We start from the raw sequence: 232,235 nt of genomic DNA on the forward strand, positions 1-232,235 counted from the left end.
CAACAGGTACAGGACCACGAAGAACAACATGGTGGCAGCGGCTTGGTGTTTCGCCTAGGGAGGGAATGAAGCATGCCCGAGCAGAAAAGGTTTAAAAAAATAAAAATAAAAAAATTAAAAATTAAAATTAAAAAAAACCCTGAAGGGAAACAAAACGAAAGAAAAGTTTCCAGCTCGGTACGGGACGTTTGGAGTGCATCCCGACAGGGCCAGTGTGAGTTGGTATAGTTACCTGCTCAGTAGTCGGCGCCGACGTGACGCTGCAAGCTGCTGGGGGAGGTGCGTGTAGGCTCACGTCGCGCCCCAGCACCTGTGTAGGCCCAAGATTAGAAGCCTGCGACTGCTTCGCGGGGGAGAGACCGGGAGACCCGACACACACGGAGATGTGCGGTGACCGGGGAAGACCGGGAGACCCGACACCCATGGAGGTGTGCGGCAACCGGAGGAGACCCGACACCCACGGAGGTGTGCGGTGACCGGGGAAGACCGACACCCATGGAGGTGTGCGGCGACCGGGAGGACTCGAAAAGTTGAGCGACAGCTGCCGGGGAGCACCTGTGGGCGGGGCCAGAGCGCACTGCAACGGAGGCGCGATCGCACCGCAATTACAGCAGTGCCAGCCCAGCAGTGGGAGCCCAGCAGTGCCAGCCCAGCAGTGGGAGCCCAGCAGTGCCAGCCCAACAGTGGGAGCCCAGCAGTGCCAGCCCAGCAGTGGGAGCCCAGCAGTGCCAACCCAGCAGTGGGAGCCCAGCAGTGCCAACCCAGCAGTGGGAGCCCAGCAGTGCCAACCCAGCAGTGGGAGCCCAGCAGTGCCAGCCCAGCAGTGGGAGGCCAGCAGTGGCAGGCAAGTCATGGTGGTGGAGCATCTAGAGCCTACACTACGTTTGATTTACACAGCACGTCTTCTTGAGGGGAAGATATGGAACAAAATGAATATTTTGTGTTTAATGACCTGTGTAGTGATCTGTGTACTGAAGGCTTAATGTATTATATTTGATGCTTTTGTATAAATGTATATATCTGTGGAGTGACCACACGGAGTGAGTGACCACCCGGAGATGAGTGACCACCCGGAGATGAGTGACCACCCGGAGATGAGTGACCACCCGGCGATGAGTGACCACCCGGCGATGAGTGAAATTCCGCAGAGGAGTGACCACCATGATGGCGAAAAAAGCAATTGTGTTTAATTGTGTTTAGTTGTGTTATTGGTTTTGTTTGCAAATAGCAATGGTGTTTTGGTTTTGTTTGTTAAATATATTTTAGCCCTCGAATGGTAAAGAAAACAATATTTATATAAGACAAGGGGGATGTTGTAATATATAAGACAAGGGGGATGTTGTGATATTGCTGGGACTACTTTGTGTATCCAAGAACTACTTTGTATGGCTGTGTATATAAGTGATGGGTGTGATTAGGCGGTCACTCTGGATCCAGACGGCCTTGGAATAAACAGCCTGGAGTTGAGCTCCAGCAATGTAACCTTTTATACACGTGTACTTGTGGTCCTTCCAGGGTCACTAAAGGTACAACAGGTACCGGACCACGAAGTACAACAGTCATTATTACTTAACTACATGTTGGCCCTCAATATTGCCAACAACCTATCCTTACTGTTAATAGTTAGACTTCAAAACAACTTCATACAAAGTAATGTCCTTTAGAAATATCCAAAGTTTGTGAAATGCGTAATATCAGTGTATTTCATTTTGCTTTCCGTTTCTCAGACAAAGCAAAAGAATTCTGTGAGTATTGATCATTTGGGACATGCAAAGCAAAAAATGTTTGTCAATTAGATTGTGGGCAATATTTATCTCCATGCTTTGTGTTTGGAAATCACAGGATAATTAACATATCTAGGTAACTTCGAGAGGAACAGACTACCAGTTCCTGATAGTTTGTGTGCTTGCCTTCACTTTCCATTCAGTGCCTGAGGTGTGTCACATTTGTGTGCTCGCCTTCACTTTCCATTCAGTGCCCCATTTGTGGAGGACAAATTACACTGGGTTGTCCCAGAAGTGTCTATTATTGGGTACTCCCAGGATAACTGGGCCATCCCAGTAGCTTATTTCACCTCCCTAAGGTAAGTCCCATGTTTATCCTTTATCTTCTCGGCCCCATCCCATTCACCAGCCTCCCCACCACCAACTTCCTCAATGAACCTGGCTACAATTCTCTACCCGATCACCAAACTCTCCATCAACAATGCAATTACTCCAGTTACAACCCACGGCCACTTTCCCCCCCCCTCCCTTTCGTGTGCACCCAACATAATTTACATGATCAACGGCCTTGTTCATGATCCCATTCAGCTCTACAATTTTATTTCCGCCTCCCCCAAACTCAGTCATCATCAATGGAGAGTGCAACACCTTTTAAGAAACATTTGGGGTTTAAACCCTCACACACTACTGAAGTTAGAAGTGGCGGGCCTTTGATTAAAATGCTCATTGGTATGTCACTGCTATGACCATCTTACATATTCATTAGCGTGCAATAGAACCTCCAGGCCTGTGAAGGCAAAGTTCGCATGTTGTAAAATACATACATTTGAAAATGCTAAATTAGCTGAAAATAACACAATTGACTTTGTATAATCTGCAATTACATTCTAATGCCATCATCATGTAACTATTCTGATTGACACCAAAGTAAATCCTGAGGAATAGTTGTTTTTATATATATATATATTATTTAATCACAGTTGATGGTGACTGCATTATGTATCTGCAGTGAGTTGTAATGTAAGTCATTAGAGTATTGATAAATGCAGCAATTTCTGCTTTTACATTATGTTTTTCATTAGCTACCCTTTTGAACGTGTAGTTTATGTTTCCATGCAATATCACAAGGGCATTAAAGACAATGAGCAAACATCACACAAAATCAAATTGCACCCCGATATACACCACTGGTAACTCTAACAAACCAATTTCACATTTCATTAATTGGAGAGTAACCATTTTAAATTCTATTAATTTTTTTCTGCTGTTTCCATCCTCATCTTTAGAACGTGAGCTTGCCTCCTGTAGACTGATGCTATCAACATTACAAATTGAAAGGGTCTGAGAAGCAGACAACAGTCCAGAAAGCCAAATGTCTTGTTGCACACAAAGGCATTTGCAGTAGATGAAAGGCTCCCTTTCACACTGATGTAAAGTTTTCATTTGAAACATAAAAGGACACAAAATGCTGGACTAACTCACCGGGTCAGTCAGCATTTCTGGAGAACATGGATAGGTGACTTTTCGTGTTGCGACCCTTCTTCAGACTGAAGCTGACCCAAAACGTCACCTTTCCATTTTCTCCGGAGATACTGCCTGACCAGCTGAGTTACTCCAGCACTTTGTATCCTTTTACGTAAACCAGCATCTGCAGTTTCTCGTTTCTCCATTTGAAACATTTTCAAGTGCAGAACTCAACATTGAGCTGCAAATATTTATTAGATTATCTCCTCTATGTTTGTAGGCGAGGAATTAAAACCAACCTCAGCATTCAAGAGATCTGGAGACATAGACATCAAGGTGGGAAGAGAAAGGCGGATAAAGTCAAAAGAAGGATGATAGAACAAAAATAAAGCAGATCAGAGGGTGCAATTTATGTGAATGAAGGAGTCTGTGACACTGAGTTAAAATCTTGCATGCAGTCTGGAAAGGTGGATGTGGAGTTGGAGGATGCAAAGGAAGGGTCTTGGGTAGTGATATTATATGGGCTGCAATGGCAAAGTGCTATTTTCCTCAAATGAGCAATACTTGATCAAGAGTAAGTCCTTCCTGACTGGAGTCAATGCGTAAATGGGGGTATGTAACCAAATACATGCATGGAAAGAAATTACAATTCTGCAGCATTGATCTGCTTGAGTAGGCTTGACCTCAGATTCACTGACTGCACATTTTATGTCAGCAGCCCAGCCTAAAGTCAGGGAATACAAGGCGTCAATGTCAACAATATTTAAATTTGGCTTGGATATGTCCAAGTGAGGTTTCCTATGAAAACACAAAACAAGTGACAAAACTAAATGTTAGAAAATTCAGCCCAATACACTTCAGATACCCAACAATTGAGTCATAGAGTGATACAGTGTGGAAACAGGCCCTTCGGCCCAATTTGCCCACACCGGCCAACATGTCCCAGCTACACTAGTCCCACCTGCCAGCATTTGGTCCATATCCCTCCAAACCTGTCCTGTCCATGTACCTGTCTAACTGTTTCTTAAATGTTGGGATAGTTCCTGCCTCAACTACCTTCACTGCCAGCTTGTTCCATACATCCACCACCCTGTGTGTGAAAAAGTTACCCCTCAGATTCCTATTAAATCTTTTCCCCTTCACCTTAAACCTATGTTCTCTGGTCTACAATTCACCTACTCTGATCAAGACACTGTGCATCTACCCGATCTATTCCTCTCATGATCTTATACACCTCTATAAGATCACCCTCATGCTCTCCAAGGAATGGAGTCCCAGCCTACTCAACCTCTGCCCATACCTCAGACCGTCTAGACCTGGCAACATCCTTGTAAATCTTCTCTGTTCCCTTTCCAGCTTGACAGCATCTTTCCTATAACATGGTGCTCAGAACTGAATGCAATACTCTAAATGTGGCTTCACCAACTTCTTATACAACTGCAACACGACCACCGAACTTCTATACTCAATACTATAGCTGATGAAGGCCAATGTGCCAAAATCTGACCACGCTGCCATTTTCCTGCTGCCGGAGTACAAACAACGGATAGTACGGGAAGCGACAGTGACAAGGGACGTAAAGTGGTGGGCTGACCATTCAGAGGCCATGCTGCAGGATGCACTGAGCGAAGTCGACTGGAACATGTTCCAAGCAAGTTCCAGAGACGTAAATGAGTTTGCGGAAGCAGTTACGGACTTCATTGCCACAATAGCCGATACCATCATCCCCACGGTAAGGGTCAGTATCTTCCCTAACCAAAAACCCTGGGTGGACAGGTCTATTCGCATGGCCTTGAATGCTCGCACCGCTGCTTACAACTCCGGCCTGGCATCCGGCAACATGGACGACTACAAGGGAGAGTCCTACCGACTGCGAAGGGCAGTGAAGGATGCAAAAAGGAGGTACCGGGACAAGATGGAGTCACAGATGGAGCAGCAGGACACCAGGCGCCTTTGGCAGGGGCTACGGACTATAACTAGCTACAGGTCCAGCACCCCCTCAACCGGAAGTGCCGGCTCCTCCTTAGCTGATGACCTGAACTCTTTTTATGCACGGTTTGAGACGGGTAACACCACCAGCTCGCCGTCTAAAAACAGCACCGAAGGGGCGCTGGCTAGCGAGGCTGGAGGGGGATCCACCGCCGGGGATGTGCACACATTCTCGGTGTCTGAGCATGAGGTGAGGTGGGCTCTGACGCGTGTGAACACGAGGAAAGCTGGAGGCCCAGATGGTATATCTGGGCGAGTACTAAAGTCTTGTGCTACTCAGCTTGCTCCAGTGCTCACCACAATATTCAACCTCTCCTTGGCAAAGTCCGTGGTCCCTGCATGCTTCAAAAGATCCATCATTGTACCGGTGCCAAAGAATGCCTCTCCAGCGTGTTTAAATGACTACCGACCGGTGGCCCTCACCTCGGTTGTCATGAAATGCTTTGAGAGGCTAGTCAAGAAGCACATCTGTGCCCTCCTTCCTCGCAACATGGACCCACTGCAGTTCGCATACCGTCCGAACAGGTCCACGGATGATGCGTTCTCCCAGGTTCTACACACCGCTCTCTCTCATCTGGGGGCTATGTGAGGATGCTGTTCATTGACTTTAGTTCAGCATTCAACACAATAGTCCCCAGCAGACTGGTTGAGAAGCTGCTGGAACTGGGGCTGAGCACCCCTCTGTGTGCCTGGGTCCTGGACTTTCTCACTGCCAGGCCCCAAGTGGTCAGGATGGGGGAAACACACATCTAGCTCCCTCACCCTGAACATAGGATCCCCCCAGGGCTGCGTCCTTAGCCCCCTACTGTACTCCCTGTACACACATGACTGTGGGGCCAGGTTCAGCTCAAACTCCATCATCAAGTTTGCTGATGACACTGTGGTGGTGGGCCGGATCTCCAACAACGATGAGAAGGCCTACCGGGAGGAGGTGGCTGATCTGGCACTCTGGTGTCAGGACAATAGCCTCCTCTTGAATGTCACAAAAACAAAGGAGCTGATTGTGGACTTCAGAAGGGCTAAACATCCAAGGACGTACACGCCACTGGAGATAAATGGGTCTATTGTGGATAGGGTGAGCAGTTTTAAATACTTGGGAGTCCGCATCGCAGAGGATCTGATGTGGGCAACGCACATTGCCGCACTGGTGGGTGTGGGTAAGGCTAAGCAGCGCCTTTACCACCTTAGACAACTGAGGAAATTCAGAGTGTCTCTGAGGATCCTTCATTGCTTCTACTCTGGGGCTGTAGAGAGCATCCTGTCCGGCAACATTACAGTCTGGTTTGGGAACAGCTCTGCCCAGGACAGGATGGCCCTGTAGTGCGTTCGGCAGAATGCACCATGGGAACTACACTCGTCCCCCTGCAGGACCTATACATCAGGAGGTGCAGATCATGAGGGACCCCTGCCACCCCAGTAACGGACTGTTCCAGATGCTACGATCAGGCAAACGCCTCCGCTGTCACGCTGTGAAAACGGAGAGGATGAGACGGAGCTTCTTCCCACAGGCCATCAGGACTGTCAACTTTAATAACCCCAGAGACTAAATTTTTGTCGACACTAATAGTAACTTATTAACTTTATTTATATGCTGTAACTGTAATTCTTTTTGTGCACAACCCGCAGGCATTGCCACTTTCATTTCACTGCACATCGTGTATGTGTATGTGACAAATAAATTTGACTTGACTTGACTTGACTACCCGATCTACCTGTGACTTCACCTTCAGGGAATTCCTAGATCCTCTGCTCTACACCACTCCCCAGAGCCCTACCATTCACTGTGTAGATCCTGTCTATGTGGTAGCCTATCTAGGGTATCGCACATGCCCTGGGCGCCACTTGAAGGCGGGCGCCAGTGACACAAGGGACAATTTTACATTGTATACCAAGCCAATTAACCTACAAACCTGTACGCCTTTGGAGTGGGGGAGGAAACCGGCGAAAACCCATGCAGGTTATGGGGAAAACATACAAACTCCGTACGGACAGCCCCGGGAGTCAGGATTGTAAGGCAGTAGCTCCACGATATGCTGATAATGAGTGCGTTAGCCCAACTGATCTACGCAAGTCATAGTAAAATATTAAATGGTGCTTTGTAACTGGAGGCTTTGTTCCACTCCACAGTTATACACATATAGACTTCTCAAAGGCTAGCAAATCACCTCTGATCTAGGATGTTGTTGAAATACAGGTCCACCACTGATTTTCCGGCACCCTTGGTTCCTTGCCAAATTATCTATTTTGTTGGACCAACAGAGGTCACGGTCTAATGGGGCTGAGATACTGACCCGCAAAGCCGGCCTCAGAAGTCGGCTAAGGGGACAGATCTGCCGGCTCAGGCCGGGCCGGAGTTCCAGAGCCCCAGCCGCAGGGGGGGAAATTCGACAAGCCAATCGGCACGGAAGTCCCGATGAGGTCGAGATCGGCCACCTCACCCAGCCTGGGCACAACATTTTCGGGGGGGGGGGGGAGGAGGACTTCCAGGTGGGGATTTCAAGTGCATTCTCTGTCCGGATTAAAGAGGGGGTGCTGGATCACCGGTTGCTGGAAAATCGGCAGTGGACCAGTAGCACTTGAAGGACCTGTGGGCGGCACGGTGGCGCAGTGGTAGAGGTGTTGCCTTACAGCAAATGCAGCGCTGGAGACCCAGGTTCGATCCCGACTACGGGTGCTGTCTGCACGGAGTTTGTACATTCTCCCCATGACCTGCGTGAGTTTTCTCCGGGATCTTCGGTTTCCTCCCACACTCCAAAGACATACAGGTATGTAGGTTAATTGGCTTGGTAAATGTAAAAATTGTTCCTAGTGGGGAGAGGATAGTGTTAATGTGCAGGGTTTGTTGGTTGGCACGGACCCGGTGGACCAAAAGGGCCTGTTTCCACGCTGTATCTCTAAACTAAACCCCAAACACGCACAGGACGGGCCCTACCTCGTCCCTGTCAGATGTTGGACAGGGGCACAATTTCAGTGCTTGCCATAGGCGCTATTTTCCGTAGATACACTCATGTGTCCATGTTAGACTTCCCAAAATGCAACACCTCACATTTTTGTGCATTAAATTCCATCAACCATTCCTCAGCCCAATTGATCAAGATCCTGCTGCATTTTTTCACAACCATCTTCATTATCTGCAAATCCACCCACTTTTGTATCATCTGCAAACATGCTAATCTTGCCGTGTATGTTCTCATCCAAATTATTGATATAGATGACAAACAATAACGGACGCAGCACCAAACTCTGAGGCACGCCACTAGTCACAGGCCTCCAATCCAAGAAGCAACCTTCCCCCATCACCCTCTGTTTCCTTCCATGAAGTCAATTTTCTATCCATTCAACTAACTCTCCTTGTAACCCATGCGATCTAACCTTCCAGAGCAGCCTACCATGAGGAACCTTGTCAAGTGCTTGACTGAAGTCTATATATACAACATCTACAACTCTGCCCTCATCGACCTTTTTGGTCACATCTTCAAAAAACTCAATCAGATTTGTGGGACACTACCTCCCATGTACAAAAATATGCTTACTATCCCTAATTAACCCTTATCCATCTAAATGCCTGTGTATCCTATTCCTCAGAATACCCTCTAGTAATTTTCCAACTACAAAAGTTAAGCTCACTAGCTTATAGTTCCCAGCATTTTCCCCGCAGCCCTTCTTGAATAAAGCACATTTGCCACCAATGAATACCTATTTTTCTGATCCACACTCATAGCTAACAAATTACCAGAAACTTTAGAAAATAAGGACTTTAAAGAAATATCTTGTAAGCTGAAAAGGCAAAAAATATATAAATGTACAGTTGTTCTGAAATTCTGGAGGGATTCTTCCGGTCTCCCATGGATATTGCAACAAGAGACCCGAACTTCAGGGCTTGCATACTTGGATAAAGCTAAAAGTAATTACTGGATTTTATCATAGAAAAATTAACTCATGAAAAGTTATCAGAATCATAGAAGTATCAGAATCAAAACAGAGCTAATTTTGTCTGTTATTTCGTTACAAGAAATTCCCACATTGTATGACATATCTAGTTCTCTCCTGCAGTGCCCTGTCTTTCTATGTATCACTTTTCCTTTAAACTTTGGTCAGTTTTGCCTCAACTACTCCCCAAGGCAAAATATTCCATTTTATAATAAAGTAATTTCCTCCACTCACATTCCCCTCGTGATTATTTTTGTCTTATAATTAACGATTTATTATATTTTAATTGTCCAATAACACCTAACAAAATGTAGGAGTTGGCCAGACTGTCCCCATTAAATAAGATCATGGCTGATCTTTTACCTCAGCACCAGTTCCCCCGATCCCCATCATATGTACAAGATGTTTATTGGTATCTTATCTTCAGTCACTTTAACTTGATAATATCCAATTAACCAGTTATATAGCTAGATAAACCATTCTTCAATTATCGCAGCTCCCTTGCCTTAAAGTGGTTGGACTAAACCTGTTACTTCAGTGTGTACAAAATGGTTCCTTTGCATCAACTCAGGACGGATTCACTTATTTCTCCATTGACAATCAGCATAGTACAATGGATCATTGCAACTGTAATTTTATCAACATTTCTCAAGCCATGGGCCATTCAGGAAGAAATATTTTAGTCTATTCCCCCATGCAAATGATTGCTACTGTTTTACTGGCACTGAACTTCCAATTGAATTTGGAGTGCATTATCTAGCATGTGGAGAACTTTTAGAAATAACATATAAAGAGATAGCTAATTATATGATTTGAAATGGCCTAATGTAACTGCTGAGCCCATATCTTTCTATTTCTCTCCATGTACCTGCCTAAATGTCTTTTAAACGACATCATCTCTGGCAGTTTGTTCCATATACGCACCACCCTCTGTGTGAAGAAATTGCCCCTCAGGTCTCTCTTAAATCATTTCCCTCTCATCTTATGCCCTCTAGTTCTGGACTCCTCGAGCCTGGGAAAAAGTTTGTGAATATTCTATACCTCTCATGATTCAGTATACTTCTATAAGGTCACACCTCAGCTTCCCCTTCTCCAGTGAATTAGTCTCAGTAGCACATTGGTACATTGGTGAATCTTTTCTGCACTCTTCCAGCTTAATGACATCCTTCCTATAACAAGGTGACCAGACCAGAACTTCACACATGTAAAAGTCAGGCATCACAAGTAGATAGGGTGGTAAAAAAGGCTTTTGGAACACTGGAAAATGATGCGGGAGAAGTGATAATGGGGAATAAGAAATGGCAGAGTTGAATAACCTTTTTGCATCAGTCTTCACAGTGGAAGACATAAGCAATGTGCCTGAAATTCAAGAGAGTCAGGGGGTGGAAAACATTGAAACATAGAAAATAGGCGCAGGAGGAGGCCATTTGGCCCTTTGAGCCAGCACCGCCATTCATTGTGATCATGGCTGATCATTTACAATCAGTAACCCGTGCCTGCCTTCTCCCCATATGCCTTGATTCCACTAGCCCCTAGTTAGAGGTGGCTATTACTAAGGAGAAGGTGCTTGGGAAGCTGAAAGGGCTGAAGGTGGATAAGTCACCTGAACCAGATGGATTGCACCCTAGGGTTCTGAAAGAGGTAGCCTTGGAGGCATTAACAGCGATATTTCAAGAATCACTTGAGTCGGGAATGGTTCCAGACAATTGGGAAAATTACCAATATTATCCCGCTGTACAAGAAGGGAGCAAAGCAGAATAGTGGGAACTATAGGCCGGTTAGTCTGACTTCAGTGGTTGCTAAGATTTTAGAGTCTATTATTATAAAAGTTGAAGTTACGGAGTACTTAGAAGTTCATGATAAAATAGGCTTAAGTCAGCATGGTTTCGTGAAGGGGAGGCCTTGCCTGACGAATCTGCTGGAATTCTTTGAAGAAGTAAATTACAGGTCAGACAAAGTGGATGTTGTTTATCTAGATTTGGTGAATGATACGAAAATAGGTGGAATGGCAGGTAGTGCAGAGAAAGCAGGGACTGCAGAAGAACTTGGACAGATTGGAAGAGTGGGCAGAGAAGTGGCCGATGGAATATAGTGTAGCGAAGTGTGGAGTCATGCATTTTGATAGTAGGAAAAAAGGCGTAGACTATTTTCTAAATGGGGAGAGAATCCAGAAATCGGAGGTTCAAAGGGACTTGGGAGTGCTGGTGTAGGATTCCCAAAAAGTTAATATGCAAGTCGAATCGGTAGAAAAGAAGGCAAAAGCAATGCTGGCATTTATTTTAAGAGGGCCAGAATTCAAAAATAGGGATGTAATGGTAAGGCTCTATAACGTGCTGGTCAGGTCGCATTTGGAGTATTGTGAGCAATTTTGGGCACCATATCTGAGGAAGGATGTGCTGGCTCTGGAGAGGGTCCAGAGGAAGTTTACAAGAATGATCCCAGGAATGAGTGGGTTAACATGATGAGCGTTTGACGGCACTGGGCCTGTACTCGCTGAAGTTTAGAATAATGAAGGGGGACCTCATTGAAATGGACCAAATAGTGCAAGGCTTGGATAGAGTTGGGAGACAATGTTTACACTAGTGGGAGAGTCTAGGACCAGAGATCATCACCTCAGAATTAAAGAACTTTCCTTTAGGAAGCAGATGAGAAATAATTTCTTTAGTCAGAGGGTGGTGAATCTGTGGAATTATTTACCACCAAAGGCTGTAGAGGCCAAGTCAATGGATATTTTTAAGGCAGAGATAGATAGATTCTTGATTAATACGGGTGTCAGGGGTTATGGGGAGAAGACAGAAGAATGGGGTTAGGAGGGACAGATAGACAAGCCATGATTTAATGGCAGAGTAGACTTAATGGGCCGAATGGCCTAATTCTGCTCCCATTACTTATGGCCTTCATCAGTCAGGGTATTGAGTATAGAAGGTGGGACATTATGCTATAATTGTACAACACAACTGGTCATTACAAAAGATACCTGAGGAACAACTGGTAAAAGAGACTTGAGGGGCAATTTCATCATGAAAGGATGATGTGTATATGGAATGAAGTGCCAGTGGAAGCAGTAGAAATGGGACATTGCTGAGACTGCATTTGGAGTATTGTGTTCAGTTTTATTCACCCTTCTATAGGAAGTACACCGATCAACCAAAACATTATGACCACATGCCTAATATGCTGTTGGTCCACCGTGTGCAGCCTTTATCCGTGCTGTACGACTCCATGACTTTAATACTCCAAATTTGGTCTCACCAATGTATTGCACAGCTGTAGCATGATGTTCAAACTCCTGCACTCTTTACCCATACCAAAGCAGGAATGTGTGCCAAATGCCTTCTTCTCCACCCTGTCTATCTGTACTGCCCTACTTTTTATTGTGTAATTCCTGCCCTGGTTTGACTTACCATAATCCGCCACCACACACCTGCCAGTGTTAAATTTCATCTACCATTCATTTGCTAATTTTCCAGGTAGATCCACATCCTTTTACTGTATAAACATTGATATCTCTCCTCATTGTCCACCCTACCACCAGTTTTGGTGTCACCTGCAAATCTGCTCACTGTGTTAATTAAATTGTCATCCACATCATTAATATTGATGTGTAGGAAGGAATTGCAGATGCTGTTTTACACCGAAGATGGACACAGAACGCTGGAGTAACTCAGCGGGTCAGGCAACATCTCTGGAGAAAAGGAATAGGTGGCATTTCGGGTCATAAAGTCACATTGTCCTCTCTGGGACATGTTTGTGTGCATTTTCATAAAATGGCAATAAATGCGTATGCTCTGCAGTGTTGAAAACTACAAATATCATGATTGAGTAATGATCCTAATGAATACATTTCTATTAAAATCATTCTGTTACTTTTTTGTATCAATTCTTTTATAATAAACATTCAATAATATATTGTTTCCAGGACATTTCCAATTCAAACATAGGACCAAATAAATTTCCATCGACTATACTGTAATTAAATATGCCCACAAATTATCCTCTTATTCAATGGTGCTTATTATTTACTTAATTGTCAGAATACATATTAATGATTTGCTTTGGATTAATTTCGGACGGTTCACAGTTAATAAAATGTTTTAAGTTCAAGTTTAAATAATTGATGTTGAAACCTTCTGAGTGCAAATTATGCCTGTGTTCCATTATTCCCACCCCTTCATCTCAACAGTATCAGTCTCGCCATTCAGCAATCAAACTGAACAGAGTTCCATAATTTACAGATTAAAATTAAATGCCAGGTAGAAACACAGAAATTCTTGGTTTTTAAGAATAGCCTTCTGTAAGAATGGCATGTAAATCTGTGTCATTAATGAATAAATGGATGATAAAATGTATGTAAGAAAAAAAGGATGTTTTCAGTTTGACCGTATTCACAGTCCACAATGACTCTGGAGGAGGCTTCTTGATTCTTATTTGAACCATATTGCTGCACTGTAAAAAAAATGCTCGCAGTAAATGAGTTGTAGTTACTGAGACGCCCCTTGTGTTAACTAGTCTGTAATCTTGTTCACAAGGTCATTTCTAACGCAACTTGGATTTTGGATTCATGAATATCAGGTAATGCGTTAAGATGATTTTTTAATAATTAAAATCATCATCAGATTCAGTACCTAAAGATGGTTGGGCTGAAGGCATGGCTCTGAGGAACATACACAACTTAGAATTGGTCTTCAACTACATTTAATTATCTTCCTTCATGACTCCAGACATTGAGGATTTTCCCCTTTGATTCAATTGATCTCAGCTCTATCTGGGCTCATGGATGCTGGACTTAGTCATAACCTGATCATCAAATAAATTACAGCGGCTGGAAATCTGAAATGAAACCAGAAAATGCTGGAGACACTCGGCAAATTAGGCAGCATCCGTAGAAAGAGAAGCACGGACAATTTCAGGTCGAAGGCCCTTCATCAGAAAAGGGAAAGCGGAATACAAAAGGTAGACACAAAATGCTGGAGTAACTCAGCGGGTCAGGCAGCATCTCTGGAGAGAAGGAATGGGTGACGTTTTGGGTCGAGGCCCTTCTTCAGACTGATGTCAGCGGAGGGGGTGGGACAAAGAGTCTAGTCGGAGACAGGAAGACTAGTGGGAGAACTGTGTAGGGGGAGGGAATAGAGAGGGAAAGAAGGGACTATCTGATGTTAGAGAAGTCAATGTTCATACTGCTGGGGTGTAAACTACCCAAGCTAAATATGAGGTGCTGTTCTTCCAATTTGCGCTGGGCCTCATTCTGACAATGGAGGAGGCCCAGGACAGAAAGGTCAGATTGGGAATGGAAGGGGGAGTTGAAGTGCTGAGCCACCGGGAGATCAGGTAGGTTAAGACGGACCGAACGGAGGTGTTCAGTGAAACAATCGCCAAGCCTGCACTTGGTCTCGCCGATGTTGAAAAGTTCAGGTAGGTTAAGGCAGACTGAGCGGAGTATCAGGTAGGTTAAGATGGACCGAGCGGAGTATCAGGTTGGTTAAGATGGACTGACTATCAGGTAGAAAACCTAGCTGGTTTTTAAAAATAGAGAAGATGGGGAAGACATTGTCAGATGGGGTTAGACCAAATTTCTTAATGTGACAGAAGCGTATTATGTTTCTTTCTCAGAAACAAAGGACTGCAGATGCTGATTTACAAAACAACAATAAAGTGCTGGGGTAACTCAACAGGTCAGGCAGCATCTCTGGAGACTGAAGAAGGGTCACAACCCAAAATGTCACCGATCCATGTTCTCCAGAGATGCTGCCTGATCTGCTGAGTTACTCCAGCACTTGCTGATGCTTCTCTGTTTGGGGCAAACCAAATATGCCAGGCCATACAAATTAAAAGAGAAAAATAATGATAGGCAAGAAAGGCGAGTTCTGATAAAGACAGGAAGAAAGAGTAAGTTAACTATAGTTGGGAATATGAAGTCCAGAAGGCTGCCATGTATCCAGATAGAAAATAAAATGTTCCTCAAGCTTGCATTTGGCCTTGTCGAAACAATGCAGGAGACCACAATCAGATAGAGTGGACGTGGGATGGGAATTAAAGTGTGGCAGTCAACCAAAGTCTCAGGAACATTCCTGCACACTAAACACAGTTCATCCTCAAAATAATCACCCAATCTGTGTTTGGTTTCTCCATTATAGAGGACACCATACTGTAAAACGTACAAGTAAAAATAATGTACTTCCAGCTGCCACGTTAAGCTATTTGGTCTCACCTTATAAGAGAAATGTCTTTTGTTCTACCCAATCTAGGGGTCATTCCGTGTCCTTGCACCACTGAGAAATTCTTTCAACTGATGTTCAATTGATTTATCACCTGATGGAGGGAAATACGTAGTGCCCAACAGATGGTGCCTTGCCAACATCTGACCTGAAGTTATGAGACTTCACAAGGTCTATAATTGATGCCGAAGACATACAGAGCCCAACTGCCCACCTCATTGCACCCAATTGTCGACACATCTATTTTATTTCATCTTTTTCAACTTGACTGTCAGTGGGCAGCTGTGTCTCATTGCACATGCGCTTGTAAAGCAATTCATTGCCCCTTTCAGTGGTCCAACTACATCCAAGTAGTAATCGTCCATTACAATAACAGGAATTTTGCTGATAGAAACAGTGTAAGAACAGAGTGGGTACAAACAGCAGCCATGTAAAACAGCAGGTATCACTATTTCGGCATCCTGCTGGAAATATAATGAATGGACATGGGTTACTTACAAACTGCAATCCCCATCACATTTTGCAACATTTCCAATATGTTACTTATGATTTCCATTAATAGGTGGCCAGCATATTGTTGAATTATTATGCATCAGCTGTATAAAAAAAACTTTCATTTTTTATAAATGTAAATATCATTCTTATTATGAATGGCGCAGGTTATCCATAACACATGATCCCGTCCTTGTTTTCAGGGGTTAGTCAATTCTTACCCCAACAAATTAAATACGTTTTTTAAAGCAAGATGTAGCTTGTAAATGGAGAGAATAACTTGGGCTGCGCATGAGATTTTAGGTTCATTCAGCAATAAATGCACCCCAGAGAACTTATGATAAAAATACTTTGACCAAGTCATAACATTTTATTCACATTTTAAATAGGTTTTAGTGATTAATTGCCTGAATGCTGATGCCATGCTCCCTTCACAAATGAGTCAATGGTGGAAATCTTGATCATCACACATTTTTAACATTTAAAAATCTGAAAGTGTTTTTTGTTTTTTTACACACAGTTGATGCATAATAATTCAACAAACGTCTACTTTACAGTGAGTTAGCTGCTGGTCACTTGCACAAACAATTTGTCAGGAGCTGTTGGTTCTGGAGGAAGTAGCAATTATTGTTGCATATAAATGAAATAGTCACAAATTTCTCTCATCCTAATACACATTGCACATTAAGCAAATGATGGCTTTTATGCATTTGAGTTTTGGCTATCATGAAACAGAGTTATTAAGGGAACATTACTGTGTCAGGAGTTTTATAGGCAGGTGAAGCGATGCATGAAAACTGCTATTATTCAGTGGGGAGTTTCTCAATTGATTGAGAGGTTTGAATTGTAATGACATGAACACTTAATGCTCCTTTCAGAGGCACAGAGATTAGGCTCACATTCTGGCAGTTCCCACTGTGTTGTCTCAGTCAATATTAAACAAATATTGTGGATATAGAGCTTTGGGATTAGGTTGCACTCCAAACATTTTGTTCAATTCATCTCAAGAGGCATTTTCCATAGGCAAGCACACATTTCTTACAAATTGAAAATTAACCTTATGAATAAGTGACAGGGAAAATGCGGGATTGTGTATGCAAACAAATGCTTATTTATAAAGTGAAACTCGCCATCGGTACTTCACAGAAACATTAGTAATCAAAATTTGAAATTAAGACACATAAACAAAATTTAGAGTAGATGACCATAACTTTAATGAAAGCAGCATCTCCAAAAAAAGCATTCAGATGAGGATAGAATTTATAATTAAGGACATTCCAATATTTAATTAAAGAAAATCTCTGATGATTCCGTACTCGCATTGCAAGCAAGTAATCTGGCGATTTAGAAATAATGGAAAATTTAAGCGAAATGGTGGTTCCCCAGCCATGGAAATTGACATTATCCTTTGCTTTGATGTTCTAGAATCAGAGATAGTCAGAGAGTCAATGCATGGAAACAGCCCCCCATCCCATTAATGTACACTACTCCTACTTAAATTTCATTTCATTCTTCCTGCAGTCAAATCAGCTACCCGTGATACTACCTCACACCCACATACTATCGGCAGCTTACTGTGCCAAAATAACCTACCTTTTTTTCTTGTTAATTATTTGGTTACAGAGTATATTCTGTTGCAAGTACGAATTTCATTGTTCTATCTGGGACATATGACAATAAAAACTCGACTCTTGACTTCACTCTACCTACTCCCATGTCTTTGACTGCAGCGTACAGATAAGAACTAGGAAGTGTCAAGAGAAAATTACAATGGGAACAGAAGTTATTGAAGTCAATCCTCTGCCTATCACTGGATAGATAATATTAGAACTTGTACAAACATTAACAATAAGAACATAAAATGAAAGGGTGTAGCTCAAATACGCGTGAGTCCCTCCAAAAATTAGAATGGATTTAAAAGAAGGAAAAAAAAATGGTCTCGATTTTCAGTATTTATTTTGGATCAGTTTTTATAGCAAAAGACACTAAAATATCCCAATAATAGTAAACAATCAAGCATCAACAGAGACATTGAAATATAAAGCAATCTCAATTGCAAGAGAAAATGTACAAAGCAAATGAAAGACTAATATGTCCCTAAACTTGATAGCTTGCAACACAAGGTCTTAATTGAAGTGGCTACAGAGAAAGTGGAAGCGTTGGTTTTAATCTGCCAAAGTTTTCTAAATTCTGGTGAAATCCCAAAGGATTTCACGACCTCGCGTGTAACTTCACTGTTGAAGGAAGCAAATATCTGGAGGCTAGATCGCCTAACATCTGTCATTAGAATGATGTTGGAATAAATTACAATTAAAACACCAAGTACATGCTATAACTCCACAATAAGCGCTCAACTAAGAAAACCAAGCCCAAAACCAAAGTATTATCTAACTAAATAAACCAACTTACAATAAATGACTCCATGTGCAAAAAAAACCAGCTACCTACATATTAATTAGCAACTTTAAAAAAAAACTAATCCTGTAGAAGCAAGTATATCATTGGGGTTACCAAGTGGACACCTCCCTTCATTGAGTTTGGCCCACATCTCAGGAGGACTCAACAGTTGGATCTGGCACCCCTTACCCTCAAGACCAGCTCTCACCATCGATGAGACCAGTATCTACTGAATGAAGGAAGCTACAGCCAATTAGCTCACTCTAACAAATGCCAAACACCTGCATCCTATCTTCCAATAATCCTAGCCCATCATTAAGCTTGTAACATCACAAATATCACCATTGAATAAGACTGGGATACACTTACACTAACTACAATTACAAATAAATACACATACTGCATGTCATATGTTTTCTTTCTGCCCCCAACTGACACTGTTTCTTCTCCACCAAATCCACCTACTGCCTTGCACTGCTGCCTCTGACATTTGCTCGACAGCCTGACGCAAACTCTGTCCACGGTGGCGCAGCCATAGAGTTGCTGCCTTACAGCGAATGCGGTGCCGGAGACTCAGGTTCGATCCTGACTAGGGGCGCCGTCTGTACGGAGTTTGTACGTTCTCCCCGTGACCTGCGTGGGTTTTCTCTGAGATCTTCGGTTTCCTCCCACACTCCAAAGACGTACAGGTTTGTAGGTTAATTGATTGGGTAAATGTTTTTAAAAATTGTCCCTAGTGTGTGTAGGATAGTGTTAATGTGCGGGGATTGCTGGGCGGCGCGGACTCGGAGGGCCAAAGGGGCTTCCACGCTGTATCTCTAAATCTAAAATAAATCTAAAGCTCTCCAAATAGCGACGTGGTCGATCTCGCTATGAAACCTCTACCACCCACCTTGATGTTATCCCACTTTTTAAGAAAGGAGGGAGAGAGAAAACGGGTAATTATAGACCAGTTAGTCTGACATCAGTGGTGGGGAAGATGCTGGAGTCAATTATAAAAGACGAAATTGCGGAGCATTTGGATAGCAGTAACAGGATCATTCCGAGTCAGCATGGATTTACGAAGGGGAAATCATGCTTGACAAATCTACTGGAATTTTTTGAGGATGTAACTAGGAAAATTGACAGGGGAGAGACAGTGGATGTGGTGAACGTCGACTTTCAGAAAGCCTTCGACAAGGTCCCACATAGGAGATTAGTGGGCAAAATTAGAGCACATGGTATTAGGGGTAGGGTACTGACATGGATGGAAAATTGGTTGACAGACAGAAAGCAAAGAGTGGGGATAAATGGGTCCCTTTCGGAATGGCAGGCAGTGACCAGTGGGGTACCGCAAGGTTCGGTGCTGGGACCACAGCTATTTACGATATACATTAATGACTTAGATGAAGGGATTAAAAGTACCATTAGCAAATTTGCAGATGATACTAAGCTGGGGGGGTAGTGTGAATTGTGAGGAAGATGCAATAAGGCTGCAGGGTGACTTGGACAGGTTGTGTGAGTGGGCGGATACATGGCAGATGCAGTTTAATGTGTGAGGTTATTCACTTTGGAAGTAAGAATAGAAAGGCAGATTATTATCTGAATGGTGTCAAGTTAGGAAGAGGGGATGTTCAACGAGATCTGGGTGTCCTAGTGCATCAGTCACTGAAAGGAAGCATGCAGGTACAGCAGGCAGTGAAGAAAGCCAATGGAATGTTGGCCTTCATAACAAGAGGAGTTGAGTATAGGAGCAAAGAGGTCCTTCTACAGTTGTACCGGGCCCTGGTGAGACCGCACCTGGAGTACCATGTGCAGTTTTGGTCTCCAAATTTGAGGAAGGATATTCTTGCTATGGAGGGCGTGCAGCGTAGGTTAACTAGGTTAATTCCCGGAATGGCGGGACTGTCGTATGTTGAAAGGCTGGAGCAATTAGGCTTGTATACACTGGAATTTAGAAGGATGAGGGGGGATCTTATTGAAACATATAAGATAATTAGGGGATTGGACACATTAGAGGCAGGAAACATGTTCCCAATGTTGGGGGAGTCCAGAACAAGGGGCCACAGTTTAAGAATAAGGGGTAGGCCATTTAGAACGGAGATGAGGAAGAACTTTTTCAGTCAGAGAGTGGTGAAGGTGTGGAATTCTCTGCCTCAGAAGGCAGTGGAGGCCAGTTCGTTGGATGCTTTCAAGAGAGAGCTGGATAGAGCTCTTAAGGATAGCGGAGTGAGGGGGTATGGGGAGAAGGCAGGAACGGGGTACTGATTGAGAGTGATCAGCCATGATCGCATTGAATGGCGGTGCTGGCTCGAAGGGCTGAATGGCCTACTCCTGCACCTACTGTCTATTGACCAGACGTACTCTTGCTCTCCATCCTCGCTGCTCAACTTCTGCTGCCAACTTTACATATCTAAATGCCTTTTCCTTTCATAAGCCTCATCCACTAAGTTCTCCCAAGGCACCATCAGTTCCATAAAATATAATATCCGCTGAGCAACTCCGAAACTCTACGCAAGTGCCTCCACAAGAATCTAAGCACATCAGGTGCACTTTTATATACCCGGTAAGGGATTCCATTCAGTCCTGGGGCTGAAGAAGTTTTTGCAGGCTTTATTGCAGCTTCCACTTCCTTCCACCTTGGTAGCCAAACATCGAACCTATACTCTATCTCTCCTAAGGGTGGAATATCTGGAGAGAAACCCGTTCCCCTCTTCATTTCTGGATCCGAGTATGTCCTTTTTAAATATTCCTCTAACTCTTCCTTTGAAGCTTTGAGCTTTCCACTTTGTTCCTGACAAAACATTATTTTAACAAATTTAAATGGATCCCTATAAAATGCTGACCTGATTTGCTCCTTCTTCTTTCTCTTCCTCCTAAGATGTTCTGCTCTCCTTAATATCGCTAACCGATTTCTTAACTCATTGCTAAGGAAATCATACCAGATATTTAAAAATCACAAGATGAATAATCAGAGTATAAACTCAACATATTTTGATGAAAGGGAAGTCATGTTTGACAAATTTGTTGGAGTTCTTTGATGATGTTACAAAAGGATGGATGAAAGGAAGCCAACAGATAAAGTGAATTTGCATTTCAAGGCATTTAATAAGATGTCCCAGAAAAAGTTTCAGTACAGGTTATGGATACACAGGTTGATGACATTATATTTGCATAGATTTTGTACCAGCAAAAAAAAAGAGATTGTTATAAATAGATCATTTTCTAATTGGCAGTCAATAACCTGTGGAATGTCACAGGGATCGATCCTGGGGCCTCAACTATTTAGTCAATATTAATACTATGGTTGAAGGGACCAAGCAGGCTGTTGCCAGATTTGCTGGCGATATAAAGTTAGGTGAGAAAAACACAATGGGGTTGCAAAGGATACGCTGGCTGATGGGGTGGATTCTGTCCTTGTTACGAATGGGGGGAGGGGGAGCAAGAGCGGAGCTGCGGGATATAGAGGAGGCCCTAGTGAGAACCTCATCTATAATGGAAGAGGGGAAGTCCCGTTTCCTAAAGAATGAGGACATCTCTGATGCCCTAGTGTGAAACACCTCATCCTGGGCGCAGATGCATCGTAGACAGAGGAATTGGGAGTAGGGGGTAGACTTTTTGCAGGAGACAGGGTGGGAAGAAGTGTAGTCCAGATAGCTGTGGGAGTCAGTGGGTTTGTAGTAGATGTCAGTCACTAGTCTGTCTCCTGTGATGGAGATGGTGAGATCCAGAAACGGTAGGGAGATGTCGGAGATGGTCGAAGTCTATTTATGAGCAGGATGGAAATTAGTGGTGAAATGTATGAAGCCAGTGAGTTCTGCATGGGTACAAGAGGTAGCACCAATGCAGTCGTCAATGTAGCGGAGGTAGAGTTCGGGGATGGGGCCAGTGTACGTCTGGAACAGGGATTGTTCGACGTACCCAACAAAGAGGCAGGCATAGCTAGAGCCCATGCGAGTGTCCATAGCTATGCCTCGGGTTTGGAGGAAGTGGGAGGAGTCAAAGGCGAAGTTGTTAAGGGTAAGAACCAGCTCTGCTAGGCGGAGGAGAGCGTTAGTAGATGGAGATTGGCCGTTTCTACGGTCGAGGAAGAAACGGCAGGTTTCAAGACCATCCTTGTGGGGGATGGAGGTGTAGAGTGACTGGACATCCATGTTAAAGATGAGGGAGTGGGGGCCTGGAAACCGGAAGTTATTGAGGAGATGGAGAGCATGTGAGGTGTCTGGACATAGGTGGGGAGGGATTTGAATGGGGGGATAGGATGGAGTCGAGGTAGGTGGAAATTAATTCGGTGAAGGTAATTCGGTCATTTTAACCTACAACTTCTCCTTTGATCTCATAATTTATGCTGGAAAGAAAAGGCAAAGACTCGCTGAAGATAGAAACAAACCTTTATTTGTTTACATTTCCATTTCCATTTCCATGGTTAAGGCTAGATTACTAGAACAATCATCGTGATTTAAGAAAGAATTGTGATGCCTATATCTGGTACAAGTTTGTTAATGATTCTTGCAAGTGTGTTTTAGAAATAAACTGTGAGATACACGTGAGACAATGACGCCTCGGGACAGAAAATGTAACTATTCGGCTGAATGTGTAGGAAGGAACTGCGGATGCTGGTTTAAACCGAAGATAGACACAATCTGGGCGGCACGGTGGCGCAGCGGTAGAGTTGCTGCTTTACAACAGCGATTGCCAGCGCCGGAGACTCAGGTTCGATCCTGACTACGGGCGCCGTCTGTACGGAGTTTGTACCTTCTCCCCGTGACCTGCGTGGGCTTTCTCCGAGATCTTCGGTTTCCTCCCACACTCCAAAGATGTACAGGTATGTAGGTTAATTGACTGGGTAAAATGTAAAAAATACTCCCTAGTGTGTGTAGGATAGTGTTAATGTGCGGCGATCGACTCGATGGGCTGAAGGGCCTGTTTCCGCGCTGTATCTCTAAATCTAAATCTAAAAAAAAAGGTGGAGCAACAGCGGGTCAGACACCATCTCTGGAGAAAATGAATATGCACCCTTTTTCAGACGAGAGTCAAGGGAAAGGGAAACGAGAGATACAGACGGTGAACAAATGAATAAAAGATATGCAAAAAAAGTAACCATGATAAAGGAAACGGGACATTGTCGAGTCTCATTGTCTGTACTCGTTCTTACCTAATAAACAGATAACGATGGCCTGTTTCATTTATCACCGCCACTTTCTTGCATGTCTTTCATTCATTTGTTCTATATCTCTCTGCATCACCGTCTATAAAGTAGCTCTCGTTTCCCTTTCCCCTGACTCTTAGTCTGAAGAAGCGTCTCGACCCGAAACGTCACCTGTTCCTATTCTCCAGAGATGCTGTCTGACCCACTGAGTTACTCCAGCTTTTTGTGTCTATATTCGGCTGAATATCGTGATACCCTATCTTGAATATGGACACTCGCGTCGTTGAGAACGCTGTAAATTTGCATCCAGTCATCTAATTACAATGGATTTCGGTACATCGGCTGTTGTCTGCTGCGGGATTATTCCTGGATTAGGATATTTTTAAATCCGAGAATAGGCTAACAGAAAATATCAATGAGACAAGAAGACTATCCAGTAACGCCTGATGCAATAAATGCAAGCTATCAGGCGGTTTTACTTGTTGCATTTAGCCGTCTAAATCTAAGTAAATTTAACTCAGGTGGCTTAAAACCACGTGGGAAATAAACAAGAAGAGTTAACATTCGGGTACTTCCGAAGACTGCAAAGAAAGAATGAGGTTCTTGTAACAAACCCATCTTTGTAATTGTTTGCCAAATCGTTACTTCTTCAAACATTATCGGCGTGCATGTGTATGCACAGGTGCTACGTACTAAACTTTATTTTTCGCAGTGAAAGAAGGATTAACAGCGAGAAAGGATAGCAGGTTGAATTGCCGAACTGCTCGCCTGGCGTGGCAGACCCGGTGCCTCACATGTCCGGCTGCATTTGTTTCCAAAGGTCGCCGTTGCTGCGCACGATGGTCCCACACGCCAGTCTTCTGCCAGAGTTTCCCGACTCCAGACTTCCCTGGTTGCCACCGAGCCCCAGGTCATCCTCCTTCTCGTGAAGCACCACGGCACGGCCGATGATAGAATTAAGTCCGAGCAGGTTGGCTTTGAGGTTGGGCAAAAACTTCACGATCTTCCCGTCCCGGACTTCGAAATTGTTGAAGTCGCCGGGGTGCTGGGGGTGGTTGACCCCGTCCGGGTTGTAATGTGGTCCGGTGGTGGTACAGCTGGCGTTCACCACTCCGTACTGGTGGACGTGCATGGCGTGGACGGAGTTCGCAGTATTCGTCGAGAACCCCTTCAGGTTGACATAGGCTTGGAGTTTGCCTTGCGGGTAGTTCTGGGAGAACAGCATGAAACCGGTGATCGAGGGCAGGTCGGTGGCGAGGTCGGAGTTGGGCTTCATTTGCAATATCGCGAAGACCTGGGCTGAGGGCAATGAAGGTTTGGGCAGCCCAATCATCATGTACAGAGTTTGGTTTCTGATCTTATTCAGCTGTCGGTTCAGATTCCCGTAAAAGCCGCCTATCTGAATCATGAGCGAACTGGTTAGGAGCATCAGATTGCTCACGGAACCATAAATGTTGCCCACTTCTGCGACCAACGGACTTCGCAGTTCACCAGCATTGACATTGGACTGGGCGACAGCCGGAGAGCCCATGTGTGCACCTGGGTGATAACTCGAAGCAACTGATTGTGTTCGGAAGAGTTCCGGACATAAGAGTCGTGTTTGTTCCTGAAATTGGACACCCAGAGAGGAGGAGGTTGGAGGCATGCCAACTCCTATCCAATCCCACCCAGAGAGGAGGAGGTTGGAGACATGCCAACTCCTATCCAATCCCACCAGCGCCATCCCCGCGCGGTTTAGTGAATGGAGTCGTGCTCCACTCGTGGTGACCACTTCATGTAAGTTTCTCTTGAACTGGCACCGGTTTGCCAGTCAAGGGCTCAAATCGGTCGTCCGCCGGCAATCAATACAGCGGCCAGGAACAGCGTTTTGAGATAAAGGGAAATTAAAAAGCACCAAAAGGCAAACTCAATGTTTTTTTTTTCATAGGTAGCGACGAGAAACGAATATCTTGGATGAGTTTTCACTTTAGACTTTTCAGATAGGTCAATCGTAGTGAATCTGGTATCCTGAAGGAGTAACGTGAACAAATTATATTAACAATCAGTTTTATATGATTCTCACAAGAGGGGACATTCTGCCCATCGCCTCTATGCTGACTCCCTGAGCATTCCCATCAGTCCTATTCTCATTCTCATTTCCTTGTAACCTACTCTCTCTCAAAAGCCCATTAACCTTAATTCTTCTGCCTCCCTTTAACACCAGGGAACCTTTACAGTAGCCAATTAACCTACCAACCAGCACGAAACTTGGGATGTGGTGGAAACCGAGAACCGAGTTAGTAGTGGTTGTCAGGATCAAACCCGGGCCTCTGGAGCTGCGCAGCAGCAGCGGCGGAAATTGCTGCACCGCAGTGCAACACTAAGAGGTTCAAACTCTTAAAACAAAAACGGAGAGGAACATCACATTATTAGCATGATTTTCTGTTTTACTTTCTTGTGCTTCGACTTTCTTGTGCTTGTAAATTGAGGATCGGACCACTATCTCCATCAGCACTTTCTTTGTCTGACTTTGGAAAACATCTACGTGGCAGTTGGACGCCAGTCTTGTCGGCTCCAAGAAGCCTGGCCCAATGGTAATAAAATCTAGTGTCTCGGCCGTAGTCCAAGGACCCGCCGCGTCCTCGTCCAGAAATCAAATTATCCCGCAGGTTTCTGCTCTCACTGAGCCCGTGTGGTGGAACATGGGTGGTCTGCACAATGTTGGGAGGTTACTTGTAACTAAACTTTGAGGAATTGAAGGTGTGTGCGCGAAGCTTGGATCTGATTTTTTAAAATTGGGGTCGTTACTCGTTAGGAATATTTTATTTCTTTGTTAGTCGCGTTATGTACAAAGCAGCTCTAATGCTCCTGTACGGCTACTGTTCACAGTATGTACGGATCAAAACACACCTGCCAGCGCTCGTGTATTAGAATAAGGTACAGTCTTTCATGTTGGCCGAAAAATTGGATTGCTTAATGCAGCGCAAATCCTCAAATGGTGGGCATTCAACCGAAAACATGCAGCTCTGGGAGTTCAACCTGCATGAAGGTGAGGCAGCTAGTTCACAAACAATGTTGAGTGGTGGGAAACGTGTCATCACCCAACGTTTGCAGTTAAATGGGGCAATATTTTTCGAGGCCTCGTTTGTTCATTCATGAAATGGAGACATAAGCAACTGCAGATGTTTGAATCCTGAGTGAAACACAAAGTGCTTGAGGAACTCAGCCAGTCGTGCAGCAGATGTGAAGAGAAACGAACAGGCGACGTTTGGGGTCGGGACCCTTCTTCAAGCTGAGTGCAGTAAGGAGGGACAGCTGAATAAGCGAATGGGGGGATGGGACAAAGCATCATGTGATTAGTGGATCTTGGTGAAGGGGTTAGATTGGCAGCTGAATGGAGTAACTGACAAAAGCTAGAGGTGGACAGGAGACAAATGGATGGCAGATAAGGAGAGAAGTGAAATGTAAAGCCCGAGGGAGGGATATGAATGGGAGGTTTTGGGGAGAGGGAAATGAGGGACTCGGGGATGAAAGATGGAAATTGGGGAGGGTTGATATAAATGTATAAGGCACTGGTGAGACTGCAACTGGGGTACTGCACAGTTCAGGTCTCCATTACTTTAGGATGAATGTATTTCAATTGGAATAAGAAATGATGGGTCCCTTAAATGTGTATATTTTAATGCTAGGAGCATTGTAAGAAAGGTGGATGAGCTTAGAGCCTGGATTGACATCTGGAAGCATGATGTTGTGGCGATCAGTGAAACATGGTTGCAGGTGGGTTGCGATTGCCAATTAAATATTCCAGGATTTCATTGTTTCTGATGTGATAGAATCGAAGGGGCAAGAGGTGGGGGTGTTGCATTGCTTGTCAGGGAGGATATCACAGCAGTGCTTTGGCAGGATAGACTAGAAGGCTCGATTAGGGAGGCTGTTTGGGTGGAACTCAGAAATGAGAAAGGCTTATAGGGGTGTATTATAGACCGCCAAATAGGGAACGAGAATTGGAAGAGCAAATATGTAAGGAGATAGCAGATATTAGTAGTAAGCACAGAGTAGTGATTGTGGGTGATTTCAATTTTCTGTACATAGACTGGGAATCACATTCTGTTAAAGGGCTGGATGGTTTGCAGATTGTAAAATGTGTGCAGGATAGTTTTTTGCAGCAATACGTAGAGGTACCTACCAGAGAAGGGGCAGTGTTGGACCTCCTGTTAGGAAATGAGACGGGTCAGGTGACGGAGGTATGTGTTGAGGAGCACTTTGGGTCTAGTGATCACAATGTCATTAGTTTCAATATAATTATGGAGAAGGTCAAATCTGGACCAAGGGTTGAGATTTTGGATTGGAGAAAGGCTAATTTTGAGGAGATGAGAAAGGATTTAAAAGGAGTGAAATGGGACATTTTGTTTTATGAAAAGGATATAATAGAGAAATGGAGGATATTTAAAGGTGACATTTTGAGAGTACAGTCTTTATGTCCCTGTTCGGTGGAAAGGAAAGAATAATAATTTGAAAGAGCCGTGGTTTTCCAGGGAAATTGGACACTTGGTTCGGAAAAAGAGGGAGATATACAATAAATATGAGCGGCAGGGAGTAAATGAGGTTCTTGAGGAATATAAAGAATGTAAAAGGAATCTTAAGAAGGAAATTAGAAAAGCGAAAAAAATATATGAGGTTGCTTTGGCAAGTAATGTGAAAGTAAACCCCAAGGGGTTCTACAGATATGTCAATAGCAAAAGGATAGCGAGGGATAAAATTGGTCCATTAGAGAGTCAGAGTGGACAGCTATGTGCTGAGCCGGAAGAAATGGGGGAGATATTAAACAATTTCTTTTCTTCGGTATTCACCGAGGAGAAGGATATTGAATTATGTGAGGTAAGCGAAACAAGTAGAGTAGTGATGGAAATTATGAGGATCAAAGAAGAGGAGATACGGACACTTTTGAAAAATATAAAAGTGGATAAGTCTCCAGGTCCTGATAGGATATTCCCTAGGACATTGAGGGAAGTTAGTGCAGAAATAGCAGGGGCTATGACGGAAATATTTCAAACGTCATTAGAAACAGGGATGGTGCCGGAAGATTGGCGCATTGCGCATGTTGTGCCTTTGTTTAAAAAAGGTTCTAAAAGTAAACCTAGCAATTATAGACCTGTTAGTTTGACGTCTGTGGTGGGAAAATTAATGGAAAAGATACTCAGGGACAATATATATAATCACATGGATAAACAAGGCCTGATTAGAAACAGTCAACATGGATTTGTGCCTGGAAGGTCATGTTTGACTAATCTTCTTGAATTTTTTGAAGAGGTTACCAGGGAAATTGATAAGGGCAAGACTGGATGTTGTCTATATGGACTTCAGTAAGGCATTTGACAAGGTTCCACATGGAAGGTTGATTAAGAAGGTTAAATCGTTGGGTATTAATAGTGAGGTTGCAAGATGGATTCAACAATGGCTGAATGGGAGATACCAGAGGGTAATGGTTGACAACTGTATGTCAGGTTGGAGGCCAGTGTCTAGTGGAGTACCCCAAGGATCTGTGTTGGGTCCACTGTTGTTTGTCATTTACATTAATGATCTGGATGATGGTGTGGCAAATTGGATTAGTAAGTATGCAGATGATACTAAGATAGGTGGTGTTGTTAATAATGAAGTAGATTTTCAAAGTCTACAGAGAGACTTGGGCCTTTTGGAAGGGTGGGCTGAAAGATGGCAGATGGAGTTTAATGCTGATAAGTGTGAGGTGCTGCATTTTGGTAGGACAAATCAAAATAGGACGTACAGGGTAAATGGTAGGGAATTGAGGAATGCAGTGGAACAGAGGGATCTGGGAATAACTGTGCATTGTTCCCTGAAGGTGGAATCTCATGTGGATAGGGTGGTGAAGAAGGCGTTTAGTATGCTTGCCTTTATAAATCAGAGCATCGAATATAGAAGTTGGGATGTAATGTTAAAATTGTACAGCGCATTGGTGGGCCGAATCTGGAGTATGGTGTGCAGTTCTGGTCGCCAAATTATAGGAAGGATGTCGACAAAATGGAGAGGGTACAGAGGAGATTTACTAGAATGTTGCCTGGGTTTCAGCACTTAAGCTACAGAGCGAGGTTGAACAGGTTGGGTCTTTATTCTTTGGAGCGTAGAAGGTTGAGGGGGGACTTGATAGAGGTTTTAAAATTTTAAGAGGGGCGGACAGAGTTGACGTGGGTAGGCTTTTCCCTTTGAGAGTGGGGAAGATTCCAACAAGGGGACATAACTTCAGAATTAAGGGACAACAGTTTAGGGGTAACATGAGGGGTAACTTCTTTACTCAGAGGGTGGTGGCTGTATGGAATGAGCTTCCGGTGGAAGTGGTGGAGGCAGGCTCGATTTTATTATTTAAGAGTAAATTGGATAGGTATATGGATGGGATTGGAAGGTTATGGTCTGAGAGCAGGTAGATGAGACTAGGTCAGAGAAAGTGGTCGGCGTGGACTGGTAGGGCCGAATGGGCCTGCTTCCATGCTGTAATTGTTATATGGTTATATGGTATGTTGAAGAGTTTGATTCCATTTGGAAAAAATAAGGTTTGCCTTAATTGACAAACCAGATCTATTTTTTAAAATATGGTCTCCATTTATTGAATTTTAAAAAAAGTAAATGGGTTTGTCACAAAACTAAAATTTAAATCTAAAGTTTAAAACTTGAGTTTAGGGTTGGATGTACAACTATACTCATTAACTCCCGGATCTATCCCCATAATCTTTATGTTAGTAATTCTCTTTTTTCTTTGCTCTCTCTCTATTAGTTTATAGTCTTTTTTTCCAGCCTCTTTTCATTTTTATTTTTTCTTTAAAAATTTAAAAACTGAAGCTATGTAAGAATTCTATAACCAGTTTGTCGTTTATTATTATTTGTACATATGCTTTAAAAAAAAAAAGAAGAGTTTGATTCCTGGTGTAATGCATTTACAGATGAAGAAGCATTCAGTAGGTTGGGCATGCACTGACAGAGATTTACAAAAATGAGAATTTATCGCATTGAAATGTGTGTGATGTTGAGAGAAAATGACATAGATGTTTTCTTTGGTGATGGATCAAGACTCCTCCAGATCCTTCAAGTTGGTCATGTCAAGAGCACGACAGCCTATAATGTTCTGGTGACAAGGAAATGATGAACCCCCAGGATCACTTTGTTACTCTTCAGTCTCAACGTATATGTTATTTTGACACCAACAATAAGACAAATGTTGCACAATATGTTGTGAGAATATTGTGTTTTTTAAAAGAATCTTTGAATGACCACACTGCAATTTAAAAGGAACGGTTCTTGGCTGGCTCTTGACTGGATATGTTAAGGTAGCTCAAATAAATCACTTGTCAACGGGATAACACCTTCATGTCTTCCCAAATTTTCCTCCTCAGCCTGCTTAGCCCCACATCCCACCCATTCTGTTGTCCGGGATAACACCTTCATATCTTCCCAGATTTTCCTCCTCAGCCTGCTGAGCCCCACATCCCACCCATTCTGTTGTCTCTGCATGCAATCTTCACTGATGTGCAGCATTGAGGATGATGTATTCATTTGTAGATTGTGGAGCAATTGGCTCAGCAGCCCAATGATACATTCAGTGAACATTTCACCTCCCTACTAGAACAATGACAGCTATCTGTTGGTGTTAACCACATCTAGACCAGGTATCCCTTGCTGTCCCTGATTTGCAATCCTTGATAACTCCTAAGTATTGTGTTTCTGTGTGGGTATGTGTTTGTTTCTGACTGTGCACACCACACCTGCATGGTTCACATCTGAATGGTGCGATGGCAGTCGCCGCAAGCCACCTTCTTCTTGAAAGAATGTTCTTGTTTGCTATTGATTCAAACACCATAAAATTATTTAACAATACATCGAGCGATAAAAATGTGGTTGACTGTGCTGTTCACCTGAGGGGTGAATTGGCAGTCTTGGAAAGTCATGGATGAATAGTTCAGTTCAGAGCTGCTGAGGCAAGAACAGATGAACGTGGAGGTGGTCTTTGTGATGAGAGAAATTTGATGAGAAATTATTCAACAAGACTGTTCAGCTATCAAAATGGTCAGGGAGAGGAATGGAATGATTTTTTTTGGTGTAGTGCTTGGCTCACTTGCATGATAAATCCTTGGCAATGGAGGTGCTGTGAGATGGTGGTAAGGTCGAGCTGGATGTAAAAATAGTTCACAAGTGATCTGACATCCTTTGGTGATGTTGCTTGTTATAAGATGACCTTGGCCATGGAGTCAAGAGTGATGCAGCAACTTCAGAATTATGTGAATTTTTACTTTTATAAGAATAACTTGTAATGAAAGCGAACATGACTGAAACCAATTAAACATGGAGTTGCAGGAAAGCTGGCATAGACTTTGAAGACAACCACAGATTTAAATATTTGACATGGGAAGTTCAAGACTGTGGTTTTCAAGGCAGGAAATGAAGATGAAGTTATTTTTTAAAGTTCTGCTTTGTTTAGTTTTGCCAGCGTATCTCTGACTTGGAGAAACTAGAATATTAATAATAAGAGTGAATAATAGAATAAATTTTAATAATAGTATTATTTCCCAGAGTATTAATAATGTAAAATGTATGTTAAAATTGCAACAAAAAAAAGACGATAATTCATTTGCAAAAGGTAATACTTTACAATAGCTTAAGCGTGCTGATATTGCAATGGGTGCAGAACAATTGCAACATAAATAATCATATTCCAACGTCAAAGAATAATGATATTTGTGTTATTAAAAAAGACACGAGAACATTAAAGAAAGTTTGTCATTTTTGAAAGCAAGTCATTCAAGTGATGGTGGAAAATTAAATGAAGCTTTTTTATTGGTTTAATCACAATTAATATAAGAGAGTTTTGACATTTCCTAACAACTGAAGCTACAAGGCACAAAGCTGATATCATGTTGCATCATGCGATTGAAAAGTTAACAATGCAATAGGAATTCTTCAAACAGAGATGGGCCGTGGCTTAAGAAATGTTTAGCTCAGCAGCAACAAGAATAATGAACAATTGACTAGCCATGGGCATCAAGATGCGGTTTATGGTTTGGACTTATAGTTTAGAAATTTTTTTTCTGTGAAATTCCCAATGTCTTGTATAATCTGCACAAGGTAGATTTTCAGGTCCAGGTTTAAAGTTTTGATTCAAGACATGTCAAATCCGTTACACGGATTAAATAATTATTGGTGTGATTCGTGTAAAGAATGTTTTGCTACCATGGGTCACCTCTCATTGTCGGAGGAAATAAGATAACATCGTCCTGAAAAGCAACTCTAGTTGCTCAATGTGTTAAACGTAAAATGTAGGAAGGAACTGCAGATTCTGGTTTGCACCGTGAACACAAAATTCTGGAGTCATTCAGCAGTCCCGCTGAGTTACTCCAGCATTTTGTGTTAAAAGGAATGCTTTGATCATCCTTGGCCCATTCTTCCATAAGACTTGCCAGATGCTAATCTTTTTTTCTGAAATAAGATAGGGGAACCCAATCAAGAGTTGGGATACAATCCAAATTTGTTTAAATTAGATTTTCAATGTTGCAGCCTAAGTAACTGGCCGGTCAAATGAATGTAACAAAGCTCTGCGCCCTTATAAGGAGTTTAAGAACTTTTGCGAGCGTATTTTAGAATTCTACTTTTTGATACAAAAGTGCCTCGGGACATAAATAAGTATATAACGATTCGGCTGAATGTTGTCATGCTTTACTCACGCCAAGGAGAACGTAGTGAAGTTTGACACTAAAAGCTGGAGTAACTCAGCGGGACAGGCAGCATCTCTGGAGAGAAGGAATCGGTGAAGTTTCGGGTGGAGACATTTCACCAGTCTTTGTGTCTATCTTCGTTTTAAACCACTATCTGTAGTTCCTTCTTACATGTAGTGAAGTTTGTACAGTCAACTAATTGTATTGAGTTTCGTCGCATCGGTTATTCCCCGCTGCGGGTTTATCACTGAACAATGTTAAATAATTCAAAAGGACCAATTAAACAAACTTACAGAAAACGGTAGCAGACACAGTCAATGGGAGGCAAGACTCCACCGGGTAACGATTCATATCATACAATTGACGGGGATACCTGTTATCTCTTACTGTTTCAGTTGCGCGGTAAGTACAGTTATTTACGTTTTCGTCAGGAGTCTTGGTAACATGTGGAAAGTTCAAACGCCAAGGATTAAGGTTCTGAGACTTCCGAAGCCTCCCACGGAAAGAATTAGGTACTTGCATCTAACCCACCTTTGCAATTGTTTTCAAGTTGTTGCTTCTTAATGTAATCAGCGTTTGCATGCATTCTAAACTATTTTTTTCGCAGTAGAGGACTAATGAAGAGAGAGAAAGAAAGAAAGATAACGGGTTGAATTGCAGATCTGCTGGGCTGGCGGTGGAGATCCGGTGCCTCACATTTTGGACGTCATTTCTTTCCAAAGGTCGCCGTTGCTGACCGCGATGGTCCCGCACGCCAGTCTTCTTCCCGAATTCCCAGTCTCCAGACTTCCCTGGTTGCCGCCGAGCCACAGGTCATCCTCCTTCTCGTGGATGACAACTGCACGGCCGAGGATGGAGTCCCGTCCGAACAGGTTGGCTCTGAGGTTGCGCAAATACTTCACGATCTGCCCGTTTCGGACATGGAAATTGTTGAAGTTGCCGGGGTGGTGGGGATGGTTGACCCCGTGGGGGTTGTAATACGGTCCGGTGGAGGGGCAGCTGCCGTTCACCACTCCGTACTGGTGGACTTGCATGGGGTGGAGGGAGTTTGCAGCAGACAGCGGGAACCCCTGCAGATTGACATAGGCTTGGAGTCTTCCGTGCGGGTAGCTCTGGGAGAACAGCATGTGGCCGCTGACAGAGGGCAGGTCGGTGGCGAGGTCCCAGCTGGGTTCCATCTCACACACGGCGTACACTATGTTGCTATGCCTGGGCCGCGGGTAAACCCGGCGACCGAACCAGTAGATCGGAGGTTGGTCTTTGGTTGTTTTTACCGCTTTCTTTATTTCCCCGTGTCCCTGCAGCTCAATTGAACTTGCCAGGAGCAACAGACATATCAGAGAAACCTGCATGGTTGTCAGCCGTGGGTGCAATGCTGGACAGCGTTGTTGTTATTTGGCGTGGGGAGTAACCTCCGAGAGTCTATTTGTACACCTGATCTGGAGATAAGGCCTGAGCTGCGGGGAGCTGTTCCGGAACTAAGTGCGGTCATCATTCCTGACATTGTGCACTCGGACTCTCCGGGTCACGTCCCCCTCTCACCAGGGCCATTTTTACAGCATTATGGGCCCCCGGGCAAAGCAGTGTACTGGGGCCCCTACCGTTACTCTCCCCCACCCCCCCCCCCCCCCCCTACCAGCCCCCCCCCCTGTCGTGCCAGCGAAAAGCACTTAGCGATGTACTTAGGGTGCTACATTGTTGCGAAAAGCACTTACAGATCGCTGTGAGAAGCACTTAGTGTCCGAAAATGTTGCGAAAAAAGCACTTATTGAACCTACATTTTTAAAGTAGTATTTATTTATTGCAAGTCACTTAACATACACAGATCAGCATGGGGCCCCTATGCTCGTGGGCCCCCGGGCAAGTGCCCATCAGGCCCATGCGTTAAGACGGCCCTGCCTCTCACCGGCCCTCTGCCAAGCCAAAGCCCACCAGTGGTATCCATGCGTACGCCTAGCCGCGGTATGGTGGACAAAATCCACCCGAAATGGGTCGCCCAGTTTTAGCGGGGTGACGACTGGGGGGTGGCAGGGAGCTCGGTGACTCTATGGAGTGAGGAACATTTAATTGACACCGTCAGTTTTTCTGACACTGGTTTGCCACGGGGGCAGAGTGGTCACAACTGGGACCAGCGGCCAGGAGCAGTCGACTGTGGGACAGCTCTCGCTATTCAAGATAAAGAAAACTAAATAAACAAGCAATTAGAGACAAAGTGACAGCATTTTTTTTGTGTGTTATTAGTGTGTTAAGTAAGGATGACAAAAGAACATATTCGTTTTGAGTAGGCACTAGTCGACAGATATTTAAATCCCGAGCAAAACGCTGTGCTGGAGGAACTCGGCCAGTCGTGCAGCGTCTGTGAGGAGAGATGGAGAGGCGACTTTTGGGGTCGGCACCCTTCTTCAGACTGAGTGTAGAAGGGCAAGAAAGCTGGATGAGGGGATGGGCCAAAGCATTATAAGTGATGAGTGGATATTGGTGATGGGGTTGGATTGGCAGATGAATGGAGTAACTGCTGCTGCTGCTGCTGCTCCAACAGCTGCTGACGACCTTCTACCGCTGCACCATAGAGAGCATCCTAACGCATGGCATCCCTGTGTGGTACCTCAGCTGCACGGAGGCAGAAAGGAAAGCTCTACAGCGGGTAGTCCATAGAGCTCAGAGGGCCATCGGAACACAGCTACCAGACTTGGAGGGCATCTACAACACACGATGCCTCAGAAAAGCCACCAGCATCCACAAAGACTCTTCACACCCCTGCAACAGTCTGTTCGAACTCCTTCCATCGGGCAGACGATACAAGGCCTTCTACGCCCGCACCTCCAGACTCAGGAACAGCTTCATCCCCAGGGCCATAGCTGCTATGAACCGGTCCTGCTGAGCCAGATGGTCACAACTCATAGATCAACTTGCACTTTACCTTGTCTAAAACTGTTACAATTGTTTCGTTGGGTTGCTGTTGTCTAAATTACTTAAATTATTGCATCGTATGGGAGGCGCATTCCCAATCTCGTTGTACCCCTGGGTACAATGACAATAAAGATATATTGTATTGTATTGTATTGTATTGTAACTGACAAAGGCTAGAGGTGAAAAGGAGACAAATGGATGAGATAAGGAGAATAGTGAAATGTAAAGCCTGAGGGAGGGAACGTGGGGTCCACGTCCACCCCCCCCCCCCGTGAGTGGCGAACAGGTCTTCAAAACCTGGACAGTCACGTCCAACGAATAGGACCAGGAGTTCTTTAACCACCCCTGCAGTGAGCACCCAGCTGTGCAGCTTGGTGGCAATAGATAGAGTACATGGGCAGCTGGAACTTGGCGTACATCACCATGCAGTTTTTGAAGATGTGACCAAGAATATTGATAAGAACAGTGCAGTAGACATTGTCTACATGGCCTTTAGCAAGGCTTTTGACAAGGTATGGCATGGGATACTGGTCTGGCTGGGAGTTTTTCTCTGTTGAGGGTACGAGGCTGAGGCAAGACCTTATGAAGGTTTATAAAATCTTGTGGTGCATAATTAAAGTGAATAGCCACAATTATTTCCCCAGGAAAAGGGAGTCCAAAACTAGAGGGCATTGATTAATGTGAGATTGGGAAGATTTAGAAAGAATCTCAGAGTCAATGTTTTCACAGAGAAGGTGGTGTGTACATGGAATGAGCTGTCAGGGGAAGTAGTAGAGAGATGGGTACTATTACGAGATCTAAAAGACACTTGTGCAGGTACATGGATAACAAAGAAGGACGTTGACAGGAAACAGACAAGTGGGGCAAGCTTGATTAGACAATAGACAATAGGTGCAGGAGTAGGCCATTCGGCCCTTCGAGCCAGCACCGCCATGCAATGTGATCATGGCTGATCATTCTCAATCAGTACCCCGTTCCTGCCTTCTCCCCATACCCCCTGACTCCGCTATCCTTAAGAGCTCTATCTAGCTCTCTCTTGAATGTATTCAGAGAATTGGCCTCCACTGCCTTCTGAGGCAGAGAATTCCACAGATTCACAACTCTTTGACTGAAAAGGTTTTTCCTCATCTCTGTTCTAAATGGCCTACCCCTTATTCTTAAACTGTGGCCCCTTGTTCTGGACTCCCCCAACATTGGGAACATGTTTCCTGCCTCTAACGTGTCCAAACCCTTAATAATCTTATACGTTTCAATAAGATCCCCTCTCATCCTTCTAAAAGTGATGACAATTGATTGGCATGGGTAAGATTGGCCAAAGAGCCTGCAACACGGACTCAACTATATCGATATTCTGTGCTTACAATTTGGTTTCCTGTACATTAAAAAAAACAAATATAAATTGAGTGATCACTTTGCAGAGCACCTCCAAAGTCCACAAGGGTGACTCAGAGTTTCTAGTTCCCTGTTACTTTAATTCTTCATTCTACTCTCACTCTGACCTCATTGCTTTTTTTTCCAATGAACCCCAATGTAAGCTTGAGGAACATCAGCCCATCTTCCGTCCACACAAGTCTTAGTCTTTGGGATTTAATGTCAAGCTCATAACTCTGAGATAATCAATCTTATTTGGCACAAGTGACCAATCCTGTCATCAGCTCATCATGTGTCACATTAATTCAGTGTCTCTCTCCCTGATCTGCTGGGTATTTCTACCATTCTTTTTCGTTTTAGATTTCCAGCAACTAGCTCTGTTCTACACCTCAGAGATCCAGCGTTATTTCCCTTCGAGTTGTCCTCATTTAACCTGATGACAAACATTATACGACCTGAACATCCTAAATCTCCTCATTATTGTGGCTATTCTCTTTGTTCTTGCCAATTTATTGCAATTTAAAACAAACTTTTTTCCTCACTTTTCCAGTTCCAATGAAGGATCAGCAACAAGACTTTGATTGTGTTTCTCTTTCTCCATGGATGCTGCTGAAGTAGCAGAACCTTCTGTTTTTATATCATATTTCTCGCATTTCATCTTTTGTTTTCACTGGAGGTTGCCTGGAGATGTGGGAACTTACTGCAATTGTCAATGTAACGTTCTGAAGTACATTGCCATTTCTCCATTTACTGCCTTTTTGCCAAAAGTGCTTGTAACGGCCACGTGGACTGTGCTTTACGATCTGGAGTATTAGTGGCAGAGTCATGACAAAATTATTCTGTCGAGCGAATACTCACACCGGTCACTCACACCTTCTCTCGTGGCAAGGGCAAGCTGCCAGCAATAGCTGATCGATATATACAGCGGTTTGCTGTGCACCACATCATTACAGAGGTCATTAACACTTTCTATTCAAAGAAACTACTTTTGTTCTGAAGGCTGAACCAATGAAGAAAGAAAAAAATAAAACGTACAGATAAAAACAATTGCAATGTACAAAGGCATTAGATCGTCCTCAGTAACTCAGTCCAGGTCATGCTGTCTCTTTTACTGGTCATCTCCACAACCTCTGCAACATAAGCCATGAAATGGAGTGGAAGGATTTCATAATCAAATGAATGTTTTAAAACTATAATTAAGTCCCAAATTGAAACCCAAGCAATTAATAACGACAGACACCAAATGCTGGAGTAACTCAGCGGGTCAGGCAGCATCTCTGGCGAAAAGGAATAGGTGATGTTTTAGGTCGAGACCCTTCCTTGGACTGAGCAGGAGTCAGACACAATTTTTACACCTTCTTGATCAATTAGTTTTTCTGCTGTACCTATTTTCCACATGCCTTTGTTTGATATAATACTTCAATCTAGTGCTCCCATGACTGAATCTGAACATGAAATGCTCGGATGGCCAGAAGCAGCAGCTGCTTTGATGGTTTGGTTTGGGTCTGCATCATAATATCGTTATCATGAGCTTGCTGGATTTGTTGGCTGATGGGCAATTGCTAGCACCCTGCCAGTATCCCAATGGTAGGAGTGCTATTTTCTAGAGGGAACATCAGGTTCTTGATCACCAGGTGCAATGGGCACTGTCTTGAGTTTGGACATCAGATGGCTTTACAAACAGCTCCTTTATTGGTTTCTCTGTCTTTCTGATCACACACCCTCTTCTTTCTGACCCAGCCTCCAGACGTGTTATCCAGTTTATTTCCTCTCCCCAATCTGGCTCGAGCTGCCTACACACGCATGCTCCACCTAATTGGTTCCTTCCCCCCTACTGCTCCCATCTGCTGAACATCCCTTCCTTATCTGGTTCTACTCATCACCTTCCATTCTATTGGATTCCATAATCAGCAGCTTTTCATTGTCTCCACTAATCACCTCCCCGCTTTGATAGCTGTCTCCACCCATCATCCACCAGCCCATCAACTCCTCCTCTCCTGGATCCACCTATCACTTACCAGCTCCTGCCTCACCCCTTCACTTCATCTTGCTCTATTGGCCATCTCCCCTTTCACTCTCAGCCCTCATGCAGGATCTCAACCCGATACATCGACTATCCCTTTGCATCTACAGATGCTGTCTAACTGGTTGATTTCTCCAGCAGTTTGTTTATTTTTAACTTAAACCCATGTTGGCATTCAAATCATTGCAATTTTCAACTGTCTAGCAGGAAGCACAGCCTTGGCAACTGATCTGAATTTGCATTGCCTCATGCATTCTGCTCTCCTTCATACCATCTCCTCATGTAAGCTGAAATATCTGGCATCTGGTATTGGCCACTGCACCAAGACTGGGCCGCTGACTACTGTCATGATGGCCAGATTTCTGTTAAAAGCCTGTTAGTTGGGGAAGGACACCCCATGTTGTTTGAAACCTATATATTTCTAATTCAGCCTTTTCGATTCACAGGAGTCACATACTTTTCTGCAATGAGAAGATACCATTAGCCTGGCACAGGGAGATTACAGGTACACATGTACATATGACCCATGTTGATGTGTAGCACCAGAGCATATACTGGGAGAAGAGAACAGATAAGGGCTGATTGGATAAATACGCTTCACAGTGTATTTGGAACTCTTCACAGTGTATTTGAAACTCCACAGATTATTGGTCCATTGGCAGTAGAGTCTTTGTACAACTGCAGGCTCTTCCTGTGAGGCAGCTACTGTGAATAGAAGCAAATTCACTTGTTCATCCCATACATTTTCACCCATGTCAGCAGTATTATTTAACAAGATCATGGGTGATCTTCTACTTGAATGGGATCTTCCTACCCTGTCTCATATTCCTCGATTCATTTAATTTGTAGAACTCTCCTGTCAATCACTGTGGTAAATATTATCAATATTTGAGCTTCAACAACCCTTGGGGATAGAGAATTCCAGAAATTCCTCATCCACTAGCTGCAAAAATGTCCCATATCTAAATTACTTACTTCTTATTTTGAGACTGTGACTCTTAGTATTAAAATTCTTAACCTGGAGAGACCTTATCCTGGCTTCTCCTTTGTCTAACCTACAACCATCTTTTCTGTAACAATGTTGGCTGTTTCAATGAAGTCACATCTCTTTCTTCTAAATTCTACAGAATAAAGATCTAGCATATCCAATTTCATCTTCTACAATAGACACACCATCCCTGGCTCCAGACTGGTGAATGGTGCATATTTTCATTTACAATTAAATCCCTTTCCATCGTTTCTGCTTTGCAACAGAAGAAAACCCCGACACTGCTCTTTTTCCTACTGAGGTGGAATAATTCCAAGATGGAAAAACCACAAAACTTATAAATGATACAATTTCAATAATTTACAACACGGCACTGAAAAAATTCTGAAGTGGTAAATCGCAGTCTTCTGTGCCTCAGGCACAAGAAGCAATTATAAAATTCTGGGAGATTGCCTAATCACAAGTGTATAGCTATTGATATACACAACAATCTTGGTTAAAAAAAACCTTTAGATGTAAAAAAGAACTGGGACGCACAACAAATCAGCAGAGGATAATGTGGATCCTTGAGGAAATACAATAATCGGTAAAGATAGGAAGAGTGGGTAAACTTTCTCACCCATGTCCACAACCAGGACAGATCAGAAAACCACATGCCCTGGGAATAAAAATTCCAGATAGGGTGCAAGTTGAATCAGGAGCTAAAATTGACATGTCACAAATGTAATGCTACGGTGGTCATGGGAGATTTCAACATGCAGGTAGACTGGGAAAATCAGGTTGTAATGGACCCCAGGAAAGAGAGTTTGTTGGGTGCCTCCGAGATGGATTCTTAGAACAGCTTGTACTGGAGCCTATCAGGGAGAAGGCAATTCTGGATTTAGTGTTGTGTAATGAACCTGACCTGATAAGGGGACTCGAGGTAAATGAGCCATTAGGAGGCAGTGACCACAATATGATAAGTTTTACTCTACAAATTGAGAGGGAGAAGGGAAAATCGGAGGTGTCAGTATTACAATATAGCAAATGGGATTACAGAGGCATGAGGCAGGAGCTGGCCAAAATTGACTGGAAGGAGGCCCTAGCAGGGAAGACTGTGGAACAGCAATGGCAGATATTCCTGGGAATAATGCAGAAGTTGCAGGATCAATTTATCCCAAAGAGGAGGAAAGATTCTAAGGGGAGTAAGAGGCACCCGTGGCTGACAAGGGAAGTCAAGGACAGCATAAAAATAAAAGGGAAGAAGTATAACATAGCAAAGAAGAGTGGGAAGCCAGAGGATTGGGACTCTTTTAAAGAGCAACAGAAGATAACTAAAAAGGCAATACGGGGAGAAAAGATGAGGTACGAGGGTAAACTAGCCAATAATATAAAGGAGGATAGTAAAAGCTTTTATAGGTATGTGAAGAGGAAAAAAATAGTCAAGGCAAATGTGGGTCCCTTGAAGACAGAAGCAGGGGAATTTATTATGGGGAACAAGGAAATGGCAGACGAGTTGAACCGGTACTTTGGATCTGTCTTCACTAAGGAGGATACAAACAATCTCCCAGATGTTCTCGTGGCCAGAGATCCTAGGGTGACAGAGGAACTGGAGGAAATCCACATTAGGCAGAAAAAAGTTTTGGGTAGACTGATGGGACTCAAGGCTGATAAATCCCCAAGGCCTGATGGTCTGCGTCCCAGGGTGCTTAAGGAGGTGGCTCTAAAAATTGTGGACGCATTAGTGATTATTTTCTAATGTTCTATAGATTCCGGGTCAGTTCCTGTGGATTGGAGGGTAGCTAATGTTATCCCACTTTTCAAGAAAGGAGGGAGAGAGAAAACGGGAAATTATAGACCAGTTAGTCTGACATCAGTGGTGGGGAAGATGCTGGAGTCAATTATAAAAGACGAAATTGCGGAGCATTTGGATAGCAGTAACAGGATCGTTCCGAGTCAGCATGGATTTACGAAGGGGAAATCGTGCTTGACTAATCTACTGGAATTTTTTGAGGATGTAACTGGGAAAATTGACTGGGGAGAGCCGGTGGATGTGGTGTACCTCGACTTTCAGAAAGCCTTCGACAAGGTCCCACATAGGAGATTGGTGGGCAAAATTAGAGCACATGGTATTGGAGGTAGGGTACTGACATGGATAGAAAGTTGGTCGACAGACAGAAAGCAAAGAGTGGGGATAAATGGGTCCCTTTCAGAATGGCAGGCAGTGACTAGTGGGGTACCGCAAGGCTCGGTGTTGGGACCGCAGCTATTTACAATATACATCAATGACTTGGATGAAAGGATTAAAAGTACCATTAGCAAATTTGCAGATGATACAAAGCTGGGTGGCAGAGTGAACTGTGAGGAAGATGCTATGAGGTTGCAGGGTGACTTGGACAGGTTGTGTGAGTGGGCGGATGCTTGGCAGATGCAGTTTAATGTGGATAAGTGTGAGGTTATCCACTTTCGTGGTAAGAATAGGAAGGCAGATTATCTGAATGGTGTCAAGTTAGGAAAAGGGGACGTACAACGTGATCTGGGTGTCCTAGTGCATCAGTCACTGAAAGGAAGCATGCAGGTACAGCAGGCAGTGAAAAAAGCCAATGGAATGTTGGCCATAACAAGAGGAGTTGAGTATAGGAGCAAAGAGGTCCTTCTGCAGTTGTACAGGGCCCTAGTGAGACCGCACCTGGAGTACTGTGTGCAGTTTTGGTCTCCAAATTTGAGGAAGGATATTCTTGCTATTGAGGGCGTGCAGCGTAGGTTTACTAGGTTAATTCCCGGAATGGCGGGACTGTCATATGTTGAAAGACTGGAGCGACTAGGCTTGTATACACTGGAATTTAGAAGGATGAGAGGGGATCTTATCGAAACGTATAAGATTATTAAGGGGTTGGACACGTTAGAGGCAGGAAACATATTCCCAATGTTGGGGGAGTTCAGAACCAGGGGCCACAGTTTAAGAATAAGGGGTAGGCCATTTAGAACAGAGACGAGGAAAAACGTTTTCAGTCAGAGCGTTGTGAATCTGTGGAATTCTCTGCCTCAGAGGGCAGTGGAAGCCAATTCTCTGAATACATTCAAGAGAGAGCTAGATAGAGCTCTTAAGGATAGCGGAGTCAGGGGGTATGGGGAGAAAGCAGGAACAGGGTACTGATTGAGAATGATCAGCCATGATCACATTGAATGGCGGTGCTGGCTCGAAGGGCCGAATGGCCTACTCCTGCACCTATTGTCTATTGTCTGTTGTCTAATTGGAAAATCTTTCAAATATCAAACTGGTTTTGAAACAGCTAAATTAACTGAAAAAGATAAGACCGGAAAGTTCATGGTATGTACAATTTGTGGAAACAAAGAGTTGCAGGTACTGGATTACAAAACAAAAAATGCAAAGTGTTGGAGTATTTGGAATTTGGAATATTGTGAGTAATTTTGGGCACTGTTTCTGAGGATGGACTGGCTCTGGAGAGGGTCCAGAGGAGGTTTACAAGAATGATCCCAGAAATGAGTCGGTTAACCTATGATGTGTGTTTGTCGGCACTGGGCCTGTGCTCGCTGGAGTTTAGAAGAATGAGGGAGGACCTCATTGAAACATACAGAATAGGGAAAGGCTTGGTTAGAGTGGATGTGGAGAGGATGTTTCCACTAGTGGGTGAGTCTAGGTCTGGAGGTCATAACCTCAGAATTAAAGGACGTTCTTTTAAGAAGGAGATGAGGAGAAATTTCTTTAGTCAGAGGGTGGTGAATCTGTGAAATTCTTTGCCCCAGAAGGCTGTGGAGGCCAAGTCAGTGGATATTTTTAAGGTAAGGCAGAGATAGATAGATTCTGGATTAGTACAAGTGTCAGATGCTATGGGGAGAAGGCAGGAGAATGAGGTTAGAAGGGAGAGATAGATCAGCCATGATTGAATGGTGGAGTAGACTTGGCCTAATTCTACTCCTATCCTTATGACATGAGTAACTCAACGGGTCAGGCAGCATCATTGGCATAGAAACATAGCAAGATAGGTGCAGGAGTAGGCCATTTGGCCCTTTGAGCCAGCACCACAATTCAATATGATCATGGCTGATCATCTAAAATCAATACCCCGTTCCTGCTTTTTCCCCATATCCCTTGATTCCTTTAGCCCTAAGAGCTGAATCTAACTCTCTCTTGAAAACACCCAGTGAATTGGCCTCCACTGCCTTCTGTGGCAGAGAATTCCACAGATTCACAACTCTCTGGATGAATACCTTTTTCCTCATCTCAGTCCTAAATGGCCTACCACTTATTCTTAAAATGTGACCCCTGGTTCTGGACTACCCCAATGTCGGGAACATTTTTCCTGCATCTAGCCTGTCCAATCCTTTAAGAATTTTATATGTTTCTATAAGACCCCATCTCATTCGTCTAAATTCCAGTGAATACAAGCCCAGTTGACCCATTCTTACATCATATGTCAGTCTCGCCATCCCGGGAATTAACCTGGTGAACCTACGCTGCACTCCCTCAATAGCAATAATGTCCTTCCTCAAATTAGGAGACCAAAATTGCACACAGTACTCCAAGTGCGGTCTAACCAGGGCCCTGTACAGCTGCAGTAGGACGTCCTTACTCCTAAACTCAAATCCTCTCGCAATGAAGGCCAAAATGCCATTAGCTTTCTTCACTGCCTGCTGTACCTGCATGCTTACTTTCACTGACTGATGTACAAGCACACCCAGGTCTTGTTGCACCTCCCCTTTTCCTAATCTGACACCATTCAGATAATAATCTACCTTCCTGTTCTTGCCACCAAAGTGGATAACCTCACATTTATCCACATTATACTGCATCTGCCCACTCACCCAACCTATCCAAGTCACCCTGCAGCCTCATAACATCCTCCTCGCAGCTCACACAGCTTTGTGTCATCCGCAAACTTGGAGAGGTCACATTTAATTCCCTCGTCTAAATCGTTAATATATATTGTAAATAACTGGGGTCCCAGCACCGAGCCTTGCGGCACCCCACTAGTTACAGCCTGCCATTCTGTAAAGGACCCATTAATTCCTGCTCTTTGCTTCCTGTCTGCCAACCAGTTCTCTATCCATGTCAATATCCTAACCCCAATACCATTTGCTCTAATTTTGCACACTAATCTCGGGTGTAGGACCTTGTCAAAGGCTTCTTGAAAGTCCAGATACACCACATCCACTGGCTTTCCAGTATCCATTCTACTTGTTACATCCTCAAAAAATTCCAGAAGATTAGTCAAACATGATTTCCCCTTCATAAATCCAAGCTGACTTTGACCGATCCTGTCACTGCTTTCCAAATGCGCTGCTATAACATCTTTAATAATCGACTCAAGCATCTTCCCCACTTCCGATGTAAGGCTAATTGGTCTATAATTCCCCGTTTTCTCTCTCCCTCCTTTCTTAAAAAGTGAGGTAACATTGGCTACTCTCCAGTCCACAGGAACTGATCCAGAGTCGCGAGAACATTGGAAAATAATCACCAATGCATCCACGATTTCTAGGGCCACCTCGTTGAGTACTCTTGAATGCAGACCATCGGGCCCTGGGGATTTATCTGCCTTCAGTCCCAACAGTTTACCTAACACCATTCCCTGACAAATGTGGATTCCCTTCAGTTCCTCCCTCCCACTGGATCCTCGGTCCCCAAGTATTTCTGGGAGATTGTTTGTGTCTTCCTTAGTGAAGACAAAACCAAAGTACTCGTTTAACTGTTCTGCCATTTCTTTGTTTCCTATTAAAAATTCACCTGTCTCTGACTGTAAGGGACCTACATTTGTCTTCACTAATCTTTTCCTTGTTACATATCTAAAGAAGCTTTTAGAGTCAGTTTTTATATTCCCCGCAAGATGGGGTTTTTTTCTTATCTCCCTTCTACCTTTTGCTTCTGTCCTCCTTTTATGTCCCTGTCTCCTTGCATTGGTTCCCATTACCCTGCCCTGTTAGTTTAAACATGACCTCTCCTACACTCTTTCCCGTTAACTGCACTCATATGCTTCCACGTTGTTGACTCCCGCCCCCCCCAACCCCACTGTTTTGAACATGGATTGGTGACGATAGGACGAGTCAAGTCTGAAAAAGTGTCCCGACCCGAAACATCACCTATCCGTGTTCTCCAGGATCATTAGCACCAATGAAAGATTTGTATGAACCCATATTGGCCTCCTTCAAACCCGTGTGTTAAACACCAATCTGTGACACCATTGTCGATTCGTTTCTTTGCTGTTATTTAAAAAGCGTGCTGTGAAGTTTTGGGAAAAATGAAATGATATTTATATTAGGGGAATGAAAATGCGCTAATTAGGGAATGAATACGGGCACCTATGATTTTACTGGCAAGTGGTTTCAACCAAATCAATCAATACATTTTTATACAGCGGAATCATAAATTTGTTGGATGGAAACAGAGCAATGCTGATATCCAGAGGCTTTGCTTGTATAGTTTTAGTGATGAATAATGATTTTCATCACCCATAAAAATGATGGCACCTTTGGGAGTGCAACACAGAAACCCTGAAGTTGCTGCCAGCGATCCTGCACATCACATCACCAAACTGTTTGCACCTTCTTCAATGTAATCATTTGAATTTAACTGAATTTCACATGCACTGTTTTTGCAAAGCACTTCGATGCAAGATGCATCGCTGTACAAATGGAACTCCAAATTGACAAATTAGCCTAGACAGGTTTTCTGAGTTTCCTGGTGAACAAACCACCTGAGCATAAAATATCTCTTTTACGTAAGCATATCATAATTTCTTTACCTAAATATTAAAAAATATAAGGGTGGTCACGGTGACTTGGCGGTAGAGTTGCTGCCTTGCAGCGAATGCAGCGTCAGAGACCCGGGTTCGATCCCGACTACGGGTGCCGTCTGTACCAAGTTTGTACATTCTCGCCGTGACCACGTGGGTTTTCTCCGAGATCTTTGGTTTCCTCCCACACTCCAAAGACGTACGAGTTTGTAGGTTAATTGGCTTGGTGCATGAGTAACAATTGTCCCTAGTGTGCGTAGGATAGTGTTGATGTGCGGGGGTCGGTGTGGACACGGTGGGCCGAAGGGCCTGTTTCACGCTGTATCTCTAAACTAAATAAGATGTTTTGGTTTAAATTTTAATATATATTTCAGCATCTAATTTAGTTATGTCACATATGCCCTATTAAAATCTTTATTATTGATCATTTCCAGTAAAATAATAAAATCCAGTGAATATGTGCAGACAATTGACAAGAGGTTTAGGTACTGGAAGGCAGGGGTTGTATAAGATCTTACTATTGTGCTTGTGTAAATTGATTGGATGTAAATATAATGGTGATGATTAAGAATTTTGACAATAAGAACAAAGTTGGCAAAATGGTTCATATTTGAGGAAGGAGGTAGAATTGGATCTGTTGAGGAGCATTAAGGTGGATAAATCCCCAGGGCCTTGTGGGATCTATGCTATACTATTGAGGGATCCATGCCAGGCAAGAGTGGAGATTTCTGGGGCCTTGGTGAAGGTTTTTTTACTCTCAAGCGACAAGGCTAGTCCTGGGTGACTGGAGAGTGACCAATGTTGTTCCTTTGTTTAAGAAAGGTAATGGGTATAACCCAGAAAATAATTGTCCTCCCGTCAGTGGTAGGGAAGCTATTGAAGAGGATTCTCGGGGACAGGATTCACTTGCATTTGGAAAAGAATGGGTGAGTTAGGGATAGTCAGCATGGCTTTGTGTGGGTAGATAAACCTGACCTAAATTTTACAAACCATATTGCATTGTGGATGTGATTTCAATATTGTCATTGCGGACCAAATGTAGGTAGCAATGATTGCTTAGTCTTGTTCTTAGTTCCCTGCATGGTGGTGAGGGAGGTGTAGGGACAAGTGTGCCACATCCAATAGTTACAGGGTAAAGTGCTGGGGCGACAGGGATGAGAAGGGGCTGAGGGAAGGCGGGGAGTCATGGATAGGGCGATCCCTGTGAAAAGCAGAAAGGGGTGGGGAGCGGAAGGTGTGACTTGTCATGGGATTCTGCGGCAGATGGTGGTAATGACAATGTATAATGTCAACCTGATCTCCCGGTGGCTGAGCACTTCAACTTCCCCTCCCACTCCCAGTCTGACCTTTCTGTCATGGGCCTCCTCCAGTGCCATAGTGAGGCCCACCGGAAATTGGAGGAACAGCACCTCATATTTTGCTTGGGGAGCTTGCACCCCAGCGGTATGATCATTGACTTCTCCAACTTTAGATAGTTCCTCTGTCCCTCTCTTCCCCTCCCCCTTCCCTGTTCTCTCTATCTTCCTGTCTCCACCCATTTCCTTCCTTTGTCCCGCCCCCCGTCATCAATCTGAAGAAGGGTCTCGAACCGAAACGTCACCCATTCCTTCTCTCCTGAGATGCTGCCTGACCTGCTGAGTTACTCCAGCATTTTGTGAATAAATACTTTGATTTGTCCCAGCGTCTGCAGTTATTTTCTTACATGTATAATGTGCTGAATGCGTAGGCTGGTAGCATGATGGGTGAGGTCCATGGGTGGGGATTGGTGAGGGCAGAAGTCTGGCAATGTAAGAGAGAGCTCCATTATCCACAGTAGAATCAAAGGTATTTTTCCTGAAAAAGGAAGACATTTTGGATGCCCTGGGACTGAGAGCCTCCTTTGAGAATACATACAGCAGAGGCAAAAAACTATCCCTGTGCCTCCACAGATGCTGCCTGACCCGTTGAGTTCCTCCAACAATTTGTTTTTTGCCTGAGATTCGGGCATCTGTGGTCTCTTGTATCTCTTATATTCTATGTTCTGGCTAATGAAGGCAAATATTGTATATGTCTTCTTGACCAGTTTACCTACTGGTGCTACAAACATTAAAGGAGATAGCAGTGTTGGCCATGAAGAGTGGGTTGGGATCACTGGATTAGGAATCAACAAACATGCTTATTTGGCAAGATTCTACTCTTACACAATGTTCAGGGACACCACATTCTATTTGGATCTTTCTCATGGGTTCAGATTGTATGATTTTTCCATAACTGAAATATGTCTCATTGGCGAGAGCCAAGTCATTTTGACTTTCAGTTCCCTTGCAACACAATCTTTCCAAGCATCAAAGGCGATCCCTGTAAAACGTCACAATCTAGATGCACGGTAAGGTCATCCAGACACACTGTATTCACCTTGAAAATTTTGTTTGTACATGTCATTAACATAAAACAATTCGGAACAGGAGTAGGCCTTTTGAGCCTGCTCCGTCATTAGTTGACATTTACAGGGCGGCACAGTAGTGGTAGAGCTGCTTCGTCACAGTGCCAGAGACCAGGATTTGATCCTGACCACGGGTGCTGTCTGTTTGTACGTTCTCCCTGTGACCAAGGGTTTTCTCTGGATCCTCCACTTTCCTCCCACACCCCAGACATGCAGTCTGAAGAAGGGTCTCGACCCGAAACATCACCCATTCCTTCTCTCCCGAGATGCTGCCTGACCTGTTGAGTTACTCCAGCATTTTGTGAATAAATACCTCAGGTCCGACCTTTCTGTCATGGGCCTCCTCCCGTGCCATAGTGCCATAGTGAGGCCCACCGGAAATTGGAGGAACAGCACCTCATATTTCGCCTGGGCAGCTTGCAGCTCTTATCATTCTAAACTTTAGCTCGTACAGAATTAGTCTTCCAGATCTCTCCTCATTGGGCAAACGCACCCAACCTGGAATATGTTTGCTGAATCTTTGTTTCATTCCCTCAATGACAAGTAAAGCCTTTTTTTCAGTAAAATCAAAGCTGACCAAATACTCCAGTGTGGTCTCACCAAGGTCCTATATAATTATAGTTAGACATACTAAATCCTTCTTATAATAAACGGCACCATACTATTTCTTAATAACTTGCTGCAGTCCAAATTTGGTATCAGTGACTTGTGCACTTTGAACATCAACAGTACCCAAACCCCCTGCTTCACTTTGTGCCCCAACGTGGACGAATTTTTTTTTTTCTACAGTGTGGTCCATCAGCCATGCTCTTGTTCATTCACTTTAGTTTAGTTTATTGCAACATGTGCAAGGCACAGTGAAAAGCCTTTGTTGCATGCTAACCAGTCAGCAGAAAGACAATACATCATTACAATCGATCCATTTACAGTGTATAGATACATGATATGGGAATAACGTTTAGTGCAAGGTAAAACCAGCAAAGGGCAGTCCGAGGGTCACCAAAGAACTCAGTTGTTCAGCACTGCTCTCTGGTTGTGGTAGGATGATTCAGTTGCCTGATAACAGCTGGAAAGAGCTGTCTGTCTGGTTCGCTTGTCTATGCAAACTTAGCGTGTCTATGACTGCTTGATGCTCTTTACAAACCCTTCCCTACTCACAACCCTGCCGAGATGTGCATTATCAGCACTGATCCCTGAATGGAATTTGTACAGTAAGTAAGTTGTTTCCAATTGCAGAAGGGTTGGTGTTTGAGGATATGGATTTAAAGTTACAAAAGAAAAATACAATGGATACTGTAATTCTGATTAAAAAAATTCTAAATAAAAAAAATGTTGATAATACTTAGCAGATGAGGCATCATTAACATCAGGCAATACATTTTGGCAATTTCAGATAATCATTCTGCTATTTCACATTTTCTAGATTTTGTATAAAATGCATCAATCACCTTTTTTGTCACTAAATCTCTCCTTTTTCCACACGTACACACCTTGCTTAGACACAAAATGTTGGAGTAACTCAGTGGGACAGGCAGCATCTCTGGAGAGAAGGAATGGGTGACGTTTTGTGTCGAGACCTTAGTCTGAAGAAGGGACTCGACCTGAAACGTCACCCATTCCTCTCCAGAGATGCTGCCTGTCCTGCTGAGTTACTCTAGCTTTTTGTGTCTATCTTTGGTTTAAACCAGCATCTGCAGTTCCTTCCTAAACACTTCACACTTGCTTTTTACCCTTATCTCAATCACCCCAAATATTTTGTTGTATCTTAAATCTGTTGATCTCTCTCCAACTATTCTAACTGTGATACCAGTGCATTGAGATGAAATGTTTACTGTTTCCTTCTCTGTACATGCTATTTTACAAAGTTCAAAATTTCCAACAATTTCTAGTTTTATTATAGATTTAACCAGATTTATAAAACAACCCGTGACAATATGTAGAGATCATTATTTTCACTGCAAGTAATTTTCCGCTGAAAATTATTGCCTAAATATGGAATCAATTTCAATTATGAGTTTAAAAAGAAAATAGGAAAAATACTTGAAAGGAAATTTTTCACAGGATTTTGATGAAAAAATATATAGTTGGAGTATGATTTAATTATATAAAAGTGATTATAAATCTTGTTTCCATTTAATGTACGGGTCATTTCGCATCAGTCCTTGAAATTGTGCCTAACAACAGTGCAGCATCCATCTCTACTAAAAAAAGCCAGTGGCATTCCTTGTATGCACCAAGGCACATTCCTTGTATATGGCCAATAAACTTATTCATTCATTTGAACTCACCAGATTCACTTTGCACCGGATTGTCCACTGTTGGGCTGCTCTACGCGAGTTAACAATGACACATCCAAGACTGTATATATAGATTAAGTTTTTTTTAAGCTGAAGAAGCAATACTTGATTTCTCCAAGTAAATGATTGTCTCTACTTTTATTAGCATGTTCTTGTTACTATCTGTGAAAATTAGACATGAATTAAAATAACCCTTGCACATATTTTTGAAATATTTTGGATATTAAATCAAGTCAAACTATATTTCAATTCAAGAATGATTATCATTTTGCACACAGCAAATGTATCAAGGTGCTCTAAATATTAGTCCGATGACAAAATGTATTGCTTATTATGTAATATATTCTCAGGCCTGTCTGGTTAATTATTAAATAAACGAAAAAAATAACTGTATATCGAGGGGAGTTGAAGTGGATTAATTTTACTAGTGGAAAACAAAAATCGATTATCAGAATTCGCATAATTTAGTAGCTTGCATTAAGTGACAGATGACTATAAATGTCCTTCAAATATATATGATTAAAAAAAATAATACCCACAGCTCCCTCCCTTTATTGTGTGACCCGTGGCGTGGCCGTACGAGAACGAGGTACGCTTTTGGTCTTCTACCCGCCATTTTGTGAAGTGTTAGGAAGCTGGGCCTGTTGCTAGTAACGGCAGCGACAGGGTTGAGGGGTGATCATCCCGAGCACGAAAGCGGTCGCAGTAACAGAGAGATTGGGGGGCGGCGGGGGGTGGAAGGTGGTGAACGACACAGAGCCGAGCTGGTTAAAGCAGGGAGGCGCTGAAGTGCCGGAGCACGCGGGTGACAACCCGGAACAGAGGAGGTGGAACGCGGAGACAGGGGTGGAACGCGCCCGGACCGTTCTCGAACGCCGAGACATGTCGAAGCGGCACCGCGTGGACCTGGGGGACGATTACTCGTCCAGCAAGAAGCGCGTCACCTCGGACGGGTAGGTTGGTTAGTTAGTGCGCGGTGCACGGAGGGCAGGCAGGCAACTACTGCTACTGCAAGCTGCTGCGGGCACACCGGCTGCAACGCCGGTCGCGGCCTTCTCCGCCTAAAGTGTTTTTTTAATGGGGGCGAGGGTGCGGAGTGATGTGGGTCGTTGTCTCGGAGCTGGGCAGAGCAGAGCGCGGACTGACTGAGCAAACGGAGCGGAAGGGGTGTCTGCGGCGGTTCCGTTGCTGCCTCTTGCGGAGAGAGTGAGTGCTCGTTGGCGGTCGAGGCAGGCCTGCCTGGCGACTCTCCATCGCCGGACCGACCGACCGTGCGACCTAGTGCCTCCGGCCCGCGGACTCTCTGCCCATGTCTCGGTTCAGGTAACTTTGTGTGTTTTCCCTTTGCTGTTCGATCTGCTTCTCACCGCCGCCCTGGTTACTCGGCGCCTTTTTGCTCGGATGGATGATGGAAGCAGCCTCATGGATTTAGTGCTGCCCCGCTCTGGTTTATTCACATGGCCGGGCCACGTTTCCAAGGCCGCGCCGGGGCTTTTCATGTTCCTCCACAACCCTGGAGCGAAGAAGAAACACAGCAGTAAAGTTATCGCATCCCTCGATATGGCGGCGGGTCGGAGCTTTCGACACGTTACTAATTATTTCTCTTTCAAGTTTTATTTTTCGTGTAGGTGCCGCTTGAACGTCTCTGGAAGAGGCGCAAAATGACTGTCAAATCCTGTTCGCTTTTCAAAGAATAAGGTTTGGGGACAGTGGGGTGATGATACGAAACGCGTATAATTTTTTTTTAAAGGTTTTTCAATTATAGGAAGATTTATTCCCTCCTCAAACCCCGTGCTAGGATTTCTGGGTAGGCCTTGATCTTTATTAAAATGGTGCCCATCACTTATGTCTCATTGTAGGGGATGTATGTGGGCAGGAATGGGCCACCCGGCCCCATTAGCGTGATACTCCATTCAATGAGATTACTGTTAGTTCCTGGTTTTTATGGCTGGGTTAGAGAGACTGGTTGTTTCTGAGGAGATTGACTCTTCCTGTTATAATGTATAGCTGCATTTTGGCGGGGGTATTTTTGCGCAAATGTTGCTATTCATTTATTCATTGCTGCCTCAATTATGATATCAGAGCTACAAGTACTGTAGTTTTGCCTCTGCAGGAGAGCACACAAATCATGTACTAGAAATATTCAATAATGGGGAACAAATATCTACTACATAAGAATAGGAAATAGCGTAAATTAAAAAATAGAAATCTGCTGGATAAATTACTTGTCAGAGGATAATTTCTCATGGTTTGATGATCAGCATCCCAAAGTACTAAAAGATGTAGCTATGCATGAGTTGTATTTTTTAAATGAAATCCTAGAGATGATAGCATGGTTGTTGCAGATCAGAGGATGGCAAATATAATCATGTTATTTAAAAAAAGAACACAGAGAAAGGGGGGGAAAAGGATGACCTGAAAATCAGTTAGTCAAACATAAGTAATGGAAACATGTTAGAATCTGACACGAAGTATATGAAATGAGGCATGTAGGTGGACGAGGAAACAAAATGTTATATTTTTCAGTTTGGTATATGACAATATGAAACCAGTGAAGATTGAGTTATGGAGGATGCAGAGAACCTTCAAGATCGATAAATAAAGCGTGGGTGAATTCACAGCAAATACAGTATAATGTAGATAAATATTACTTTAGTAAGAACATGAGATGACAGAATAATCTTAAATGATGATACATTGAGAAAGGTTGATGTTCAAAGGGAGCTGGGTATCCTTGCTCACTTCACTATAAGCAAGTATGTTGATGCAGAAGATAGATAGTAACTGGGTTATGTGATGATCACATTGAATGGCAGAACTTGCTCTATAAGTGTGAAAAGGTCTGCTGTTTTTTTGTTTATCAATGTGGTTATCCACTTTGGTGGTAAGAACAGGGAGGCAGATTATTATCTGAATGGTGTCAAGTTAGGAAAAGGGGAAGTACAAAGAGATCTGGGTGTCCTTGTTCATCAGTCACTGAAAGTAAGCATGCAGGTACAGCAGGCAGTGAAGAAAGCAAATGGCATGTTGGACTTCATGACAAGAGGAGTTGAGTATCGAAGCAAAGAAGTCCTGCAGTTGTACAGGGCCCTCGTGAGACCACACCTGGAGTACTGTGTGCAGTTTTCAAATTTGAGGAAGGATATTCTTGCTATTGAGGGAGTGCAGCGTAGGTTCACTAGGTTAATTCCCGGAATGGCGGGACTGTTGTATGTTGAAAGACTGGAGTGACTGGGCTTGGAAACACTGGAATTTAGAAGGACGAGAGGGGAACTCTTTTTTACTCAGAGTTGTAAATCTGTGGAATTCTCTGCCTCAGAAGGCAGTTGAGGTCAATTCTCTGGATGCTTTCAAGAGAGAGTTAGATAGAGCTCTTAATGATAGCAGAGTCAGGGGGTATGGGGAGAGGTCTGGAACGGGGTACTGATTGTGAATGATTAGCCATGATCTCATTGAATGATGGTGCTGGCTCAAAGGGCAGAATGGCCTACTCCTGCACCTGTTGTCTATAATAAATTCCAGTACTAAAGAACTTGTCAGATCAGCAAAATCGTATGCCTGTTTTAATTGATAAATCTATCTGAAGTTAAGAAGTTGATCACTGAGGGGGGAAATGGTGAGGTGTGAGAAAGAATTAAGAAAGGATTTTCCTTATATTGCGAAGATGTAGTAGACATTGCTTGTCAATGTGCATGTTTATATCAGGTGCAGGATGCAGGTTCAAAACAGCTGAATTATTTCTAGGAATAGTTAGAAATCAGCTGTATTAATTACTGTGCCCGATCTTGGAATTGCAGTAGATGATGCTACTTCAAAGTTGCTATTGTGTGTTTTGGAGATTTTGTTTTTCTTCACATTTTTAACTGAATGTTGGATGAGCTGCCTAACAGGAAGCGTGCGGTACAGTGGCAGTCATTAATGCCTGCGTGCACATAGTGAGAAATAAAGTGGAGGGTTATGATGAATTCTTCCCGAGCCCCACAGAAAATGGTACTGGGATGGAAGAAGCCTCTGCAGAAGGTTGTCTTCCAATAACTGGAAAATAGACCAGTTCAACATCTCGCATGTTGACTTGGAAGCGACATGGGCTGCATCAAAGAAGGCTGGCACATCCAAAGACATGTTCATTTATCCCAATTGCAGCAAAATAAGGAAAGACAAGTAGCCAAGGTGGCTAAGAAGGCTTCTTGGTTGTTTGGCTTTATTGGGTGAGGTACAAAAGCAGGGGCTATGCTAAAACTTGAGATTATTGCACAGAAAACGGCCATTCAGTCCATTGCCTCCCAGTACATCAACCCTTTCAGACGCATTCTCTCTGTTATCCCCATTATCTCCTTTTTGATCCGTTTGCTGCTTACCAAGGAGTAATTTATAACGGATACTTGACCTACCAGCATGTCTTGGGCATGTATGGTGCCCAGTGGAAATCCATGTGGTTACAGGGAGAAGGTGCAAATGCTAGAGATCTGATGTAACAGCACCACTATGCTCACAACATTTAGGCTGCAGCTGTAGTACTATATAATTCTGGTGACCAGAAGCTAGGAAGGATATGATAGTACTGGGGCAGGTATTTATGGATGTTGCCAAGGCTGGAGAATTACGATTGAGGATGGATAGGCTGAATTGTTTTGTTTAGTTTAGGTTCTGGTCATGTGTACTGAGGTAAAATGAAAAGCTAATGTTGCTTTCTAACCAGTCAGTGGAAAGACTACACATTATTACAATCGAGCCATTTACAGTGTATAGAGACATGATAAGGGAAAAACGTTTAGTGCAAGGTAAAGCCGGTAAAGTCTGAGGTACTCCAATGAGGTAGATAGTCATTCAGCACTACTCTGAAGGATGATTCAGTTGCCTGATAACACCTGTGAAGAAACTGTCCTGAATCTGGTGGTGTGTGTTTTCACACTTCTATACTTTTTGCCCCATGGGAGAGGGGAGAAGAGGGAATGGCCAGGGTGCGACTCATCCTTGACTATGCTGCTGGCCTTGCCGAGGCAGTGAATTGTGTTTTTCTTTTTTGAACAAAGTAGGCTTGAAGGGAGATTTAATTGAGAAGCGCTAAGTCACGAGAGGCCTTGATAGGATGAACATTACCTATAACCCTTTTCAGAGGTCATAACCTATCAAGAGCTGAGAAATGGGATTAATATAAAGTCCATTTTTGGTTGGCCTGGACCTCCTATGCTACAACCTTCTTTGAAACATGGTGTGGCTTTCGTAAGGAGCCTTTCCCTATCAAGGCAGCAGTAGAAACTACCTGAAGTGTTCAAGCATGGAAGTTCAGCAGATTTGGAGAGGAGGAAACAGACTGCGGGGCTGTAATTTACAACCAGATGTTTTAGAGATAGGATGGATGATGGGATGTTGATAGTGGCCCAAAGGAGCTTGGCTGTAATAGTACAAAACAGTGCGGGAGGAACGCGGTAGGTCAGACAGCACCTGAGAGGAAAAGGACGGGTGCTATTTCAGTGTTCACCTATCACTTGCCAGTGTTTGTCCATCCCCCAAGAAGGGTCCTGACACAAAATGTCAGCCCATTCCCACCACAGATGCTGCCTGACCCAATGAGTCCTCCAGCATTGGGACCTTGCTTAAGATTTAAGTATCTGCAATTTCTTGTGTCTTGTCTATAACAGTGCTAGTAAGGGAAATATGAGAGCAGATGAGGGCAGCTAAATGTGCCCTGACATCAGTCTGAAGAAGGGTTTCGACCCAAAACGTCACCCATTCCTTCTCTTCAGAGATTCTGCCTGACCCGCTGAGTTACTCCAGCATTTTGTGTCTACCTTCGATTTAAACCAGCATCTGCAGTTCTTTCCTATGCAGTGCAGCTAATTATATGGCCACGCAAGATTAGCTAGTGGAGGACTGAGGTGTTCACGAGGAACGAGAAAAATACACAAGATCAGAGATGGTGCATTGGCATATTGTCAGAGGTTTGACCTGAATCTCTATTGGTAAATAGGGAAGTGGTGGAGGTAGCTAAATAGATGACCTGAATCATTACCAACAAAGATGTCCTTGTACTTGCTGAGACTGAGAAGGGGAAAAGGGTTAGTATTTTCAATGTAAAATGGAGCTGGTAATTATTGTGTTCCAGGAGATCTTGAGCTAATGCCTGTGTTCCTTGAGAGAGCCTAAGTGCATTATGCAGTCCATTCAGATCTGGGGATGAGTGAATATTTGTGCTTTATTATTGTGTATCGAGATCAGTTTTGCTTGAGTTGTAAAAAACCAAAGGTTTCAGGTGATCAAGAAGCTGTTTAATTATCATTTTGAGAAGATGGTCGTGATGGAGTTGGTAATTATTGATCCTCTTAGAAAGTAAGCATGCATTGGCTAGATAACCATGTGGGAAGGAACTGCAGATGCTGATTTACACCGAAGCTAGACACAAAATGCTGGAGTAACTCAACAGGACAGGCAGCATCTCTGGAGAGAAGGAATGGGTGACGTTTCGGGAAGAGGTCATTCTTCAGACTAGAGAAGGGTCTCGACCCAGAATGTTACCCATTTCTTTTCTCCAAAGATGCTGCCTGTCCTGTTGCTCCAGCATTTTGTATTCTCTTGCACATCCAACCTCACCTATGTACCTGTTGTTCAAGACTTGGACTCTTATACATCAGCGAGACCAGGGTGATTGTTTCGCTGAACACCTTTGCCTGAACCTACTTGATCTCCTTACTAAACACTTTAATTCTCCTTCCCATTCCCTCACAGACCTTTCTGTCCAAGGTCTCGTCCATTGTCAGAGTGAGGCTAAACGCAAATTGGAAGAACAGCATCTCGTATTTCGCTTGTGCAGCTTACAGCCCATTTCTCTAACTTCCAGATTTCTCTAAGTTCAAGTAACCCCGGCATTCCCTCTCTCTGTTCCCCACCAAAGTCACACCAGCTTCTCGTTTTCACCCAACAAACAGATAATATTGGCCTGTTTCCTTTATCATCGTGACTTTTTTGCCTATCTCATTCATTGTGCTTTATCTTGCTACATCATCATCTATATCTCTTGTTTCCGTTATCCCTAACTAGTCTGAAGAAGGGTGTTGACCTGAAACGTCACCCATTCCTTCACATGCCACACTGTGTGAAAAAAGTTAATCCTCTGGTCCTTTTGAAATTTTTCCCCTCTCACCTTAACCATTGCCTCTAGTTTTAGACTCCCTTACCTGAGAGTAAAGACTGTGGGTCTTATCTATACCCCTCATAATTTTATGTAACTGTAAGATCTCCCCTCTTATATCTAGCCTAACCAGCCTTTCCTTGTCAACCCCACTGGTCCCGGTTAACATCCTTGTAAATCTTTTCTGCACTGTTTCCAGTTTAATGAACTTCCTATAGCAGGATGACCAGAATTGCATATAATACTCCAAATATGGCTTTACCAATGTTTGCAATATGATGTCTAAACCCCTATACTCCATACCCTGACTTCACCACCCTGCCTGCCACTTTTAAGTGACGATACATGCACTCCAGATTTTTATTGTACAACACTCCTCAGGATCCCTTCATTTACTATGTAAGCCTTGCTCTGGTTTGCCTTGCCAAACTGCAATATCTTGCATTTATCTGAATTAATCTCCATTTGTCATTTGTTGGCCCAGTGGATCAAACTTTCTTTGTAATTTAGATAACTGTTGACTGCACTTCCACTTTTAGTGCCATCTGAAAATTTACTAACAATGCCACCTACATTTTCATCTAAATCATTAATATAAATAATGAACAACATTGAACCCAGCACTGCTACCTGGGGTAGGCTGGGCAAGGCAGCCAATCTCGACCTCATCGGGACTTCCACGGCCGATCGGTGCGTTGAATTTGCAACCTGTGGCCAGGGCTCTGGAACTCCAGCCCAGCTGGAGCCAGCAAATCTATCCCCTAAGCCTACTTCCTTGGCCTGCTGGATAAACCAGCAAAGCACTGGAACTAAAAGTGCCAGAAAATCAGTGGTGGAACTGTAATGAGTAAATATTAAATTTAAGTGCAAGATTATATAACTAAATTGATTAAGACAGGGTTAAAATATAAAGCACAGCAGAAAAGCCAATTACCATCTTTTTGGGCTAATTGTCAATTAATGTGTGAATTTACTTAAATGTTATTAGTGTACAGTAACATATTCACATTATTTTGTAATATCTGTTTTTAATTTTGTGTGTAAATTTTCAAAAATGTCCCTATTTTTTGACCCCCGTTGTACGTCTCATGCAAGCACTCAGCTCTTTTCCTTTTTTTACCTCACTCACATGCCTGTTTTATATTACACAGATATTTAAAATTCCTTACCTCAACTCGTAGAACAGTACAGGAGATTGAGTGTTGCCAATCAATATCGCAAGCATTTTGTCAAGATCCAGTGTTTCTGGCAACAGAATAATAAAATTGTTGTTGCAGATTTACAGGCCCATTAACGCAGTACCACAACAATAAATGTACAACGATCAATAATACAATAAATTAATCGGCAATACTACGTAAACAGACATAATTGTAAGGCTGAAATACATAGTGCAACCAAAACAAATTCCGTAGTAGATCATAGTTGCCAAAGTGGGGTTGCAGTTAATGTTGTATAATGTTTAAGAACCTGATGGTTGCTGGGAAGAAGCTATTCTTCAACCTGGAGGTCTTGGTTCTCAAACGTCTGTCCCTTCTTCCTGATGTTAGTAGTGAACTCAGCGCATGGCCAGGATGGTGTGGGACATTGATGATATTGTCTGCTTGAGACTGCACCTCCTGTAGATCCCTTCGAAGGTGGGGAGGTCAGTGTGTGTTTTGGAATGGGCAATGTCTACCACTTTCAGTTACCACCCAGCCATTCAAGTAACTAAACCAGGCTGTGGTACACCCAATCAGTATACCCTCAATGTAATTATTGTTGAAGGGTACCAAAATTCCTCAATCGCAACTCAATCTTCTCAGCAAAGGGAGGAGCAGATGAGTTTTTGAAGTGATTTCATCAATGTGCTGGGCCTAGGGCAGATCTTCAAACTTATGCATGCCCAGGAATTTGAGGCTATTAACAATCCAATGCCGTCCCGTCAAATGAGGACAGGTTCATTAATCTTCGACTTTCCCTTACTGAAGACAACAATCGCTGACTTGATCTTGCTAACGTTGAGAGTAGGAATATTGTTCTGGCTTTGTTCAATTGGATTATCAACCTCCTTCCTGTTATCTGACTCATTGTTACCTATTATTCATCCAACACCAGTGGTATCATCGGTGAATTTAAGGAATGCGTCAGAGTTATGTCTGGCTGCAGGGTCATGGGTATAAAATAGAGAAGGGACTAAGCACATAGCCTTAAGGGTTGGTGCTGGGGCCACTTCACGTTGTATATTAATGATTTGGATAAGGGGATTGAGGCTTTGTGGCTAAGTTTGCACATGATGCTAAGATAGGTGGAAGGGCAGGCAGTGTGGAGGAAGCAAGGACTGCAGAAGGACTTGGACAGATTAGGAGATTGGGCAGAGAATTGGCAGATGGAATTCAGAGTAGCAAAGTGTGGAGTCATGCATTTTGGTAAGAAGAATAAAGGCGTAGCTTATTTTCTAAATGGAGAGAGAATCCTGATATCAGAGGTGCAAAGGGACTTGGGAGTGCTGGTGCAGGACTCCCAAAAAGTTAATTTACAAGTTGAATCAGAAGTAAGGAAGGCAAATTCAATGCTAGCATTTATATCAAGAGGGCTGGAATACAAAAACAGGCGGAGGGGGGAGCGGACAAAGGTAACTGACAGGAAGATGCAGCAGCGGGTGAGAGGGGATGGGGCCCAACGGTGACTGAGCGCTTCCTGTAAGTGGCAGCGGCCTGAAGAAGTTGCTGTCGTCAGGGGTTACAACCTGAGCCGCGACCACTGTCGTGTCAACCGTACAGTGGCAGGTGGTGAAGTGGGGCTCACTGGTGCACCTTGTGGAAGATGTCAATGACCCGGCTGGCGGTTGCTCTCCACCGCCTCCCTCGTTCTCGCCTTCCCAGTGTCACACCAATAGTGGCTGAAACTGGACGAGCAATGTGCCTGGGCGACGAATTTATATCTATGAAGTGGGTGGGAAGACCTCATGGCAAAGGTCGTTCGGGAAATAGAAACCCCAATTGTGAATTCTTTACGTAAATGTAAGTTTACGTAACTTGCCTATTACGTCAGTTGGGGAGTGCCTGCAGTTTAAATGGCCCAGTGCTAGAGTCTCCCAGGAGAAAATCCTCAGGGATATCTCTGAGCGGCTGCAGGACATTCTGAAGGGGGAGGGTGAGCAGCCAGTTGTCGTGGTGCACGTTGGCACCAACGATTTAGGTAAAAAACGGGATGAGGTCCTACAAGGTGAATTTAGAGAGCTAGGAGATAAACTAAAAAGTAGGACCTCAAAGGTAATAATCTCTGGATTACTACCAGTGCCACGTGCTAGTCAGAGTAGGAATAGGAGGATATTTCATATGAATACGTGGCTTGAAAAATGGTGCAAGGGGGAGGGATTCAAATTTTTAGGACATTGGAACCAGTTCTGGGAGAGGTAGGACCAGTATAAACAGGACGGTCTGCACCTGAGCTGGAATGGAACCAATGTCCTAGGGGGAGTGTTTGCTAGTGCTGTCAGGGAGGATTTAAACTAATGTGGCAGGGGGATGGGAGCTGGAGCAGAGAGACAGAGGGGTGTAAAATGAGGGTAGAAGCAACAGGTAGCAAGGTGAAAAGTAAAAGTGGCAGGCAGACAAATCCAGGACAAAAATCAAAAAGGGCCACTTTTCAACATAATCGTACAAGGGGTAAGAGAGTTGTAAAAACAAGCCTGAAGGCTTTGTGTCTCAATGCAAGGAGTATACGTAATAAGGTGGATGAATTAAATGTGGAGATAGTTATTAATGATTATGATATAGTTGGGATTACGGAGACATGGCTCCAGGGTGACCAAGGCTGGGAGCTCAACATCCAGGGATATTCTATATTCAGGCGGGATAGACAGAAAGGAAAAGGAGGTGGGGTAGCATTACTGGTTAGAGAGGAGATTAAAGCAGTGGAAAGGAAGGACATTAGCTTGGAGGAAGTGGAATCGATATGGGTAGAGCTACGAAACACTAAGGGGCAGAAAACGCTAGTGGGAGTTGTGTACAGGCCACCTAACAGCAGTAGGGAGGTTGGGGATGGCATCAAGCAGGAAATTAGAAATGCATGCGCTAAAGGCGCAGCAGTTATAATGGGTGACTTCAATCTACATATAGATTGGGTGAACCAAACTGGCAGGGGTGCTGAGGAAGAGGATTTCTTGGAATGTTTGAGAGATGGTTTTGTAAACCAACATGTCGAGGAACCAACGAGAGAACAGGCCATTCTAGACTGGGTATTGAGTAATGAGGAAGGGTTAGTTAGCAGTCTTGTTGTGCGAGGCCCCTTGGGCAAGAGTGATCATAATATGGTAGAGTTCTTCATTAGGATGGAGAGTGACAAAGTCGATACAGAAACAAGTGTTCTGAACTTAAAGAAAGGTAACTTTGAGGGTATGAGGCGTGAATTGTCCAAGATAGACTGGCGATTGATGCTGAAAGGGTTGACGATGGACATGCAATGGAAGGCATTTAAAGGTCGCATGGATGAACTACAACAAGTGTTCATCCCAGTTTGGCAAAAGAGCAAACCAGGAAAGGTAGTGCATCCGTGGCTAACAAGGGAAATCAAGGATAGTATTAAAACAAAAGATGAAGCATACAGATTAGCCAGAAAAAGTAGCATACCAGAGGACTGGGAGAAATTCAGAGTCCAGCAGAGGAGGACAAAGGGCTTAATTAGGAAAGGGAAAATAGATTATGAGGGAAAACTGGCAAGGAACATAAAAACAGACTGCAAAAGCTTTTATAAATATGTCAAGAGAAAAAGATTAGTTAAGGCAAATGTAGGTCCCTTGCAGTCGGAAACAGGTGAATTGATCATAGGGAACAAGGAGATGGCAGACCAATTGAACAAATACTTTGGTTCTGTCTTCACTAAGGAAGACATAAACCGTCTGCCGGAAATAGCGGGGGACCGGGGGTCTAATGAGATGGAGGAACTGAGGGAAATCCAGGTTAGTCGGGAAGTGGTGTTAGGTAAATTAAATGGATTAAAGGCAGATAAATCCCCAGGGCCAGATAGGCTGCATCCCAGAGTGCTTAAGGAAGTAGCCTCAGAAATAGTGGATGCATTAGTGATAATTTTTCAAAACTCTTTAGATTCTGGAGTAGTTCCTGAGGACTGGAGGGTAGCTAATGTAACCCCACTTTTTAAAAAGGGAGGGAGAGAGAAAACGGGGAATTATAGACCAGTTAGCCTAACATCGGTAGTGGGGAAAATGCTAGAGTCAGTTATTAAAGATGTGATAGCATCACATTTGGAAAGTGGTGAAATCATCGGACAAAGTCAGCATGGATTTACCAAAGGCAAATCATGTCTGACGAATCTTATAGAATTTTTCGAGGATGTAACTAGTAGAGTGGATAAGGGAGAACCAGTCGATGTGTTATATCTGGACTTTCAGAAGGCCTTCGACAAGGTCCCACATAGGAGATTGGTGTACAAACTTAAAGCACACGGTATTGAGGGTTCAGTGTTGAGGTGGATAGAAAATTGGTTGGCGGACAGGAAGCAAAGAGTAGGAATAAATGGGTCCTTTTCGGAATGGCAGGCAGTGACTAGTGGGGTACCGCAAGGCTCAGTGCTGGGACCCCAGTTATTTACAGTGTATATTAATGATTTGGACGAGGGAATTGAATGCAACATCTCTAAGTTTGCGGATGACACGAAGCTGGGTGGCAGTGTTAGCTGCGAGGAGGATGCTAGGAGGCTGCAGAGTGACTTGGATAGATTAGGCGAGTGGGCAAATGCATTGCAGATGCAATATAATGTGGATAAATGTGAGGTTATCCACTTTGGCGGCAAGAACAGGAAAGCAGAGTATTACCTGAATGGTGACCGATTGGGAGAAGGGGAGATGCAACGTGACCTGGGTGTCATGGTGCACCAGTCATTGAAAGCAAGCATGCAGGTGCAGCAGGCAGTGAAGAAAGCGAATGGTATGTTGGTATTCATAGCAAGAGGATTTGAGTTTAGGAGCAGGGAGGTTCTGCTGCAGTTGTACAGGGCCTTGGTGAGACCGCACCTGGAGTATTGTGTGCAGTTTTGGTCTCCTAACCTGAGGAAAGACGTTCATGCCTTAGAGGGAGTACAGAGAAGGTTCACCAGATTAATCCCTGGGATGGCGGGACTTACATATGAGGAAAGACTGGATAGACTGGGCTTGTACTCGCTGGAATTTAGAAGACTGAGGGGGGATCTTATAGAAACATATAAAATTCTTAAGGGGTTGGAGAGGCTAGATGCGGGAAGATTGTTCCCGATGTTGGGGGAGTCCAGAACCAGGGGTCACAGCTTAAGGATAAGGGGGAAGTCTTTTAGGACCGAGATGAGAAAACATTTCTTCACACAGAGAGTGGTGTGTCTGTGGAATTCTCTGCCACAGAAGGTAGTTGAGACCAGTTCATTGGCTATATTTAAGAGGGAGTTAGATGTGACCCTTTTTGCTAAAGGGATCAGGGGGTATGGAGAGAAGGCAGGTACATGCTACTGAGCTGAATGATCAGCCATGATCATATTGAATGGCGGTGCAGGCTCGAAGGGCCGAATGGCCTACTCCTGCACCTATTTTCTATGTTTCTAAAATGAAGTTTCACATTTTCTTTTCGAGGAGACATGGAAAATAATGAAAGGCCCAGATAGAGTGGACGTGAAAAGGATGTTTTCAAAAATGGGAGAGTGCAGTACCAGAGGAGTTTTATGAGGATGAAACTTGGAAAATTGACAGGGGAGAGCCGGTGGATGTAGTGTACTTTGACTTTCAGAAACCCTTCGACAAGGTCCCACATCGGAGATTAGTGGGCAAAATTAGAGCACATGGTATTGGAGGTAGGGTACTGACATGGATAGAAAATTGGTTGTTAGACAGAAAGCAAAGAGTGGGGATAAATGGGTCCCTTTCAGAATGGCAGGCAGTGACTAGTGGGGTACCGCAAGGCTCGGTGCTGGGACCGCAGCTATTTACGATATACATTAATGACTTAGATGAAGGGATTAAAAGTACCATTAGCAAATTTGCAGATGATACTAAGCTGGGGGGTAGTGTGAATTGTGAGGAAGTTGCAATAAGGCTGCAGGGTGAAATGGACAGGTTGTGTGAGTGGGCGGATACATGGCAGATGCAGTTTAATGTAGATAAGTGGGAGGTTATTCACTTTGGAAGTAAGAATAGAAAGGCAGATTATTATCTGAATGGTGTCAAGTTAGGAAGAGGGGATGTTCAACGAGATCTGGGTGTCCTAGTGCATCAGTCACTGAAAGGAAGCATGCAGGTACAGCAGGCAGTGAAGAAAGCCAATGGAATGTTGGCCTTCATAACAAGAGGAGTTGAGTATAGGAGCAAAGAGGTCCTTCTACAGTTGTACCGGGCCCTGGTGAGACCGCACCTGGAGTACTGTGTGCAGTTTTGGTCTCCAAATTTGAGGAAGGATATTCTTGCTATGGAGGGCGTGCAGCGTAGGTTCACTAGGTTAATTCCCGGAATGGCGGGACTGTCGTATGTTGAAAGGCTGGAGCAATTAGGCTTGTATACACTGGAATTTAGAAGGATGAGGGGGGATCTTATTGAAACATATAAGATAATTAGGGGATTGGACACATTAGAGGCAGGAAACATGTTCCCAATGTTGGGGGAGTCCAGAACAAGGGGCCACAGTTTAAGAATAAGGGGTAGGCCATTTAGAATGGAGATCAGGAAGAACTTTTTCAGTCAGAGAGTGGTGAAGGTGTGGAATTCTCTGCCTCAGAAGGCAGTGGAGGCCAGTTCGTTGGATGCTTTCAAGAGAGAGCTGGATAGAGCTCTTAAGGATAGCGGAGTGAGGGGGTATGGGGAGAAGGCAGGAACGGGGCACTGATTGAGAGTGATCAGCCATGATCGCATTGAATCTGGCTCGAAGGGCTGAATGGCCTACTCCTGCGTCTATTGTCTATTGTGAAAAGGATGTTTTCAATAATGGGAGAGTGCAGTACCAGAGGAGTTTTTTGAGGATGTAACTAGGAAAATGGACAGGGGAGAGCCGGTGGATGTGGACTCTCAGAAAGCCTTCGACAAGGTCCTGCATCGGAGATTAGTGGGCAAAATTGGAGCACGTGGTATTGGAGGTAGGGTACTGACATGGATAGAAAATTGGTGGGTCGACAGAAAGCAAAGAGTGGGGATAAATGGGTCCCTTTCAGAATGGCAGGCAGTGACTAGTGGGGTACCGCAAAGCTCGGTGCTGGGACCGCAGCTATTTACAATATACATTAATGACTTGGATGAAGGGATTAAAAGTACCATTAGCAAATTTGCAGATGATACAAAGCTGGGTGGTAGTGTGAACTGTGAGGAAGATGCTATGAGGTTGCAGGATGACTTGGACAGGTTGTGTGAGTGGGCAGATGCATGGGAGATGCAGTTTAATATGGATAAGTGTGAGGTTATCCACTTTGGTGGTAAGAATAGGAAGGTAGATTATTATCTGAATGGCATCAAGTTAGGAAAAGGGGATGTACAACTAGATGGGTGTCCCAGTGCATCAGTCACTGAAAGGAAGCATGCAGGTACAGCAGGCAGTGAAGAAAGCCAATGGAATGTTGGCCTTCATAACAAGAGGAGTTGAGTATAGGAGCAAAGAGGTCCTTCTACAGTTGTACAGGGCCTTAGTGAGACCGCACCTGGAGTACTGTGTGCAGTTTTGGGATCCAAATTTGAGGAAGTTATATTCTTGCTATTGAGGATGTGCAGCGTAGGTTCACTAGGTTAATTCCCGGAATGGCGGGACTGTCGTATGTTGAAAGACTGGAGCGACTAGGCTTGTATACACTGGAATTTAGAAGGATGAGAGGGGATCATATTGAAGCATATAAGCTATTAAGGGATTGGACACATTAGAGGCAGGAAACATGTTCCCAATGTTGGGGGAGGCCAGAACCAGGGGCCACAGTTTAAGAATAAGGAGTAGGCCATTTAGAACGGAGATGAGGAAAAACATTTTCAGTCAGAGAGTTGTAAATCTGTGGAATTCTCTGCCTCAGAAGGCAGTGGAGGCCAATTCTCTGGATGCATTCAAGAGAGAGCTAGATAGAGCTCTTAAGGATAGCGGAGTCAGGGGGTATAGGGAGAAGGCAGGAACGGGGTAATGATTGAGAATGATCAGCCATGATCACATTGAATGGTGGTGCTGGCTCAAAGGGCCGAATGGCCTACTCCTACACCTATTGTCTATTGTCACACCCATCAAATAAAAGGACGTACCTTTAGAATGGAGAGGAGGAGGTGGAATTTCTTTATCCACAGGGTGGTTAAACTGTGGAATTCTGCCACAGGTGTCTTTGGAGGCTAAGTCTGGGTATTTTTAAAGCGGAGATGAGTGGGTTCTTCATTGGTTAGGGTGTCAAAGTTTATGGGGAGACGGCAAGAGAATGGGGTTGAGGAGGAAAAATAGATCAGCCATGATTGAATAGATTGGTCTAATTCTGCTCTAGTCTTACGGGTTATGTGTTGGTTATGTCTCCATATGCAGCCCTAGTTCAGATGATGTTAGGTGCATGTCCTGTTCCAAATGTTCAAATACATAGCTCTGGTAATCGAATCCACTGTTCAGGAATGCTGCACTATTGGAGGTATTGCTTTTCAAATAGGATGTTAAACTGAGATCTTCTTTAATGTGCCAATTGGAAGAAAAGTTCCCAAGATATAGTTTTGAAGAAGATCTGGGGTGTTGGTGCCCATTCTACTTGTTCCCAGCTGCCCTTGAAGCATGAACATTTTGACGATCTATTATTGCTATTGTAGAGGCTTGCTTTGTCCAATTTGAGCTTGTGTTTCCATCACAACTTGTTAAATTCCACTTCAAAGCTGCTTTCTTTAATTGGATAGTATTGACTTCTTAAAAAGTTCTTTGAAACTTTAAGCTGAAGAGATTTTTCCCTTTTCAAATACGTGTTCTAGTGCTCAGCATTGTCCCTTAATTATTGCTGCTTTTCGTTTCTTTTATTCTTCTTAGTTGTGATCATGTTTTGAGTTTCTAATCCAGTCCAAAAAACCTGCATCAATAACAGATAAAAGAATAAAACATTTCTGAGAATAGTCTCCAAGCACAACGCCCTCATCTATCTTTTCCAATAATAAGCTTGCCTGTTAAATGAATAAAACATTTAACTGAATTGTAAAAGGCATTTATTCAATTAAGCTGGACTGACTGCTAAAGTCAATATGTTGTCCTTTCACCAATGAGGAGGTGCATATCCAATATTAATTTTGATTTTCATTAGCATTTTAAGTAACATTGCCCAAAAAACTGAAGTAAGTTAGTGTTTCTTACTTGCAGAAGGAAATGTCATGGTAGTTCAATAGATACCTCATCTATTAATGGGAAGGTTAAGTGGTATGGAAGGCAATAGGAGCTGACGGAGGCAGGCAGGAGCTATTGATAGGAAACAATTCCCATTACCTCCCTTTTTGCTCCCTCATCCGCCTCCCAGCATTACAGACAGCAATTGAATTGAGAAGGAATTAATAAACAATTAAAGGTTTGCAGCATAATTAATATATTAATTGGGGTTAATTAATTCTGAGACTGGACTACTCATCTGGGCAAAATTTGATCCAAAAATATGATAATTGAATACATTTGGAATAGTTTTTGTATAATGCTGTTTTGTGGAACCAACGTGGGAACAGATTATCTTAGGTTTTGTGTTGTGCAATTTGACGAGGTTAATTAATAATCTCAGTGTAAAGGATCCTCTCGGGCAATGTTTCTCGACCTGCACATGACCAATTTACACATGGCGTCAACCCACGTGTCATTAATAAAGTTGGGTATATGGAAATTAAGGTTTGTTGATGAAACTTGCCAAGTGCATGGTGCAGATCTTTCTTTGCCCTAAGACTGCTGTCTGCTTACTCAGGTTATGGTGTGACGTGGACGTACTATTGCTGTGGGAGTGTCGGAGTGCAGCGTCAGGACTGTCCTGGTGAATGCAATTGCGGAGACTTCAATAGACAAGAGGAGGCCATTCGGCCCATTGAGCCAGCACCGCCAATCAATGTCATCATGGGCCCTGTACAACTGCAGAAGGACCTCTTTACTTCTATACTCAACTCCTCTTGTCATGAAGACTAACATGCCATTAGCTTTCTTCATTAGCCTGCTGTACCTGCATGTTTACTTTCAGTGACTAATGAACAAGGACACCCAGATCTCTTTGTACTTCCCCCTTTCCTAACTTGACACCATTCAGATAATAATCTGCCTTCCTGTTCTTACCACCAAAGTTGATAACCTCACATTTATCCACATTAAACTGCATCTGCCATGCATCTGCCCACTCACACAACCTGTCCAAGTCACCCTTTTGGATGATTGGCAGGAGCAAAGCCTCTTGGTAGTTTGTTGCATCCGTTGATATGGAAATTGCCAATTCTGACAATATCTTTGTTACACTTGCTAAATGTGAGAATTCATTATTACAACTTTATTTTTTGGAAACTATATGATTTGTATAAATTAACTAGCTGAAAAGAGGAGGGTGGAGGGCACTCTCATTTGAAAGCTAAATTGGACACTTTCAAGCTCAATATTTGAGCTCTGTGGAAAACATCTCTGGTCAAACTTCATTGCAGAAATCGATCAAGATTAAATCATAATACTGAGTTGGAAGTACTTGACATTTGCATGCTCAATGCATTTTGGAGACTTCAGAAAGAGAAGTAGAAGTCCCTGCAGGTGAGATTGAGTGGAACAGTTTGAACATAAAAGTTTGCATCTGGTTACAATATATTAAAATCATTTGAACATGCTGAACTGCCCACTGTTATTATGGTGAAGGCTGTGCAAACTATTTTGTTTAAGCCTTTCTCCTGTTGCCTTCTGACTGCAAGGAGCCACTGGACAAATTTGTTACAAGGCAATCCAATCAGCCATCACTGCTGCAACTCTTGCTTTTCCAGTCCATCAGGGAAATACCCCTCCAAGGTGACCCCTTCTTTCAACACTGACCCATCTGTCTCCATCCCCCTATATCATCAATAAACTCCAATACATCCAGAACTCCGCTGCCCGTCTACTCACCCACTCCCCGACCCGTGACCATATCACCCCTGTCCTTTACAAGCTCCACTGGCTCCCCATCCCCCAGAGAACCCAGTACAAAATCCTCCTCATGACCTACAAAGCCCTCCATAACCTGGCCCCATCCTACCTGACTGACCTCCTCCACAGACACTCCCACCCGCACCCTCCGCTCTGCTGCTGCTAACCTCCTGTCCCCCCCCCCCCAATCCGGACCAAACTCAGATCCTGGGGGACAGGGCTTTCTCCATTGCTGCTCCCACACTCTGGAACTCACTACCTCAAACCGTCAGAGACTCCTCCTCACTCACCACATTCAAAACATCACTGAAGTCTCACCTGTTCAACACTGCCTTCAACCACTGACTGTCACCTCGCCTTATTTTTCCTTTTCTGTTCGTTTACTTATTTATTTATTTTTTCTATGTTTTAGTAAACCATGTAAAGCGTCTTTGAGTTTTTAGAAAAGCGCTATACAAATGTAATGCATTATTATTATTATATGTGGCCCAAACGTTTAATCGGGTTTCTCTCACTTCAGGTCCTCTCCAAGCCCATCTTTGTCTGAGAGAACCACTTCTGCCCCTCTTAACTCTCTGCTTGTCCTATTCTCGCCATGGCTCATTCAGTTGGTGAAATTTCCCCCCCTCATTTTGACCAGCACCAACCCACTCTTGAAGAAACCAAAGTTCCACACATGGACACAAAATGTTGGAGTAACTCAGCAGGTCAAGCAGCATCTCTGGAGAAAAGGAATAGGTGATGTGATGGCTCCAGAGATGATGCCCGACCCATTGAGTTACTCCAGGATTTTGTGACTATCTTTGGTATAAACCAGCATCTGCAGTTCCTCCATACACAGATGACCGCTGTAGTTTCTGAGGGGCCCGATTCTCTCGTTACTCCTTTTCCCTTAAACCAAATTCTGACCTTTCATCTCTGCTCCATTTCCAACCTTTCCTTTCCAAACTTGTATGTGCTGCTACCTCTCAAATCCAAGTATACCTCAAGCTCTGAACAGCACAGGACCAAAAGGGAACTTTGAAAAAGACAAATGGCATTGCTTTGTGATAATCATCATGTTTGACTGGTCTTTGACACAGTTCAACACACCATCCTTCATGCACACTCTCTTAACGGCACCTGCCAAGTTTCCGCATTTTGCAGTCTTTCTGAAATGCCTGAAGCACACATTTCTCACTTCCCCACTACTGTCTGTAATTTCTCTTTGACACCCTAACCGTGTTACAAGGGAACAGGTTCAAGGATATGACTAGTGGAACAGAAAAAGGCTCACTCGTCTGTTTAGTTGTAAATCAGTTTTATTGGCAAGAGAGGACAAATCTCTCTCTGTCTCTCTCTGCCCCTCTCTCTGTCTCTCTCTTCCCCTCTCTCTGCCCGTTCCCCTCTCTCCCAAATTCAAACTATAACCAATGGCAGGGGACTGCATCCGAGCGAGCCCCCCCCCCCCCTCCCCTGGGAACATTGAAATATCAGACACCGACTTAATGAACCTTCCATTTTCACATTGTGGAAGTGGGGTCCCAAATTTTTAAATGAGAGCTTGCAGCCCAATATATTCCAGCACCATAGCTAGTGTGCTAGTGTTCATTTGTTGGCAGCTCTGCTCATTGTGGCAAGTGTACCGTGTTCACTTTGTCATCTGGTGTTGTTATGGAGCTTATTGTGCTGTCGAGAATCTGTGTCAGGTTAAAGTTGTAAAAGCAAATCCAAGTTCCTCTTGTAGCAACACCCTGATCATCATCATGGCAAAAAAAAACCCATCTTGTACAGATTAAAGGGAAAGGTGGACCTGTGCTTTCAATAGGAGGAAGGTTTGTGACGAGCAGTGAAATTGACAAAAAGTAGTCGGGGTTTTGCGGTGGCGCAGTTTTGCCTGGGATCCTGGACCATGCAACTGAGTTGTGGTGCTGCGCCAGGACTACTAAAGGATAGGTGAAGGTAATTCTGCGCAGGCTATGGATTGGCAGTCAAGCCAGAACTGATTGTCACTGCTAAGCTGGTCACAAACTCGAGCTGGCCTTGACAGGCAAAATTAAGCAGTCCACCTTGGGGAATTGTGACCAATCTGCCGGGATTTTGTGTGGTTTTCCATCGAGATGTTTGAGGCCAGATTGAACGCAATAAAGAGATGGATGTTTTCCAACATTTTGAAGCGGAACCAGCATGCAGTCCTGGAAGCTGCCAGATAATGTAAAAACCTGCAAACCACTGATGTGGCTTTTTTTTCCTGAGAATTAATGTGACCACTGAAGTGTCGTTTTTCTTAAATTGCTGTGACCGAGTGCTTGCACTTGTTAAGAGCATTAATACTAATTTTGCACTTGTGCTAAGGTGCTGGTCCTCCCGGGGGAGGGGGGGGGGGGCGCATTACTAAAGTTTATTAAGTAAATTGTTTTTAAAAAGTAACAAAAGTCGATTTATTGAGACTGCGGGGGAATGGTGAGTATGGTGGGCCTAAAATTGGGGCGCGATCGTTTACCCTTTTCTGGATGAATACGGGACAAACATATATGACAAACACATGTACAGGGGAACAAACGTACAGGAAGAGGGGAAGAAACAAGATGAGTTTCTGTTAAAAAAAATTTGGATAGATATTTAGATAGATAGATTTGGAACTCGGAGAGACTTGTAAAGGGATTGAAGAAGGGCTGATATCAGACCTGTCAATAAATTGCAAAATGGCTTTGTGTGTAAGCACACACATCTCGGTTTCGGTCTTATATTCCAATATTTCTCGTCTACGGTGAATGTCCATTTCAATGTTACCGTTTGAGGTGAAAAGTTTAGCGTGACCTAACTCTGATCATGTTGGTTTGCTTACTTGATTGTATCTTGATTTTACATGACTAATCCCATTAAATGTTATGGAGATGTAATGGGCAAGAGTACCATTATGCATAAAATTAGAGTCAATAATAAGTTTATTTTTGGATCTGAGACAACGAGTCAATCATTGTGGAATATAATATTCACTTGTGTGCCTTGGCATTTGTAAATCATGCATGGTTCACTTTGGCTTTTGAAAGTAAAGTTGCAGACAGTTGGACTGTTGTCCAGTTTCCAATGTGTCTAAGCTTGGTGTCAATGCGAGACTGGTCCAAAGAAAAGTACCACCCAATGAGCAGGAGTTGCCATTTTATTATCTTTGGTACATTATTAATCAAAACTGATTTTGGTGAATTTAATGTTGCATTTGCAAAGTGAATCTAAGATTCTGGATGTTGCTGATCCTATATATGGACATAGCACTAGAGATCCACGTTCGATCCTGACCCTGGATGCTGTCTATGCGGGGTTTGTACGTTCTCCCTGTGACCGCGTGCGTTTTCTCTGGGTGCTTTGGTTTCCTCCCAAATTCCAAACACATGCGGGTTTGTGGAGTAATTGGCTTCTATACATTGCCCCTAGTGTGTAGGATGTGAAAGTGGGATAACATAAATCCAGGGTGTATGGGTGATCAATGGTCTGGGTGGGTCGAAGGGCCTATTTTCATGCTGCATCTCCAAAACTAAAACTAAAATTTGATAAATGCACAGGTGACCAGTGGAAAGTAGCCATAAAAAAACTTGGCTGAATACTAGACCAAGTGTTCGCAGATAGAACTGTACTCATTTGGTGGTTATGCTGAAAAACCTTGGGTATTGAATACTTGCTCTGTAGCTGCATTATTGCCATATGCTGTGCTACTGTCTCAGTTAATCTTCCTTGGTTTCCTTCAGGCCATTCCCAAGTCTCTTGAAGATTTCTTGAATTAAATCTTGTTCCTCTTGGAATTTAGGAATTCCTGATGAAGAGTGAATTCTACTTGCTTTCCAAATTGTTCTTAATTTTGTTCTGATTCCTCTTTATCTTTAAAAAATAATAACTTTCTTAACCTTGTATGTGATTTGGATCTAATCAGTCATGAGAATTTGTTCAAAGCTTTTTTTCTGTCACTGACTTGTGTAATAGTAAACATAAATCTATCATTGGGTTTTGCACCTGGGCCATGAGAGGCTAGGCATTATGCACAACTGCCTGCCTCTTGTAAAGCACTCCCTTTGATTTTCCCCCTGTTTTTTTTTATAATTGCTGCCGTATGACTTATCACAGATGTCGATCTCCACTGATCCAGCTTTTTCATTTTCGGTAGTTTTCATGTGCCACCAACTTTGACTGTGTTACAGAGAATTTGACATAGGTGCTCCAACTTTAGCCTGCAAGGTAATTCTTGATCTTCTTTAATGCTCCCCTCCAATGTAACATCTGACCCTAAAATCTGTGGACTTTCAAGTTATTTGCCAATTTCTATTCCCTAGGATATATCCATGTATCCTAATGGTTTTTAGCTGGAATCATTTTAATGCCCTTTCCAAGATGTGTTGACGAGCAGAATAGTATCTCTTTCACTATATTACTTTCATTCCTCATTTATATTCTGCTAATTGTCAATGCAAGAAATAATTGTCTTGTGTGTTATTTTGTCCAAATGATGATGTTTCTGCTATTATAGTGTGAACAATCAAACCTTCCTCAAGTGTCCTTGTGCATCTTGTTCCCTGGAAAAGCTATGCAGAAAATTGCTTTGGTGCCTTTGTGATTGGGGATCCATCTCTGGGGCATCTTGCAGTGCAATTTGTATTCTGACTGCATTTGCACCAGACTGGGAAAAGAAGTGGAGAACTGTGACCCCACAAGCTGCTTGGACCAGTAACCTTTATGCGTGCGTTCACATCCTTGCGATTTTGATGTAAAACGCTAGCTAATTCACTTTTATTTACCTGTGTTAGCACTGTGTCTGAGTTATGGAAATTCACCATTACCAAATTTGTAGATCATTACCCAAAAAAGTTGAGATGGGGAATAAAATTTGCTCATTAAATTTATTTGAAAAAAATTGTTTTTAACTCTTCTTGAAGCGTGCACAGACGATATGGTTTTGTGTTATGGAAAATTGTGATTATGGCCTGTTTTCTGGGAACGCAAACCTCGTTCAAGTGAGTGCAATGTTGGATTTACCTGAACTTCCAGAGACTAAATTACCAGGAAAAATCATATAAACCACTGTGATTTGGCATCATCAGGATTCATTTATTCATGCCCAAGATTGATTGTTAGGAAGGTTAGATTACATTAGGTATCGTGACAAGTAAGTCCGTTGAATAAATTACAGGTGCTGTTAGCTGATCTTATTTGTGACGATCTTGCAGTTTTCGGGAAGACTCCAGAAGGTTATAAATCCTTTTTCCCTTCAGTTGGTAGAGCAGCATTTAATCTTCCATCTTACCTGGAATGTAGTGCTTGTCTTTGAGCCTCAGGTGCAATAAAGTAAATCTGTTAGCGTAGCAATTCTGTTTGGAGGACCCATCTTGTGGCTGAGTTTTTACAAATTTAACCACAGGGATACCAGACCTTGGTGTGTCCAAAAGAGATGTTAAAACATGAAAATCTCCTTGACCACTTCTGTCGCTCAAATATATTTTTTCACAAGGTGACACCCTCTGGGGCGCTTTGTCTCTCTTTTATTTCTTCGCCTCTCTTTCCTTTTTTGGTAGCAATGGCATCTTGTGTATATCTTTATGATTTTAATCAAAAGATGTTATCAACTGTAATCAATATAACTAAGATTACAAAAATACCATTTATTTGTAACACAGCATTATCTGGAATCATTATTCATAGGCAGTACTGCTAGTGAGGAAAGTTTAAGTTTTATTGAGTCCCAGAAATGAGCAGAAACTGCTGTGCCAACAGAATATGTTTTTTTGCACTCCCTTGAAATCTTTTCCAAAAGCTGCAGGATCATCAGGAATAACTGAACAAGATTTAATTTATCCGACAGGTGTTTTTATGCACCTGGTGGACCATTAAGAGTTAAAATTAAATATTTACATAACTTTTGGCCTGTGGTGATTTTTGTGACTTTTGGTGATTGGCACGGAGGACCTCCATTGTCAAAGCAAAGAAACACATTGCTAACATTGTATGTCTGGAGCATGCTTACATTTTATAGAGATAAACTGGGAAAGGGACAAAGGTCAGTGAAAGCCAAATGTACGTTCATGGGAAGAAAATGGTGTGTTGCTAGTGAAACTTGGAAATAAATGGAGGTAATGGGTCAGTTCCTCATCTGGCTTTAGACTCAAGTTCTGTAAAGAGATTCATCTTTGTAGTTCAAAAAAAGATACAAAGTGCTGGAGTAACTCAACGGGCCAGGCAGGATCACTGATAAACATAAACAGATGACATTTTGGGTCAGGCCCCTTCTTCAGACTCCCGACCCGAAACATCGCCTATCCTAATAGAGATGCTGCCTGACTGGCTGAGTTAGGCCAGCACTTTGTGTTGTTTTTGTAAACCAGCATCTGCAGTTCTTTGTTTCTCAATCTTTTTTTTAGTGATCATTTCTGAAGTACACATGCAGCACTTTGTCAATACACTTTTAATTACGTGAGAAAAGACAGATTTATCCATAGTTTGCAAGATTTTTTCTTCATAAAATTGCACCTTTAGAAAAGTGCCCTGGATTTTGAGTAAATGTGAAACAATCCAGCTATGGGCTTCGCACACTGGCTAATTTTAGATGTATTTCTGCATATTTGACCTTGTTTACAAATTGCAAGGTATTACGAGATTATCATATGCAGCACTTTTTCTCACCTTGGAGAATAACCCTGCTGTTCTGAGTCTGTCCACTGGGAATTTAGGGCAACGCTTGAATGCACATTTGGATTGAGGCTAATGGGGCTTGATCGGAAACGTGGCTTGAGGCCGGACCAAATCATCCACGGTGTTGTCCAACGGAGTTGGCCTGAGGAGCTGTTTGACCTCCTACTGCTGTTACTTGGGCCCCAACCTACCCCCTTGCGGCTGTCTTTGTTCCTCAGGGAACTGGGTATTTGCTCTGCAGAGTTCAACTGGACCATTGCAAATACTGTTTTCGGATGTCTTGCTATTTTTGGGTACCTTTCCAGGGTGTATTTATGATGGGGAACAAGGAAATGGCAGACGAGTTGAACAGTACTTTGTTTGGTTCTGTCTTCACTAAGGAAGACACAATCTCCCAGATGTACTAGGGGACAGAGGACATAGGGTGATAGAGGAACTGAAGGAAATTCACATTAGTCAGGAAATGGTGTTGGTTTGACTGATGGCTGATAAATCCCAGGGCCTGATGTTCTGCATCCCAGGGTACTCAAGGAGGTAGATCCAGAAATCGTGGACGTATTGGTGATCATTTTCCAATGTTCTATAGATTCTGGATTAGTTCCTGTGGATTGGAGGATAGCTAATGTTATCCCACTTTTTAAGAAAGGAGGGAAAGAGAAAGCAGGGAATTATAGACCAGTTAGTCTGACTTCGGTGGTGGGGAAGATTCTGGAGTCGATGATTAAAGATGTAATAGCAGTGCATTTTGATAGCAGTAACAGGAACGGTCTAAGTCAGCATGCATTTACGAAGGGGAAATCATGCTTGACTAATCTGGAATTATTTGAGGATGTAACAAGTAAAATGGCAAGGGAGAGCCAGTGGATGTAGTGTACCTGGACTTTCAGAAAGCCTTTGATAAGGTCTCACACAGAAGATTAGTGGGCAAGATTAGAGCACATGGTATTGGGGGTAGGGTTTTGACATGGATAGAAAATTGGTTGGCAGACAGGAAACAGGACTTGTGAATTTGTGGAATTCTCTGGCACAGAAGGCAGTGGAGGCCAATTCACTGGGTGAATTTAAAAGAGAGTTAGATAGAGTTGGAGCTAGTAGTATCAAGGGATATGGGGAGTAGGCAGGTACAGGTTACTGATTGTAGATGGTCAGCCATGATCACAATGAATGGCGGTGCTGGCTCGAAGGGCCAAATGGCCTCCTCCTACACCTATTTTCTATGTTTCTAGTAGTGAAGACAAATGTAGGTTCCATCATCAGAAACAGAAATTTTGATAGCAAGCAAAGAATGTCAGAGCAATTCACCAAAACTTCAATTCTGTCTTCATCCAAGATAATTCATAGAAATGTGAGGAAATCAAGCCTAATAAAAAGAAGGGCTTGGAGAAATTAAAGGCACACCAGAAGCTGATTGATTTAATCAGCATTGATAAAGGCGCGTCAGAGGTTATTGTGCAAAATTAAAGCACATAGGACTGAGTGTAATCTGCTTTGATGGATGAAAATTGGTTGGCAAAGCAGGAGTAAATGGAACATTTCATGCTAACTCATGAGTACTTGGGGCCCCAGCTATAAATATACATCAGATTGTGGGAGGTCTGTTTAGTAGTCTTGATAACAGGGGAGAAGCTGTTACAGAATCCGGTGGTGTATACTTTCAAGCTTTTGTATCTTCTGCCTGAGGAGAGAAGGGGGAATGACTGGTGTAGGTGTCCTTGAACATGCTGGCGACATTCCTGAAGCTCCAGGAATGGTCGATGGAGTCGATTTTGCGGGGAGGGTGGGATGGACTAGTTTGTGCGATGGACTGGACTAAATTCACAATTCTGCAGATTCTGTTGGTCAGAGAAGTTGAGCAGAGAAGTTGCCAAACCGAGGTGAGAATCATCCTGATAAGATGTTTTCTACATTGCATCTGTACAAATCATTAAGAAGATAGCTCAGGATGTGTATGTCCCCATTAGGGTGAAGGGCAAAGCAGGCAAACGTAAGGAAACGTGGCTGACGAGGGAAATTGAGACGTTAGTCAAAAACAAGAAGGATGCATGGGACAGGTGTAGGCAGCTGGGATCAAGTGCATCCCTGGAGGAGTTTCGGGAACTAAGGAGTAAACTAAAAAAGGAAATTAGAAGGGCAAAAAGGGCCCAGGAGATAGCTCTGGCGGGGAGCATTAAGGACAATCACAAAAGATTTTATAAATACATAAGGGGGAAAAGGGTAACGAGAGTGGGGCCTCTCAGAAATCAAACCGGTCACCTCTGTGTGGAGCCACAGGAGATGGGCAAGGTCCTAAATGAATATTTCTCCTCCATTTACTGAAGAGAAAGAAAGGACGGAGGAAATTGGAGCAGTCCTGGAAGTGCCTTGAGAGCAGTCAGGATTACTGCCGAAGAAGTACTGAAGGTACTGTCGTGCTTGAAGATAGACAATATCCAGGGCCTGATCAGATATATCTGAGGACATTGTGGGAAACCAGAGAGGAAATTGCAGGAGCCCTGGTTGAAATTTACGTGTCGTCCTTAAATACAGGAGAGGTGCTGGAAGACTGGAGGGTGGCTAATGTTGTACCTATTTTCAAGTAGGGCTGCAGGGAAAATGCTGGGAACTATAGGCCGGTGAGCTTAACATCTGTCATTGGTAAGTAACTGGAGAGTATTCTGAGGGATAGGATAAACAGGCATTTGGCAAGGGCTGATTAAGGATAGTCAGCATGGTTTTGTATGTGGGAGGTCGTGTCTCACAAATCTGATTTTTTTTTAAAGACGTGACCAAAAAGGTCGATGAGGGCAGAGCTGTAGATGTTGTGTACATGGACTTCAGTAAAACATTCAACAAGGTTCTGCATGGTAGGCTGCTCTGGAAGGTTAGATCATATGGGATCCAAGGAGAAATAGCTGAATGGATAGTAAATTGGCTCGATGGAAGGAAGCCGAGGGTAATGGTGGAAGGTTGCTTCTCAGACTGGATGCCTGTGACTGGTGGTGTGCCTCGGGGTTCGGTGCTGGGCCCATTACTGTTTGTCATCTACAATGATTTGGAAGGGAACATACAGGGCAAGATTAGCAAGTTTGCTGATGATGCAAATGTTAGTGGTTTTGCAGATAGTGAAGATGGTTGTGAACGATTGCAGCAGGATCTGGCTAGGTGGGCGGAGGAATGGTTGATGGAATTTAATACAGCGAAGTGTGAGGTGTTGCATTTTGGGACATTGAACAAGGGCAGAACCTACACAGTAAATGGTAGGCCTCTGCGTAGCGTTGTAGAGCAGAGGGATCTAGGAGTACAGGTGCATGGTTCCTTGAAGGTCAAGTCGCAGGCAGATAAGGTGGTCAAAAAGGCTTTTGGCACTTTGGCCATCAGTCAAGAGTATTGTATAGAAGTTGGGAGGTCATGTTGCAGTTGTGTAAGACGTTGGTGAGACCGTATTTAGAATATTGTGTTCAGTTCTGGGCACCATGTTAGAGGAAAGATATTGTTAAGCTTGAAAGGGCTCAGAAAAGATTTACGAGGATGTTGCCAGGACTGGAGGGTGTGAGCTATAAGGAGAGGTTGAGTAGGCTGGGTCTCTATTCCATGGAGCGCAGGAGGATGAGGGGGGATCTTATAGAGGTGTACAAAATCATGAGAGGAATAGATCGGGTAGATGCACAGAGTTCTTTTGCCCAGAGTAGGGGAATCGAGGACCAGAAAACATAGGTTCAAGGTTAAGGGGAAACGATTGAATAGGAATCCGAGGGGTAACGTTTTCACACAAAGGGTGGTGGGTGTATGGAACAAGCTGCCAGAGGTGGTAGTTGAGGCTGGGACTATCCCATCGTTTAAGAAACAGTTAGGCAGGTACTTGGATAGGACAGGTTTGGAGGGATATGGACCAAGTGCAGGCAAGTGGGACTAGTGTAGCTGGGACATTGTTGGCCAGTGTGGGCGAGTTGTGCCGATTTGTATTAGTTCCCCGAGGAAATGGAGTTCATGTTTAAGTAGCAGTGATAGATTTGAGCAATGGTGTTGTGCAAAGGGGTGTGCATATCCTTGTACGCTGACCGAAAGTGCGCAATTGAGAAGGCCAGAAGTTTTGAATACTGGGTCTAGGATGTCTTGCCGCAGTTACACAGCTGTACCTGGCCATTGTGAGCAGTTGTGGTTCTCTGCTTCAGCACAAACCTGCTGTAGAGGGACACAATACGGTATGACTTCTGGGATTGCTGGGTTCATGTACGAGGAGATATTGACTCAACGTATTCACTGGTGTTTACATGACTACAAAATGCTGACTGGTCTGGATGTTGGGCAGATTGTTGCTATGGCCGGGGCTTGCAGTGCAGTGGGTGCTGGGGAGGAGGTGACAGTGGTGTCCAGAATGAGTAGTTACAGGCTTGGGACATGGTGTTGTAAGGCATTTAGTTCCAAGTTGAGAAATTCCCTCACTCAAAATGTGTTGAACCAGCAGAAATCTCTATTGTTGACTGCAGAGGAGGCTAAGCAGCTGAATATATATAAGATGAGAGATGAATTTCTGGACACAAGACATGAAGGGGAATGAATGGTGGTGAGGAGAGTGATGAGACCATGGTTGTGATAGAGGATCAGTCATGTACTGAATTTTAAAAAATGCTACTACTCCGCACCCCCTCCATCCCTGCTTCAGAATTCTACTGTTAACCACTCTTCTGCAGCTAAAAGATCCTGTTAAAACAGCAGCTCAAATATTATGTGCAGGTTCACCAGATTGATATGTGCAATTGGGAGGTGAGGGGGTCTGAGCATATGTTAAGTGGGTAGGGCCTACTGTCTACATTTTTTTAATGAATGGAAGGAGTTCTCATTAAAAATAATACAGATATTGTACCTCGGCTGGATTGTCTGCATCTAGGGGTCACTGTCTTCGAGTGAATCTTCCATCCTGGGGAAGTAAGATGACATTTCATCTACCCTCGGGGTAGCAAATACTCTGAACTCCCTCCCTAAGAGGCATGTGCATTGAAGGCAGATATGGGTAGATTGTCAGATGTTAAGGGAATCAAGGGGTATGTGCTTTAGTGCACAAGTGTGTTGAAGTAAAAGATTAGCCATGGCATTCTGTTCTTCAACTTGAGTCGTTGGCGCCGTGATGCGGCAGCACTACCCACTGTGCTACCTTGCTGCCATTTCCTCTCATTTTGTCATTCTGGATTGTTTTTCCTCCATTTGACCTTCGAACAACGCATTCCTTTGCATATCAAAGAGGTGCAATGGCTGCCTTTTTACTTTCATCTCATTGCTCCAGATGGCAAACATTCTTCCCAATTGAAACTGGAGAATTCTACTTTCAATTCAATGTTCTTTTTTTGTTGCATTTTAAAAAAAAACTGTTTCCATTGTATTAAGAAAAGCTGCAGAATGGAAATTGTTTTTTGGATTATCAGTCTGTGTTCATTTTCATCAACTTCTTGTCACACTCGTACTCTGATTTACCCTATCGACCCAAAACATCACCCATTCCTTCTCTCCCGAGGTGCTGCTTGTCCTGCTGAGTTACTCCAGCATATTGTGTCTATCTTTGGTGTAAACCAGCATCTGCCGTTCCTTCCTACACACTTGGTCTTCCATACTGTTGTTACAAAGAAATTGCCTTCAAAAGTCTAGCCGATTACAGAGTTAACATTGGGACTGGTTCTGCTTTTCCCTACTTCTGTTCTCTCCACCCCCCCCCCCCCCCCCCCAACTCATTTCTGAATATTCTGAAATATATTTGTTTTGGGTGATTGGTATTGATTAAAATATAGTTTGTTTTTCTTTCACAGATGCGGACTGACCTGATTATTTCCAGCTTTAATCATTTTTATTTTGATTGTCCACCAATCCCAGAACCTCCTTGTGGTGAAATCCAAATGGGCGTGACACTTGAGGTTGTGTGCAAGTTGGATTAGGCTTTTGTCCTATTAAATTGATTTGACATGTCACCTTTTTTTCTTGCCCATTTACAAAATTGAGGTTGAATGATAATTTATTGATGAGTTGAAATTGTAGTGTCGTAAATATCTGAAAGAGAAGCTAAAAGAACTGTTTTATGTGGTAAGCTTGTATTGGAAGTAAAACGTCAAAATGTTTTTGTTTTCCAACAGGCGAAAAGATAGAGACCGAGACCGTGACAAAGATTATGAACGCTCAAAGGACCGAGATAGGGATCGTGATAGAGATCGTGATCGTGATAGGGATCGTGATCGCGAACGGGATCGCGAGAAAGATGCAAGGAACTTGCCCAATGCAGCTTTGACAACAGGAGGCAGTATGCCTATCATTTCCACACCGGCACTTCACCAACAGGCTATCAATCCATTTACCAACTTGCCCCACACACCACGCTATTACGAGATCCTGAAGAAGAGACTGCAGTTGCCTGTGTGGGATTACAAGGAAAGGTTCGGTGACATCCTGACTAAACATCAGTCATTTGTGCTTGTTGGCGAGACCGGCTCTGGAAAAACAACACAGGTTGGTAATTTTAACTTGATGCGGAATAGTTGTATTAATGTGCAGACATTCCTAGTTTTTGGTACGAGGAATTCAAATTACCCAATGCAGTGTACCTCAACTAGTTTCTAGTTGGCTTTGTAGCACATAAATGGGCCCTTTGGGCCATTGTGTCCATGTCAAACATTTTACACACTAGATTAAAGCCATTTGGCTGCATTCGATCTGTATCCTGCATCTTGCCTGTTTAAGTGCTTTTCTAAATGTCTCTTAAACATATTGCTTTGTATCTGACTTCGCCTCCTCTGCCAGCGAGGTCCTGGTATCAACTACACACCACCCAGAAAAATAATTTTCTGTCAAATCCCCTTTAAAACTCCTCATTTTAAACATATGGCCTCTTGTTTGTGAGACTCCTACCACAGCGAAAAATATTCTGATTACCTACCCTTTCTAAGTCTCTGGAAATGTTTATATACTGTCAGGTCATCTCGCAGCCTCCTTTGTTCCATGGTAAACAAGCCTAGCCTATCCATTTTATTCTCTGAAAAGTCCTCCAATCCAGGCAACATCCAGCTGAATCTCTTCTGCATTCTCTCCAGTGCGATGACATCCTTGTCAGGCGACCGGAACTGCACACAATAGTCCTTGTACTGTCTAACGTGTTGCAAGTTGTTTTAATTTACATTTGTATTCAAGTGAACTGTCTGGTAAGTATGGTAATTGAGAAGCAGCAAGCAGGCAATAGTATTCTGTGCAACAACCTTTGTTTGCCATACTGTCTTTGAGTGCTCTGCATTTTGAGTGGATATTTTAATCAACAAATCAAAACAACCGATCACGTTGTAGTTTTTTTTGTGTAATTCAGTGTGCAGTTTGTTGGTGCACAGATTTGTAAATATCCCATTTACTCTTTTGTTGCTGGAGTTTGTGCCGCATGCACATCAGCGCTCAGTTCACAAATGACTTATTCATTGACTTGTAGGAAAATAACTACAGATGCTGGTTGAAATTGAAGGTAGACACAAAATGCTGGAGTAACTCAGTGGGACAAGCAGCATCTCAGGAGAGAAGGAATGGGTGACGTTTCGGGTCGAGACCCTGCTTCAGAGTCTGAAGAAGGGTCGAGACCCCGAAATGTCACCCATTCTCTGCGGAGATGCTGCCTGACCCGCTGAGTTACTCCAGCATTTTGTGTCTATATTCATTGACTTGGGGTGGTTTTTCTGACAACTCATTTACCAGTGATGAGGTTGGGCAGTCAACCAGCGACAGGCTGGCACGATGTTAAGTATAACACACAAATCCCCATTATCTTTTAATTTATTCCTGTTCTCTGTTCATTCAGCAGTCCATCTTGGCCGCTGGTCAGTAACTGGTGACACGTTGGCAATGGGGGTGGGGATGGAGTGAAGGTTGGGTTGACCATTTTCTGTCCTTGGTTCAAAAAAGAATAATCATGGCCAGCTACTTAATTGATTCCAAAAGAAAATTCTGGTAGGTGAACATTGCCTCCTGCTGGCTTACATCTTGGGTTTTCCATTTTCTATTATTTTATAATTCTACCATTTGGCCAAAATTGGATAGCTCCAAAGTCCCACAAATATAAGAGATGTCTTCATCCTCTTGGTTTTACTGATAAAATTGATGAAAAGGGGATATAAAGTACATTTAATAGCCAGCGATTCTGATGCATTCGCGTCTCTGCTACCTTTAGTGTCCCAGTTGTGCTACGGACTCTAGTGCACCTCAAAGTGATAAAACTTGGTAACAGCTGTTCATTCAGACAGTGAGCATTTTAGCCTGATTACAAAAAAATATTCAGCAGTTTTCAGAAAAACGAAACGACCTGCATTTTAAAAGAACAGCTTGTTAAAAACCGTACATAAATTTGCTGCTGCTTATGTCTTGTGAGAAAGCAGTCAGTGCAGGAGAGCAATATAAAAAGTTTAGAGATTTAGTTTAGAGATACAGCGCGGAAACTGGTCCACCGGGTCTGCGCCGACCAGCGATCCCTGCATATTAACACTATCCTACACACACCAGGAACCATTTTTACATTTACCAAGCCAATTAACATACATACCTGTACGTCTTTGGATTGTGGTTTGAAACTGAAGATATCGGAGAAAACCCACGCAGGTCACGGGGAAAATGTACAAACTCCGTAGAGACAGAGCCCATAGTTGGGATCGAACCAGGGTCTCCGGCGCTGCATTTGCTGTAAGGCAGCAACTCTACCGCTGTGCCACCGTACTGCCCTAAAGAAAAGACAGATTGCAATTGATTGATCTTGTACCCTGTTTGGGCACCTTTTCTGACAGGGACGGCACAGTGGTGCAGCTGGCAGAGCTGCTGCCTCACAGCCCCAGAGTGCGGTCTTTGTGGAGTTTACGTTCTCCCTGTGACTGCTTGGGTTTTCTCCGGGTGCTCCAGTTTTGTCCCACATTCAAAGGATGTGCAGGTTTGTAGGTTAATTGGCTTTGGTAAAATTGTAAATTGTCCCTTGTGTGTAGGATAGTGATAGTATGCAGGGGTCGCTTGTCTGCGTGGGCTTGGTACGCCGAAGGGCACCCTGTATTTCTAAACTAAACTAAGAACTGAATTTACTAGAGATTCAACATGACTGTAATGGATTTTGTTTTGCATACCAAACGGGAAAGTCTGCTGCAATTTGCTGCACCCGATGTTCACACGATGGACTGGCTAGTGATCAAGAGAACAATTTGTTTTTTGTATGTACATTTCCAGAGCACACCAATATTTATTGCTTTATGAATTTTGATTTGCAAAGTCCAAATCTCAAGAGGTAAATATATTTTCTGTAGATGGTGATTTTTAGATGCGTATTAAGCTCAGTTTGCATGATTAACTGGAATTAATGCTTTTCTCATCTCCCTATACTGTTATTCCAGCCTCTGACAGGATTGGCTAAATGTGCATTTATTTGCTGGCTCTACAAATCGCCATGGTGACTGAGTAAAGACCCGAGTCTGGTCTACTGTATGTGCAATTTTGGCATCAGTTTTAACTCCCTTTTAAACTGCTGAGTTTTTTGGGGGTCTTTTCTGTCATGTCACATAGTGTTGGTCAATAAAGAAGCTCAAAACGTTGTTCTTGAATGGATTTTCAGATTCCTCAGTGGTGCGTTGACTACGTGCGAGCTGTGGTTGGACCCAAGCGGGGTGTGGCCTGTACTCAGCCCAGGAGGGTGGCTGCCATGAGTGTAGCTCAGCGAGTGGCTGATGAAATGGATGTGATGCTGGGCCAGGAGGTTGGCTACTCCATCAGATTTGAAGACTGCAGCAGTGCAAAGACCTGCCTGAAGTAAGTGGGTTCTGTTTTTCCAAATTCATTGCAATTCTCAGCGCCATGCATTACGATCTACCTCAAGTACATTCGATATTCTCCCCCCCCCCCCCCCCCCCACGCGTTCACATTAGAGTGAAAGCTAAGTAGATAGGAGCACTTATTGATTGGCTTAACCTCTACACCTAAACTACAATCTTTTGTATGAAATTTGATCCTCCTCAGCAATGTGGACTGGCTTGTGGATACCGTGCTATTTGTACAGGCTGGAAGCACCAGGACCATTCCAGGCTGTTAGTCTTTGTTTAAATGATTCATTGACCGCTTTGTAACCACAGCACATTCTGCATCCCGACTGATCACACATTCGGCACCGGTAGATGAAGTTTAGCATTACTGTCCAGTCAAGAATTATATGTTAGCGCTGGGCAGTACATGTCTTCTCGCTGCCATTTCTGGAGTTGCGCGAGTTTCGGATGAAGAGGAGCAGATTTCTAGAGGAGCAGATTGCCAAGTCGGAGATGATGTGTGTGGATGAGCAATGTAGACTGGAGACTGGGCAGGCAAGCCATTGGAAAATGTGGTGAGTTGAAGACACATTATAACTGATAGTAATGAGGAGTTCCTTCTACCCCTTTTCTGTGTTCCCAAACTTGGCACTTGTCATGCTGTTTCGTTGGTGCAGCTGATATTGGGAATTTTCATTGGGCATGGAGAGGGAATTGCAGTGGTCAGGTAAGTTCTCCTGCAGCTTCTACAAAAACACTGTTTATATGATGTATCTTGCAAGGTGACTGGTGGAAATAATCTGGTTCCTATAAAAGGTAGCTCTGTTTCAAAAATAAGTGGCCAAACCAGCTGTTCTGCTTGAAAACGTAAAAATTTTCAGTTGATCAAGAGTTCTGGCAATGATTTCTGAAAGATTAGTTTAAGGAAAGCTTAAAACTTCGAGGTGAGTTGACTGAGCTGGGAATTGTTTATACATGCAATGTATATATGGTCTTTAATGCACAATTAGCAAATCCTGTGCAAAAGACTTTAGATGAATATTAAACTTATGGAATTGAAGACACATCTGAGGATTGACTAGCTGTGATAATGGTATGCAATCAAAATTGGCAAATGACTCATCAGAAAATTTCGATCAATTTTTACATATCCTAACTGGAGGTGCTTAAATAATGTATTAATGTCAATTCACACCCCCCCCCCCCCGAAAATATTATTTCTAAAGTATTACCCACCACTAGTGTTAAATTGACTGACCTGTGGTTACTTTGATTATCCTTACTTCCATTTTTGAACAGGTGTGGTACATTTTTTTCCCCTTTTGAAACTACCAGCAATCTGTAGAGAAGATTGTAAACTATGGCAAGCCCTTTCACTAGCTCTCCCTCCCTTGACGAACTGACCCGCGTGAATGCTGGAGTCAATTATAAAATACAAAATTGCGGAGCATTTGGATAGCAGTAACAGGATCGTTCTGAGTCAGCATGGATTTACGAAGGGGAAATCATGCTTGGCTAATCTGCTGGAATTTTTTGAGGATGTAACTAGGAAAATGGACAGGGGAGAGCCGGTGGATGTAGTGTATCTTGACTTTCAGAAAGCCTTCGACAAGGTCCCACATAAGAGATTAGTGGGCAAAATTAGAGCACATGGTATTGGGGGTAGGGTACTGACATGGATAGAAAATTGGTTGGCAGACAGAAAGCAAAGAGTGGGGATAAATGGGTCCCTTTCAGAATGGCAGGCAGTGGCTTGTGGGGTACAGCAAGGCTCGATGCTGGGACCGCAGCTATTTACAATATACATGAATGACTTGGATGAAGGGATTAAAAGTAACATTAGCAAATTTGCAGATGACACAAAGCTGGGTGGCAGTGTGAACTGTGAGGAAGATGCTATGAGGTTGCAGGGTGACTTGGACAGGTGTGAGTGGGCCATGGCAGATGCAGTTTAATGTGGATAAGTGTGAGGTTATCCACTTTCGTGGTAAGAATAGGAAGGCAGATTATTATCTGAATGGTGTCAAGTTAGGAAAAGGGGACGTACAACGTGATCTGGGTGTCCTAGTGCATCAGTTACTGAAAGGAAGCATGCAGGTACAGCAGGCAGTGAAGAAAGCCAATGGAATGTTGGCCTTCATAACAAGAGGAGTTGAGTATAGGAGCAAAGAGGTCCTTCTGCAGTTGTATAGGGCTTTAGTGAGACCACACCTGGAGTACTGTGTGCAGTTTTGGTCTCCAAACTTGATAAAGGACATTCTTGCTGTTGAAGGAGTACTGCGTAGGTTTACTAGGTTAATTCCTGGAAAGGCGGGACTGTCATACGTTGAAAGACTGGAGCGACTGGGCTTGTATACTCTGGAATTTAGAAGAATGAGAGGGGACCTTATTGGAACATATAAGATCGTTAAGGGATTGGCCACGCTAGAGGCAGGAAAAGTGTTCCCGATGTTGGGGGAGTCCCAAACCAGAGGCCACAGTTTAATAATAAGGGGTAGGCCATTTTGACCTAGATGAGGATGAACATTTTCACTCAGAGTTGTGAAGCTGTGGAATTCTCTGCCTCAGAAGGCAGTGGAGGCCAATTCTATGAATGTTTTCAAGAGAGAGTTAGATAGAGCTTTTAATGATAGTGGAGTCAGGGGATATGGGGAGAAGGTAGGAGCGGGGTACTGATTGTGCATGATCAGCCATGCTGGCTCGAAGGTCCGAATGGCCTCCTCCTGCACCAATTGTCTATTGTCTATAAAGCCTTCTGGCCATATAACCATATAACCATATAACAATTACAGCACGGAAACAGGCCAGTTCGGCCCTACCAGTCCACGCCGACCACTTTCTCTGACCTAGTCTCATCTACCTGCTCTCAGACCATAACCCTCCAATCCCCTCCCATCCATATACCTATCCAATTTACTCTTAAATAATAAAATCGAGCCTGCCTCCACCGCTTCCACCGGAAGCTCATTCCATGCAGCCACCACCCTCTGAGTAAAGAAGTTACCCCTCATGTTACCCCTAAACCTTTGTCCCTTAATTCTGAAGTTATGTCCCCTTGTTGGAATCTTCCCCACTCTCAAAGGGAAAAGCCTACCCACTTCAACTCTGTCCGTCCCTCTTAAAATTTAAAAAACCTCTATCAAGTCCCTCCTCAACCTTCTACGCTCCAAAGAATAAAGACCCACCCTGTTCAACCTCTCTCTGTAGCTTAAGTGCTGAAACCCAGGCAACATTCTAATAAATCTCCTCTGTACCCTCTCCATTTTGTGGCCAGTCAGCATCCTTTGAGTATAGCCAGCTTTACTGGTGCATCCTATTTTTTTTCTGCTTTTATTACCTCCACTATCTCTGTTTTGACCAATCTTGTTAGTATCTTCAGTCAAGAGATGTAATATTTAAATCGGTCTTCTAGTCTCCAAACATATATTGCCTTATTCCACCCTCCCCCCCTTCCTGGTAGATACCTATCCTACCTATTATTACCTATATATTTGCATGCTGATACAAGATCCTTGTGCTACCTACCATGCTATTCACTTATTTTATTTTGTAACCTAATTTTTCTGGTCATTTCCTATTTCAATCCTTTGACCAGAATCCAGGCTCAGTACAAAGAATTTCACCAGATATGTATCATGAACCTTTTTGTTTCTTCATATTCTCTATCTCCCTCGTCATTCATGAACTCTGAATCTGATTCCCTTTCCTCTCTCTTTCTCTTTGTGGTTTTTCCCAAATATTATGTGGCTGTACTTCAGCCTGGCTACATCTGCACCCAACTCGTAAAAAATCTGCTTTATATTGTAATCATTTCTACTCTTAAATGTCAAATGCAATGATCCATTTTATTTCCAGGTTCTGCAGTTCCATCTTTGCTAGTTGCGCCAAAAACATGTTGATTAAGAAAATCTTCCCCATTAGAAATGCTGCTTTTCTTAGCCATTTAACAGTTGGGATAAAATTTGCTAAAACCCCCAGTCTTACCATTGTTTTCGCACTATTCTGTATCCTTTTCAACCCTGTAGTACCTAACCTAATGTAATGCTGCTATCCAACCCCCTTTTTCACCACTACTCTTTTCTGAACATTTTCTATCCAGAAATATGAACTGGCCAATTCACACCATTTTTTGAGTTGCATTCTAGTTACTCTATTTACGTGTTTCCTACAACCATTTGTGTATGTGCTCACAATCCTTGTTCATCTCACTTTTGTGCATGAAAGTGCACGGATTCTGTACCCACCTTTATATTCATCGTCATCTATTCTTGGCTAAGATGATCCTGCTTCTTGCTGTGATAGAACCTTGGAACTCGCCTGCAAATGTCAATTGATGACATGAGGTCATTTACTAATGTTCAAGTTGAGATTGGTTTATAGAAATCATTTAAGGGGATATGGAGCAAGTGGGTGTGTGAAAGCTGTGACAACAGGTAGCTGGTCCTCATTTAATTTGTTGTTTCCACGATGACCTCTGCAGTCAAATGCTGAAATTCGTATTTTCTTTGTGTTTAGACTAATGCTGTAAAGAGTTGAGTGGTTCTAGCATAATCCTGATGATATGTTGTTGCATTCTTGAGTTGTGTCCTGCTTGATGGAGCTATGCTTACTTACGCCAGCCACCACGTTTGAGTGAACGTTGAGCGAATGGCAGTAATTAACTAATTAGATTTGTCCTGGTTTTCTCACAATTAGGGCATACCTGTATTTGGAAGACTTTCACAGTTTGCAGATGCCAGGAAAGTAGCTGTACTGGATAGTTTACTGTTGTGTTCCCCTGAAATAGCCACAAGTCTTCAGCAAAGCACCAATTGCTGTTGCTGTACCAACTTTGTTCATTCACTTGTTGATGAAACGTGAAATGAATGGAATTGGTTGAAGACTGCCTTAATTGATGAAGCTAGTCTCGAGATGCCAAGATGGACTGTCCCGGTGGAGAACGCAAAGTGCTGGAGTAACTCAGCATCGCTCGTGGATGTGAATAGGTGACATTTTGGATAAAGGGCCCTTCAGAGTGAAGAAGAGTACCGGCCTGAAACATGGCCTTTCTACATCCAGTCTGAAGAATGGTACTGACCCAAAAGGTTGCCAATCCATGTCCTTGAGATAAGCTGCCTGATCCGCTGAGTTACTCCAGCACGTCTATTGAAATTCTAGCATCAGCAGTTCCTTGTTGACCATCCCTATGTAACTGGCTGAAGATGGTTGTGAATGCTTCATTCTTGCCTTTTGCAATTGGACGTTGGTCTCTCCAAAACAGAAAATGGGGCTGAATTTTTAAAGAGCTGCTTCCTTGAGTAAGTTTATTTATTTGTTCACTCTTCATTTCTAATTGGGGCAGGAGTGCAGTGTTTTCATCTGCTCTGGAATCCACTGCCTCTGTCTGCAATACGTTCCTTCTGCTATTTCCTGTGTTTGGAGTCCTGTGTTATGTAGACACCCGGTGATAACTTGATTTTGGGAATGTCTGCCATTGCTATTGATGTGTTCCTCCACACTCACTGAACCAAAATTTGTCCCTTGAATTGGCAGTGTTATAGTGAGAGATAAACTGTGCCAGGAGCCTGCAGATTGTAATGCGATTTAAATCTGCTGCTCGTAGTATTGTTTCAACACAGTGATACTGTCACATAGCATGGAAAAGTGCGTTAACAAGGATTGAATAGTGGCCGTTCCTACCAATGTTGCCACGAGCAGAACCATATTCAGTGGGTTTAATGGTGAGGATAAGGATTTCCCACGTATATGTTCCACTGCCACTTGCACACATGTGTTGCTATGTTAATTGTGCTGGGATGGCTCAGCCACTGCTGATAAAATTGAGTTAGTGTTGGTCACAGGGCAAATGTGCAAAGTCCACACAGACAGTACCTGAGGCCAGGATTGAACCTGGATATCTGGCGCTGTGAGGCAGCAACTCTACTCGCTGCTGGGGAAACGCTGTGGGTTGAATAGCACCTGTGGAGAGAGGTAGGAACCCGGAAGGAATTGCCGACATTTTGGATTGAGACCCTGCATCAGGATCTGTTTGTTTTTCTTTTGTCTTACCAATTTGTGTGATGATAAGTTTACTTTGGCCAGAGGTCAGGAGGCTTCATAGAGTCTGATATCAGCGTTTAAGGATTCCCAGAACCACTTACTTCATAATGGTTCTGAACCGAAACATCATTAATCCACATTCTCTAGAGATGCTGCTGGACCTGCCAAGTTACTCCAGCATTTTGTCGTCTTTTCCTTCATAGAGTGCGTCATTGCCAAATTTGACGAGATTGTTCTACCAGTGTAGCAAGCTATTTCTACAGAACCTGAAGCTTTTGTCCAAATGAAAAGTTTTACCTGAGAGTGATTATCGCATTTTGTTTGACTAGAATGAGAGGCAGCTCTCCCATTTGGACTGATCATTCTGCATGTTAGTGTGGATTTTGCTATATTAGTTTTGCTGAGATCGCGTCTCTTTAGTTTAGAGATAAAACTCGGAAGCAGGCCCTTCAGCCCACCGAGTCCGCACCGACCAGCGAACACTACCCCACACACACACTAGGAACAATTTGTACGTTTATAACAACCAAGTTAGCCTACAAACCCGCACATCTTAAGTGTGGGAGGAATCAGAAGATCTCGGAGAAAACCCAGGCAGGTTATGCTGAGAACGTACACGCACTCGTAGTCAATATCGAACCCGAGTCCCTGGCACTGTAGGACAGTAGCTCTACCGCTATGCCACTGTGCTGCCCATCATGCTGTGTCCTGGCATCATCTTTGGTGCAGACTAACTTACAGCCACCTCCCTGCACATAGCTCCACTTTGAGCAGTAAGGCTTGGCAAGTAGAACGTGAACAGGGAGATACCTACTTGACTCCTATTGCACTCTCCACATTCAGGCAGCTCATTTGAAGAGTTAAGATTTCAGTCTATTTTTCCTCAGTGCCCAGTGTAATAATACTCTCATCGGTTGGGTACTTTGTAAGTATAGCTCGGACCATCTTGGGATATTTTACTGAGTTGTTGAATCTCCCAGTTTGCTGGCTTAGCTTTTGAATAAACTGTTCAAGCAGTTCAGATGATAGGTCTACCTTCCTCTCAACCAATATTCTGTCAAGATGGAAGCCTAGATCAATATTGGTCACTGGGCGTGCCTGGTTTTGTGTTTTTTGTCGTGATTGATATGACTGAATGCCTTGCTGGGACGTTTTGGTGGGTGTTTAAGAATTATTTACAATATACATTAATGACTTAGATGAAGGGATTAAAAGTACCATTAGCAAATTTGCAGATGATACTAAGCTGGGGGGTAGTGTGAATTGTGAGGAAGATGCAATAAGGCTGCAGGGTGACTTGGACAGGTTGTGTGAGTGGGCGGATACATGGCAGATGCAGTTTAATGTAGATAAGTGTGAGGTTATTCACTTTGGAAGTAAGAATAGAAAGGCAGATTATTATCTGAATGGTGTCAAGTTAGGCAGAGGGGATGTTCAACGAGATCTGGGTGTCCTAGTGCATCAGTCACTGAAAGGAAGCATGCAGGTACAGCAGGCAGTGAAGAAAGCCAATGGAATGTTGGCCTTCATAACAAGAGGAGTTGAGTATAGGAGCAAAGAGGTCCTTCTACAGTTGTACCGGGCCCTGGTGAGACCGCACCTGGAGTACTGTGTGCAGTTTTGGTCTCCAAATTTGAGGAAGGATAGTCTTGCTATTGAGGGCGTGCAGCGTAGGTTCACTAGGTTAATTCCCGGAATGGCGGGACTGTCGTATGTTGAAAGGCTGGAGCAATTAGGCTTGTATACACTGGAATTTAGAAGGATGAGGGGGGATCTTATTGAAACATATAAGATAATTAGGGGATTGGACACATTAGAGGCAGGAAACATGTTCCCAATGTTGGGTGAGTCCAGATCAAGGGGCCACAGTTTAAGAATAAGGGGTAGGCCATTTAGAACGGAGATGAGGAAGAACTTTTTCAGTCAGAGAGTGGTGAAGGTGTGGAGTTCTCTGCCTCAGAAGGCAGTGGAGGCCAGTTCGTTGGATGCTTTCAAGAGAGAGCTGGATAGAGCTCTTAAGGATAGCGGAGTGAGGGGGTATGGGGAGAAGGCAGGAACGGGGTACTGATTGAGAGTGATCAGCCATGATCGCATTGACTGGCGGTGCTGGCTCGAAGGGCTGAATGGCCTACTCCTGCACCTATTGTCTATTGTGATTCTAAAATAATGTATAGGTCAGACAAAAGTTTAAAAGTTGACAATTTTCGATCCAAAAAAACATCCGTGTTTTTTAGTGTCAGTTGTCAGACTGGAGTACGTTAAGGTGAGAGGGGCAACATTTAAGAGTTTTCACACTGGGTTGTGGGTGCCTGGAATTCAATGGCAGGGGTGGCAATGCAGTCGGATACGATAGTGACATTTAATTTGCTATTAGGTAGGCACATTGATATGGAGGGGTATAGAACATGTGCAGGCAGCTGAGAACAGTTAATTTTGGCATCATGTTCTGCTCAAACATTGTGGGCTCTTCTAATCTACTGTTCTATGTTCTGTGTTGAAGTCCCAATGCCTCCATTCTGGTAACAGTCTTTTCTGACAGATTTATTTACTTAATTGTATTTGCATTTTTCCAGTTGTGTTGTAATTGAGTATGTGAGCTAAAATAGTTGCATTTTTGTTGCTTTGCAAACTATACAAAGAACTTTTTTAACTTTCAAATTTACGCTTTTGGTCATTTACATAATGAATGAGACAATGTTAAATAATTTAACCAAGTACTTTTCAGCTTAAACAGCAACACTTCGTGGTAGTGCCATTGCAGAATAATTGCACTGTTAATAAAATTTAGTGTATGCTTTCAAAGTATAGCTCTCCCAACCTGGCAGGTCTTTCAAAAGGAAAATAAATCTGCAATAAAGTAAGCTATTAGGAAAGATCTGGGACTAAAGTAGATGATCGTTGTGTTGAGTTTCTTGGTCTATGGATAGCATTGCGAGAAACTACATTTTATATGCAGCGTGAATAATAAATATCAAAGTAGCAATATTGTGACCTTTTCTAGAAGGTGTTACTGGAAGAAGAAGTAAGCATAAATTAGTTATTTTCTGATTTTAATCTGATTTTCTGATTTTAAACAAGTTTTAATGAGTGGCATGCCAAACTGATTAGCGGTGGGGCCTCAACGTTTTGCAATGACTATAAATGACTCAATTTGATGCCACAGAAATCGGTAGGAAAGTAAATTCTGAAGAGGTTATGTTACAAGAGGATAAAATGTCAAATGAATTGGCAAAGAACTGGCAAATGCAGTATATTGTGGAAAGCTGTGAATTTGTCCATTTCGGCATGAAACGGTGAAAGATTTTCACTGTTGTGTGATATAGACAGTGAAAGAATTACAGTGAGATTTCGGTCAAGGGGGCGAGGAATGCCTAAATAGAGTTTAATTTGGATATATATATATGTGAGATGTATTTTGGGAAGTCAAATCAGGGCAGGACTGTCACAGTGAATGGTAGTGCCCTGAGGAGAGTTGTAGATCAGTGGGATCCAGGAATAGAAGAAAATAGTCTCTTGAAAGTACCGTCAAGTGTAGATGGGGTGGTGGAAACCTTTTGGCACATTGGCCACCTTTAGTCAGAGAATTGAGTAAAGCGGTTGGTACATTATGCCACAGTTGGCAAGGCTCCATTTGGAGTATTGTTCAGATTTGGTTACCCTGCCATATTGGAGAGAGTATGGGAAGATTTCCAAGCATGTTGTCAGGGCTTGTAAGCCTGAGCTGAGGTTGGGTTGGTGAAGACTTTGTGCATTCACCCGATCAATTCCTGCCAGGATCTTATACACCTCTAGCATTCTGTGCTCCAATGAATAGTCTTATTTCCAGGGTAGAGAAATCATGAACAAGAGGGCGCAGGTTAAGATGAGAGGGGAAAATTCTGATGGCATGAGAGAGGAAAAATGTAATAGGAACCCGAGGGGCGACTTTCTCCACACAGAGGGTGATGGGTATATGGAATAGGCTGCCAGAGGAAGTAGTTGAGGCAGGTACAATTAAAAAAATCAAAGACTTTTGGGTAGCTACATGGATAAGAAAGGTTGGGGATTATTGGCCAAACATGGGTAAATGGGACTAGCATAGATGTGGCATCGGTTGGCTTGGACAAGTTTGGCCGAAGGGCCTGCTTCCTTTCTACCATTCAATTACTCGTTCATTGCAGCACTCTGAGCTGATCTTGCTGTCTTAGTGTAAAAGGAGATGCATGCAGGTACTGCAAGTAATTGGGAAAGGTATGTGAATGATATTACTAAGGGAAATTGGACACAAATGAATGGAAGTTGTCTTTCAGTTATGGGACATGAGTAAGCCCCCATTTGGAATTGGTCATCTTATTTCAGAAAGGTTATTACTACATTAGAAGCAGTTAATGGAGGGTCTATTAGACTAATACCTGGAACCAATGGTGGGGAGTGAGGTATGGGAAAATATTTTGGGGCTTTTATCTGCTTCAGTTTAGAAGAGGGAAATGGCTTGTTGGATATGAAGAAGACATTTCTTCTTGGAGAATCCATAACTTGGAGTCACTGTTTAAGAAGTGGTGGCCATTTAGGACAGATGAAATGAAACTTGTTTGCTCCAGTTCATGAGTCTTTGCAACGGTCTTTCTCAAAGGCTGGTGGAAGCAGTGTCTTTCAATATGTTTAAGCATAGTTAGAAACGCAATAAGCAAGAGAATGAAGGATGTGTTGGTAGGTAGGAATACAGAATTAAGATTAAAATCAAATTAGCCAGGAAATTAAATGGCACAACGTGCTTCTGGCACCTCGGGACTGTGCCGTGCCCCCTGATTTACTGTATACCCACAACTCAGTAGACAGATACAGCTCCAAAGCCATCTTTACATTTTCAGGCGATATGATCGTTGTTGGACGAATAATAGGTATTGATGATTCAGAGTATAGGAGGAAGATTGACAGCGTGATTGAAAGGTGTCAGGATGGAAAAGCTGAGAATTATGAAGCTGTCTTCATTGATGGGACAGCAGTGGAGTCAATACCTTCAAGTTCCTGGCCATCTTTATCTCTGAAGACGTGTCTGGGCCCAGAACATTGCTGCAATCATGAAGAAATCTCATCAATGACTACTTCCTTAGAGGATTGAGGAGATTCAGTATGCCCATGAATACACTCTTGAGCTGTTACAGGTGTACAGCAAAGAACATATCGACTGGTTGCTTCATAACCTAGTTCGGTAACTCGAAGCGGCCAGGAATGAAGGGTGTGCAAAAATTGGTAGACCTTGTCTGGTCCTTCACTGGTACTAACCCTGCCACCATGGAAGGGGTCCAGAGGAGCACTGCCTCAAAAAGGCAGGTAATATCATCAAAGCCCCGTACCACGCTGTCTCGTTCCTACCATTGGGAAGAAGGTACAAGAGACTGATAATTGTGATCTCCAGATTCAAGAACAGCTTCTTCCCTGAAACTATCAAACTCTTGTGCACTGTACAACATTAACCACAATCTTACCTCGGGAACTGTGACCTACGGTGGATTTTGTTTTGGGTGCATTCTGTACTTCGGCTTTGCAGTAAGCTTATTCTCATTTCTGGGAGGATGCGGCGTTACAAAGTTTGCCATAATCATGAACATTCAATTGGGGGTGCGAGCTTGCAAGGTTTAAAGTATGAAAGAGCATTGTTAATGAGTTACTGTGTGTGAATTTGTAAATATTCGGCCCGATATTTTGTGGAAATAAATAGTTCAATGGCAGCAACAATCCTCGAATGCTATGCTGGAGCACCTTCGATAGAGGTGCTTAGATGAAAGGAGAAATGTTTTTTTGGGCTGTAAGCATGTGAAGTAATATTCATTTTTCCGTACAGAGGGAAAATCTGAATTGTGAATCTTATGTAATACAGTATCTTGATTTGACTCGGGATTTGTAGGACTGGATGAGTGAATGTTTTTGTCATTGGGATATCATGCAGTGTACCTTTCTAAAAACTGCCTCAGCACTGATTGAAAGTCAGCGAATGCAAACCTGTCACATGGGTCCATGTATTTAAACCGTTGGCCTCCCTTGGTGATGCTATTATTGATTTTTCAATGTTGTATTTGTGTTGTCATTTATGCACAGCATTAAGTTGATATATATATTTTTTTTAGGTACATGACTGATGGTATGTTGCTTCGAGAAGCTATGAATGACCCTCTACTGGAGCGATACGGAGTCATCATCCTTGATGAGGCCCATGAGCGTACATTAGCAACTGATATTCTTATGGGTGTATTAAAAGAAGTTGTGAAGCAGAGATCAGATTTGAAGGTAAGGATATTGTTGGGGGAGGGCAGAGAGGTGGCTGGCAGTAATATTCTGCACTGAATATTAGTCTTTGATCATATTTAGACCATTCTTTGTCAATTAGAAAGGCAAATTGTAGGCTGAAGAACGAAGTACTTTCCCTTTTTACACTTTTTGCGATCACAGGATATTCCACTGTGCTATAAGTTACATAACTTAATCATTCGATTGTAAGTCCCATTAGAAAGTTGTGTTTTATAACTATTACCATAGGTACATCAAAGGATCTTTGCTTTGCTTTCTGTAATGAGATATGTATTAGCCAGGACACCTGGAGAACTTCTGTACTTTGACGAATGGAAACTTTTAGATGTACTTGAGGGCGCAGTGCGGTTTGATTTAATGTCTCATCTGAACTATAGAACTTGCTAGACCGTGGACCCGTTGGCCCAAACCTCTCCTGCATTGGTGCAGCACCCCCTCTTCCCCCCTCCCTCATCCCCTTCCCCTCCCCCTCACTCCATCCCCCTCAACCCCCCTTATCCTTCCTCCTCCCTCCCCCCATCCCCCTCTCTCCCTAGGAGATAGATTTAAACTTTAAAATGTGAATAACTTTTAAAATATTAACACCGATTTCAATGAAACTTCTTCCATTAGCACCAAAGGGACGACGGCGAGTAAGGTGGGCCTAAAATTGTCGCGCTATCGTGTACCGTTTTGGCTGTAGTTCAGGAACAAACAAACAAACAAACGAGAGTTTTAGTATATAGATGAAAGTGTTACCCTAGGTTACTGACTCGAGTCTCTTGACTGGGGCTTGCCTCCAGGGCCATTTGACTTGAAGACAAGTGTGCTTCCATAGCTACCTTCTGTCTTATTTAGGAATTTGCCTGAAACAAAATCGTCTGTGTTTTGGTCTACAAATCTCCTTAGAGGAACAAACTTAACCTTGATCTTACAGGAACATGTAACAGAAAACTGGCCTGATCTTTCATTAAGTATCAGTATGTTGTTTCACTTCAATGAACCAAGAATTTAAGCTTTGTTCTAGTTAGTTTTTTTTGTTAGTTTTATTTTTGTTAGTTGCCGCCAGATTTCTTTGAGCTGCTCCAAATGCACCGGAAGTGCATTTAAAGTAGACACGATAAAATAAAATCCTTTGGATAACCTGCGGCTTCACATGATGTGAACAAGGGGCCACAGTTTAAGAATAAGGGGTAGGCCATTTAGAACTGAGATGAGGAAAAACTTTTTCAGTCAGAGAGTTGTGAATCTGTGGAATTCTCTGCCTCAGAAGGCAGTGGAGGCCAATTCTCTGAATGCATTCAAGAGAGAGCTGGATAGAGCTCTTAAGGATAGCGGAGTCAGGGGGTACGGGGAGAAGGCAGGAACGGGGTACTGATTGAGAATGATCAGCCATGATCACATTGAATTGCGGTGCTGGCTCGAAGGGCCGAATGGCCTCCTCCTGCACCTATTGTCTATTGATGCTGTAGCCCCTCTCTCCATTATTAGCTTATGCTGATTACCAAATGATTTGTCACTTCGACCAACTGAATCATCCCACCACAACCAGAGAGAATGAATCATCCTACCACAACCAGAGAGCATGAATCATCCCACCACAACCAGAGAGCATGAATCATCCCTACCACAACCAGAGAGAATGAATCATCCTACCACAACCAGAGAGCATGAATCATCCCACCACAACCAGAGAGCATGAATCATCCCTACCACAACCAGAGAGCATGAATCATCCCTACCACAACCAGAGAGCATGAATCATCCTACCACAACCAGAGAGCATGAATCATCCCACCACAACCAGAGAGCATGAATCATCCCACCACAACCAGAGAGCATGAATCATCCCTACCACAACCAGAGAGCATGAATCATCCCTACCACAACCAGAGAGCATGAATCATCCTACCACAACCAGAGAGCATGAATCATCCCACCACAACCAGAGAGCATGAATCATCCCACCACAACCAGAGAGCATGAATCATCCCACCACAACCAGAGAGCAGATCTACCTCTCTGGTGACCCTCAAACTATTCTTGATCGGACTTTGCTGGGTTTACCTTCCACTGAATGTCATTCCCTTATCATGTATCTATACGCTTTAAATGGCTTGATTGTAATCATGTATTGTCTATCTGCTGACTGGATAGCACGAAACAAAAGCTTTTCACTGCACCTCCGTACACGTGACAATAAACTAAACTGTTAAGCTATTACATGGGTAATGCTTTGCAGCCTCTTGTCTGTACATAAACCTTGACTGGGTCATGGACAGCTTTTCAGAATGGATGCTCATTTGCTATTGCCTCTCATCGTGTTGATTTAAAACAAAATTATGTTGGGCTTATTTAATTTGACAAGGAACAAACAGCAATGCTTTGCATATGGGGATTGTTTCCGAAGTCAAATCCTAGGATCGGTAACATGGATGATCTCAGATTGGGCAGCAGTAATAGCACTGCAGTTGACTTCATTGTTTTGGAATAAGGATGAGAAAATTGCCCATTGTTTTTCATGCTTTCTTCATTCAACTCTGCAAATGTTCAGTGAGCTTGGCATTAAAATCCCTTGCTGCAGTTACTTGGCAGAATCCTGTGATCCTACATGAAATGAAACAGTTATTTTTCAGGGAAATCGGCAATGAATAACTGTAACTGAAGAACACTGGTTCACAAAATTGAAGCCAAGAAGTGTGAAAGAGATATCTAAACAACCTGTAATTCTAATGGATCACAGAACTGTTTCAGAAACTGCAAAAATACGAACCAATACTAGTACTAATCCGTGTGCAAAGAACTCTATTGTAACCTTCTACATTGACAATCCATAAATGAACTAAAAGGGAAAGGACTTCACTTAATAAGTTTACTCCAGGTTTTTGCATCAATCCACATTTAATTAGAATCCCTTGGGTGCAGCGAATTGCTATTTAGCAGATCTTGCCGTTTAACAACTCATCAATTGGTGTTGTGCGCTACTTGGCACGCGCACTTCCATGTTCGATGTATAGTTGTGGTAGTGTTATTCCATTCCAGAGGGATTAGAAACCCAGAATTGTAAAGGTTTTTTTAATGTTGAGCAATGTTTGAATTTGGAGTATGACAAGTCATTCATTGTATAATGGAATTTATGCTCTTCCAGAGAGAGAGAGAGAGAGAGAATTAATTTTACAAGCGTAGCAGTGGTCTTTTCTGGACGTGGATTGAGACCAAAGTGTCTGTTTTATTTTCTTTCCAGATTATCATCATGAGTGCCACACTTGATGCAGGCAAGTTTCAGGTCTACTTTGACAGTTGCCCACTGCTTACTATTCCTGGTCGTACACATCCTGTAGAAATATTCTATACTCCAGAACCAGAGAGGGACTATCTGGAGTCAGCGATTCGAACAGTTATTCAGATACATATGTGTGAAGAAGAGGAGGGAGATGTTCTTCTCTTCCTTACGGGTCAAGAGGTAAGAATCACCCTTTTATTTTTTTTCACTGCTCTAACTTGAATTTTATCATTACTCTAACTTGAAACAGGGTGGTTATTTTATTATCTACGGATACCTGATACATTCTCCTGCCTTCTCCACATAACCTCTGACACCTGTACTAATCAAGAATCTACCTATCTCTGCCTTAAAAAATATCTACTGATGACGTCTGGCAAAGAATTCCACAGATTCACCACCCTTTGACTCAAGAAATTTCTCCTCATCTCCTTCCTACAAGAACGTCATTTAATTCTGAGGCTATGACCTCTAGTTCTAGACTCTCCCACTAATGGAAACATCCTCTCCACATCCATTCTATTCAAGCCGTTCACTATTCTGTATGTGATACCTTTTAAAATGATGAGGGTTTCTGCCTCTCCATCCTTTAAAGCAATGAATTCCAGACCCCCAACCATATTAGAGGTGAAAAAGAAATCATCATCTCCTACTTGACCATTTCCTTTAAAAGTATGCCCATTGGTTTTAGTTGATTCAGATAAGAGAAATAGGTACTTTGTTGAAGACCTTCATGATTTTATACACAATTAAACTTCCCCCTCATCCTCAGTCCCTGATGTATAAGTTGGTGGGAAGGCTAGTGAGAGTGGGACTTCAATCGCCTTGGGTTACTGCTCTGAAAGGAACAGCATTTAGGAGTGTTTTTGAGTCTGGGTGAATGCCAAAAGTGGTACGGGGCAGGTGGACAACTTGTCCAAGAAAATTCAAGCTTGGGATGGAATGAAGAAAAGCAGCGGTGATGGGATAACTCAAACTAGGATTCAAAAGGGGGACATAAATAGGTGAAAGGAAGAAATGGTCAAGAGAGACTTGGACAGACTGAGTTCAGGAGCTCGAGGTGTGATGTACATGAGGGAATTCTGTCCACATAGGCATTGCAGAGACATCTGGTTATATGTAGGGCAACCTTCAAGTCCTCGATCAGTTGGGTGATGGGATAACTCAATCATGTGAGTGCTGGAGTTCAATGAATGGGGTTTTGTGCGTTTTGAATACAAGTGGAGGAGCCAAAATCAGCATGATTAAGTTAAGGTCAGACATCTAGCAGTCATTTCAGAATTGGGATCTGATCGCAGACGCCATTATAAAGTGCTGAGGATTGTGGAAAACTGGGAGCAGCAGCAGGTGCTGCAAAATTGGGTACATTCCAGTCAGGAAAAAAAAGGAAAAGATGGCAGGAAGGGATGGCTAAAGAAAGCGAGGTTTTGTGTCTGTTTGGTGGGGGTGGGAGGGGGGACTAAAGTTGTGCATAGGTGCAGAATAGTTACACAGCAGGATGAGGGGAGAATCTAGATCTAAAAAGGAGCAAACAAAAGCTTGCCACAGACAAATAAAAAACAGACTGCTGAGCCATACTTAGATCAAAATGGGTCAGCAGAGAATAGTCACCATGGAACTATTGGTAGAGCAGGAAGATGGAAAATCAATGTGGATATCACCAATCGCTGAAGAAATAGTTCAGCCAGGTGAAGATGGATTTCTATCCAGGATCCAATGTCTAGTTGAGTTTGGAGATACAGCGTGGAAACATGCCCTTGAGTCCACCGAGTTCACGCCAACCAGCAATTGCACATGCACTAATTCTATCCTAAACGCCACGGACAATTTTTACAGAAGCCAATTAACCTACAAACCCGTGTGTCTTTGGAATGTGGGAGGAATCCAGAGCACCCAGAGTAAACCCCCACGGTCACAGGGAGAACGTATGGAGGCAGCACCCGTAGTAAGGATCAAACCCAGGTCTCTGGCGATGTGAGACAGCAATTCCACCACTGTGCCACTGCCTCCCTCTATAGCGTCTGTAGACTAAAAGATCAGAAGCCAGCTGAGTATGTACTTAGAAACATAGAAAATAGATGCAGGAGTAGGCCATTCGGCCCTTCGAACCAGCACTGCCATTCAATATGATCATGGCTGATCATCCAAGATCAGTACCCCGTTCCTGCTTTTTCCCCCATATCCCTTGATTCCGTTAACCCTGAAAGCTAAATCTAACTCTTGAATACATCCAGTGAATTGGCCTCCACTGCCTTCTGTGGCAGATAATTCCACAGATTCACAACTCTGGGCTAAAAAGTTTTTCCTCATCTCAGTTCTAAATGGCCTACCCCTTATTCTTAAACTGACTTCTGGTTCTGGACTCCCCCAACATCGGGAACATTTTTCCTGCACTTCACTGTTTCATTTCCCAGTGATAAAAGTGATTTCTTATGAGATGACACCACTACCTTTCTGTTTCGAATGTCCTAATCAAGCGAACACAAACTATTCAGGGCAGAAGATTGTGTTGTAAGAAATAATCTCGAACAAAATGAAATCTTTCTCTTACTTCCGGGGCTATGGTATAATGGGAACTTTGGGCGTTGCTTTTTACAGTTGAAACATAAGAGCCCCTGTAATTAAGAAATGAAAGTGTGTATTGACCTTTAAGGTGGCCAACACTGAAGTATGTACGGTCAGATGCTATGATGTAGAAACGCAAACGTGCAATTGGTTCATGCCTGCGTGAGAACCTCCTTTGGTGATGCCTTTTCTCCCCTTCTCGGCCCGAGGTACTAATTTTCCCCCTAGTAAAACTTGAGGGAGTAGGTCAATGTATGCAAAGTTGGTGATGATATTGCCTGCAGCGACCAGTTGAATTGCCTGTGCCAGTGACATGAGATGAATGCAATGATCCATTCAACAGAGGGATGGGGATGCACTGGAGTCATAATGGAGTTAAATTTATGTATTAGTGAGCCATTGTCTGCAGTCTTTTTCTGTCACAAATGCTACTCTTTAATGCATACTCTTTGAAAGAAAGGTTAAAGTTCAGTGCTAAATAAAACACTCAGTTTAGAATATAATGACTCGGCAATGAAGATCATTAAATATTAATATTTTAAATGCCATGTATTTGCAACTCCATTCAAACTGCAGTTTCTCTTTCATTGGATCTATCTATACTTTCAGGGCTGGGTGTCACTAGCAAAGCCAGTGAAATTCATTCATCAATGGCCCTTGACCTGAGTGGCTTTGTTTGGCCATTTGGAGGCTTTTAAATAATTAATCACAACATTGGGCCTACAGGTAGACTAGCTAAGGATGGCACATCTCCTCAGTTATGCCCTGAAAATATTAGTCAGCCAGATGGGTTTTTATGACAGCCAAGTGGCTTTTGTGATAATCGCTATTAATCAAGAGGTTTTTTTAACATTCTAGTTTGTAAACTGAATTTAAATTCCACAGGTATCCTGGTGGGATTTGTACTGTGGCACCTTGGTTTCAGACACTCAAATTCCCCAAATATTTTCTGCATTTTCCTATTTTAGCTCTAAAAGAGGATTAGCGTCAGTCCGTTATTGAACATTTTTGTTCTATGATCTGACTTGAAGTGCCGTGGATACATTTTAAATAGCTAATAAATTTAATGTGGCATTGGTGCCTTGGGGATTTCACAGAAGTGAAACAGATTAGCTATTTCCTTAAGAGGTGGCAAGTGACACACGACAGATGTTGGATTCACACGTTGTTCCATTTTTGGTGAACACAAGGTACAATCAGTTCTGAGATCTATTGCCAGAGAATGTTCTCTGACGAGAATACAGTATAGTCCTTTTGAAACTGCTGGCAGGCTCTGTGGAATAGAGTTACTTTTCTGGATCTAACTGTATTTAAATATCTGGCTACAGCGAATGTCAAAATATATAGGTTTACCTAGGTTGGAAGTGGATTCACAAATTTGCGCATTTAATTAGCAACTCTCTCTCTCTCTACCCCTGACTGTCTCTCTACACTGACTGTCTCTCTACCCCCCTCTCCCTACCCCTGACTCTCTCTCCCTCTTCCTACCCCTGACTCTCTCCCTCTCTACCCCCGACTCTCTCTCCCTCTCTACCCCCGACTCTCTCTCCCTCTCTACCCCCGACTCTCTCTCTACCCCCGACTCTCTCTCTACCCCCGACTCTCTCTCTACCCCGACTCTCTCTCTACCCCCGACTCTCTCTCTACCCCCGACTCTCTCTCTACCCCCGACTCTCTCTCTACCCCTGACTCTCTCTCTACCCCTGACTCTCTCTCTACCCCCGACTCTCTCTTTCTACCCCCGACTCTCTCTTTCTACCCCCGACTCTCTCTACCCCCGACTCTCTCTACCCCCGACTCTCTCTACCCCCGACTCTCTCTCTCTACCCCCGACTCTCTCTCTCTACCCCCGACTCTCTCTCTCTCTACCCCCGACTCTCTCTCTCTACCCCCGACTCTCTCTCTCTACCCCCGACTCTCTCTCTCTCTACCCCCGACTCTCTCTCTCTACCCCCGACTCTCTCTCTCTACCCCCGACTCTCTCTCTCTACCCCCGACTCTCTCTCTCTACCCCCGACTCTCTCTCTCTACCCCCGACTCTCTCTCTCTACCCCCGACTCTCTCTCTCTCTCTCTACCCCCGACTCTCTCTCTCTACCCCCGACTCTCTCTCTCTACCCCCGACTCTCTCTCTCTACCCCCGACTCTCTCTACCCCCGACTCTCTCTCTCTACCCCCGACTCTCTCTCTCTACCCCCGACTCTCTCTCTCTACCCCCGACTCTCTCTACCCCCGACTCTCTCTCTACCCCCGACTCTCTCTCTACCCCCGACTCTCTCTCTACCCCCGACTCTCTCTCTACCCCCGACTCTCTCTCTACCCCCGACTCTCTCTCTACCCCCGACTCTCTCTCTACCCCCGACTCTCTCTCTCTACCCCGACTCTCTCTCTCTACCCCCGACTCTCTCTCTCTACCCCCGACTCTCTCTCTCTACCCCCGACTCTCTCTCTCTACCCCCGACTCTCTCTCTCTACCCCCGACTCTCTCTCTCTACCCCCGACTCTCTCTCTACCCCCGACTCTCTCTCTACCCCCGACTCTCTCTCTCTACCCCCGACTCTCTCTCTCTACCCCCGACTCTCTCTCTCTACCCCCGACTCTCTCTCTCTACCCCCGACTCTCTCTCTCTACCCCCGACTCTCTCTCTCTACCCCCGACTCTCTCTCTCTACCCCCGACTCTCTCTCTCTACCCCCGACTCTCTCTCTACCCCCGACTCTCTCTCTACCCCCGACTCTCTCTCTCTACCCCCGACTCTCTCTCTACCCCCGACTCTCTCTCTCTACCCCCGACTCTCTCTCTACCCCCGACTCTCTCTCTACCCCCGACTCTCTCTCTACCCCCGACTCTCTCTCTACCCCCGACTCTCTCTCTACCCCCGACTCTCTCTCTACCCCGACTCTCTCTCTACCCCCGACTCTCTCTCTACCCCCGACTCTCTCTCTACCCCCGACTCTCTCTCTACCCCCGACTCTCTCTCTACCCCCGACTCTCTCTCTACCCCCGACTCTCTCTCTACCCCCGACTCTCTCTCTACCCCCGACTCTCTCTCTACCCCCGACTCTCTCTCTACCCCCGACTCTCTCTCTACCCCCGACTCTCTCTCTACCCCGACTCTCTCTCTACCCCCGACTCTCTCTCTACCCCCGACTCTCTCTCTCTACCCCCGACTCTCTCTCTCTACCCCCGACTCTCTCTCTCTACCCCCGACTCTCTCTCTCTACCCCCGACTCTCTCTCTCTACCCCCGACTCTCTCTCTCTACCCCCGACTCTCTCTCTCTACCCCCGACTCTCTCTCTCTACCCCCGACTCTCTCTCTCTACCCCCGACTCTCTCTCTATACCCCCGACTCTCTCTCTCTACCCCCGACTCTCTCTCTCTACCCCCGACTCTCTCTCTCTACCCCCGACTCTCTCTCTCTACCCCCGACTCTCTCTCTCTACCCCCGACTCTCTCTACCCCCGACTCTCTCTCTCTACCCCGACTCTCTCTCTCTCTCTACCCCCGACTCTCTCTCTCTCTCTACCCCCGACTCTCTCTCTACCCCCGACTCTACCCCCGACTCTCTCTACCCCCGACTCTCTCTACCCCCGACTCTCTCTACCCCCGACTCTCTCTACCCCCGACTCTCTCTACCCCCGACTCTCTCTACCCCCGACTCTCTCTACCCCCGACTCTCTCTACCCCCGACTCTCTCTACCCCCGACTCTCTCTACCCCCGACTCTCTCTACCCCCGACTCTCTCTACCCCCGACTCTCTCTACCCCCGACTCTCTCTACCCCCGACTCTCTCTACCCCCGACTCTCTCTACCCCCGACTCTCTCTACCCCCGACTCTCTCTACCCCCGACTCTCTCTACCCCCGACTCTCTCTACCCCCGACTCTCTCTACCCCCGACTCTCTCTACCCCCGACTCTCTCTACCCCCGACTCTCTCTACCCCCGACTCTCTCTACCCCCGACTCTCTCTACCCCCGACTCTCTCTACCCCCGACTCTCTCTACCCCCGACTCTCTCTACCCCCGACTCTCTCTCTACCCCCGACTCTCTCTCTACCCCCGACTCTCTCTCTACCCCCGACTCTCTCTCTACCCCCGACTCTCTCTCTACCCCCGACTCTCTCTCTACCCCCGACTCTCTCTCTACCCCCGACTCTCTCTCTACCCCCGACTCTCTCTCTACCCCCGACTCTCTCTCTCTACCCCCGACTCTCTCTCTCTACCCCCGACTCTCTCTCTCTACCCCCGACTCTCTCTCTATACCCCCGACTCTCTCTCTATACCCCCGACTCTCTCTCTCTACCCCCGACTCTCTCTCTCTACCCCCGACTCTCTCTCTCTACCCCCGACTCTCTCTCTCTACCCCCGACTCTCTCTCTCTACCCCCGACTCTCTCTCTCTACCCCCGACTCTCTCTCTCTACCCCGACTCTCTCTCTCTCTCTACCCCCGACTCTCTCTCTCTCTCTACCCCCGACTCTACCCCCGACTCTCTCTACCCCCGACTCTCTCTACCCCCGACTCTCTCTACCCCCGACTCTCTCTACCCCCGACTCTCTCTACCCCCGACTCTCTCTACCCCCGACTCTCTCTACCCCCGACTCTCTCTACCCCCGACTCTCTCTACCCCCGACTCTCTCTACCCCCGACTCTCTCTACCCCCGACTCTCTCTACCCCCGACTCTCTCTACCCCCGACTCTCTCTACCCCCGACTCTCTCTACCCCCGACTCTCTCTACCCCCGACTCTCTCTACCCCCGACTCTCTCTACCCCCGACTCTCTCTACCCCCGACTCTCTCTACCCCCGACTCTCTCTACCCCCGACTCTCTCTACCCCCGACTCTCTCTACCCCCGACTCTCTCTCTACCCCCGACTCTCTCTCTACCCCCGACTCTCTCTCTACCCCCGACTCTCTCTCTACCCCCGACTCTCTCTCTACCCCCGACTCTCTCTCTACCCCCGACTCTCTCTCTACCCCCGACTCTCTCTCTACCCCCGACTCTCTCTCTACCCCCGACTCTCTCTCTACCCCCGACTCTCTCTCTACCCCCGACTCTCTCTCTACCCCCGACTCTCTCTCTACCCCCGACTCTCTCTCTACCCCCGACTCTCTCTCTACCCCCGACTCTCTCTCTACCCCCGACTCTCTCTCTACCCCCGACTCTCTCTCTACCCCCGACTCTCTCTCTACCCCCGACTCTCTCTCTACCCCCGACTCTCTCTCTACCCCCGACTCTCTCTCTACCCCCGACTCTCTCTCTACCCCCGACTCTCTCTCTACCCCCGACTCTCTCTCTACCCCCGACTCTCTCTCTACCCCCGACTCTCTCTCTACCCCCGACTCTCTCTCTACCCCCGACTCTCTCTCTACCCCCGACTCTCTCTCTACCCCCGACTCTCTCTCTACCCCCGACTCTCTCTCTACCCCCGACTCTCTCTCTACCCCCGACTCTCTCTCTACCCCCGACTCTCTCTCTACCCCCGACTCTCTCTCTACCCCCGACTCTCTCTCTACCCCCGACTCTCTCTCTACCCCCGACTCTCTCTCTACCCCCGACTCTCTCTCTACCCCCGACTCTCTCTCTACCCCCGACTCTCTCTCTACCCCCGACTCTCTCTCTACCCCCGACTCTCTCTCTACCCCCGACTCTCTCTCTACCCCCGACTCTCTCTCTACCCCCGACTCTCTCTCTACCCCCGACTCTCTCTCTACCCCCGACTCTCTCTCTACCCCCGACTCTCTCTCTACCCCCGACTCTCTCTCTACCCCCGACTCTCTCTCTACCCCCGACTCTCTCTCTACCCCCGACTCTCTCTCTACCCCCGACTCTCTCTCTACCCCCGACTCTCTCTCTACCCCCGACTCTCTCTCTACCCCCGACTCTCTCTCTACCCCCGACTCTCTCTCTACCCCCGACTCTCTCTCTACCCCCGACTCTCTCTCTACCCCCGACTCTCTCTCTACCCCCGACTCTCTCTCTACCCCCGACTCTCTCTCTACCCCCGACTCTCTCTCTACCCCCGACTCTCTCTCTACCCCCGACTCTCTCTCTACCCCCGACTCTCTCTCTACCCCCGACTCTCTCTCTACCCCCGACTCTCTCTCTACCCCCGACTCTCTCTCTACCCCCGACTCTCTCTCTACCCCCGACTCTCTCTCTACCCCCGACTCTCTCTCTACCCCCGACTCTCTCTCTACCCCCGACTCTCTCTCTACCCCCGACTCTCTCTCTACCCCCGACTCTCTCTCTACCCCCGACTCTCTCTCTACCCCCGACTCTCTCTCTACCCCCGACTCTCTCTCTACCCCCGACTCTCTCTCTACCCCCGACTCTCTCTCTACCCCCGACTCTCTCTCTACCCCCGACTCTCTCTCTACCCCCGACTCTCTCTCTACCCCCGACTCTCTCTCTACCCCCGACTCTCTCTCTACCCCCGACTCTCTCTCTACCCCCGACTCTCTCTCTACCCCCGACTCTCTCTCTACCCCCGACTCTCTCTCTACCCCCGACTCTCTCTCTACCCCCGACTCTCTCTCTACCCCCGACTCTCTCTCTACCCCCGACTCTCTCTCTACCCCCGACTCTCTCTCTACCCCCGACTCTCTCTCTACCCCCGACTCTCTCTCTACCCCCGACTCTCTCTCTACCCCCGACTCTCTCTCTACCCCCGACTCTCTCTCTACCCCCGACTCTCTCTCTACCCCCGACTCTCTCTCTACCCCCGACTCTCTCTCTACCCCCGACTCTCTCTCTACCCCCGACTCTCTCTCTACCCCCGACTCTCTCTCTACCCCCGACTCTCTCTCTACCCCCGACTCTCTCTCTACCCCCGACTCTCTCTCTACCCCCGACTCTCTCTCTACCCCCGACTCTCTCTCTACCCCCGACTCTCTCTCTACCCCCGACTCTCTCTCTACCCCCGACTCTCTCTCTACCCCCGACTCTCTCTCTACCCCCGACTCTCTCTCTACCCCCGACTCTCTCTCTACCCCCGACTCTCTCTCTACCCCCGACTCTCTCTCTACCCCCGACTCTCTCTCTACCCCCGACTCTCTCTCTACCCCCGACTCTCTCTCTACCCCCGACTCTCTCTCTACCCCCGACTCTCTCTCTACCCCCGACTCTCTCTCTACCCCCGACTCTCTCTCTACCCCCGACTCTCTCTCTACCCCCGACTCTCTCTCTACCCCCGACTCTCTCTCTACCCCCGACTCTCTCTCTACCCCCGACTCTCTCTCTACCCCCGACTCTCTCTCTACCCCCGACTCTCTCTCTACCCCCGACTCTCTCTCTACCCCCGACTCTCTCTCTACCCCCGACTCTCTCTCTACCCCCGACTCTCTCTCTACCCCCGACTCTCTCTCTACCCCCGACTCTCTCTCTACCCCCGACTCTCTCTCTACCCCCGACTCTCTCTCTACCCCCGACTCTCTCTCTACCCCCGACTCTCTCTCTAGCCCCGACTCTCTCTCTAGCCCCGACTCTCTCTCTAGCCCCGACTCTCTCTCTAGCCCCGACTCTCTCTCTAGCCCCGACTCTCTCTCTAGCCCCGACTCTCTCTCTACCCCCGACTCTCTCTCTACCCCCGACTCTCTCTCTACCCCCGACTCTCTCTCTACCCCCGACTCTCTCTCTACCCCGGACTCTCTCTCTCTACCCCCGACTCTCTCTCTCTACCCCCGACTCTCTCTCTCTACCCCCGACTCTCTCTCTCTACCCCCGACTCTCTCTCTCTACCCCCGACTCTCTCTCTACCCCCGACCCTCTCCCTCTACCCCCCCTCTCTCTCTCTCTCTCCCCCTCTCTCTACCCCCCCTCTCTCTCTCTCTCTCTCTCTCTACCCCCTTCTCTCTCCCCCCACCATGCTGTACTCCATTATAATGAAAACAGGAGCATTTTCAACCATTATAAATAATACATTAAATAAGTGACTATGTCCTTGTCACTGTTAAGATCACCATGTTACTAAAAGTGCATTTGGATCTTTCCATCAAATTGTGAACGATTTACATTACCAGTCTTGAAATTATGTTGTGTTGATCTCTTTATTGGCAAGTCGGAATTCCGGCATTCCAATAATCGGGTCCTGCCACGTGAACAAGTCTCAGCTTGTTTTGGAGTTCGCAGATTGCTAACTAGGATGGGATGTTTCATTAGGTGATTCCATCAGGTTTTTAATGCACTATATTAAGAATTGTATTGCATGTTAATTTTTTTCAATAATCAATATTCTCTTACCACAAGTTGTTGGTTCACTTAACTAAAGTGTTAAATTCCCACGGGTAACGATACGGCCATAGTGAGGCTGAATAGTAGGAAAGTCGATTTTCTATTTTTGGTATTGCTGAGATGAAAGGACAGTGTGACTTGACTCCTATTAATTGTGACTTATCAGAACAAAGATAACCTTCATCAGGAGCATCACAGTAGCTGTGATTGTCATTCTGGCCTATTTAATCTTCAAATATTAATCATTTTCAGGAAAGACCTCTCAAGGGAGAAGGTTTTCTTAAAATTTGAAGTATTGTAGCTGGTTGTTATGGTTACTGCAGTGTTGAAAGAAAGCTATTTTGTTAAACTATTTGGGGATTTGGAATAGCTGGGCATTTGGATCTTAGAAAGACCCTGTGTTCTGGGTAAAATAATTTCTATCTATAAAGTTGCTTCTGAGCGAAGCATTTCAAAATTCTAATTGAATTGAGTTTTATTGAAGCGACTTTATGAGTTCATTGTGAATATAACTTTTTTATCTTGTATGAATCATAGATTCCTGTACACCTCATAATAATTGGCATTTATGGTCTGACACAATGTTGAAACTTTATATGTACATACCCCAGGAATGTAATATTTTCTTACAGGTGTGTTTGCTTTTTATCTGTGTGTTGGTAGATACACAGATGTTGGCAGATGAATCTGTGTGATTCATCCAGCAAATGCCCCTGGTGCTAATCCACTCCAGTGTCTTTGGGTCCATAAAGTAAATCTAATTAACATCTAGTCCAAGATGAAAATAGCATTTATAATCAGATGGTTGAAAAAGATATTCTAGAACATCAGACTGATATTGTGTCAGTTCACTTAATCGATGGCACTTAAAACCTTTGAATTAAAAATTGTGTAATTGAGTAACCTTTTCCAGAAACAAACATAGAATGTAGGCCAATGTTCAAATATGGGTTGAAATGCTGCCTCATAGATACAAATGATTTTGGTGCTATTTAAAAGAAATTGGTCAATATTTTTAACTAACACCGTTGAGACTGATTTCTTGGTCATTATCACTGCTGTTTGGAAAATCATGTGCAAAAACAGGCTGCTGCCAATTGTTTTTCAATTTAAACAGTGGCTTATCAGCTTTCCACAATGGAAGTTGCCTTTTTTGGTGGTGGTTTGATGTAAGATCAAAAATTAGAGCACCCATAGTTAAGAAAAGCTCAGTGTAACTTATTTCAGAAGGAAAATTGACACTCACTAATATTCTTGAGATCATAAAGGTCAACTTTTTTCCCCCTGCTGTTACATGTTTCATGAAATTATGAGATCTTCCTGTGTTTTATATACTAACGTGACCACTGATAAAAACTGGATTAAACATGTATGAGTTATTGCCGGTTGCAACTAAACCCGATTGACTTTATCTATGGTTTTCATGTGCAGCCTTCCAAAAAGGCACTAGGAACAGCAAAGGAGAGCTGAAATGCTTTACATCTTTTCCATTATGTTCAAAATGCATTGGTACTTTTGAAAGGAAATAAGATACGAAAGGGAAAGGAAATTTATTGCAGCTTTCTTAATCAGTCGTGTGAAGATTGACTACTCGGAAACCTGCACCAGTTATGGTACAGTGTTCGAAATTGGACCAGAATTTTTGGAATCTATATCACGTGGAGAAAAAAATTGTTTGTTGCCTGAATATATGTCTGATAATTGAGTATACTTCTGAGTAATTTGGAGACATTATTTATGCATCTGTATATCACTTCATTTCATACTGGTTAATTGCCTGAAGTGTTTTAAGACATTTCCTCTTAATATGCCATATCAATTCAAACTGTTCTTAATGAATTTTTCTTGAATCAAAAGGAGAAGGACAAAGAGCAAATAAAGTTGCAGTTGTGGAAAATATGTTTTGTGTGAAATTAGGTTAAACGTTCATTCATTATGAGTCATTAGCTATCTTAATATGTTTGTGCATTGCATTGCTGTCAGTGTTCTGCATTTTTCAGATTTGAATTGTTGATTGACATGGTTTTATTCTGCTGCCCATTGTTTTATTTTCTACTTGCCAAGACCAGAGGCTCATGCTGACGTACATATAGTTCTCTCGGCACAATTGCTCCTCTTGTTTCTCAGCTGAACGAGGATTCTATGCGTGAGCTTCACAGGGGAATGTTGACAGATTTTTCACAGCCGAGTCTGATGGCGTCCTTGCAAGTGTTTAGTTGAGCATTTTTTCAGCAGGTGTTGTTATGTTGAGGTCAGCTGTGAAAATCCTGCTTATTTTCTCCTTACCAGGCTGGGATTAGTTTAGTTTAGAGATACAGTGCGGAAAGAGGCCTTTTGGTCCACTGGGTCTGCACCGTACCAGTAATCCCTGAACACTCGCACTATCCTATACTCTAAGGACAATTTACGATTTTTACCAAAGCCAATTAACCTACCAACCTGTATGTTTTTGGAGTGTGGGAAGAAACGGGAGCACCCGAAGAAAACCCAAGAGAGAACATATAAACTCTGTACATATAAACCCGTAGTCAGGATCAAACCCATGTCTCTGGCGCTGTAAGGCAGCAGCTCTATCGCTGCACCACTGTGCTGCCCGGATTGTAGAATCATAGATGTTTATAGTTGATGAAGATGCCATTTGTTCCATTGTGAGCTGTCACCCAAAATATTTCCAGACAGTGGTCCTTTATCTTGTGTTATACCATGAAGAATACTGCTTAAACAAGGAGATTTCTAGCTCTCCATCTTTAGGTTGTGTGGGTTTGGAACCCTGCGCCTAACAGTAGCCCATATCACTCTAAACCTTTCCTATCCATGTAACTGTCTAAATGTCCTTCCAATGTTGTCATTGTATCTAAAATTATGCCCTCTAGTTCTTGATTCTCTTGCCCTCAGATAAAAACTCTTACCCTATCTATTCCCCTCATGATTTTGTACACCCTTATAAGATCACACTGCAATCTCCTTTGCTCCTAGGAATAATGTCCTTGCCTGCCGAACCTCTCCCTGTAGTTCAGGCTCTCTAGTCCTGGCAATATATTCGTAAATCTTTTCTGCACTCTTTTCAGCTTAATGGTATATTTTGTATAACATGTGACCAAAACTGAACACAACTCCCAAGTGCAGCCTCAACAACATCTTGTCCAACTAACATAACATCCCAACTTCTATGCTGAATACCCTGACTGATAAAGGCCAATTGGCATCCTACCATGAAGCCAATTCTCTATCCAGTTAGCCAGATCTTCTAGATCCCATGCAATCTGATCTTCCAGAGTAGTTTATCTGGAACTTTATTGAAGGCCTAGCTGAAGTCCTTAAACAATGTCCATGACCCTGCCCCTCATCAATCACTTTGGTTACTTCTTCAAAAAACGTAACCAAAGTTTACGTTTTTGTTCCCTGAAATGTGCTAGACCATGCATCAATCACTTTGGTTACTTCTTCAAAAAACGTAATCTAATTCATGAGACACATTGTCCCACACGCAAAACCATGCATACTGTACCCAATCAATCCCTGTCTTTCCAAATGCGTGTATATTTTTAACCCTCAAGGTCCTCTCCAGTAACTTTCCTACCAGGGATCTTTAATAGTCTGCAGGTGCCAGGTTTTTCTTTTGTAGTTTTTCTTAAACAGACATCACATTAGCCATTCTCCAGTCTCCTGGCCCCTCACCCATGTTGAACAATTCATATCAATTCATATCTCAGCCGGACTCCTCCAATTTTTTCTCTTGCTTCACACAATATCCGAGGATCTATCTGATCAGGGCCAGGAGATTTATCAACTTTTGTATGTTTTAGGAAGTGCAGCACCTTCTTGACTATAATATGGATCGTCCTTGATATATTGGCAATAACTTTCTGAAGTTACTAGTCTTCGTGTCTTTCTCTGCTCTTGTTTTCCAAATTACCTTAAATCTTTCCACTTGCCTTTAACCTCACAATTGATTTATCTGTGCCATGTTGACTTCAGGTGAGAAGCTAAAATTGATAGTTCTATGATTCATTCATTTCTATTTCGCCTTTTGTTCCCTGAAATGTGCTAGGCCTTGTCAATCATTTTTTGCCTGAGCTTTCAGCACTCAGTGATTTCTGGCATAACATCAGTGGCTTCAGGAGGATTTGAGTAGATGATCAAAAGATTTTGGAACTTTTGCTAGTTAATTATTTTTAATTAGGTTTTTTATAGATAAGAGTTTGTATTTATGTACTTTGGTTCATAAGGTTAGTACTTTCAGCCAGTGATTGGTTCCTTCAGGTGAATTGAAAGTGTTGTACCCCAGTCTAACTTGTAATTTGATGCAGAGCTGGAAAAGGCATGTTAACCCAATCTTTTTAATTAAACAAACAATTTTTAGAACCATGCTCTTTGATAACTTGGTAATATTGTATATGTTTATGAATAATGTGTACTTGTGAAACATTATTTGCTACTGGAATATATTGGTTCTGCCAAGTGCTTGGAGATTCCATTATTAAATTTAATAACTGTACATTTCCCTTCACAAAAGGATATTCATGAGCTTTTATGAAAACCCAAACGCATCATTGGTAGCATATTTTTTTATTGTTTTTCAATATCATTCTGACCGTGGAATGATGGGGTTTCAGTGTCATGCCGTTCAGGAGTGGAATGCTATGACTGAAGCAGCCAGGGTAGCTCAGCGCCATTCTTGCTGATAAGGCAACAAACTGAAATTTTGTTGTAGTCGTTTAGTATTATCTGGATTACCAACTAACCCTGTGGTATATAGTGGATGTTATCTTGGACTGCTAACTTGAGAGCCTGCGCTAATATCTAGAGACAGGAATGAGAAAAAATCAATTTGATGTGTAGAGAGTAGATGAGAAAGTGAGATAACAGAATTAGTGTGAACGGGTGATCGTTGGTCGCTGTGGACTTGTGTGAGCCGAAGGGCCAGTTTCCATTCTGTGTCTGTAAACGTAGCTAATTAATGAAGTTTAAGCCAAGATGTTGCCATCAACATTGTAATGTCATTTAAAGACTTGTATCTTGTGCGACAATAGAACAGTTCAGTGGCTTAAATGCAATATTGCAGTATTACATTCCTGCGTTTATGTAGCGAACCTCAGTAGCTGCATTTCCCTTCTAGGTAGTGTGCCTATCCAGAACAATCAAACCCAAAATGTATACCTTAGTGGAAACATCTAGTATTTTTGATGTCAACACAGCCGTCTTTTGGATGAAATGATAAACCAAAGCCCTAGTTCACGTGCATACAAATCCTACTGTGATAGAATCCGGTGAACAGCAGAAATTGTCTCCAGTATTCCGAATAACATTCAAAATTGTCCAAATAAAACAAAGCTTGGTCATTCTTGATTGCTTTATTGTGTATGAATTTGGGTCCAGGTTGTCCATTTAATGGTTGCAATAGTACAAAATGTATTCATTGTTTATTCTATGCTTTGGATTGCACCAGAGACATGATAGACGATTATTAAAACACGCAAAGTTTATCATCCCTCGAGACCTGCATGCTGCTAGTGCATAATTTTAGAGATGCAGTGTGGAAGCAGGTCCTTTGGCCCACCGATTACGCGCCGACTAGTGATCACCCCTGTACACTAGCACTATCCTATGGACGAGGGACAATTTACAATTTTACCAAAGCCAATTCACCAACAAGAGTGTCTCTTACGAGTGTAAGAGGAAACCAGAGCACCTGGAGAAAGCCCATGTGGTCTCAGGGAGAACACACAGACAGCACCCTTTGTCGGGATCAGACTTGGGTATCTGACGCTGTAAGGCAGCAACTCCACCGCTGCACTTTTGTGCCGCCCCATACATTTAACGTTTTGTTCAGGGTGGACAAGTTCAATTACAAATATTAGAAATTCTTTTTATCCAGGGCTTTATTGAGTTCCGAAAACTGGTTTGTAAATATGCAACAGAAAAACAGTTTACGGGTTAAGGCCTGTTAAATAATTTGCAAATATTTGGGTATACCTTTTTTCAGTTCTAATATTGGACATGATTGGGTTAAAGTCCTGTTAACTGCCAACAGAAGATTTTATAAACCAACAGTTATATTTTCCATTAATGGGGAATGGTATTAATGGGAAAAAGTCATCAGTTTAGCATTGCCAAGGGCAAAGAAGATGATCTACAGTATATGGTTGCGCAGATTGGAAGAAATATTTAGTTTATGCTAATTTGTGATCTTTTGTAGACAAAAGTTACATAGAACAAAGTGCAATACAGGAACAGGGCCTTTGGCTCACAATGTCCGTAACTGAACATGCCACCAAGTTAAACTAATCTCCCCTCCCTGAACTTGATGTTCCTGTAACTATGTCGCCTAATTAAAAATTGCTTAACATTTTCAAGCATCTATTATATGATTAATTTAGATTGTAACTTTTGAATCTTAATGTTGTGCCGGTAGAAAAGGCATTGACAACATTTTGTGCCTATCAATGTGAATCTTTAGATATTTGCTGGGGTTTTTTATCTTCCATTGCGCTGGGATCTGCGTATAATTTTGGAATTTGTTATTATTCTCTCGCAGGAAATTGATGAAGCTTGTAAAAGGATAAAACGTGAAATTGATGACCTAGGACCTGAAGTTGGAGACATCAAGATCATTCCACTTTATTCCACACTTCCACCCCAACAGCAACAAAGGATATTTGAGCCTCCACCACCAAAAAAACCAAGTGGTGCCATAGGAAGAAAGGTACGCCTTGATTGTTTGAATGGTCACTGTGTTTGGGTGTTTGATGCAGAACAAGTGCAGTATGATGTGGGCTGGTGCAGTTGGGGAACTTGTTGAGCTGTCATCAGATAAACGGCACAATTGAATCCTGACCTCTGGTGTTGTCTGCAAGTGTTTACATGTTCTCCCTTTGACTGTGTGGGTTTCCTTAGGGAGCTCCTGTTTCCTCTCCCGTCCCAAAGAAGTGCTTATGGATTAATGGCTATCATAAATTGCTCCCACTGTGGGTGGATGGTATATTTGTTTAGTTTAGAGATACAGCGTGGCAACAGAGGCCTTTGGCCCACCGAGTCCTCACAAATAGATCATTTGTACACACTAATACTCCGACACACTGGGGGCAATTTACAAAAGCCAATTCACCTACAAACCTACACGTCTTTGGAATGTGGGAGGTGAGCAAAGCACCCGGGGGAAATCCACGAGGTCATAGGAAGAATATCCAAGCTCCACACAGACAGCACCCGTTGTCAGGATCAAAACCAGGTTTCTGGCACTGTGAGGTAGCAGCTCAACTACTGCGCCACTGTAACGCCCCGATTTGATGGGAATGTAGGAAGAATGGGTAATGGAAAATGCGTGGGAGCATAGATTCGGCAGACTGAATGGCACTCCTCTCATATGGAAATATAAATCATCTCGTACAAAAGATAACCCTGTTGCACTGTGTGGCCACAGTAACCTGAAAGTTTATTATTCAATACAGTTACTGTGCTGTACTTTAATTAGAGGTTTCCTAAATTTGTCCAGGTGGCCATTCTTTTTGTGTACCTTGAGTATTGATCGGTTGTTGACTCAACTGGCTGGGTTATGATATCTGTAAAGTACACATTGTTTGCATGTGCGTGATTGCATCGGAAGTGATAAAGAGCAGAAACACGGAATGTTTTATTGCACCATAACCTGAGCATTGTAGCCGATTATTGTGTGTGCATGACAGCTTCATTGGCATCAGCTAACTCAACAAAGACCATCGATCCAAACTGTTGCCCTGTGTGTAGCTTGACGGTTGGTACCTTGTAAGTTAGCCAGAGACAAGAGTTCTGTGTTGTTTCCGCGAGTAGATTTAAAGTTGGATTTCTATTAATTCTTTCTGAAATCGTTTGTAATTGCCAACAGAAGCATTTATCCTCCTCCATCTCTTTGCATGCACTGGACATCATCCAGATATAAGGGAGCAGAGATTGTTTACTGTTATTGCTATCAATTTTAGACAAGCTGCTGAAACTGTTGTGTATCTGAAGGCAAAATCAACACATTTTCCCCTTTCCAATGTGAGAAGTCCTTTTGAAGCACTGGGCATTTTCTTTCAGTGTAATTTTTTATTGTCTTGTAATTGTGTAGTTTCTCTTTAATACCATCTAAACCAAGCCAAAATGGCGATGCTGCCTTAGCAGCTGCGGCTTACCTGCGGTCCGTTTGTCTTTGTGTTTTGTTGTTTTTTTTGTCTTAATTGTAGATGTGATGTCGTGTTTTTTTGTGGTTGTGTACTATGTGTGTGTGTGTGTGTGTGTGTGTGTGTGTGTGTGTGTGTGTGTGTGTGTGGGGGGACTGTAAAATTGTAAATTTGTCCCTTCCGAATGGAGACCCGATCTTTGTTTTCTGGGTCGGGTCTCCGTTCCTGCTGCGGCCTACCATCGGCCAAACTCCTGGAGCTGGCGGCCTCCAGGGCTCTGGTTCGCAGAGCCCGCGGACCTTACTAACCATCAGCGGAGCCGGCCGTCTTCGGAGGCTGTGGGAGCGGCTGTGACTCGCCTTCTGCGCGGACCGCGTGGATGCCGACATCGGGAGCTCCGGCAGCGGTAGCGTGTTCGCCCGCCCCGGATTGCGGGGCTTGTGTCGGCCTGCTGCGGACATTTCACCGTCCGGCGCGGCCTGAAATAGGCCGCGGGATTTTTCTCTGCTTGGCGGGGGCTTCAATGTCGGGAGCCACGACCGCCCCGACGTGCAGCAGCAACGGCAGTGGCAGCGTCTTCGCCTGCACCGGATCACGGGGCTTGGGTCGGCCCGCTGCGGACCTTTCACCATCCGGCGCGGCCTGGAACGTGGCAAGTACAACAACCTGACCGCGGGAGAAGACGGCAGGGGAAGAGAAAAGACATTCTGGCCTTCCATCACAATGAGGAGGGGACTGGAGGAGACTCACTGTGATGGATGTTTCTTTTTTGTGTTGGTTGGGGATGTGTAATTTGCTTATTTTATTGCTCTTATTGTTGGACTGGGTGACGAAATCTCGTCCAAAAAAACTTGTTTTTTGGATGACAAATAAAGATATCCTGAATTTCCCACATTCTAGCCACTATTTAAAAAAGAAAAGATTGTTCCTTATTTTATTTTTCGATTTGTTTATGACCCTCAAGTATGGATTCACATCTTTGGAAGAATTTTCAGCACGTCTGTCTAAATTGTTCATAGATTTATAGGTTATTATTTTTGAGCCTTTCATAAGTTCATAGTGCATTAGTTATTGGCGCAGAATTTAGTCATTTGGGCCATTGGGTATACTCTGCCATTCCATCATGGCTGATCTCTTTCCCTCTCAACACCATTCTCCTGCCTTCTCCCTGTAATCTTAGACAAGAACCTGTCAATCTCCACTTTAAACATACCCAAAGATTTGGCTTACATCGTCTATGGCAATGAATTCTACATATTCGCCATCCTCTGGCTAAAGATATCCTCCTCATTTTCTTCCTAAAGATATGTCCTTTTATTCTGAGGCTGTGCCCTCTGATCCTAGATTCTCACACTTAGAAACATCCTCTCCACATCTGTCCTATCCAAGCCTTTCATTATTCAGTAGTTTCAATGAGATTCTCTTCCCCCAGCCCCCCCCCCCCCCCCCCCATTCTTCTGAATGCCTGCAAGTACAGGCCGTGAGTCGTAAAACGCCCATCATACGTCAATCCAATCATCGCTGGGATCTTTCTTGGAAACCTGTGGTCTCTCCAAAGCCAGCACATCCCTCCTCAAATATGGGGCCCAAAACTGCTCACTAAGAATTATCTAATTTTTTCCAGATTATTGTATTTTCTCCAGTGCTTTTGTATTTTTTTCATTATGGTGATCAGAACTCTACACTGGACAAAATGTAGCCTGATCATTATTTAAATGAGCTTCACTACTTATTAATTCAATTATCCTAGGAGTTAATCCAGCTTCCTTGTTTGCACTTTTAGTTGTTTTGTTAATTTGCACTACTGCTTTAATTGGTTCTCTTGTGTATCTTCATCTTTTGTTCTTCCACTCTTTTCAGTTTGTTTTTAATGCATAGGTGATATTCCTAATTTTCCTGCCATAGTTATCACTTGTTGCTAAGCTACATTCAAAGTAATTTGCCATTTAGCTGCTCAGTCTCCAGCACCATGGAGTTTCTCCGTGCTCAGCCAGGCCACTCCCATCGGGCAAGAGGTGCAGAAGTTTGAAAATGCAGAGGTCACAGCATCAGAATAAAAGGTCATCCATTCAAAATGGAGATGAGGAGGAATGGGTGGTGAAACTGGAATTCATTGCTACAGACAGCGGTGGAGACCAAGACATTGGGTATTTTTGAGGCAGAGATTGATAGGTCTTGATAAGGTTACAGGGAGAACGAAGACAGTAGAATGTGGTTGAGAGAGAAAATAGATCAGCCATGGTTGAATGGCAAAGGAGACTTGATAGGCTAAATGGCCTAATTCTGTTCATTTGTCTTATAGTCTTCCTACAGTGTTTATGTTTTGCCCACAATGGGCTGGCTGGGTGGTGAACAGCCAAACAGCAGCTACCTGACATGGTGAATGATGGCCCGTCCATCATCTCACTTGAAGGCCCTGCTCTCCATCCTTCTTATGTCTTCCTTCCCCTCACATCCTTCTCCCCTCACCTCTCATGTCCATCTCTACCCTCACCTTCTCCCTCACCTGCCCTCTCCCTTTTCTGAGCCTATCCCTTCTCTCATCCCCACTTCCTTCTTTCCAACTACTCCCCCACTTCCCTCCCTTATTTCATCCACTCTTTCCTTACCTCGTCCCTCAATCCCATCCCTTCCCTCATCCCTAAACACCATTCCTTCTCTCATCTGCTCCCTTCCTCACTCCCTCCCTCCCTACTTCCTTTCTTTACCACCTACTCCCCCATTCACCTCCATCAACATCCTCTCTTCCTCATCCCTAAAAACCCTCCCTTCCCTCATCTGCTCCCCCTCCTCTTCCTTTACCCCCACCTTCTCCCTTCTCTTCCCTATTCCTGCATAACTACCAGCACTTCTCCACATCTCACCTAACCTTAACCCAAACCCAGAGCCCCCACCCTGGAGAGCAGCTCAGATTTTGTATCGATGGCTACGGCCCCAATCACAGTGCGGCGACTTCTCTCCAGCCTCTATCCACGCACTCACCTGGGTCTCAGGTACATGATCTCTGTGGCGGCAGCCCAGACACTTCCTGGTGTCTACAGCAATGCTGAGACTCCCCACCTTCCCCAGCGTCGGCCCCTTCCTGCCTGCGTCACCACATGGCCTGTCCCGGGAGAGGGAGAGAGAGCTGCTGCCGTACAGATAAATAATAAATGGTCGCGAATATACTTTTTCCCCCCCAAATCATCCCCCCAAATCATCACACTTTGAACAGAAGACACACCTGCATGAGCCCCCACAAGCCATGACAACCTCATGGTCTCAACCTCTGAGGGCCATGTCAGAGCATCCTTCAAGAGGGTGAATCCATGCAAAATGTTCAGACAGCAAACGTGGGTGAGTACTGTTTCCCTGTGCAGTCTAACTAGTTGGAGTATTCAAGGACATCTTCAACCTCGTGCTTCTCCAGTATGAGGTTCCAACTGTCAAAAGGGCCCAAGAAGGGCACGGTGCCCTGCCCTTGATTACTGTCTAGTAGAACTGTCTAATGGATGAAGTCCTTCATGACTTTGGTTATGGCACGATATAACTCCCAACTCTGAAATTACCCGTATCCGCTGCGATTTGCCCATCTCAACATCGGACGCTATCTCACCGGCTCTCCAATCTGCTTTGGACCATCTGATTATCAGGAATCCATACATCAGGCTACTACTCATCAATTCCAGCTCTGTGTTTGTCACATTCATCCCCTCCAAACTAATCGCCATGCTCCAAGAGCAGCGCCTCTGTACCTCCTGTTACAACTGAATTCTTGGTTTTCTCATCTGCAAATTGCAAGGGATTGGTAACACCCTACTCTCCGCGCGGACCATCAATGCAGGTGCACCACACGGATGTATGCTTAGCCCTCTGCTCTGCTCCCTTTACACCCATGACTGAGGCTTGACACAGCTCCAATGCCATCTATAATTTCACTGATGACGCCACTGCTTGGCCGAATCATTGGTGAGGAGGCAGCATACAGGAGATAGAGAACACCTGGTTGAGTGCTGCTACAAGAGGAACCCCCTCAACAAGACCAAGGAACTCATCGCTTAGTTCAGAAAGAGGAAGGCAGGAGACCATGCTCCAGTTTTTATTGATGGGTCATTGGAGATAGTTAGAAGTTTCAAATTCCTGAGAATTAACATCTCTGATTACCAATCCTGGGCCCAGCATATAGATGTAGCCACAAAGAAGGTGGGCCAGCACTCTACTTTCTGAGAAGTTAAAGACATGTGGCATTTCTCCAAATACGTTAATAAACTTTTACAGGTGTACTGCGGAAAGTATCTTGACTGGTTGCATCATGGCCTAGTATGGTTCAATGGTACTTTATTGTCACGCCCTTTGGTAGAGAGAAATTCCTTTTCACCGTATAACACACCAAAAATCTTGCCATATATGGGCGCAATCATGCTTGTGTACAAGAGGGTAAGAATAGTAGATTACACTGAGGTAGTGTACAAGACTCGCCATGTTTCAGACGCCATCTTTTAGTCTGAGTTTTGAATCTTGGCCATAAAGGCCAAAGTTTACAATGTTCAGCTATAGCACTGCTCAATCCAATCTGTATGTTGTGATTTCCGTGTCTTGTACGGTCATGTAGCTTCCACTCGAAACCAAGCCGAATCGAACTTCAGTAATCTCATTGCAATATGCAGATACACAGATCCAGTGTATGTTTGGCGGCTCATTCACTGAGGGCCCGCAATGAGAGGCCGTAAAACATCACCGATACCTCAGGATACACCTTTAAGCAAAAGCAGAATTTGAGGAAATTCTCCCATCACCTTCACAGGCTTTGGCCATTCATTTGAGGAAGTGGGGACCAAGATCCTTCGATCTGGCATTAAACGTAGTAAAGGCCAACAACCCCAGCAGCGAGGCTAAAACGGGTGTCTTAATCAAAACTTCATTGTGGCAAAAGATTTTCAGGAGGTGAAGGAAACAATATCTTCACTGCCTTTGAAAGTGCTGGGCTGGGGGATAGGGGAGGAGGGGTGCAGCATTCACATTGATTTGTGGGAATATGCTATGGTCCACTCAACACAGGAAGATGTTCGACACCGTGACTATCTTGGATGTACATAGAAGCCAAGCAAAAGCAATGGGTACACAGAAAGTCACAAAACTACACCTACCCATGTGGCTGCATTCCTCCCTCCATCGGCCATATCAGTGTAGCGATGGCTGGTGCGGAGTAGGTTATTATGTGATTTATTGAATATGTTACTAAGTGTTGCTGCTAAGTGCTATGTCTGTTAAATGGGTAATGCAGGGAATATAGCTTTAAATGTTGAAATATGTTTTCTGTGCAGACAGCAGTTTCTGTGGACTTGTGTCCGTCCCTGATTACTTATCAGTGGTTCTATGTAACTGAAATATCAAAGCTAAGCCGTGATTCCTGTTTGCTTAGACTGCAGTAAAACATAAGTATATTTAGTTTAAATCAAAAAAAGTTGGTAATTTAAGAGTGCAGAATCCCAGCAGGTTAAATCCTTAAATGCAGACGGCTGTCAATTTCACACAAAGATGTATGCTTCATTGCAAACTAAGCATTATTCTTTATGCTTGAGGTTTCTCATCATTTTTTTAAGTAAATGTTGGAACTTTTATCAAATGGGTATGCAAGTGCTTTTGGGAAAGGAAAGTAAGGAAGTGAATATGGAATAACTGGCTTGCATTGTTGGTAGCAGGGGTTCAGAGATTAGTCCCATGTGTGAAAGGCAAGCTGCTGAATATTTTAATGTTTAATCTGTGAGCAGCTGAGCCATACATCTAAATCTCTTGGCTCTTTCACTTTAGAGTCGAGTGGTATTTATGGAAAATCTCATGTGATTATTGACGTAGGGACACATTGGGTTAATCTCTTTCCATATTTTATATGTCAGCTAATTTGGCGAATGACTACAAATTTCCAATAAATGTCGTGCTGCAAATAAGAAATATTGTTGATTTGTGTGTGTATATATTTTATTCAAAAAATAGTATATTGATGATTTAAATAAGTTAGCTATTAATCAAGCTAGATTTACGAAATACACTCGATACCATATTCTAATCGGTAAGGTTAACATTGAAAGGAAATACTGTTTTCATTTACTATATTTAATTCATTTTAAAAGGGTGCTAAGGAATCTTTAGGGAAATAGAAAGAAAGGAGGAATATGTAATTTAAGTACAATTCAAATTTGGAAAGCATTTGGCAAAGTAAGATTGGGGAGCTGGATTGCCAATTAAATATTCAGAGCAGGACAATAATTTTATTTAAGGAATAAAGGAAGTAAAAATCTTGGTTGAAAAATGCAGAACTCGTGGTTAAAAATACTAATTTATGATTGTGTTTGGCATAGTTGGGGAAGGGGAGTGGGAGAACAGAGCAGTGAACACATGATGGGAATTCTGATCACAGGTGTTATATTTTCTGCAACTTTACTGGCCATTTTTAGCCTGTTGATGTTGATTTCATCCTTGGGTAGGGTCCCAAGTGCATTTGCTGCCATCTGCCACTTTGCCTTAATTTGAACAATTGGACATTAACAGATTAGTGAGTTATTAGTCAAATGTGCTGCAGTCAACTGTTCTTGACACTCTTTCAGTAAAGGTTGTCAGATGCAACCAGCAATAGAACCCCAGTATGAGAACCTTCCTGTAACTGCAAAGGAATTTCAACCAGTTTGTCTTCCAATTATTGAATCTTGAGATTTGGAGTCCACATTGCTCGCCTCCTGACTGAATAGTCAGGCTGTAGGTGGACTGCAAGTCAGTCTCAAGAAGGCTGACTTGACCTGACCTGACCTGACTTATGCTCCAGAGATGCTGCCTGCCCTGCTAAGTTACTCCTGCTCTTTCTGTCCCTTTTAGCCAAGTTGTAGGTTTGTGTACGTCTTCTCTGCCCATTGACCGCATGCTATCTGGCCTACATTGGTTCCTCGTTGGGAAGCACCTGGGTTTTTAAATTGTCTTCAGAATGTTGCTCAGCTTTACTCTAAATAGTTGGAGATGCAAGAAATGACAGACACAAATCTGGAGCAAAAAGCAAACAGCTCAAAGATCTCAGTAGGTCAGGCAGCATCTGTGAAGGCAGAGGGATGGTTGATGATTTGGGTCAAGATCTTGAATCAGTTCTACTGCTATTTATCTATGACTCTTAATTATTGATGTCAATGAGAAAAATGGTCCAACTTTATTTATTCAGCCTGTCTCTCAATTTTATATGTGCCAATTAAACCTATGTTCTAAAGAAAACTAAAATTGTGTAACTAAAATATATTTGTCATTGCAGGCTTTTCAAGCCCTTCTGACCTATCTATAGATTTGTTGAGCCTTTTCAGTGTTAGGGTGACCAGAGTTATGAGCACAAATCTAATCATGGTCCTGGCTGTGCATAACCTTCCTGATCTTGCATTCCCAGCCTTGAAACTACAAGGAAATGTAACATATGCTTCCTCAGCAACGTTATCTAACTGTCTAGGTATTTTCAGGATCCTCGGAGGACATGTGAAGTAAGGTCACTTTGTTTCTCTACACCTCCTGTTATTTATTTTATCTCCCTGCCTTGTTGCCCTCTCCACATGCACCACTTTGTATCTCTAAATTGACTTCCATTTTTCAGTTTTCTGCTCACCTGGCTAGTCATTTGATTGATGGGGCCACAAGGATACTGCAGGCTTTAAATGTGGTAAACTGCTACTTAAAATGATCACCTTTTATGAAGCAGGAAATATTTTCTTTTGAAGGTCATAACTTGCTGAATTGATGTGCATGCATCAGGCTCTCCTGGCTGCACAGTAATTGCTGCAAGCTGCCATGTATGCAAAATTGATGAAAACATCAAGATCCTTGACTGCAATAAATGTCTTCAGGATATCTCTTGAAACATCATTGGCCTATAGCAAGTGCTGGTCCATTCTAATTTGAAATTTTAAGATTTTATTTTGAGTTAAGCGAGAACATTTTTACTGTCACCCACGCAACCAGCATTGTGCAATCTCCAGCTATCTTTCTGGATTGTGTCATTTAAAAAAATTGGTGCTATTGTGCTAATGTTTCATGTATATTAGTTGATCTTACGTCCTTATTCCAATCCAGGCACACCACATTGTTGGCTTGTATTTCTCATATTTTAGGAATGAATTCCTGGGTCTATCTTTTATAATGGAAATTGCTCTATATTCTAGGCAGGCTGGCCTATAAGTATATATATATACCAAGTTTGCACGTAAGAAAAGTGAGTAGGGATAGGCCATATGACCCCTTAAACCCACTCAGCTATTGAGTGGTTTTGCTAAGCCATTCATTTTCATAGTCCTGCCTGTTATAAATGTTAAGGAAAGAACTGCAGATGCTGGTTTAAATCAAAGGTAGACACAAAATGCTGGAGTAACAGTGGGACAGGCAGCATCTCTGGAGAGAAGGAATGGGTGACGTTTTGGGTCGAGACTCTTCTTCAGACTGAGGAAGGGTCTCGACCCAAAATGTCACCCATTCCTTCTCTCCAGAGATGCTGCCTTTCCCGCTGAGTTACTCCAGCATTTTGTGCCTACCTGTTATAAATATTAACTGAGCTTCCATAATCTTTTGGAGTAGGAATTTCTAAAAAATCACAATCCTCTTAAAAGAAGAAATCTAATATCTTTCTTGAATCTATACACGAAACTTATCGTGAGTTTCAGTCTTTCTAGCCAGGGGTGGTGGTGGACGTTGGAGAAACTTCATTCTTACTACTTCATTCACCCATCTTTATTTCTTTATATCCTCACAGCTAACTTCTCCACTTTAGCTTGGTATGTGCACTCAATCTTGTATTTCTGTGAGATTGTTCTTCTGAGTTCTAGACAATATAGGCCCTTCTTTCTTCATCTCTTCTGAAACCATCTTTGAGCTTTGTTATTACACCCTTAGTTTGAAATGGAATTGAACTCTGGCTTCCTCTTAATTGTTCTCTCTCATGGTTTCAACAAGACTTCCTATCTTTTGTACTCTGTCCCAGAATACTATTTGCCCTGTTAATTGCTCGCTCTACATCTGAGTGTTAACAATGTTTAATGTACATGGCGACCTGTAGCTCAGTGAACATTCGCATCTAAGAGTTTCTCATTATTCAATAAAAAGCCATTATTCTTTGTTCTTCTCACCAAAATGACTAACTGTACATTTCATTCTTACCTCTTCATTAATCTATCTTTATTTCTTTATAGTCTCACAGCTAACCTCCACTAGTTTTTATTCACAAAATGCTGGAGGAACTCAGCAGGTTAGGCAGCATCTCAGGAGAGAAGGAATGGGTGGCGTTTCGGGTCGAGACCCTTCTTCAGTCTGAAGAAGGGTCTCGACCCGAAACGTCACCTATTCTTCAGACTGAAGAAGGGTCTCGACCGGAAACGCCACCCATTCCTTCTCTCCTGAGACGCTGCCTGACCTGCTGAGTTACTCCAGCATTTTGTGAATAAATACCTTCGATTTATACCAGCATCTGCAGTTATTTTCTTACATCTCTCCACTCTAGTTTGGTATTTTAGGAAAATTTGGTTATGTTTTGCTTGAACATGTCAGTATAAACTCTCAATAGCTGTTCATTGTGGAACTCTAAGCGATTCACTGGTCTATAAATGGCACATTCAATCAAACTGCCTTTTAACCAATTCTGTTGGTTAGAAATAATTTAACCCAGAACTTTGTTCTATTAATAGTTTGCTGTACACCTGCATGTTAATCTTATTTAGTGAATACAGTGATTCATATCATTCTGAACACTGGCATTTAATTGTTTTTTTTATTTTGATCCCTTTATTTTCTGTAACCATCCTTTGCTATCTTATTGGATGCCTCTTGAAAATCTAAATATACTACATCTTTTGAGCGCCGTTAGCAAACACAAACTGGAAAGGTTGGCAAAGGTTTCAAACTCTTTCACACAGGGTTGAGATTGATTTCGAACGAGGGGTATATTTTCAGGCAGTACAGAGCCTTCCTGCTTTGATAGAGTTTGTCTCTGGTTCGGGATTTCCCTATTAATCAAAAGGGTTTCCCCGCTTATACCTCTGACATTTGACTGGTGAGTTTCCATAACTCCAATATGTTGTCAACCCAGTCTTTGACAGGACAGACGGTGAACTGACAATGTACAAGCCAGTGCATATTCATCTGTTGGGTAAGATGTGTGCAATCAAAATTAAAGTCTTCAGCCCAATTTGCCCACACTGACCAACATATCCCATCTACACTAGACCCACCTGCCTGTGTTTGGCCCATGTCCCTCTAAACTTATCTTATCTATCCATGTCTACATTTTCCTTAGTTGTTTCGATAGTCCCAGCCTCAACTACGTCCTCGGGCAGCTCGTTCCATACACCCACCAGCCTTTGTGCAAAAATAAAAGTTACCCCTCGGGTTCCTATTAAATCTTTTCCTCTCACTTTAATCCAATGTTCTCTTGTTCGCAATTCTCCTACTCTAGGCAAGAGAATTTGTGCGCTTGCCCAATCTATTCCTCTCATGATTTTGTACATGTCTATAAGATCATTGAGTAATGTGACTGTTAAAGTTTTCCACGACCCCATGTCTCATGATGAAGCAAACTTACTTCATTGTTGATTTTTAAGAGCACTCAGGTATCAAGATTTGTCAGTGATTTCAGAAGGCACCAGGTGTACATTCAGATCAAGGCAAGTTCTCTTTCTGCAATCGCGATATGAGAGGCAGAATTTTGATAACCCATCAACACAGAACATTTGCCAATTTATGATGGAAATCTCGAAAGTGAAAAATATTTGCAAGCTCCGAGCAGTTTAAGAATAATGCATCCAATATCTTGTATATAAGTGACAATTACCCCTCTCAGTAGGAGTAGAGGGAATTAGAAAACATTTGCTCATTGAAACAAAGACATTTACGTGGCACTTGAACAAGCCATGTGAAAAATTGATATTTGGACACATTCGAATTCCCAATTTATGGCCCTGTAGGTCATCGCACATTATCTTACTTTAGAAACACAACAAGGATTTCTGCTTCCACCACCCTTTTCACAATTTGTCACAACTTTTTTCTCCCACCCGTAACCTTTCCAGGATTGCCCAAATTTGGAAGTTTCTCCCATTTTGCCCTTTGGCAAATTTGAAAGGTATTTATTGTGATATTTACTGCAGAATTTACCTCTATAACCCGACTACAAATGACTTGACAGTTTAGCATTCCATAAAACTGAAAACAAATACATCCATTCAAGTCATCAAGTTATCCATTCAAGTCATCAAGTTGTCCATTCAAGTCATCAAGTTATGGGTGGGATGAGGTACCATGCAGCTTTACTGAACTTCTGCATCATATATTTAAAGGATTAGTTGAGGTTTTACTGAAATTGTTCCTCATTTAGCCTTGAACTGCTGACAGCTGGAGTAGAATGGGCTGCTTTCTCTAAATTGTCCATCTGGTTGGAAAACCAGCTTCTGACATTCCAGTGATGAAATTAAACAAATTGTTCTTAACCTGATGCTGACCTTTCCTGTTCAGTTTGATCAGCGAGTGCAGTTTTCATTTCAACTATTTAATTGTTTAACACCAATTATGCCACCGTGTCACCTGATTATTCTGGTGATTGATTATTTGAATAAATTAATTTTAAAATAGTACCACTTTCTGGTTAGATGCACAGAAGGGTTGTGGAGCAGGATAAACTTGTGATTACATTTTTCAATCTTGCGCTTTTTCCTATGACACGTACTTATATACCACGAACATTAACATTAAAATATGCTAACCAATCTGAAATAGAAATCTAGTTTGTTTTAGGTACAACCCATAATTGGAGCTGGTTTGTTCTGATCATGAGTAGCAAAAAATAGACTTTAATAGATTAGAAGTTTCGTTAGATAGTCACAACTGTTGAATGGGAAAGAAAACTGCAGGAACTGGTTTAAATTGAAGGTAGACACAAAATGCTGGAGTAACAGCGGGTCAGGCAGCCTCTGGAGAGAAGGAATGGGTGACGTTTCGGGTCGTGACCCTTCTTGTGGCGTCACCCATTCCTTCTCTCCAGAGATGATGCCTGACCTGCTGAGTTACTCCAGCATTTTGTGTCTATAAGCTGTTGAATGGTTATTGGGGGAGATGTACTGTAAATGTCAAAGGTGTTTTTAGCTTTGATTCAAATTATAAAAAGATAATTAATTTACTTGAAAACATCACAATATACACCGATGAGCCAAATTATTATGGCCACCTGCCTAATATGCTGTTGGTCCTCCGTGTGCCGCAAAAACAGCGCCGACCTGCCGAGGCATGGACTCCACAAGACCCCTGAAGATTCCCTGTGGTATCTGGCACCAAAACATTAGCAGCAGATCCTTCAAGCCCTGTAAGTTGCGAGGTGGAGCTGCCGTGGATCAGACTTGTCGATCCAGCACATCCCACAGATGATCAATCGGATTGAGATCTGGAGAATTTGGAGGCCAGGGCAACACCGTGAACACTTCATCATGTTCCTCAAACCATTCCCGAACAATGTGTGCAGTGTGGCAGGGTGCATTATCCTGCCGAAAGAGGCCACTGCCATCAGGGAATACCATTGCCATGAAGGGGTGTACCTGGTCTGCAACGATAGGTGACACGTGTCAAATTGACATCCACATGAATGGCCAGACCCAGGGTTTCCCAGTAGAACATTGCCCAGAGCATCACACTCCCTCCACTGGCTTGTCGTCTTTCAACAGTGCGTTCTGGTGCCATCACTCCCCTTGCGCATCGATGAGTCTTGGGCGCCCTGTCGCCGGTTTGCAGTTTGTCCCTCCTCGGACCACTGTCGGTATGTACTCACTACTGCTGACCGGGAGCACCCCACAAGCCTTGTCGTTTCAGAGATGCTCTGACCCAGTCGTCTGGCCATAACAATTTGGCCCTTGTCAAATTCGCTCAGGTCTTTACTCCTGCCCATTTCTCCTGCATCCAACACATCAACTTCAAGAACTGACTGTTCACTTGCTGCCTAATATATCCCATCCATGGACAGGTGGCATTGTAACAAGATATTCAATGTTATTCACTTCAGCTGTCAGTTGTCATAATGTTTTGGCTCATCGGTGTATCTCACCGTCATGAGGATCTGAAAGAGTGGAGCAGGAAGGGAAATTGCAGCAAATTGTAACAAAAAGTAATTTTGCTTTTCTTCCTTGCGAGCATCATCATCGAGGATGGCATTTAATGCCCCTCCAGAACTTGGATGTGGCAATTTTCCCAATCCTTGCCGACATTTGCCTGGAACGTGCTGCCAGGGGTGGTGGTAGTGGAGGCAAACAATATAGTGTCATTTTGGGAGGGTTTTGGGGGCAGGCAGAGGAGATTAGTTTAACTTGTCATGGATTTTGTGGGCCGAAGGGCCTGATTCTGCTCTGCATTGTTCCATGGTTCTTTTTGTTGGTGTCGTGAATTTAATCTTGTGCTTTGTAGATTTTGGGGAAGCGAGTGAATCAGTCTCTAAAATTTGTCAAATGTACATCTAGCTACAAACAAGGAACCCCCACTTCCCCCTTACTATAATCAGTGAAGAGTCCCAACACGAATCGATGCCTGTTCATGTTCTCCGGAGATGTTGCCAGTCCAGCATTTTGTTTTTTTTGTATGTATGGGTGCTCCACCTTTCTCTCTGGGGCAATAATCTTTTAGGATGTTGGTCATTTAAATTGTACTGATGTTTTCTACGTTTTGGAGATGGTAAAGTTGGTATATTTGGGAAACATTGGATTGCCTTTGAGGCTTATCTCTTGCTTGAAGCACGTTAATGAACAGCTTTACTTCTTGTTTTGAGTGGCACTCTTAACTAGAATGCGGTGGTATTCTGCAGAGGGACATCAGAATGATGGTTTCTGAAATGTTTTCAGCAGTTTGAAGAGCAGTGAGTTTTGGTTGTGAATCTGCACTCTAATTTTGCTGTTTTTACTTCACTTTTTTCTACTTGGTTGCATTGGTTTTTGCAGCCCAGCGTAATAGATCATAGTTACAGATTATTATTATTATTGTCACATGATCAGCCATGATCACAATGAATGGCGGTGCTGGCTCGAAGGGTCAAATGGCCTCCTCCTGCACCTATTTTCTATGTACTGAGATATAGTGAAGAGGTTTGTTTTGAGTGATATCCTGTAAAATCATACCATGCGTGAGTACAGTCAAATCATACACGCAAAAGTGTGAAACGATTGTAGTGATCAATAGGAGATAATTTTCACAGACCAGCATGCAAAGAGCCCCCACGCTTTGGCACCAACTTGCATCTATCAAGTCTCTGCAACTATTAAATTTGATCTTGGCTTAATGAGAGATGCATTTCTTATTTTTGCACTTTTTGTAATCTGAGACTGTTGTCCTGGTGGATCTGGCTGAATGTGGGGATGTCAACAGTGGGGTGCCATCCAATGGTTGGCCCAACCCAACGCCGTGCTGTTGGATACTTTCACGTGCCTGTCAGCCCAGTTATGTAGGCCTCCAGTGTGCTGCTCCGTTCCCACACAATGACCTGTGGCTCCCTTGGACAACTATGCTGTCTCAAAGCAAACTTCAGCTGCTACATTCCAACTCTGTCCCTCCACTTCATGATGAAATATCACTGCAAATATTGGAGAGTCCAATGTCATTGAACTCGACAAATGCAACTTGTTAAAAAAAAGTTAAAGCTTTAAACTAATACCTACAGCATTATGACTGGTAAATGGTTGAGTAAATACTTTAAATTATTTGCGTAACTCACAAAAATAAATTGTGTATGCTTATTAAACACCAGGTTCGGTTGCCATTATTCAAAATGACTGGAATTGTTTTCAGCAAATTATAAAACGTTGCATGATGGAACTGGTTCAGTGTAATTTAACAAAAAACTTGAACAATAAGCCTTCCGTGCAATTTTAATTGCAATGTCCGCACATCTGAGCTTGCGCTAATAGCTCTTGCCCTTGATTTCTTGGTCAGTCGCTTGAATGCCCAAGGTTGAAGGTATGAAACTGGGAGAATGCATGTAGCCAGTTGGGAGAGAGGAATGCATTTGGGCAAGGTAGTGAGATGGCTTTCTATTCTGTAGATGTCGACATAAGCATGTTTATCTGTCAGGTGTAGATGTTGAGTTACCTCAACGTCTCTGGAGCAGTTATTTTGATTTGCACAATAGCTCATTTTAACGAAGGTCAAATGGTGATAAGCCATAAATGGTCAAATGTAACCACTCTTCTTCCGCCTAATTTTCAAACAGGCCTTAATTTGAGTGGATAGCTGTCCTCTTGAGACCCTCGCAAGCTTGGGCTACATTGCACTCGTCTCATCCGGTAAAATCGAATGCAGAACTGGGGATTAATCATTGGAAGTTCCTTTCGAGCCATAAAGTTTTACTTATGGTTTAGAGTCATTACAGGAGCTTCTCCTATAGCGCGTGAATTAGGGACCACTATTGAATTACGCAGGCCCACTTGGTTATAACACTATTTCAATTAGGAACCGGAGGGCCAATTAAAAATTACGTTAGAAATTGATAAGAAGATAAATAGCTGTCGGGGGGGGGGGGGGAATATCTCAAAAAACAGTCTGTCAGTCTCACCACAGAAGGCCGTTGAAATTGGCAATTGCTTCAGTTGACATTTGTGCAGTGATGCTCTTTTAAACAATGTAACGTACAGCTTTTAGGATAATTTTTTTGTAGCAACAAAAATAAGCTGGTCTATAAAAAATAATATTTTTGAAAATCCTGGGGGGGGTGGGGAAGCAATTTTATTATTGGTAAACTGCAGTACTCTAGCCGTTAAACCCATTTTCCCCATTTCTCGTTTTCTCTATAACATTATTTTCTATATACAAGCTTTGGTAAGAACACAATTATCACATTGTAACAGAACTACATGTACAGCATTGAAATGACCCTTTCAACCCAATTTAATCCATGCTGGCCAAGAAGCTGACCTAAGCTCGTCCCATATCCCTCTAAATCTTTCCTATCCATGTCCTCATCCAAGTATCTTTTTAAATGTTTTGATTTTACCTGCCTTGACCACTTGTTCTATATACAATGGAAACTTGTTCAATGTACACACCACCCTTTGTGCGACAAAGCGTTCTTCTCAGATCCTCTTTAAATCTTGCCCCTCTCACTTAAATTATGCCACATTTTGGATTCCCCTGCCGTGAGAAAATACTGAGGCTATTTATCCTATTTATGTCCTTCAGAACTTTATAAACAGCTGTAAGGTCACCCCTCCACCTCTCCAGGGAAAACAGTCCCAGCTTATCCCGTCTCTCCTTGTAACTGAATCATGTTCTTCCTGCAGTGTGCAGGATGGAACTACAGATGCTGGTTTAAACCGAAGATGGACTCAAAAAGCTGGAGTAACTCAGCGGGACAGGCAGCATCTCTGGAGAGATGGAATGAATGATGTTTCAGGTCGAGACCCTTCTTCAGACTCAGTCTGAAATCCTGTAGTGTGGTGGCCAGGACAACGCACAGTACTCCCAAGTGTGGTCTTGCTAATGTCTTGCACGGCTGTAACATGATGTCTCAACTCTTACACTCAATGCCTCAGCCGATGAAGGCGGAAATACCACGCACCATCCTCACTACCCTGTCCATCTGCATTGCCACTTACAGGGAACAATGTACTTGTGCCCTTGATGTCTCTGTTCTACATTCAACTCTCCAAGGCATTCACTGTGTACGCCTTGTCCTGGTTTAAGTTCTCTTTGTCGTTCCCTTTAATTTCTCAATATATTTTAATGTATTTGAGGTAATATATAAAATGCCAGGTGGCCGCGTAGTTTTGTGTTGAATAGGTACAGGCATGATTAAGTATAAGGTTTGATTCATTACAGGAAAGAGGAAGGTAAAATAAGCCTGAAGAATGGTCTTTCTGCTGCAAACGTAATGCCAATAGTTTTGCTGAATATGAAACTTTCCAAAACAATGCTGTAATATTTAACTACATTTCCCTTTTATTTTCTACACTAGGTTGTTGTGTCTACAAATATTGCTGAAACCTCACTCACTATTGATGGTGTTGTGTTTGTAATCGATCCAGGCTTTGCTAAACAGAAGGTTAGTATTTAAATCTGCTTAAATTGTGGTGTATTTGATAGCTCCCTCCCTGTCTATGCCTCGCAAGGATTTTGACCTAGTTTTGTGGCATTCCTGCCACAGAGCTTTGCTTTTGTTCCCTTTTGTTTACATGGTAACTACTTTCATTGAGCTAAATTTTCTTTGCTTTTATTTCTGCTGATCTTGTACTGACTAGTACTGACTTGGAGCATGATGTCAACTGCATGTAGCCACATGCCCATTATTGTATTAAGTCAAAGCCGTAATATTGGAAATCTGTAAAATGCTAGAATGACTCAGAAGTTCCCAAGATATGGAGACGAGAGCATATATAAAGTTTCTGATTTTTTTTTGTGGCCTTTCCTCAAAAATGGGAGGGGAGAACAGTTTTTGAATGTGGCGAAAGTAAGATGGGAAGGTAGAACAGAAAAGCAAATTTGGTAAGATGAGGTGGCGCAGCGGTATTGTTGCTGCCTTACATTGCCAGAGACCCGGATTCGATCATGACTATGGGTGCTGTCTGTATGGAGTTTGCATGTTCTCACTGTGGGTGCAGGTGATCGCTGGTCAGTGTGGACTCGGTGGGCTGAAGGGCCTGTTTCCGCGTTGTATCTCGTGTCTAAAGAGAGAAACTAAAAGACAAATAGAATGATGGTGCAAGGAAAATCAGGGTTTTAATAGTGAAAGTAAAGAAATAAATTATAGATGTAAGTGGAGACAGCAGAATCATTGAACTGGTGTTGCATTTGTACGGCTAATGATCCCAGGTAAAGGAAGAGCTGGTGTTCTCCAGGCTTGCGTTGAATTTCACTAGATAGAGGGTCGGAATGGAGGGTTCTGACACGAAGCGTTAACTGTCCATTTCCCTGCATGGATACTGCCTGACCCTTCAGCAGTTTTTTTTTGCTTTTGAAGATATTTGGAAGTGAACAGGGCAGGAGCACTGATGTGACAGCGAATTGATTGCTCTGTTTCAACAGGCAGTCAATGTAAAGGTTTTTTCACAATTCTTGCCATTTGTTTTATCAATGTAAAGGAATTTCCCCAGTCCATATTTGGTTTGTCGAATCTAGAGGTGATCACATACGGAGCAGTCTTCCGAACCGAATGAGGTTTCCTGCAATATGGAAGTTACCGGAAAATGTAAAAATATCCCCGTTATCCCGATAGTGAACAGGGTGTAGCTAAGCCAGGTGAGAAGTTGACTGCAGTCATCATCCACTTGTAACTAACACAGCAGGATTCCAGCACTTTCTCTCATCCTTGCATCATTTAATGGATCCATTTCAACTGAGCCAATTCACGCCTTAAGTTGAAATACAAGCAAAAAATGCAGATCTGGCGGCATTTGTGGAAAGTGGAATAGCTGGCAATTTGGGCTGAAGACCCCTTGCCAAAACTAATTGGTTTTGTTCCAATGAAGGTGTTGGGGGCAGGGAGGGTAGAGAATAGATTGGGCAAAAGAAGTATCTCTGATAGACACAAAATGCTGGTCAGGCAGCATCTCTGGAGAAAGAATAGTCGGAAGAAAGGTTCTGACCCTCATTATAAACCAGCATCTGCAGTTCCTTCCTACACAAAATGAATCTCTCTGATGGGCTGGGGTTTAGATTGCCGTGGTGGTAAGCTGTTGATGAAACCAACTAGTTTACGAGTTAATGAGGAAAGAGAAGACGAAGGAAAGGACTTTTAAAAGCTCTGTAATTTGGTTTGACAGCTTTGGAAATGATCGCTTGAATTCTCCAGCTAACCACTCCACCTATCTGTTTGGGCTCGCTGTAATAAGTCTGAGGAACAGCATGTCATCATCCTTCTGGGCACATTGCAGCTTTCAGTGCTCAATATTAAATCTGATTGTTTGGATAACTTCACTGCGTCAGAACTAGTCAGCGGTGCTTTAGGTTGTCTGTCAGTAACCTTGACCAGGTTTTCCTCTCTTCTGACTGCCTGAGCTCTGATCTGCATTTCCTCACTCTGCAATCTTAAAACAAACTTTGTTTTCTTTTGAAAGGGCTTCGACCTGAAACATTCATTTTCTTTTTCCCTATCCACATATGCTACTGGCAGTTTAGAGTTTGCTGGTTTTATTTCAGATAATCAAAACAAAATTTGTCTGATGCCTATTGTCTTTTAATCTTGTTCTTCAGAGGCTTTTGGATCAATACAGGGAAAGCAGGTTGGAGGGTTGGGAGAATGGTGGAGCTGAACAGCTTGTGAAACGAACAAACAAATCGGCACTGTCATAGAATGGGGCCACTACACAATACAGTTAGGGCGGCACAGTGATGCAGCGGTAGAGTTGCTGCCTTACAGCGCCAGAGACCTGTGGTCAGTCCTGACTATGGGTGCTTGTCTGTAGGGAGTTTGTACATTCTCCCGGTGACCTGCATGGGTTTTCTCTGGGGATCTCCGGTTTACTCCCACACTGCAAAGACATAAGGTTTTGTAGGTTAATTGGCTTGGTATAATTGTAAATTGTCCCTAGTGTGTGTAGGATAGTGTAAGTGCGTGGGGATAGCTGGTCAGCGCGGGCTTGGTAGGCCAAAAAGCCTGTTTTTGTGTTGTTTCTCTAAGCTAAACTGAACTAAAATTCTAGCCATTTTTATCAAATTGATGGGCCGAGGAAAATAGTTCTTAAAACTGGTTGCTCACTATTGTGTCATGTATTCACTTCATGCTGCATTGAAAGAAAAACTAGTACTGAAAATACATTTCTATTTTATGCAGCACCTTCTCGCATCACAGAGCCAGTGAAGTACTTTTGAAATATTAGTCACCGTGGGATTATAAGAGTTTGATCAGAGGTTTTATAATGCCAAAGATGTGTGGCACAAATGCGTAGCTGGTAGAGCTGTTGTCCCACAGTACACAGACCCAGGTTTGATCCTGACCTCGAGTGGTCTCTATGTGGAATTTGCACGTTCTCCCTGTGACCATGTGGGTTTCCTCCGGATAATCTGGTTTCCTCCCACATCCCAAAGAGGTGCAGATAGATTTATAAGCCTCTCTAAAATTGTCCCCATTGTGTAGGAAGTGGATAAGAAAGTAGGAGAACATAGAACTGGTGTGAACTAGTGGACACTGTTGTTCGGCATGGACTCGATGAGCCGAAAGGGCCCATTTTCACACAGTGTTTTTCAATCAATCAATCAAATGTGCTAGTTGGAATGTTAATGGATTACTATAAGATGCTCCCAGTATAGGTGTGTGGCAGGAGAATCAGGGAATTGTTGATGAGGGAATGCAAGAGAAGAAGTAGGATTAGTGTAGATGGGTGCTCGATGGTCAGTGTGGATGTGGTGGGCTTGAGAGCCTGAGTAGGAGCTCAGTTGATTCTTGGAGCAGCAGCTGCACTAGCCCTCTCCCCAAACTCCTTTGCTCCAAGAGGGGCAACTCCAGCTTTCCCTACCTAATGATGAAGTTAAAATCTTGCATTCGTGAAATCATTCTGATAAACTTCCTCTGAGCGCTCTTGAGGCTCCCTGTGCTTATTTTCTGTGTTCATGCTCCATATTTCATGCATCAGACTGTCTGTCTAGGTTTTTGGACCTTGTTTATTTAATTTAGAAATTAATACCTTTCACTATTTAGAAATTCATTGAGTAATTGTGGCCTCCGCAAAAGCTTGTGGATGTCACTAGCCATGCCATTAAATTTGAATACCTCCGCATATGTCCTACCCTCCGTCTCCTGATACTCAGCGTGTTTTCCAGCCAAGTCAGTAATCTGCCAATAATTGAAGATGGATGCAGGGAACTGCAGATGCTGAAACCTTGAGCAAAAGCCAGTGTTGGAGTAACTCGGTATACTTGTTTGAATTAATGGTCTTTACGTGGTGTTTTTATTTCAAATCTTTTGAAGGTCCATGTAATTGATATGCATCAATGTTCCAGTGTCCACCCTATTAATCACCTCTTAAGATAATTCATTTGGGTATGTTGGGCACGATTTCTTTTTTTTCATCTCTGAGCTAGCACGCTCTGATTAGCTGAAAACCTTCTTTGAATTATTTTTTCCCTCTGTTTTTAAGTAATAAATAACAGGTATAATATTTTTCAGGTTCAGTAAATTTCAGGAACTCTTCATTTAGACTGACAAATATTTTAACAGAACTACATGTACTACAGGTTAAACCTGACTTTAATTCCTGGGATGGAAACCACTTGTTGTGGAGAATTTATCTTATTAATACTTATTTTCTTCACTTTATTTTGCTTCATCATGGTAAGACCTGTTATTGATTCCACAGGATGCCGGTCATTTTGTCTGATTCTATTGGAAATACCAGTGAGAAATAATTGTCTAATTAAGCTGATAACACTTAACATTGTAAATATTAAAAAGCGTACACATTACCATATGCTTTTTCCTAATATCTTGCGTTCCTTTGCATACTCTTTTGTTGCTTTACTGTTGATGGATTGTTACCCTTTATAGACCTTGCACTTTACCAGCACCTTCATAGAATCTATCTGTTGTTTGCGGCTCCAGAGGCGAAAAGTGATTTATTGTCCTTCAAACTACCGATTTAGCCGAAGCGTGAAACAAGTTTTGATGTTGAAAATCGGTGGCATGTATTACTTGTATTTTCATGATTAACAGGTATATAACCCAAGGATCAGAGTTGAATCATTATTGGTGACTGCCATCAGCAAAGCATCTGCCCAGCAAAGAGCTGGCCGTGCTGGTCGTACCAGACCAGGGAAGTGCTTCAGACTTTACACTGAAAAGGCCTACAAAACTGAAATGCAGGTGAGTTTTCTGTCATAGCTCCCGGTCCTCTCTGGATTTGGAGAATTCTGATGCATGTTGCCAAGGCTGTCGTGCCCAATCATTCTGCTGATAGACCATGAGGCCTATTGTTTCTCCACATGAAGGGATATTGAAATCCCTGTCTTTGAGAACCAAGAGCAGGTCTATCTTGTTACCATAGAGTCACAGAGGTTGAATTTGCGGACATCGTTTGGGGCGGCAGATGTTCTCAGTTGTATTGATGCTTGCCCTCGACTGTGCATTTCATGCTGTATGCAAGATTAAATCATACAGGGCCTTTAGGAATTAAAAATGAACAGGAAATAACTCAATTTGGAAATTAGAAGGTCAAATATAGGCCATAAAATGTCTTTGGCGAGTTTAATTAAAGAAGGGATATAGATCAATTACAGAAATGGGCGGAGAAATGGCAGATGGAATCTAATCCAAGCAAGTGTGAGGTGTTGCACTTTGAAGATTGAATGCAAGGGGAAAGATATACAGTTAATGGCAAGACCCTTAACAGCATTGATATACAGAGGGATTGGGGTCCAAGTCCATAACTCGATGAGAATAGTAATGCAAGTAGATAGTGGTAAAATAGTATGGTATGCTTGCCTTCATTGATCGGCGCACTGAGTCTTAGAGTCAGGTAGTCAATTTGCAGCTTCAAGACTTTGATTAGACTGCATGTGAAGTGTACTGTGCAGCCCTGGTTGCCCCATTACAGGAATGATGTGGAGGCTTTGGCGATGGTGCAGAAGAGATTTTTATCAGAATGCTGCCTGGATTTGTGGAGGGTATTAGCCTAGACCAACTTAGATTGTTTTCTTTGGTGCATAGGAGGTTGAAGAGGAGACCTGATAGAAGTGTATAAAATTATGAGAGGCATAGCTGGGGTCGACAGTCGGAACCTATTTCCTCGGGTAGAAATGTCAAAGCCAAGAGGGCATAACTTTAAAGTGAGAGGGACAAAATTTAATGGAGATGTGCAGGGCAAGTTGTGGGTGCCTGGAACCTGCTGCCAGGGGATGGTGGTCGAGGCAGATATGAAAGTGGAATTTAAGAGGCTTTTAGATATGCACATGGATGTGCAGTGGATGGAGGGATATGGATCACCTGCAGGCAGAGAAGATTAGTTTAACTTGCTACCATGTTCGGCAAGGACATTGTGGGCTAAATGGTCTGTTCATGCAATGTGCTGTTCTATATTCTATTGGGAGCCATCTGGGTTAAAGTTGGGCTGATGCAACCTCATTCGTTGTTTACTACTTGCTGTTTACAAAGTGGTGTTGACAGGTGCAAATTCTTTGGGTTCATTAATATTTGAAATATTGTCCATCTTTGCTACTTATATGGCTGCTGAGCCTGCTTCGCTTTCCCGGGGTTGTGCTTGCTTGTTTCTTTGAAGAGATTTTCAGTTGGTTATATTTGGAGTACTTTTTAAAAAGATATGAAAAAGAGAATTTCAGGCAAGGTTATAATACCATGATGTCATTGTTGAAGATCCTTGCCGCTCATGGTGTTTCTAAGACAACCTTGTTTCAGGCTTGTGAAGACAGCCCTCCCAGACAGGTCATCTTCATTAATAGCATCTTGATGGTTGCTATTTTCCAAGTCTGCAGACATTCAGTGCATTTATGCTAATAATACTAAAGTTTTTGGTCTGCATAATATATTTTGGTTGTTTTATTGTACGCTAAACTTATAGAGTTGGAAGTAAAGAATGTGAATATTTTTTTTATTTTACACTGTTTAAGACCTTTCAGACTATTTTTGAGATGTGTGCTTTTTATTTTTGGGAAAAAATATTACCAGGACAATACTTACCCTGAAATTTTGAGGTCCAATCTGGGTTCTGTAGTTCTTCAACTGAAGAAACTTGGCATTGATGACTTGGTACATTTTGACTTCATGGATCCACCAGGTTAGTGTCTCTTCTTGGGCTTTTTCTTTTGGAAACATCTAAAGCAACATAATCCACCATTCATCAATTTTTTGCAGAGAATTATCTTACAAATGCCAGTGTTTCTTTGCATTGATCTGCAATGTTGTAGATAAATCGCCCTGTGGTCTTCCAGCAGCCCCAGTGTGTTATCTTGGGTCTATTTCAGGGATGGAATATTTAATTTGCCTTTAAAAAAGACACACAGTGCTGTAGTAACTCAGTGGATGGACCAACTTCTCCAGAGGTGCTGCCTGACCCACTGAATTACCCCAGCGCTTTGTTTTTTATTTAGTGAACCAGCACGTGTAGTTGCTTGTGTCCCCTCTTTAATTCTCCTTTGTTAGTTAATCTGGCCAAAGTAACTTCTATTTGCCATGAAGAAGATTGAATGTACTATTTCTGGCCATTCCCTGTTAACTGGAATGCTCTTAAAAAAATCTCTTTTGAGCCAACTGCAAGATTTCAGAGCTAGCATCCAACAGCAGATAGATACCACCTGAGAAGCAGTATGATCTTTTGCATCCATGTGTGGAGTCGTTTGGGCTTTTGCTTTAGTTTTTCATGAAAGACAGTATCTCTTGATAGTTACATTTGTGCTGCACTGAAGTTTCAGCCAAATTAATGCATTGAAGTACTGAAGGTTCAAGCCTTTGGTTCCTCCAGGGTGCACCCATTGTACCATGCTGGCACGTCAGGTCAACGCGACAAGCTGCAGGAGGATTGTGTATTCATAGAGAAGCTGTGATATTTATTTGGGGCTTTTCAGATTGGCCAAGTTTAAATTCAGCTTTGTCTATTGAATTTTTCTGTAAATGGTAAACAAATAAAACAGCCAGATGTTTGTCATGTAAAAATGGGCCTGCTTCCTGGCCTAGAAGATTTATTTGGTATATTTTTCACTCTTTCTTGTCATGATTATTCTTGGCCTTATCATTCATTGACATTTCTTCCATTCGTCCCCTCTCCCAAGATATGTGCTCTGAGGTAATTACTCAGTCTTAAGGTTAAAGCCACAACAAATTATTATTGCAGAGATACTGCTTCTACTCAGTTGAACTGCACAGTTTTGGTCGGCATGAACTGCCACTGTAGGGTGTCATTTAGTTGTAAAATGGCTCTTTGAGATGCATGTAGAAAGACTTGCATACAGTGAGAATGACAAGAGGTGTGCCTCTTTTGTGAATTGGTGTCATCAGAGGTTTTTTTTATCGTGACTAATCGGTATATATTACTTTTCAGCGCCTGAGACACTGATGAGGGCGTTGGAGCTTTTGAATTATTTGGCTGCACTGAATGATGATGGTGACCTGACGGAACTTGGGTCCATGATGGCAGAATTCCCATTAGATCCACAGTTGGCCAAGATGGTCATAGCCAGTTGTGAGCACAACTGTTCAAATGAGATTCTCTCCATCACCGCAATGTTGTCAGGTAATAGAAGGGACGAAATTGTCAAAACATGACTTGCAATTAGATGAAACAGATTATTAAAGAATTTCTCGTAGAGGTGATCTGTTGCAAGATTATGCCTGGGATGACCTTTAAAAACTGTGATACTTGTGTATTTGAATGTTCAGTGCTAAGTATTGATGAGGTTTTGATAGGTACTTTGAGAATATACAATCAATTAATTATGATTACAATTTTTCAGGTTTGATGCTTTACTTCAGGTATTTTTGATTCATTTTTTAACATTTTACCCTAGCTCTAAAAGCATATGTCTAGGGCAAGAGTGTAAGAGCTTAATGAAGGGGAATATTGTGATTGCTCAGCATAGTCCATATTAATTTTTCGTGAGTTTTTAAAAAATCACCCCGTCTTAGAATTTTCATAATCAATTAATTTTACACTCCCATTCCTCTGACCTAGACAGACAAAATAGTTTGTAAGAAACATTTGGTATGTAGATAACAAAGGCCTATGTTAAATCATTAGATAAAAGAATGTGTTTAATTAAGCTACAAGAGTAACATGATTTCTGGTTATTTTAGGGAATCCCTTTGGATGCGGACAACACTACAGTGTTCATTTTGACATGAACATTGATCACTTAGTTAGCAGTTCTGGTTTTGTATTCCATTAATACTGATTCTATGCTGTATCAGGCTTGTACAAAACCAATAATGGCCTGATTACATTTTGTAAGCAATATTTAGCCAGGCAACAGACTTGAACTCTGTCAGTAGGGTTCTATAGATTAAATCAGATTCAGAGCAGCTGGGCAGGGCAAAATTTCACCCTTGCTTCCTTTGTTCTTACTGGGTTTTTAACCTGTATGCAAGGGTGAGATTCAAGTCATATGTTGTTAACAGCATCACACACTTCAACTACTAAATGTTTGACAGTTACGTATCACTTTTTCGGTAGATGAGGAAAATGCTTGCAGAAGGCATTAATTTAATACATTATTATAGTTCTGTATTGCCCTGTGCACCGCCTTTTTCACTAAAAATTGGTAATTGTGTAGCTTCTGAAACACTCTTGTCTTGCAGATGTGAGTAGGTGTTGATGTTTGGTACCAAGCCAAGGTAGTAGACAATCCAAGATGCAGTTGGTGACCATTTCCCATCATGCCCTGCCCATTGCTCTCTGAACTGACCTAGCTAGGCCTTGTTCCTGTGTCTGTGAATGAGTGACTCATCCATATGGGCGTCTGTGTTGGGCCCATACCAACATTGTTTAGTCCCACAGTGTTTTGTTCGCCCAACGGAAGCTAAGAAAGCAGCTGACGAAGCCAAGATGAGGTTCGCACATATAGATGGAGATCACCTGACCCTGCTTAACGTTTACCATGCATTCAAGCAGAGTGAGTAAATTATACTACTTTTTACTTCCGTACTTATGTAATTGCTAAGCAGTCATTCTAATGGATTTCCAATTCTCAAATGTTCGCTAAACAGTTTGCAGTTTCCTTCAGTGCAGATGTTTTTTAAGTACACTGAGATTAATGAGTGTTTTCTCTTGATAATTTTTTAATTGGCTACCATGACCGATTGTCACCAGAGCTCCTTGTCTTCGAAAGGCAGTGATGTAAATTTTTTTGATGCACTTAATGCAGTGAAGCTCGTTTACAATGTGCAGCGCGGTACGCAGGGTGCCTTGATCCTAATCATTTCTGAGATAATAATGGAATCTGTTTTAGTATCGATGCTTCAATGGTTGATTTACTTGAAGTATAGAAATGTTAATTTTAATCTTTAAAGAATTTCTAGTAATTTTTATATCAAAGCACTGAAGATTGAAAAGCATTTTCACAATTTCTAAAATGTTTTCATTCTCAGTATGAAAGAATCAGCAAACAATTTAATATAAATCCGATATGTTCTAATCTTGAACTTTAGCCCTGCTTTAGAGGATATTGCACTAACTCTAGGGCATTAGTAAATGAGTTTCTCTTTCCCATTTGCAATTATATTCAACTTTCATAAGTATGTTATCAGTGTTCTCTATGTATGTTTCCTTGGAATTCTCATTAAATGGGCAAGAAAACTACAAGTATCCTTCCTATGTTTTAATTTGTAAAGGGAATAGTTTCAAGTGATAACTAGGGCATTAATAATGAGCTGAAAATTGATTTTTTTTTTAAGCTTAAGGACAAAGATATAGGAGTAGTACATGGCCATGCAACTCGTTCGTCTATGGGTCTGACTTTTAGTGCACATTTAAACATATGGAAAATTGTGCACACTTGTGACTTCCCCAAGGAACCACTTTCTTGATTGCCAGACATGAATGGCGATGTCTATTTTAAATTGCATTCATAATGGACCATGCACTGTATTTGCAGAATCTCTTAAAGGCAAAACATCATTCCAGCAATTTTACCATATCGTGTTAAATCGGACAGTGTCAAAAAAGCAGACATTAGAAAGATTGGCTCAAAGACTGGGATAAGTGTGAGTAAAATAAGTAAAGGATTTGCAGGCCAAACATGAAGGCCAACTATACAAAGAAGTACTAGGTTTGAAGGGATGTTGGTGAGATCAACATACAAGTGGTAGCTAAGTGTCTTTTGATGCTGTTGCCAAGGACACCCATTCAGATGGTGAACCCCAGAGAGTGGTGAATAAATCCTGATGGGGGAATTTCCTGGTATCAGTACTACTGATTCAGTAGGCATTGCTGGAGATGCTGTTGTTGCACATAGATAGCCATGTGCACCATGTTATAGGAAAGATGTTGTCAAGCTGGAAAGAGCGCAGAGAAGATTTATGAGGATGTTGCCAAGACCCAAGGGCCTGAGCTCTAGGGAAAGCAGGCTGGGACTCTATTCGTTGTTTATTCCACTGTTTAGATCCCAGCTTCCCCCAAAACACCCCCAAATACAAATTCTAATTTAAGTTCATTATTCCAATAATGATCTAATCACTGCATTTTCAGTATTTATTCAGTTGATTATCTGGGCATATAATTTTGCTCTTTGCATTTGTGGAATAAACAGAACCCATTTGTCACAAATTTGAAATTGTATGTTAATTTATTGTTTCTGAGTAATTTGTTGGTATACTTACAAATTCCTTATGTTTTATTATGAAATTACACAGAAAACTGATGACAATTTATGTATCTTTTATTTGTAATGAATGATCTCTTGCTACCACTTTGCTGCTGTAACACTATAAATCTCCCCGGTGTGGGACGAATAAAGGAATATATTATTATTATTATTATTATTATTATACATATATAGACAGAAACAAATGTTGTTTTTGCCAAGTGTCTGCTTGGCCCAGTGGCAGCTTTCTCTCCTTGGAGTCAGGAAGTTGTTTGTTCAAGCTCTACTCCAGAGATTTGGGAAATTAAACAAGACTAATACTTTATTGCATTGTTGGTGGTGGCTTCTTTTAAGTTAGCGATTTACCAAAAGGTATGCAAGGCTGGTTATAAAAAGATCCTATTACATTATTGAAGAGGGATGCTCTCAATTGTCCCTGTCCCTTATTACCCAAGTATTCTCTTTTCTTTAAACAAAAATAATTATGTGAATTGGTTCAGTTGAATGTATTTGCACCATTGGAGCTGTGAAGAATAGCACAAAATCTAGGCGGATGCGTTTTAGAGGGCATGTCACAAGGGTGGAGCTGCTGCCTTCTGGGAGAGTCCTGTTGTTGGATTTCTGATGTCATAGAGAGAGTGATACAGTGTGGAAACAGGCCCTTTGGTCAATAGACAATAGACAATAGACAATAGGTGCAGGAGTAGGCCATTCAGCCCTTCGAGCCAGCACCGCCATTCAATGCGATCATGGCTGATCACTCTCAATCAGTACCCCGTTCCTGCCTTCTCCCCATACCCCCTCACTCCGCTATCCTTAAGAGCTCTATCCAGCTCTCTCTTGAAAGCATCCAACGAACTGGCCTCCACTGCCTTCTGAGGCAGAGAATTCCACACCTTCACCACCCTCTGACTGAAAAAGTTCTTCCTCATCTCCGTTCTAAATGGCCTACCCCTTATTCTCAAACTGTGGCCCCTTGTTCTGGACTCCCCCAACATTGGGAACATGTTATCTGCCTCTAATGTGTCCAATCCCCTAATTATCTTATATGTTTCAATAAGATCCCCCCTCATCCTTCTAAATTCCAGTGTATACAAGCCCAATCGCTACAGCCTTTCAACATACGACAGTCCCGCCATTCCGGGAATTAACCTAGTGAACCTACGCTGCACGCCCTCCATAGCAAGAATATCCTTCCTCAAATTTGGAGACCAAAACTGCACACAGTACTCCAGGTGCGGTCTCACCAGGGCCCGGTACAACTGTAGAAGGACCTCTTTGCTCCTATACTCAACTCCTCTTGTTACGAAGGCCAACATTCCATTGGCTTTCTTCACTGCCTGCTGAACCTGCATGCTTCCTTTCATTGACTGATGCACTAGGACACCCAGATCTCGTTGAACTCCCCCTCCTCCTAACTTGACACCATTCAGATAATAATCTGCCTTTCTATTCTTACTTCCAAAGTGAATAACCTCACACTTATCTACATTAAACTGCATCTGCCATGTATCCGCCCACTCACACAACCTGTCCAAGTCACCCTGCAGCCTTATTGCATCTTCCTCACAATTCACACTACCCCCCAACTTAGTATCATCTGCAAATTTGCTAATGGTACTTTTAATCCCTTCGTCTAAGTCATTAATGTATATCGTAAATAGCTGGGGTCCCAGCACCGAACCTTGTGGTACCCCACTGGTCACTGCCTGCCATTCCGAAAGGGACCCATTTATCCCCACTCTTTGCTTTCTGTCTGTCAACCAATTTTCTATCCATGTCAGTACCCTACCCCCAATACCATGTGCCCTAATTTTGCCCACTAATCTCCTATGTGGGACCTTGTCGAAGGCTTTCTGAAAGTCGAGGTACACCACATCCACTGACTCTCCCTTGTCAATTTTCCTAGTTACATCATCATATCATATCATATATATACAGCCGGAAACAGGCCTTTTTGGCCCACCAAGTCCGTGCCGCCCAGCGATCCCCGTACATTAACACTATCCTACACCCACTAGGGACAATTTTTACATTTTACCCAGCCAATTAACCTACATACCTGTACGTCTTTGGAGTGTGGGAGGAAACCGAAGATCTCGGAGAAAACCCACGCAGGTCACGGGGAGAACGTACAAACTCCTTACAGTGCAGCACCCGTAGTCAGGATCGAACCTGAGTCTCTGGCGCTGCATTCGCTGTAAAGCAGCAACTCTACCGCTGCGCTACCGTGCCGCCCTAAAAAAATCCTCAAAAAATTCCAGTAGATTTGTCAAGCATGATTTCCCCTTCGTAAATCCATGCTGACTCGGAATGATCCCGTTACTGCTATCCAAATGCTCAGCAATTTCGTCTTTTATAATTGACTCCAGCATCTTCCCCACCACTGATGTCAGACTAACTGGTCTATAATTACCCGTTTTCTCTCTCCCTCCCTCCTTTCTTAAAAAGTGGGATAACATTTGCTATTCTCCAATCCACAGGAACTGATCCTGAATCTATAGAACATTGAAAAATGATCTCCAATGCTTCCACTATTTCTAGAGCCACCTCCTTAAGTACTCTGGGATGCAGACCATCAGGCCCTGGGGATTTATCAGCCTTCAGTCCCATCAGTCTACCCAAAACCATTTCCTGCCTATTGTGGATTTCCTTCAGTTCCTCCATCACCCTAGGTTCTCCAGCCCCTAGAACATTTGGGAGATTGTGTGTATCTTCCTCAGTGAAGACAGATCCAAAGTAACGGTTTAACTCGTCTGCCATTTCTTTGTTCCCCATAATAAATTCCCCTGCTTCTGTCTTCAAGGGACCCACATTTGCCTTGACTATTTTTTTCCTCTTCACGTACCTAAAAAAACTTTTGCTATCCTCCTTTATATTATTGGCTAGTTTACCCTCGTACCTCATCTTTTCTCCTCGTATTGCCTTTTTAGTTAACTTTTGTTGCTCTTTAAAAGAGTCCCAATCCTCTGTCTTCCCACTCTTCTTTGCTATGTTATACTTCCTCTCCTTAATTTTTATGCTGTCCCTGACTTCCCTTGTCAGCCACAGGTGTCTCTTACTCCCCTTAGAGTCTTTCCACCTCTTTGGAATAAATTGATCCTGCAACCTCTGCATTATTCCCAGGAATACCTGCCATTGCTGTTCTACCGTCTTCCCTGCTAGGGCCTCCTTCCAATCAATTTTGGCCAGCTCCCGCCTCATGCCTCTGTAATCCCCTTTGCTATACTGTAATACCGACACTTCCGATTTTCCCTTCTGCCTTTCCATTTGCAGAGTAAAACTTATCATGTTGTGATCACTGCCTCCTAATGGCTCTTTTACCTCTAGTCCCCTTATCAGATCAGGATCATTACACAACACTAAATCCAGAATTGCCTTCTCCCTGGTAGGCTCCAGTACAAGCTGTTCTAAGAATCCATCTCGAAGGCACTCTACAAACTCTCTTTCCTGGGGTCCATTTCCAACCTGATTTTCCCAGTCTACCTGCATGTTGAAATCTCCCATAACCACCGTAGCATTACATTTTTGACACGCCAATTTTATCTCCTGATTTAACTTGCACCCTATGTCGAGGCTACTGTTTGGGGGCCTATAGATAACTCCCATTAGGGTCTTTTTACCCTTACAATTTCTCATTTCTATCCATACTGATTCAACATCTCCTGATTCTATGTCACCCCTTGCAAGGGAATGAATATCATTCCTTACCATCAGAGCAACCCCACCCCCTCTACGCCGGCCACATGTCCCAGCTACACTAGTCCCACCTGCATGACTTTGGTCCATATCCCTCCAAACCTGTCCTATCCATGTACCAGTCTAACTGCTTCTTTAAACGTTGGGATAGTCCCAGCCTCAACTACCTCTTCTGCCAGCCTGTTCCATACACTCACCACCCTTTGTGTGAAAAAGGTACCCCTCAGATTCCTATTATATCTTTCCCCTTCACCTTAAACCTATGTCCTATGGTCCTCTTCACCTACTTTGGGCAAGAGATTCTGGGCATTTACCCGATCCATTCCTCTCATGATTTTATACACCTCTATAAGATCAATAATATAAGACATAAGATATCTTTTGTTATTATTCAGCTTTCGACCCTATTCAAAATCTCCCATCTAAACACATCACCTCACTACTGTCTGCTCTAGCAGCTGTGTCTGTCTCAAGCAGTGACTTTGGCTGATGAAGGCCAATGTGCCAATGTGTCAACATCTGCCTGTGACACCACTTTCAGGAAACTGTACAGTTATACCTAGATTCCTCAGCTCTGCAACCCTCCTCAGACAACTACCATGCTCTATGAAGTTCCTGCTCTGTTTTGACTTGCCAAAATGCAACAATTCCCGCTTATCTGAATTAATGTCCATTTGCAATTCCTCGGCCCACTTGCCCAGCTGCTCAAGAACCTGCTGTAAATCTTGATAGCAATCTTCACTCTTGCTAATACTACCTATTTTAATATCTTCAAACTTTCTATTCATGCCATGTACATTCTCATACAAATGGTTGGCTTAAATTACAATTAAAATCTTTGTTTCTTTAATTTCATTTATAATATTTGCAATGCCATCTATCATTGTGCCATTGGTAAGCTCGAATTTGTAGCTTGCAATGACATCATCCACATAATTGGTAAATACAGTAAATAGTTGAGGCACATGTCTGTAACATGATGGCTTAAACGTAAGGTCATTCTTTCAAAAAGTAATCCTGTGATATTCCTCTACTTTGGCAAAATCTAATATGTGCTCCTATTTCATAAGTGGGACTGCAAATGACAGTTTTGATTCGACTTGATTTATTGCCCATCAATTTTATTTTAACATAAGTGCCTTGTGGGTAAGTACAATTTTCCATTTATGAGGAATCCATTTTGTTTCAAAGAAACCTCCTGATTGGTCTTTGGGGCAGGGTCTTAAATAGCACCACTGATAACATATTATAAAATTGTTTCAAAAGCTTATTTTGAAATAGTCATTTCATGTTATGTCGTTACATTGGATGAGGGGCTAAAGGATTAATGGGTTTCCCAGAATCTATGATGAGCACATCTCTGACGGGCTGGGGCAAAATACTGGAGATGCTGTAACTACTCAGCAGGTTATGCAATATCAGTGGAGACAAAAAGTGTTAACATTTCGACAGATGTCTTTTATAAAAAAGGATAGCCTGTTACAGAGGAAGCAAAAGTTGCAAGTAAAATTAAATTGTATCAAAAGTGAAGCGAAAGTTTAACAGGTTTATACTCTGCATTCTATAAGGGCCCAAGGTTTTAGTTGTAATGTACACTAGGTGAGAACACAGCTGCATTTTAATCTACAATTTGAGAGAAAGAAGGGAAAATCGGAAGTGTCAGTTTTGCAGTTGAACAAAGGGGACTATGGAGGCATGAGGGAGGAGCTGTCCAAAGTTGACTGGAAAGAGACCCTAGCAGGGCTGACAGTGGAACAACAATGGCAGGTATTTTTGGGAATAATACAGAAGATGCAGGATCAGTTCATTCCAAAGAGGAAGAAAGATTCTAAGGGGAGTAAGAGGCGACCGTGGCTGACAAGGGAAGTCAAGGACAGGATAAAAATAAAAGAGAAGTATAACATAGCAAAGATGAGCGGGAGGCTAGAAGATTGGGTAACTTTTAAAGAGCAACAGAAGATAACTAAAAAGGCAATACAGGGAGAAAAAATGAGGTATGAGGGGAAGCTAGCCAAGAATATTAGAGAGGATAGTGAAAGCTTCTTTAGTTATGTGAAGAGGAAAAAAAATAGTTAAGACAAATGTGGGTCCCTTGAAGACAGAAACAATTGAATTTATTATGGGGAACAAGGAAATGGCAGACGAGCTGAACAGGTACTTTGTGTCTTCCTTCGTGAAGACAGATCCAAACAATCTCCCAGATGTAGCTAATTGCAGGAAAAATGTTCCCAATGTTGGGCGAGTACAGAACCAGGGGCCATAGTCTTAGAATAAAGGGGAGGCCATTTAAAATTGAGGTGAGAAGGAACTTTGTCCTTGTGAATTTGTGGAATTCTCTGCCACAGAGGGCAGTGGAGGCCAAATCACTGGATGGATTTAAGAGAGAGTTAGATAGAGTTCTAGGGGCTAGTGGAATCAAGGGATATGGGGAGAAGGCAGGCACTTGTTATTGATTGTGGACGATCAGCCATGATCACAATGAATGGCGGTGCTGGCTCGAAGGGCCGAATGGCCCCCTCCTGCACCTATTTTCTATGTTTCTATGTACTAGTGGCCAGAGGACCTAGGGTGATGGAGGAACTGAAGGAAATTCATATTAGGCAGGAAATGGTGTTGGGTAGACTGATGGGACTGAAGGCTGATAAATCCCCAGGGCCTGATGGTCTGCATCCCAGGGTACTTAAGGAAGTGACTCTAAAATTGGTGAATGCATTGGTGATCATTTTCCAATGTTCTATAGATTCAGGATCAGTTCCTGTGGATTGGAGGGTAGCAAATGTTATCCCACTTTTTAAGAAAGGGGGAGAGAGAAAACAAGGAATTATAAACCAGTTAGCCTGACATCGGTGGTGGGGAAGATGCTGCAGTCAATTGTAAAAGATGAAATAGCGGCACATTTGGATAGCAGTAACAGGATCGATCACAGTCAGCATGGATTTACGAAGGGGAAATCATGCTTGACTAATCTTCTGGAATTTTTTGAGGCTGTAACTAGGTAAATGGACAGTGGTTGTAATGTACCTGGACTTTCAGAAAGCCTTTGATAAGGTCCCACATAGGAGATTACTGGGCAAAGTTAGAGCACATGGTATAGGGTATCCGCAATTAGAGCACATGGTATCCACTGAAATGGATAAAAAATTGGTTGGCAGACAGGAAACAAAGAGTAAGGATTAACGGGTCCCTTTCAGAATTGCAGGCAGTGACTAGTGGGGTACCGCAAGGCTCGGTGCTGGGACCGCAGCTATTTACAATATACATTAATGACTTAGATGAAGGGATTAAAATGAACATTAGCAAATTTGCAGATGACACAAAGCTAGGTGGCAGTGTGAACTGTGAGGAGGATGCTATGAGGATGCTGGGTGACTTGGGCAGGTTGGTGAGTGGGCAGATGCCTGGCAGATGCAGTTTAATGTGGATAAATGTGAGGTTATCCACTTTGGTGGCAAGAACAGGAAGACAGATTATTATCTGAATGATGTCAAGTTAAGAAAAGGGGAAGTACAACGAGATCTAGGTGTCCTTGTTCATTAGTCACTGAAAGGAAGCATGCAGGTACAGCAGGCAGTGAAGAAAGCCAATGGAATGTTGGCCTTCATAACAAGTGGAGTTGAGTTTAGGATCAAAGAGGTCCTTCTGCAGTTGTACAAGGCCCTAATGAAACCACGCCTGGAGTATTGTGTACAGTTTTGGTCTCCAAATTTGAGGAAGGATATTCTTGCTATTGCGGGAGTGCAGCATAGGTTCACAAGGTTAATTCCCAGGATGGTGGGACTGTCATATGTTGAAAGAATGGAGCGTCTGCACTTGTATACACTGGAGTTTGGAAGGATGGGAGGGGATTTTATTGAAACATATAAGATTATTAAGGGATTGGACACACTGGAGGCAGGAAACATGTTCCCAATGTTGGGGGAGTTCAGAACCAGGGGACACAGTTTAAGAATAAGGGGTAGACCATTTAGAACTGAGATGAGGAAGAACGTTTTCACCCAGAGAGTTGTGAATCTGTGGAATTCTCTGCCTCAGAAGGCAGTGGAGGCCAATTCTCTGGACGCTTTCAAGAGAGAGTTAGATCGAGCTCTTAAAGATAGCGGAGTCAAGGGATATGGGGAGTAGGCAGGAACAGGGAACTGATTGTGGATGGCAGTGCTGGCGCGAAGGGCCGAATGGCCTACTCCTGCACCTATTGTCTATTGTCTATCTTGCCCAACATAGCCTATGCGTGGCTCCAAATCCACAGTGATAAAGTTGATATTTAACTGCCTTTGGCAAAGGTTAGTAAGCCATTCAGTTCTAGTAAGTAAGGCCAGTAATAATTGCTTGTCTTGTCAGCAGTACTGCCAATTTTGTTCATCAATCTTAAAAAAGGCTGCATTTGCCTGTTCAAATTCATCCAGTCCCTTTTTGATCTTTATCGTAACTAGTTAATCATGTATTAAACTGCTGTAATCGTTGTGCAAGTGCTGGAAGAAAGTATGTGCATGCAATTTTCAGAGTAAACTAAGTCCAAGATTTAGAAACCAATGGCATTTGAGCATGTATTATCAAGAATACATAAGTGCCATTTTACTTGCGGCATTTTGTTGGAGCCTTTGATTTGATTTTCTCACAGGTGGCTGATGCTCATGGGTGGATACTTTGGTTAACTGCAATGCTCTTGTTGGAGAGTAGATGAAGTAAAAATTATCTCTTGGTAGACCTCTGCTCTGCTATAAGATGTAAAAAGCTGACCCGTGGCTCAACTCAATCTTATCACTTTCTGAATTATGACTTTACTGCACATGCCATTAACCAGTTTGAGGACAGAGTAACAAAAAGGACCAAGAACGTAGGATAAATACTTATTAAATCTTTCAGCCCTACATGAAGTTCTGAGGTGGCCTGGCATGGCACCCAATGCCATACTATCCCAAAGATAGACTCAAAATGCAGGAGTAACTCAACGGGACAGGCAGAATCTCTGGAGAGAAGGAATTGGTGACCACCAGAGAAGGAATGGATTCATGTCGAGACCTTTCTTCAGACTGAAGAAGGGTCTCGACCTGAAATGTCACCCATTCCTTCTCTCCAGAGATGCTGCCTGTCCCACTGAGTTACTCCAGCATTTTGTGTCTATCTTCGGTTTAAACCAGCATCTGCAGTTCATTCCTACGCCATACTATCCCAGATTGATTGGCATTAGCCATTTCTCAAGTTTGAACAGAGTATGTCTACCCATGTTTAGGAACAGGTATGGTTTATCCAAACCCTGTCCCAATCTAAAACTGAATGTTATATTAATCCACACATCCAGTCTAAATCCAACACGAATTAGGGTCATGACAGGCTTGGATCAGTCAGCTGGGTTCTATCCGGCTAGTAAATAGTTCCTGCTCTATGACCATATCACTTATGCTTGGAACATAATATAAGTATTTAGCACAATGGAAGATTCACAATGATGCTCCAAGTTTAATGACTTCCTGCATATTTGAAGATATTCAGCAAACCGTCTGCGATTAAATCCTCATTTTATTTCGTATTATGCTGTGTTCACTCGTATTTCATGGTCCATTAGAATTTGAATTGTTCAAGGATCACCTGTTCCGCTTAGTGCAAACTATTTGGAAATTATACTGCCAGAGCTTTGTTCCCCCATTTAAACCTTTAATATTAATTATGTTTATGACCCAGAATAATATAAAATATGTACACAGAAAGAAAATTAAACAATTCACTACCCATAAACGGCCAGGGATCAAATGTGATCCTTATCGTCTGCAGTCCAGAAACTGAGGATGGGCTGTAAATGAGCATGCCAGTGATTCTTAATCTTTTAACCAATTTTTTTCAATTGGTGAGATGAAGGGGCAGTGGAGATGCTGCCTCACAGCGCCAGAGACCCAGGTTCGATCTTGATTATGGGTGCTGACCATACGGAGTTTATGCATTCTCCCCGTGACCTGCGTTGGTTTTGTCCGAATGCCCCCACACTCCAAAGATGTACAGGTTTGTAGGTTAATTGGCTTCAATAAAATTGTCCCTGGTGTGTAGGATAGTATTGGATTGTGGGGATCGCTGGTTAGCGTGGAGTTGGTGGGCCGAAGGGCCTGTTTCCACGCTGTATCTCTAAACTAAACTAGAGTTCTTTTGATATCTTTGTTAGCTCCTTGGCAGTTTGTGAGAAGTACTGTGGTGTACCGGTGCGAATCAGTCAGGAAGGTTTTGTTGAGCTGGTTGACCCAGCTGGGGGACGTAACTCTCAATTACTCGCATCGTGCTCTCAGCTGCTTGAGGATTTCCTGCTCTGTTGCACATTGGGCGTCTGGAAGAGGATGAGACGCAAGAACAGAATTGTTTCACAGTGTAACTTGCTGATGCTTTGTTTAAACTTGAGAAATGGCTACAGCCAATCCATCTGGGATAGTATGGCAATGTGAATCAACATTGTTGAGAGAAGGGGAGCTAGCAATAATAATTAAGTAGAATAGTGCAAAGATGGAAAAATTGTCTTGCTTTTCCTTGCAGCAAGTCTTCTGCTGTCTGTTTTGGATTTTTCAGACACAAAGCTTGTCTGATTGTGACATTTTGCCTTGAAGGGATTACCTCTGGAAATACATGATTTTGCGTTCACTAAAATCTCCTTAGTGGTAGTGTGGAGAAATGAGTGAAATCATTAGTGGGCAGAGTTCCCTGTGCCTTGCATTTAAATGGGACTTTTCTCTGACTGAACAGCATACAGTAAACCCTCATGATAACGGACCGGGGGGGGGGGGGAATGGTGTCTGTTGTTGTTGATTGCCTGTATTATTGTATGTAGTTGAAACAAAGAACTGGAAATGATGGTTAATACATAAAAAGACACAAAGTGCTTGAGCAACTCAGCAGGTCAGGCATCTCGGGAGAATATGTATAGGTGATGTCAAGACCAGACTAATTCCGTCTGCTGAGTTACTCCAAAACTTTGTGTCTTATCACCTTAAAACTAGGCTGCAAAGCAAATCATTGAATTAAATCTATGACTAAAAAATCGTTGTTAGTCATAAATGTTTACGCATACAGCGTGGAAACCTACCCACCACAACCAACATGTTCCATCTACACTACTACTACCTGCCTGCGTTTGGCCTATATTCCTCTAAACCTATCCTATCCAGGTACCCGTCTAAATGCTTCTTAAATGCTTCTTAAATGTTGTGATAGCCCCCACACCTTAAGCTATGTCCTCTGGTTATTGATTCCCCTACTCGGGGTAAATACAGTCTTTTACTCAATCTATTTCCCTCATGGTCTTATACACCTGCATAAGATCGCCCCTCATCCTCCTGCACTCCAAGGAATAACGTCCTAGCCTTCTCGAACTCTCCCAATAGATCAGGCCCTCGTGTCCTGGGAACATCCTCATCAATTATCTTTCCAACGTAACAACATCTTTGCTAAAAGGGTGACCAAAGCTGAACACAATACTTTAAATACAGCCTCACCGATGTCTTGTACAAGACCTCCCAACAGGTCTCGACCCGAATCGTCACCCACTCCTCTCCAGAGATGCTGTCTGTCCCGCTGAGTTACTCCAGCATTTTGTGTCTATCTTCGATGACCTCCCAACATCCATACTCGATATTCTGATGAAGGCCAATGTGATGACACCCTATCTACCTGTGATGCCATTTTTAGGGAATTATGTACCTGCACTCCTCGATCCCTCTGCTCTATAACACTCACCAGAGCCCTGCCATTCACTGTGTCGGTCCTGCCCTGGTTTTACTAAAAGGTTGATTTCCAATAATACAAATAATGCAGCATAAGAACTTGGCAGAATGCAAACAGTAAAATAATTAGAATTGTGACTTTTAAATTTGAAATAATACCTTTTCATTGAATTTTCCAACATTTTCTAAAAAGATGCACTGGCAACCACATTGAAGTAAATGTGGTAGCCATATCGTTTAGTTTTAGTTTAGAGATACAGCGTGGAAAAAGGCCTTCCGGGCCACTGAGTCCACGCCGACCAGCAATCCCCACGCACTAACACTATCCCACACACTAGGGGCAATTTACAATTATACCAAGCCAATTAACCTACAAACCTATATGTCTTTGGAGCTGAGAGTAAACCGAAGATCTTGGAGAAAACCCGCACAGGTCACTGGGAGAACCTACAAACTCCGTACCGACAGCACTGTAGTCAGGATCGAACCCAGGACCCTGGGGTGCTGTAAGGCAGCAACTCTACCACTGCCAGTTTACAATCTGAAATGCTTCCAGAGAATGCTAAATTTCAGCATTTCTCGTGGTCATTGCAGACGCTATCAGATTGTCATTTTTATTGGTATTTTTCTTGTTCACTGTGAATAGTGACTTTGTGCATGTGTCTAGTGTTACCATTCAATGTCATGGTTTTTATTAGCTCATACATCATTCTAACTGGATGGATGTTTTGGCTTTGGTAAATATACTTTTGTGAAACCTGATAGCAAAAAGAGGTTGAAGGCTACTAGAGCAGATCCCTCTGACACAAGCCCTCGTCCTTTAGCAAATCATTTTCCCTCCTCTTGACACTTCCTCAGGAGTACAATTTGGGCTGGGCTTGTTCAGATTGATGACCTTGCTGGGGCTACCTCTCAGAAAGATCAATTATGCTGCAGAGGCATAATAAAGTTAACAAAATCTGTTGTTTTTATTTAATTAATCATGAACCACTTTTTTTTTATTTTTAGACCATGAGTCGGTTCAGTGGTGCTATGACAACTTTATTAACTACAGATCCTTGATGTCTGCTGACAATGTACGCCAGCAGCTGTCACGAATCATGGACAGATTCAACCTGCCTCGGAGGAGTACGGAATTCACAAGTCGAGATTATTACATAAACATTAGAAAGGCACTGGTTTCTGGCTACTTCATGCAGGTACGGTAGAGGTTGTTGCCGATTCTCATGCTTCTGATACGAACAGCAAATTCTCTGTCATTTCAAGCTTTCAATCAGAATGTTTCAAGTTAATGTGCCACACGTGCCAATCCTGCTTGTTTGCAGATTGTGGTAGAAGGGATTGCTCTTGGTGCATTTCTTTTTAGAGAGCCCTTGAGGCAGATAGCGAATGGAGGAATTAAGCAGAAAGAGAGATGCAGGAATGAGAGCTTAGTAAATGAGCTGGAGGTGAAGTGTGACAGGAGATCAGTCAGAAATAAATTGACAGCCAAATGGAAAGTAATTGAAAGTGGACAAGAAGGATGTGGTGGAAGTGGACGATACAAGTGCAGGAAGAGCACAAGTGTTGAATATTTGCTCGAATCTGCTCAGCAGTTTACTGAGATTTTCGCTGCTCATAGCAATCATTTCCCACCTGTTTTTTCCTGAAATCCCATGTTTTTTAAAGTCTATAAACATTGATGGTTTCTGCCTTCAGTACAAAGGCAGAATATCCACAGCCTTCCAGAGGGGGGGGGGGGGGGGGGGGGGTGAGAGCATTAGGCTTAGCAAGTGCTGTGGCTCCATGGTGGAATAATGTTGTATTATTATTTGGAGTTTGCTTGTACTGTTGATTGGTGAAATCAAGTTCATTACTGGATGGGGCTGCTTGCTTACTCTAGTCTGAAGAAGGGTCTTTTCCTATACATGCTTACCCTAGTGATGAGCCCACTATTATTAGAAAAACTGAGCTCGCCTTTGGAGTTCCAATTCTTTGAAATGCACACAATTCTGACATGGCCCAACAAGCTTGATGCAGGGTGGTTGGTGAACCAAGATAGGAAGGTAAAAGCATTTTAAGGACTACAATTTCATAACTCAGGAGTCGTAAATCTGTAGAATTCTCTTCCACAGAAGCCTGTGGAGGACATGTTCAAGCAGTGGAGAGATTTCCGGACACAAAAGACATGAAGGGGAAGTGGCGGGGTAGGGAGCGGGAATATGGTATTGAGATAAAGGATTTGTGATAATTGTATTCAATGGTAGGGCAGGCCTGAAGGAGCCCTATTCCTGCTCCTATTTTTCTATGTTTTGTATTAGCGGGACTGATTTTGCAAACAAAATTGGAGAGGACAGAAACCTCGAGTGCTCCTGAGCACACAAATGTAGGGGGGGAAAAGGTTGAGAAATCAAAAAGGTATTTTTGTGGGCATTTTGAGTCCTTTGATTAGATACTAGACAGTAACAGGAATCTGCTACTCACACCAATAAATTTGCTATACAATTGAGTGAGATTATGTTTTATACAGTGCCCTCCATAATAGACAATAGGTGCAGGAGTAGGTGATTTGGCCTTTCGAGCCAGCACCGCCATTCAATGTGATCATGGCTGATCATTCTCAATCAGTACCCCGTTCCTGCCTTCTCCCCATACCCCCAAAACAGGCCATGTTCATATTTGGCAACATATTGAATCTTCTCAAGCTTGTAAGGAAGTAACGGTGTTGATGAGCTTTCTTTACGATTGTGCCAATGTGCTGGGACCAAGATAGGTCTTCAGAGATATGCACGCCGAAGAAGCTGTTTACTCTCTACACCGCTGTCCTGTCGATGAAGGCAGGTTCATGAATTCTCGACTTTCCATCCCTGAAGTCAGCAAGCAATTCCTTTGTTTGGCAAATGTTTGGAGCAAGGTTATTGTTCTGGCACCATTCAATCAGATTATCAATCTCCCTCCTGTATTCTGCCTCATTACAATAGACAATAGACAATAGGTGCAGGAGGAGGCCATTCGGCCCTTCGAGCCAGCACCGCCATTCAATGTGATCATGGCTGATCATTCTCAATAAGTACCCCGTTCCTGCCTTCTCCCCATACCCCCTGACTCCGCTATCCTTAAGAGCTCTATCTAGCTCTCTCTTGATTGCATTCAGAGAATTGGCCTCCACTGCCTTCTGAGGCAGAGAATTCCACAGATTCACAACTCTCTGACTGAAAAAGTTTGGGACAGACCTATCATTTATTTATTTGCCCCTGTACTCCACAATTTGAGATTTGTAATAGAAAAAAAAAACATGTGGGTAAAGTGCACATTGTCAGATTTTATTAAAGGGTATTTTTATACATGTTGGTTTCACCATGTAGAAATTATAGCTATGTTTACATAGCGTCCCCCCATTTCAGGGCACCATAATGTTTGGGACACATGGCTTCGCAGGTGTTTGTAATTGCTCAGGTGTGTTTAAATGCCTCCTTAATGCAGGTGTAAGAGAGCTTTCAGCTCCTAGTCTTTCCTCCAGTCTTTCAATCACCTTTGGAAACTTTCATTGCTGTTTATCAACATGAGGACCAAAGTTGTGCCAATGAAAGTCAAAGAAGCCATTATGAGACTCGGAATAACACTGTTAGAGACATCAGCCAAACCTTAGGCTTACCAAAATCAACTGTTTGGAACATCATTAAAAAGAAAGAGAACACTGGTGAGCTTACTAATCGCAAAGGGACAGCTGATGTCAGAAGAATTCTCTCTATAATAAAGAAAAGTCCCCAAACATCTGTCCGACAGATCAGAAACACTCTTCAGGAGTCAGGTGACCATTGTCCGCAGAAGACTTCATGAACAGAAATACAGAGGCTACACAGAGGCAAGATGCAAACCACTGGTTAGCCACAAAAATAGGATGGCCAGGTTACAGTTGCCAATGAAATCTAGTGTATAGACACATCCTATCTGCTCGTTCAAACATGCCTCAAAACTCATTGGCCGGCGGTTCATTCTACAGCAAGACAATGAGCGGCAAGACAGTGGGCGGCACGGTAGCGCAGCAGTAGAGTTGCTGCTTTACAGCGAATGCAGCGCCGGAGACTCAGGTTCGATCCTGACTACGGGTGCTGCACTGTAAGGAGTTTGTACGTTCTCCCCGTGACCTGCGTGGGTTTTCTCCGAGATCTTCGGTTTCCTCCCACACTCCAAAGACGTACAGGTATGTAAGTTAATTGGCTGGGAAAATGTAAAAATTGTCCCTAGTGGGTGTAGGATAGTGTTAATGTACGGGGATCGCTGGGCGGCACGGACTTGGTGGGCTGAAAAGGCCTGTTTCCGGCTGTATATATATGATATGATATGATATGATATGAATGATGCCAAACATACTGTTAAAGCAACAAAGGAGTTTTTCAAAGCTAAAAAATGGTCAACTCTTGAGTGGCCAAGTCAATCACCTGATCAGAACCCAATTGAGCATGCCTTTTATATGCTGAAGAGAAAACTGAAGGGACTAGCCCCCAAAACAAGCTTCATAGAAACATAGAAAATAGGTGCAGGAGTAGGCTATTCGGCCCTTCGAGCTTGCACCGCCATTCAATATGATCATGGTTGATCATCCATCTCAGTATTCCGTACCTGACTTCTCTCCATACCCCCTGATCCCTTTAGCCACAAGGGCCACATCTAACTCCCTCTTAAATATAGCCAATGAACTGGCCTCAACTACCTTCTGTGGCAGAGAATTCCACAGAATTCCATCAGCTAAAGATGACTACAATACTGGCCTGGCAGAGCATCGCCAGAGAAGACACCCAGCAACTGGTGATGTCCATGAATCACAGACTTCAAGCAGTCATTGCATGCAAAGGAAATGCAACAAAATACTAAATATGACTACTTTCATTTACATGACATTGCTGTGTCACAATCATTTTGGTGCCCTGAAATGGGGGGACTATGGAAAAACACTGCTATAATTTCTATATTGTGAAACCAGAATGTATAAAAATGGCCTTTATTAAAATCTGACAATGTGCTCTTTAACCACATGTGATTTTTTTTCTACTACAAATCTCAAATTGTGGAGTACAGAGGCAAATAAATAAATGATGGGCCGTTGTCCCAAACATTATGGAGGGCGCTGCATGTACTTTCATGTCATTCAAGTTTTGCTCTCTTGACAAAGTCAGACATAGAATCATAGAAAATAAGTGGAGGAGGAGGCCATTTGGCCCCTCAGACCAGAGGCTTTAATGGTTTCAACAACATTCCATGTTATTTCTAAAGGAAAAATAATTTATTTGCCATGTTCTGCCTTGATGTTTATCGATTCTAAATTCATCTACCAGCTGAGAGGTTTAAATGGGCATATAAATTGAAGTTGTGAGCAAACTTGTATTTCAGTAATAGAAAACAGATTAGGAGTTTCGATAATCCAAGTTGGCAGTGAAATTTAAGTTGTCGATGTAGCTGTGAGAATCCATAAGATTGGTCTGCATTCTGAAAATGTTTACAGCCATTTAGTCGCAGGTTTATTTTGCTTTTTATTGTATTGTCAGTCTTTTTGATGATATTTTGTTGATGGTCCTTGTACTGTGATTGCAAGGAGATGGTTCCAAATGTAATATGATTTTGTATGGATTACCAAAAATCAAAATCTATATAACCCGGGTATTATGTGCTGTGAACTTGTAACCCTGTAGTGACCACTGTGAAAAAAATACATAATGTTGTAACTTCAAGCCATCATCTGCTGAAACATTCAAAAGTTGTTTATTACTGATTTTGTTTTAGCTAAAGCCATTTCTTTACATGGAGATAGTTTTAAAAACAATCCTTTGACCCTTTTTTGCTCCAATATATTTTTGAAGAAATTATTAGTCAGCTTGGCCTTTTGGGTATACCAAGATTCCAGAGAATAATTTCATAAGCAAAAGATTGAGTTCCTGAAAATATGAAATAAAGGAAGATACTGGAAATACTCAGCAGTCCATGCAGCATCTCTGAAGAGAGAAACATTTTGCTGATAACGTGTAGTTTTTTCAGCACCTTTTGATTTTTTTTTTATGACTGCACTGTTTTAATTGTATTATGGAGAATACTGTGTTTTTATTTCTTGTCTCTTTCCATGTAGTAAGTCAAAAAAATATACAGCCTCACCTGTCCCATTGCAGTCATTGTTTCTCAACATCTCCTCAGCTTTTGTCCATCTCTATCAGAATTTCTCATCCTTGTTCTAATCGCACCCTCTGCCCCTTGGAAAGAAATATCAGTTATTGCTTCTCAGCTGAAAGTAAAGAAGATTTTATCTTTATAGTTTTTCTGACGCTTTCCCATTGGTGCACTGAAATGACAATGTTCCTCACTGGTGTTTGATCTCATGAACATTGACAATTGACAGGCTGATTAGCAGTCTGTCTTGACAATGTGTGCCCTTAAACTAAATTTAATGCACAAAATATAATAGTGATTATATTGGCTTCTTGAAGTATGGATGGAGTCATTGGACGGAGGCTGGTTTGAGTGATGGACTGGACTGGATCTATGGTTTTCTGCAATTGCTTCTGGTTCTGTCAGAGTAGTTGCCAAATTATGTTGTGATGCATCCCAATAGGATACTTTCTACATTGCATCTATCAAAATTGGAGACCTGCTTAATTCCTTTGGTCGTCTGAGGAAGCAGAGCCATTGGTGTGCTTCCTTAGCCATGGCATTAATGTGGTTGGACCGGAACAAATTGGCAATATTTAGACCTAGGAACTTGAAGATCTTGACCACCTCCCCCTTCAGTACCATTGATGCACACTGGCGTGTAATCCACCCAATACCTGACATCGCCAACTATCTCCTTCATTTTGCTGACATTGAGGGAGAGGTTTTTGTCATGACACAATGTTATGTTCTCTATATCCTTCCTCTACTCATTGTTTGAGATCTGGCCCACTATGCTGATGTCATCTGCAAAAATTGTGACAGGGGTTAGAGCAGAATTTTGCCGTGCAGTTGTCATTGTGCTGGAATTATAGAAATGGGCTGAGAACGCATCTTTGCGTGGCATTGGCTTTGAGAATTATCATTGAGGATGTTTCATCAGCTATCCTTACTGAGGATAGTGTGTAATGTACCCTGATGGTGTCTGGCCTGAACATGTTGCAGCCACATGTGATCTAGGCTGCCTGGGAGGCTCGAGTTGATGCACTTCCAAAGCACTTCACGATGATGCATGTTAGAGCTATCAGATGGAAGTCGTTAAATCACACTACCTTTTGGCACTAGGATGATAATGAATCATTTTTAAATGATTGGGTAATTTTATAATGTTCTGTCCAGGATTAACATCTCATTGGTGTAAATGCAATTGTTCCCATTGTGGATTGGTGAGGTGAGGGGGAAGCAGCATCTTGGTGTTTACCTCTTGCAGTGTTTTAGAAAAGCTTTAGTCTTTAGTTACATCTGTACTTCCTCTTTTTCTCAGTTAGCTACAATTTGTGATTAGTAAATAACCTTTCCTTGGTGTTAACGAGGTTAGATTGTGCAAGGTTATGAATGTTCATGGCATTGCTTCTCATTTTCAGAACCACAACATGAATAAATAGCCTTTGTTGTGTAGGTTTCAGCAAACTGCTTTTAATGGCCTTTTGGAAAAAATGTTTTGTTTAAAATCTATGCAAGGAGGTGACGTGAGTTATCAGGCACTGATCAGGTTGGATGGTAACAATACAACGGCATTCTAAATACCTGTTGAGTGTGGATTAAAAGGGGAGACTGATATAATCAGGTAGTTATTGTCTGTTAAAATAAAAATTCTCTTTTCTCCAAAGAATTATTTAACCTTCATCATAAATGGAAACTGTTTTGAATAGGGTAATTGTGTTGCTAAAGGTCCTGTTCATACCCAGGGCATTCTGTGTGTGTGTGTCTTGAAGGATGTGATAGAACAAGTGGAACATATTGATCAGTCTATGACATCACATCTTAAAAACCTACAACCAAGCTCAAAAGGCCTTGAATTGGGTGCAGACTATTTTATGAGTCATGCTCTTCGGTGAATAGTGGATATTGATATTTTAATGGGATGCTGGTGCTTTGCAGTAAACTGTCCATGTGGCCTTTCTGAAACTCTTGGCAGTAGTGTAGAAATTCTGAATGTTTGTTGAACCATTAGAGCAAGTAGTAATTTACTGTTTACATTTAGTGTCAGGTGAGTACTACAAACTTCAATACATTGGTATATTTCTAATATCACACGCTTTCCTGACATGCCTGTGCCCATGAACGAACTGAAAGATTTAACCAGGGTCAACTCCAACATAACCCACTTGAAGGCAATGGTAAAGATATCAAATACAATATGGGACAGTGGATTTTAGATGGTTTTTGCAATGCATATATCAGTTTAGCAAAATGTTGATTAGCATAACTCATTAATACTTAGCTGTTTTAATAAAGATTCCTCATGTCCAAGATATTTCCCATTAATAGCATTAATTAATTAAAGACCAATAATTAATTAATTAATTGATTATGCTTTGCGGGCGTTACTGTAAATGTGACCGCAGATTATAGTATTTGTTACTTCCCATTAAATTTTGCTTTTTGACATTTTGATCTTTACCTTCGTTCTCTACTTTGGTAATATTGGTGTTTATGTCCAGACCCGATTGTTCAGATATTTAACACCAATTCTCTAACACCGAGACAACTGAGTAGCATGAGTGCATTATGGACGCTAGACTTCCCTGTTTGATTGCAGGTTTTCTTGACATAGTAAAATAGGAAAATACCCAAAGCAATACCCATTGTCATTCCTCTCCCCTCTCCTCCCCTGTCTTCCTCACCCCAAATTTCTATTGTCACCTATTGTAATTACTTAATGGGTACTTTCTGCCTACCATTTAATTTTAGGTGGCGCACTTGGAACGTACAGGCCATTATTTGACGGTGAAAGATAACCAGGTGGTGCAGCTTCATCCTTCTACGGTCCTGGACCATAAACCTGAGTGGGTGCTCTACAATGAATTTGTGCTCACCACTAAAAACTACATCCGGACCTGTACAGATATCAAACCTGAATGGTAATGTACTGAGATATGGGTTTTGAACGGTTTGTCTCTGTTTGCGATAAGTTGTGCAATACATCAATAGTAAAAATTCAGACATTGAAGATCCAATCTGAAGTCACGGATTGAACCCTTAAGAAGATATTAAAATAGTTAACTGCAGATGAGTGCAGTTACTGAATATAATTCAATTCACTTAGCTGCTAGCACAGTTAATATCATTAATTATGGTCTCAACCGTTTAATTTTATGAAGACTTGAAGAAAGTCTGTAGCAGGCTTTTAATGTTGCAAAATATGGAGGTCGAACGGCCTCAATCAACACATCGATGCATAGTTCCTACAAAATCTTTGCACTTGTGCTTGTGTCGGTGGACAAGGAGCATAGCTGTTGGATAAAACTGGTGCAGCTAAAGCATAACTCACAGCGTGCAGCACATTGATTACTGTTGCCTTGAAATAACCATTAAAACTACCCACTTCTCATACTTAGTCACTAGCAAATACCAATAATCAGACTCTGGACATCACAATAAGTCACATTTAAATGATTTAGTCCACGTAATTTAATACCATTTGTATGCTCAATTTATGCGGAACTGTAATGGTGGCCTGTATTGACTTTGATAATCTGCCTGAGCATAATGAAATTGCAGAGCCTAGAAAATGTAAGTTGTATCATGCTGGGTTTCATTTTTTTCCCTGCACATATTGACTGTTCTACCTTCATAGGAAACATTGCATTTATAAAATTCATGCTATCAGCCTCTTTGAAAGCACGATGCAGAAATCATGACTTAGATTTCATATGAGTGCTCTGGATTACGAGCCTAATAATTTTTCAACATAAGCTTCATGTAAAGAATAATGTTTCATCAGCAGTAATATCCAGACTTTAGTTTCATGAGTATAAAAGCTATATTTCGATCCCTTAGAGCATGCAGGTTAACTACCTTGGCCTTTTTATACTTGAAGTAGAAACCATTCAGGGAAAGCAGGGAATTGGAAAGGCAGGTGGACAAGGTGAATGCAAGTGTATATTAGTAATTGTAAGATAGGAGAAAAGAATAAGAATGTAAATAAAGCCTGAATGGATATTTAAAATAAATTATAGGATACAGGTCGGAAGTAATTTAAAGAACTTGCATTTACTCATCATATAGAGAGGATAGTGAAGAAGACACATGACGTCCGTGCCATCATAGGTCAGGGCATAGAATATAGGAGTTACGATAGTATTACACAATACATTGGTTAGATCATACTTGAGGTATTATGAGCCTTTCTGGACGTGATTGTGCTGCAGGGTGTCGAGGAGATTTACCAGAATACTGCCTGTATTGGAGGACTTTAGTTACAGGGAGATGTTGGATAGGCTGGACTTGTTTCCCCTGGAGTGAATGAAACTGCTGGGTGAGCTGATAAAATTATGAGTGGCATGCATAGGGTAGCCATCCAACATATTTTTTACCTTGGTAGGAGTATCAAAAACAAAGGGGAATATGTTTAGTGATGGGCAAGAGTTTTAAAGGGAATCCAAGGGCAATGTTTTTTTACCCAATGGTTGATATGTCGAAAAATGCCAGAGGTGGTGATGGAATCGGATACATGTACGACATTTCGAAGACATTTAGACGGGCACTTAAATGTGTAAGATATAGAATGATACGGTCCTCATGTACACAAATGGGACGTGTAGATTGGCAATAGGTGGGCTAAATGCCTGTTTCTGGTCTCTAAAGCACTCTGGTTCTATGATCATCCAAACTATCCAAACATGGGCAAAGCATAGAGTCAGACCATGTGTGTACAAGAATGTCCGAAATATTTTTTTTAAAAAGAATAATAAGCAAATCCTGTTTTGAAGGATATGATGTAATGGTAATTTCACTGTTCCATACTTGAACAGACCCAGGAATATTTAAATCTTTTATTGGCTATTTGAAAGGACATTGGAAAAGATAGAATAGCATTTGCTTGAAAAAAGATGCAATTACAGCTGTAGAAAGAGGAGACATCAGCAAAAGGGTGATCAGACAGCATCAGCAAATGAACTAAGGAAGACCAAAGGATGCCTGGCTCATGAGTGTTTAACCACAGACGTGACAATGATGTGGCTGGAGTGGGGAACCTATGCAGAGAAAGATCACTGAAGCATGTAACAAAAGTAATGGTATTTAATTTTTGCAGACTGCAAGAAACAGCAGAAGTAATGCCTTCAGTTGTGGTCACTTCGTCTCATGAAGAGTATGTTATAAGAGGTGCAGTGTAGATTTACTGGAACAAAACCTGGCAAAAAGTTGTAGAATTAAATAGTATGGAATCAGGCCATTTGACCCACCCAGTCCAAGCCAACCAGTGGGCAATGTTCCACAGTAATCCCATCTCCCATGCAGCACGGTGCGGGACTGGTTGCATGAACTTTGAGCAATTAATTAATTTAGGAGTTTAAATATCGTGGTGGGTAATGATAAAGCACGTAGAAATGATCTACCCGTGGCTGAATTCAAAACCGTGGGGTGGCGCAGCGGTAGAATTGTTACCTTCCAGCGCCAGAGGCTCGGGTTCGATCCTGACGACAGGTGCTGTCTGCACGGAGTTTGTATGTTTTCTCTGTGACCGCGTAGGTTTTCATCCACACTCATTTACGGTGCTCTGATTTCCACCCACGCTCCAAAGACACATGTTTGTAGGTTAATCAGCTTCGATAAAAAATTGTAAAATTGTCCTTAATGCGTAGGATAGTGCTAGTGTTTAAGAAGTATAAGAAAATGACTGCAGATGCTGGTACAAATCGAAGGTATTTATTCACAAAATGCTGGAGTAACTCAGCAGGTCAGGCAGCATCTCGGGAAAGAAGGAATGGGTGACGTTTCGGGTCGAGACCCTTCATCAGTCTGAAGAAGGGTCTCGACCCGAAACGTCACCCATTCCTTCTCTCCCGAGATGCTGCCTGACCTGCTGAGTTACTCCAGCATTTTGTGAATAAATAGTGCTAGTGTTTGGTCGCCACAGACTCGGTGAGCCGAAGGGCCTGTTTTCTGCTCTGTATCAAGCTAATATATAACGGCTGAAGTATTTAAGAGTGAAACTAGTTTCTTCCTCCATGAAGCGATATCTAAATCAAGACTCGTCTCCTAGTTCTTCTCTCCCATTCATGAGTGAGGTTGATGCACCTTTGTGATGAAAGAACGTCGGGGAACGTGGAGTGGAGATTGGGAAAGGGGACTGACATGCAGAGCAGCCACAAGTGGATTGAACGGGTTGACAGGCTTGAGGGCTTAATATTTAACATTTATTTCCGTGGTCCCGTCGCTTTTTCTGTTTGCAGCAAAGTTGTGCTTTTAAAATGGCGAGTCTGAAACGTGCAACAATGAAGTGTTTAAAACATGCCTTGTACTGTTTCTGCATAGATTCTTCATATAATACAAGAAAATAGAAACGGTGCAGATTTGCTTTAGTGGGAGTTGTACCCAGATTTCTCTTAAGCAGGGAAAGATTTATCATTGGACTATGGTGTGACTTTTCTACAACTGAATTAAAAGCACAATCAATCCCCTCACTTTAATTTAGAGGTGAATAGGGGAGGAAGCAGACCACCTACTCTAATGTCCTAGTTTTGAGAGCGATTATTATTGAATACTGGATCAGAATAGAAGAATACATGATTAGACAACTGAAGGTGGCACAGTGGTAGAGTTGCTGCCTTACAGCGCCTGCGACCCAGGTTCGATCGTGACTACAGGTGCTGTCTGTACAGAGTTTGTATGTTTGCCCCGTGACCACGTTGGTTTTCCCTGGGTGCTCCGGTTTACTCCCACACTTCAAAGACATACAAGTATGTAGGTTAATTGGTTTAAGTAAAAATTGTGACATTGGTAATTGTCCCTGTTGTGTAGGATAAGGTTAGTGAACGGGGATCACTGGTTGGTACGGATTCGGTGGGCAGAAAGGCCTGTTTCCCTGCTGTATCTTTAAACTAAACTAAACTATGCTGGTACTACCTATAAACATCAACACCTCCACTTAGAGTTGCTGTCATACACAAACGGGCCCTTTGGCCCGACACATCCATGCCGACCAAGATATCCCAGCTCAGCTAATTCCATTTGTCTGCGTTTAGCTCGTATCCCTTCCAACATTTCCTCTAAACATTTCAGTTATAAAGTAGTCAATTAATTGGTATTCAGTTACTGACTTGCTTGGACCATTGTAACCATATTCATATTTTACCAGATTCTGCATGCATTTCCATTTGATAGAAATTTCCAAAATTAATTAAACACTAAATATGAAATAATTAGAACAATCGTCCAGAGACTTTCATCATCTTTGGATCAATAGGCAAGAGGAGGAAGGAATGAGAGAATGTACTTGGTGTGTTTTGGGACTCCTTATCTAATGTGTGAGAGAAATCTAAAGAGGGAATTTGTTGCTGAATTTAGAAAAGGGAATGAAACGAACCAGATAAAAAAACGTCCAAACCATTAATATGATTAATTGCACAAGATTGAGAGAAAAGATCTAAATTTTCAGGCAATGAGAGACTGGTAGACAACTAATTCAGTTTGTATATTTATAAATGGAGACGGATGGAGTCCAGACCTCTATAGCCCAGAGTTTAATGATAATGATAGAAAAGATAATAGAATCTTTATTCAAAAATGTAATACTATAGACCTCTGGAGATCTGCTTTCAAAGAGGAATATTGTATGACCAGCACTATGGCACTTTTGGAAGCAGTCACAAAGAGTAAATGTAATATGATTTTCATGAGGCTGATTCATGACAAAGCTTACAGCACATGGTATGAGAGGACAGGTGGCAGAACTAATTGCATGCTGACTACAAACCAGAAAATAAAGTAATAATGACGCAAGAGATCGCAGATTACTGGAAATGCGGACAAAGTGATCCCAACACTAATCATGTCGCATCATCCTGCCCCCTCCCTTTCCATAGAGACCACTGTCTGCAACTCCTAGGCTCGTTCATTTCTCCCCATTCAACCCTGCCGCGGCACTTTCCCGACAACTGCTGGAGGTATAACACCAGCCCCATCACCTCTCTCGCTTACATCTAGGGATCCCAGCAGCCCTTCCTGCCGAGACATGTTCACCTCTTCCAACCTTGTGTATTGCATTCGGTGCTCCTGATGTGATTGTTCCTACATCAGTGAGGCCAGGCATAAGACTGGGCGGCGTTTCGCCTAACACTTGTGCTCGGTCTTCCAAGGCCTGCTGGATCTATTGTTGGTCAACCATTTTAACTTCTTTGGTATTTTTTTTGCATTCATATTTAAGTTTTGTTTTGATTTTCATTGCCTGCTAAAAGTTCAGTTTTCATCAGTAATTTCCATGTTGTAAATATCAAGAGGATTGGACAATTTGCAAAATGCCTTCCATGTATCCATGAGATGGCAGTGTTTTTAGTTCAAGTTCTGCCTCTGATCTGATTGCAATATTTTCAAGTGTGTATGTAATCATCAATTGTAACATGTACTTTCTGTCCTCATAGGTTAGTGAAGATAGCTCCTCAATACTATGAAATGGGCAACTTTCCTCAGTGTGAAGCCAAAAGACAACTGGAACGCATTATTGGCAAACTTCAGTCAAAGGAATATTCTCAATATTGAAGTTATGTTGATGTAGGAGACCAGGCAAATGCAGATTTCATATTGAAGAAATATGGACTTCAAATTCTGCCCAAATATCCACAAATTTAATTCGTCTATTCAAGAAAACCTTTGGATGTTTTCTTTCAAGTGGCTGGACAATTCCTCACTTTTATTTTTTAAAAGAATCCTTGTTTTTGGCAGGTTGTGTAACACTCTGTTGAGCAACATAGTATGTTGCTGGTGTTATGTGGCTTTTTTTATTGTTACGTTGACTTTTGTCATAGACCCTGTTGGGTTTTGATGGGTTGGGGTGGGCAAAGGTTTCAGAATAATGCTGTAACTGTTAATTTTTAAAGTTTCATCATTATTACAATATTGTCTGAATTTCTCATAGTGATTCAGAGTTGCCGATTAAAGTATGTATTTCTCAACCACATACTGCATGATTCTGCCCATGTTGACATTCTTAATGGAAAGTTGTAGCGACTCAAAGAACATGGAAAAATTACATATGTAGGCACCTGAATTTTCCCAACACCATTTTTTGACTTAAATAAAGGTATAGTGACAAGTTTTTTGTGTAAAGTGTTTTCTTGGAAGAAGTTATTTGAAGAATTTTACATGGTTCTCCCCATTGTTCAAGGAAGTTGTTCTATTCTTGGGAGAGTCAACTACAGATGATACTTGGAATAAGAGTACGAGTAGTCTGAACAGCTTCTTGAGCCTGCTGTATCATTCAGTAAGATTGACTCTTAATTTCCCAACTTGATCTTCCCAGGATTGATTCTCCCCCAACTCGATTCTTCTGTCTGATTTCTGCAAAGTCCAAGAACCTATCTGGGTCTCAAATATGCACAGATTCCTAACTTTCTGTGTGGAAAATCTCAAAGATCCATATTTACTTATGGCACAGAGCAATCCCATCTCTTCGCTCATTTTCCCTGGACAGTATTCTCTCTATATTCCCACGATCCCTAACTCTAAAACACCAGATTCTACCATTCAGCTACACACCAGAGGCCAATTGCAGTGGACAATAAACCTACATGTCCTTGGATGCAGGAGGGAACTCTCAGTCACAGGAATAAAATGCAACAAAACCGAAACGTCACCCATTCCTTCTCTCCCGAGATGCTGCCTGACCTGCTGAGTTACTCCAACATTTTGTGAATAAAAACCTTCGATTTGTACCAGCATCTGCAGTTATCTTCTTATAATAACATGCAACTGCCGCACTCGCTCCACTGTAGGTGAGGACTACGTTCAGGTCCTAACGTTATGCTGACAGCCTCTGGGAGCGAATGCTTCCAACCAAAGGCTATGACCCCTTGTCCTCCGACCATCCACCCTCGTGTGTTTCCAAGGGATTACTCATTCTTTATAAAACCATACACTGTCTCCTCGGCTTGCTTAACATTTCCTTGTTGGACCAATTGCCCCTTCTTTCTAAGTTGAAGAAACCTTCATGGCACTACCTCTAAAATTAGAATATTGTTCCTTGAATAAGGAAGCCAAAATTGTTTGAAACACTTCCCTTGTAGGAAATCCTACAATTTTGTACTCGAGGCCAGCATTCAATTTACCTTCTTAATTAGTTCCTTTCTCATCCATGTTGACAATTATTCTTGCGCATGGGCTCCAGATCTTCCCGAGCACTAACATTTAATCATTATAACACTTTTTAAAATGTTAGTTTTTAGAATTTTCATTCTGCCAAAGTAGAAACCTCACTGATCTACATTTTATACACATGCTGTGTATTTGCCAAAACACTAAATATAGATTGAAAATACCAGAGGCTGAGGCATCCAATATCTCTTGCTCACCAATCTCAAAGTGACTTGTTTCTCCTGCTCTTGCTGCTAATTAACAAATTCACTGTTCATGCAGATACAGTCCTCAGCATCACGAGTCCTTGTGCAATAACCTTTTGCTGTTTCTTTTTGAATGTCTTTTGGAAAACACAGAACCACTGAGTCCACAACATCCAGCTTGCTCTTTGTATTCTTAAAGAATTGTCGTCAATTACAATTTCCCTTAAAACCACGTTGACTGGTTTACTATTATTTCCCCTTTAGTAATCGATGCCAGCATTTTCCTAGCAATTGATATCAGAATAACAGGCCGATAAAATTTCCCTCTTCCTGCTCTTGAAGTGCATTGTTTGCTACACGGTTGAAATCTTTCCAGAATTGAGATGTTAAAAAATAAATAAACTGTTGCATCCATTATCTCTGATGCCACCTCTTTTGGAATGCAGATCGTTAGGTGCTGGGGATTCATGAATCGTGAAGGTCAGAAGGAATAGGGGTAGAATTAGGCCATTCGGCCCATCAAGTCTACTCCACCATTCAATCATGGCTGATCTATCTCCCTCCTCTCCACATTCTCCTGCCTTCTCCCCATAACTTTTGACATCTGTACTAATCAAGAATTAGTACTTTAGACCTGTTAGTTTGCCTGGTGCATTTCTCATGATGGTTAAATTAAATTATTTTGTTGTTAACTGTTAACATTGTGCCTTTTATGTCTTTTTCTGTGGAAACCAGCACAAAATATTTATTTAGCATCATTGCCATGTTTCTGATTAGCCATTGTTAATCCTTGCCTTCCAAAGCGCTAACGATTAACTTGTCAGCTCTTCCTTACACCTGTTTGCAGCAATTCTCCTGATTTGATTTAATATTTCTAGCTTGTTGAATCTAATGCTATTTTCTCCAATTTTTGCTAGTTTCTTTGAAAAAAAATCTTTGTCCTTGTCACCACCCCACCTCTCCCAGCTTGCACCCTCTCTTACAGTCAGTCTGAATAAGGGTCCCAGCCCAAAATGTCACCTATCCACATTCCCCAGAGATGGTGCCTGAGTTACTCCAGCACTTTTGTGCCTTTTTTTGTAAGCCAGCATCTGCAGTTCCTTGTCTTCCAATACTCTAGTCTATTTCTGTTATATGCAACTTTACAAATCTTTTCATTTTAGTACACTGTTCTTTCATCACTTCCTAAATAGGATTTCTTAATGAAATTTTTCATGATTTAGAAATTGCAGCAATTTCTTAACATTTGCTCTTGTTTATTTAGCCACTTATCCCCACATTTGTCTGTATTTGAATTTGATTCAGGTTTCAGACCTGTATTTTGTCACTCAAATTGAATGTTAATTTTAGAATATAGACCAGCGCAGCAAAATAACTGGTCTATGCCAAACAATGTGTATGCCAATCAAGACCATTACTTATCTACGTACAAATAACCCATATCCCTCTATTCCCTGCATATATATATGCCTATCCAAAAGTCTTTTAAATGCTACTGATGTATCTGCTTCAACCACCACCCCTGGTAATGTGTTCCAGGCACTTGCCACCCTTTGTGTAAAAACACCTACCCCTTAAATGTTTAAAATTGGCCCCACTACCCTTAAGGCGATGACCTCTAGTATTTAATTTTTTTGCTTCCATCCTGGGAAAAGAATTCAGACTGTCTACCCTATCTATCCCTCTCATAATTTTACATACCATCATCCCTTGCTGTAAATTTACTATTTAACCCTGCCTAATTGAAAATGACCAGATCAAACATAGCTTGTTCCCCATTTGGGATTGCCTTCAGAAAAGTGTCCCAAATGCATTCCGTGTAATTGATGTCAGGACTACCTTTGCCAATTCAAAATGCCAAGTCTGCATAAAAACAAATTGCTGAGGGTTATTGTTACCTTTCATACAAGTTTGGTTTACTTTATTGATTGTCAGAAATACAGTGAAAAACCTGTTTGATGTGCTCTCCGGTCAAATCAGGATACATGAGTACAACACATCCTCTTCTGAAATAGCATGCAAAGTTGACACATTCCGGAATTATATTGCAACTACCATGTCTCTGAAAAGTCCAATCTTGGCCAAAGGAGACTTGCAGTTTAATATATTCTCACTTTAAGACCCGGTGTCCTGGCAGTACTGGATGGATGAGGTAGGTCATAAGTGATGGGAGCAGAATTAGGCCATTCGGCCCATCAAGTCTACTCCGCCATTCAATCATGGCTGATCTATCGCTCATAATTACGGACACTTCTTACCGATGTGAAAAGTTCCATTTCATTTTGACCTCCAGAAACTCCCACAGGCTGCTCTGCTGTCCATGCCTAGTATTTGATCTATTGTTAACTATGCTCGCCAGCAACTCATCACCGTGGCTTTTCGTATCCTCAATGGTGATTTTATTGTCACATGCGCAAAGTGCAAACGCACAGTGATTCTTACAAACAGTCCCGTCGTGTATTGCCATAACCAAGCTCATCCCCGATTAGCAAGTGTACAGAAATAGTCCACTGATTCCGCATGCGAGAGGCACCTTGTTTGGGTGCCATTTTCAAAGTCCAGTCCATGCTCTAGTCGTTAAGGGCATTGCCTGTTACAGGCAAGCCTCAGGCCTCAGCCATCGCCTTCCTTGGGTCGACCAGCAAACCGATGCCCCTCTTCTCGCCCGTCCACCTTTCTGCCCCGGGGATGCCTCCTGCAGCTGACCTTGAGGGCTAAATCCCGGTTCCCTCTTCTATTGGTCTTGCTCCTCGCCCATCGCATCTCGCCTTGCCATCAGCTCCATCTTCCTGCTCTCTAGTCTTTGGGGGAAGAACAAGGGCTTGCTCTGCAGGCTACCCCTTCCAGGTAATGGTCCGCCGGGTCCTATGAACGGAACCCCGCTCGGCAGCGGCCCCCTGCAAGCTGTAGCCTTGTGGGAACTGCAGCACTGCACTGCTATCTGTCTTTTTTGAACTCTTGGATTTGGTTCGATTTCTGCCCCTCCCTGCTGAGTGACAGCCTTGATCTGGAAACCTGTCCTTCCCACCAGTGCTGACTTTCCCAGACCTATTTCTGCAACCATTGCTGCTTCAAGGGGAGGCTTGTTTTTTGTGTTAACAGTAGACGTTAGACAATAGGTGCAGGAGGAGGCCATTCGGCCCCTCGAGCCAGCACCGCCATTCAATGTGATCATGGCTGATCATTCACAATCAGTACCCCGTTCCTGCCTTCTCCCCATACCCCCTGACTCCGCTATCGTTAAGAGCTCTATCTAACTCTCTCTTGAAAGCATTCAGAGAATTCGCCTCCACCGCCTTCAGAGGCAGAGAATTCCACAGATTCACAACTCTCTGACTGAAAAAGTTCCTCCTCATCTCCATTCTAAATGGCCTACCCCTTATTCTTAAACTGTGGCCCCTGGTTCTGGACTCCCCCAACATTGGGAACATGTTTCCTGCCTCTAACGTGTCCAATCCCTTAATAATCTTATATGTTTCGATAAGATCCCCTCTCATCCTAAATTCCAGTGTATAATAGGCCTAGTCGCTCCAGTCTTTCAATATACGACAGACCCGCCATTCCGAGGATTAACCTAGTGAACCTACGCTGCACGCCCTCAATAGCAAGAATGTCCTTCCTCAAACTTGGAGACCAAAACTGCACACAGTACTCCAGGTGCGGTCTCACTAGAGCCCTGTACAACTGCAGAAGGACCGCTTTACTCCTGTACTCAATTCCTCTCGTTATGAAAGCCAAAATTCCATTGGCTTTCTTCACTGCCTGTTATACCTGCATGCTTCCTTTCAGTGACTACTGCACTAGGACACCCAGATCTCGTTGTATGAACCCTTTTCCTAACTTGACACCATTCAGATAATTATCTGCCTTCTTATTCTTACCACCAAAGTCGATAACCTCACATTTATCCACATTAAACTGCATCTGCCATGCATCTGCCCACTCACACAACCTGTCCGAGTCACCCTGCAACCTCATAACATCTTCCTCACAGTTCACACAGCTTTGTGTCATCCGCAAATTTGCTAATGTTACTTTTAATCCCTTCATCCAAGTCATTAATGTATATTGTAAATAGCTGCGGTCCCAGCACCGAGCCTTGCGGTACCCCACTAGTTACTGCCTGCCATTCTGAAAGGGACCCATTTATTCCCACTCTTTGCTTTCTGTCTGCCAACCAATTTTCTATCCATGTCAGTACCCTACCGCCAATACCATGTGCTCTAATTTTGCCCACTAATCTCCTATGTGGGACCTTGTCGAAGGCTTTCTGAAAGTCAAGGTACACTACATCCACCGGCTCTCCCCTGTCAATTTTCCTAGTTACATTCTCTAAAAATTCCAGAAGATTAGTCAAACATGATTTCCCCTTCGTAAATCCATGCTGACTCGGAACGATCCTGTTACTGCTATCCAAATGCTCTGCAATTTTGTCTTTTATAATTGACTCCAGCATCTTCCCCACCACCGATGTCAGACATGTTGCGCATGTAACTTCTGTTTTCTGCTCTCTGTCACATCATTTCAGTGTGGTGCAGCTGGTAGAGCTGATGTCTTACAGCGGCAGCAACCCGGGTTCAATCCTGACCTCTGATGCTGTGTGTATCGAGTTTGCACACCCTGTTCTCCCTGTAATCGTGTGGATTTCCTCTGGGTGCTCTGGTTTTCTCTCTCATCCCAAAGATGTGTGGGATTTTTGGCCTCTGCAAATTGCTCCTAGTGTGTAGAGAGTGGATGCGAAACTAGTCTGCTGATTATCTGCTGATTATTTACTTCACTTTTACACTTTGTATAGAACTTGGGCTTTTAAGATGTTTGCTCACTGCAGGTCGTTAAGCCAGTGGACTCGGCTGCATTCTCAGATACGAGCCCAGTGATGCATTATTGTAAAAGTTGAATGATTTTGAGGAGAAGCCAAATAAAAATGCCTTTTGGTTGAACTGGCCAAGGGTTTGAAGAGCTTGTACAATTCACCAAATGAGAAAAAAACAAAACAGAATGCTACGCAATATACAAGCAATGGAACAGTAAAGGAGAGGTTTGTGATTCTGCACTTAGGTAAAAAGTATTTATTTTAAACTTTCTAAGTTCAAAATCTTACAATATAGATTTAGGTTTATTATTGCCATGTGTGCCAAGGTACAGTGAAAAGATTTGTTTTTCGTGCTATCCAATCAGACAATGCTATACATAAATACAAGTGACAAGTGAAATGGATGAAGGAGAGCCAGTGGATGTAGTGTATCTGGACTTTCAGAAAGCCTTTAAGGTCCCACACAGAAGATTAGTGGGCAAAATTGGAGCACATGGTATTGGGGGTAGAGTATTGACATGGATAGAGAATTGGTTGGCAGACAGGAAACAGAGTAGGAATAAACGGGTCCCTGTCAGAATGGCAGGCAGTGGAGAGTGGAGTGCTGCAAGGCTCGGTGCTGGGGCCGCAACTATTTACAAAATATATTAATGATTTAGATGATGGAATTAAAAGTAACACTAGCAAATTTGCAGATGACACAAAGCTGGGTGGCAGAGTGAACTGCGAAGAGGATGCTAGGAGGTTGCAGGGCGATTTGGACAGGTTGAGTGGGTGGGCAGATACATGGCAGATGCATTATAATGTGGATAAATGTGAGGTTATCCACTTTGGTGGTAAGATCAAGGAGGCAGATTATTATCTCAATGGTGTAAGATTAGGAAAAAGGGAAGTGCAACAAGACCTGGGTGTCCTTGTACACCAGTCACTGAAAGTAAACATGCAGATACAGCAGGCAGTGAAGATAGCTAATGGCATGTTGGCCTTCATAACGGGAGGATTTGAGTATAGAAGTAAAGAGGTCCTTCTGCAGTTGTATAGGGCCCTGGTGAGACGACATCTGAAGTATTGTGTGCAGTTTTGGTCTCTTAATTTGAGGAAGGACATCCTTGCTATTGAGGCAGTGCAGCGTAAGTTCACGAGGTTAATCCCCGGGATGGCGGGACTGTCATATGAGGAAAGATTGGAAAGACTGGGCTTGTATTCACTGGAATTTATAAGGATGAGAGGGGATCTTATAGAAATATATAAAATTATAAAAGGACTGGACAAGCTAGAGGCAGGAAAAATGTTCCCAATGTTGGGGGAGTCCAGAACCATCGGCCACAGGCTAAGAATAAAGGGGAGGCTGTGGCGTGGCGATAGGCCCGAAATGAAGGCGAGGAGCCAGGTGTTTCGGGAGGAATTTTATTTGCTGTCGTTCTTGTGTCCAGTTGGGTCTGCAAGAGAACGATCGTGCCTAAACCCCTGCCATTTATCCCTGTAGCTAGGTGCCGCCCCCGGGCTAGTCCATTCACATGCCGGGGGGTTCGATAGTGGAATGGCCCGACCCTTGGGAGCCGCCACAAGGCCATTTAAATCTGAGGTGAGGAACAACTTTTTCACCCAGAGAGTTGTGAATTTGTGGAATTCTCTGCCATAGAAGGCAGTGGAGGACAATTCACTGGATGAATTGAAAAGAGAGTTAGATAGAGCTCTTGGAGCTACCGGAATCAAGAGATATGGGGAGAAGGCAGACACGGGTTGCTTTTCTATGAGATCTATGTTCTATGAATACAATCACGTCAAACTCATGTACAGAAAAGAACTGCAGATGCTGGTTTAAATTGAAGGTAGACACAAAATGCTGGAGTAACTCAGTGGGACAGGCAGCATCTCTGGAGAGAAGGAATGGGTGATGTTTCGGTCGTCCCGAAACGTCACCCATTCCTTCTCTCCAGAGATGCTGCCTGTCCCGCTGGGTTATTCCAGCATTTTTGTGTCTACCTTCAAACTCGTGTACAATTGGTAGAGCAAAGGGAAAGATGCAGAGTGTAGAATATTGTTCTCAGCATTGCAGTGCTCCAGTACCATAGATAAATGTCTACAATAGCGTAGAGATGAATTGGGCAGTACCCTAGCCTATGGAAGGACTGTTCAGAAGCCTGATAATAGAGGGGAAGAAACAGGTATGTGTCCTGAGTATAGAATCAATTGCCTACAACATATCCTTGAAAGTTACTTAATTTAAAAATAGCCTAGCACGCCCGTCCCCTCCCCTCATGTTACCCTGCAAAATAGTCGTCCTAGTATTTGACCAATTACTATCATCTTCCGTTACCCTTTCAGGTAATGCTTTTCTGATCCAGCCCTCTGTGGAAAATATTGTCATCTCAATTTTCCCTCTACTTCCTTTGCTAATGATTTAAATCTGATGACCTCAATTACCATCTCAATTGCCAGAGGAACAATTTCTTCCTGCTTGCTTAATAAAAATTCCTGAAGTTTTTCCACTGCAAGAAAACTTCAGCATCAAAAATCTGTCATGTTACTGAAGTCCTTCCTTACCAGTATTAAGTTCTGTACATATTTCCGAGAGCCTAAGAATTGTATTTCACAGCTGACTAATCAGTAATTAGTTTTTTAAAAAAGGCCACTTTGTTTTTGTGCTCTGCCTTTGAAGCAAAGAGACACTGTGATGTTGTACAGAACAGTACAGCCCACCACATCTATGCCCACCGTCAGGTACCTATCTATATTATTCCCACTTGCCAACACTTGGGCTGTTGCCTTCAGTGCCATGGTCATTCAGATGCTCATCCAGATTCCTAAATGTTGTGACAGCCTCTTCCTCCACCATCCAGTCAAGCAGTGCATTCCATATTCCAACCATTTTCCCCGATTAAAAAAATATATTCTTTAATTCCCACTAAACCTCTTATCCTATACCAATGCTTTCTTTTGATCGACATCTCTGCAAAGGAGAAAGGATTTTTATTATTACTCTATTTATGCCCTACAATTTTGCATACCCACCTCCCTCTCAGCTGCCTCTGCTCCAAGGTTGACAAACCCAGCCTATTTGGATTTAAGTCCCAAGAGCTCCAACCTTTTGGACCAGTCTCCATGTCAATGCCTTATCAAAGTCCATGTACTTTACATTAACCACATTCACGTTCCTTCCTGAAAAAATCTCTGGATCAATCTGCTTTTCCATGTATAGATTAATTCTGTTTTTCAGATTTTTATTGTGCAAATGACTACGGCAGTGGTGTAGCTAGCAGTAGTGCTACTGCTTTGCAGCACCAGAGGCCTGGGTTCGCTCCTGACTGGATGCTTGTCTGTGCGGAGTTTGTACGTTTTCACCGTGACTTGCGTGGGTTTTCTCCGAGATCAAACTGCAAAACTTCACAACCCTATGCACATAGGGTGTCGAATGTTACGGGGAGATGGCAGGAGAAATGGGTTGAAAGGGAAAAATAGATCAGCCATGATCGAATGGCAGAGTAGACTCAATGGGTCGAATGGCCTAATTCTGCTCCTATGACTGATGGTCTTATTTCGATGCTATAAGAACTGTACAGCAAGGACCTGGCAGTTTCTACCAGGATTATTTGCTAGAAAAGCAAATAGTTCTGGTAGAAACTGCCAGGTCCTTGCTGTACAGTTCTCTCCAGTTGAAAAAGTATCAAGTCATTATGACGAGGCTTATTATCACCTACCAGAATAGAAGATAGCAAGAAGAACTACAATGAAATGCATCTCTTAAAAGTCATGTGCTTCTGACTTTGAAGTGTTTGGTACATTGTGCTGTATAGAATGCCTTGCAAATGTAAACATTCACCTAGCGAAGGCAGCATGGGGGGAAATTACTGAACCAGCATTTAGACGTCCAGACCATTGATCTGCATATTTGAATCCCTGCCAAGCAGCTGGGGAATTTAAATGCACATAGTTAATTAAATCTGAAATTAAAAAGCTAATATCAGAAATAGTGATCATGAACCTACTGAATTGTTTCAAAAATCCACCTGGTTCAGCACTGTCCTTCAGGGGATGAAATCTCCCAACCTTCCTACTTTGGCCTAGATGTGGCTTCAGATCCACTGATGTGGCTGACCCTCAATTGTCTGAACTGAGAGGGCAGTTAGTCATAGAGAGTATTCCAGGGTGCGACGGGCCACCATGCACAAGTCGGCAGACAACGGGGGTAAAAGCGTGCCCAACGTCGCCCTCATCCTGATGGCCACCTTCGTGTGTGGCTGCATCAGGCGGAGTGTAGAGCCAAGGCACGTGGGCACCGTGTCACTACCTGCTGAGGTTCTACCTGTCCCCGGTGTTGCGAAGGATGGGCCTGGCGCAGATGCCACGCAATGTGCCGGTCAGCTGGACATTGCCGCACCATCTGTCGCTCGTGGAAAGGTTCTTCTGGACCAACACCTTTGACCACAAGTCCATCGGGCAGTGGTCAGCACAGACCTTCTGCAGGCACTACAGGGAAATGACTCCATGGATCCTGTGGCGTGGTTCCCAGAGCAGACTGCCCAGCTTATCTGGCAAAATGCCGCATCGCCAGAACTCACCAACAAGCACCAAGACCTGGCTTGGCTGGCAGTGAGGGGAGCCCTCCCAGCCAGATCCTTCCTGCACCGCCAGAACATCACTACCGGCGCACGCAGCCTCGGGACGGCTGCGATGGAGAGGAGACTGTTGCCCACCTCTTCACAGAGTGTGGATTTGCCAAGAGAGTCTGGAGAGGTTTGCAGGGGTCCCTGTCACGATTTATTCTGAGCAGCTCCGTCACAGAGGACTCTGTGATCTACGGACTGTTCCCAGGGACGCATTCAGAGATTGACATCGAGTGCTGCTGGAAGGTCATCAACTCGGTGAAAGACACTCTTTGGTCTGCTCGAGCTTTGTTGACCTCCCAGTGGAACAAGCTGTCCGTTGGGGAATGTTGCCGGCTGGCCCGCTGCAGACTGCAGGAGTACGTGCTGAGGGACGCACTGAAGCTTGGTGCAGCCAACGCCAAGGCTCAGTGGGGGAGGACCACAGTCTAGGGTCCTTCCTGCTGGACATGGGGGGCAGGGTGTGGTGGAGACGCCCCTCCAAATAAGGGAAGGGATCCTGTATAAATTTGTATAAATTTGGCAATGAATATCTGTATTGAATGTATAACCTCCGGGAATGTCGGATGGAGTTTCGAAAAGGAAAATGGTTTGTAAGTATTTATTTCTTGAATAAAGTATTTTTTGATATAAAAAATAAATTATGGGCTCCTCACTCCCTTCCATCCAGTCCCTTGTCATGGTGTGTTGCATCAGGAAGTCAAAGAAGTCTGCCACCCACACTCATTCCTTTCTCTCTTTAACCTGTTAGGAAAAGAAACTGGAGCTTGGAAGCTCAGGCATCCACATTTAAGAACAGCTTCTACCCCCATTGCTTTCTGACTCCTGAACCGGTCATCTTTTTTACATTCCATTCCCATTGCTCTGGCATGTGCTCTCACTCTTAACATCATTCGGTCTTCTTTCGTGTCCATCATCCATGTTTCAAATGTTACATCACTGTCATCTTCCATCCTGAAAAGAGCGCAAGCTTCCGGCGACAATCAGTGGGAGCCATCACTTGTACAATAGATGATGATGGTAGCAGAATTAGCTCAGGACACTTCCAGTTTCCAGCCCCGCGACATGGATGCTTCTGCTATGGGGCCAACATCATTTGGTTATTCCATTATTGCACTGAAGTATGTTTTTGCCCTACCTGAGATTGCATTACAATCTTTGCACCATTCTGCTGTTTTGCATTTGTTGTATTTATTATTGTTTCTATCATCACCATCACACTGTGTACTCTAGGCACTGTATAGAAATTATGGATTTCAGTAATCATCTTGATGTATATGACAAGAAACTAACGAGTACCCACTGTCTTTGGAGACACAAGAGACTGCAGTTGCTGGAATCTTGAGCAAATAGCAAACTGCTGGAAAACTCAGTGGGTCAGGCAGCATCTGTGGATTGAAATGGATAGGCCCCTTCATTCAGATTGAGATCCTTCATACCACAGATGTTGCCTGACCCACTGAGTTTCTCCAACAGTTTTGTTTTTTGCTCAACATTGCCCTTGCCAGTTACGTTCCTGCCAAACAAATAAAAAGTACCTTTGTCAACCTACTCTCTTACCTCTAGAACTTGTTAGTTAAATATGAGTAACCTTTATAAATTTGTCTTAATTGTCCTGACTGCATAGTGTGAGGATTCATTTTGTGCTGGACAGTGGTCTCCAATTATTTTTCCCCATCATTATGGTTATCAGTTTTATCACTTTATTGAATGTGGTTTAATATTTGCAGTTTTCTTTTCTCTAATCTCATTCCCATAGAGGATTGAAAGTGCTAGAGCATCTGCTATTTGAAACATGATTTCCCTGAACAAGCAAAGATGTCTCCTATCTTAACTCGAAAAGTTAAGATATTTAATAATTTTCTTTGTTCTTTACCATTTCCCATAGTTTTTTAAATATTGGATTATTTGTCTCCTCCTTTTCCTTGAGAAGGTTCCATAATACTCATTCATTGCCTTACTCGTGTTTTCCTCTGCAGCAAGGTGTACTCCTTTTCCTGAACTGTGATCTCTGGGTGGCACAGTGGGGCAGCAGTTCAGTTGCTGCCTTACAAAGACCTGGGTTTGATCCTGGCCATGGGTGCTGTCTGTACCGAGTTTGTATGTTCCCCCTGTGACGACATGGGTTTTCCCCATGTGCTCCGGTTTCCTCCTGCACTCTAAAGGCGTACAGGATTGTAAGTTAATTGGCTTCGGTAAAATTGTAAATTGTCCCTAGTGTGTAAAATATTGCTAATGTACAGGGTGATCGCTGATCAGCGTGGACTCGGTGGGCTGTAGGGCCTGTTTCCACGCTGTATCTCTAAAGTACAGTAAAGTCGTGTAAACATTCCTTCAAGTATATTTAACATACATGTATCTTAAAAGACTGGTGTTTTTTTTATGTTGAATTTACTTGAATTTTCTCATCTTTTCTTTGTATCATTTTTGCTTCCCACTGCACTGTGTTGGATGTAGTTCTCTGCTGTCAAACAGCATTGAAACAGGCCCTCAGAGCCCACCATATCCTGCCGACAATGTATTCTAGACCTGACATCGGAAACATTTTCTGTTTAATTTTCTTTTCCATTATCTAGGGAACTCTAACTTTGCATATTCAGATTTATATGTTTTGTTTTATCTGCTTTACTAATGTTACCAGTATTCAAATGTCTGCGCTAAGGTTTATAAATGGTGATAGTTATAGGAAATTCATGGGCTATATTTACCCCCTCCACATAAGGATGTCACCAGGTGCAGTTTTCCGTTGCATTCTACCTGTGGGTGAGAGGGGTAGTAGGATATTAATGTATCAGAATGGACAGATCTGCACAGAATATAATGTTTTTCTCCTTGTGAATTGTTCCAAATGAAAAATGTTATGTTACCATGTTACATAAAATTGGTGGATTTCCTAAGCAGAACTGTTGACATCCAACCCACCAGCAAAGGACGAATGCAAAGGAAACTAAATGCAATACAAACTCTGGAACTATTTACAGCCAGAAATAAGTGCGAGAGGCATCACAAAACAAAACCTTTACCTGTGTCGCCCTATCGTACAACTGTTCACAAGAGTCATAAAATCCTCCCTCCCTGCTGCTTGGCAAAGATTCAAGAAGTCACGCCTGTTCCTTGCTTGCTCTTATTCACTGATTAATTGAGTGTGTTTCCAGTTGGTGGAATCTCCACACACAAGTCGATTGTGATATGATTTTGGCCAATGCGGTTTGTTGAAATTTGAAAACCCCTCTGTTCAGTGACATTTGATTCTGTTTTGGTCAGCCTCAATTTAAGCGATTGTGAAAATTTATTAATTATTAATTTATTTGCACTTTCTTCCTTGATGAACTAAAATGTGTGTACAAAGTTTGTTTAATGCATGATTAAATCTGTAACGTTAGCCACAATGCAACTACAACACTATTGTTCCAAATTATTTATCGGCCTTTGTGGTTGAAATTTACAACCTTGTTTGTTCTAAAGGATTTTCTTTCCATGTCAGAAACAAATTCTCTTGCAACATAAAAATAAAATCGATTTTAAAAGCTCAAGTTAGTTATGATCAAAGAAAGCCCATCATCTCAACAAATTTTTCCATCCAGAGGATCTCAATCTATTATTTCTTTTGTGATCTTTGACTTGTAACCTCTGTGCTACCAAATGTTCTACCAATCGGTGGTAGCCAGTGCCATCTTTTTCGCTGCCATGTGCTGGGGCAGCAGGGCGAAGGTTGCGTCGCCAACAGGATCCGTAGTACAGTACCCGTAGTCAGGATCGAACCCGGGTCTCTGGCGCTGTAAAGCAGTAGCTCTACTGCTGCACCACCACGCTGCCCAGAGTGCAGGAGTGATAAATGACTTCGTTTCTTCCTGCACTGCGTCCAGTATTAATTATCCAATGATGCCAAGGAATCTCCTGTAAGTCTGTGGCCTTGCCAGTTTTCAGCTAATACAGTTTTGACTAATTGCAATAATCTCAAAATGTTGACCATGCACGAAGAGAGAATGAGTTGCCAGATGGTTTAGATATTCACATGTTTAGTGAGTTTGAAAGATTTTGCAATCAGCCATGTAGCATGGAATCTGAATACAGTCTGAAGAAGGGTCTCAAACCGAAACGTCACCCATTCCTTCTCTCCAGGATGCTGTCTGTCCCGCTGAGTTACTCCAGCATTTTGTATCTACCTTCGATTTAAACCAGTATCTGCAGTTCTTTCCTACACAGGGAATCAAGGACGTCAGCCTAACTTGTACATGAAGACCGGTATGTTCCATCTTTGTTGGTCTCAACTGCCTGCATTTGGGTCATAACCCTCTAAACTTCACACAAACCTGTGAATATCTGAGATGAAGTAGGAACAGACTTCTGCCATCAAAAAATCTTTCTAGTTTTATAGATACCTGAAAATAATATTTTGCTTTCTACACTCCGTCCCTTAGGACTCCGGATACCAATCTGGTCAACCTGTGCTCTCTCCAAAGTCAATATATTGTTGGCAGGATAGATATGGAGGGGATGCCAAGGCTTGTGGAAGAATCTGGACCTTTGGATTACTGTTTAAAAATAACCGATTGCCCATCGTAGACAGAGATGAGGTGATTTTATTTCTCAGAAGGATCAGAGTGTGAAAATGTCTTCCTCATAGAATGACAGAAGAAAAATCTTTGAATATTTTTAAGACAGATCTAGATTCTTGATAAGCAAGAGGATAGAATGTTACCAGAATTAGGTGGGAATGTGGAATTGAGGTTGCAGTCAGGTCAGCCATGATTTTTTAAATTCTGGAATGATCTTGAATACATGATGTATTCAAGAGAGATTTAGATATAGCTATTAGGGTTAACGGAATCAAGGGATATGGGGAGAAAGCTGGAACGGGATACTGATTTTGGATGATCAGCCATGATCATATTGAATGGCTGTGCTGCTTGAAGGGCCAAATGGCCTACTCCTACACCTATTTTCTACGCTTCTAAAACTTTTCTATCCATATGCCTGTCCAAATATCTTTCAAATGTTGTGATAGTACCTGCCTCAACTACCTCCTCTGGCAACTCATTCCATATACCCAGTCTCTGTGTGGGAAAAGTTGCCCCACAGTTTATTACAAATTTATTCCCTCTCGCCTTAATCCTATGTCCTCTGGTTCTTGATTGCCTTACTCTGGGTAAAAGACTGTTTGTTTGCCCTATCTATTCCATTCATGATTTTACACAGATCTACAAGATCATCCCTCAGCCTCCTGTGCTCCAAGGAAAAAAGTCCAAGCATGCTCAACTTCTCCCTATAGCTCAGGACCTTAAGTCCTGGCAGCATTCTTGCAAGTCCTCTCTGCACTCTTTCCACCTTAATGACATCCTTCCTATAGCAGGGTGACTGAAACTGAACGAAATGCTCCAAATGTGGCCTCACCAACGTCTTGTACAACTAAAATAACATCTCAACTTTTATAGTCAATACTCTAACTGATGAAAGACAATGTGCCAAAAGTCTTGACCACCTTATCAACCTGTGACACCACTTTCAGAGAACTATGTATCTGCACTCCTGGACCCATCGGCTCTGCAATGCTCCCTAGGATCCTGCTATTCACTGTGAAGGTCCTTCCCTAGTCTTATACTTATCGTGTCCACAACATGCTAGATATTGTGCTTCAGACAACTCTTAGCAATATCATTGTTCTCTGCGAGGTCCTTAGCTTTGCATTCGTGCTCCAATAGAGGACGTCTCAATAGATGCTCCGTAGTTTGCGGTTCAGTGCCACATATGCAGATGACGTCTTCAGTGTCTATATAACCCCACTTCTTGAGAGTCGCTTTACAATGACCAGTACCAGCTCTCAGTCTGTTGAGGTAAGTTAGACTTCCCAAAATGCAATACCTCTCACTTACCTGCACCTACCTCCCACTTAACAACATTAGCCATTCCTCGGCCCACTTGCCCAACTTCAATAAATGTCTTAACTATTTGGACTGCAAATAGATTCATGGATGAAAAATTCTTAGATTAACTACTTCGATGCATGGCAAACCTTTCGGTTTGATGACTTGTGTTTAATAACTTATTAATATATTTGTGATGCCAGGACTTTTATTAGAACAAAGCGAAGTATATAGCAACTTAGTTACATTCCTTTTGAAAAATGTTTTCAGTCTCTTCCGCTGGCATCAATTAAAAGGCAAAAATGTGTTGTAACATTTGTTATGTTACATAAGAAAATTGAATCTGAATATTAATATTGTATGAAATTGAGTGAAACTGAAAGGAGCTGACAGATTAAATAAAAGTGTCAAGAAATCCATTGTGTTGTGCTGCGTGGAACATAAGCTTGGAACCAAGATATGGCTCTTTAGTCAGATAAATAAATTATACATTTTAACCAAATGGTAGGAAATAATCCTGCAGGTAAGATCAAAGAATGCTTTACAAAACAGATTGGCATACCTTCTTTCCTGGATCACTATCAATGCAATTTGATTATGGAGGAATTAAGTTGTACTCGAGTGTCACGGAATCTGGTCAATTCCTATGAGGCAATTTTTGGAATGTAGAGCAACGACAGTCGTCCAAGCCAATCATGTCCCTGGATCGGAACACTGAACTACTTCGAAAAAGATATTTTCTGTACCAGCTATAAGTGTTTTTGTTTAAAAGTAAAATACTGAAATGGAAATTATTGCATTGAGAATTTTGACTTGAAATGCTGCTTCTCTGTCATTACAGGTGCTGCCTAACCTGCTGTTTCCACCATAATCTTTTCTTTTCTGCTTTAGTTTAACTGTTTTAGTTAACGCCGCTTTGCCCTTACATACAAAGAAAGCTGCCAAATTTGCAAATTCCTGCAAGTGAATATTACTTTTCTGCAATTTTGGCTGCACCCCAACTGCAATTTTTTTGACATTTGTCCTTTAAGTTAGGTAAAAGCTCAGTTATGATATTATTATGAACAAATGCAAGCAGATTGAATATAAACTATCACAAGACCCTGTACCATCTATAAGTATTTTGTGCAAGCTGAAGAATTCCCTATCTGGCACTGAGGTAATGTCTTATTTTCTTGTACTCGTACCAGCTATTAACAAGACAATTCATTCCAATGTACGTAGCAGGCGCAGTCATTTGGAATTAGATTGAATTTCCATTTCATCCTTTGCAACCACCAGGAAGACAAGATGTTTTTGTCATTTTGGCCCATGAGTTGAATAAGATATTTACCTTTAATATATATTAATATATCTCCAGTTTTTAAAAATGTATCTGATAATTCACTTAATTGTTACTGATAAGACATTTAACTTAAACAATTACGCAGAATAATGGCAGCAACCTCGCAATTACTGAGGAATAATTAAAATGGTTCATAATAAGACTATTCGCACCACCGGGTCATAAAGGCAGCAAGAATTCTTTTTTTCTCTAAGTAAAATCATGATATCTCATTATAGCATTTCTTTGTCAAATTTCTCCCGTGGATACAACACAATTGAATGCTGCATGACAGTTTTTCATACTTGTGACCACAGTGAGATTTCTTTAACTTTTCAGAATATTTTACTCCTTAGAAACATAGAAAATAGGTGCAGGAGGAGGCCATTCAGCCCTTCGAGCCAGCGCCGCCATTCATTGTGATCATGGCTGATCATCTACAAGCAGTAACCCGTGCCTGCCTTCTCCCCATATCCCTTGATTCCGATAGCCCCTAAAGCTCTATCTAACTCTCTTTTAAATTCATCCAGTGAATTGGCCTCCACTGCCCTCTGTGGCAGAGAATACCACAAATTCGCAACTCTCTGAGTGTAAAAGTTCCTTCTCACCTCAGTTTTAAATGGCCTCCCCTTTATTCTAAGACTGTGGCCCCTGGTTCTGGACTCGCCCAACATTGGGAACACTTTTCCTGCATCTAGCTTGTCCAGTCCTTTTATAATTTTATATGTCTCTATAAGATCCCCTCTCATCCTAAACGCCAGTGAATACAAGCCTAGTCTTTTCAATCGTTCCTTATATGACAGTCCCGCCATCCCAGGGATCAATCTCGTGAACCTACGCTGCACTGCATCAATTACAAGGATGTCCTTCCTCAAATTAGGAGACCAAAACTGTACACAATACTCCAGATGTGGTCTTACCAGGGCCCTATACAACTGCAGAAGAACCTCTTTATTCCTATACTGAAATCCTCTTGTTATGAAGGCCAACATGCCATTAGCTTTCTTCACTGCCTGCTGTACCTGCACGCCAACTTTCAGTGACTGGTGTACCAGGACACCCAGGTCTTGCTGCACTTCCCCCTTGCATTGCTTTTCCCGATCCACAGGTTGGTTTTAAGGAAAGAGTCATACAGCATGGAAATAGGCCCTGCATCCCAACACATTCATGCTGAATAAGAAGCCCCAAAATCCGACGCCTGCATTTGGCCCCAATTCCTCTAAACCTTTTCAATCTATGTACCTGTCCAAGTGTCTTTTAAATGGTGTTATAGTCCCTACCTGAAATACCTTTCTGGCAGCTCGTTCCATATAGCCACCCTATAAGTGAAATGTTGCCCCTCAGGTTCCTATGGAATCTTTCCCGTCTCATCTTAAATTTATGTTCTCTGGTTCTTGATTTCTCTCCTCTTGGAAAAAGACTGCGCATTCACCCTATCTATTTCCCTCATAATTTTGTGCGCCTTTTAGTCTCCAAGAATTTAAAGAACTTTGGCACTGCTGCCTTGATGAAAATTCTGCATTTCAAAAGTTTCAATGTTATGATCTTCGAAGGAAAGGCCCAGGCTTTTCGAAGATGCAATTTAAACCAATCCTTGCCACAGTAGTGTTTAGTCTATGTAAGAAACAAAAGCATATTGATATTCTGCTGGTGAGTATGAATCCTGCTCACTAAGATTGAAGACCATTGTTTAGAAATGCATGCCTAGTTGTTAGTGAAATATGCAGACTTTATAACAGCTTAGTGCTGAACATTGGGTATGAATTTCTTGGTATGAGCTCTCATTCAGCAGGTCAATCAGACCTTTAAATTTATTGCATTGTATTCAGGAATGATTCAAAAGAATGTTTTTTTTTAATCGTTTTAAAATATATATATATTGCAGGATTCAGTTCACACAGTAAAAGTGTTGATCTTTCTGACCTGTCTTGAAAATTTGGTATTACTTCTATTTGTGTTGCATCACTTGCCAGTCAAAACAGCAGGATCTTTAAGTATATTGCAATCTGTATTTTCATCCACCTTTTCATCTTGATGGAATTTCTCCTTTCCTATTTTCCATTATTTACAAAATAACAGAAAAATGCATCAAGACAGTAGTGAAATACCTTGAATTGGATTTCCCTTGAAATTATTTATCCAAAAGTAAATTAGTACACAAGCAAACACCTTCAGTTGAGCTGTTTCCTCAGTAAACATTGTTCAAATCTGCTTTTTTATTTAGAGCTCATCACGCTATAATAAGTTGTAAGGTGTATTAATCTATTATTATAACTTGCCTTTCCAGGTAGATTGAATTTTGAATAACTGCCACATTGTAATTATTATCCGAGAATGGAAATAAATAATTTATTTGTATTAGTAGAATATCGTCCCTGTGGTAAATGGTTGCTTTTCCAAGTAAATGATGGTTGACAATAAAATTTCCCAGGGGTCAGTGGTGGGAATCCTTTACATTAATGACTTAGCCCTTGGTGCGTGGTAACATTTCCGAATTTGTGGATATCAAGTTTGGATATGGGGTAAATAGCAAGGAAGAGATTAATATGCTGCAAGAAAACATTGCCTTGAAAGAAAGAATGAATGACAATATAAACAAATTGCCACAATGTTATAAATGGTATGTGAGCTGAGAGGAACCTTGCTGTGCGTGCAATTAAATCTTAAATAGTACATGTTGAGAGAGTGCTCAGTGAACTGTATGAGATCCTGGAATTCATAAATAGACCACTGAGTACAGAACCAGGGTGAATATGTTGAACCTGCAGAAAATCAATGGTCAAGCTGCTACAAGAATTTTATGTGTAGGAGGAACTGCAGATGCTGGTTAAAACCGAAGATAGACACAAAATGCTGGAGTAACTCAGCGGGACAGGCAGCATCTCTAGAGAGAAGGAATGGGTGACATTTTGGGTCGAGACCACTTGACTTTCATAGGTCCTAGAGAGAGTGCAGAAAAAATGTATTGAGGTAGATCCTGGGTTGAGGAATTTCAGCTATGAGGGAGTAAAGAAATTTAAAGGAGATTTAATAGGGGTGTAGGAGACCCTCACTGGTTGAAATTGGATAGGTAATAGGAAGATGTTCACATTTGCAATTGGTTCAAGATCCAGGTGAAACTTTTAAAATTATCGGCATGACACAAAGGGTATGTGAGGAAAAATCTTTTTCACTTAGTGTACTTGGGATGTAGAATTTGTAGATGATCAGCCATGATCACATTGAATGGCGGTGCTGGCTCGAAGAGCCAAATGGCCTACTCCTGCACCTTCTTTTCTATGTTCTATGTTCTATGTAATGTTGCTGGAAACAGAATCAATCAATGTTCTCAGAGAAAAATTGTATTGATTCTTGAGAAAGAATACATTGTGTGCCAAAAATATCAATGCACTCTACAAAAAGGGCCAGAGCAGACTTTACCTGCTGAGGAGACTCATGTCCTTTGGACTGCAGGGGGCACCCCTAATGACCTTCTACAACACTGTGGTGGCATCAGCCATTTTCTATGGAGTGGTCTGCTGGAGCAGCAGCATCTCAGCAGCGGAGGGGAAGCGACTTGACAAGCTGATCAGGAAGGCCAGCTCTGTCCTGGGTTGCCCCCTCGACTGAGTACAGGTGGTGGGAGAGAGGAGGATGATGGCAAAGATAACATCGTTGCTGGACAACGACTCCCACCCCATGCAGGACACTGTCACTGCACTTAGCTCCTTCAGTGACAGACTCCTTCACCCCAAGTGCGTGAAGGAGAGATATCGGAGGTCCTTCCTTCCCGCTGCTGTGAGACTGCACAACCAGCGCTACTCCCAGCAGACCAGTCAACAGACCAGTTAACAGTAACAGTGAAAAAACCCCACAGTAAATGATGACAATTATCCTTATCTTTATTTTTATTTATAATGAATGTCTCTTGCTATCCACTTTGCTGCTGTAACACTTTGCTGCTGTAACACGGTGTGGGACAAATAAAGGAATGTATTATTATTATTATTATTATTATTATTATTATTATGATTATTATTATTATTATTATTAGGAAATACTGAGGGAATGGGACTGCAAGAATCCCTTGACTTGATGGGCCAAATGGTCACCCCCACATGCCATGGCAGTTCTCATTCTATTTATGAAATGAGCTGATGTCTCCCAGTGGAACAGTCAAATTTAAATTCAGCTATCCAATTTTGAGAAAGTTTACATCCCAACTCCTGTCATCAAGTGGGCAGGATAAACAAGACAATGAGTTATTGTGAAGGAAATAAAATGTTTGTGGATGACAACCTTCTGATTAATGATGAAAGGTAGTGATGTTGCACTTCACTGACCTCAACTTGATTAATTATTTGCGGAGCTGGATCTCCTACCTGTGAAAGTTACAACATATCTTAACATTAAAATGGTAAAATTCTCCAATTAAATCATTGGTTTAAACCAAAAGAAATAGCTGCAAGAAAATATAATCACGATGAGATTTATTTCATTTTGATGACAAGTCAATGCAAAGTTTGCTGAATTGAATTTAATTAGTTTGTTTATCTGTTGTTCACATGCCAGCATCTCAATCATCAAGATGTCTTTCTATCAAACATCAAGGGAGTAGAAGGTTGTACATGTTACATCTCATATTTTATATCCTCCATCTTTTGTTAATGTCTTGAATGAAGGGGAAGTCAAGTAAACACAAGGGAATAACGAATAGAAAAATACAATAATAATTTTAGCTGCAGTGCATGGATTATGTTCATATGAAGCATAAATGCTGACATGGGTCAAGTGGCTATGGTTGTGCTCTGAAATCAGTGTTATTTTGAGTATGAGGAGCTCATAATATTGGAATAAACTCCTGCTTAAAAAATGGATTTCAAATGTTAACCCTCTCTTAGTTATGATTGAACTGACTGCTTGACTATTGTGAACCGGATCACAGTGTGTAACTGAATGTGCGTTCCATTGCTGGACTTGCCATTGAAGAAGAGAGGAAACGGATACACTTTGTATTTAACCTCAGTTTAACGGCAGGTTTGGCATAAGCGTGATCCTATTCATTTTATATTAAGGTTTTAAATTATTCGGCATCAATTTAAAAAAAATATATTTCTATAAATATATTGTGATACTTTTTAAAGATCTCAGAGCACACTCTGCCACACAGGATACCTTTTGGGTGCATAAATTAGCTTCTCCAACCTTCTGCAACTGGAGAACGTGCAGGTGGGTAGATACTGGGAGATGACGCAGAGACTTCCCAGGAGGCTGTAGAGAGGCCAGGGCTGGAGCCTCACGGGTCGGAGTTGGAGCCCCGTGAATTGACGGAGCCCCCATCCAATGGAGCCTGGGCCGACGGAGCCCATGACTGGGCCCGGGTCGGCGCTACGAAGGCATCGGGAGGGGACCCAGCGGTGATCGTAGAGAGTCTGGTGCGACGGTCGATGAGGGTGCTGACCGATGGACGAGGATGGAGCACGTGCACGTGAGGACGCCGCTGCCGGGGGGACGAACAAAGGAGGACCCGGTGTGGGGGGACTGCTGTGAGAAGGGGGGTGTTTGGGAGAACAAAGAAAGACCTGGTGCGGGATACTTTTAAAATTTATCAGTGCCCTTTATGGGGCGACTATTTGCATACCTTGGGTATGCAAGCAAAGAATTTAATTGTGACTTGTCACATGTGACAAAGTATTAATTGATTCATTCATTCACCGTGAGTACAAGTCTGGGTGATATCCCCAATTCAACTCAACAGTGACCATTTTCACTTGAGTACGCAGAATCGTACTCAACAGTGACCATTTTCTAATATATTGTTGAATATTTATCCATTCTCCTGTGCCTCAATGCATATACAATCCAAAGCTAATTAAAGTTTCATCTCAACCTCTGAAAACATGGATTATACAAGTCCACTAGTAGCTCAATATTTAGCTTTGGTTCTGTTACGACAGTTTACAATAGTTTTCTGTCATTATGATTCCTACCATATAATATTGATGTGACTATCTTGTTCTCACATTGGAAGTGATACTTCTCAGTCTATTGCACAAGGCCTAATTCTTTCTTGAATGTTCCATACATAATCTCTGCATCTTCAATGCCTTTGCTTGCTATACTTATTGCAACAATCATGGATACTTCTGAATTGCACTAATTACAGCATTTAGTGACTGAGGATGTCTTGACACGTTATATCAAAAGGTTCATTCAGATAATTACTGTGGGCTCCTCTCCATCTCTTCCGTTTTTAGGAAGGGTAGAACTATTGTTGAACAGGAGCTCCTATTGCAGATCTCCAGATTGCTCTGCAAGCCAGTGATTTAATGAACATGGTAGTACCAGCTGAACAAAGAGTGGGGACATTGGCAGGGCCTTGCTTTATATTATAACATTTAGATTCTAGCACTATTTCTGTCAGTGCTGCCGATCTCCATCTAAGCTTTGGACAAGGGCAAGTGTTATATCAAGCAAACAGAAAATCCACAGTGATTTCTTTGCTTAATTTGAAAGGTCCTTGAAAAATTATTTTACTTCAAATATTTGGCCAACCAACAGAAAATGTACAGGAAGCATAAAAAAACCTGAATTAGATAAAATTATTAATTTCAATTGTATATATTCCCTTAACATATAGATTCTATAATTTTGAATAGGTATTATACATTTCCTGTTAATAAATGCTGCTGTACATGTTTAACTGGCTTAAAGATCATTTTAAATTCAAAGATAAATGTGGAAATGATCCAAAACTGATGCATTCTTGGCTAAATCATATTTTTCTGGTTGAAAATCACAAAATAATTTCAGCATGCAGTGAAGCAGTTTGTAGTTGTTGGTAACTTAAAATATTTGAGAATAAATAGAAAAGTAATTTTTACCCACTGGTATATGTTGTGCTCATATAAGCAGTATGGTCAATGCACACATAAATAACAATAACAAGTACGTATAATGCCTTGAATAAGGAATACATGCACAATTATGTGAAAGACGACAAATTAGTTAAGTAAGAGTAGATGGGATGAACAAATTTCTGCTTTAAAATATATTTGGATGACTTTTAAAGTTGGGATATCAGTAAGGACTATTAATGACCGTGAGTTTAAAAAAAAGTTTCTGTAAATACTTAAGCTTAAACTAACCTTCCTCTGGCCCCATCAATATTGATCAATATTTCATAATGATAAAGGGGGGCAGTGAATGTACGATACATGCATACCCAGAAGGCTTTTTGGTGTTGCACCAAAGATTGAAGTAGGAAATAAAAGCTCAAGATTGGACGACCTACAAGAAATAGTGTGGACATGAATGGGTAATTTCTTGTTGGTAAAATTTAATGAGCTGTGCCTCAGAGGTCAGTGCTGGGGCTTTATGGTTTTAGCATTTATACAGATGACTCAGATTGAAAACATGATATAGCAGCTATGGTTGCTGATGACACAAAGACATATAGGAAAGCCAGTTGTTGCATAAGGTTTCTGGATAGATTGAATGAGTGGGCAAAGCTTTGACAAATGAAGTACAAGTGGAAAAAGATGAAATTGTTCATTTTGACAGGAATAAAAGAAACATTATCTGAGTGCTGAAAGATTGCAAAACTGATTTGCAGAGGGATGTGGGTTTTCTCATGTGCAATTCACCAAAGGCTGGTATAAAGGCAAGAGCAATTTGCTTTTCAACGTTTTTGTGACTTATGGTATTGATGTTTGGAGCATTTCATGTAAGGTTTATTCCTCAGAATTCGGCAGGCTCTTTTATGCTTGCCAACAGCGATGGAACAATGCACTATGGTGCACAGCCACATTTTCTTTAATCCTCTTACATACCCAACTCAACCAGTTTGTCAAGTTTCTTTTTTTGTCAAGTTACCAAAAATAAAGTCTCCATCTTCCTCAAGTAAGAACAAACTTATCTGAGACATTATCATTGGTCCAGAGTCTGAGTGACTCCAGGGAGTCCAGAAGCAGGGATCACAGTTTAAGAATAAGGGGTAGGCCATTTAGGGCTTCACCCTGAGAGTTGTGAATCTGAGAAATTCCCTGCCACAGAAAGCAGTGGAGCCAATTCACTGGATCTTTTCAAGAGAGAGTTAGATTTAGCTCTGAGGGCTAAATGAATCAAGGGATATGGGGAAAAGCAGGAATGGCCGAATGGCCTATTCCTGCACCTATTTTTCTATGTTTCCAATAATGAAAGGGTTGGATAAAGTGGATGTGAAGAGGATGTTTCCACTAGTGGGAGAGTCTAGAGCTTGAGGTCATAGCCTCAGAATTAAAGGATGTTCCTTTAGGAAGGAGATGAGGAGGGATTTCTGTAGTCAGAGGGTGGTGAACCTATATAATTCTTTGTCACAGAAGGCTGTGGATCCCATGTCAATGGATATTTTTTTAAGGCATAGATAAATACATTCTTGACTAGTATGGGTCAGGGGTTATGTGGAGAAGGCAGGAAAATAGGGTTAGGAAGGAGAGATAGATCAGCCATGATTGAATGGTGGAGTAGACTTGATGGGCCAAATGGCCTAATTCTGCTCCAATCACTTATGATAACTGGATAGGATAGTCAGGTGTGCTTGACTTCCAGATGAGTAGTTTGGGCAGAAAACACTGAGGCTACTTCAATGGAGATTTGAGGGTCTCATAAACCTTTTGATGATTAATCTTGGATGCTACATCTTAAAACTTTGGGTGAGAAGTTCATTACAGTATGTACTTTGTGCATTGAAACCCATGAATACAGGAATGATTCTAAAAGGAAGGTTCTCGTGTTTCATTATCTGTTAGAGCATTCTGCTTGTATTGGTTCCATCTTGATGCAGCTTGCTCCATTTATTTGCTGGTTTTGCTGTTAAGCTTGCTGTGTTTCTTAATTTTTTAATCATCATTTTGATTGTTAATGGGATTCACATCACTGAAAACCTTGCAAGGAAAGAGAGCTCAGACGATACAAGAAATAAAGACACAATGAAAAATGAGGCATTTGGTCCACTCTGTCTAACAGGGTTTTTACAGATTGCTATGCCTATTTCATTATAACTTAATTGCCCAAACATCCCATGAGTGTTTGCTCTGGAACTGTTTTAGCTACTGGAATATACCTGTAATCTGAACCTGCCCAATGTGTATCAGCACAAAATGGAATTATCATGAAAATATATCATAAGACCCTAAGGCAGAGGAGCAGAATTAGGCCATTTGACCATGGCAGATCTATTTTTCCGTCATGACCCTATTCTCCTGCCTTCACCCCATTACCTTTGGCACCCCCACTAATCAAGAACCTATTAATCTCAATTTTAAAACTACCCAATGACTTGGGCTCCACAGTATCTCCCTCCAGGAGATGTTTGTGAACTCAAGCAGCTGAATCAGGCAAAGGAAATGAAACTAAGCAAATGAAAAGACTTATTTTGTAGAAAGGAGGCATCAAATGCACAAAGTACGCACTTTTCATTTGGTGGCATTTTTTGACATGTAGATTTTGTTAATGGCCTTTGTACAGACAAGGGGGAATCTTCGTATCAACATCGTAGCCTAAAGGAAATGTTGGTTTGTACTTAATAATTATTTAGGTGGTGTCTAACTTCAGATCCACACTGGTGGCAATTATCCAAGAAGCTGTAGGATGTATGAAAATTACAGCATTGAAAAAGGTCATTTGTCTGAATCAGATGTTGCCAGCAAACTAGTAAATAGAAGTAATTGCATCCCCATATTTTTTTCGAAACCTTTTGTTGTACATGCATATTCAACCCAAGTTTGAATGTTGGCGTAGTTTCTATCTTTTATTGTGTGCCTCACTTGCAAAGATGAAATGGTATTACTCAATCCTAACAGTCCTTTGAAGGTGGGGTGTGAGTCTCCTTCCCGAATGACTGGAGTATGTCTGGTGAAAGTACTCCTCAGTGGTGTTGTACAGGGAGCTGTGAGATTTAGATCCATTGACAATGAAGCATTGGCGACATATTTTCAAGCCAGGATAATGTATTACTTGGAGGAGAAATTGTAGGTGATATACAAATTGAAGGCAGAGTGCAACTGTTGAAGAGAGTTCATGTTTGGGAAAATGATCAAGTGCCATCAAGTGAACTGCTTTGTCCTGCAATGTTGAGATCATAGAGTGTTATTGGAACTGCTCTCATCTGGATAAGAAGACAGCATTCCATTACACTCCGGATATACCTTGTACAGTTCCCATAACGTTTGGGACAAAGACCCTTCATTTATTTATTTGCCTCGTTACTCCACAATTTGAGATTAGTAATAAATTAGAAAAAAATCACGTGGTTAAAGTGCATATTGTCAGATTTTAGTAAAGGGTATTTTATACATTTTGGTTTCACCATGTAGAAATTACAGTTGTGTTCATACATAGTCCCCCCATTTCAGGGCACCATAATGTTTGGGACACTTGGTTTCACAGGTGTTTGTAATTGCCCAGGTGTGTTTAAATGCCTCCTTAATGCAGGTATAAGAGAGCTCTCAACACCTAGTCTTTCCTACAGTTTTTCCATCACCTTTTGAAACTTTTATTGCTGTTTATCAACATGAGGACCAAAGTTGTGCCAATGAAAGTCAAAGAAGCCATTATGAGACTGAGAAACAGGAATAAAACTGTTAGAGACATCAGCCAAACCTTAGGCTTACCAAAATCAACTGTTTGGAACATCATTAAGAAGAAAGAGAGCATTTGTGAGCTTATAATCACAAAGAGATTGGCAGGCCAAGGAAGACCTCCATAGCTGATGACAGAAGAATTCTCTCTATAATATAGAAAACTCCCCAAACACCTGTCCGACAGATAAGAAACACTCTTTGGGAGTCAGGTGTGGATTTGTCAATGACCACTGTCCGCAGATGCAGACCACTGACGCAAGATGCAGACCACTGATTAGCTGCAAAAATAGGATGACCAGGTTACAGTTTGCCAAGAAGTACTTAAAAGAGCAACCACAGTTCTGTGTACAGACCCATTCAATCTGCTCAAGTTCAAACAAATGCCTCAAAACTCATTGGCTGGCGGTTCATTCTACAGCAAGACAATGATGATAAACATACTATTAAAGCAACAAAGGAGTTTTTCAAAGCTAAAAGATGATCAATTCTTGAGTGGCCAAGTCAATCTCCCGATCTGAACCCAATTGTGCATGCCTTTTATATGCTGAAGAGAAAACTGAAGGGGACCAGCCCCCAAAACAAGTATAAGCTAAAGATGGCTGCAATACAGGCCTGGCAGAGTATCACCAGAGAAGACACCCAGCAGCTGGTGATGTCTAAGAATTGCAGACTTCAAGCAGTCGTTGCATGTAAAGGATATGCAACAAAATACTAATCATGACTACTTTCATTTTCATGACATTGCTGTGTCCCAAACATTATGGTGCCCTGAAATGGGGGGACTATGTATAAACACTGCTGTAATTTCTACATGGTGAAACCAAAATGTATAAAAATGGCCTTTATTAAAATCGGACAATGTGCACTTTAACCACATGTGATTTTTTCTATTACAAATCCCAAATTGTGTACAGAGGCAAATAAATAAATGATGGGTCTTTGTCCCAAACGTTATGGAGGGCACTGTAGATAAAAAAAGACAGCATTTCATTACACTTTGGATGTACCTTGTAGATAATGGAAAGATAACACATGGAATAAATTGTGTTGGCTGAAAACTGGCAGTGTGTTAACGAGAACACTTTTAGAGGAAGATGGTTGCACATTTTCTTTAGGGGGTCATATCTTGGTCACCACCATTGTTCTTGGAGCCTCCATCTCCTCCTCCCTTGAGTTGATCTATTTTGCACAAACATTCATGCCTGGATTTGCCAGGACTGCAAAGCTTTTTATCCGATCTGTTGATTGTGGAATTGATTAGCTCTGTAGTAAGCTGCTTTCAATATTTAGTATGCATTTGGTTCTACATTTTATTATCACCAGGCATTTCATTTTTATTTCTGCTTGCTGCTGCTCTGGGCATACTCATTTATATTCCCCTTTGAACCAGGCTTAATAGGAATGGTAAAATGCAGGAAATGCTGATCACAAGGCCGCAATTGTAGAATAAAATACTAACTGCACCTACACAGACCCAGTTATGGGATGTGGTGATGCTGCACAGCACAATGAATGGTGTCTTCAGTGTGAGGATAGGAGTTTTAATTCCATAAAGGCTATGTAACGTAGTCACAGGCAAATTCATTGGCAAAAGGTAAGTGGAGAATGGAATCAGCTGTGGTGAAGGGACATAGCTTTAACAGCACACATTGAATGATGATAAAGTGAAGTGAAGTGAGATGATATGTGAATATTAAATCACAAAGTATACAATAAAAATATGTACTTTCGTGTAGCGAAGAAATTACTGAATCCTGTCCAGGTTATCTGGAACAATTAATTAGCAGGTCTAGGTTAATATCAATCATCTGCAACTAGAAGTGAACATTTTAATTTGTATAAATACTGGATGCAAATAAAGAAATAGAAATTCTATCCATTTTTGCAGGGGCATTTTGCTAACCACTTGACCCTTCCAAAATGGTTTATCTTTATCCTTAGTCCTAATGACCTCTTCTCAGGGCAGTTTCATTTTCAAAACTATAACATTTATGAATGCAATACAGTAAATCTTTGGATGGGGAGATTGTGATCACTGCAGAACATTTTAGCATTAGTAGCCCCAAAGTTGAAATCAATAACGTTCAGTTTGTGATTGCTTATTACAAAAGGTATAATGAAATTATCAGAAGACGGGGAAAGGGCCCTGATGTTCAATATTTCAACTGCTTCATGAAAACATTAGCTGAAATATGTTCAGGTCTAAAAGGTTATAAAGGACTTTGTAAAGTTGCTTTGCAAAGCAATATGATGACAGAGACATTGCTCTACGAGACAAAGCTATGATGCTGTCACATTTTCTTAATACCATACAGCAATCATTTCTAAAACGCTACAGGATTATTATCATGGGTAATCTGCAACTATTTTAGCCTTTGGTAAATCCTTCGAAGCCAAACATTTGAATTGCTGCTGATATTGTCATAATTAGACCATTAGATGCCGTTAATATTTTTGCACAATGTATATCTCAACTTTTCTTGACTAAAATCCTTTCAACTAATTCTTAACTTTAAATACATTACTGATGTTATACTCAAATCATGCACACTTCATCTGCTACACCAGCAATGTTAACGATGAAATTACTGGATTGTCATGAAATCTTGAATTGTATGGTATGGTGGATGGTATGCTTACTTTCATTAGTTGAGACATGATTATAAAAGTCAGGAAGTCATGATGCAGCTTTATAGGACTCTGGTTGGGCTGCATTTGCAGTATTGCATGCAGTTCTGGTCATCTCAAAACTGGAAGGATGTGAAGACTTTGCAGAGGGTGCAGAAGATGTTTACCAGAATGCTGCCTGAAATAGAGGGTATTAGCTCTAAGGATTGGACAGACTTGGATTATTTTCTCTAGAATGCCGGAGGTTGATGGGAGACTTGATAGAAGTATATAAAATTAGGCATAGATGGGGTATTCAGTTAGAGGCTCTTTCCCTGGGTGGAAATGTCAAGACGAGAGAGGGGCAAAGTTCAAAGGAGATGTGTAGTGCAAGTTTTTGTTACAGTCTGGGTGCCAGAAACATGCTGCCAGGGTGGTGGCGGAGGCGGATGCGATAGTGGTGTTTAAGGTTTTAGGTAGTTAGGCACATAGATATGCAGAGAATAGAGGGGTATTGGATCATGTACAGCCAGATGAGAGTTGTGTCTAGTTTCACTACATAGAAACATAGAAACATAGAAAATAGGTGCAGTTGGAGGCCCTTCGAGCCAGCACCGCCATTCATTGTGATCATGGCTGATCGTCCCCAATCAATAACCCGTCCCTGCCTTCTCCCCATATCCCTTGATTCCACTAGCCCCTAGAGCTATATCTAACTCTCTCTTAAATCCATCCAGTGATTTGGCTTCCACTGCCCTCTGTGGCAGAGAATTCCATAAATTCACAACTCTCTGGGTGAAAAAGTTTTTTCTCACCTCAGTTTTAAATAGCCTCCCCTTTATTCTACGTTCGATGTTCACTAATGTGATTTACTGGGGCCTATATGTGAACTCCGGATCGACCAATATGGTTGACACTCAACTGTCTTCTCTATCTGTACAAGTAGGGGTGCAGAATAAATGACATTGCCAGTGATGTGAACAGATAAAATGCCAGCCCCATTTCCCTTTGGCAGCCTTTTAGTTTGTCCCAATGGTGCTGCTCGTTTAGTTTTTTAAACCATCAATCACAGATGTGTTGGTTAAAATGAATGAAGTGGACTGTTTATTTCAGTAGCTCACACCTTGTCTAAAAGACAATTCTCTCTCATTAAATGCAAATCATTGTGGCCTCCAAATGCTGGAACTTTTTGCCAGTTTGCTGAGCTGAACACTTTCTTGTGTAGGAAAAAAAACTGCAGATGCTGGTTTAAATCGAAGGTAGACACGAAATGCTGGAGTAACTCAGCGGGTCAGGCAGCATCTCGGGAGAGAAGGAATGGGTGACGTTTTGGGTCGAGACCCTTCAGTCTGAAGAAGGGTCTCAACCCGAAACGTCACCTGTTCCTTCTCTCCCGAGATGCTGCCTGACCCGCTGAGTTACTCCAGCGTTTTGTGTCTACCTTGGACACCTTCTTGTGCCACTTTAAAATGAATGTGACAGCTGACTGCATCTTGAATAAAATTAGTCTTTAATGTTTTTTTTTACTTGAGATATAGCTGACTTTTATCGTCCCATGTGCTGTTCCAAATTCTGGAGCCTAACAATTGCTCATTATACTGTACCCAGGGAGCCTTCGGCCTTACTATTTTTGTGTGGTTCATTCAGTAAAGTCATGCAACAAGGATGTCTGTGAATATTCATGTACACTTACAAACATGGTCACTTAACTGAGGAACAGATAATTAGGAAGTCTCAGAAAAGTTCATTCTATATGCAGCAAATTAAAAGAATTGCATTGTGTCTCTAGATAATGTTCAGAGCGAGCATGTCATATTTTAAAGGATGGGCACAGTTTGTACTTTAATGTTCTAACAGCAATTGGTAATTACATCCTGGGAGGAGATATAGATGTTGAAGCAGTTAATGTGAAGTTTCTGCACAGTTACTGCTAAAGTGGAAGCATTAATGTTAATTTATTTTAAAGAATTAAATATGGCATAAAATGTGAGTTTATTTGTTGCTCCAGTCATTATATACACTGGACAAATGTTATTCCTTTAAGTGTCTGGGTCACCAGCTGTTTGTCAATTAACATCAATAATACAAGTAAAAACAGAAAAGTGCTGGAAATACTCAGCAGCATCTGTAAGGAGAAAAGGGGATTTAACATTTAAGAACAATACCTTTCATCAGAACTAGTCTAGACTTTGTCACATTTGCATTCTTGGAGCTAAGATTTGTTAAATTTATTCAATTAACATTCTGATGAAAGGTTAGCAAAATTAAACATTAATTCTAATTCTTGTTTCTGTGGAGCATTTTGAGACATCCTGAAGTTGTGAAAGATAGAACACAAATGCAAAATTCTTCTTATGATTTAAGGTGCTTCTGTTTAAAATGTGATACCTGCCGATGGCATTGGTGACCCGTCATTTTATTTTCCCAATTCCATAAAATTATGGACATGGCCTTGTGGTGGATTTAGATTCTGTCTTTTCACTTCTTGAAGCCAAGTTTGGAATCATACTCGACCGATAGGATGATAGTTTCACTTTGATAATTGCATGAGTTCCATCTGAAATGGATTTCAACATTCCCCAGTGGACACACAATTCAGCAGATGCAGACACTGAATCAACAGTTGCACTCAGATAGGCTGATAGCTTTGCTGGTGTGGGAAATGCAAGGTCTCGCTGATGCAGTAGAAATTGTTATCCTGAAATTGAATGAAAAAATATAAGAAGCTGGACCAATTAAAAACTTTGAACTAATCAATGGTCATCCCTCTCAAAGTTAAAACCCACGCCTTTACATTCTACTATCCCTTAGTATTAAGTTGTTTAATTCAAGAAATAGCATATAAATTCCCTCCTATTTTGTAAAAAGGCAAATAACTCCAACAAAATTAAGGAATGACGAATACGTTAAAAAATTAATTCAGAGTAAAACTTCATTATATAAGTTTAAAAAACCTGTGCCCCTGTGTTCTTTGTCTCTTTCACTTTCACACACGCACACGCACACGCGCACGCGCGCACACGCACACGCACACGCACACGCACACGCACACGCACACACACACCTCTACCTCTACCTCTACCTCTACCTCTGTCTACTTCGGTTTCTTCTCTCTTAGGTCATCTTTCCCTAAACACTGCTGTAATTTCTACATGGTGAAACCAAAATGTATAAAAATGGCCTTTATTAAAATCTGCCAATGTGCACTTTAACCACATGTGATTTTTTTCTATTACAAATCTCAAATTGTGGAGTACAGGCAAATAAATAAATGATGGGTTTTTGTCCCAAACATTATGGAGGGCACTGTATCCCTTAGCCTTATAATCAAACTTCTTCCTTCTCAGAACTGATGCAAGATCATGACCCAAAATGTTGATATGCACCTTTTGCCTTCATAGATGCTACTCAACCTGCTGAGTTCTTCCAGCATTCTTTTTTTTGACCCGGATTCTAGCAACATTAAAAAATTCTAAAATCTTCTGATTTTTAGACATGCAGAGGTAACAAAATGATACCTGTTGAAAAATTACATATCGCCATGGTAATCCCGGCTTCTTCTAATCAGAAATAACCCTTTTGTGCATCCTCACTCACCCTCTCCGCAACTTGAAACTAACTCGTTTTCTCTGTTTTCCAGATCTGACAGTGGACAGACAGATCTGACAGTCCTCATTCTAAAACATTATCTCAGTTTGTCTTTCCACAGATATTACCGGTTATGCTGAGCATATCTAGAATCTTTTGTTTTCATTTCAAACATTAGATTTGACTACAAAACACACTGACACGGAAGTAATCAATTACACTCACTGGGAGTAATTAGGCTATTATCTAAATAGAAACATTAGAAGTTCCTGTATGCATGTTCAGTAATATTTAAATATATTTTGATTTTCATGAAGTATTTGACAAGATGTCATTCAAGAGGTTGTTGGCTTTAATTGGTTTTGAGGATGGACAGAAAATGAAGATTGAGAAAGAATGGGTCAATGGTGGTGATTAGTGGGGTGCTGCAAGGAACAGTGTTTCAGCCTTACCAATTACAAATCTACATTAAATATTTTGGTGAGGGTATCTTGTTCGGACCATAATTATATTACAATTTAAGCACTCTGTTATCACATTTCCAATGAAGTCTAACATTTTCTCTTCCTAGGTAGTTCCTTGGGATTGAAGAGGATTTGTCTTCACTCCAGTTCGTTGAGTTGTGGACAGTTTGATAAGGACTCTGCAGGATCCACAAACTGTAATATGAATCTGGTGGGAAGTGCTAGATGTGGTGAGTGGTGGTTTGATTGGAGTGTTCTGCTTCCAGGAGGATACCGTACTACTAAATGAGGTGCATTTGTGTTTACTGATGATACCATACCACATTTAAGAGCACATGCATGAGGGATGTAAAGAAACTGCAGAGTAAGATGTACAGTTTCAATTTGTGGGAGAAAGTGGAGATAAATCTAATATAATGAGAAAATAATCATTCTCGGCGGGGGGGGGGGGGGGTTTACGTGGTTCTGCACAGAAAATTAATTCACAATTGTAAGCAATCAGATAATATATTGGTTTGTTAAACTTTGCTGCAAGAAGAGTGATCTAAGGGAGTGAGGATGTTTACAGCTATTATAGAGGGCACACATGGAGTATTGTGTAGAGATTTTGTTTCACTAATTTAATATAAAATTGCCTTAAATGGCATGTTAATGAAGGTTGGCAACAATGATTCCTGAAATGAGCAGCATATAAATGGAATGGGACTATATCCTCTGGAGTTCAGAAGAATGATAGATCACTGAAATATCTACTCCTGGAGCCGAGATGAATGGGGGTTGATCTGACTAAGTACTTGAGGTGGTAAATGTTGAGATGTTGTCCACTCTTAACAGAAATTAAAGAACACGAGGAGCACAGGCTCGTGATAAGGAATAGACCATTTGCTGCTGGGATTCAAAATGTTTGGATTGTGACTTTTGGGAATTCTCTACTTTTATTTAATATATTCAATGACAGAGCATTAAATTTTTGAAGGCTGAAGGAATCCATATATTTGAATAGAGCAGTAAAGTGATAAGGAGCGATAATCATATTGAATTGTGATCTTGTTCAAAGGGCTGTTTTACCTATTCCTGCTATTTCTCAAGGATCTGGAATGACAATAATGGTACTGCTGAAGTTGTGAGGGAGATAGCTAGAAATGGTCAATGACCAAATACTGTATATTTTTGCTGTATCAATTGTCCTTGACTGTTGTAACTTGTATTAAACAGTTACCTTAGCAAAGTTTAAATGTACAGGTAGTTTTCGTACAATACATGTTTCTGCAATGGGAATTGGATTTAACGTGAGGATGAATTAGGGAACACTATTTATATTGTGCTGTCTTAAGTGGTTATAATGCAATTTCTACTGGGAACTGGAGAACTACTAGGAATTATTTTGTAAATTAGCAAGCCGTGAAGCTGTCTTCACAAAAAAACTGTTTCTATGTTGCCTCCCCAAAGTAGTCAGACACCTCTGAAGAACACAGCTGCTATTTTCACCATGGAAGTCCACGAAAATTGACAAGTGATTTCCTCTATTGATACTTGTGGCAATGATACTCTATTAAACAATGTAACATACAGCCTTTAGAATTTTTAGTTTGAAGTAACAATAATAAACTTATAGCTATTAAAAAGATATATACTTTTGAAAATCCTGCAAAGAAAAATAACTCTTATTACAAGTCTGAGACACTCGAGCCTCCAACCTCCTTTTCAGCATTGACACAATTTATAGTGCAATTTTCTACAGTGCGAGGTTTCTTAGCATTAGGTCAACTAATGCATTCTTACAAAACTAACTGTACACTTATTTTGTAACAATCAATTCCCACAAAATTTATAACTCTACTAACTTTGTTACGACTTAAGTAGTTAAAAAATCATAAATAATTAAAATATTGTCTCAAATAACTGATTCCTTGTTATTTTTGCAACTTTTAAGGGCTTCATAAATGAATAAAGAACACTGTTTGCAGCATTTAAATTTATATTTTTGTCCAAAGAATGTTCAAAAATTATTTGCAGCTATTTCTATTTGAATTGGGAAATTGTTTACTGGCTGTTCATTTTTCCAGTTTTTCAAATTGTGATTGATAGTTGGTTTTGTTACTACTTTAGACCTGCGTTTTGGTATGTTCTGTGCCTACTCACTTACGATTTACTGTCATCTCATGAACATGACATTTGAATTAATCAGATGCTAATGTGACACGTTCCTTGCATAGAAATTTTAATTCCTTCGTTAAGATGGACACGGGAGCACATTAAATGTAAGGCCTTCTTACCTACTGGCATTATAGAAATAATATGCCACCAGTCAAATACAAAAGGAAACTTCATGAATCCTTCTGACATCCCCTTGTCCAGTGGTTAGGAAAACCCACAGTAATCATGAATGCCAATTATTATCTGTGAGTGAGGCAAGTACTACAAAGTACAATCATTCTAAGATAATTCTTAATTTCTGAAAATGCATCAAAGCCAGTGGAGCATGGGCATTGAAGTTTGGACATGGCTGGGGGATTTATTGGATTGAACCATGCTGGATTTGACCTGTTCCTGGAATTGGCCCAACATGGAATTGGCCCAATATGAGGATGCTAGGAGGCTGCAACGTGACTTGGATAGGTTAGGTGAGTGGGCAAATGCATGGCAGATGCAGTATAATGTGGATAAATGTGAGGTTATCCACTTTGGTGGCAAGAACAGGAAAGCAAACTATTATCTGAATGGTGGCCGATTAGGAGAAGGGGAGATGCAGCGAGACCTGGGTGTCGTGGTGCACCAGTCATTGAAAGTAGGCATGCAGGTGCAGCAGGCAGTGAAGAAAGCGAATGGTATGTTGGCATTCATAGCGAGGGGATTTGAGTATAGGAGCAGGGAGGTTCTGCTGCAGTTGTACAGGGTATTGGTGAGACCACACCTGGAGTATTGCGTACAGTTTTGGTCTCCTAATCTGAGGAAAGACATTCTTGCCATAGAGGGAGTACAGAGAAGGTTCACCAGATTGATTCCTGGGATGGCAGGACTTTCATATGAAGAAAGACTGGATAGACTCGGCTTGTACTCACTGGAATTTAGAAGATTGAGGGGGGATCTTATAGAAACTTACAAAATTCTTAAGGGGTTGGACAGGCTAGATGCAGGAAGATTGTTCCCGATGTTGGGGAAGTTCAGAACAAGGGGTCACAGTTTAAGGATAAGGGGGAAGTCTTTTAGGACCGAGATGAGAAAGTTTTTTTCCACACAGAGAGTGGTGAATCTGTGGAATTCTCTGTCACAGAAGGTAGTTGAGGCCAGTTCATTGGCTATATTTAAGAGGGAGTTAGATGTGGCACTTGTGGCTAAAGGGATCAGGGGGTATGGAGAGAAGGCAGGTACGGGATACTGAGTTGGATGATCAGCCATGATCATATTGAATGGCGGTGCAGGCTCGAAGGGCCGAATGGCCTACTCCTGCACCTATTTTCTATGTTTCTATGTTTCTATGTCCATGGTTACTTGGGCCAGATGCTGAGAGTTGAACTTGTGGACCCTCTGCATTCCTGAACAATGGCAGAAACCTTGCTCTGAAATAATCCTGACAAACATTGACATTTATGATCTTTTAAAATGGAACTAACAAAGTAGCTAATAGAATAGCTTTGAATTAAAGTCATTAAACTAAATCAAACTGATGATAACAAAAAACTTGCTTTCCCCTTTTGCCTTCAAAGGCCTAGAAACCTCACTGTAATCAATGAATTTTGGAACTAAAGGATAAATCTAAAGAACCACATGAATACTAGTCCCTACCATTAGATCCGATGGAGTGTCAAGTGGCAAGGCATTCGGAAAGATTTGGCCCCACAGCACAAGAATCTATCAGTAAGCCCCACGTGCCCTCATTGCCTAGACTGGTAGTAATTAATTTTGTAATGCTGAATCCTCAGGATCTCTTTTGGTGCAACCAGCCATAGCCAGAATGATTCTGACCAAGGTGCTGACATGTTTCAGAAGGTCAGGCCTTCTGTTTTCTGAACCTAGAACCTGAGCTTTGGTTAATGTATGCTTTATACGCAATGGTTCAACCAAAAGGACTTCACCTGGTCCTAATAGGCAACAGGAGCCCCTGAAGCCAGCTCAGCCATTCATTTAGATTTTGACTAATCTGATCCATGGTCACCTTCCTAATCAATACCCATAACCCTTGATTCTCCTATTGCCCAAAAATCTATTTTGGCCTAGAATCTACCTAATGATTCAGCATCCACAGTCCTCTGGCACCTTCTTTAGATCTTCAAAACAATATCTGGAGAATGGGAGAACAATTACATTTACAGCACAGAAGGAGACCATTGACATTATGCTGCTGGAACTCTTCATACCTCCCATCCTTATCTGCATTCAACTTAACATAATCATTTCATCTCATCTGGCTGATTGTTTCAATTCGCACACAATTCAAACTGCATACCAGTCTTTCAACTGCAATTATATTTTTGTTTGGAAATTGTGAAATTTGCATTTCTGCCTTCGAGTAACACAATTTTTAAAAAGCATTAATTGAAATCTTAGACAATTTGGGGGTAGATAAGAATCTTGTTAAATCTAAGTTCAACATTGGGGCTCTGTGAGGCTTTGTAGACCATCAATCAACATCCCAACGACGTGTAGGGTTATAGGTTAATTATCCTCTGTAAATTCCCCTGAGTGTTTCGGGAGCCATGGGACTAGTGTGAGCATGTGATCGATGTTCGGCATGGACTCAGTGAGCCGAAGAGCCTGTTCCCAAGCTCTATCTTGAAAGGAAAAAGCAGTAGAATTGTATTCTACCACCTGTAACACCATGACCTGACACATCAGCTCACTCTTTTAACCTTAGTTCAATGAGAAGTGTAGAACAGCATGCTGGGGAAAGGCTTCAAACATACCTGAGCATGGGTGCCAACTCATAAAGCTGCATGCATGCTATTGATAAAGGTAAGTAATTACTGGGCTGAATAAGATGAACTAGAATTAAAATTTTGGATTCCCACACATGCAATCATGCATACCACTAGAACATTAGTCAACTAACTCAGTCCAGAGGAGTTCCTTTGGTCTATCTGAGCCTAACTATTTTAGCTGCTTCATCAATGACCTCCACCGTACAAACCACTGATCAAACAGTTGCATCATAAGATCAAAACTGGGGATATTACCAATGATTACACAATGCTGAGTTCTATCCATGTTTCCTGATAAAATGATTCTGAATCCTTCCAACTGATTAGTTTGTTAGATATGCAGATATGTGCCCTGTTCAGATGTCATCTAAAATGTTGCGTCATTTCCATGTCCCATTCACAACACCAAATTTTATCCTGCTCTTGTCATTCAGATTGTTGAATTCTCTAACATCAACATTATGGGCATTCCTGGCGATCAAAAATGTTCCTGGACCAACCACGCACATCTTGTGTTAATAGATCAGATTAGAGTTTGTGTATTCTGTGGGAAGTTACTTACCTTCTGCTTTCCTCAACCATTTTTGACCATTAACATTGAACATCAAGAAGGGGATGGAGTGCTTTTTGCTTATTAATAAGTATTTTCTCCTCCAAGTTTTATAGGTATATGAAATAAAATATAATTTTTTTCTTTAAGCCTATTGAACGATATTTCCATATCATACAGAAGATCTTCAAGAGATAAAACACGACTGAATACTAATGTTATTATGAAATCTTAAGTGTAGGTTGCAATTTTTTTTGTTTGTATCAGTTGAGGATACGGAGAAAATGAGAAAATATGCTATTTGTCCTTTAATGAATATCCATAAATATAATGCAAATTTCTCATTTACTTTGATTCAATGATTCTCAATTTTGTCAACAATATATATTCGAAACACTGGGCATAATTGCATTAGTTTCTTGCAATGCCAGCATTTCTCAATGAAAGGTTCTCCTTAATTTTGTTGTGTCAATTAATGTGCCTCTCTATTGCTGCCTGGATATTGTTCCACGAACATGGGCTCATGATTTTTAACATGATTTTTTTAAACAGGTGACTGAGCATAATGATCTGGATAAATGTGTTCTAAATACATAAAAGACTGAGGTATAGAGCTTGTGGAGAGGCACTTTGAGTATTAGTGATATGGGACTGGTGCAGGTGAATAGATGCAAAAGCAGTGCTTGTGTCCACTGCAGAACTTTAGAAGAAACACTACCAATTGCATCCCCAGATATTCTTTTGCTTGCAGATGTCAGCATTAATAATTCATTTCTTCTGCGGATCATTCACAACTAAGGGAGAAGGAGTATTTTGATGGTAAGGATGATAACAAGGAACATTATCCCTCCAATTATATCCATCGTTAATCAATTTCTCATGTTACTTCTCTTTTACACTCATGAAGTCGGATGTTTACTCAGGAGGATTGACTGTGGAGATGCTTTTCTTTATAAAAGTATAATAGCGGAAGTAATTGGTATTTATTATGAAAATAATGATGAGGCAATGAGCAGTCACCATTGTTTGTATGTAAAATGTATGTTGTATGCAAAAACAGAAGTTAATATCCAAGATGCTCTATTGCATCTTGCTCTCTGTTTTGCCATTCAAATGCACTGAATGGTGTAGCTAAAACAAACTGTTGAAGGAACATCAGGCAGCATTTGTGTAGGGAAATAAACAGACAGTATTTTGGGTCCGGACTTCAGAATATTCCAGCACTTGCAGTCTCTTGTATCTCCATTTTATGATTCTGAACTTGACTTGTAGATATGGAAAGTTAGAGCTTTGCATTTCACTTCAAGTAACTTTAAAACTGAATCGCCAAATCCACAACCCACCAGGTATGTACTGTCCATAAAAAGCAGGATTAATTTAAAAACAGGAACAATTAATTTAATTGTTACTTGACCAATCATTGACAAAGCAATGTGCAGGAAATAACTGCAGGTGCTGGTTTACGCCATAGATACAAAATGCTAGAGTAACTCAGTGGGTCAGGCAGCATCTCTGGAGAAACCCAAAGGGTTTCAATCTGAAATGTCAACTATTCCTTTTCTCCAGAGATGCTGCCTGACCTGCTGAGTTACTCCAGCATTTTGAGTCTATCATTGGCAAAGCAATGGAAGATTGTGGTGGTTGGAGGTCAATCAGATCAGCTGCCTGGATATAACCCTAATAAATTCCTACAGCAATATCATTGCCCAACCGTCTGCAGCTAATTCATCAATGACCACAACGTTTAAGAAACATTTAATCATTGGAGCACAGGAGGATGAGGGGTGATCTTATCGGGGAGTACATGATCATGAGAGTAGATAGGATAAATGCACTGTGTTTTACCCCAAGTACGGGAATCGAGAACCAGAACACATAGTTTTAAGGTGAGGGTCTTGTCATAAGCGATAGGAGCAGAATTAGGCAATTCAGCCCATTAACTCTACTCTTCCATCCAATCATGGCTGATCGAACTCTCCCTCCTAACCCCATTCTCCTGCTTTCTCACCATAACCCCTGGGGAAAGATTTAATAGGAACCTGAGGATCAACCTTTTTACACAAAGGGTGATAGGTGTATGGAACGAGTTGCTGGAGGAGGTAGTTGAGGCTGGTATTATCACAATGTTTAACTACCATTTAGACAGGTATATGGAAAGGATAGGTTTAGAGGGATATGGGCCAAATGCAGGCAGGTTGGACTAGTGTAGATGGGGCATGTGGGTTGGTGTGGGCAAGTTGGGCCGAAGGGCCTGCTTTTGCGCTGTGTGGCTTATGACCCATCCTTGTAAGACCAGAGCTGACAGACATGAAATGCTGGAGCAACTCAGTGGGTCACGCAGTATCCCTGGAGAACATGGATAGTTTCAGTGGGGGTGGGGGGGGGGGGGGGGGGGAGGGGGCGGGTGGGGTGGAAAGAATGGTATGAGAGTGGAGGGACAGGACAAAGCATAGCAGGTCAGGACTGGTTGCAGGGTTGGGGAAAAGAAAGCTAGAAGAGACAATGAAAAGAAACAGAAGTGGCAATGTTTACAGATGATTGCATGATGATCAATTCCACTCATAAAAATGCATGCAGCAAGACTCGGATAATGTTTCAACATAGGCTGAGGTGTGGTGTGAATTTTATTTGCCACTTAATTGCAGGGTAGCAAAATCATATGGCTCCTGAATATGGAATTTCATTACTATTCCATTGTCACAGAGTCCATGTCTTAGAACTGTTTACCCACCAACACTGTGGGAGTATCTTCAACAAAAATATGTAGCATTTGAAGAATACAGCTCACTACCATCTTCTCAAATTAGTGCTGGGCAATAAATGTTGGCTTTGCCAGTGTTGTCCACACCCCAAAATATGAATTAAAATAACATAGTTATATTCTCAAGTATGTGCGGCCTAACTCTCTTGTTTCAAATTAAAGTCCATGGGGGTGGGGGGGGTGACGTGGAGACGAGGGGACCTTAAAGTGCATATCATAGCCTCTTTAAAGGTTTCAATCGGCTTTTGGTGAAAGGATTGCATGTTCACTTTCCAGAATTGCTTATAAAAACAAAAAACTCTAAATACTCAGCAGATCAGGCAATAATTGGGGAGGGCCAAACAGACTCAAGTCCATGCATATGAATTAGCTTTCAGAAACTGGAAGGTTAAAAAAAGAAACTCAAGAGGCTTGTCGTTTGCTCAGGAATGACAAGATGTCACGGCACGGTAGCGCAGCGGTAGAGTTGCTGCTTTACAGCGAATGCAGCGCCGGAGACTCAGGTTCGATCCTGACTACGGGTGCTGCACTGTAAGGAGTTTGTACGTTCTCCACGTGACCTGCGTGGGTTTTCTCCGAGATCTTCGGTTTCCTCCCACACTCCAAAGACGTACAGGTATGTAGGTTAATTGGCTGGGTAAATGTAAAAATTGTCCCTAGTGGGTGTAGGATAGTGTTAGTGTACGGGGATCACTGGGCGGCACGGACTTGGTGGGCCGAAAAGGCCTGTTTCCGGCTGTATATATATGATATGATATGATATGATATGATATGTGAATTCTGAGGTGGTTGTTGGGGCAATGTTGGACCTGCAGAATCTGCCATGGTGTGGGCAGGAGGTGTAGACAGACTGGTAGGCGAGTAACATGGGAGGTCATCGGTTCCCTTTGCAGTTCTTGATGGGCTTTTGTATGCTCCCGACAAAGAGATTCAAAGTTCTCATTGAATCCCGATGTTCCCTCTTCTTTCGGAATAGTCATGGGCTCGGGGTTCCCATGAGTCAGTGAGAACATTTCAGTTTTACGAGGCAGTTTGGGGATTATTTTGAGCCACCGCTGTCCTGATAATCTAGGGCCACCACAGATTGGAATGTGCAACTTTTTCAGGAATCTCGTGTTGGGAATGTGAACGTCGTCGTTCACCATATGGAGCCAGCTGCGTTTAAATATATATATGGCCAAGTATATCGCCTGGGAGGAGAGGTAGATGAGAATGCTTTGTCTACCCTGAATTTGGAAGAGTTTTACAGGGGTAGGTTTGGTGGTATCTCTCCAGTGCTTTGAGGATCCTGCTAAATTTTGAACTAGATTTTAGGTTTTAATCTTCAAACATTATTTTTCTCAAAAGCTCTACTGGCCCACCTGAGATAGCGGTACATTTCATCACCGACGCCTGTCTTTGCCGAGATGTAGTTCAGACAAACCCAACACTCTCGAACATATGCTGTCGAGGATTAGTTGTACCAACTTAGAATTCTCCGATGCATTTTCCGTTGCTAATAAGGAATCTAAATTAGTCTTGGAAACGCCAGGCACGCAATATTCGAGACGTCGAAACCGAGATGACATAAGAGTAAAGAATACTTTACTGTAGAGTAAAATACTGAAGGATATTTTGTAAACAAAATTAACCAATCTCATGAAAATAGATGATCATTTTAGAATTTGGAGTGTTTGGATGATGTGTACGTGATTGCATCTACCTTTTAACTCAAAAATCTCATTAAAGCTACACTATCTGTTTCAATATTTGCTAGTCAACAACTTGAAAAGTCCGTCTGCAACCGTAGAAGAAACCTCTCAAGTGAAACCGCTTCGTGTCCAATTTTCAGGAACATCATTCATTAGATAATCCTATAATTTCCGGAATCAAAAACACCATGGATTTATCACGGAACAAAGCCTGCATCTCTTTTTGCAGACTCGGTTTGTGCCTGTGCAGATGCATTCCCGAATCTTGGTGAATGTCGGATTACCACTCTTATTCAGCATAATGTAGCTCTCAATTGTTCTAATTTGCGGTGTTATTATAGTTGATGCAGCACGGCGCGGAGAAAGCGGCATCAATCACATGGCAACGAGTTCCCACAGCGTATCTAATTAATAGCAAAAGAAATGCCAAAGAGACAAGCAATGCAGGTCCGGACGCAACCTGACACCCTACGCGCGCAAGCACTTTCAAACACAACCAATTTCTCGTGGCTTATATGTGATCCAAGTGTTTGAATATTCCATCATGTGGTAATACATTTGTAAACCGAGTGATTTTCCATTCACGTGCCTGGCTTCCAAAAGCTTTCCGGAGCCTGTACATTGAACTGAAGCCAAAATACACTAGGCAGAAAAGTCGCTACGAAAAAACCTAAGCACCCTTAAAATGGCCGTGGAATAAACTTCGAGTACAAGTTGTTGTGAATGCATATTTCGTCAAAATCATGTTTTTTGTTGCCGTGTGTACTTATGCAAGTGGTAGTGAATTGGTGCTCGTGTTTAAACCGCTGCCACCAGACTTTGCAGGGCAGCGGGTGGCGTCTGCCTGCAGCTAACTAACTCCACAACCCAGTCAAAGCAACGCTGCCTTTTCCCACGATTGGCTCGCTGTGTTATATTTGGTCGAGGCCACCCTACAGGATTCTGTGCACGGCGTGTTTGTTCACTCGCTGTCCGGGCAGTGATCACCGACCGAAACTTTGCTTCCTGTTAAAACTAGCGGGTTCATCTAGTTCACGCTGCTGATTTTTCTTTTTTCTCGAAAGCTGGACTCTGCAAAGTGGGACTACGGCATCACGACGGTGGGGATCACAGGGAAATCACGCTGGTGTCATCGGATCCTCCGGTCGCTTTCCCGCTGTTAAAGCCTTTTGAGCGAGACCGCGGCTGGATATTAGCGCGCTGTACTATTAGTAGGCTGGACTATAGTGTTGTGGAGTATAGGTCGATAGCAACGGAACTCTCCAAGGTTTCAGACATTTCCATTACGTATTCAGCACCTGCACTGGCACTCAGCTCATCATCCTCACATGACTTGGAAACACGCTTTTTATATCAACCCGTGCAGTCATGAGGAAATATTTTGGAGGATGTTAAATAAGAGCTAGACGTTAAAAAAATAATCTTGGAGACGGAACCTTTTCTGCTGTCCGTCGGCCTGATTTCCTATCGCGAAAACAAGGTTGTCGACTGAGGGGGTGTGGAGTTTCAGCATTTTATAAACAATCTCCAATTCTGCTCTGGTCGGAAATAACTATCTTTCCTGCGAACTGGATGAGAAAAGTGGGACTGCGATATTCAGTGGACTCAACCCGTGCTGTGGTCTGATTAAGCAACGATCTTGGGTTAAAGTGGCTAATCAGCGGAAGAGAACGAGAAACGGGTGACCGGGGTTAAAAGTGTGCAACCTGTCCATCCGAACTTTAATGTGAATTCGATACACCACAAACCGCTGGCGGAAACTGGGCTCAAGCTGAAGGCACTGGTGTTCATCGTGTGGAAAACTTACTGTGCCCGGCTGGTGTCAAGGCTGGTGCCGGTGTTAGTGCGAGTCCGGCACGTTTCAAATCACCGGCTGTGTCTCCACTACGGGCTGCCTCCTGTTTGGACTCGTGCGAAGACTGTGGAAACAGTTCCGCAGAGAATTAAGTGATCATCTTTGATACACTGTATAAACATGGCCCCTGGCGGGAATTGATTCATCTAATCATATTACACCGGTCTTGGAGATCCGAATCGCTGCCAGCGCGATTGGTGGACACGTTCTCCTGGGACTAAGAGTGAAAGTTAAAAGGACGACTGGGATCTCAGTCAGTCAGGTGCTGCCCGCCGGGCCAGCGGTGCTTTCACCCCACGTACGCTCATTGCACCTCCTGGATTCGTGACCAACGCGAAGGCGGCACACTTGTTTCAACCTGTCAGGCGAAATAATTCAAGGAAACAAAATCCGTACCGTTTCACTCTCGGCGCCCCCCACGCCTCCCCGCGCAGGGATCTCCGGTATCTGTGGCACGAATAGGTTGGCCGGTTGCAATAAGGTCTACCTGTAAATCCCAGCCCCCTCTGCTGGACTTGCCGGGAAGCCGGGAGCGCGCACGTGACACTTTCGCCTCATTTCCCAAGGAGGAGAAATTACGGGAGAGGGAGAGAGGAAACACAGAAAAAGTCTCACTGTTGCAATTGCTGTGCATTCATTCCGTGGAGCCCCGGAGCAGCATCTGGAAGCTTTTGTTGTCATCTGCCCTGAGCCTGACTTGGAAACATCTGAAGCCCACCCCTGGAGCAGTGTCTCTCCCTCTCTGGACCCCACCCCTGGAGCAGTGTCTCTCTCCCTCTCTCTGAACCCCACCCTGGAGCAGTGTCTCTCCCCCCTGAACCCCACCCCCTGGAGTAGTGTCTCCCTCTCTCTGGACCCCACCCCCTGGAGCAGTGTCTCCCTCTCTGGACTTGTCCTGCCCCTGAGCCTGACTTGGAAACATCTGAACCCCACCCCCTGGAGCAGCGTCTCCCTCTGGACCCCACTCCTGGAGCAGTGTCTCCCTCTCTCTGGACCCCACCCCTGGAGCAGTGAGCAGTGTCTATCCCTCTCTGGACCCCACTCCTTGAGCAGTGTCTCTCTCCCTCTCTCTGGACCCCACCCCTGGAGCAGTCTCCCTCCCCTCTCTGGACCCCACCCCTGGAGCAGTCTCCCTCTCTGGACCCCACCCCTGGAGCAGTGTCTCTCTCCCTCTCTCTGGACCCCACCCCTGGAGCAGTATCTCTCTCCCTCTCTGGACCCCACCCCTGGAGCAGTGTCTCCCTCTCCCTCTCTGGACCCCACCCCTGGAGCAGTGTCTCCCTCTCCCTCTCTGGACCCCACCCCTGGAGCAGTGTCTCCCTCTCCCTCTCTGGACCCCACGCCTGGAGCAGTGAGCACTGTCTCTCTCCCTCTCTCTGGACCCCACCCCTGGAGCAGTATCTCTCTCCCTCTCTGGACCCCACCCCTGGAGCAGTGTCTCCCTCTCCCTCTCTGGACCCCACCCCTGGAGCAGTGTCTCCCTCTCCCTCTCTGGACCCCACCCCTGGAGCAGTGTCTCCCTCTCCCTCTCTGGACCCCACGCCTGGAGCAGTGAGCACTGTCTCTCTCCCTCTCTCTGGACTTGTGTCACGCCAGCTGGAGGAAGGAGGCGCGCTCCCGCCGGCCCTGCCTGCGCGTGACTGCAAGGCGCGCGTGCCCGGCGGGCTCCGCTCAGCATCAAGCCAGTAGGCGGCCGCGCGCACAGCGAGAGCGGGAGCGCGCGCCTCGCCTGCCGCGGGGCCGCGCAACAGGTGTCGCGGGCGGAGGCGCGCGGCCCGGAGCCGGTCCCGGGAGGCGGGCGCTCGCTCCCGCCACTGCGGCTCGGACAGCCAGACTGTGGGCGCGCGCTCCCGCCACCCAGCGCGCTCCCGCCATCCAGCGCGCTCCCGCTCCCGCCTCCCCATCCCAGCGCCCACTGAGGATGGCGGGCTGTGGACTAAACGAAGACCTCTTCTCCTCCTCCACCTTCTCCTCCTCCTCTTCCTCCTTCCCTTCCTCCTCCTCCCACCCTCCCCCCTCCTCCTCCTCCTCCCACCCCTCGTCCTCCTCGTCCTCCTCCTCCTCCTCCTCCACGTTTCTGTTCAGCTACATCAAAGAGAACACATTCTTCACTCAGCAGGTAAGCGGAACGATAGCGGTGCTACCGCGAGTGCTGGGTGGTTTTGCGCGCGTTATTATCCACTGGGTGTCCTGGTGCCTCTTGGGTTCAGCCCCTGCCTTGCACGGGGGCGCAAAGGGGGGAAATTGGCACATTGCAAACAGGGTGAGTACAAGCCGAGTTCCACCGGCATCCTGTGTGCAAACATGAACTTGTCAGTGCAAATGCTCATCATGTGTGCATTGCCACGGATATTTCCTCCAAACAAATACTGGGAACGTGTCCGAAGCGGAATGTCATTGATGTAAATAATGCATGGACAGTGTATGTTACGGTAACCACGTAACCGAGAACTGTGGAAAGTGCATCGCGGAGGCTGGCGGACAGTTCTGTTTCAGCAATTAAATGGGTTGGCTTCAGTTTGGAGTGATTTCATGTTTTTTTTAAAAAACGTGGAAAGGCTTTTGTTCCAGAAGTGGCCGGGTTAGTAACTCGGAGTAGATCGGTGCAAGACGTGTTGCAAAAGTGCTGCTGTTCTAATGGAAAAGGAGAGGCAGCCGAGAGTCACCGTCTCCAGGAGACTCGAGAGCAAACTTCCCGTTGCCAGTGTAATGTTACTGATTAGCCACCGATCAAGAAGCAGGGCAGGTTAATAATGCATTAAACATAAGGGCCGGTATCTGTAGGGCAAAATAACCGTATTGACTCGGACAAATATTCGCTTCTCTACTCAATTTCAAGCAACCTGCAACGCGAGCGAGGAATTACACTCCAACCGGGCTAATAAATCACGTTATTCTATTTGGCTTGCCTTGCTGTCTGTACGTTAAAATAGCATGACACCAGTAAAATATTCATTATTTGACGCTTTAAATAAAGGTTGAAATGTTAATGCAAAGTTCCCAGGCAGTTACGTTACCACGAGTGGTGCTCTCGAGAGGAGAGCCGGGGTTTTAAGCATCTGATCATTTCACACTCGGGCAAACCGCTGCCTGATGTAACCAGGAAGCGTTGTCCCTGTGGCAATCATTTTCCAATGTTCTATAGATTCAGGATCAGTTCCTGTGGATTGGAGGGTAGCTAATGTTATCCCACTTTTTAAGAAAGGAGGGAGAGAGAAAACGGGAAATTATAGACCAGTTAGTCTTACATCAGTGGTGGGGAAGATGCTGGAGTCAATTGTAAAAGACGAAATTGCGGAGCATTTGGATAACAGTAACAGGATCGTTCAGAGTCAGCATGGATTTACGAAGGGGAAATTATGCTTGACTAATCTTCTAGAATTTTTTGAAGATGTAACTAGGAAAATTGACAGGAGAGAGCCGGTGGATGTGGTGTACCTAGACTTTCAGAAAGCCTTCGTCAAGGTCCCACATCGGAGATTAGTGGGCAAAATTAGGGCGCATGGTATTGGGGGTAGGGTACTGACATGGATAGAAAATTGGTTGAGTGGGGATAAATGGGTCCCTTTCAGAATGGCAGGCAGTGACTAGTGGGGTACCGCAAGGCTCGGTGCTGGGACCGCAGCTATTTACAATATACATTTATGACTTGGATGAAGGGATTAAAAGTACCATTAGCAAATTTTCAAATGATACAAAGCTGGGTGGTAGTGTGAACTGTGAGGACGATGCTATGAGGTTGCAGGGTGACTTGGACAGGTTGTGTGAGTGGGCAGATGCAGTTTAATGTGGATAAGTGTGAGGTTATCCACTTTGATGGTAAGAATAGGAAGGCAGATTATTATCTGAATGGTGTCAAGTTAGGAAAAGGGGACGTACAACGCGATCTGGGTGTCCTAGTGCATCAGTCACTGAAAGGAAGCATGCAGGTACAGCAGACAGTGAAGAAAGCCAATGGAATGTTGGCCTTCATAACAAGAGGAGTTGAGTATAGGAGCAAAGAGGTCCTTCTACAGTTGTACAGGGCCCTAGTGAGACTGCACCTGGAGTACTGTGTGCAGTTTTGGTCTCCAAATTTGAGGAAGGATATTCTTGTTATTCAGGGCGTGCAGCAGGGTTACTAGGTTAATTCCCGGAATGGCGGGACTGTCATATGTTGAAAGACTGGAGCGACTAGGCTTGTATACACTGGAATTTAGAAGGATGAGAGGGGATCTTATCGAAGCATAAGATTATTAAGGGGTTGGACACGTTAGAGGCAGGAAACATGTTCCCAATGTTGGGGGAGTCCAGAACCAGGGGCCACAGTTTAAGAATAAGGGGTAGGGCATTTAGAACGGAGATGAGGAAAACCCTTTTCAGTCAGAGAGTTGTAAATCTGTGGAATTCTCTGCCTCAGAAGGCAGTGGAGGCCAATTCTCTGAATGCATTCAAGAGAGAGCTAGATAGAGCTCTTAAAGATAGCGGAGTCAGGGGGTATGGGGAGAGGCAGGAACGGGGCACTGATTGAGAATGGTCAGCCATGATCACATTGAATGGCTGATCACATTGAATGTGCTGGCTCGAAGGGCCGAATGGCCTACTCCTGCACATATTGTCTATTGTCTATTGGATGGTTATTGTTCTAATTACATTATGCTGAGGGATCGGGTGTACTGATAAACCTGGGGAATGTTCAAGCCGGGATCAGAGCATTGACACAGCAAGGTGGTGGTTGATTGGCAATGTGGGGGATGGGGAATCCAGAGGCACTGATGGTTAATTTAGGTTAAAATTTAGGGCACTGTCGCCGTTCTAATAGCGTCGAAAGACCAATAAAAGCACCTTTACTTTAAACCGCTTTATATTTTCGAAGTACTGGAGTGTTTTGTGCACACGCACGGTTTATCTGAAACCGTTTGGCTGTTATTAATTTTGGATCTTCTCGGCAGCGGGCTGGTAGCGCTGTAATTAAGAGATTGACTTCTCACACACTGTCAATCGAGCAAAAACTTTGATAAACTCACTCACCAAGGCGAACACTTTTGCCTGAAGGGCTTCGTCATCTAATCATTTTCACGCTTCGTGATAGCGATCAAACGTTGTTTCAGTCGAGTTGAAATCAAATTGTTTAAATATTTGATTGGCGTACACTCAGCGTTTTGTGGAAGACAACGCGGCGTGTAGGGACGTGAAATGTCAAGTGTTATTGCAAGGACTTCGATGCGGAAAAAAAATTGAAGATGATGTTCCGGTGTAATTCACAACTGATGGCTGGGTGAAAATTCGGGCTGTGAATCACCAGCTCAAGTCCAACGAAGGTCGAGGAGTTTGGATTTCTTTTATTGTAAGACAGCAGGTGGAGAACTGACAGTGGCGACACTATGAAGGCCAGCTCAGAATGAAAGGCTGATTCTTATTGCTTAAAGACTATTAATAGTCAGCAACATTTGTTTTTAAAACATGGACTGCCTTAACCTCGTAATATAGGATTGGTGATCACACTCGGGCGTTATCGCACAATGATAGAGATCTGCTGCTAAAGTCGCTCCAGGTTAGAAGATTCAATACATTTCAACCCAAAATCAACATCCAGAAAATGAAATATCTCGAGGATATGGCCAGTCTTCACCGACTTGTTACCAAACAGATGGTCCTCCCTATTATACGTAACTATTTCCGTTCTGACACAATATTTCTTAAAATAATATTGTTTCTGAGTTTAAGAATTTACTTATTCTATGACTCTCAAGGCCTGTTGATCTGTTTTAGAAGAAATCCATGCGATTAACATGGTTGTGGGTGAGAAGCTGAACCAGTCTGCCGTACTCCCTCCCCTGTGTTGCAGATGTTTTTAAAATGCCTAAGCTTTTACAGTACTTACGTTGACAGGTAGATGCCGAGCATAACCCGTCTCTGTACAATAGCTTAATGACCCATTCTTTGAAAGACTACATTAGAGTATGCAGTTATTAATTGGACAATCTGTTCAACTAAGATCAATCATTAGGTACATTTCCACCAAAACGTATGCCTATTTTGTGACCATGTTTCTCTGTACATTCAGTTTAATGATGCACCAAGTGTGTTTTTCATATTTTTCATTCATGAGATGTCAATTTTGGAACAGCTTTTACTTTGAGTTCAGGCCTCTTAGCATACAGTAGAATCATAGAGATATACAACTTGGAAACTGGCCCTTTCAGCCCACCAAGTTAGTACTGTCCACAAACCACTCAGTTACATGAATCCTACATTCATCCCATTATTAATGTCCCTCGGATTCAACTACTCATCTGCATACTAGGACCAATTTAGAACGGAGATGAGGAAGAACTTTTTCAGTCAGAGGGTGGTGAAGGTGTGGAATTCTCTGCCTCAGAAGGCAGTGGAGGCCAGTTCGTTGGATGCTTTCAAGAGAGAGCTGGATAGAGCTCTTAAGGATAGCGGAGTGAGGGGGTATGGGGAGAAGGCAGGAACGGGGTACTGATTGAGAGTGATCAGCCATGATCGCATTGAATGGCGGTGCTGGCTCGAAGGGCTGAATGGCCTACTCCTGCACCTATTGTCTATTGTCTATTGTCTAATTTGCAGTGAGCAATTAACCACATGATTTTTGGGATGAGGGAGGAAATCAAAGCAGTCTCATGGAAAATGTACAAATTCCACATAGACAGCACCCGATGCCAAGATTGAACCCGGGTGTTGATATTATGAGGCAGCGTAGTATCACTGTGCCATAGAATCACTCTCGGATGGCATTCCAATGTAGAAGTGAATGAAGACAGCAATGTTGGGAAGGTTTTTTCAAAAATTTGTTGAATTGAGTTGCTAACTTTCTTTAGGCAGTACTTGAAGAGGAACGGAGGAATTCTAAACAACAACATTCTAAGCAACATTTATTCTTCAAACTAGATGTGGACAAATTAACTGTTGTTAATCCAGGTCTTGTCTGTATCACTTTTATTCATTATTCTTTATTATGATGAGACATTCAGCAGCAAATTTGATAACTACCTGGGAGGAAAATATTTCCAAGGCTATGGAGAGATGGCAGGGAAGTTGGATTGGATTGGAGAAGAAGCTGGATTACTCTTGTGCATAAATAGCTAGGATTTAGAGGATCAATCACTTCCTTTCATGCTACGAGCTGTCTGGCACTCTCTTCTCTGGTTATAACATTGACTTCAATTCAGAGATATTTCACTGGTTGTGGATTGCCCTTTCTGGCATATTAGCTGGTATTGTTATCAGTTCTCCCTTGTCTATCTGACCATATTTAGAGAATCATCAACAAATGGCTCTTACCACACCAACACCAGATCTTGTGCACAAAGATCTGTCTTGGGTACCATCCTATTATATATCTGTGTGGAGTTCACTCAAAAGCATGGTTTCAGCGTCATATGCATGTGGATGGGACTGACTTGTTGTCCAACATCTGGAAATGGATGTGCAAAACATCCATCAAATTACATAATTTTCAATTTACATCCATGATATTTGACCTTCTAGCTACACATTGCACACCTGTTTCTGTAATTAAAAAATAAACTAAACCAGATAATCCACTTCCTCCTGGGTGACTATCAACATAGGAGTGCCTCAAGGCTATGTGCTCAGTCACCTGCTATATTCTGTCTATATCTATGACTGTGCAGCCAGACCCAGCTCCAAATTTGCCAATGATCCACATTTGTTGGATGAATAATGGGTAATGAAGGATGAGAGGGGATCTTATCAAAACGTATAAGATTATTAAGGGGTTGGACACGTTAGAGGCAGAAAACATGTTCCCAATGTTGGGGGAGTGCAGAACAAAGGGCCACAGTTTAAGAATAAGGGGTAGGCCATTTAGAATGGAGATGAGGAAAAACCTTTTCAGTCAGAGAGTTGTGAATCTGTGGAATTCTCTGCCTCAGAAAGCAGTGGAGGCCAATTCTCTGTATGCATTCAAGAGAGAGCTAGATAGAGCTCTTAAGGATAGCGGAGTCAGGGGGTATGGGGAGAAGGCAGGAACGGGGTACTTATTGAGAATGATCAGCCATGATCACATTGAATGGCGGTGCTGGCTCGAAGGGCCGAATGGCCTCCTCCTGCACCTATTGTCTATTGTCTATTGTAATGAGGCAGAATACAGGAGGGAGATTGATAATCTGATTGAATGGTGCCAGAACAATAACCTTGCTCCAAACATTTGCCAAACAAAGGAATTGCTTGCTGACTTCAGGGATGGAAAGTCGAGAATTCATGAACCTGCCTTCATCGACAGGACAGCGGTGTAGAGAGTAAACAGCTTCTTCGGCGTGCATATCTCTGAAGACTATCTTGGTCCCAGCACATTGGCAATTTCAATTTCTGGAGTTAGACACATCCTTACATTTATTTTCTCCACCATTGACTATTATGGCTAAGTTCTCACATTCTGGAATTTCCTTGCAAAGCCCCTTTCCATCTCTCTGTCTATCATTTGTCTTTTAAGATGATCCTAATTTCTTGACCAGGTCTTTGGTCATAGGGTCTCAAAGATTCTTCTGTGGCTTGATGTTAATCAGTATTTAGTTAGATAATACTCCTGTGAAGCATACTTGGCACTGTACA

At 42.8% G+C, this 232,235-nt stretch overlaps 3 protein-coding genes across 4 annotated transcripts; 1 reads left to right on the forward strand and 2 right to left on the reverse strand.

Annotated features, from left to right (window-relative positions):
- Positions 1-24,129: 24,129 nt before the first annotated feature.
- On the reverse strand, positions 24,130-24,984 carry LOC144610996 (extracellular superoxide dismutase [Cu-Zn]-like). Its single transcript, XM_078430371.1, has one exon. The coding sequence runs from the start codon at positions 24,982-24,984 to the stop codon at positions 24,130-24,132; it is 855 nt and encodes a 284-aa protein (XP_078286497.1).
- A 7,361-nt stretch (positions 24,985-32,345) lies between these two features.
- sod3a (superoxide dismutase 3, extracellular a) lies at positions 32,346-34,422 on the reverse strand. The gene has a single exon (XM_078410828.1). The coding sequence runs from the start codon at positions 34,384-34,386 to the stop codon at positions 33,727-33,729; it is 660 nt and encodes a 219-aa protein (XP_078266954.1). The 5' UTR covers positions 34,387-34,422; the 3' UTR covers positions 32,346-33,726.
- Positions 34,423-52,394: 17,972 nt separating this feature from the next.
- Positions 52,395-176,764, forward strand: dhx15 (DEAH (Asp-Glu-Ala-His) box helicase 15). Of its 2 annotated transcripts, none has more exons than XM_078400571.1 (14): positions 52,395-52,729; positions 83,723-84,092; positions 87,205-87,398; positions 99,535-99,694; positions 102,939-103,157; positions 120,311-120,478; positions 138,877-138,963; positions 143,566-143,715; positions 145,534-145,642; positions 146,903-147,094; positions 148,347-148,469; positions 162,563-162,753; positions 170,426-170,595; positions 176,098-176,764. In XM_078400571.1, the coding sequence occupies exons 1-14, from the start codon at positions 52,659-52,661 to the stop codon at positions 176,213-176,215; spliced, it is 2,322 nt and encodes a 773-aa protein (XP_078256697.1). In that variant the 5' UTR covers positions 52,395-52,658; the 3' UTR covers positions 176,216-176,764. The 2 variants fall into 2 exon arrangements, with proteins under 2 accessions (XP_078256697.1, XP_078256707.1); XM_078400581.1 differs by lacking the exon at positions 52,395-52,729 and adding an exon at positions 52,758-53,099.
- Positions 176,765-232,235: the final 55,471 nt, after the last annotated feature.

This window comes from Rhinoraja longicauda, chromosome 1 (genome assembly GCF_053455715.1).
Source record: "Rhinoraja longicauda isolate Sanriku21f chromosome 1, sRhiLon1.1, whole genome shotgun sequence".
NCBI classification, from domain to species: Eukaryota; Metazoa; Chordata; class Chondrichthyes; order Rajiformes; family Arhynchobatidae; genus Rhinoraja; species Rhinoraja longicauda.

Excerpts from the sequence above, each read along its gene's own strand:
- LOC144610996 (XM_078430371.1), bottom strand. The coding sequence starts at position 24,984 with ATGCCTCCAACCTCCTCCTCTCTGGGTGTCCAATTTCAGGAACAAACA.
- sod3a (XM_078410828.1), bottom strand. The coding sequence starts at position 34,386 with ATGCAGGTTTCTCTGATATGTCTGTTGCTCCTGGCAAGTTCAATTGAG.
- dhx15 (XM_078400571.1), top strand. The coding sequence starts at position 52,659 with ATGTCGAAGCGGCACCGCGTGGACCTGGGGGACGATTACTCGTCCAGC. Across the intron at positions 84,093-87,204 it reads GCTCTGGAAAAACAACACAG|ATTCCTCAGTGGTGCGTTGA; the intron begins GTTGGTAATTTT and ends ATGGATTTTCAG. Across the intron at positions 103,158-120,310 it reads TCTTCCTTACGGGTCAAGAG|GAAATTGATGAAGCTTGTAA; the intron begins GTAAGAATCACC and ends ATTCTCTCGCAG.